This window comes from Oncorhynchus nerka, linkage group LG8 (assembly GCF_034236695.1).
Source record: "Oncorhynchus nerka isolate Pitt River linkage group LG8, Oner_Uvic_2.0, whole genome shotgun sequence".
Lineage (NCBI taxonomy): Eukaryota > Metazoa > Chordata > Actinopteri > Salmoniformes > Salmonidae > Oncorhynchus > Oncorhynchus nerka.
In genome coordinates, this window is record NC_088403.1 from 39868688 (window position 1) to 40137389 (window position 268702).

The window sequence follows — 268702 nt, forward strand, 5'->3', positions numbered from 1 at the left end:
GCTTACTACATTTACATTTACATTTAAGTCATTTAGCAGACGCTCTTATCCAGAGCGACTTACAAATTGGTGCGTTCACCTTAAGACATCCAGTGGAACAGCCACTTTACAATAGTGCATCTAAATCTTTTAAGGGGGGTGAGAAGGATTACTTTATCCTATCCTAGGTATTCCTGAAAGAGGTGGGGTTTCAGGTGTCTCCGGAAGGTGGTGATTGACTCCGCTGTCCTGGCGTCGTGAGGGAGTTTGTTCCACCATTGGGGGGCAAGAGCAGCGAACAGTTTTGACTGGGCTGCGCGGGAACTGTACTTCCTCAGTGGTAAGGAGGCGAGCAGGCCAGAGGTGGATGAACGCAGTGCCCTTGTTTGGGTGTAGGGCCTGATCAGAGCCTGGAGGTACTGAGGTGCCGTTCCCCTCACAGCTCCGTAGGCAAGCACCATGGTCTTGTAGCGGATGCGAGCTTCAACTGGAAGCCAGTGGAGAGAGCGGAGGAGCGGGGTGACGTGAGAGAACTTGGGAAGGTTGAACACCAGACGGGCTGCGGCGTTCTGGATGAGTTGTAGGGGTTTAATGGCACAGGCAGGGAGCCCAGCCAACAGCGAGTTGCAGTAATCCAGACGGGAGATGACAAGTGCCTGGATTAGGACCTGCGCCGCTTCCTGTGTGAGGCAGGGTCGTACTCTGCGGATGTTGTAGAGCATGAACCTACAAGAACGGGCCACCGCCTTGATGTTAGTTGAGAACGACAGGGTGTTGTCCAGGATCACGCCAAGGTTCTTAGCGCTCTGGGAGGAGGACACAATGGAGTTGTCAACCGTGATGGCGAGATCATGGAACGGGCAGTCCTTCCCGGGAGGAAGAGCAGCTCCGTCTTGCCGAGGTTCAGCTTGAGGTGGTGATCCGTCATCCACACTGATATGTCTGCCAGACATGCAGAGATGCGATTCGCCACCTGGTCATCAGAAGGGGGAAAGGAGAAGATTAATTGTGTGTCGTCTGCATAGCAATGATAGGAGAGACCATGTGAGGTTATGACAGAGCCAAGTGACTTGGTGTATAGCGAGAATAGGAGAGGGCCTAGAACAGAGCCCTGGGGACGCCAGTGGTGAGAGCGCGTGGTGAGGAGACAGATTCTCGCCACGCCACCTGGTAGGAGCGACCTGTCAGGTAGGACGCAATCCAAGCGTGGGCCGCGCCGGAGATGCCCAACTCGGAGAGGGTGGAGAGGAGGATCTGATGATTCACAGTATCGAAGGCAGCCGATAGGTCTAGAAGGATGAGAGCAGAGGAGAGAGAGTTAGCTTTAGCAGTGCGGAGGGCCTCCGTGATACAGAGAAGAGCAGTCTCAGTTGAATGACTAGTCTTGAAACCTGACTGATTTGGATCAAGAAGGTCATTCTGAGAGAGATAGCGGGAGAGCTGGCCAAGGACGGCACGTTCAAGAGTTTTGGAGAGAAAAGAAAGAAGGGATACTGGTCTGTAGTTGTTGACATCGGAGGGATCGAGTGTAGGTTTTTTCAGAAGGGGTGCAACTCTCGCTCTCTTGAAGACAGAAGGGACGTAGCCAGCGGTCAGGGATGAGTTGATGAGCGAGGTGAGGTAAGGGAGAAGGTCTCCGGAAATGGTCTGGAGAAGAGAGGAGGGAATAGGGTCAAGCGGGCAGGTTGTTGGGCGGCCGGCCGTCACAAGACGCGAGATTTCATCTGGAGAGAGAGGGGAGAAAGAGGTCAGAGCATAGGGTAGGGCAGTGTGAGCAGAACCAGCGGTGTCGTTTGACTTAGCAAACGAGGATCGGATGTCGTCGACCTTCTTTTCAAAATGGTTGACGAAGTCATCTGCAGAGAGGGAGGAGGGGGGGGAGGGGGAGGAGGATTCAGGAGGGAGAAGAAGGTGGCAAAGAGCTTCCTAGGGTTAGAGGCAGATGCTTGGACTTTAGAGTGGTAGAAAGTGGCTTTAGCAGCAGACTCTAACCCTTACTTACTTACTTTACTCTAACCAATAGTGCAAAAAGTACTGGTGAGCAATAGGTAGATAAAGAAATAAAACAACAGTAAAAAGACAGGCTATATACACTAGCGAGGCTATAAAAGTAGCGAGGCTACATACAGACACCGGTTAGTCAGGTTGATTGAGGTAGTATGGACATGTAGATATGGTTAAAGTCACTATGCATATATGATGAACAGGACACAATGCAGATAGCCCGGTTAGCCAATGTGCGGGAGCACTGGTTGGTCGTTCCAATTGAGGTAGTATGTACATGAATGTATAGTTAAAGTGACTATGCATATATGATAAACAGAGAGTAGCAGCAGCGTAAAAAGAGGGGTTGGGGGGGTTGGGGAGGCACACAATGCAAATAGTATGGGTAGCCATTTGATTACCTGTTCGGGAGTCTTATGGCTTGGGGGTAAAAACTGTTGAGAGCATTTTTGTCCTAGACTTGGCACTGCGGTACCGCTTGCCATGCGGTAGTAGAGAGAACAATCTCTGACTGTTCTGGGGTCTTTGATAATTTTTTGGGCCTTCCTCTGACACCGCCTGGTGTAGAGGTCCTGGATGGCTGGCAGCTTAGCCCCAGTGATGTATTGGGCCGTACGCACTACCCTTTGTAGTGCCTTGCGGTCAGTGGCTGAGCAATTGCCGTACCAGGCAGTGATGCAACCACATGCTCTCGATGTTGCAGCTGTAGAAACTTCTCAGGACCCATGCCAAATATTTTTAGTGTCCTGAAGGGGAATAGGCTTTGTCATGCCCTCTTCACGACTGTCTTGGTGTGTTTGGACCATTCTAGTTTGTTGTTGATGTAGACACCAAGGAACTTGAAACTCTCAACCTGCTCCACTACAGACCCATCGATGACAATGGGGGCATGCTCGGTCCTCCTTTTCCTGTAGTCCACAATCATCTCCTTAGTCTTGGTTACATTCAGGGATAGGTTATTATTCTGGCACCACCCGGCCAGGTCTCAGCCTATAGGGAGGAGGTCAGTCTCGTCGTTGTCGGTGATTAGGCCTACCACTGTTGTGTCATCTCCAAATGTAATGATGGTGTTGGAGTCATGCCTGGCCATGCAGTCGTGGGTGAACAGGGAGGGGACTGAGCACGCACCCCTGGGGAACTCCGGTGTTGAGGATCAGCGTGGCAGATGTGTTGCTACCTACTGTCACCACCTGGTTGCGACCCATTAGGAAGTCCAGGATCCAGTTGCAGTGCAAGGTGTTTAGTTCCATGAACCTTAGCTTAGTGATGAGCTTTGAGGGTACTATGGTGTTGAACGCTGAGCTGTAGTCAATGATTAGCATTCTCACTTAAGTGTTCCTTTTGTCCAGATGGGAAAGGGCAGTGTGGAGTGCAATAGAGATTGCATCATCTGTGGATCTGTTTGGGCGGTATGCAAGTTGGAGTGGGTCTAGGGTTTCTGGGATAATGGTGTTGATGTGAGCCATTACCAACCTTTCAAAGCACTTTATGGCTACGGAAGTGAATGCTACGGTCTGTAGTCATTTAGGCAGGTTGTCTTCGTGTTCTTGGGCACAGGGACTATGGTGGTCTGCTTGAAACATGTTGGTATTACAGACTCAGTCAGGGACATGTTGAAAATGTCAGTGAAGACACCTGCCAGTTGGTCAGCACATGCCCGGAACACACGTCCTGGTGATCCGTCTGGCCCCACAGCCTTGTGTATGTTGACCTGTTTAAAGGTCTTACTCACGTTGGCTACGGAGAGCGTGATCACACAATCGTCTGGAACAGCTGATGCTCTCATGCATGCCTCAGTGTTGCTTGCCTCGAAGTGAGCATAGAAGTGATTTAGCTCATCTGGTAGGCTGGTGTCAGTGGGCAGCTCGCGGCTGTGCTTCCCTTTGTAGTCTGTAATAGTTTGCAAGCCCTGCCACATAAGACGAGTGTCGGAGCCGGTGTAGTATGATTCAATCTTAGCCCTGTATTGACGCTTTGCCTGTTTGATGGTTCGTCGCAGGGCATAGCAGGATTTCTTGTAAGCTTCCGGGTTAGAGTCCCGCACCTTGAAAGCGGCAGTTCTACCCTTTAGCTCAGTGTGAATGTTGCCTGTAATCCATTGCTTCTGGTTGGGGTATGTACGTACAGTCACTGTGGGACGACGTCCTCGATGCACTTATTGATAAAGCCAGTGACTGATGTGGTGTACTCCTCAATGCCATCGGAAGAATCCCGGAACTTGTTCCAGTCTGTGATAGCAAAACAGTCCTGTAGTTTAGCATCTGCTTCATCTGACCACGTTTTTATAGACCGAGTCACTGGTCGGATTTACCAAATGGAGGGTGAGGGAGAGCTTTGTACGTGTCTCTGTGTGTGGAGTACAGGTGATCTAGAATTTTAGAAGTTTTTGCCCAGTGGGATATAACTTTTTATTTAGACCTTTTTTGGAATTATTTACCAGCTGTAACGATAGTAATGAACATAGTTGCTCAGTGAAACTCCATTCTTTGGTAAGTACCAAATGTATTTTGACATTATTAAACTTGAAAAGCTGTCGAATGGTAAATTGAATGGCTGCTTCCTGGGCTTAAAGGAGAATCACCATATTCAACGTCTCCTGTAAACCCAGATTCTGGTTCAAGGTGAACTCAACTAAAACCGTGTTTAGTTGGAAGGAATAAACTGTCTAATCCTTTCCTTACCGTCATGGCACTGAATGAACACACACACTCACACACTAAAATAACAAGTGGAAGCGGACACATTAATGATATTAACGTTATTCAAGACGCCGCTATCTCCCGGGTTACTGAGACTGGTGGGTAGAAACACCAGACAAACACACACACAGGGAGATACAAACAAAGACACAGGATGCCGGGTACTAATAACGCAAATCACTGAGTTGACTCATGCTCACAGAATTAGCTTTTGTGACATGGCATGGTGTGTGAGAGGCTCACGGTCGTTAAGTCTGTAATGGCAAGATGGAGTGGTGATTGTCAGATAGTCTGTGTGTGTGTATGTGTGTGTGAGAGAGAGAGCGAGAGAGCGAAAGATATAGGGAAAGAGAAGGAGGGTGAGAGGGAGAGAGAATGAAAGGGAGAGAGAGAGATAGATACTTCCGGCGCCGACAGAGATGGCCGCCTCGCTTCGCGTTCCTAGGAAACTATGCAGTTTTTTGTTTTTTTACATGTTATTTCTTACATTAGTACCCCAGATCATCTTAGGGTTCATTACATACAGTCGAGAAGAACTACTGAATATAAGATCAGCGTCAACTCACCATCAGTACGACCAAGAATATGTTTTCCGCGACGCGGATCCTGTGTTCTGCCTTACAAACAGGACAACGGAATGGATCGCATGCAGCGACCCAAGAAAACGACTCCGAAAAAGAGGGAAACGAGGCGGTCTTCTGGTCAGACTCCGAAAAAGGGCACATCGCGCACCACTCCCCAGCATTCTTCTTTCCAATGTCCAGTCTCTTGACAACAAGGTTGACGAAATCCGAGCAAGGGTGGCATTCCAGAGGGACATCAGAGACTGCAACGTTCTCTGCTTCACGGAAACATGGCTCACTGGAGAGACGCTATCCGATGCGGTGCAGCCAACGGGTTTCTCCACGCATCGCGCCGACAGAAACAAACATCTTTCTGGTAAGAAGAGTGGCGGGGGCGTATGCCTCATGACTAACGAGACATGGTGTGATGAAGGAAACATACAGGAACTCAAATCCTTCTGTTCACCTGATTTAGAATTCCTCACAATCAAATGTAGACCGCATTATCTTCCAAGAGAATTCTCTTCGATTATAATCACAGCCGTATATATCCCCCCCAAGCAGACACACCGATGGCTCTGAACGAACTTTATTTAACTCTTTGCAAACTGGAAACCATTTATCCGGAGGCTGCATTCATTGTAGCTGGGGATTTTAACAAAGCTAATCTGAAAACAAGACTCCCTAAATTTGATCAGCATATTGATTGCGCAACCAGGGGTGGTAAAACCTTGGATCATTGTTACTCTAACTTCCGCGACGCATATAAGGCCCTGCCCCGCCCCCCTTTCGGAAAAGCTGACCACGACTCCATTTTGCTGATCCCTGCCTACAGGCAGAAACTAAAACAAGAGGCACCCACGCTGAGGTCTGTCCAATGCTGGTCAGACCAAGCTAACTCCACACTCCAAGACTGCTTCCATCACGTGGACTGGGACATGTTTCGTATTGCGTCAGATAAAAATATTGACGAATACGCTGATTCGGTGTGCGAGTTCATTAGAACTTGCATCGAAGATGTCGTTCCCATAGCAACGATAAAAACATTCCCTAACCAGAAACCGTGGATTGATGGCAGCATTCGCGTGAAACTGAAAGCGAACCACTGCTTTTAATCAGGGCAAGGTGACCGGAAACATGACAGAATATAAACAATGCAGCTATTCCCTCCGCAAGGCTATTAAACAAGCTAAGCGTCAGTACAGAGACAAAGTGGAATCTCAATTCAATGGCTCAGACACAAGAGGCATGTGGCAGGGTCTACAATCAATCACGGACTACAAGAAGAAACCCAGCCCAGTCACGGACCAGGATGTCTTGCTCCCAGGCAGACTAAATAACTTTTTTGCCCGCTTTGAGGACAATACAGTGCCACTGACACGGCCTGCAACAAAAACATGCGGTCTCTCCTTCACTGCAGCCGAGGTGAGTAAGACATTTAAACGTGTTAACCCTCGCAAGGCTGCAGGCCCAGACGGCATCCCCAGCCGCGCCCTCAGAGCATGCGCAGACCAGCTGGCCGGTGTGTTTACGGACATATTCAATCAATCCCTATACCAGTCTGCTGTTCCCACATGCTTCAAGAGGGCCACCATTGTTCCTGTTCCCAAGAAAGCTAAGGTAACTGAGCTAAACGACTACCGCCCCGTAGCACTCACTTCCGTCATCATGAAGTGCTTTGAGAGACTAGTCAAGGACCATATCACCTCCACCCTACCTGACACCCTAGACCCACTCCAATTTGCTTACCGCCCAAATAGGTCCACAGACGATGCAATCTCAACCACACTGCACACTGCCCTAACCCACCTGGACAAGAGGAATACCTATGTGAGAATGCTGTTCATCGACTACAGCTCGGCATTCAACACCATAGTACCCTCCAAGCTCGTCATCAACCTCGAGACCCTGGGTCTCGACCCCGCCCTGTGCAACTGGGTACTGGACTTCCTGACGGGCCGCCCCAGGTGGTGAGGGTAGGCAACAACATCTCCTCCCCGCTGATCCTCAACACGGGGCCCCACAAGGGTGCGTTCTGAGCCCTCTCCTGTACTCCCTGTTCACCCACGACTGCGTGGCCACGCACGCCTCCAACTCAATCATCAAGTTTGCGGACGACACAACAGTGGTAGGCTTGATTACCAACAACGACGAGATGGCCTACAGGGAGGAGGTGAGGGCCCTCGGAGTGTGGTGTCAGGAAAATAACCTCACACTCAACGTCAACAAAACTAAGGAGATGATTGTGGACTTCAGGAAACAGCAGAGGGAACACCCCCCTATCCACATCGATGGAACAGTAGTGGAGAGGGTAGCAAGTTTTAAGTTCCTCGGCATACACATCACAGACAAACTGAATTGGTCCACTCACACTGACAGCGTCGTGAAGAAGGCGCAGCAGCGCCTCTTCAACCTCAGGAGGCTGAAGAAATTCGGCTTGTCACCAAAAGCACTCACAAACTTCTACAGATGCACAATCGAGAGCATCCTGGCGGGCTGTATCACCGCCTGGTACGGCAACTGCTCCGCCCTCAACCGTAAGGCTCTCCAGAGGGTAGTGAGGTCTGCACAACGCATCACCGGGGCAAACTACCTGCCCTCCAGGACACCTACACCACCCGATGTTACAGGAAGGCCATAAAGATCATCAAGGACATCAACCACCCGAACCACTGCCTGTTCACCCCGCTATCATCCAGAAGGCGAGGTCAGTACAGGTGCATCAAAGCTGGGACCGAGAGACTGAAAAACAGCTTCTATCTCAAGGCCATCAGACTGTTAAAACAGCCACCACTAACATTGAGTGGCTGCTGCCAACACACTGTCATTGACACTGACCCAACTCCAGCCACTTTAATAATGGGAATTGATGGGAAATTATGTAAATATATCACTAGCCACTTTAAACAATGCTACCTTATATAATGTTACTTACCCTACATTATTCATCTCATATGCATACGTATATACTGTACTCTACATCATCGACTGCATCCTTATGTAATACATGTATCACTAGCCACTTTAACTATGCCACTTTGATTACTTTGTCTACATTCTCATCTCATATGTAATAACTGTACTCGATACCATCTACTGTATGCTGCTCTGTACCATCACTCATTCATATATCCTTATGTACATATTCTTTATCCCCTTACACTGTGTATAAGACAGTAGTTTTGGAATTGTTAGTTAGATTACTTGTTGGTTATCACTGCATTGTCGGAACTAGAAGCACAAGCATTTCGCTACACTCGCATTAACATCTGCTAACCGTGTGTATGTGACAAATAAAATTTGATTTGATTTGATTAGAGATGGTAAGTGGCTGTAGAGAGAAATTGAGGGTCAAAGACAAATAATGACTGTGTGTGTGTGTGTGTGTGTGTGTGTGAGAGAGAGTGAGATTGTGTGGGTGTGTCAGAGCCCTCAATTCACTTAAAGCAATGAGATCACTTCAGTTACAAGTGATCCATCAAATATGGACACACACACACACACACACAGCTTACAGGCTAACTGAGATTGACAGGAGAAAAGTGGAGTTTCCACTACATGCTTTTGACAGAAGTTGAACATACACACCACCACACACAGATACCCCCCTCCCCGAGTTTGACAAAAGCAGAAAATATGCACACACCACCACACACACACACACTCTATGTATTTCAGACTGGAGTGACGTCAGGTAGAATGGAAAGGTTTACTAGTGTCAGGCAGAGCCACGTATTTAGAGAGTTGGGCCAATGTGGTTTCTACATTATGATGCATTTTCATGACACTTCAGCATTCCATGGCAGCCATGTAAGATCCCATTGACATTACATGGAAATATTTTTTTAAATACTTTCAAACTAAATGTCTAGAATTAGATCAATATTCAAAATTCTAAAAGTTGGCCTAACACTAAATATATGGCTCTGGTGTCAGCTATTGTCTGCTGTAAAGATATTAGATGCAGTTTAAGATTAGGGCTGTCCTCAAATCTTTGGATAAAACCTAGGAATGCAAAAGCACCCATACAGTAACACATTCAAGTATTAGTTATGATCATATAATTTATTACAACAGGTATCAAAACCCAACTCCAAAACTTTCCAAGACTAAATATATATAATTTGACCCCAAAAGAAAAAAAGGAAAGACAAAAGTTATTACTCCCTTATTGGTTAAAAATAACCACACCGAACAAAGAGGTTTTAAGAGACGAGAGTATATTTTACTCAATTCTTTATTTTGTTTTATTTCTCTACATGTTCACCATTCACGTTTCACACACAGTAACCACATTCTGAAACTAAAACAGATCTTTAGATTCCGATCAGGACCCGTATCCACCAAGCATCTCAGAGAAGGAGTGCTGATCTAGGATCTTACCATATAATCATATCCATTATGATCTGAAAGGCAGAACTGATCCTAGATCAGCTACTCCGAGATGCTTAGTGAATACAGATTTAGAGAAGTTCTAGAGGGTCCCAGAAGCTCTGTCGGTTGGTTGTTTGGTCGTCCAGAGTAATGACAGCCATTTTCACTCTCTGGAGAACATGGAGAATGGAAACACCTGGCGAGAGAGCGAGAGAGAGAGAGCGAGAGAGCGAGAATTGGCGAGGGCACTAGAACAGTCTGCAGCACTCAACCTCACCCTACTAGAATCTGAAGTCAAATGTTTACTGTTTGTTGATGATCTGGTACTTCTGTCCCCAACAAAGAAGGGCCGACAGTAGCACCTACAGTAGATCTTCTGCACAGATTCTGTCAGACCTGGGCCCTGACAGTAAATCTCAGTAAGACAAAAATAATGGTGTTCCAAAAAAGGTTTAATCTAGACACCGTTGCCCTAGAGCACACAAAAAAAATATAAATACCTCGGCCTAAACATCAGCACCACAGGTAACTTCCACAAAGTTGTGAACGATCTGGAGAGACAAAGGCAAGAAGGGCCTTCCTATGCCATCAAAAGGAACATAACATTTGACATACCAATTAGGATCTGGCAAAAAATACTTGAATCAGTTATAGAACCCATTGCTATTTATGGATGTGAGGTCTGGGGTCCGCTCACCATCCAAGAATTTACAAAATGGGACAAACACCAAATTGAGACTGCATGCAGAATTCTGCAAAAATATCTTCCATGTACAACGTAAAAAAACAAATAATGCATGAAGAGCACAATTAGGCCGGTATCTGCTAATGATCAAAATTCTGAAAATAACTGTTAAATTCTACAACCTAAAAGGAAGCAATTCCCAAACCTTCCATAACAAAGCCATCACCTACAATCTGGAGAAGAGTCCCCTCATCTGTCCAATATGGCCTAGCAGTGCAGACGTGTTTTGTTCGTCCTCTCATGTGCTTTTGTATTTTTTTTGTATATATTTAAATTTCATTTTCAATCTCTTTTCCATTTTAATTCAATTATACCTTCAGGTAACCTGCCTCACCCAATGTGATAGATACGGAGCCACTATTATTTTTAATTTTTAGACCTTATATAGCAAGAACCACTTAGCCACCAGAAGCTAACCAGCTAATTAGCTACAAGCTATTTAGTCATTGTTAGCCACTGCTAGCGGCCTTTACCTTCTGCACAGATACCAGCCCTTTAAAAAAAAAAATTGCCTGGATAATACTCGCCAGCCTACCAGTATCAGACTGTCTCTCCACTACAATGCCGGATTCCTGCCGTAATCCCTGGACCATTACTCCTGAACTTCACAGCTAGCTAGCGCCTACCGAGTTACCCAGTACCGAAAGCTATCCCTGAGGCCCACCTCCCGGCCTACTCAGTTGTTCACCCGGACTCCATCCAAACACAGCTAGAACCCACTACTCCACCGGATCCTTGCCGTAAGCTCTGGACCTTGGCACCGGATCACTGCTGCTACCGAGTGGCTATAGTGGCTAACTCCCCTGCCCCGAAGCTAGCACCAGTTAGCCGTGAGCCAGGCGCATCTCCCGGCTAGCAAACTAAATTACTACAACTACAATACCTCTTTTGCCATCTGGCTTGGATCCTTTGTCGACACGGCACCCCACCGCACCACCACGACTGGTCTGCCGACGAATACTCCATCCGCTGTGCCTTCAACCGGCCTCCGTCGGACGTTGGAGCAGACACTTCTACTAGCCCTACTAACTTTAAACGCTGTTTCGCCCGCGTGCTAGCGTAGTAGCGACTACTCCGCAGCTTCCCTGTTCCATCCTCTGCTGCCCCCTGGACCCTATGATCACTTGGCTACATAGCTGATGCCTGCTGAACTGCCCATTAATCACGGTACTCCAAACTTTTTGTTTATGTCGGCCCCAGCCGCGAACTCAGGCTCTGTGTGTAGACCCTCTCTGCCCATTCATCGCCATTTTACTGGTTGTTGTTGTTTTAGCTGATTAGCTGTTGTTGTCTTACCCGTTGTTGTCTTAGCTAGCTCTCCCAATCAACACCTGTGATTACTTTATGCCTCATTTACAATGGAGCCCCTAGCTCCACTCATCATACCTCTGATACCTCCTTTGTCCCACCTCCCACACATACGGTGACCTCACCAGTTATAACCAGCATGTCCAGAGATACAACCTCTCTTATCATCACTCAGTGCCTGGGCTTACCTCCTCTGTACCCGCACCCCACCATGCCCCTGTCTGCACATTATGCCCTGAATCTATTCTACCACGCCCAGAAATCTGCTCCTTCTATTCTTTGTCCCCAACGCTCTAGGCGACCAGTTTTGATAGCCTTTAGCCGCACCCTCATTCTACTCCTCCTCTGTTCCTCAGGTGATGTGGAGGTAATCCCAGGCCCTGCGTTTCCCCAGGTACCCTCATTTGTTGACTTCTGTGATCGAAAAAGCCTTGGTTTCATGCATGTTAACATCAGAAGTCTCCTCCCTAAGTTTGTTTTACTCACTGCTTTAGCACACTCCGCCAACCCTGATGTCCTTGCCGTGTCTGAATTTTGGTTTAGGAAGGCCACCAAAAGTTCTGAGATTTCCATACCCAACTACAACATTTTCCATCAAGATAGAACTGCCAAAGGGGGAGGAGTTGCAATTTACTGCAAAGACAGCCTGCAGAGTTCTGTCGTACTATCCAGGTCTGTACCCAAACAATTTGAACTTCTACTTTTAAAAATCCACCTCTCTAAAAACAAGTCTCTCACCGTTGCCGCCTGCTATAGACCACCCTCTGCCCCCAGCTGTGCTCTGGACACCATATGTGAACTGATTGCCACCCATCTATCTTCAGAGCTCGTGCTGCTAGGCGACCTAAATTGGAACATGCTTAAACAGCCACCACTAACATTGAGTGGCTGCTGACAACATACTGACTCAACTCCAGCCACTTTAATAATGGAAATTGATGTAAAAAATGTATCACTAGCCACTTTAAACAATGCCACTTACTATAATGTTTACATACCCTACATTACTCATCTCATATGTATATACTGTACTCTATACCATCTACTGCATCTTGCCTATGCCGTTCTGTACCATCACTCATTCATATATCTTTATGTACATATTCTTTATCCCTTTACACTTGTGTGTATAAGGTAGCAGTTGTGGAATTGTTAGGTTAGATTACTCGTTGGTTACTACTGCATTGTCGGAACTAGAAGCACAAGCATTTCGCTACACTCACATTAACATCTGCTAACCATGAGTATGTGACAAATACAATTTTATTTGGATTTGTTTACCACTTGGATCCTGTTTCAAGTAATAATGAAATCAGACCTTGTTGAGTGTCCGATAATCTACCTTTTATATAGGAGTGGTTAAAACATGCTAATAATGGTCTTCTTAGTATTTAAAAAAAGTTTGATATACTTCCTCTGGCATGCCATCCACCCCTGGAGTTTTCCCAGACTTAAAGGCTTTAATTGCATAAAGAAGTTCCTCTGTAATTTGGCCTTCACATGAGTCTTTCTGTACAGATGCTATTTTTACAGTATTAATAGGAAAAAAATCAATACAATTAGCTTCGGTTAGTGGAGATGGAGGAGACTGAAACAAAAACATATTCTTAAAGTACTTTACTTCCTCTTTCAAAATATCGTTTGGTGAATCATGAGTGACTTCAAAAAGAATTTGGTGCATTTTTCCCCATATTCCATCCAGCTCGCTTTATTTTCATAATATATACAATGGATCTTTCTTGAAACAGTTCTTCCATTTCCTTTTGTTTTTCCTCTAACTTACTCTGACCCTCTATGGCACAGTTTGTATGGCTATATATCTGTACTTTTAGCCCTTCAATTTCCTTTGTTAATATGGACTCTTTTGACATAAATTGCTTTTGATGAGCACTGAATTGCATGGCCTCTAAAGGCAAATTTGAAAGTATCCCATACAATAAGGGGATCTGCTGTACCCATGTTATGTCGGAAAAAGTAAGTTATAAATTCTTCTGTCCTAGTTAAAAACAAGTTATCATCCAGTAGGCTTTGATTAAATTTCCAATATCTTCGCCCACGTGGAAATACTGTAAGAGTAATATAAATGACAATTATGTGATGGTCTGACTGCATTCTGTCCCCTATCAACACTTTTTAACTTTTGGTGCCAGAGAGAATGACATAAAGTAATCAAGACGACTAGCTTGATTAAGCTTCCACCATGTATCTCTCACTAGGTCAGGGTATTTAAGCCTCCATATATCCACTAATTCCAATATATCCATGACATTCATGATTTCCTTAAGTGCCTGAGGGTGATAGTTTGTAGTTTCCTTTCCAGTCCATAGAGGTATTTAAAACCGTATTATAATCTCCCATAATAATAGAGTCTAGTGTTGCTTGTAGAGTTGATCAATTCGTAATATATATTTTCAAAGAAGCTTGGATCATCATTATTTAGACCGTATAGGTTAATAAGGCATATCGGTTTATGGTCAAATAACATGTTTAAAATCATCCATCTACCTTGAGGATCTGTTTGGACAATATCATCACCCCTTTTAAATTTCTTTACCCACGGGAGAAATATATTTCACACCCCAGTCCTTTTTCCACAAAACTTCATCAAAAATTGTTGAATGAGTTTCCTGTAAACAATAGATGTTATATTCCTCTCTTTTAGCCAGGTAAATACTGATCGTCTTTTATTATCTGCTAAGCCATCACAATTATAACTGGCTATACTTATTTCACCAATTACCATAATGAGACACATAATATATGTTTGTAAACATACCATTAAAAAGTAACATGATGCTATAGCGATACCATGATATTTGCATTGCTACTAAGTAAACCTCCAATTGATCCCCACTATTCCACCCACTAAAACCCCTCATCCCGAGTTGGGTTGTCATCCCAATGCCTGGCAGACCCCCACCGACCCCCTGGATCCCATGGCCTGGAGAGACTGGGACCCATCCTTTGAAAAGAGCACACAGTGCCACCCACAAAACAGAAGCAGATCAACCGGCAAAAGTATTTCCATCGCCCTCACCTCGAATTGTATTATATATCGCTATTAAAAAATATATATATATTTAGAAAATACAGGTTCTTAATAATTCTTAATAATAATTAGCCACTCATTTTTGTAGTAATGTAGGCAGTTTATGCAAAGGATTGTTTCCTCTTACCAGTATTGCCATTACGGCAAGCAACTATTATTTTGGCAAACAATTATTGTGATTCATCCAATATAATGTCCCTAACATCTTTTACTCCCTCGCAACACGCACACACACACACACACACACACACACACACACACACACACACACACAGAGAAACACTCACACACACTCAACCCCTTTCCACAACAACCATAGACTCAGATTCTCAACAGTTGCACCATCCCAGAGCCCAACTCAAGAAAGGTCTTGATTTACGAGTGCGTATACAGTGGCAGCTGTATGAGAAGGCCTGCAAAACTGAGCAAAAAAATGGGCAGAAATGGGGAGATTTGATTTACCATTGTAGTATAATTTTATCTAAAGAGGATAATTTTTTAAGTGTTAAAAAAAATATATTTTTAATGAAATTCACTGAGGATGATTCTACCCTTCTTCTTCTCCCCTCCACTGACTTAGATGTACAAGTTGGTCGAATGTCAATATGGTTTTCACAGAAGTAGTGCACTGGGCCTTTACTATTATTAGCAGACCGACATAGACATCTGTAGCCTGAGCAAAAAACTTTTTCAGCATCTCCACTTTGGCAAAAAAGGTAGTATAAATAAGACCAGTATCTTGCAATTGTAAAATTGTAAAAGTTGTTGCCCTTTCCCTTTCTCTGCGATTGTCATTCTAATGGTATCCAGAAAGACCTCTCCTCAAACATTTACATCAAAAGGTGCAAAGTTATGGGCAAAAACATCCACATCAAATATTTGTATTGATCAAATAACATGGAAAACAACCACTTTCTGTGCAGTATTAAGTATTAATTTACCATCCTTACAAACCACTTAATGTAAATCTGCATTACTGTATTGTACATATTGTAGGCTGGTCATCCTGGTTTGTACCCAAAGAATTTCCATCACCATGAAAGAAACTATACAGAATACAGTAATTGAGTACATTGAGACATTAAGAGGTTTGTGATGATATGATGTGGCACTGTTGGTAGTTTGCAATGCAAGGCTTGTGGGATCCATTCCCATGGGGGACCAATACGAAAAAGAATTGAAATGTATTCACTCACTACTGTAAGTTGCTCTGGATAAGAGTGTCTACTAAAATGGAAAATTAATTAATAGACTGTTTCAGTTTTCACATATAAATAAGTTGCATTTGCAAAGTTTTCAAGAAACTGGAAACATATCAAGCATTTTTACATTACATTAAGTATTATCAGATTAACTGTTTTGTACAGATAATTATCAGACTCAAGAAATGCTCAAATACATTACATTTTTTCACAAAAGTAGTGCACTGGACCTTTACTAGTCCTGTATTAGCGGACCAATATAGAAGTTTTAAGTGCTGGAATAATCTTTGCTGCACCAGACAATATTACACACACACACACAGACATACACCCACACACACACTACTACACATAATGAAATGGTTAGCTTACTTACCCAATGGCCAGGATTCAACACGCCTTTTAAAAGGCAATGTTACCGTGTTTGCAGAGATTGCATTCAAGGTAAGCGCTGTAGATGTTTGCTCAATTGGAAATTCATTTTAAATGTCAAGCATGTTTCGGATTGAGTCCTGGCCAATATAACACAATAATAAACTTCTTTCACAAACTGTTTGTAGGAAATATTACACAGTACTTGCAATCTGCTGGCACTGCTTCTTGAAAATATAGTTTTCAGGAAAATAAATGAAAAAAAAAAAACAAGAGACGAGGATCACAATGAAAACATTGTGTTTTATTCTTATGTACTGTTCTCTCTGACTGGAGCAGTGCAACCAACCAACCAAGACAAAGCAGAGATTTTAGGCAAAAATTCAGTATTTATTGAATTTACAGTTATACAGTTTATATTATATCTCCAGATAAACAATAAAACATATTACATCTTGATGCATCATAGTATTATTCCCTTTGACATGGCGGACCAGTCCTTTCTATATACAGTGTCTTCAAACTATCTCTCACTCTTTCTTCATCCTGCTTTTTAAAAATGTTTCTCTCTATATATATATATATATTAAGTGGCTTGGGGCAGAGAGAAACTCATCATTTCTACATACAGCGTCAACAAACTATGTCATGCGCCCCAAATGGTACCCTATTCCTGATATAGATCAGGGCCCATAGTGCACTATATGGGGAATAGGGTGTAATTTGGGACAAAACCTATACCTCTCTATCTCTTTCTATTAAGTGACCCGGGGGCTCGGAGAGACACTCTTGTAAGGGGAAGGAGGGAGAGAACGATGGATGGAGGGGTAGACAGGGTGAATGTAAGAAGGCATTGCAGTCATACAGTGTCAACCAACTATACCGCTCCTCCATCTCTCAGTCTGTTCTAAAGATCATGAACAGTCAAAATGATGTCTTTCATGAAATTGGATGATATTTGGATGAAACCAGATCCCAGTATGATGTCCAAAGTACGAAAAATAACTGTTGCATCTACATTGATAAAGTTTGAAAATAAAGTACCTGGTCCTCTCCCCAGTGTTAAACACTTTGGATACAGGTGGCAGGATTATTAGGGGGATAGGGTGACATCTCCATAACTCTATAATTTTAATACATCAATGGTAACATGATATTCTCTAACCTAATTTAAATAAGTACCGCCTTGTAACCAACAATGGAGAAGGCGGGTTTGCAGAAGGGCGCGGTTTACATAAATAGATAGCTACTCCGCTGGTGGCCAAAATTTTACTGAAGGGTTTCAGAAAATATTATTAAAGGTTTACCCTCTTCATCTAAGGCAAAGGTTATTGTGTTTCCCCTTTATCCGTGTCTGGTGTTAGCTAGTTAATGGCTAGCTAGGTGTTCATCCAGCATGGAACAAACAAGGGGGAAGGGTCGTTCAAAACTCAGACGCAGTTGTCAAGTCAACACATCCGCCAGTGCAGCTGTGAACCACATCACAAGAGACATGACAAACGAGAGATGTCAAAAATGTTTTTTACATCATTGATAAAATTTCATAAAATTAGCTTGGGATGGTTTTACTGCAACGCTGCTCACTGCATCCAAGTTGCTTGACATAAGTTTTTCAAAGAGCTGTCAGTCTTGGCGAGCTCATGAATATAAGCTTCCCGCCCGCCCACTCAGCCTGCCTTTTCAAACTTCCTGGTAGTTAGCCATGAGAGAAAAAGTACTTTAAAAAAACATTTTTATCCAAAACAAATATTATGGGTGATATTTTCATTACTCAAAGGGCTTTTTAAAATGGGAATCAGAATGACTTTTCGGGACCTTTAAGTGACCTGGGGATGGAAGAGAAAGTCTTGTAAGGGGAAGGATGAATGTAAGAAGGGATGGCAGTTGACGCCCTTACACATGGTCTACAGCAGGGTTCCCCAACTGGGGAATTTGTATTTGCCCCACCAAGTTTTCTGAGCAAAAAAAACGATTTTATTTCTTATATACAGAACCAATCAAAAATTTGGACACACCTACTCACTAAAGGTGTTTTCTTTATTTTGACTATTTTCTATATTGTAAAATAATAGTGAAGACATCAAAACTAATGAAATAACACATATGGAATCATGTAGTACCCAAAAAAGTGTTAAACAAATCTTTGAAGTATCCACCCTTTGCCTCGAGGACAGTTTTGCACACTCTTGGCATTCTCTCAACCAGCTTCACCTGGAATGCTTCCAAAAGTCTTGAAGGAGTTCCCACATATGCTGAGTACTTCTTGGCTAATTTTCCTTTACACTGCGGTCCAACTAATCCCAAACCATCTCAATTGGGTTGAGGTCGGGTGATTGTGGAGGCCAGGTCATCTGATGTAGTACTCCATCACTCTCCTTCTTGGTCAAATAGCCCTTACAAGGCCTGGAGGTGTGTTGGGTCATTGTCCTGTTGAAAAACAAATGATAGTCCCACTAAACACAAACCAGATGGGATGGTGTATTACTGCCAAATGCCGTGGTAGACATGCTGGTTAAGTGTACCTTGAATTCTAAATAAATCACCAACAGTGTCACCAGCAAAGGACTCCCACACCATCACACCTTCTCCTCTATGCTTTACAGTAGGAACCACACATGTGGAGACCATCCGTTCACCTACTCTGCATGTCACAAAGACACGGCAGTTGAAACCAAAAATCTCAAATTTGGACTCATTAGACCAAAGGACAGATGTTCACTGGTTTAATGTCCATTGCTCGTGTTTCTTGGCCCGATTCACGATTCAAGGCCTGATTCACGCAGTCTCCTTTGAAAAGTTGATATTGAGATGTGTCTGTTACTTGAACTCTGTGAAGGATTTACAATGGCGTGCGAAAGTATTCACCCGCCTTGGCATTTTTCCTATTTTGTTGCCTTACAACTTGGAATTAAAATAGATTTTTGTATCATTTGATTTACACAACATGCCTACCACTTTGAAGATGCAAAATGTATTTTATTGTGAAAAAAAAGACATAAGACAAAAAAACTAAACTTGAGCGTGCATAACTATTCCAAAGTCAATACATTGAAGAGCCACCTTTTGCAGCAATTACAGCTGCAAGTCTTTTGGGGTATGTCTCTATAAGCTCCGCACATCTAGCCACTGGGATTTTTGCCCATTCTTCAAGGCAAAACTGCTACAGCAATCCTTAAGTCATACCACAGATTCACAATTCGATTGAGGTCTGGGCTTTGACTAGGCCATTCCAAGACATTTAAATGTTTCCCCTTAAACCACTCAAGTGTTGCTTTAGCAGTATGCTTAGGGTCATTGTCCTGCTGGAAGGTGAACCTCCGTCCCAGTCTCAAATCTCTTGAATACAGAAACCGGTTTCCATCAAGAATTTCCCTGTATTTAGTGCCATTCCATCATTCCTTCAATTCTGACCAGTTTCCCAGTCCCTGCCGATGAAAATCATTCCCACAGCATGATGCTGCCACCACCATGCTTCACTGTGGGGATGTTGTTCTCGGGGTGATGAGAGGTGTTGGGTTTGCACCAGAGATAGCATTATCCTTGATGGCCAAAAAGCTCAATTTTAGTCTCATCTGACCAGAGTACCTTCTTCCATATGTTTGGGGAGTCACCCACAAGCCTTTTATTGTTTATTTTTTTAACCTTTATTTATACAGGTTTGAGGCTGGTAACTCTAATGAAATGATCCTCTGCAGGTAACTCTGGGTCTACCTTTCCTGTGGTGGTCTTCATGAGAGACAGTTTCATCATAGCGCTTGATGGTTTTTGCGACTGCACTTGAAGAAACTTTCAAGTTCTTGAAATTTTACGGATTGACTGACCTTCATGTCTTAAAGTAATGATGGATTGTTGTTTCTCTTTGCTTATTTGAGATGTTCTTCACATAATATGGACTTGGTCTTGTACCAAATAGGGCTTCATCTGTATACCACCCCTACCTTGTCACATCAAAACTTATTGGCTCAAACGCATTAAGAAGGAAAGAAATTGAACTTTTAACAGGGCACACCTGTTAATTGAAATGCATTCCAGGTGACTAATTCATGAAGCTGGTTGAGAGAGTGTAAAGCTGTCATCAAGGCAAAGGGTGGCTACTTTGAAGAATGTCAAATATAAAAAATGTTTAGATTTGTTTTACACTTTTTGGTTTACTACATGATTCCATAGCTGTTATTTCATCGTTTTGATGCCTTCACTATTATTCTACAATGTAGAAAATAGTTTTTTTTTAAACAAACAATTTAAAACAGTAATGAGCAGGTGTGTAACTTTTGACATACATTTTCATTGTTGGACATAATAATCTGTAAAAACACCAGGAAATCAGCTCCATAGTTTGAAATTATTAGGTTTTTGTCAAATATATCTGTTTGGGCTTTTTGCGGTGCAATTTGCGGTCTACAAATGATTTGTAATTATGCTCCGGCCCACGGCTGAATCTAGTTAATGGACCCTGGTTTACAGTGTGGGGCTGAAGAGTGTGTGTGTGTGTATATATGTGTGGAGACAGAGTTGAAACTAGCCCACAAGGCTAAACTGAATTAATTCCCAGGCTGAGTCTCTAGGGTAGGAAACTGGCTAACCACAATAGTAAACGGAGCACAATCTTCTGGCTCTTTCTGTTTCATCTAGATCTTATTTGATACCTGCATGCACGCATTACACACACCTTCAATGGAACTCTCTTCAGCATGTGAACGTGAAGGCCTATGAAGAGCCTCTAACTTTGTAACATAGAACCACTGCATTCTAGAACTTAGTGTTCTTCAGTAAAATTCTCTGGACATATTCTAGAACATAGAAGACTATACTATCTAGAGCCATTTAGAGAGTTAAGACATTGAGTTTTCTGCATTATGATGCATTTACATGACACAGACAATCAAATAATTCCATATGGTAGCCATGTGCATTATTGACAAATAGCAGTTTATAGAATTTTCTTAATTTAAACATGCTAAGTAACTGAACATCTTGAATTTATTTAAAATCCAAATGCTTGTCATGAATGGATAAATGGAATGCTCAATGGCAGCAACATGGTGTCCATTCTAAAAATTGGCCGAACTCTCTATATACAGTTGAAGTCGGAAATTTACATACACTTAGGTTGGAGTCATTAAAACACGTTTTTCAACCACTCCACAAATTTCTTGTTAACAAATTATAGTTTTGGCAATCTACTTTGTGCATGACACAAGTCATTTTCCAACAATTGTTTACAGACAGATTATTTCACTTATAATTCACTGTATCACAATTCCAGTGGTTCAAAAGTTTACATACACTAAGTTGACTGTGCCTTTAAACAGCCTTTAGAAGCTTCTGATAAGTGAATTGACATCATTTGAGTCAATTGGAGGTGTACCTATGGATGTATTTCAAGGCCTACCTTCAAACTCAGTGTCTCTTTTGCTTGACATCATCCAAAGAAATCAGCCAAGACCTCAGAAAATAAATTGTAGACCTCCACAAGTCTGGTTCATCCTTGGGAGCAATTTCCCAACACTTGAAGATACCACGTTCATCTGTACAAACAATAGTACGCAAGTATAAACACAATGGCACCAAGCAGCCGTCATACCGCTCAGGAAGGCGACACGTTCTGTCTCCTAGAGATTAACGTACTTTGGTGCGACAAGTGAAAATCAAATCCAGAACAGCAAAGGACCTTGTGAAGATGCTGGAGGAAACAGGTACAGAAGTATCTATGTCAATAGTAAAACGAGTCATATATCGACATAACCTGATAGGCCGCTCAGCAAGGAGAAGCAACTGTTCCAAAACCGCCATAAAAAAGGGGGGACAAAGATTGTACTTTTTGGAGAAATGTCCTCTGGTCTGATGAAACAAAAATAGAACTGTTTGGCCATAATGACCATCGTTTTGTTTGGAAGAAAAAGGGGGAGGCTTGCAAGCCAAAGAACACCATCCCAACCGTGAAGCACAGGGGTGGCAACATCATGTTGTGGGGGTGCTTTGCTGCAGGAGGGACTGGTGCACTTCACAAAATAGATGGCATCATGAGGAGGAAAATTAGGTGGATATATTGAAGCAACATCTTAAGACATCAGTCAGGAAGTTAAAGCTTGGTCGCAAATGGGTCTTCCAAATGGACAATGACCCAAAGCATTCTTTCAAAGTTGTGGCAAAATGGCTTAAGGACACCAAAGTCAAGGTATTGGAGTGGCCATCACAAAGCCCTGACCTCAATCCTATAGAAAATGTGTGGGCAGAACTGAAAAAGCATGTGTGAGCAAGGAGGCCAAAAACCTGACTCAGTTACACCAACTCTGTTAGGGGGAATGGGCCAAAATTCACCCAACTTATTGTGGGAAGCTTGTGGAAGGCTGCCTGATATGTTTAACCCAAGTTAAACAATTTAAAGGCAATGCTACCAAATACTAATTGAGTGTATGTAAACTTCTAACCCACTGGGAATGTGATGTAAGAAATAAAAGCTGAAATAAATCATTCTCTCTACTATTATTCTGACATTTCACATTCTTAAAACAAAGTGGTGATTATCACTGACCTAAAACAGGGAATGTTTACTTGGATTAAATGTCAGGAATATTGAAAAACTGAGTTTAAATGTATTTGGCTAAGGTGTATGTAAACTTCCGACTTCAACTGTATATGGCTCTGCCTCTGGCTACCTAATAGCTAAGGTGACACTATAAACTATTTAAGAAATGGTTGTCATGACTTCTTTGAATAAAAGGTTTTGAAACAAATAAAACCGTGTGATAAAAGAGCAATAACAAAAAATGTTTCAAAACTTTAAATTCAGCTTTTAAAAACATATTCTCGTAAGGAAAAGCGAGACACAGAGACACTGGTTAAAGCTGTTGTTCTGTGTGTTAAACACATACTAGGATGGGTTTCCTAAAATCATAAAGACCATCTTTAGCACTAAGTACATGTGCTGATCAAATAAATAAATAAATGTAAGTCCAAACTAATGCTCCGATGTACATAAATACATATAAATTGGGATTCATGTTCCCTGATCCGAAACCACATCAGTGTAAAAATAAAACAACTTTTGGGGTCCTAAATGTACATATACATTTTAGTAATTTATCAGACGCTCTTATCCAGAGCGACTTACTGGAGCAATTAGGGTTAAGTACCTTGCTCAAGGGCACATCAACACATTTTTCACCTAATTAGCTCAGGGATTCGAACCAGTAACCTTTCAGTTACTGGCCCAATGGTCTTAACCACTAGAGGTACCCTGACACCATGGTACTTGGAACTTACATTTTTTTTGACGTGTGTGAGGTCTTCTCCCTGCTAGCAATGGTGTGAACCATTCAATCAATAATGTGTATGAAAACGTTCAAACTTTTAAATAGACCCTCACAACCAAACGGGAGGGGGAAGGGGTACGATGATTGCTAAAATAACACAGCAAAGTCGTCTCCCCTGGTTACCATAGCAACCCGACCATTAACCCCCCACCCAAAAAAGAATCTCTGCATTTGCTCAGCTGACTAAATTAAATAGATCATCCATCACAAAAAAATATAAAAACAAATTAAAGATTAAAAAAGTGGTAAAATAATGTTGATGAATATACACAGAGGCATATTATAATATTATATACCAAGACAGACAGGCAGCAAGTACCAGTGGGGGAGGATTGGTGAGGAAGGTTTTTCTATTCCAGAGGAGAGAGAAAGGTCTTTCTATTCCAGAGCAAATCAGCATCGCTCCCCCCAAAAATCTAAATTGTTCACTACCACGATCACTTCTCCTCCTCTTCTCCATTCATCCCTCCTTTCTCCCCAAAGACACATTTAGTCAGTAGTACAGGTCATGTAAAACAACAATATTACATTACACAGATTAATAATAATAATATATCCACAGAATATTCTTGTCCACTGTCCACATACAGAATATGTCCCAATGTACCCTATTCTCAATAGGGCTCTGGTCAAAACTAATGTACTAAATAGGGGAAAGGGTGCCATTTGGGACGCAGCCAACATGTGAAAACACACAGGGCATTTTCCTGGGAAGTTCAAAATCAACCAAAAACTTTTGGTAACCTCCATCTATCTAAAACCCTGGTGAGAAGAAAAAAAAAATTTTTTTTTTAATGAAAACATTAACAAAAAAACTAACTGAAGCTCAGGACCATTAGGTTTACATAAATGTACATATGGCTTACATATCTGCTTCTGATAGGACAGGGGTAGAGGAAGAGGATGAGTCCACCAATGAGGCAATGCTATTGTCCAGACTCCTGTTCCAGGTGCTCCTATTGGGTGTTAAGGGAAAAGTGGGGGTGGAGCAGTTGGAGGGCGGACCCGAGCTGGAGCTAGGGCTGTGATTGGATAAGGAGAAGAGAGCGTCGCTACGGAGACCTTTGGACTCGAGTTCCGCCTGCAGGTATTGGCAGATCTCCTCTGGTAGACGTTGTAACTCCACCTCCAAGTCTCGCTCCAATCGGGCCTGCAGCTGGAAATCACAAAATGGAACATACACCAAATTGAGACTGCATTCAGAATACTACAAAAATATCCCCCGTGTATAACGTAAAATACCAAATAATGCATGTATAGCAGAATTAGGCCGATACCTACTAATTATCAAAATCCAGAAAAAAGCTGTTAAATTCTACAACCACCTAAAAGGAAGTGATTCCCAAATCTTCCATAACAAAGCCATCACCTACAGAGACATTAACCTGGAGAAGAGCCCCCTAAGCAAGCTGGTCCTGGGGCGCTGTTCACAAACACAAACAGACCCCACAGTGCCCTAGGACAGCAACACAATTAGAACCAACCAAATCATGAGAAAACAAAAAGAGAATTACTTGTAAAATAATTTACAGTGCTATTTGGCCCTAAACAGAGAGTACACAGTGGCAGAATACCTGACCACTGTGACTGACCCAAAACGAAATAAATATTTGACTATGTACAGGCTCAGTGAGCACAGCCTTGCTATTGAGAAAGGCCGCCGAAGGAAGACCTGGCTCTCAAGAGAAGACAGGCTATGTGCACACTGGCCACAAAATGAGGTGGAAACTGAGCTGCACTTCCTAAACTCCTGCCAAATGTATGACCATATTAGAGACACATATTTCCCTCAGATTACACAGACCCACAAAGAATTTGAAAACAAATCCAACTTTGATAAACCACCACATCTATTCAAATAAAATAAAATTTTATTGGTCACATACACATGGTTAGCAGATGTTAATGCGAGTGTAGCGAAATGCTTGTGCTTCTAGTTCCGACAGTGCAGTAATATCTAACAAGTAATCTAACAATTTCACAACAACTACATTATACACACAAGTGTAAAGGGATGAATAAGAATATGTACATATAAATATACGGATGAGCGATGGCCGTGCAGCATAGGCAAGATGCAATAGATGGTATAGAGTACAGTATATACATATGAGATTAGTAATGTAGTGTATGTAAACACAATATATAGTGGCATTGTTTAAAGTGACTAGTGATACATTTATTACATCTAATTATTACTTATTAAAGTGGCTAGAGATTTGAGTCTGTATGTTGGCAGCAGCCACTCAAAGTTAATAATGGCTGTTTAACAGTCTGATGGCCTTGAGATAGAAGCTGTTTTTCAGCCTCTCGGTCCCAGCTTTGATGCATCTGTACTGACCTTGCCTTCTGGATGATAGCGGGGTGAACAGGCAATGGCTCGGGTGGTTGTTGTGCTTGATGATCTTTTTGGCCTTCCTGTGACATCGGGTGATGTAGATGTCCTTGGAGGGCAGGTAGTTTTCCCCCGGTGATGTGTTGTGCAGACAGCACTACCCTCTGGAGAGCCTTACGGTTGTGGGCGGAGCAGTTGCCGTACCAGGCAGTGATACAGACTGACAGGATGCTCTCGATTGTGCACCTGTAAAAGTTTGAGTGTTTTCGGTGACAAGCTAAATTTCTTCAGGTTCTTCACCATGCCGTCTGTGTGGGTGGACCATTTCAGTTTGTCCGTGATGTGTACGCCGAGGAACTTAAAACTTTCCACCTTCTCCACTACTGTCCCGTCGATGTGGATAGGGGGTGCTCCCTCTGCTGTTTCCTGAAGTACACGATCAACTCCTTTGTTTTGTTGATGTTGAGTGTGAGGTTATTTTCCTGACACCACACTCCAAGGGCCCTCACCTCCTCCCTGTAGGCCGTCTCGTCGTTGTTGGTAATCAAGCTTACCACTCTAGTGTCGTCTGCAAACTTGATGATTGAGTTGGAGGCGTGCTTGACCACGCAGCCATGGGTGAAAAGGGAGTACAGGAGAGAGCTGAGAATGCACCCTTGTGGGGCCCCCATGTTGAGGATCAGCGGGGTGGAGATGTTTCTAACCCTCACCGCCTAAGGGCGGCCGTCAGAAAGTCCAGGACCCAGTTGCAGAGGACGGTGTCGAGACCCAGGGTTTGGAGGGTACTATGGGGTTAAATGCTGAGCTGTAGTCGATGAACAGCATTCTTACATAGTGGGGAGAACAAGTATTTGATACACTGTCGATTTTGCAGGTTTTCCTACTTACAAAGCATGTAGAGGTTTGTACATTTTATCATAGGTACACTTCAACTGTGAGAGACGGAATCTAAAACAAAAATCCAGAAAATCACATTGTAAGATTTTCAAGTAATTAATTTGCATTTCATTGCATGACATAAGTATTTGATCACCTACCAAAAAGTAAGAAATCCGGCTCTCACAGATCTGTTAGTTTTTCTTTAAGAAGCCCTCCTGTTCTCCACTCATTACCTGTATTAACTGCACCTGTTTGAACTCAGCACCTGTTTGAACTCAGACCCCAACCTCTCCACACACTCAATCAAACAGACTCCAACCTCTCCACAATGGCCAAGACCAGACAGCTGTGGAAGGACATCAGGGTTAAATTGTAGACCTGCACAAGGCTGGGATGGGCTACAGGACAATAGGCAAGAAGCTTGGTGAGAAGACAACAACTGTTGGCGCAATTATTAGAAAATGGAAGAAGTTCAAGATGACGGTCAATCACCCTCGGTCTGGGGCTCCATGCAAGATCTCACCTCGTGGGGCATCAATGATCATGAGGAAGGTGAGGGATCAGCCCAAAACTACACGGCAGGACCTGGTCAATGACCTGAAGAGAGCTGGGACCACAGTCTCAAAGAAAACCATTAGTAACACACTATGCCATCATGGATTAAAATCCTGCAGCGCATGCAAGATCCCCCTGTTCAAGCCAGCGCATGTCCAGGCCCTTCTGAAGTTTGCTAATGACCATCTGGATGATCCAGAGGAGGAATGGGAGAAGGTCATGTGGTCTGATGAGACAAAAATATAGCTTTGTGGTCTAAACTTCACTCGCCGTGTTTGGAGGAAGAAGAAGGATGAGTACAACCCCAAGAACACCATCCCAACCGTGAAGCATGGAGGTGGAAACATCATTCTTTGGGGATACTTTTCTGCAAAGGGGACAGGACGACTGCACCTTATTGAGTGGAGGATGGATGGGGCCATGTATCGCAAGATCTTGGCCAACAACCTCCTTCCCTCAGTAAGAGCATTGAAGATGGGTTGTGGCTGGGTCTTCCAGCATGACAACGACCCGAAACACACAGCCATGGCAACTAAGCAGTGGCTCCGTAAGAAGCATCTCAAGGTCCTGGAGTGGCCTAGCCAGTCTCCAGACTTGAACCCAATAGAAAATCATTGGATGGAGCTGAAAGTCCGTCTTGCCTAGCGACAGCCCTGTAACCTGAAGGATCTGGAGAAGGTCCCTGCTGTAGTGTGTGCAAACCTGGTCAAGAACTACAGGAAACGTATGATCTCTGTAATTGCAAACAAAGGTTTTTGTACCAAATATTAAGTTCTGCTTTTCTGATGTATCAAATACTTATGTCATGCAATAAAATGCTAATTAATTACTTAAAAATCATACAATGATTTTCTGGATTTTTGTTTTAGATTCCGTCTCTCACAGTTGAAGTGTAGCTATGATAAAAAATTACAGATCTCATCTACATGCTTTGTAAGTAGGAAAACCTGCAAAATTGGCAGTGTATCAAATACTTGTTCTCCCCACTGTAGGTATTCCTCTTGTCCAGATGGGTTAGGGCAGTGTGCAGTATGATTGCGATTGTGGCATCTGTAGACCTTTTGGGGCGGTAAAGCAAATTGAAGTAGGTCTAGGGTATCAGGTAGGGTGGAGGTGATATGATCCTTGACTAGTCTCTCAAAGCATTTCATGATGATAGTCGTTTAGCTCAGTTACCTTAGTTTTCTTGGGAACAGGTAGCAATGGTGCCCCTATTGAAGCATGTGCACACAGCAGACTGGGATAGGGATTGATTGAATATGTCTCTAAACACACCAGCCAGCTGGTCTGCGCATGCTCGGAGGACACGGCTAGGGATGCCGTCTGGGCTGGCAGCCTTGCGAGGGTTAACACATTTAAATGTTTTACTCACATTGGCCACGGTGAAGGAGAGCCCACAGGTTTTGGTAGCGGGCCATGTCAGTGGCACTGTATTGTCCTCAAAGCGAGCAAAAAAGGTTGTTTAATTTGTCTGGGAGAAAGACGCCGGTGTCCGCGACGGGGCTGTTTTTTTTTTGTAATCCGTGATTGACTGTAGACCCTGTCATATATGTCTCGGGTTTGAGCCGTTGAATTGCGACCCTACTTTGTCTCCATACTGACACTTAGCTTGTTTGATTACCTTGGGAATAGCTACACTGTTTGTATTCGGTCATGTTTCCGGTCACCTTGCCATGATTAAAAGCAGTGTTTCGGGCTGTTAGTTTTGTGTGAATGCTGCCATCAAATCCATGGTTTCTGGTGAGGGAAGGTTTTAATAGTCACCGTGGGTACAACATCACCGATGCACTTGCTAATAAACTCGCTCACCATGTCAGCGTATACATCAATGTTGTTGTCTGAGGCTATCCGGAACATATCCCAGTCCACGTGATCGAAGCAATCTTGAAGCGTGGAATCTGATTGGTCGGACCAGCATTGAACATACCTGAGTACGGGCTTTCCTGTTTTAGTTGATGTCTATAGGCTGGGAGCAACAAAATGGAGTCCTGGTCAGATTTGCCGAAAGTAGGGTGGGGCAGGGTTTTGTATGCGTCGTGGAAGTTAGAGTAGCAATGATCCAGAATGCTGCCAGCTCGAGTCGCGCATTCCATATGCTGATCAAATGTAAGGGAGCCTTGTTTTCAGATTAGTTTTGTTAAAATCCCTAGCTACAATGAATGCAGCCTCAGGATATATGATTTCAAGTTTACATAGAGTCCAGTGAAGTTCTGTCAGGGCCGTCGGGGTGTCTGCTTGAGGGGGAATTGCACGGCTGTGACTATAATCGAAGAGAATGCTTTTGGTAGATAATGCGGTCAGCATTTGATTGTATGGAATTCTAGGTCAGGTGAACAAAAGGATTTAAGCTCCTGTATGTTGTTATGATTACACCACAAGTCGTTGGTCATAAGGCATACACCACAGCCCTTCTTACCAGACAGATGTTTGTTTCTGTCGGCGCGATGCGTGAAGAAACCGGGTGGCTATGCCGACTCTGATAACATATCCTGATTGAGCCATGTTTCCGTGAAACAGAGAATGTTACAATCTCTAATGTCTCTCTGGAAGGCAACCCTTGCTCGAATTTCGTCTACCTTGTTGTCAAGAGACTGGACATTGGCGAGTTGTATACTCGGGAGCGGTGAGCAATGTTCCCGTCTACGGAGCATGACCAGAAGACCGCTCCGTCTGCGGCGCCGTTGTTTTGGGTCGCCTACTGGGATCAGATCCATTGTCCTGGTTGGTGGTCCGAACAGAGGATCCGCTTCGGGAAAGCCGTATTCCTTGGCTGTATGTAATAAGACTTATGATTTCCTGGGGTAACAACGTAAGAAATAATACATAAAAAAAACAAAATACTGCATAGTTTCCTAAGAACACGAAGCGAGGCGACCATCTCTGTCGGCGCCATCTTACTGGGTGAAATACCACTGTGTTCACTCACAGCAACAAGATTTGTGACCTGCTGCCACAAGAAAAGGCCAACCAGTGTTAAACAAACACCATTGTAAAAACAACATACAGTTGAAGTCGGAGTTTGCCAAATACATTTAAACTAATATTTTCACATTTCCTGACATTTAATCCTAGTAAAAATCCCCTGTCTTAGGTCAGTTAGGATCACTACTTTATTTGAAGAATGTCAAATGTCAGAATAATAGTATGATTTATTTGAGCTTTTATTTCTTACATCACATTCCCAGTGGGTCAGAAGTTGACATACACTCAATTAGTATTTCGTAGCATTGCCTTTAAATTGTTTAACTTGGGTCAATCGTTTCAGGAAGCCTTCCAAAAGCTTCCCACAATAAGTTTTGTGAATTTTGGCCCATTCCTCCTGACAGAGCTGGTGTAACTGAGTCAGGTTTCTAGGCCTCCTTGCTCGCACACGCCTTTTCAGTTCTGCCCACACATTTTCTATGGGATTGAGGTCAGGGCTTTGTGATGGCCACTCCAATACCTTGACTTTGTTGTCCTTAAGCCATTTTGCCACAAATTTGGGGTCATTGTCCATTTGGAAGACCCATTTGGGACCAAGCTTCAACTTCCTAACTGATGTCTTCAGATTCAGCCTCAATATATCCACCTACTTTTCCTCCTCATGATGCCATCCATTTGTGAAGTGCACCAGTCCCCCTGCAGCAAAGCACCCCCACAACATGATGCTGCCACCCCCGTGCTTCACAATTGGGATGGTGATCTTCGGCTTGTAAGCCTCCCACTTTTTTTATCCAAACACAACGATGGTCATTATGGTCAAACAGTTCTATTTCATCAGACCAGAGGACATTTCTCCAAAAAGTATGATCTTTGTCCCCATGTGCAGTTGCAAACCGTAGTCTGACTTTTTTTGGAGCAGTGGCTTGTGGCGGTTTTGGAGCAGTGGCTTCTTCCTTGCTGAGTGGCCATTTAGGTTATGTGGATATAGGACTCATTTTACAGTGGATATAAATACTTTTGTACCTGTTTCCTCCAGCATCTTCTCAAGGTCCTTTGCCGTTGTTCTGGGATTGATTTGCACTTTTCGCACCAAAGTATGTTCATCTCTAGGAGACAGAACGCGTCTCCTTCCTGAGTGGTATGACGGCTGCGTGGTCCCATGGTGTTTATACTTGCGTACTAGTGTTTGTACAGATGAACGTGGTACCTTCAGGCATTTGGAAATAGCCCCCAAGGATGAACCAGACTTTTGGAGGTCTACCAATTTTGGCTGATTTCTTTGGATGATGTCAAGCAAAGAGGCACTGAGTTTGAAGGTAGGCCTTGAAATACATACACAGGTACACCTCCAATTGACTCAAATGATTTTTCCAAGCTGTTTAAAGGCACAGCCAACTTAGTGTATGTAAACTTCTGACCCACTGAAATTGTGACACAGTGAAATATAAGTGAAATAATCTGTTTGTAAACAATTGTTGGAAAAATTACTTGTGTCATGCACAAAGTAGATGTCCTAACCGACTTGGTCAAAACTATAGTTTGTTAACAAGAAATATGTGGAGTGGTTGAAAAACGAGTTTTAATGACTCCAACCTAAGTGTATGTAAACTTCCAACTTCAACTGTATATTTATTTATTTGACCTTTTGTACTTTATTTGCACATAATTACAACACATCCATAATATGACTTTTGAAATGTCCTTATTATTTTGGAATTTTTGTGAGTGTAATGTTTAATGTTCATTTTAAATTGTTTATTTAACTTTTGTTTATTATCTATTTAACTTGCTTTGGCAATGTAAACATATGTTTCCCATGCCAATAAAGCTCCTTAAATTGAAGTTGAATTGCGAGAGAGAGAGGGATAAGGAGAGATAGAGACAGAGGAAGAGAGAAAGAGAGAGTGAAAAAATATACTTTAATTGATTAGATGAAGGATTAATTCAACTTTAACAGCCATGCCAATAAAGCATATTTGAAGGTACAGTATGTGTGTCTGTCTCACCAGTGTCTGTGTGTGTGCGTCTCACCAATGGTTGCTCCTCTTCTATGTGTCGTTGGGCTTCTCTCTGACCAATTACCAACTTCTCCTGACGCCTTGACTGGGCCTCATCCAACTAGGCAAGGTGAGGAGACAGAGAGAATGGAAAGAAAGCAGGAGGAAGGGGAAGGGAGAGAGGAAGAGGGAGAGAGAGAGAGAGAGAGGGAGAGAAAGAAAAGAGAGAAGAGGGAAAGAGAGGAGGGAGAAAACAAAGAGCAAAAGGGAGTTATTGACATCACAATGGCTGACAGAGATGTATTCCGCCATAAGCATGAAAGAGATGTACTCAAGAGTGAGGCGATAAGTATGTGTGTGTGAGGCCTGCACACACTTACCCGGCGGATTAACGTGACAGAGTCTGAGATATGCTTCCTGTTGATCTCATTCAGTTCCCTACAGAGAGAGGTAGAAAGAGAGAGAGGTGAAGAGAGACCATGAGAAACAGACACACACACACAGACTAGTGTTGTCTCGATACCAGAATTTTGAATTTGATACCAATACCAGGTTTAGTATCACGGTATTCGATACCACTGCAAAAAAGATAAAGCGTATTAGTAAAGTCAAAGAATAAAAGCTGGGCTGAATTTACACTATTCAGTGCATTCGGAAAGTATTCAGAACCCTTGACTTTTTCCACATTTTGTTACGTTACAGCCTTATTCTATAATTGATTAAATATTTTTTTCCCCTCATTAATCTACACACATAACCCCATAATGACAAAGCGAAAACAGACGAACAAATTGTTTCAAATGTACTACAAATAAAAACAGAAATACCTTATTTACATTCAGTACCAGTCAAAAGTTTGGATACACCTACTCATTTCAGGGTTTTTCTTTGTAGAATAATAGTGACAACATCGAAACTATGAAATAACACATATGGAATTATGTAGTAATCATGTTAAACAAATCAAAATATATTTTACATTTGAGATTCTTCAAAGTAGCAACTCTTTTCCTTGACAACAGCTTTGCACACTCTTGGCATTTTCTCAACATGAGGTAGTCACCTGGAATTAATTTCAATTAACAGGTGTGCCTTGTTAAAAGTAAATTTGTGGAATTTCTTTCCTTCTTAATTCGTTTGAGACAATCAGTTGTGTTGTGAGGGGTGGTATACAGAAGATAGGCCTATTTGGTAAAAGACCAAGTCCATATTATGGCAAGAACAGCTCAAATAAGCCATGAGAAATGACATTCCATCATTAATAAGACATGAAGGTCAGTCAATATCGAAAATGTCAAAAACTTCGAAAGTTTCTTCAAGTGCAGTCGCAAAAAAACCATCAAGCGCTATAATGAAACTGGCTCTCATGAGGACCGCCACAGGAAAGGAAGATCCAGAGTTACCTCTGGTGCAGAGGATAAGTTCATTAGAGTTACCAGCCTCAGAAATTGCAGCCCAAATACATGCTTCACAGAGTACAAGTAACAGACACATCTCAACATCAACTGTTCAGAGGAGACTGTGTGAATCAGGTCTTCATGGTCAAAATAAAATGCTACTAAAGGACACCAATAAGAAGAAGAGAAATGCTTGGGCCAAGAAACACGAGCAATGGACATTAGACCAGTGGAAATCTGTCCTTTGGTCTGATGACTCCAAATATGAGATTTTTGGTTCCAACCGCCGTGATTCTGTGAGATGCTGAGTAGGTGGACGGATGATCTCTGCATGTGTGGTTCCCATCGTGAAGCAAAGAGGTGGTGGTGTGATGATGATTTGCTGATGACACTGTCAGTGATTTATTTAGAATTCAAGGCACACTTAACCAGTATGGCTACCATAGCATTCTGCAGCGATAGGCCATCCCATCTGGTTTGCGCTTAGTGGGACTATCTTTTTAAAATTTTTACAAACAGAACAATGACCCAACACACCTCCAGGCTGTGTAAGGGCTTTTTGACCAAGAAGGAGAGTGATGGAGTGCTGCATCAGATGAACCGATCTCAATCCATTTGAGATGGTTTGGCATGAGCTGGACCGCAGAGTGAAGGAAAAGCATCCAACAAGTGCTAAGCGTATGTGGGAACTCATTCAAGACTGCCTGAAAAGCATTCTAGGTGAAGCTGGTTGAGAGAATGCCAAGAGTGTGCAAAGAGTCATCACTTTGAAGAATCTAAAATCTATTTAGATTTGTTTAACACTTTATTTTGGTTCCTGTATGATTCCATATGTGTTATTTCATAGTTTTGATGTCTTCATTGTCTTGATTGAAGTCCAACTGTGGTATAATTCAATTGATTGGACATGATTTGGAAAGGCACACTTGTCTTTATAAGGTCATTGTCAGTGCATGTCAGAGAAAAACCAAGCCATGAGGCCGAAGGAATTGTCCGTAGAGCTCTGAGATAGGATTGTGTTGTGGTACAGATCTGGGGAAGGGTACTAAAAAATGTCTGTAGCATTGAAGGTCTCCAAGACCACAGTGGCCTCCATCATTCCTAAATGGAAGAAGAGAAGGGCCTTGGTCAGGGATTCAACCAAGAATCCGATGGTCACTCTGACAGTGATCCAGAGTTCCTCTGTGGAGTTGGGAAACCTTCCAGAAAGACAACCATCTCTGTAAAACTCTACCAATCAGACCTTTATGGTAGAGTGGCCAGACGGAAGCCACTCCTCAGTAAACGGCACATGACAACCCGCTTGGAGTTTGCCAAAAGGCACCTAAAGACTTTGGTCTGATGAATGACAAGCGTCACATCTGGAGGAAACCTAGCACCATCCATATTGTGTTGAACAGTGTATTGTTTGTAACAGTGACAACATCAAGTAAAACGGAAGTTATAAAAAAGAAATCCAAAGTATAGATATCCACTGGCGAGTGTAGAGAGTATAGAGATATTGTTATCCACGTCGGCACCAACGATGTTAGGATGAAACAGTCAGAGATCACCAAGCGCAACATAGCTTCTGCGTGTAAATCAGCTAGAAAGATGTGTCGGCATCGAGTAATTGTCTCTGGCCCCCTCCCAGTTAGGGGGAGTGATGAGCTCTACAGCAGAGTCTCACAACTCAATCGCTGGTTGAAAACTGTTTTCTGCCCCTCCCAAAAGATAGAATTTGTAGATAATTGGCCCTCTTTCTGGGACTCACCCACAAACAGGACCAAGCCTGACCTGCTGAGGAGTGTAGTCAGTGTAGTCAGCTCAGCTATCACCATTGAGACTGTGTCTGTGCCTCAACCTAGGTTGGGCAAAACTAAACATGGCGGTGTTCGCCTTAGCAATCTCACTGGGATAAAGACCACCTCCATTCCTGTCATTATTGAAAGAGATCATGATACCTCACATCTCAAAATAGGGCTACTTAATGTTAGATCCCTTACTTCAAAGGCAATTATAGTCAATGAACTAATCACTGATCATAATCTTGATGTGATTGGCCTGACTGAAACATGGGTTAAGCCTGATGAATTTACTGTGATAAATGAGGCCTCACCTCCTGGCTACACTAGTGACCATATCCCCCGTGCATCCCGCAAAGGCAGAGGTGTTGCTAACATTTACAATAGCAAATTTCAATATACAACAAAAAAAAAATACGTTTTCGTCTTTTGAGCTTCTAGTCATGACATCTATGCAGCCTACTCAATCACTTTTTATAGCTACTGTTTACAGGCCTCCTGGGCCATATACAGCGTTCCTCATTGAGTTCCCTGAATTCCTATCGGACCTTGTAGTCATAGCAGATAATATTCTAATCTTTGGTGACTTTAATATTCACATGGAAAAGTCCACAGATCCACTCCAAAAGGCTTTCGGAGCCATCATCGACTCAGTGGGTTTTGTCCAACATGTCTCTGGACCCACTCACTGTCACAGTCATACGCTGGACCTAGTTTTGTCCCATGGAATAAATGTTGTGGATCTTAATGTTTTTCCTCATAATCATGGACTATCGGACCACCATTTTATTACGTTTGCAATTGCAACAAATAATCTGCTCAGACCCCAACCAAGGAACATCAAAAGTCGTGCTATAAATTCACAGACAACACAAAGATTCCTTGATGTCCTTCCAGATTCCCTCTGTCTACCCAAGGACGCCAGAGGACAAAAATCTGTTAACCACCTAACTGAGTGACTCAATTTAACCTTGCACAATACCCTAGATGCAGTTGCACCCCTAAAAACTAAAAACATTTCTCATAAGAAACTAGCTCCCTGGTACACAGAAAATACCCGAGCTCTGAAGCAAGCTTCCAGAAAATTGGAACGGAAATGGCTCCACACCAAACTGGAAGTCTAGTTTGGAAAGACAGTACCGTGCAGTACCGAAGAGCCCTTACTGCTGCTCGATCATCCTATTTTTCTTACTTAATTGAGGAAAATAAGAACAATCCGAAATTCCTTTTTGATACTGTCGCAAAGCTAACTAAAAAGCAGCATTCCCCAAGAGAGGATGACTTTCACTTTAGCAGTGATAAATTCATGAACTTCTTTGAGGAAAAGATTATGATTATTAGAAAGCAAATTACAGACTCCTCTTTAAATCTGCGTATTCCTTCAAAGCTTAGTTGTCCTGAGTCTGCACAACTCTGCCAGGACCTAGGATCAAGAGAGACGCTCAAGTGTTTTAGTACTATATCTCTTGACACAATTATGAAAATAATCATGGCCTCTAAACCTTCAAGCTGCATACTGGACCCTATTCCAACTAAACTACTGAAAGAGCTGCTTCCTGTGCTTGGCCCTCCTATGTTGAACATAATAAACGGCTCTCTATCCACCGGATGTGTACCAAACTCACTAAAAGTGGCAGTAATAAAGCCTCTCTTGAAAAAGCCAAACCTTGACCCAGAAAATATAAAAAACTATCGGCCTATATCGAATCTTCCATTCCTCTCAACATTTTTAGAAAAGGCTGTTGCGCAATGTATACGAAATGCTTCAGTCTGGTTTTAGACCCCATCATAGCACTGAGACGGCACTTGTGAAGGTGGTAAATGACATTTTAATGGCATTGGACCGAGGCTCTGCATCTGTCCTCGTGCTCCTAGACCTTAGTGCTGCTTTTGATACCATCGATCACCACATTCTTTTGGAGAGATTGGAAACCCAAATTGGTCTACACGGACAAGTTCTGGCCTGGTTTAGATCTTATCTGTCGGAAAGATATCAGTTTGTCTCTGTGAATGGTTTGTCCTCTGACAAATCAACTGTAAATTACGGTGTTCCTCAAGGTTCCGTTTTAGGACCACTATTGTTTTCACTATATATTTGACCTCTTGGGGATGTTATTCGAAAACATAATGTTAACTTTCACTGCTATGCGGATGACACACAGCTGTACATTTCAATGAAACATGGTGAAGCCCCAAAATTGCCATTGCTAGAAGCATGTGTTTCAGACATAAGGAAGTGGATGGCTGCAAACTTTCTACTTTTAAACTCGGACAAAACAGAGATGCTTGTTCTAGGTCCCAAGAAACAAAGAGATCTTCTGTTGAATCTGACAATTAATCTTAATGGTTGTACAGTCGTCTCAAATAAAACTGTGAAGGACCTCGGCGTTACTCTGGACCCCGATCTCTCTTTTGAAGAACATATCAAGACCATTTCAAGGACAGCTTTTTTCCATCTACGTAACATTGCAAAAATCAGAAACTTTCTGTCCAAAAATGATGCAGAAAAATTAATCCATGCTTTTGTCACTTCTAGGTTAGACTGCTGCAATGCTCTACTTTCCGGCTACCCGGATAAAGCACTAAATAAACTTCAGTTAGTGCTAAATACGGCTGTTAGAATCCTGACTAGAACCAAAAAATTTGATCATATGACTCCAGTGCTAGCCTCTCTACACTGGCTTCCTGTCAAAGCAAGGGCTGATTTCAAGGTTTTACTGCTAACCTACAAAGCATTACATGGGCTTGCTCCTACCTATCTCTCTGATTTGGTCCTGCCGTACATACCTACACGTACGCTACGGTCACAAGACACAGGCCTCCTAATTGTCCCTAGAATTTCTAAGCAAACAGCTGGAGGCAGGGCTTTCTCCTATAGAGCTCCATTTTTATGGAACGGTCTGCCTACTCATGTCAGAGACGCAAACTCGGTCTCAACCTTTAAGTCTTTACTGAAGACTCATCTCTTCAGTGGGTCATATGATTGAATGTAGTCTGGCCCAGGAGTGGGAAGGTGAACGGAAAGGCTCTGGAGCAACGAACCGCCCTTGCTGTCTCTGCCTGGCCGGTTCCCCTCTTTCCACTGGGATTCTCTGCCTCTAACCCTATTACAGGGGCTGAGTCACTGGCTTACTGGGGCTCTCTCATGCCGTCCCTGGAAGGGGTGCGTCACCTGAGTGGGTTGATTCACTGATGTGGTCATCCTGTCTGGGTTGGCGCCCCCTTGGGTTGTGCCATGGCGGAGATCTTTGTGGGCTATACTCAGCCTTGTCTCAGGATGGGAAGTTGGTGGTTGAAGATATCCCTCTAGTGGTGTGGGGGCTGTGCTTTGGCAAAGTGGGTGGGGTTATATCCTTCCTGTTTGGCCCGGTGTCCTCGGATGGGGCCACAGTGTCTCCTGACCCCTCCTGTCTCAGCCTCCAGTATTTATGCTGCAGTAGTTTATGTGTCGGGGGGCTAGGGTCAGTTTGTTATATCTGGAGTACTTCTCCTGTCCTATTCGGTGTCCTGTGTGAATCTAAGTGTGTGTTCTCTAATTCTCTCCTTCTCTCTTTCTTTCTCTCTCTTGGAGGACCTGAGCCCTAGGACCATGCCCCAGGACTACCTGACATGATGACTCCTTACTGTCCCCAGTCCACCTGACCGTGCTGCTGTTCCAGTTTCAACTGTTCTGCCTTATTATTATTCGACCATGCTGGTCATTTATGAACATTTGAACATCTTGGCCATGTTCTGTTATAATCTCCACCCGGCACAGCCAGAAGAGGACTGGCCACCCCACATAGCCTGGTTCCTCTCTAGGTTTCTTCCTAGATTTTGGCCTTTCTAGGGAGTTTTTCCTAGCCACCGTGCTTCTACATCTGCATTGCTTGCTGTTTGGGCTTTTAGGGTGGGTTTCTGTACAACACTTTGAGATATCAGCTGATGTACGAAGGGCTATATAAATAAATTTGATTTGATCAACAAACTTCTTATAGCTTAGCATGCTGTCAGGATGTTATTCAGCGGCAGGGACTGGGAGACTAGTCAGGATCAAGGGAAAGATGAACGGAGCAGAGTACAGTGAGATCCTTAATAAAAACCTGCTCCAGAGCGCTCAGGACCTCAGACTGGGGCTAAAGATTCACCTTCCAACAGGACAATGACACTAAGCACACAGCCAAGACAATGCAGGAGTGGCTTCGGGAGAAGTCTCTCAATGTCCTTGAGTGACCCAGCCAGAGCCCGGACTTGAACCCGATTGAACATCTCTGGAGAGACCTGAAAATAGCTGTGCAGCGACGCTCCCCATCCAACCTGAGCTTGAGAGGATCAGCATAGAAGAATGGGAGAAAAAAAAACAAATACAGGTGTGCCAAGCTTGTAGTGTCATACCCAAGAAGACTCAAGGCTGTAAAGGGTCTGAATACTGTAAATGTGATATTTCTGGTTTTTATTTGTAATACATTTGCAAACATTTCTAAAAACTTGTTTTTGCTTTGTCATTATGGGGTATTGAGTGTAGATTGATGAGGGTGAAAAAACCCAATTTAATCCATTTTAGAATAAGGTTGTGACGTAACAAAATGAGGAAAGAGTCAAGGGGTCTGAATACTTTCCGAGTGCACTGTATATAGAAAAGTATGTGGACACCCCTTCAAATGAGTGATTCAGCTATTTTAGCCACACCCGTTATTGACAGGTGGGTAACAATCCGAGCACACAGCCATGCAATCTCCATAGACATAGAGGCTCAGCCACGAAGCTCACAGAACGGGACCACTGAGTGCTGAAGCACATAGCGCGTAAACATAATCTGTTCTCGGTTGTAACACTCACTACCAAGTTCCAATCAGCCTCTGGAAGCAACATCAGCACAATAACTGTTCATCGGGAGCTTCATGAAATGGGTTTCTATGGCCGAGCAGCCTCACACAAGCCTAAGATCACCATGCGTAATGCCAAGCGTCGGCAAGAGTGGTGTAAAGCTCGTCGCCATTGGACTCTGGAGCAGTGGAAACACATTCTCTGGATGAATCACGCTTCACCATCTGGCAGTCCGACGGACGATTCTGGGTTTGGCGAACGCCAGGACAAAGCTTCCTGCCCCAATGCATAATGCCAAATGTAAAGTTTGGTGAAGGATGAATAATGGTCTGGGGTTGTTTTTCATGGTTCGGGCTAGGCCCCTTCATTCCAGTGAAGGGAAATCTTAACGCTACGGCATACAACGGCATTTTAGACGATTCTGTGCTTCCAACTTTGTGGCAAAAATTTGGGTAAGGTCCTTACTAATACTCTTGTGGCTGAATGTAAGCAAGTCCCCGCAGCAATGTTCCAACATCTTGTGGAGAACCTTCCCAGTAGAGTGGAGGCCGTCATAGCAGCAAAGGGGGGACCAACTCCGTATTAATGCCCATGGTTTTGGAATGAGATGTTCAATGAGCAGGTGTCCACATACTTTTGGTCATGTAGTGTATTGTTTTTACATTGAACAATATGTTGATAACTGGTAAAATAACAAATATAATATATTTTATTCTATATTCAATTTCTTTCCAAAATATACCACCATATTAAATACCATGAGAATTTATTACATTTTCCTAATGAAAAACCATAGCTGAGATACATTTACAATTACATTACATTAACTGTTTTAAAATGTAATTTGATACATATTTGGGTTAATTTGCTCATCTATGGCCATAATATCAGGTCACATTACATTCATTAGACCTATGATTCATTATTCGTTGTACCTAAATAATTTTATATATTAAATCAATAGTTGAGTTCCAAACGACATAAAAAAAAACACTTTGAAGCTCATTTCTGAAGCTTCCATATTGCAATAGTCTACACACCATAGAAATCATTTCATTTCTGAAGTTTCTGTATTGCAATAGTCTACATAGCATACTACGATTCCCAGAGTGCATTGCAACTCCCAGGGTGGCTACTGCTAGCAAGCCCAGACAAACACGAAGTAACAGTCTAAATATATTGCTTTCATAGCTAAGTTATGAGTGCATTTCACATTACTTTTGGGTTGTAATCATATTATAATGCTCACATGAATGTCATGCTGAATATATGTTCATGTCATTGTCCCCCCCAAAAAAATCAAGTTAAGTTGCTAGCAGAATGTTACAATGCAAATATCATGTGTAAAATAGTTTTTTATGTTGTTTCAGAACTAAACCTGCCTTACACTGCACCGCTTTGTAACACCTTTTGCTTAGTTGTTTCGGAAGGATGGCCGTCATTAACTGCTCTGTAAGCAAAGTATTCCCATGATGTTTATGTTAGAAAAGCCATGTGTCTGCAATTTCTCTTTCCTTTCGCTTGCTTCTCAAAAGTGTCTTGCGCTGTCAGGTAACCTGGCCAGCTTACTACTTCCCCTTTGAGAAGATTCAGACAAATGATTCAAATCAAATTGTATTATAGTCACATGCTTCGAGGAAAAATAACATGGCTATATACATGGAGTACCAGTACCGAGTCGATGTGCAGGGGTAGCTATGTATATATAGGTAGGGATCAAGTGACTAAGCAACAGGATAGATAATAGAGAGTAGCAGCAGCGTATGTGGTGTCAGTATGTACGTGTGTGTGTGTGTGGCGTCAGTTTGCATGTGTGCGCATGTTATGTGTGTGGGGGGGCATATGTAGTGTGTGTATGTGGGTGTGTGTGTGTGTGTCCAGCGTATGTGTGATGTATGTGCGTATGTGTGAGTCCAACGTGTGTGCATAGACTCAGTGCAGGAAAGTTAGTGCAAAAAATGGTCAATGTAGATAGTCTGGGTATACATTAAATGAGCTATTTAGCAATTTTGTTTAGCAGTCTTATGGCTTGGGGATAGAAGCTGTTCAGGGTCCTGTTGGTTCCGCACTTGATTCACTGGTACCGCTTGCCATGCGGTAGTAGAGAGAACAGTCTATGGCTTGGGTGGCTGGAGTCTGACAATTTTTTGGCCCTTCTTCTGACACTGCCTTGTATAGAGGTCCTGGATGGCAGGGAGCTCGGCCCCAGTGATGTACCGGGCCATTCTCACCACCCTCTGCAGCGCCTTGTGGTCGGGTGCCTTGCAGCTGCCGTACCAAGCAGTGATGCAGCCAGTCAAGATGCTCTCAATGTTGCAGCTGTATAACTTTTTGAGGATCTGAGAGTCCCATGCCAAATCTTTTCAGACTAGTAAGGAGGAAGAGGTGCTGTCGTGCCCCCTTCGCAACTGTGCGGGTGTGTGTGGACCATGTTAAGTCCTTAGTGAGTGATGTGCTTACCGAGGAACTTGAAGCTCTCGACCCGCTCCACTACAGCCCCATCGATGTGGATGGCGTGCTCGCCCTTCCGTGTCCTGTAGTCCACAATCAGCTCTTGCTGACATTGAGGGAGAGATTGTTGTCCTGGCACCACACTGCGATGTCTCTGACCTCCTCCCTTTAGACTGCCTTATCATCGTCGTTGATCAGTCCTACCACCTTTGTGTCTTTAGCAGACTTGATGATGGTGTTTGAGTCCTGCGTGGCCATGCAGTCATGGGTGAACAGGGAGTACAGGAGTGGACTAAGCCCAGTGTTGATGGTCAGCGTGGCAGATGTGTTGTTGTCTACCCTCACCTCCTGGGGCCGGCCCATCAGGAAGTCCAGGATCCAGTTGCAGAGGGAGGTGTTCAGTACCAGGGTCCTGAGCCTGGTGATGAGCTTGGACGGGACTATGGTGTTGAACGCTGAGCTGTAATCAATGAACAGGATTCTTACATGTTCCTTTAGTCCAGTGTGGACTGCAATAGAGATTGCGTCATCTCTGGATCTGTGGGAGCAGAATGCGAATTGGAGTGGGGCCAGTGTTTCTGAGATGATGGTGTGGATGTGAGCCATGACCAGCCTTTCAAATAATTCATGGCTATAGATGTGAGTGCTAAGGGGTGACTAGACAGATTCAATCCTCTCAATCCGTATATGACGTGAGACACATTTGACAGAAGTACCAAAAGTAAAAAATTCTTCTACCGAGACATTTTTCATGTTCTAGTATCGAAAAAGTTCAGAAGTTTCGGTATAGCGTGCAACACTAACACGCACACACACGCACGCACACACACACACACACAGAGTGACATACGACTCAGCCTTGTCTCTGTCTCTGCTCTTGGCCTCGATAATGCTGTGCTGTCTCTTCCTGTCTAGAATCTTTTGAAGCTCCTTCTTCTCTCTGTAAACAATAACAAAAACAAATAAACAATAACTTGTAACTTAGCTTTCTGGTAATGGTGTTTTGATATGAATCCATCTGCATTCGGAGTAATACAGTTGCTATAATAGCTGATGCGTGGTGAGCGTTCTGGCACAAATGGTTGCAGTGCACCACCTAAGTGATGAGCTTCACGTTGGTGGTGGACAAAGTGAGTTCCCCTTAGTATTTACAGCGCTTTGAACATCTGGGAAAGCGCTATATGAATCCAATCAATTATTATTATAAATGATCATAAAACATGATCTTACCTCTTACCAGTGCTGGGATTAGTTACTTGAAAAAGTAATACATTGCATTTAAATCAATACAAAGAACAAAAGTAACGCGTTACTTTACAAAAGTACTTTGTGTGAAAAGGAATGACTTGTGTTACTAGTTATATTACTTTGACTTATTGTCATGAAAAAAAATCTCAAGCTGCGCGCTCTACTAAATATAGGCTACTTACTAACTCTGGTTTGGAGTTTCTCTGTTCATCAGTGGCGTTCTTCCCTGTGCTAGTCTACAAATACTTCACTATCATATGGGCTGCTTAATTAGCCACATATACTGCAAGCCAAACATCTGTACAGATCTTTTTGTTCAAAATCTTTCTCTCGAGCTGCAAGTTCTGGTTATAGACCGCACATACATGATGGACCCATAGAGATGTACGTATATAGGGCACACTTGCAGCTAGACAGGAAAGCCCTCTATGGGCTTTCATATCACAGAAGCGATCAATGTCAAAGATCAGAGTCCTCTACATCTCTATGGACAGCATCTTTAATGACATTTCTCCAAACAGACTTTCTCCGCTCGATCATGGAAACACGCACCCAGTAGAGATATGGTTCTGAAAGTAACTGTAAAAATATTACCCAATTTGAAAAAGTAACGTGTTACTTTAGTCCGCTACTCATAAAAGTAAGCTGATTACGTAACGTGTTACTTTTGTTACACTTTACCCCCAACACTGCCGCTCACATAAGAACTTAACTCTACTTATAAAGGTGTTTTTATATAAATCCATCTACACTGAACAAAAATATAAATGCAACAATTTCAAAGATTTTACTGAGTTCAGTTCATATAAGGAAATCAGTCAATTGAAATAAATTCATTAGGCCCTAAAGTATGGATTTCACGTGACTGGGAATGCAGATATGCATCTGTTGGTCACAGATAACCTAAAAAAAGGTAGGGGCATGGATCAGAAAACCGATCATTATCTGGTGTGACCACCATTTGCCTCATGCATTTGCCTCATGCATCACCTTCGCATAGTTTTGATCAGGCTGTTGATTGTGGCCTGTGGAATGTTGTAAAACTGTCGTTATAAAGCATGAAACAGTATCTTACCTCTCACAGATCTCCTTAAGTTTTTTGAGCTGAGCCGTCTGACATTCCTGGGATGTCTCCTTTATTTTCTGAAATGCCTGGAACACACAGCAGGAGGGGTGAGAATCTGTATGTGATTCGTATGTGTGTGCGTGTACTTCTCGTAGGTGTGTGTGTGCGTGTACCTCTCGTAGGTGTGTGTGTGCATGTGTGTGCGTGTGCACATGCGTATGTGCTTGGGTGCGTGCGTGCATACCTCTCGTAGGTGTGTGTGTTTCTTCTCTCTCTCCAGTGTGTGTTGTTGTTGCCGTAGTTTTAGGAGCTCTTGCATCTGCCACTCTCTCAGCTGCACCGTCTGTTTCTGTAACTCCATCTCCAATGCTGTCAACTGCCTCTGCACCGGCTCTGCTGGCTCACTGACACACACACATAAACAAACAAATATATATATTTTTTTACAAATATATTATTATATACATACAAACACATTAATACACACAAATATTCCCCAATGTGTCTCCCCCTTTCCCTTGTAAGGGGCAAGTGGTTGATTTGGAATCTCTTTCTCCTTTTCATCACCCCCTACCAACTCTTATGTAAAAAAAAAATGTAAAAACTCTTCATCACACCCCCCCATCCATCCCTCCCTCGCTCTCTTACTTTTTCTTCATGCTGCTTTTGAGATGTTTCTCCATCTGACTGCGTCGTCTCTGTGTGTCAGAGCGGAGCTGGTTACAGCGACTCCTCTGATCTTTACTCAAGGCCCACACCTTTTAATACACAACCGTGCACAGACACACACACATGTCAAAAAGAAAGTGTGCTGATGCAAACACAAACAGCAGTATTCGTAATGGATTTAAGCTGTCTATAAAAAATATCACTGTGGTTTATTGACAACATCTTTACAAGTTAGTATTTCAAATTTTGCAGAAAGACGGCCAAGCTGTGTGTGTGTGTCAGTCTAACCTTCTTGAGGTGTTTCTTGCGGAGCTCCTTGAGTTCTTTACATTGTTTCTTCAACAGCTTCAGATACGACTTCTGCTGTTTCAACTCTTCTGTAGACTGAGCCTGGAGATCTGAGAGAGCGAGAGAGAAAGGGAGAAATTATCTAACTGGTTTGGCCTCCCACCACATGAGGGTGATAATGAGTTCTGTGGTGTAATGTAATGTGGATGGGTGGATAGGAGATGACTTACTTGCCAGGACTGTAGCAATAAGATCCTCTTTCTGGCCTGACACATGGAGACAGGAACAGGACAGGACAGGTTGAAATGTAGATGTGATGTTTTCACTTCAGAACTCAGCAATGATACTCACATAATGGTTGTGCTCCAGGCTGACTACATTGCAGACATGCTGAGATCTGCATCTGCAATGTAGTCAGCCTGGAACGCGACCAATAGCTCTCCCAGGTTCTTGAATAGAGCATCTGGTTAAGGTTACACACGATAACTAACAACAAATACGTGCTCCCGAGTGGCGCAGCAGTCTAAGGCACTGCCTCTCAGTGCTAGAGGCGTCACTACAGAACCTGGTTCAATCTTGGGCTGTATGACAACCGGCCGTGATTGGGAGTCCCATAGGGCGGCCCAGTGTCGTTCGGGTTAGGGTTTGGCTGGGGTAGGCCGTAATTGTAAATTATAATTTATTCTTAACTGACTTGCCTAGTTAAAAAAATATATACAATACTAACAATACAACACTCACAATACTCACACACATCACCAATCCCCATAACTCCATAAGGCCTGATATATAATACAATACAAAACACACCAGAGGTGGCTGGTGGGTGGAGATATCGGAGGATGGGCTTAGTATAATGTCTGGAATGGAATAAATGGATCGGTGTCCTCCGCTTATGCAAGTCATGTGTTTGATACCTTTCCATCCTCCAATAGCTCCACTCACCAGCCTCCTCTATAATACACCAAACAATGATAGGTGTGTGTGTGTGTGTTACAGTGTGGTCTACCTGGTCCAGGTGAGCTGATGAGGTCGCTGATGTCATCAATGGGGGCGGGGACGGGGTGGAGGGGGAGGGGATCTTTCCCAGGGGGACGTCGCCCTTCCGATCCCTCTCTCCCTCCTTCGGCTGCTCCAATACACGCTACACACAGTGGAGAGAAGGTTGATGATTCTTAACTTGTAACTTGTGTAAATCTTTAATTCACAATTTTGACATCAGTCTTAAAGGCCTGCTACATTGGATGTGTAACTTTAGCAGATTGCGAGGCATCCCACTCATTTCAATGAACCCTGGGCGTAAGCAGCATGGCTCCGCAAGGAAATTAAACTTTGGTTCTATTTTCAAGAATTCGATGCAGATAAAACCCTATTGGTTTTCACCACGCCTCAGTATATCATGTGATGTGTTTGTGTGTGTGTGTGTATGTGTAGGTGGGTTCTTCTATCCTTGTGAGGATGTAAAATCCCCCAAAGTCCCTACAAGGATAGTAACACAAGGAAAATTGTCCCTCGTGGGAGGTTATTTTAAGGTAAGGGGTTAGGTTTAGGGTTAGGGTTACAATTAAGGTTAGGGTTAAAATTAGGGTAAGGGGTTGGTGGATAGATTTAGGAGTTAGGTTTAGGGTTATGGTAAGGTTTACGGTTAGGTCAAATCATTTTAGGTCACCATGAGGATAGAAGAACATAACATGCGTGTGTGTGTGAATATGTGGTCTCCTCACCTCGCCGTTGTCCTCCATCAGAGCAGCTAGCTGTCTCTCTCTCTGGTCCAAAAGACTCACATGTTTGATGGGGTTGGTCAAGGCCTCAGCATACTCTAACATAAACACACAACACAACACAAAAGTGAGCAATGTGCCTAGACCTAGTACACATACACACACTTAGTAATGTTTGTTGCTCTTGGAATTTAACTGCAGAAAATGCTGTCATCAAAGTAATTTTCTTAGTAGGCGACGTCAGAGTTCAGCATGTCTGTAAACTCAGGATAGACGGATGATACCCCAGTTTCTGACTTGTTATTACGACATGGAAGATAACGAAGTGGAAATGAACAGGTTTTCATGGTCGGAATTTCAGATAGTCCTAGAGGTTATGGGTAATATAGTCCTAAGGGGTCATGTGCAGTGTAGTCATCGGGGGTTATGGGTAATATAGTCCTAGGGGGTTAAGGGTAGTGTAGTCCTAGGAGGTTATGGATAGTGTAGTTTCTTACCCTGGTGTTCATTAGGAATGTAGTCTTGAGCCTCGGTGTAGACCAATAGAGAGGGAAGCAACAGAGGCTGGTTCATCTCATTCTTCAGACTGATGTAGTGGTAACCTACACACACACACAAGATGACAGCATTGAAAGAACAGACTGTACGATACAAGATCAAAAAGATCCGCACGCACGCAGCCAGGCAGACAAACACAGTACTGACCCGGTCGGATGGTTGACACAGGGCAGATCCGATGTCCGAGGAACTTCCCGTTCTCCTCAAACACAGCTATCCTCAGAGAGGCCAGAGTGGGCAGGACCACCTACACACAGAATGCTGTTACCTTGTGTATGTTTGCATCGTTATGTGTGTATATTGTTATACATTGAGTGTATGAAACATTAGGAACACCTTCCTAATATTGAGTTGCACCCCCTTTTGCCCTCAGAACAGCCTCAATTCGTCAGGGCATGGACTCTACAAGGTGTCGAAAGCATTCCACAGGGATGCTGGCCAATGTTGAATCCAATGCTTCCCACAGTTGTGTCAACTTAGCTGGATGTCCTTAGGGTGGTGGACCATTCTTGATACACACGGGAAACTTTTGAGCGTGAAAAACCCAGCGGCGTTGCAGTTCTTGACACACTCAAGCCGGTGTGCCTGGCACCTACTACCATACCACGTTCAAAGCAACTTAAACTTTTGTCTTACCCATTCACCCTCTGAATGGCACACATACCCAATCCATATCTCAATTTAAATCAAATGTTATTTTTCACATGCGCCAAAAACAGGTGTAGACTTTACCGTGAAATGCTTACTTACGAGCCCTTTCCCAACAATACTGTTCAAAAGTAAGAAAATGAACAAAAAGTTAAAAAGAAAATAGTATCACAATAAAATAACGAGGCCTATTAACAAGGAGTACTGGTACCGAGTCAGTGTGCTGGGGTATGAGGTAGTTGGAGTGACTGACTGAGGTAATATATACAGTACATGTAGGTTGGATACACCTGCTCAGTCTGTGTCATGGAATGAGCAGGTGTTCCTAATGTTTTGCACACTGTGTGAGTGTGTGTATCGATATGGTGTGTGTGTCTCTTCAGCCTGTAATAACGTTACCTTGTTGAAGACAAAAGTCTCATCGTCCCAGACTGGGTCCAGGCTGTTACCATTGGAAGTTCTGGTACGGTACTTCCTCTTTGTGTCAGCAGGAAGTCCAAATATGTCCACTTCCACGTACACACCCACTTTCTTATCGGTCAGGAACTGGCCCGAGATCACCTGGAGACGGAGGGATGGAGAGAAGGAGATAGTTACAGACATATACGTACATACACACACACACATAACCCCACCGCCCCAAGACACACATACCCACTTACCCTGATCTTGACGGTGTTGGCTACGATGCCGTCCACTATGTTTTCAGTGAAGGGGTCAAAGTGTTTGTCTGTCCTTCTCATGAATTCTGGTTTGAGCAGGTAACCACTGTGTCCATTATACTCAAACACACCCATGTTCAACTGCATGGGCAGGTCTGAGAGAGAGGGGGAGAGAGGGAGATTGTCAGTCATGGAAATAAGTGAAGCAGGGGGACAGAAGACATAACAGAGGGAAAGAGAGAGGGATGAGAGCGAGATGAGAAAAAAAGAAAGAAAGGTATGAGAAGATAAGAAGAGTTCAGGTATAAGGAAGAAAGATCGACATACCGAGTGTCTGGAAGTTTAGCGCCACCATCTGACAGCCTACGTTCCAGAAGAGTTGGGGCATGTAGTTTGAACTATCAACTCTCGTCCCTTTAGGATAGATACGACTCAGCTGCTTCTTATTGTACTCAACAAACTCGATGGGTGCACTCTTCAGTGTGTCCATACCCTTGGTCTCCACAAATGATGACATCTCAAAATACTTATTCCTCTCTGTGAGAGAGAGAGAATATATACAAATCAGTTCAAATCAATCAATATGTCAGTGTGTGTCTCTTGGCTAATAATGAACTATGAATTAGTAATTTAGCTAGCCTTATGCACTACATGAGAGGAGTGATTAGGCGTAATGACACCTATCCGCTCACTCACACATACACACGCACACCAATGATGCACATCATTGACACACACATACATACACACACACATACACACCTTGCTTGCTATCATCAGATGCACACACTCACTGTTTGCAACCTCAAAGCTCTTGAACTTGACAGGTTCTATGTAGTTGACAAGAGTAGACATCTCCTCTGTCGCATTTACCTCACTACTGGCAGTACCCTGAGACAGAGAGAGAATTGTTATGTGTTCATTTTATCACTGGGCTGACCCATATCGATAGAAGACTTCGGGGATCAATGAAGGTCAATCAATAAATAGAGGTTTCACCTCATCAGAGTTTGGTTTCTTCAGTTCAGCCACAGGTTCATCTTCATCCTCCTCATCACTCTCTCCCTCCCCTCCTAGAAAACATACACAAACAACTGTTACCAATATCCTCCATCTATCCAGCCACCCATTCATCACTCCATCCGTCCATCTCTCCCCTTCCTCTCTCTATCCCTCCCTCCACAGCATGTTCTTCATTCAAGATGTGAACTGACCAATTGACTTCCGAGGATCTCCGTCCTTGACCAGACTCTCTGCCAGCTTCTCTTCCCCATTGGACAGCAGCTGGCCCCCCTCGCTGTCACTGAATGGGAAGTCTATACACACACACACACACACACACACACACACACACACACACACACACACACACACTTTAGCAGACATTTAGTGCATTCATCTTAAGATAGCTATGTGGGACAACCACATATCACAGGCATAGAAAGTACATTTTTTCCTCAATAAAGTAGCTATCATTATAGTCTGAGCTAGAAAGGGGGGGGGGTCAAGTACAAGTGCGGTGAGGCGGATTATTTAAGATACTGTTTTCGGAAAAAGGACAGGGACTCTGTCCTAGCTTCAGGGGGAAGCTGGTTCCAGGACAGGGAAGAGCTTGGACTGGGCTGAGCGGGAGCGCTGCCCTCCCGTAGTGATGGGAGGACCAAGAGAACTGAGGTGGCAGAACGGACTGCTCGGGTTGGGGTGTAGGTTTTGAGTATAGCCTGAAGGTAGGGAGGGGCAGTTCCTCTTTCTGTTCCGTAGGTAAGCACCATTTGTAGATGTGAGTTTCGACTGGAAGCCAATGGAGTGTGCAGAGGAACGGGGAACTTGGGAAGGTTGAAAACCAGGCGGGGCTGCAGCGTTCTGAATAGGTTGCAGGGGTTTGATCACACAAGCGGGGTGTCCAGCCAACAGCGAGTAGCAGTACTCTAGATGGGAGAGGACAAGTGCCTGGATTAGGACCCGCACCGCTTCCTGTGTGAGGTAGAGTCGTACTTTACGGATGTTGTAGAGTATGAACCTGCAGGAGCAAGTCACTGCTTTGATGTTTACAGAGAATGACAGGGTGGTGTCCAGGGACACGCCGAGGTTCTTTGCACTCCAGGAGAGCGACACTGTGAAGTTGTAAACTGGCCATTCCTGGGAGAAAGAGCAACGCTTGTCGAGGTTGAGCTTGAGGTGGTGGGCCGACATCCAAGTTGAGATATCTGCCAGGCACGCAGAGATCCATGTCACCACCTGGGTGTCAGAAGCGGGGAAGGAGAAAATTAGTTGAGTGGCATCCGCATAGCAATGATAGGAGAGACCATGTGAAGATATGACGGAGCTGAGTGACTTGGTGTATAGAGAGAAGAGGAGAGGGCCTAGAACTAAGCCCTGGGGGACACCAGTAGTGAGAGTACGTGGTGCAGACACAGATCCTCTCCACGTCACCTGGTAGGAGCGGCCTGCCAGGTGGGATGCAATCCAAGAGTTTGCAGAGCCTGACACGAACAGCCCTAAGAGGATGGAGGAGAGGATCTGATGGTTCACGGTGTCGAAGGGAGCGGATAAATCTAGGAAGATAAGAACAGAGGAGAGAGAGTCAGCTTTGGCAGTGCGGAGAGCCTTCATGACACAGAGATGAGCAGCCTCTGGTTAGGGTCAAGAAGATCATTCTGAGAGAGATAACGAAAAAGTTAATCAGAGAAGGGATATAGGTCTATAGTTTTTGACGTCAGATGAGTGTCGGTTTCTTGAGGAGGGGAGCGACTCGGGCCATTTTGAAGTCAGACTCATCCCTGACCACTGAGTTGATGAAGGAGGTGAGGAATGGGAGAAGGTCTCCAGAGATGGTCTGGAGGAGGCAGGCAGGGATGGGGCCGAGCGGGCAGGTTGTCGGGCGGCCATACCTCACTAGTCACAGGATTTCATCTGGAGAGAGTGGGGAGAAAGAGGTCAAGGCACAGGGTAGTTCTGTATGAGTGACACTAGTGGACTCAATAGGCTGAGTGAATGAGTAGTGGATGTCTTCAACCTTTTTTTTCAGTGGTTGACAAAGTCGTCCGCAGGATTTTTTTGTCTAATTTTGTCTGTCAAAGTTGAAGTGTACCTATGATGAAAATTACAGGCCTCTCTCATCTTTTTAAGTGGGAGAACTTGCACAATTGGTGGCTGACTAAATACTTTTTTGCCCCACTGTAAGTATTTGATAGAAAAGCAGACCTTAATATTTGGTACAGAAACCTTTGTTTGCAATTACAGAGACCATACATTTCCTCTAGTTCTTGACCAGGTTTGCACACATTTCGGCCGACTCCTCCAAACAGACCTTTTCCAGATCTTTCAGGTTTCGGAGCTGCTGCTGGGCAAGACGGACTTTCACCTCCCTCCAATGATTTTCTATTGGGTTCAGGTCTGGAGACTGGCTAGGCCACTCCAGGACCTTGAGATGCTTTTTTAAATTTTATTTTTTACCTTTATTTATGTCAGTTAAGAAAAAATTCTTATTTTCAATGACGGCCTAGGAACAGTGGGTTAACTGCCTGTTCAGAGGCAGAACGACAGATTTGTACCTTGTCAGCTCGGGGATTTGAACTTGCAACCTTCCGGTTACTAGTCCAACGCTCTAACCACTATGCTTCTTACAGAGCCACTCCTTAGTTGCCCTGACTGTGTGTTTCGGGTCGTTGCCACAACCCATCTTCAATGCTCTTACTGAGGGAAGGATGGTGTTGGCCAAGATCTCGCGATACATGGCCCCATCCACCCTCCCCTCAATATGGTGCCGTCATCCTGTCCCCTTTGCAGAAAATAATCCCCAAAGAATGATGTTTCCACCTCCATGCTTCACAGTTGGGATGGTATTCTTGGGGTTGTACTCATCCTTCTTCTTCCCCCAAACACGGCGAGTGGAGTTTAGACCAAAAAGCTCTATTTTTGTCTCATCAGACCACATGACCTTCTCCCATTCCTCCTCTGGATCATCCAGATTGGCAAACTTCAGATGGGCCTGGACATGCGCTGGCTTGAGCAGGGGGACCTTGCGTGCGCTGCAGGATTATAATCCATGACGGCATAGTGTGTTACTAATGGTTTTCTTTGAGACTGTGGTCCCAGCTCTCTTCAGGTCATTGATCAGGTCCTGCCGTGTAGTTCTGGGCTGATCCCTCACCTTCCTCATGATCATTGATGCCCCACGAGGTGAGATCTTGCATGGATCCACAGACCGACGGTGATTGACCGCCATCTTGAACTTCTTCCATTTTCTAATAATTGCGCCAACAGTTGTTGCCTTCTCACCAAGCTGCTTGCCTATTGTCCTATAGCCCATCCCAGCCTTGTGCAGGTCTACAATTTTATCCCTGATGTCCTTACACAGCTCTCTGATCTTGGCCATTGTGGAGAGGTTGGAGTCTGTTTGATTGAGTGTGTGGACAGGTGTCTTTTATACAGGTAACGAGTTCAAACAGGTGCAGTTAATACAGGTAATGAGTGGAGAACAGGAGGGATTCTTAAAGAAAAACTAACAGGTCTGTGAGAGCCGGAATTCTTACTGGTTGGTAGGTGATCAAATACTTATGTCATGCAATAAAATGCAAATGAATTACTTAAAAATCATACAATGTGATTTTCTGGATTTTTGTTTTAGATTCTGTCTCTCACAGTTGAAGTGTACCTTCAAGTGAAGTGTTATTCCATAGTTTTGATGTCATCACTATTATTCTATTATACAATGTAGTGTGTGTGTGTGTGTGTGTGTTTGTGCTGTGTCGGTATGCATTTGTGTTATGTGTATGTGAATGTGTGTGGGTATTGTATGAGAAAAAACAACAACATTAATACCTTATTTATTCAGAGCCTTTGCTTTGAAACTCAAAATTGAGCTCACGTGCATTCTGTTTCCATTGATCATGCTTGACATGTTTCTACAACTTGATTGTAGTCCACCTGTGGTAAATTCAATTGATTGGACATGATTTGGAAAGGCACACACCTGTCTATATAAGGTTGACAGTGCATGTCAGAGCATAAACCAAGCCATGAGGCCAAAGGACATGTCTGTAAAGCTCATAGACTGGATTGTGTCGAGGCACAGATCTGGGGAAGGGTACCAAAACATTTCTGCAGTATTGAAGGTCCACAAGAACACAGTGGCCTCCATCATTCTTAAATGGCAGAAGTTTGGAACCACCAAGACTCGTCCTAGAGCTGGCCGCCTGGTCAAACTGAGCAATCGGGGGAGAAGGGCCTTGGTAAGGGAGGTGATCAAGATGGTCACTCTGACAGAGCTCCAGAGTTCCTCTGTGGAGATGGGAGAACCTTCCAGAAGGACAACCATCTCTGCAGCACACCAGAGTGGCCAGACGGAAGCCACTCCTCAGTAAAAGGCACATGACAGCCCGCTTGGAGTCTGCCAAAAGGCACCTAAAGACTCTCAGAACATGAGAAACAAGATTGAACTCTTTGGACTGATTGCCAAGCGTCACTTCTGGAGGAAACTTGGCACCATCCCTACGGGTAAGCATGATGGTGGCAGCATCATGCTGTGGGGATGTTTGTCAGTGGCAGGGACTGGGAGACTAGTCAGGATCAAGGGAAAGATGAACAGAGCAAAGTACAGAGAAATCCTCGATGAAAACCTGCTTCAGAGCGCTCAGGACCTCAGACTGGGGTGAAGTTTCCCCTTTCAACGGGACAACAACCCTAAGCACACAGCCAAGACAACGCAAGAGTGGCTTCTGGACAAGTCTCTGAATGTCCTTGAGTGGCCCAGCCAGAGTGACCCAGCCGGACTTGAACCCGGTCGAACATCTCTGGAGATACCTGATAATAGCTGTGCAGCGACGCTCCCCATCCAACCTGAAAGACCTTGAGTGGATCTGCAGAGAAAAATGTGAGAAACTCCCCAAATACAGGTGTGCCAAACGTGTAGCTTTTTACCACACCAAGTCAAGAAGACTTGAGGCTGTAATCGCTGTCGAACGTGCTTCAACAATGTAAAGGGTCTGAATACTTGTGTAAATGTGGTATTTCCATTATTATTTTTCTATACATTTGCAAATATGTCTAAAAACCTGTTTTTGCCTTGTCATTATGGGGTATTTTGTGTAGATTGATGAGAAAGAAAAATTATGTAATACATTTTAGAATAAGGCTGTAAAGTAACAAAATTTTGAAAAAGTCAAGGGGTCTGAATACTATATTGTATATACCGTTAACAGGTGAAGCCTGCTCCAGAGCGTCTATTTCTCCTGTCCTCCTCCTCATGTTGCCCCCGCTGGACGCTCTGTGGTGGTGCTTCTTCTTGTTCTTTATCAGAATCTTACCCAGCAGCTCCTGGGGCGAGGGTAAGGGCTGAACAGGGATCAGCTATAGGAATGGAGAGATAATATAATACATTAGTAAAAAAGTTTAACGGCTTATCTAGAACCAGCTCCTAAAGCAGGGATCATCAACTAGATTCAGCCGCGGGCCAATTTTATCTTGAGTGGCTGGTCGTGGGGCCCAGAACATAATTCCAAATAAAAAATGTTTTTCTTTTTTTCTTTTCTTAAGAATAATTCCAAATAATTATTTGACAGCAAATTACCCACAAAAATAATATATAATATTTGACAAAAAAGTTGAATAAACGTAGCAGTTCCATGAGTGCAGAGTGCTATTTTTTCTTTTTTTTTCTTTATTCTTTGAAGTATTCTGGGGTAAGGAATGTTTGTATTTTAAAACATTTTAAATTTCCAAGTACCTCAGTCGAGCACCTGATTCCCTTTTGTGTTTAAGCTGGGTTGAAGCGCATTTGGGTACACTTTTATTTACACCATAATGAATGTTGGTCATGTGCAGCAGGTGGCAGTCCTATCACCTCTGACCACAGAACATCTGCTGTCATTTTCTGTTTCATTCCACCCAGCAGGTGCTCTACCGCACAAGGTCTATGGTGTGTCCCGCCCTTAAGAATCACCCCAACCCTGACATCTAACCCCTAACCCTAAGCCTTGACCTCTAACCCTTAGCCAGGCCTACCGGGTATTTCTCTAGAGGGTCGATGAGGAGGGCGTCGCCAAAAATAGTCCTACAATATTCCGCCATCTTGGCCTGCTGCTTCGCCCTGAGAGAGGGATGGTACGGGGGAGACGAGAGAAAGAGAAAGAGAAAAAAATGAATGGAATAAGAGAGAGATACTTTTTAGATTTTTTGTTTTTCTTTCAATGAGCCATTCTCCTTATCACTACCCAGAATGATCACTCACGAGTCAACATGGTTTTCAAAGGAGAGGATTACGGGATAGGGAGAGGTCTTAAACGCACTTTCTGCTATTGCTTCAATCACCTCCTATAGGAGAGAGACAGAGAGAGTGTGAAAGAGAAAGGTCAAAAATAGAATTCCATTTCAGACACATCCAATAATATGTGTGGTTAAGAACCTTAAAGGGTATCTCCGTGGACATGGTGAAGCCTTGTGTGATGCATACTGAACAGAAATATAAAACACATTCAAAGATTTTACTGAATTACAGTTCATATAAGGAAACCAGTCAATTGAAATAAATTAAATTAGGCCCTAATCTATGGATTTCACATGACTGGGAACACAGTTATGCATCTGTTGGTCACAGATACCTTTAAAAAAAAAAAGGTAGGGGCGTGTGACCATTTGCTTCATGATGCGCTACACATTTCCTTCGCATAGAGTTGATCAGGCTGATGATTGTGGCCTGTGGAATGCTGTCCCACTCCTCTTCAATGGCTGTGTGAAGTTGCTGGATATGTAACCTTTATTTAACTAGGCAAGTCAGTTAAGAACAAATTCTTATTTACAATGACGGCCTACCCCGGCCAAACCCGGAGGGAACTGAAACACACTGTCGTACAGGTCGGTCCAGAGGATCCCAAACATGCTCAATAGGTGACATGTCTGTTGAGTTTCCAGGCCATGGAAGAACATTTTCAGCTTCCAGGACTTGTGTACAAATCCTTGCAACGTGGGGCCGTGCCATATCATCCTGAAACATGAGGTGATGGCGGCAGAAGATTGGGCCTCAGGATCTCGCCACGGTATCTCTGTGCATTAAAATATTAATTGATAAAATGCAATCGTGTATGTTGTCTGTAGCTTATGCCTGCCTATACCATAACCCCACCGCCATCATCTGGCACTCTGTTCGCAACATTGACATCAGCAAACCACTTGCCCACACAACACCATACACGTGGTCTGCAGTTGTGAGGCCGGTTGGACGTACTGCCAAATTCTCTGGAGGCAGCTTATGGTAGAGAAATTAACATCCAATTCTCTGGCAACAGCTCCGTTGGACATTCCTGCAGTCAGCATGTCAATTGCAAGATTCTTCAAAACTTGAGACATCTGTGGCATTGTGTTGTGTGACAAAAACTGCACATTTTAGAGTGGCCTTTTATTGTCCCCAGCAGAAGATGCATTTGTGTAATGATCATGCTGTTAAATCAGATTCTTGATATGCCACACCTGCCAGATTGGTGGATTATCTTGGCAAAGGAGAAATGCTCACTAAGAGGGATGTAAACAAATTTGTGCAACATTTGAGAGAAATAACCTTTTTTGTGCATATGGAAAATTTCAGGGATCTTTAATTTCAGCTTACGAAACACTTTACAAACACTTTACAGCTTATAAACGCACTTCACATGTTGCGTTTATATTTTTGTTCAGTGAAGAAGTAAACACACATACTGAACCCCCCCACCACACACACACACACCTTGAAGGGTATCTCAGTGGTCATGGTAAAGCCGTGCGTGATGTAAGGTTCTTCATCCTGGGGCCGTCCTTTCCAACAGTCCAGCTCTATACAGCGACAGCCGGTCAGCAACACCTGGCGATACATCTCCACCGATGACAGACCTGTCAACTGACCAACTGTGTGGTGGGAGGGAGGGGGGGTTGAGGTAAGAATGAGTGAGATGAGTGTGCGAGCAGCAAGTGTATCATTGTGTGTGTGTGTGTGTGTGGCATGTGTATCCATGTGCGGTGTGTATGCGTGTGTGGGTGGGTGAGAGGATACCTAGTCAGTTGCACAACTGAATGCGTTCAACTGAAATGTGTCTTCAACATTTAACCCCTCTGAATCAGGGGGCGGGGGGGCTATCTGTATCGATGTCCATGTCATTGGCGCCTGGGGAGCAGTTGTTCTTGTGGATTAACTGCCTTGCTCAAGGGCAGAACGGTTGATTTTTCCATCTTGCCGGCTCAGGGATTCAAACCAGCGACCTTTCAGTTACCGCTAGGCTACCTGTGTGTGTAGCTGTGAGGCTTGTCTGTGTGCATTTGTGTGTGTGTCCGGGTGTGTGTTTGTGTGTACCTACCTGTGAGGTATGTGTTGTGTGAAGAGTTGATAAAGTAGTGGGACAGGGGCTGGTTCATATCATCTATGATGTCTAGTCTCTCTGGTGGGACGATGGTATTCTCCTCTCCTCCAAGATATTTACTGAACCCCATCAGACTGATCTGGTCTGGAGAGAGGGAGAGAGAGAAAGGGAAGGAGAGAGTGAAAGTGGGAAGAGAAGTGAGTGATCAAAAATAAACGCATACAGGTCTCTGTGCAAACACATACACACACACAACAACCACAAACACAGTCTCTCTCTGCCCCCATTACCTCTCTCCAGCTGGCTAGCGTTGCTCTCGTATTTCTCCATCAGTTGTCTGATCTGCTCTCTCTTCAGAGGAGGATAGAGGACCTCGTTTAGACGAGAGTCTCTCTGACGACGGTTTATAAAGTCTGTCAGCTGATCCAATGAGAGGAACGGCTTTCCCCGAGAACCACTGGGTGGGGGGTTCGAGAGAAAATAGTGTTGAGATTTGAATCTGGCATCATAACATGTTATTTTTATGTATGTGTGCGCTTGTTTGTTTGTGTGTGTGTATGTGCGCATGTTCATGCATTCGTGTGTGAGTGACTCACAGCTCGACAAAGATGCGTTCTATCTCTGGTCGTAGACAGAGACTGTGTAGAAAGCTCTGGAACATTTCCCATGTAAAATCATCTGGCTTAATGCCCTCCACCTACAGAGGTTGCGAGGGATGAAGGGAGGTGGAGAGAGGGAGGCAGGGAGAAAGAGGCAGTTAACCCACTGTTCCTAGGCCATCATTGAAAATAAGAATTTGTTCTTAACTGACTTGCCTAGTTAAATAAAGGTTAAAAAAAAGTGTCAGTTGAAAGGCTTCTACACATCTATCAAACTAACAATTGATCTAGGAAGGGAAGCGCAACTAAGGTACACAATAGTACATTTTGGTAGATAGAAGGTGCTCTTTGGTAAAAGGGGTAAATTGGTCATCAAAAAGAAAGGAGCTAGGTTATCATAAAAATACAACTCCAAGCTAGAAGTATCAGAACACTTAGAAAGGTAGTTCTAATCTTAAAAATGACTGGGAGAAGTGTCAAGAATAAGAAATCAATATATTCCATAGTACACTAGAACACAGCAAAACATGAACAACAACAGTCTAAACATAGCTGAGGGCAATTGAGCAAAATGTCCACTAGATGACAGCAAATGGACCTATCACAACCCTACAGGAAGGGTGAGAAATCAATATCTTCATTTAAACCAGGGTATTTTGTGGCCTGTAGTTTGTAAATCCAAAAACTTTCCCTTTGGTTTAGCTGTTTAAGACGGTCCCCTTTTCTAATAGAGGCCGGAATATGATCAATACCCCTTGCTTGTAGGGAGGCAGGATTGCCATGGTTAGAACTACCTTTCTAAGTGTTCTGATACTTCTAGCTTGGAGTTGTATTTTTATGATAACCTAGCTACAGTATTTCACCTTTTAATGTGTATAGTATTGTTTACTAGGTGTGTCTAATCCATTTTGTCACAACTCCCTCTTCCAATTAGGGCTAATTGGAAAAGCTGTTCAAGAGAGGACATTGTATTATTTTTTCCGTACTCCCTGACGAAGGCCATGTAGCCGAAACGCTGCATTGCCTTCTATTGAACATGCCATACTAATAAAGGCATTTTTAATTAATTATGTGAAGAGTGCCTTGGTCCTCCTTTCTTTTTGATAACTATTGATCTGTTGGGTAGTTTTCCCCGCAACACCAACTGGTGGAACTATGAACCACTATGTCCAGCTACGGCTACACATCATCAAGATTCTCTCAACAACTGTCCGTAGATGGTTGGGTTGGCTTTAGTTTAATAGATGTGTAAACACCTTGAAAGTCAGTTTACCAGCCCTTCTGTTATTGAATCAGCAGGGGGCAGAATGGGACAATAATAACACACACAGGCCTGGTATGACCAACTACATACAACAGTTACCAGGGCAGCACAGTATGTTGCCAAGGTACTGTTGTGTGTGTGTGTGTGTGTGTGTGTGTGTGTGTGTGTGTGTGTGTGTGTGTGTGTGTGTGTGTGTGTATTCATAGGGAGAAATGGTCTTCGACTAAAGCCTCCCGCATGCAATTTTACACCCAACTACGATGTTTGGTGCAGTATTTATCAAGTGAAAAAATTTGCATGAAAACGAGTCATCTATCGTTGAATGACAACAAACACTTCATTGAAGAATCCCTACCAACCAATGACCGACGAAGGTGCAAAGACTTGAATTTGTGTGCACGAATAGCCGATAAAACCCTTGCCGAAAACCAAAACATCACAAAATGTTGTAATAATACAGTATATGCACAAACTGTTCTGAACTATTTCAGATGGGAAGCATGCGGACGCCTTAAGGGACACCACGAAATTACGGAGGAAATGGGTTTGAACTTTGACCTTTGAACCTGACTTTGCAATGCTTTCAGCAGTTCACATATGCTGATCAGCTCTAGGGGCAACTTCATCCTACACCGTATTTACTGATAGACAAAAAATTGAGGATTATGGATGAATTTGATAATTGATAACTGTGCCAGACAGGTTAGAGATGAGGTTATTGGTTATAGATCAAGGTATTGATTACCCTGATCAGACCACACTATTCCAACCACATGAATAAATGAAGGATTGTGGATCGATAATAATTTTACTGATAACTATGACAGAGAGGTGATTGATTACAGATTGATAGTTAATTAATTGATTGAGTGATTGATAGATTACCCTGTTGGTGACCAAACCACACTGCTCCAGCGCTGTCTCCACTCGCTTCTTATCAGAAAACATCTTAAGAATACTGAGCGAGAAAGAGGGAGGAAGGGAAAGAGGGAGAGGGGTAGGGAGGGAGAGAGGGAGACAGAGTGAGGCAGGGAGACAGAGGGAGGAAGACGAGGAGGGGAGGGGAGAGAGAGTGAGAGAATTGTTCAGCATTGCTGATTTGGCAACACAAAAAAAATTGTCACGCCAATAAAGCATTTAAATTGAATTGAAATGGATAGAGATGGAGAGCATGTGTTATTGTTAGAATCCATCTTACTAAATTGGATGTAATAATTAAGTTCACCTAAGCACTTAGCATTTAGTTTGGAAACAAAATGTTACATGGCTGGATTTCAGTTTCAATAAAATTAGTTGAGAGGGATAGCGAGTGAGAAGGAGAGAAAGAGAGAGAGTAGGTAGAGAACAACAGAGGGAGAAAGTGAAACTGAGAAAAGAGGTAGAAAGGAGAAGTGGAAAGTCATGTCTGAGAACTACGCCAGGAATGGCAAAAGTGTGTATGTGTGCGTCTCACTTCTTCACTGAAATCTTTCCATCCTGATTCACCTGCAACTTTAATTTGGTGTACCTGAGAGAGAGACAGAGAGAGAGAGACAGAGAGAGAGAGAGAGCATCAAAAAACATGCTATTTCAGTATGAGTTTGATGCACACCACACACACACAACTTACGCTTTGAGGAGGAAAGTGTTGCGAGATGCATTCTGAGACAGAATGTTTGTGGCCAGTTTAAACAGCTCCTCTGTCCACACCTGAACATACACACACACAGCGAACAATTATTATCAAGAATAGTGATAAACACACAAACACACACACGATCAGCACTTAAAATCATAACTGTAATATTACCCACAGTTACATAAACACAAACCACAGACTCAATATCACAAATAACACAATCAGTGCAGGGACTGAGAGACACAGGTCATGTCCCAAAATGGCACCCTATTCACTATATAGTGCACTGCTTTTGACTAAGGCCCATAAGGGCTCTGGTGAAAAGTAGTGCACTTTGTAGGGAATAGGGTGTCATTTGGGGGACACACAGAAGGGGATAACAGAGAGAGTGGAGGGGGAAGGAAGGAGGGAGGGAAGAGAGAGATGAATGCAAACATAAAAGAGAGAAAGGAGGAGGGAACAAACAACAGGAACAGGTGAGCAGCTCAGTGTTAGAGGTGGAGAGGAGAGAGAGTGAGAAACAGAAAAAAACATAAGCAGAGAGAAGAGAGTGATAAATGGAGATTATATATTTGTTTATTTACAAGTCAAGGAAGGAGGAAAGATGGAATGAAGAGACAAAGGTAACGATATAGAGAGGCAAGTGAGAGGGATTTGAGTGTTGAGTAGAGGTGTTTCCATTGTAAGTCAAGGAAGGAAGGGAAAGAGAGTGAAGGGGACAGAGGTAGCAATAGGTGAGAAGAGAGTGATAAAGGGGTGAGAAGAGGGATGGATGATAGGAGAGGATAAAATAAAGTGATAAAGGGGTAAGAGGAGAGGAGAGGAGGGAACAGAGTGAGAGGGATGAGACGAGAGGTCTTTCTATGGTAATACAAGGAAGGAGAGAAGAGAGAGGAAAGGGGCAGAGGGAACGAATAAGGAGTGATAGAGGGATGATAGGAGAGATAGAGGGATGAGAGAAGATAGTGATAGAGGGATGAGAGTAGTGATGGATAAGAGGGGAGGAGAGAGAAAGCTATTTCCATGGTAACCTTGGCAGTGTCTTCCTGCATGGCCTGGAAGTTGAGGAAGGATACGTTGACCAGGTCATTGCCGTGGACAACCGTTACCAGCTTCCCCTCCACGGCAACACCCCCCTCGCCTGGTTTTCCGAACCCCAAAACCTCTCTGACACGTGGGTCCTACCAGAGACAATACACAACACTATAACTACACGCTAAAAACATGTAACAACACATTATAAACATGTTAACCGCAGCACTTCTGTTACTGAACACAGTGCAACTCTTAACACCGGGTCCTATGGGAGAGAACGTACAACACGTTAGTAAAATACAATATGCTAATAATATGCAAAATACACGCTAAGAACATTACTAACTACATCATAACTACAATACACATTAGTAACGCATCACTAACACACGGTCCTTCAACATACAGTATATACAGAAACTAACAACATACCAACTACCATCGTCCTTCCCAGCTTTGGTCTTTTTTCTATACTTTACTGTTCATTCTCTATAAGAGGGATCATCAACTACACTGAACAAAAATGTGTTGGTCCCATGTTTAATGAGCTGAAATAAAATATCCCAGAAATGTTCCATATGCACAAAAAGCATATTTCTCTCAAATTGTGTTAACTTATGCTCTCTGCCGTTCGTCCAAGATGTATGCAGCATTGTGACGTATTTGTAGGCATATCATTGGAAGATTGGCCATAAGAGACTACATTTGCCAGGTGTCCGCCCGGTGTCCTGTGTCGAAATTATTGCTTAATCTCTAGGTCCATGTGCGTTCCATTTCTTCAGAAGAGAAAGTCACCTGCCACGAAGGATTTATCATCGATAGATATGTGAAAAACACCTTGAGGATTGATTCTAAACATCGTTTGCCATGTTTCTGTCGATATTATGGAGTTAATTTGGAAAAAAGTTTGCGTTTTAATGACTTAATATTTTTTTTCTTTTTTTTTTTTCTTACCCAAACGTGATGAAGAAAGCGATTTGTCAACACAAATAATATTTTTGTAAAAACTGAACATTTGCTATCTAACTGAGAGTCTCCTCATTGAAAACATCTGAAGTTCTTCAAAGTTCTTCAAAGGTAAATTATTTTATTTGAATGTTTTTCTGGTTTTTGTGAAAATGTTGCTTGCTGAATGTCAGGCATAATACTATGCTAGGCTATCAATAGTGTTACACAAATGCTTGTTTTGCAATGGTTGAGAAGCATATTTTTGAAAATCTGAGATGACAGTGTTGTTAACAAAAGGCTAAGCTTGAGAGCAAATAGATTTATTTCATTTCATTTGCGATTTTCATGAATAGTTAACGTTGCGTTATGCTAATGAGCTTGCGGATAGATTTACACAATCCTGGATACAGGTTTCTTTCGTAGCTAAACGTGACGCAGAAAACGGAGCGATTTGTCCTAAACAAATAATATTTTTGTAAAAACTGAACATTTGCGATCTAACTGAGAGTCTCCTCATTGAAAACATCAAAGGTAAATTATTATATTTGTTATTATTATTATATTTGAATGTTTTTCTGGTTTTTGTGAAAATGTTGCCTGCTGAATGCTAACGCTAAATGCTACGCTAGCTATCAATAGTGTTACACAAATGCTTGTTTTGCAATGGTTGAGAAGCATATTTTGAAAATCTGAGATGACAGTGTTGTTAACAAAAATCTAAGCTTGAGAGCTAGCATATTGATTTCATTTCATTTGCCATTTTCATGAATAGTTAACGTTGCGTTATGGTAATGAGCTTGAGGCTGTATTCACGATCCCGGATCCGGGATGGCTCGTCGCAACAGGTTAAAGCTAGTGAGGGAGATACGAGTCTCCAGCTTCAGTGATTTTTCAGTTCGTTCCAGTCATTGGCAGCAGAGAACTGTAAGGAAAGGTGGCAAAATGAGGAATTGGCTTTGGGGGTGACTAGTGAGATATACCTGCTGGAGCGCGTGCTACGGGTGGGTGCTGCTATGGTGACCAGCAAGCTGAGGTAAGGCGGGGCTTTACCTAGCAGAGACTTGTAGATGACCTGGAGCAAGTGGGTTTGGCGACGAGTATGAAGCGAGGGCCAGCCAACGAAAGCGTACAGCTCGCAGTGGTGAGTAGTATATGGGGCTTTGGTGACAAAATGGATGGCACTGTGATAGACTGCATCCAATTTGTTGAGTAGAGTGTTGGAGGCTATTTTGTAAATGACATCGCCGAAGTCAAGGATAGGTAGGATGGTCAGTTTTACGAGGGTATGTTTGGTCGCATGAGTGAAGGATGCTTTGTTGCGAAATAGGAAGATGATTCTAGATTTAATTTTGGATTGGAGATGCTTAATGTGAGTCTTGGAAGGAGAGTTTACAGTCTAACCAGACACTTAGAATATGTGGACAACTACAAATACCTAAGTCAGAACCGTCCAGAGTAGTGATGCTGGATGGGCGGGCAGGTGCGGGCAGCGACCGGTTTAAGAGCATGCATTTAGTTTTACTTGCATTTAAGAGCAGTTGGAGGCCACGGAAGGAGAGTTGTATGGCATTGAAGCTCATCTGGAGGTTAGTTAACACAGTCTCCAAAGAAGGGTCAGAAGTATACAGAATGGTGTCGTCTGCGTAGAGGTGGATCAGAGAATCACCAGCAGCAAGAGCGACATCATTGATGTAGAGAAGAGATTCAGCCCAAGAATTGAACCCTGTGGCAACCCCATAGAGACTGCCAGAGGTCCGGACAACAGGCCCTCCGATTTGACACAGTGAACTCTATCAGAGAAGTAGTTGGTGAACCAGGCAGGGCAGTCATTTGAGAAACCAAGGCTGAAGAGTCTGCCGATAAGAATGTGGTGATTGACAGAGCCGAAAGGTTTGGCCAGGTTGATGAATACAGCTGCACAGTAATGTCTCTTATCGATGGTGGTTATGATATCGTTTAGGACCTTGAGCGTGGCTGAGGTGCACCCATGACCAGCTCTGAAACCAGATTGCATAGCTGAGAAGGTACAGTGGGATTCAAAATGGTCGGTGATCCGTTTATTAACTTGGCTTTCGAAGACCTTAGAAAGGCAGGGTAGGATAGATATCGGTCTGTAGCAGTTTGGGTCTAGAGCGTCTCCCCCTTTGAAAAGGTGGATGATCGCAGCAGCTCTCCAATCTTTGGGAATCTCAAACGATACGAAAGAGAGGTTGAACAGGCTAGTAATAGGGGTTGCAACAATTTCGGCAGATATTTTTAGAAAGAGAGGGTTCAGATTGTCTAACCCGGCTGATTTGTAGGGGTCCAGATTTTGCAGCTCTTTCAGAAAATTAGCTATCTGGATTTGGGTGTAGGAGAAATGGTGGAGGCTTGGGCGAGTTGCTGTGGAGGGTGCCGGTCAGTTGACCGGGGTAGGGGTAGCCAGGTGGAAAGCATGGCCAGCCGTAGAAAAATGCTTATTAAAATTCTCAATTAAAGCGGATTTATCGGTGGTGACAGTGTTTCCTAGCCTCAGTGCAGTGGGCAGCTGGGAGGAGGTGCTCTTATTCTCCATGGACTTTACAGTATCCCAGAACCTTTTTGAGTTTGTGCTACAGGATCCAAATTTGTGTTTGAAAAAGCTAGCCTTAGCTTTCCTAACTGTCTGTGTATATTGATTGGTTCCTAACTTCCCCGAAAAGTTTCATATCGTGGTGGCTATTGGATGCTAATGCAGTACGCCACAGGATGTTTTTGTGCTGGTCAAGGGCAGACAGGTCTGGAGTGAACCAAGGGCTATATCTGTTTCTGGTTCACATTTTTTTTTGACTGGAGCATGCTTATTTAAGATGGTGAGGAAGGCACTTTTAAAGAATAACCAAATGTGCAGTTTTGTCACACAACACAATGCCAGAGATGTCTCATGTTTTGAGGGAGCGTGCAATCGCATGCTGACTGAAGGAATGTCCACCAGAGCTGCTGCCAGAGAATTGCATGTTCATTTCTCTACCATAAGCTGCCTCCAACTTAAATTATAGAGAATTTGACAGTAACCACGCCAGCCCAGGACCTCCACATCTGGCTTCTTCAACTGTGGGATCGTCTGGGGGGTGGGGGGATGTGCTGAGGAGTATTTCTGACTGTAATAAAGCCCTTTAGTCAGGAAAAACACATTCTGATTGGCTGGGCCTGAATGCCAAGTTGGTGAGCCTATGCCCTCCAAGGCCCACCCATGGAGGCACCCCTGCCTAGTCATGTGAAATCCATAGATTATGGTCTAATGAATGTATTTCAATTGACTGATTTCCTGAGATGAACTCTAACTCAGTAAAGTCTTTATTGAGCGGATGGTCAGGGGGGCGGAACATAATAACAAATCATTTGTAGATTGCAAACTGACAGCAAGAAGCCCAAACATGTACACTGCTCAAAAAAATAAAGGGAACACTTAAACAACACAATGTAACTCCAAGTCAATCACACTTCTGTGAAATCAAACTGTCCACTTAGGAAGCAACACTGATTGACAGTAAATGTCACATGCTGTTGTGCAAATGGAATAGACAAACAGGTGGAAATTATAGGCAATTAGCAAGACACCCCCAATAAAGGAGTGGTTCTGCAGGTGGTGACTACAGACCACTTCTCAGTTCCTATGCTTCCTGGCTGATGTTTTGGTCACTTTTGAATGCTGGTGGTGCTTTCACTCTAGTGGTAGCATGAGACGGAGTCTACAACCCACACAAGTGGCTCAGGTAGTGCAGCTCATCCAGGATGGCACATCAATGGGAGCTGTGGCAAGAAGGTTTGCTGTGTCTGTCAGCGACAAACCCAGCAGCAGGACCGCTACCTCTGCATTTGTGCAAGGAGGAGCAGGAGGAGCACTGCCAGAGCCCTGCAAAATGACCTCCAGCAGGCCACAAATATGCAAGTGTCTGCTCAAATGGTCAGAAACAGACTCCATGAGGGTGGTATGAGGGCCCAACGTCCACAGGTGGGGGTTGTGCTTACAGCCCAACACTGTGCAGGATGTTTGGCATTTGCCAGAGAACACCAAGATTGGCAAATTCGCCACTGGCGCCCTGTGCTCTTCACAGATGAAAGCAGGTTCACACTGAGCACATGTGACAGACGTGACAGAGTCTGGAGACGCCATGGAGAACGTTCTGCTGCCTGCAACATCCTCCAGCATGACCGGTTTGGCGATGGGTCAGTCATAGTGTGGGGTGGCATTTCTTTGGGGGGCCGCACAGCCCTTCATGTGCTCACCAGAGGTAGCCTGACTGCCATTAGGTACCGAGATGAGATCCTCAGACCCCTTGTGAGACCATATGCTGGTGCGGTTGGCCCTGGGTTCCTCCTAATGCAAGACAATGCTAGACCTCATGTGGCTGGAGTGTGGCAGCAGTTCCTCCAAGAGGAAGGCATTGATGCTATGGACTGGCCCGCCCGTTCCCCAGACCTGAATCCAATTGAGTACATCTGGGACATCATGTCTCGCTCCATCCACCAACGCCACGTTGCACCACAGACTGTCCAGGAGTTGGCGGATGCTTTAGTCCAGGTCTGGGAGGAGATCCCTCAGGACACCATCCGCCACCTCATCAGGAGCATGCCCAGGCGTTGTAGGGAGGTCATACAGGCACTTGAAGGCCACACACACTACTGAGCCTCATTTTGACTTGTTTTAAGGACATTACATCAAAGTTGGATCAGCCTGTAGTGTGGTTTTCCACTTTAATTTTGAGTGTGACTCCAAATCCAGACCTCCATGGGTTGATAAATTTGATTTCCATTGATAATTTTTGTGTGATTTTGTCATCAGCACATTCAACTATGTAAAGAAAAAAGTATTTAATAAGAATAATTCATTCATTCAGATCTAGGATGTGTTATTTTAGTGTTCCCTTTATTTTTTTGACTACCCACCAGTTGGGTAGTCCTGCTCTATAAGATATTGTCATTCTGTACTTCTGTTTATAATATAAACATTATACTGTATGCATATGCAGGGATGCAACTTTGGTTATAGAAGTGGGGGGGAGATAATATACAATCGAAGTCAGAAGTTTACACACACCTTAGCCAAATATATTTAAACTCAGTTTTTCACAATTAATGAAAGATAATCCTAGTAAAAATTCCCTGTCTCAGGTCAGTTAGGATCACCACTTTATTTTAAGAATGTGCAATGTCAGAATAATAGTACAGAGAATTATTTAATATAGCTTTTATTTCTTTCATCACATTCCCAGTGGGTCAGAAGTTTACATAAACTCAATTCGTATTTGGTAGCATTGACTCTAAATTGTTTAACTTGGGTCAAACATTTCAGGTAGCCTTCCAAAAGCTTCCCACAATAAGTTGGGTGAATTTTGGCCCATCCCTCCTGACAGAGCTGGTGTAACTGACTCAGGATTGTAGGCCTCCCTGCTAGCACACACCTTTTCAGTTCTGCCCATAGATTCTCTATGGGATTGAGGTCAGGGCTTTGTGATAGCCACTCCAATACCTTGACTTGTTGTCCATAAGCCATTTTGCCACAACTTTGGAAGTATGCTTGGGGTCATTGTCCATTTGGAAGACCCATTTGCGACCAAGCTTTAACTTCCTGACTGATGTCTTGAGATGTTGCTTCAATATATCCACATAATTTTCCTCCTCTTGATGCCATCCATTTCACCAGTCCCTCCTGCAGCAAAGCACCCCCACAAGATGATGTTGCCACCCATGTGCCACACGGTTGGGATGGTGTTCCTCAGCTTGCAAGCATCCCCCTTTTTCCTCCAAACACAACGATGGTCATTATAGCCAAACAGTTCTATTTCTGTTTCATCAGACCAGAGGACATTTCTCCAAAAAGGTACGATCTTTGTCCCCATGTGCAGTTGCAAACCGTAGTCTGTCTTTTTTATGGCAGTTTTGGAGCAGTGGCTTCTTCCTTGCTGAGCGGCCGTTCAGGATGTCAATATAGGACTTGTTTAACTGTGGATATAGATACTTTTGTACCTGTATCCTCCACCATCTTCACAAGGTCCTTTGCTGTTGTTCTGGGATTGATTTGCCCTTTTCGCACCAAAGTACGTTCATCTCTAGGAGACAGAATGCGTCTCCTTCCTGAGCGGTATGACGGCTGCATGTTCCCATGGTGTTTATACTTGCGTACAATTGTTTGTACAGATGAACGTGGCACCTACAGGCGTTTGGAAATTGCTCCCAAGGATGAACCAGACTTGTGGAGGTCTACATTTTTTTCTGAGGTCTTGGCTGATTTCTTTTTATTTTCCCATTATGTCAAGCAAAGAGGCACTGAGTTTGAAGGTAGGCCTTGAAATACATCCACAGGTACAATCAGACTATCATAAGTTTCTAAAGCCATGACATAATTTTCTGGAATTTTCTGGATTTTTCCAAGCTGTTTAAAGGCACAATTCCAGTCTGACCCACTGGAATTGTGATACAGTGAATTATAAGTGAAATAATCTGTCTGTAAACAATTGCTGGAAAAAGTAGATGTCCTAAGCGACTTCCCAAAACTATAGTTTGTTAACAAGAAATTTGTGGAGTGGTTGAAAAATGAGTTTAATGACTCCAACATAAGTGTATGTAAACTTCCAACTTCAACTGTAGGTGTTCCATTTGTCCAGGTGGGAAAGGGCAGTGTGGAGTGCAATAGAGATGGTATCATCTGTGGATCTGTTGGTGCTGTATGCAAATTGGAGTGGGTCTAGGGTTTCTGGGATAATGGTGTTGCTGTGAGCCATGACCAGTCTTTCAAAGCATTTCATGGCTACAGACGTGAGTGCTACGGGTCGGTAGTCATTCAGGCAGGTTACCACGGCGTTCTTTGGCACATGGAATATGGTGGTCTGCTTGAAACATGTTGGTATTACAGACTCAGACAGGGAGAGGTTGAAAATGTCAGTGAAGACACTTGCCAGTTGGTAAGCTCATGCCAGTTGGTAAGCTCATGCCCGGAGTACACGTCCTGGGAATCCATCTAGCCCAGCGGCCATCTGAATGTTGACCTGTTTAAAGTTCTTACTCACATCGGCTGCGGAGAGTGTGATCACACAGTCATCCGGAACAGCTGATGCTCTCATGCTTGTTTCAGGGTTACTGTACGTACAGTCATTGATAAAGCCAGTGACCGATGTGGTGTACACCTCAATGCCATCGGAAGAATTCCGGAACATATTCCAGTCTGTGCTAGCAAAATAGTCCAGTAGTTTAGCATCTGTTCATCTGACCACTTTTTTATAGACCGAGTAACTGGTGCTTCCTGCTTAAATTGTTGCTTGTAAAGCAGGAATCAGAAGTATAGAGTTATGGTCAGATTTGCAAAATGGAGGACGAGGGAGAGCTTTGTACACGTCTCTGTGTGTGGAGTAAAGGTGGTCTAGAAATGTTCCCTCTGGTTGCACATTTAACATACTGATAGAAATTAGATAAAACTGCTTTAAGTTTCCCTGCATTAAAGTCACCGGCCACTAGGAGCGCCACCTCTGGATGAGCGTTTTCCTGTTTGCTTGTGGCGGAATACAGCTCATTGAGTGCGGTTTTAGTGCCAACCTCGCTCTGTGGTGGATGTAGACAGCTACGAAAAATGCAGATGAAAACTCTCTAGGTAGATAGTGTGGTCTACAGCTTATCATGAGATACTCTACCTCAGGAGAGCAAAACTTTGAGACTTCCTTAGATATCGTTCACCAGCTTATGCATAGGCCCCCTGCCCCATGTGTTTACCAGAGGCTGCTGTTCTGTCTTGCTGATAGAGTGTATAACCCGCCAGCTGTATGTTCTTAATGTCGTCGTTCAGCCACGATTCGGTGAAACATAAGATATTACAGTTATTAATGTCCCGTTGGTAGGATATATGTGCTTACAGTTCGTCCCATTTATTTTCCAGCGATTGAACATTAGCTAGCAGAACAGAGGGCAAGGGCAGATTAGCTACTCTTCGCCTGATCCTCGCACGTCACGCTGATCTTTTGCCCCGAAATCTCAGTTTCCTTCTCCAGCGAATTACGGGGATCGGGGCCTGGTCGGGTGCCTGCAGTATATCTCTTGCGTCCGACTCAATGAAGAAGAACTCCTCATCCAATTTGAGGTGAATAATCCCAGTTCTGATGTCCAGAAGCTCTTTTCGTTCATAAGAGACGGTAGCAGCAACATTATGTAAACAGCCTACTCGACCGCTCGGAGGCGTCCTCATGGTCCTAAAGCACATCGTTGCCTCATTTTGTACCACATTCCAATGATAAAACTGGGTGGGACAACAATTCAATTTCAGAATGTGGCTCTGTCCCCAGTGAAAGTTGCACCACTGTGTATATATACTGTATGTATTTAGAACAAAGCAAACAGCATCTCAGGTCAGTTTTCTATTCTAGCGTGTAGTGATTAAGATTAGGCTTGGGCGTAGGAGAAGCTGATCCTAGATCTGTGGTTAAGGGCAATGTTGAGTGCGACCTATGCCCACAGCTTAATCAACTACTTCCTGTTCCACTGTCTCTGCTTACATAATTTCCTGTGTGTGTGTGTGTGTGTGTGTGTCTGTGGGTGTGTGTGCGTGCGTAACCAGACAAGCAGAGAGTGGCAACTGGAAACAAGGAACACTTTTCTACACAACACCTTGCACTGAGGACCAGTATGAAGCAAGGATGTTTCATATCCAATGATGTATATAAACCCTGGATTACTGATGCTATGTATTGGCCATTGAGAGGCTTTTAAGCCACCGGTCGGCCATATTGGCACTCCTCCATAGAGCCCCACAGTGGAGGTGTCATAATACCCATAAAACCTAGCAGTCAAACAGGGAAATGGTTCCAAACGTTTTTCCACCATTCATTTTCCTCGTTGGGGATTTTAGAAACACTTAATGGCTGTGTTTTGTGTAGGCTTACCCTGGCATGACGTTTTGATAACAATGTAAATCCCTATCAGACTGGTGACTTTTATCAATAAATTTGGCTCTAATTACACTCAGATTAGAAAATGCTAATTATCATCAAAAGAAGAAATACAAAACTACAAATCCCTGCAAGCTCCTGCACATCATCTTTAGCTGACACCTTTGCTAATAGGTATTGTGTCAAATAAAAACTTGCACAATGTAGCCATTTTATACATTACTACAATTGTATTTTTTATTTATTTTTATTTCTTAGCTGACATTAGATAGTTAATCCAGATATTCTTACCATTGCCTCGATTCAGCAGTCTAGTTCAGATCATCATGGCATTTGTAGATCTTTATGATTGCCAAATTAGCAGCTAAGTAGTGCTTAATTTTTGGAGGGTAAATACAGCCAAATATATTGATTAAAGTCACCTTGTCCTTGAGAGATTTACACGGTTATCAAAACATCATGCCATCATGAATGGTAAAACCATTTCCCTGTCTGACCGCCAGGTTTAATAGAAACTTTACTCGGTAGGCAATTAAGGTCACACTTATGAAAACTTAGGACACTAAAGAGGCATTTCTACAGACTCTGAAAAACACCAAAATATAGATGTCCAGGGTCCCTGCTCATCTGCGTGACCGTGCCTTGAGGACTGCAGATGTGACCAGGGCAGTAAATTGCAATGTCCGTACTGTGAGACACCTAAAGACAGCGCTGACAGCTGATCGTACTCGCAGTGGCAGACCACGTATAACAACACCTGCACAGAATCGGTATATCCGAACGTCACACCTGCGAAAAAGGTACAGGATGGCAACAACAACTGCCCGAGTTACAACAGGAACACACAATCCCTCCATCAGTGCTCAGATTGTCCGCAATAGGCTGAGAGAGGCTGGACTGAGGGATTGTAGGCTTGTTGAAAGGCAGGTCCTCACCAGACATCACCGGCAACAACGTCGCCTATGGGCATAAACCCACCATCGCTGGACCAGACAGGACAGGCAAAAAGTGCTCTTCACTGACGAGTCGCAGTTTTGTCTCACCAGGGGTGATGGTCGGATTCACGTTTATCATCGAAGGAATGAGCGTTACATGAAGGCATGTACTCTGGAGCGGGATCGATTTGGAGGTGGAGGGTCCGTCATGGTCTGGGACGGTGTGTCACAGCATCATCGGACTGAGCTTATTGTCATTGCAGGCAATCTCAACGCTGTGAGTTACAGGGAAGACATCCTCATCCCTCATGAGGTACCCTTCCTGCAGGCTCATCCTGACATGACCCTCCAGCATGACAATGCCACCAGCCATGCTGCTCGTTCTGTGCGTGATTTCAGGAATGTCATTGTTCTGCCATGGCAAGCGAAGAGCCTGGATCTCAATCCCATTGAGCACGTCTGGGACCTGTTGGATCGGAGGGTGGCTAGGGCCATTCCCCCCAGAAATGTCCGGGAACTTGCAGGTGCCTTGGTGGAAGAGTGGGATAACATCTCACAGCAAGAACTGGCAAATCTGGTGCAGTCCATGAGGAGGAGATGCACTGCAGTACTCAATGCAGCTGGTGGCCACACCAGAAACTGACTGTTACTTTTGACCTCCCCTTTGTTCGGGGACACATTATTCCATTTCTGTTAGTCACATGTCTGTGGAACTTGTTCAGTTTATGTCTTAGTTGTTGAATCTTGTTATGTTCATACAAACATTTACACATGTTAAGTTTGAAAATAAACGCAATTGACAGTGAGGACATTTATTTTCTTATTTAAGTATTTTTTTGTTGCAGTGGAGAAAGTAACATTAGTAATCTCAAAAAAGTATACTTTAAGGAAATGTTTTCATATATTTTTTAGCTCACATAATATAATTTCTAAGTATACAGTACTCATTCAAGGGTTTTTCTTTCTTTTGAATATTTTCTACATTGTAGAATAATAGTGAAGACAGCAAAACTATGAAATAACACATATGGAATCATATGTAACCAAAGATGCTAAACAAATTAAAATATATTTTAGATTTTAGATTATTCAAAGTAGCTAAGCTTTGCCTTGATGACAGCTTTGCAAACTCTTGACATTCTCTCAACCAGCTTCATGGGGTATGCCTTTCCAACAGTCTTGAAGGAGTTCCCACATATGCTGAGCACTTGTTGGCTGCTTTTCCTTCACTCTGCGGTCCAACTCATCCCAAACCATCTCAATTTGGTTGAATTCGGGTGATTGTGGAGGCCAGGTCATCTGATGCAGCACTCCATCAATCTCCTGCTTGGTCAAATAGCCCTTACACATACTGGAGGTGTGTTTTGGGTCATTGTCCTGTTTGTAAAAAAAAATATTGTCCCACTAAGCGCAAACCAGATTGGATGGTGTATCACTGCAGAATGCTGTGGTAGCCATGTGGGTTAAGAGGGCCTTGAATTCTAAATAAATAACTGACAGTGTCACCAGCAAAGCACCATCACACCTCCTCCTCCATGCTTCACGGTGCGAACCACACATGCGGAGATCATCCATTCACCTACTCTGCGTCTCACAGAGACACGGCGGTTGGAACCAAAAATCTCAAATTTTGACTCATCAGACCAAACGGCAGATTTCAACCGGTCTAATGTCCAATGCTCGTATTTCTTGGCCCAAGCAAGTATCTTGTTATTGCTGTCCTTTAGTAGTGGGTTTTTGTCAGCAAGTTTACCATGAAGGCCTGATTCACGCAGTCCCATCTGAACAGTTGATGTTGAGATGTATCTGTTACTTGAACACTGAAGCATTTATTTGGGCTGCACTTTCTGAGGCTAGTAACTCTAATGAACTTATCCTCTGTAGCAGAGGTAACTCTGGGTCTTCCTTTGCTGTGGCGGCCCTCATGAGAGCCAGTTTCATCATAGTGCTTGATGTTTTTTGCGACTGCACTTGAAGAAACTTTCAAAGTTCTTGACATTTTCAGTATTGACTGACCTTCATGTATTAAATTAATGATGGACTGTCGTTTCTCTTTGCTTGTTTGAGCTGTTCTTGACATAATATGGACTTAGGTCTATTTGATAAAAGACCATCTTTGTTTATCATCCCTACCTTGTGACAACAGAACTGATTGGCTCAAACACATTTAGAAGGAAAGAAATTCCATAAATTCACTTTTAACTAGGCACACCTGTTAATTGAAATTCATTTCAGGTGACTACGTCATGAAGCTGGTTGAGAGAATGCCAAGAGTGTGTAAAGCTGTCATCAAGGCAAAGGGTGGCTACTTTGAAGAATATCAAATATATTTTCTGTTTAACACTTTTTTGGTTGCAACATGATTTCCTATGTGTTATTTCATAGTTTTAATGTCTTCACTATTATTCTACAATTTAGGAAATAGTAAAAAATAAAGAAAAACCCTGGAATGAGTAGGTGTGTCCAAAGTTTTGACTGGTACTATATATTAAGGTGTCTGTAATAGAATAAATGTGGCAAAAATATATGCAGACATTAATAAATGCATTTCTATAGCTTCCAAAATATAGTTTACAGTGGTGGGAGAGTGCCAAGAAACGGTGGTTTCAACACAGCGCCACCTATCAGTCATAGAGTGTATGTATAATCATTGGTCACATCGAACTCTCCAAAATGTCAAATGTAATTTAAATCAAATGTATCCCATGATGCATTCTCTATCCACAGCTGTGATAGGATCATCGTTGTGGCCGTATTCATAAAGTGCACATCGTAGAACCATATCAAAATGTAGCAAAACATTTTGCAACGGAAAATGAAAACACACATACACATTACCCACCTTTGGTAGTTTGGCTAACTTCCCCGTTCTGGTGTCTCTTATCTGGCTAATGTCAAGAATTTCCACTTCCTGAAAAAGAGAGATATATGGAGTTATAGAATGAGAGAGAGAGAGAGAGAGAAATAAAGACAGAAAGGGATACAGATAAAGCATGTTAATACTTGTCATTGTGGTCAGTCCCACATATATTGCTTGAAAAAAGTTTTTCAGACAAGACAGAGACAGATACAGAGAGAGATAGTGAGAGAGACAGACAGTGAGACAAGTAAGAAGAAGCAGGACAGAGAATAATAGAGCAATAGAACAAGAAAAGGAAGGAGTGAAATAGAAATTAAGCTTTTAATACTTTTTACTACAGAACTTAAAAGCCTTATTTTTCACCCCATTACTTCTCAATCACTCCTCCGACCCTTCATCCATTATTTCTAACGCCTCTCCTCCTGTCCCTCATGCAATCCCTCCTCTATCCCCTCAACCTTTTTGTATACCCTCTCTCCCCCTCCCCTTTCTTCCAACCCCAGATCCTTTCTTTCTATCCTCTCATCGACCTCCCACCTCTCATCTTTCTTTCATCCCTCTCTCAGACATAAACAGTATGTGAAGTGGAGCAGCTATAAGCATTGAGGTTTCCGGGCACCTTCTATGGCTGTTCAAAGTCACACTGACAGACACTGAACATAACAGTGTACAAGACTGGGGGCTAGGTTGTAAGTCTGAGAAAGACTGGACACCAGGCGGAAAGAGGGATAGAAGGAGACAGAGAAGGAAATAGGGAAGGAAGAAGTGAAAGTGAGGGAGAGAGAAAGGAGAAGGAGAGAAGGATGGATGGAAGAAAGGAGAGAAAGAAAGAAGAAAAGGGGAGGGAGAGGAGGAAGGAGGGAGAGAAAGAGAGGGGGGGGCAACATCCTCGTAAAGGGCACCATAAACAGAGTCGAGGCCACACTAAATATTTGTGCTGTTAAGCTGAAGGTCGTCCTGACTGTATTTCTCTGACTCCCTCACTCTCCCTCTCTTCCCCCCTCTCTCTTTCCATCCAGACATCTTTCTGGATGGAAAGCAGTCATGAAAGGTTGGAGGTCAGGACCAGCAGACCAATGGGATTTGTTTCTGGTGCAGCCGGTTGTTCCTGATTGGCCTGTGCGTAAATTTACTTCCTGGGGACACTGCTTCTGGGTCGTTAGGACATTTATATTCTCTCCCTGAGGCAAACACACACACACACCTCTCCCAGAGGCCTTGGTTTCATTACAACATCGGCATGACGACTCCCTGGAGACCACGGAAACTGACTCGCTAGCTAACCAACCGCCAAGAGTCCATCCCACATGTGGAGTATGTGTGTTAGAGAGACCACTAATCACAGATCTAAATGGCCATGTAAATACCAGGGCCCTTGGGTCACACACACACACACACACACACACACACACACACCCGCCCACAAACACTCCACGGTGATGCAGCAAGCTGACATATCCTCCAAATGTCCTGACTTGTTGTGTAACAGAGGGTCTCTCTCTCTCTGTTTGTTTGTTCCAGGCACACATTCCAGGTATATATTGGCCTGTACATGTTGTTGGCTCAGTGTGTAATAGTAAGCCTTTCCATCATTACTACTACTATATTTTAGGGAAAGAGAAGGAGAAAACAAGATAGAGAGGGGGACAGAGAGAAAGTCATTGCAGCTAGACTGTATTATTCAATGCATTTTTACCTTGTGACAGCATTCTACTACAGTTCACACACTGGAACAATAGGCCTATGTGTAGGCCTGTAAGATACAGACATATTTCAGATGGTAGAAAGATAAGTTGAATTTTTTTACTTTTCCAAATTGAATGGATTGTTATCGATGTATTCTAATTAAGCAATAAGGCACGAGGGGGTGTGGTATATGGCCAATATACCATGACTAAGGGCTGTTCTTATGCACGACGCAATGCGGAGTCTCTGAATACAGCCCGTAGCCATGGTATATTGGCTATATACCACAAACTCCTGAGGTGCCTTATTACTATTATAAACTGGTTACCAACGTAATTAGAGCAGTAAAAATACATATTTTGTCATACCCGTGGTATACGGTTTAATATCAGCCAATCAGCATTCAGGGTTCGAACCATCAATTTTATAATGTGGCTTCTCATGTGGGAGTTCCATGTGTTTAGGTCTGCTATTTGTGAGGTTCCTGTGGAACCATTGAAACAGGACCTGCTCTCATGTGTCTGTCTAATTTTCTGGGATATTCATATATCCTTATATCTGAAAGAAGAATCAGAGTGGCCAAAATGTGGGACATGTATGGAAACTTTTTTTAATGTCTCGAGGACATCCCAAGCACAGATTGGAAACAGAAAAGTCCAGAAAGTTCAGCCCTCTCCTTCTTCCTCCTCCCTTGATCTCTTTCTCCTCCAACCATACCTCCCTTGTTCTTTCTCCTTCTAATAAAACAATGATGGAGGGACCGCACCTTTCCTCTCACACCACTGTGTGTGTGTGTGTCTTGGGATTTGAGGTCTCTCTGTCTAAGACAAATATAGCCCAATCAGTGCAGCTACTAAATGTCACATGGCGTCACTAGGAAAAGTGATAGGGTAAGTAGGAGCTAGTTATTTCTCCTCCCCTAGACACAAACTATTCACCTATAACCATACACACACAGAACTTCCTCTAATAATCGGTAGCAACTATCACTTCCTCCTTGTAAGAATAGAGAGGGTGGGGGGAGGAAGGGGTGGGTCAAGGTGTACTTAAACAAAGCTGTTTTGATGCTTTTCCCACTAAAGTAACTAATGGATAAGGTTAGTAGTAACAGATTTATAGCTGTAAGTCTTCTTGGGTACTTCTCTAAGAGCTTTGCACACCTGGATTGTGCAATATTTGCTCATTATTCTTTTCATAATTCTTCAAGCTCTGTCAATGTGTTGGGGGTCATGGCTAGACAGCAATTTTCAAGTCTTACCATAGATTTTGACAGTGGGATACCACACACACATGCACGCACACACACACACACACACACACACACACACACACACTTTGGGGGAAGCGTTCAAACAATGGATTTGATACTGTGCACTTTCCCTGATCTGCATGACACAATAGTTTCACTAAACCGAGGAAGAGAAAGCTGTATGTGTGTGCGTGCGTGCGCATGTGTCTGTCTGTGACGACAGCACTTTGGTACCCTGCAAAACATGATCCGTTATGTATCTCGCACGAGTCAAATGTAATGGAGTCTGTTACACATGATAATGGTTGCCACTCATACAAGGACCTGTACAATCGTGGCCAAAAGTTGAGAATGACACAAATATGACTTTTCACAAAGTCTGCTGCCTCAGTTTGTATGATGGAAATTTGCATATACTCCAGAATGTTATGAAGATGAATCAATTAATTGCAAAGTCCCTCTTTGCCATGCAAATGAACTGAATCCCCAAAAAACATTTCCACTGCATTTCAGCCTGCTACAAAAGGACCAACTGACATCATGTCAGTGATTATCTCATTAACACAGGTGTGAGTGTTGACGAGGACAAGGCTGGAGATCACGCTGTCATGCTGATTGAGTTCGAATAACAGACTGGAAGCTTCAAAAGGAGGGTGGTGCTTGGAATCATTGTTTTTCCTCTGTCATCCATGGTTACCTGCAAGGAAACACGTGCTTGTCATCATTGCTTTGCACAAAAAGGGCTTCACAGGCAAGGATATTGCTGCCAGTAAGATTGCGCCTAAATAAACCATTTATCGGATCATCAAGAACTTCAAGGAGAGCGGTTCAATTGTTGTGAAGAAGGCGCCAGGACCGTCTCCTAAAGTTGATTCAGCTGTGGGATTGGGGCACCACCAGTACAGAGCTTGCTCAGGAATGGCAGCAGGCAGGTGAGAGTGCACCTGCACGCACAGACAGGCGAAGACTTTTGGAGGATGGCCTGGTGTCAAGAAGGAGAGCAAAGAAGCCACGTCTGTCCAGGAAAAACATCAGGGACAGACTGGTATTCCTCAAAAGGTACAGGGATTGGACTGCTGAGGACAAGGTCATTTTCTCTGATGAATCCCCTTTCCGTTTGTTTGAAGCATCCGGAAAAAAGCTTGTCCGGAGAAGACAAGGTGAGCGCTACCATCAGTCCTGTGTCATGCCAACAGTAAAGCATCCTGAGACCATTCATGTGAGGGGTTGCTTCTCAGCCAAGGGACTGGGCTCACTCACAATTGTGCCTAAGAACACAGCAATGAAAAAAGAATGGTACCCAACACATGCTCCGAGAGGCAACTTCTCCCAACCACTCAGGAACAGTTTGGTGACGAACAATGCCTTTTCCAGCATGATGGAGCACCTTGCCATAAGGCAAAAGTGATAACTAAGAGGAACAAAACATTGATATTTTGGGTCCATGGCCAGGAAAATCCCCAGACCTTAATCCCATTGACAACTTGTGGTCAATCCTCAAGAGGCTGGTGGACAAACAAAACCCCACAAATTCTGACAAACTCCAAGCATTGATTATGCAAGAATGGGCTGCCATCAGTCAGGATGTGGCCCAGAAGTTAATTGACAGCACGCCAGGGCGGATTGCAGAGGTCTTGAAAAAGAAGGGTCAATGTAATTAATGTAATTGTCAATAAAAGCCTTTGACGCTTGTAGTTATACTTCAGTATCTCATAGTAACATCTGAAAAAAATATCTAAAGACACTGAAGCAGCACATTTTGTGGAAATTAATATGTGTCATTCTCAAAACCTTTGGCACGACTGTACATAGCTAGAAATGAGCACCTAGACATGATCGCCTTGTCTCACCAACAGTACACATTCACAAACAGTCTCATCAGAGGAGTCTGGTTTGATGTTGATGATGTGTTTTCTTGTATGCCAAATAAGACACATATTGTTGTTGTGGGGGAGGCAAGAGGGAGGTGCTCATTTTGGAATTGGGTTTCGACTCTTACATGGTCCAGACTTTTGCTGACAAGTTACTGAAATACCAGCCCCTCGTGTCATGCCTGAACAGCCTCAGTTATCAGTCCAAGCTTATGGTACTGAAAGTACGTGACCTTCATATTGCAGGCCTGCATAAGACAAAGGAAAATAAGCTAGTGAGGTACTGCTCCATGTCAGCGGTCATGGGCAGCCTTGCTGTGTGGAGAAGAAGGTGCTTTCTGTATCCAAAAGTGTCCAGATATCCATGCCTTTTGAAATGTTCGAGTCTTTAAAAGATATATATACACAGTGGGGCAAAAAAGTATTTAGTCAGCCACCAATTGTGCAAGTTCTCCCACTTAAAAAGATGAGAGAGGCCTGTAATTTTCATCATAGGTACACTACAACTATGACGGACAAAATGAGAAAAAAAATCCAGAAAATCACATTGTAGGATTTTTAATGAATTTATTTGCAAATTATGGTGGAAAATAAGTATTTGGTCGCCTACAAACAAGCAAGACCTGTAACTTCTTCATTAAGAGGCTCCTCTGTCCTCCACTCGTTACCTGTATTAATGGCACCTGTTTGAACTTGTTATCAGTATAAAAGACACCTGTCCACAACCTCAAACAGTCACACTCCAAACTCCACTATGGCCAAGACAAAAGAGCTGTCAAAGGACACCAGAAACAAAATTGTAGACCTGCACCAGGCTGGGAAGTCTGAATCTGCAATAGGTAAGCAGCTTGGTTTGAAGAAATCAACTGTGGGAGCAATTATTAGGAAATGGAAGATATACAAGACCACTGATAATCTCCCTCAATCTGGGGCTCCACGCAAGATCTCACCCCGTGGGGTCAAAATTATCACAAGAACGGTGAGCAAAAATCCCAGAACCACATGGGGGGACCTAGTGAATGACCTGCAGAGAGCTGGGACCAAAGTAACAAAGCCTACCATCAGTAACACACTACGCCGCCAGGGACTCAAATCCTGCAGTGCCAGATGTGTCCCCCTGCTTAAGCCAGTACATGTCCAGGCCCGTCTGAAGTTTGCTAGAGAGCATTTGGATGATCCAGAAGAAGATTGGGAGAATGTCATATGGTCAGATGAAACCAAAATATAACTTTTTGGTAAAAACTCAACTCGTCGTGTTTGGAGGACAAAGAATGCTGAGTTGCATCCAAAGAACACCATACCTACTGTGAAGCATGTGGGTGGAAACATCATGCTTTGGGGCTGTTTTTCTGCAAAGGGACCAGGACGACTGATCCGTGTAAAGGAAAGAATGAATGGGGCCATGTATCGTGAGATTTTGAGTGAAAACCTCCTTCCATCAGCAAGGGCATTGAAGATGAAACGTGGCTGGGTCTTTCAGCATAACAATGATCCCAAACACACCGCCAGGGCAACGAAGGAGTGGCTTCGTAAGAAGCATTTCAAGGTCCTGGAGTGGCCTAGCCAGTCTCCAGATCTCAACCCCATAGAAAATCTTTGGAGGGAGTTGAAAGTCCATGTTGCCCAGCAACAGCCCCAAAACATCACTGCTCTAGAGGAGATCTGCATGGAGGAATGGGCCAAAATGCCAGCAACAGTGTGTGAAAACCTTGTGAAGACGTTTGAAGTGTACCTATGATGAAAATTACAGGCCTCTCATCTTTTTAAGTGGGAGAACTTGCACAATTGGTGGCTGACTAAATACATTTTTGCCCCACTGTATGTGCATATATATGTGTATATATATATATGTATATATATATATATATATATATATATATATATGTGTATATATATATATATATATAAATATATATGAGAGAGAGAGAGAGAGAGAGAGAGAGAGAGAGAGAGAGAGAGAGAGAGAGTGTGTGTGTGTGTGTGTGTGTGTGTGAGAACACAGAGCATATGAGGAAAGGAATGGGAGAGAGAGAGAGAGAAAATAAGGGGAAACTGTCACATTATCATCCAACACACTCACTTCCTTCCTGGGTGTGTATCCCACAGTGACCATGCAACGATCTGTGTATGTTTGTGTGTGTGTGTGTGTGTGTGTGTGTGTGTGTGTGTGTATGTGTGTGTGTGTGTGTGAAAATCCTCAATGGATTATAAAATCCTCAATGGATTATAATTTCAGACACAAAGGCTCATCAAAGGAACATGTGAAAATGTTGCCATTTGGGATGCAGCCTCAGTCTTCAACTGGCTTAATTACTGCTGGCACTGCCAATATGGTTATAGCAGAGGTGTGAACTAGAGTCACATGACTTGGACTCGAGTCAGACTCGAGTCACAAATATGATGACTTGCAACTCGACTTTGACACCAATGACTTGTGACTTGACTTGAGCCTTATGACTCGACCTGACTTGATACCCTCCCCAAGCCCAAATATATAAAAATTATGCTATTAAAAAAAGTGTGCAGCGCATCAACTCTTCATTTAACGGATTACAGTTTGAATTGGACAGTAGCCAATCAAATTGTACCAGCTGAGAAAAAGTTGCAGAGGAACGTCGGCGGGTGAATTCAGATGGAGCCCTTGGAAAGATGATACTGCCTCCACACAGTCAGTCAGTGCGGGAACGTGATCATTGCACCCAAGATTGAGCTACAACTGGCTAGAGAGTTGGTAGCCTAAATGGATGTTACTACTGTTCCTAAAACCATTGACGTACGTTAGCCTACTGTAACCACGCAGAAAGACTGTGTGTGTGTGTGTGTGTGTTAAGGTTGGGCGATTGTGTACAAGCTAACATCACCCGATTGCGCCCCATAGCCATCCTCGATAGTCAATCACTATTGGGGGGGTGGGGGGGGGGGGTCTTTCTCATGGCTTCTCATGGCTACCCATGTATTTCCTTGGAAATATATGGGTAAAAGCATTCATGATTTGCATAAATGTATAACTATTACTCTTGTTAAAATATGAAATGGTATTCAATTTGGTGAAGAGCACATTACGACTTGTTTACGACTCGGAACTCAAAGTTTAGGACTTGAGACTTGACTCGGACTTGCCTGTCTTGACTTGGGACATGACTTGGGACTTGAGTGCTAAGACTTGAGACTTACTTGTGACTTGTAAAACAATGACTTGGTCCCACCTCCGGGTTATAGTGACACACAAATAACAGCCTCTCCATAACTATTACTACTAACACTTAGTAATACCCTGGAGATAACATGACAGCCAGAGATAGAACACTGGAGGAGGACATGAGAGGAGAGAGAGGGAGGAAAGAGGGGGAGCAGGGAAAGGAGGCAGAGAGAGAGAGAGAGATGAAAAGGGGATATGCTGAGAGTGAAAAGGGGAGTTGGAGGAATTTGGGCACACCAGATCCCCAAACCTCTTTTCTCTGTCTGAACAACATCCTGCCCTGTTTCCCACGCTAGAAAGAGAGAGAGAAAGAGGAGAGAGACGGGAGAGAAAGAAGAGAGAGACACAGAAAGAGAGATATAGAGGAAGAGAGAGAAATGGAGGCTGAAATGCAGCAGTTGATGGAACAGAATGAGGGAAAGAGAAAGTGGGGAAATTTAGTTTAACCTTTATTTAGCCAGGGAGTAATGCTGAGACCACGGTCTCTTCTGCATATGAGCCCTGAAACTAGAGGGAGGGAGGGAGGGAGGGAGGGAGGGAGGGAGGGAGGGAGGGAGGGAGGGAGGGAAGAGTCATCCGTCAGTTTATAGAAAAGGAAGAAGTTTGTTGCCTGCTCCCCTCTACTAATGACAACCAGATGGCCCTGATGGAGAGGGAGGGAGAGAGGAATGGGAAGTAAAGAAGGGAGAGAGGCAGACAGAAAGGGAGAGAGAGAGAGAATTGTTAGTGCTAAGCGATTAGTAATTTTTGAGGTTGGTTTGGTTTTGGTTCGATTAATAAAAACATTTCATGGTTTTGATATAAAATGTAAACATTAAATGCATTATGAAATAATGACATTCAAATGATTAGATATTTTGAATGGAAACACCGAAGCCTAAAATATTGAAGATATTCCATTGAAAAGATGTACATATAGAAAAATAGGAAATTACTAGTAAATGATCAAATATTTCAGTTGTGTATACAGTGCCTTGCGAAAGTATTCGGCCCCCTTGAACTTTGCGACCTTTTGCCACATTTCAGGCTTCAAACATAAAGATATAAAACTGTATTTTTTTGTGAAGAATCAACAACAAGTGGGACACAATCATGAAGTGGAACGACATTTATTGGATATTTCAAACTTTTTTAACAAATCAAAAACGGAAAAAATTGGGAGTGCAAAATTATTCAGCCCCTTTACTTTCAGTGCAGCAAACTCTCTCCAGAAGTTCAGTGAGGATCTCTGAATGATCCAATGTTGACCTAAATGACTAATGATGATAAATACAATCCACCTGTGTGTAATCAAGTCTCCGTATAAATGCACCTGCACTGTGATAGTCTCAGAGGTCCGTTAAAAGCGCAGAGAGCATCATGAAGAACAAGGAACACACCAGGCAGGTCCGAGATACTGTTGTGAAGAAGTTTAAAGCCGGATTTGGAAACAAAAAGATTTCCCAAGCTTTAAACATCCCAAGGAGCACTGTGCAAGCGATAATATTGAAATGGAAGGAGTATCAGACCACTGCAAATCTACCAAGACCTGGCCGTCCCTCTAAACTTTCAGCTCATACAAGGAGAAGACTGATCAGAGATGCAGCCAAGAGGCCCATGATCACTCGGGATGAACTGCAGAGATCTACAGCTGAGGTGGGAGACTCTGTCCATAGGACAACAATCAGTCGTATATTGCACAAATCTGGCCTTTATGGAAGAGTGGCAAGAAGAAAGACATTTCTTAAAGATATCCATAAAAAGTGTTGTTTAAAGTTTGCCACAAGCCACCTGGGAGACACACCAAACATGTGGAAGAAGGTGCTCTGGTCAGATGAAACCAAAATTGAACTTTTTGGCAACAATGCAAAACGTTATGTTTGGTGTAAAAGCAACACAGCTCATCACCCTGAACACACCAACCCCACTGTCAAACATGGTGGTGGCAGCATCATGGTTTGGGCCTGCTTTTCTTCAGCAGGGACAGGGAAGATGGTTCAAATTGAATGGAAGATGGATGGAGCCAAATACACGACCATTCTGGAAGAAAACCTGATGGAGTCTGCAAAAGACCTGAGACTGGGACGGAGATTTGTCTTCCAACAAGACAATGATCCAAAACATAAAGCAAAATCTACAATGGAATGGTTCAAAAATAAACATATCCAGGTGTTAGAATGGCCAAGTCAAAGTCCAGACCTGAATCCAATCGAGAATCTGTGGAAAGAACTGAAAACTGCTGTTCACAAATGCTCTCCATCCAACCTCACTGAACTCGAGCTGTTTTGCAAGGAGGAATGTGAAAAAATGTCAGTCTCTCGATGTGCAAAACTGATAGAGACATACCCCAAGCGACTTACAGCTGTAATCGCAGCAAAAGGTGGCGCTACAAAGTATTAACTTAAGGGGGCTGAATAATTTTGCACGCCCAATTTTTCAGTTTTTGATTTGTTAAAAAAGTTTGAAATATCCAATAAATGTCGTTCCACTTCATGATTGTGTCCCACTTGTTGTTGATTCTTCACAAAAAAATACAGTTTTATATCTTTATGTTTGAAGCCTGAAATGTGGCAAAAGGTCGCAAACTTCAAGGGGGCCGAATACTTTCGCAAGGCACTGTATGTGACACATTTCAGGAAGCAAGGCGTATGTCGCACATTACTACTTCACAGGAGAGGTATTTTAGTGTATTTAATTTTCGATCAAAATGCCTTTTTTTGCTGAAAGCCTCCTGGAAGGTGAACTTTTATGTGCCTTAAAAACAAATGTGTATGCCATCTGTAAATACGAAGAAAACATTTAAATTACGAGCCTAGATGGTTTATCCACAGAAAACCACAGGAACCTTCCCACTAGCCATGATTGAGTGAGATAATGGATGGGCTGGACATGTCTGGAAATGAGTTTGGATTGGTCTGCCATGTATATTCCCCCAAGCCGTATATATTCCCCCCAAGCAGACACATCGATGGCCCTGAACAAACTTTATTTGACTCTTTGCAAACTGGAAACCACATATCCTGAGGCTGCATTCATTGTAGCTGGGGATTTTAACAAGGCTAATCTGAAAACAAGACTCCCTAAATTGTATCAGCATATCGATTGCGCAACCAGGGCTGGTAAAACCTTGGATCATTGCTATTCTAACTTCTGCGACGCATATAAGGCCCTCCCCCGCCCTCCTTTCGGAAAAGCTGACCACGACTCCATTTTGTTGCTCCCTGCCTACAGACAGAACCTAAAACAAGAGGCTCCCGTGCCCAGGTCTGTTCAACGCTGGTCCGACCAATCTGATTCCATGCTTCAAGACTGCTTCGATCATGTGGATTGGGATATGTTCCGCATTGCTTCCAACAACAACATTGATGAATACACTGATTCGGTGAGCGAGTTCATTAGAAAGTGCATTGAAGATGTCATTCCCATAGCAATGATTAAAACATTCCCAAACCAGAAACCGTGGATTGATGGCAGCATTCGCGTGAAACTGAAAGCGCGAACCACTGCTTTTAACCAGGGAAAGGTGACCGGAAACATGACCGAATACAAACAGTGTAGCTATTCCCTCCGCAAGGCAATCAAACAAGCTAAGCGTCAGTATAGAGACAAAGTAGAGTCACAATTCAACGGCTCAGACACAAGAGGTATGTGGCAGGGTCTACAGTCAATCACGGATTACAAAAAGAAAACCAGCCCCGTCTCGAACCAGGATGTCTTGCTCCCAGGCAGACTAAATAACATTTTTGCCCGCTTTGAGGACAATATATTGCCACTGACACGGCCCGCAACCAAAACCTGCGTACTCTCCTTCACTGCAGCCGACGTGAGTAAAACATTTAAACGTGTTAACCCTCGCAAGGCTGCAGGCCCAGATGGCATATATACTGCATATATACATATATACTGTACTTGATACCATCTACTGCATCTTGCCTATGCCGTTCTGTACCATCACTCATTCATATATCTTTTTGTACATATTCTTTATCCCTTTACACTTGTGTGTATAAGGTAGTAGTTTTAGAAATGTTAGGTTAGATTACTCGTGGGTTATTACTGCATTGTCGGAACTAGAAGCACAAGCATTTCGCTACACTCACATTAACATCTGCTAACCATGTGTATATGACAAATACATTTGATTTGATTTGATTTTGTGGGTTCGATTACAGGCTCAAAATGGCCAGAAACAAACACCTTTCTTCTGAAAATCGTCAGTCTATTCTTGTACTGAGAAATGAAGGCTATTCCATGTGAGAAACTGCCAAGAAACTGAAGACCTCCTACAACGCTTTGTACTACTCCCTTCACAGCACAGCACAAACTGGCTCTAACCACAATAGAAAGAGGAGTGGGAGGCCCCGATGCACAACTGAGCAAGAGGACAAGTACATTAGAGTGTCGAGTTTGAGAAACAGACGGCTCACAAGTCCTCAACTGGTAGCTTCATTAAATAGTACCCGCAAAACACCAGTCTCAATGTCAACAGTGAAGAGGCGACTCCAGGATGCTGGCCTTTTAGGCAGAGTTCCTCTGTCCAGTGTCTATGCTCTTTTGCCCATCTTAATCTTTTCTTTTTATTGGCCAGTCAGAGATATGGCTTTTTCTTTGCAACTCTGCCTCAAAGGCAAATGTAGCTAGCTAGTTTAGCCTACTAAAACAACCTGCTCAAACAGAGGGATGCTATGTTAGCTAGCTGGCTATGACTATCCAACGCAACACTGGAACTCTTCCAAGTAAATGTTTTTATTATTTTTTATTTTACCTTTATTTAACTAGGCAAGTCAGTTAAGAACAAATTCTTACTTTCAATGATAATCTAGGAACAGTGGGTTAACTGCCTTGTTCAGTGTTAGAACGACAGATTTTTTTAACCTTGCCTTAAAAAAGGAGGTAAGCTTTTGGTTTTACTAATTTATTGCCATCGGGGACCATTGGTGTAACTGCTAAACTGCTTGCTGGCTGTACACTGTACTGCATGATTGTAGCAGGTTTACTAACGCGTTAGTTATAGTAGCTATGTTGACGATGCCGTTAGCTAATATGGTCACAACGATGTAGGCTGTATGTAGCGGTTAGCGGTTATGATATGAATGTTTGGCTTGGAAATATTTTTTTAGCCTGGTCACAGACAGTTGATGTGTTGTGCACTGAAGTCCACATGCAAGGGAAAAGGTGAGAGGAGTAGAGCACGTAGATGCAAGAAGGAATTATACAATGAGCAAAATGATCATGCTGTTTGTATGTAGTGGCTATGAAAGTGAACTTTTATTGCAGGGGTGTATTCATTCCTCCAATTCTGTTGGAAAAAAAATCTTAAATGGAAGAAAACAATACTAAATGGGAAAAACATACCTTTATTTGTCCAATATAAACTCTTGTTTGCAACTGCTGGACTAATGATTACACCCTAGATCAGTTATATGCAGGCAAGAGTGTGCAAGGCGGTATCGAATGGGTCACTGTCTGTCACCTTGATTACTCAAAAATGTTTCTCGACCTGTGCACCTACGTTGTAATCTTTTATTCATAGGCTAGGTTGTAGCAACCTCATGGGTATAGCAAAAATTCAGATATCATATAGTAGCCTAAACCTATCAATGTTACATTGAGCTGGAATATGAATGACAGTCATTCAATATGCTTTAATTTAATAGAAATTAGGCCATGCTTGTAAAAAAAAATGTTGTCCTCCCCAACCGCCACTGTTGTCTACATTCCGCTCTCATTGAGCAGCATATACTGTTGTAAGAGTAAAAGTGTATCCATCTGTGTCCGAGCCAGAAAAAAACTGGCTCAATGAATTATGGTCATTGTAGTTAATTACCATGTTTCTGCACTGAACTAGGTTGAATATTTAACTCTCTTCAGCCCAGTTCTTGACATCATTTCGCTCTTAAATTATTTGATTTCTCTCTAGAGAAATGGCTCGTTGGGCTCACAATGAAAGAAATGGAATTCAAGTAATTGAACAGACATCGGTCAATTAGTTGTTTAATAGCCAAGAAAATACAAACAAAAATTCGGTTAAAATTACTCAGCACTAATAATTTGGACGTGGAATATTAAACAAGTAATAATATATAATAGATTTAATTTGTATAGCACTTTTCCACCTTTATTTAACTAGGCACTTCAGTTAAGAACAAATTCTTATTTTCAATGACGGCCTAAGAACAGTGGGTTAACTGCCTTGTTCAGGGGCAGAAAGACAGATTTTTACCTTGTCAGCTCGGGGATTTGATCTTGCAACCTTTCGGTTACTAGTCCAACGCTCTAACCACTAGGCTACCTGCCGCCCCCCAAAAAATTTCTTTACAGAAAGAATCTCAAAGACGCTCTCATAATAGAAAACTATTACATTTCAGTTAGCCTTTTAACAGCTGGGTGGAAGATCTTCCAACGTCATCCACAGAGACAGGAGCAAGTACAACAGATCACATCCTGTGTCCGATCCACACTCCATGTGCACTTTTCTCACCTGCACCTTCCACACCTCTTTCGACTGAGGCCCAGATGAAGGGTTGAGCAGGGGGGAAAACGATGGTCAGATGATTCAGGGGGAAAACAAGTCATAAGTCAGGTCAACTCTTGCCATCCCCAGTCGTAGACTCCTTGGTAAAGACCTCCGAAAAACATGTAGCATCCACCTGGATGAAGCCACTAAGCTTAGGCCGCATGAAGCTCACCACAGTCAAAAGGGATAGTCCACTTTGGAATAAACTAATCAGGAAAATCTTCTTCAAAAGTCAACCCAGAACATTCACATTCATTCAAGCCCTGTCAAGTTGGTTGTTCGTCATTGCTAGACAGCCATTTTTAAGTCTTGTCATAGATTTTCAAGCCGATTGAAGTCAAAACTTTAACTCGGCCAGTCAGGAACATTCAATGTTACTCAAGAGTATTTGCTGTTTTAGGTTATTGTCCTGCTGAAAAGGTGCATTTATCTCCCAGTGTCCATTGGAAAGCAAACTGAACCAAGTTTTCCTCTAGAATTTTGCCTGTGATTTTATTTTTATCCTTTAAAAATATTCCCTAGTCCTTTCCAGCTTCCACCCGTTTACGCAACCCTGCACTGGCTACTTTAATAATGGAACACGTAAACATTTGATAATGTTTACATACTGCTTTACTCATCTTATATGTTTATACTGTATTCTATTATACTGTATTTTAGTCAATGCCACTGACATTGCTCAATCTAATATTTTATATTTCTTAATTCATTATTTTACTTTTAGATTTGTGTGTATTGTTGTGAATCATTTTTAGATAGTTACCTGTTAGATACCACTGCACTGTTTGGAGCTAGGAACACAAGAATTTAGCTAAACCCACAATAACATCTGCATGTGACCAATAACATTTGATTTGCTAACATGATGCAGCCACAACTCAGTAATGTTGAGTTGGATTTGACCCAAACATAACACTTTGTATTAAAGTACATGTATTGGTTACTGACTCAAGACATATCAGCTTTTAATTTCAAATTAATATGCACACATTTTGAAAAGCATTATACCACTTTGACATTATGGAATTTCATTTAATCCATTTTAAGTTCAGGCGGTAACAGCAAAACTTTTGTTCTTCAGTACAGCCTAAATTAAAAAATGATTAAATTGAAATGTTGTTACACTGGCCTACACACAATATCCCATGATGTCAAAGTGGAATTATGTTAAGACATTTGTACAAATTAATTATAACTGAAAAGCTGAAATGTCATCAGTCAATAAGTATTCAATCCCTTTGTTATGGCAAGCCAAAATAAGCTCAGCAGTAAAAATGTGCTTAATAAATCACACAATAAGTTGCATGGAATCATTCTGTGTGCAATAATAGTGTTTAACATGATTTTTGAATGACTACCTCATCTCTGTACTCCACACATATATAAGGTCCCTCAATCGAGCAGTGAATTTCAAACTCAGATTCAACCACAAAGACCAGGAAGGTTTTCCAATGCCTCACAAAGAAGAGCACCTATTGGTAGATGGGTAAAAAAAACAAATGCAGACATTGATTATCCATTTGAGCATGGTGAAGTTATTAATTACACTTTGGATGGTGGATTATTTACACCCAGTCACTACAAAGATAGAGTCGGTTTTGCTGAATCAGTTGCCGGAGAGGAAGGAAACCGCTCTTCATATTTTCAAGCATGGTGGTGGATGCATCATGTTATGGGTATGCTTGTTATCGGCAAGGACAAGGGAGTTATTTTAAAAAATAATTTAAAAAATGGAATAAAGCTAAGCACAGGAAAGATCCTACAGGAAAACTTGGTTGAGTCTGCTTTCCAACGGACACTGAGACAAATTCATCTTTCAGCAGGACAATCACCTAAAACTTAAGCCCAAATCTACACTGGAGAAGCTTACTAAGAAAACTGTGAATTTGTATAAAAAACTGTAACTCAGTAGCCGAGATACAGTTTTGACTTAAAATTGGATTTAAAAATATATATTTTTTTAAATCGATGGCAAGACTTGAAAATGGCTGTCTATCACTGATCAACAACCAACTTGACAGAGCTTGAATAATAAAAAATTAAAATAATGTGCAAATATTGTACAATCCAGGTGTGCAAAGCTCTTAGAGACTTACCCAGAAAGACTGACAGCTGTAATCGCTGCCAAAGGTGATTCTAACATGTATTGACTCAGGGCGTTGAATACTTATCAAGCTATGTGTTTTATTTTTAAATAATTATTTACAAACGTTAGAATTTTTGTTCCACTTAGAAATTATAGTATGGTGTGTAGATCTTAGACAACAAATGAGAATTCAATCCATTTTAATTCCACATTGGAAAAAGTCAAGGCGGTGTGAAAATGTGGAAAAAGTCAAGGGGTGTGAGGCAATCTGACACCATCCCTATGGTGAAGCGTGCTGTTAATGGCAGAAATGTTTTGGAAATACAGTGCATTCGGAAAGTATTCAGACCCCTTGACTTTTTCTACATTTTGTTAATTACACCCTTATTCTAAAATCACTTAAATTGATATCCAACCTATTAATTCCACCACCCTCACATGCGATGACATCTCCTGGTTTCAATGATGTTTCTAGAGACAATATCTCTCTCATCACTCAATACCTATGTTTACCTACACTGTATTCACATCCTACCATACCTTTGTCTGTACATTATACCTTGAAGCTATTTCATTGCCCCCAGAAACCTCCTTTGACTCTCTGTTACAGACGTTCTAGACGACCAATTCTCATTGCTTTTAGCCGTACCCTTATCCTACTCCTCCTCTTTTCCTCTGGTGATGTAGAGGTGAATCCAGGCCCTGCAGTGCCTAGCTCCACTCTTATTCCCCAGGCACTCTCTTTTGATGACTTCTGTAACTGTAATAGCCTTGGTTTCATGCATGTTAACATCAGAAGCCTCCTCCCTAAGTTTGTTTTATTCACTGCTTTAGCAACCTCTTGCAATCTACTGCAAAGATAGGACAGAACTCTGCAGGCTACTATCCAGGTCTGTACCCAAACAATTTGAATTTCTACTTTTAAAAATCCACCTCTCTAAAAACAAGTCTCTCACCGTTGCCGCCTGCTATAGACCACCCTCTGTCCCCAGCTGTGCTCTGGACACCATATGTGAACTGATTGCCCCCCATCTATGTTCAGAGCTCGTGCTGCTAGGCGACCTAAACTGGAACATGGTTAACACCCCAGCCATCCTACAATCTAAGCTTGATGCCCTCAATCTCACACAAATTATCAATCAACCTACCAGCAACCTCCCCAAAGCCATAAAAATGGGCACCCTCATTGATATCATCCTAACCAACTTGCCCTCTAAATACACCTCTGCTGTCTTCAACCAAGATTTCAGCGATCACTGCCTCATTGCCTGCATCCGTAATGGGTCAGTGGTCAAACGACCTCCACTCATCACTGTCAAACGTGCCCTGAAACACTTCAGCGAGCAGGGCTTTCTAATCGACCTGGCTGAGGTATCCTGGAAGAATATTGATCTCATCCCGTTAGTAGAGGATGCCTGGTTATTTTTTTAATGCCTTCCTAACCATCTTAAATAAGCATGCCCAAATCAAGAAATTTAGAACCAGGAACAGATATAGCCCTTGGTTCTCCCCAGACCTGACTGCCCTTAACCAACACAAAAACATCCTATGGCATTCTGCATTAGCATCGAACAACCCCCGTGATATGCAGCTTTTCAGGGAAGCTAAAAACCATGATACAGAGGCAGTTAGAAAAGCCAAGGCTAGCTTTTTCAAGCAGAAATTTGCTTCCTGCAACACGAACTCAAAAAAGTCCATTGAGAATAAGAACACCTCCTCCGAGCTGCCCACTGCACTGAAGATAGGAAACACCGTCACCACTGATAAATCCACTATAATTGAGAATTTCAAAAATAATTTTTCTACGGCTGGCCATGCTTTCCACCTGGCTACCCCTACCCTGGTCAACAGCACTGCACCCCCCACAGCAACTCGCCCAAGCCTTCTCCATTTCTCCTTCTCTCAAATCCAGTCAGCCGATGTTCTGAAAGAGCTGCAAAATATGGACCCCTAGAAATCAGCCGGGCTAGACAATCTGGACCCTTTCTTTCTAAAATGATCTGCCGAAATTGTTGCCACCCCTATTATCTATCCTACCCTGTCTTTCTAAGGTCTTCGAAAGCCAAGTCAACAAACAGATTTCCGACCATTTTCGAATCTCACCATACCCTCTCTGCTATGCAATCTGGTTTCAGAGCTGGTCATGGGTGCACCTCAGTCACGCTCAAGGTCCTAAACGATATCTTAACCGCCATCGATAAGAAACATTACTTTGCAGCCGTATTCATTGATCTGGCCAAGGCTTTCGACTCTGTCAATCACCACATCCTCATCGGCAGACTCGACAGCCTTGGTTTCTCAAATGATTGCCTTGCCTGGTTCACCAACTACTTCTCTGATAGAGTTCAGTGTGTCAAATCGGAGGGTCTGTTGTCTGGACCTCTGGCAGTCTCTATGGGGGTGCCACAGGGTTCAATTGTTGGACCGACTCTCTTTGTATACATCAATGATGTCGCTCTTGCTGCTGGTGAGTCTCTGATCCACCTCTACGTAGACGACACCATTCTGTACACCTCTGGCCATTCTTTGGACACTGTGTTTAACAACCCTCCAGGCAAGCTTCAATGCCATACAACTCTCCTTCAGTGGCCTCCAATTGCTCTGAAATACAAGTAAAACTAAATGCATGCTCTTCAACCGATCGCTGCCTGCACCTGCCCAACATCCCTACTCTGGACGGCTCGGACTTAGAATTCATGGACAACAACAAATACCTAGATGTCTGATTAGAACTGTTAACTCTCCTTCCAGACCCACATCAAACATCTCCAATCCAAAGTTAAATCTAGAAATGGCTTCCTATTTCGCAACAAAGCATCCTTCACTCATGCTGCCAAACATACCCTTGTAAAACTGACCATCCTACCAATCCTCGACTTCGGCGATGTCATTTACAAAATAGCCTCCAATACCCTACTCAACAAATTGGATGCAGTCTATTACAGTGCCATCCGTTTTGTCACCAAAGCCCAATATACTACCCACCATTGCGACCTGTACGCTCTCGTTGGCTGGCCCTCGCTTCATACTCATCGCCAAACCCACTGGCTCCAGGTCATCTACAAGACCCTGCTAGGTAAAGTCCCCCCTTATCTCAGCTCGCTGGTCACCATAGCGTCACCCACCTGTAGCACACGCTCCAGCAGGTATATCTCTCTGGTCACCCCCAAAACCAATTCTTTCTTTGGCTGCCTCTCCTTCCAGTTCTCTGCTGCCAATGACTGGAACGAACTACAAAAATCTCTGAAACTGGAAACACTTATCTTCCTCACTAGCTTTAAGCACCAGCTGTCAGAGCAGCTCACAGATTACTGCACCTGTACATAGCACATCTATAATTTTGCCCAAACAACTACCTCTTTCCCTACTGTATTTATTTTATTTATTTATTTTGCTCCTTTGCACCCCATTATTTTTATTTCTACTTTGCACATTCTTCCACTGCAAATCTACCATTCCAGTGTTTTACTTGCTATATTGTATTTACTTTGCCACCATGGCCTTTTTTTTGCCTTTACCTCCCTTATCTCACCTCATTTGCTCACATCGTATATAGACTTGTCTCTACTGTATTATTGACTGTATGTTTGTTTTACTCCATGTGTAACTCTGTGTTGTTGTATGTGTCGAACTGCTTTGCTTTATCTTGGCCAGGTCGCAATTGTAAATGAGAACTTGTTCTCGACTTGCCTAACTGGTTAAATAAAGGTGAAATAAATAAATAAATAAAAAATGAGGTGGGAAGGAAAAACATCTACACACAATACCCTATATTGACAAAGCAAAACCAGCGATTACAGCCTCAAGTCTTCTTGGGTATAACGCTACAAGCTTGGCATACCTGTATTTGGGGACTTTCTCCCATTCTTCTCTGCAGAACCTTTCAAGCTCTGTCAGGCTGGATGGGGAGCTTTGCTTCAAAGCTATTTTGAAGTCTCTCCAGACATGTTCGATCGGGTTCAATTCCGGGTTCTGGCTGGGACACTCAAGGACATTCAGAGACTTATCCCGAAGCCACTCATGTGTTGTCTTGGCTGTGGGCTTAGGGTCGTTGTCCTGATGATAAGTGAACCTTTGTCCCAGTCTTAGGTCCTGAGCGCTATGAAGCAGGTTTTTATCAAGGATCTCTCTGTACTTTGCTCCATTCATATTTCCCCTCATCCTGACTAGTGTACCAGTCCCTGCAGCTGAAAAACATCCCCACAGCATGATGCTGCCACCACCATGTTTCACCGTAGGGATGGTGCCAGGTTTCCTCCAGACACTTGACATTTAGGCCAAAGAGTTCAATCTTGGTTTTATCAGACCAGAGAATCTTGTTTCTCATGGTGTGAGTGTCCTTTAGGTGCCTTTTGGCAAACTCCAATAGGGCTGTCATGTGCTTTTTACTAAGGAGTGGCATCCGTCTGGCCACTCTACCATAAAGGCCTGATTGGTAGAGTGCTGCAGAGATGGTTGTCTTTCTGGAAGGTTCTCCCATTTACACAAAGGAACTCTAGAGCTCTGACAGAGTCACCATCGCGTTCTTGGTCACCTCCCTGACGAAGACCCTGTTCCCTTGATTGCTCAGTTTGGCCGGGTGGCCAGATCTAGGAAGAGTCTTAGTGGTTCCAAACTTCTTCAATTTAAGAATCAATCCGATTTCAATTACATTTATTTATAAAGCCCTTCTTACATCAACTGAAGACACAAAGTGCTGTACAGAAACCCAGCCTAAAACCCCAAACAGCAAGCAATGCAGGTGTAGAAGCACGGAATGAAGGAGTCCAGTGTGTTCTTGGGACCTTCTATGCTGCAGAAATTGTTGGTACCTTTCCCCAGATCGGTGCCTCGACACAATCCTATCTCAGACAATTCCTTTGACCTCATGGCTTGGTGTTTGCTCTGACATACACTGTCAACTGTGGGACCTTATATAGACAGGTGTGTGCCTTTCAAAATCATGTCCAATCAATTGCAATTACCACCGGTGGACTCCAATCGTTGTAGAAACATCAATGAAGATCAATGGAAACAGGTTGCATCGGAGCTCAATATCGAATCTCATAGCAAAGGATCTGAATACGTAGGTAAATAAGTGATTTCTGTTTTTTATTTTTAATATATTTGCAAACATTTCTAAAAACCTGTTTTCGCTTTGTCATTATGGGGTATTGTGCGCAGATTCATGAGGAATTGTTGTAATTTAATACATTTTAGAATAAGGCTGTAACAAAATGTGGAAAAAGTCAAGGGGTCTGAATATCTACCTAATGCACCACACACTCACACACACACACACACACACACACTACCGGTCAAAAGTTTTTAGAAAACCTACCTAGGGTTTTTATTTTTACTATTTTCTACATTGTAGAATAATAGTGAAGACATCAGAACTATGATAATAACACATATAGAATCATGTAGTAACAAAAAAAGTGTTAAACAAAACTAAATATATTTTAGATTCGAGATTCTTCAAATAGCCACTTTGCCTTGATGACAGCTTTGCACAATCTTAGCAATCTCTCAACCAGCTTCATGAGGTAGTCACCTGGAATGCATTTCAATTAACAGGTGTGTGTCACGATCGTCGTATGAAGGGGACCAAAATGCAGCGTGGTATGTGTTCATGATGATATTTTAATTAAAGAAAGCACTGAACACTGAATACAAAAACAATAAACAAATAGCAACCGTGAAGCTATAATAACTGTGCTGACACAAGCAACTAACATAGAAATAGACAATCACCCACAACCCACAAAACAGGCTACCTAAATATAGTTCCCAATCAGAGACAATGACTAACACCTGCCTCTGATTGAGAACCATATCAGGCTAAACACAGAAACCGACAAACTAGACATCCAACATAGAATGCCCACTCCGATCAAACCCTGACCAAACCAAACATAAACATACAAAGCAAACTATGGTCAGGGCGTGACAGTGTGCCTTGTTAAAAGTTAATTTGTGGAATTTCTATCACATTTCAGGCAAGACCCAGATGCAGACAGTGTCAAAGTAACCAAAGTGTATTACGAATACAGGGGCAGGCAAAACGACAGATCAAGGGCAGGCAGGGCTCAGTAATCCAGATAGGGTTCTAAAGGTACAGAACAGCAGGCAGTCTCAGGATCAGAGCAGGCAGAGGTCAATAATCCAGTGTGGTGTGGCAAGGGTACAGAACGGCAGGCAGGCTCAGGGTCAGAACAGGCAGAAAGGTCAAAACCGGGAAAAACCAAGAACTAGAACAGACGGGAGCAAAGGGAAAACCGCTGGTAGGTTTTACGAAACAAAACAAACTGGCATCACACAAACAAGAGAACACAGGTATAAATACACTGGGGATAATGGGGAAGATTGGTGACACCTGGAGGGGGGTGGAGACAAGCACAAAGACTGGTGAAACAGATCAGGGTGTGACAATTTCTTTCCTTCTTAATGCATTTGATCCAATCAGTTGTGCTGTGACAACTTAGGGGGGTATACAGAAGATAGACCTATTTGGTAAAAGACCAAATCTATAGTATGGAAAAGAACAGCTCAATTAAGCAAACAGAAACGACAGTCCATCATTACTTTAAGACATGAAGGTCAGTCAATACGAAAAAAAGGAACTGTGTGTGCAGTCGCAAAAAACATCAAGCGATATGATGAAACTGGCTCTCATGAGGACCGCCACAGAAATGGAAGACCCAGAACCAGCCTCAGAAATTGCAGCTTCACAGAGTTCAAGTAACAGACACATCAACATCAACTTTTCAGAGGAGACTGTAAATCAGGCCTTCGTGTCAAATAAACCACTACTAAAATGACACCAATAAGAAGAAGAGACTTGCTTAGACTAAGAAACATGAGCAATGGACATTAGACCGGTGGAAATGTGTTCTTTGGTCTGGAGTCCAAATTGGACATTTTTGGTTCTAAACGCTGTGTCTTTGAGAGACGAGGTGTGGGTGAACGGATGATCTCTGCATGTGTATTTCCCACCGTAAAGCATGGAGGTGGTGGTGTTATGGTGTGGGGGTGCTTTGCTGGTGACACTGTGATTTATTTAGAATTCAAGGCACACTTAACCAGCATGGCTACCACAGCATTCTGCAGTGAGAAGCCATCCCATCTGGTTTGTGCTTAGTGGGACTATCATTTGTTTTTCAACAGGACAATGACCTAACACACCTCCAGGCTGTGTAAGGGATATTTTACCAAGAAGGTGAGTGATGGAATGCTGCATCAGATGAACTGGCCTCCACAATCACCCGACCTCAACCCAATTGAGATGTTTTGGAATGAGTCGGAACGCAGAGTGAAGGAAAAGCAGCCAACAAGTGCTCAGCATATGTGGGAACTCCTTCAAGACTGTTGGAAAAGCATTTCAGGTGAAGCTGGTTGAGAGAATGCCAAGAGTGTGCAAAGCTGTCATCAAGGCAAAGGGTGGCTATTTGAAGAATCTCTCAAATTAAGTATTATACAATTATAACACTTTTTTGGTTCCATAAGTGTTATTGTAACGGCATTTGGAGGTGGAAGAAGGATCGGACCAAAGTGCAGCGTGGTAAGTGTTCATGATGATATTTAATTGAAACGAACTGAACACTGAAATACAAAACAATAAACGATGTGAACAAAATGAAAACCGAAACAGTACCATGTGGCCCAAACACTCACACGGAAACAAACACCCACAAACCAAAAGTGAAACCCAGGCTACCTAAGTATGATTTTCAATCAGAGACAACTAACGACACCTGCCTCTGATTGAGAACCATACTAGGCACACAAAAACCAACATAGAAAAACAAACAGACTACCCACCCCAACTCACGCCCTGACCAGACTAAAACAAAGAATGCAAAGGTGCGGACTTCGGCCGCAAAAGCTGAACCTATAGGGGAGGGTCTGGGTGGGCGTCTGTCCGCGGTGGCGGCTCTGGAGCGGGACGTGGACCCCACACTTCACCACAGTTTTTGTCCGCCTCCTCAACCGCCCCCGTGGACTCTTACGAGCGGCGACCCCCGGACAGGCGGGAGACTCTGGCGGCGCTGGGCAGGAGGGAGACTCTGGCGGCGCTGGGCAGGAGGGAGACTCTGGCGGCGCTGGGCAGGAGGGAGACTCTGGCGGCGCTGGGCAGGAGGGAGACTCTGGCGGCGCTGGGCAGGAGGGAGACTCTGGCGGCGCTGGACTGGCGGGAGCACCTGTAGGGAGAAGACAGAGAGACAGCCTGGTGCGGGGGGCTGCCACCGGAGGGCTGGTGCGTGGAAGTGGCACCGGATAGACCAGACCGTGCAGGTGCACTGGAGCTCTTGGGCACCGAGCCTGCCCAACCTTACCTGGTTGAATGCTCCCCGTAGCCAGGCCAGTGCGGCGAGGTGGAATAGCCCGCACTGGGCTGTGCTGGCGAACCGGGGACACCATGCGTAAGGCTGGTGCCATGAACGCCGGCCCGAGGAGACGCACTGGAGACCAGATGAGTAGAGCCGGCTTCATAGCACCTGGCTCGATGCCCACTCTAGCCCGGCCGATACGAGGAGCTGGAATGTACCGCACCGGGCTATGCATACGCACCGGGGACACCGTGCGCTCCACCGCATAACACGGTGTCTGCCCGGTCCCTCTCGCTCTCCGGTAAGCACAGGGAGTTGGCGCAGGTCTCCTACCTGCCTTAGCCACACTCCCCGTGTGCCTTTTTTTGGGGCTGCCTATCGGGCTTCCTTGCCAGCCGTGTTCCCTCGTATCGCTGGCCCCTCTCTCCGGCTGCCTTGCTCTCCTAGCTGCCTCCACCTGTTCCCATGGGAGGCGATCCCTTCCAGCCAGGATCTCCTCCCATGTGTAGCAACCCTTGCCGCCCAAAACGTCCTCCCATGTCCAGGAGTCCTCACATCGCTGCTGCTGCTGCTGCCCATTACCACGCTGCTTGGTCCTTTTGTGGTGGGTGTTTCTGTAACGGCATTCAGAGGTGGAAGGAGGATGGGACCAAAGCGCAGCGTCGTAAGTGTTCATGATGAATAAAATAACAGAACTATGGTCAGAATTTGACAGTTATTTCATAGTGTTGATGTCTTCACTATTAATCTACAATGTAGAAAATAGTAAAAAAATAAAGAAAAACCCTTGAGTAGGTGTTCTAAATCTTTTGACTGGTAGTGATATAAAAATATATACATATGCAGTATATATACACATATATATATACACACACACAGAACAAAAATATTAATGCAACACCCAACAATTTCAAATATTTTACTGAGTTACAGTTCATAGAAGGAAATCGGTTAATTGAAATAAATTCATTAGGCCCAGAAAATCAGAATTAGTTTTTCCCTACAGACAGAAAATACTCATCAGCCCCCCTCAGATGATCCCGCAGGTGAAGAAGCCAGATGTGGAGGTTCTGGTCTGGCATGGTTACACATGATCTGTGGTTGTGAGGCCGGTTGGATGTACTGCCAAATTCTATAAAAATTAAGTTGGAGGCGGCTTAAAATAAATATAAATAAATAAAAAATTAAAATAAAATGATCAGGCAACAGCTCTGTTGGACATTCTTGCATTCTAGCACACTCCCTCAAAACTGGAGGCATATGTGGCATTATGTCGTGTGCAAATTTAGAGTGGCCTTTTATTGTCAACAGCACAAGCTACACGTGTAATGATCATGCTGTTTAACATTGATATAGGTGTCCCGCTAGCGGGACAACTTCCGGTGAAACTGGAGGGCGCGCAATTCAAATAAATAACCATAAAAATTATAGATATTAAACATTTTGGTACATACAAGTGTCTTATATCGGTTGAAAGCTTAACTTCTTGTTAATCTAACTGCACTTTCTGATTTACAGTAGCTAATAGAGCGAAAGCATGCCATGCGATTGTTTGAGGACGGCGCCCCACATCAAAATATTTTTCCACCGGCACAGGTTTCATAAATTCACAACTAGCGATTAAATATTCATTTACGTTTTAAAAATCTTCCTCTGATTGGTCAACGAATGTCACGTTCTGTCCATCGTTCGTATGTGTTTTCCTTGTTTTAGTGTTGGTCAGGACGTGAGCTGGTTGGGCATTCTATGTTGTGTGTCTGGTTTGTCTATTTCTATGTTTGGCCTGATATGGTTCTCAATCAGAGGCAGGTGTTAGTCATTGTCTCTGATTGGGAACCATATTTAGGTAGCCTGTTTTGTGTTGGGTTTTGTGGGTGATTGTTCCTGTCTCTGTGTTTGCACCAGATAGGACTGTTTAGGTTTTCACTTTTCTTGTTTTGTATAGTCTGTTCATGTATAGTCGTCTTTATTAAAAACATGAATAACCATCACGCTGCATGTTGGTCCGCCTCTCTTTCACCAGAAAAAAACCCTTACAACGAAAGCATCCCAGCTATAACATGAAGTGTTGTTTTGTTAGATAAAATCCTTCTTTATATCCCAAAAAGTCTTCAGTTGGCACCATCAATTTGAGTAATCCACTCGTTCAACATGAAGAGAAAAGTATACAAAAATCTACCCCTAAACTTTGTTTCAACAAGTCAACAAGCTTTCGCCTGCAACATCAGTTCTGTTATACTCACAGACAATATCTTTACAGTTTTGGAAACGTTAAAGTGTTTTCTATCCAAAGCTGTTAATTATATGCATATTCTAGCATCTTTTCCTGACAAAATATCCCGTTTAAAACGGGAATGTTTTTTTCTCCAAAAATTAAAATACTGCCCCCTAACATCAAGAGGTTTTAATCAGCTTCTTGATATGGCACACCCGTCAGGTGGATGGATTATATTGGCAAAGGAGAAATGCTCATTAACAGGAATGTAAACAAATGTGTGCACAAAATTTGAGAGAAATAAGCTTTTTGTGCATATGGAACATTTCTGAGATCTTTTATTTCAACTTTTGAAACACGGGACCAACACTTTACAGTGACATTTTTGTTCAGTATATATATATATATATATATATATATATATATATATACACACACACGTATACAAAACATTAGGAACACCTTCCTAATATTGAGTTGCACCTCCCATAATTGTAATTGTTGCATTAGCTCCCTGCTAATTCACCGTAATTTCAATACAAACAGGCTAATCACGAATCTACAGCCATCAACATAATGTTCTTCCTTGTGTCTATCATCAGAATAAACACCAATCAACTAGGATTGCTGGCTGGACAGTCCTTTCTTTAAAAACACAATGCAAGAGAGTTACGAAGTACGATCACATCTGTTACATGTGTCCTACCCACAATGCCTGTGTAAACCGTGGTAACATCCAACCTTTCATATGCAGACAAAGATCCCACTAATTTGCCATGCCTACTTCCATTTACCCGGAGTAAAGAACATGCCAAAATTAAAGCCACCTGAAGACTTAGTCATGATTCTTGCATTTTCAGACCCTGTAATGAAAATATAGTACATTGGTCTCTGCTTTTTTGCAGGTATATTCATGAACACTTCCATCATTTAACATCTTAATTCGTAATGCAAACAGCTCCTATGGTTTAACACCCCCCACAAATGGGCCAGTTACCCACGAATATGAAAGGGATATACCTGCAAGAAAGTGGTAAATAAGGGGCTGTTTTAAAGGGACTCAAACATTGCATTATTATTTTTTACAGGTAATATACCATATCTTCTGTCTGAAATTAGTGAGAGAGAGATATATAGGGATCAAGAGAGAGAGAGCGCAACAGAGAGCAAGAGAGAGAGCAAGAGAGAGCGAGAAAACACGTGAGAGACCGAGGGGGAATAAAGAGACAGAAACACCCCACGTCAACCTCTAAGACTGAGGAAAAAGGGAGATTGAGAGGAGGAAAAATTATGAATGGATAGATGGGAGGAAGAAAATAATAAATAAAAAAAGAGTCCTGCTAATTTTCTCTTCTATAGAAACACCTAACTCAACCTATACCTCGAAGAGGCTATTCTCACTGACGAACATTTAAGGAGAGACAGCGTGACGAGATGACAATTTACAGAATATGTATATAAACTTTTCAATTTACATTACATCCTTGCCTTACCTTTAATTGTGGCTGGCAATGTGACATTCTTGCTCTGCAGCTCCAAATGTACCATATCACAGCAGCCCCTGACTAGCCAGTAAGCTTGCAAACTATTCAGCAATGTGAGCATCTTTCCCTCTAAAAACATATTAGCTAGCAACAATCTTGAATAATGCAACCAAACCATATTACACTCTTGAATAATGCAACAATTCACATTAGAGGTCGACCGATTAATCGGAATGGCCGATTAATTAGGGCCGATTTCAAGTTGAGTATTTTGGGGCGCCGATTTGCCGATTTTTACCTTTATTTAACTAGGCAAGTCAGTTAAGAACACATTCTTATTTTCAATGACGGCCTAGGAACGGTGGGTTAACTGCCTTGTTCAGGGACAGAACGACAGATTTTCACCTTGTCAGCTCGGGGGAGCCAATCTTGCAACCTTACAGTTAACTAGTCCAACGCAATAACGACCTGCCTCTCTCTCGTTGCACTCCACAAGGAGACTGCCTGGTATGCGAATGCAGTAAGCCAAGGTAAGTTGCAAGCTAGCATTAAACTCATCTTATAAAAAACAATCAATCATACTAACTAGTTAACTACACATGGTTGATGATATTACTAGACATTATCTAGCGTGTCCTGCGTTGCATATAATCTGACTGAGCATACAAGCATCTAAGTATGGTAGGTGGTAGGCAGAAGCAGGCGCCTAAACATTCATTCAAACAGCACTTTTGTGCGTTTTGACAGCAGCTCTTCGTTGTGCGTCAAGCATTGAGCTGTTTATGACTTCAAGCTTATCAACTCCCGAGATGAGGCTTGTGTAACCAAAATGAAATCGCTAGCTAGTTAGCGCGCGCTAATTGTCGTTGTGTTGCTGGTTCGAGCCCAGGGAGGAGCGAGGAGAGGGACGGAAGCTATACTGTTACACTGGCAATACTAAAGTGCCTATAAGAACATCCAAGGTTAATGAAATACAAATGGTATAGAGGGAAATAGTCCTATAATTCCTAAAATAACTACAACCTAAAACTTCTTACCTGGGAATATTGAAGACTCATGTTAAAAGGAACCACCAGTGTTCATATGTTCTCATGTTCTGAGCAAGGAACTTAAACGTTAGCTTTCTTACATAGCACATATTACACTTTCACTTTCTTCTCCAACACTTTGTTTTTGCATTATTTAAACCAAATTGAACATGTTTCATTATTTACTTGAGGCTAAATGTATTTTATTGATGTATTATATTAAGTTAAAATAAGTGTTCATTCAGTATTGTTGTAATTGTCATTATTACAAACAAAAAAAAACATTTTAAAAATCGGCCGATTAATCGCTATCGGCTTTTTTGGTCCTCCAATAATCGGTATCGGTATCGAAAAATCATAATCGGTCGACCTCTAATTCACATGTGCAGACAACTAAATTGTTTATTTTATCGTTCGTAGATGCATAAGCTAGCTAAATGTAGCTTGCAAGACAATAACACAGCTTACGTTAGCATATCAAACATGAACGTTTTCACCCTCTCATAGGAATATAAAAGTACAGTTTTAGCGTATTAAAGTTACCTTAGAACAAACCTAGCTTCATTTGATCAAAATCCTGAAAGTCATTATATGAGGTAAGCGCAAAATTGCGATTGAAATGTTTATAATCCCCCTGACAATTTATGTAACAGGCTGGTCCTGCAATTTCAGGTGAATACTCAATAAAACAAGTCTCAAATATATTGAACATGTCTATACATTTCAGCTGTTTCAAAAACATTGCTCTGCTATTAGTATTTTTACTGTATCAATGTTGGGCTCAACTAAACAATTTTGTTTTCACTGCCCTGCTAAGAGGGGGGCAACTGTCAGGTGAGTGTCATGGAAGACCTCCAGAGGTAGCGTTAGAGATGTGCGAAAAACGCAAGTTTACATTACAGTTATGTCTCTCAAATCAATACCTCACGAGAATATCTCAAAATTCTCCTTAATTCTTGTCAATGAGAATAGACCCTAAAATAAGAAAGAGATTGATAGAGGGATAGAAGAAGAATAGAGGGTGGGGGAGTTTTTCAATAACAAGAAAAGAGGAAGGGAGGGAGGAGAGATGGAGAGAAGTCAGAGGAAAGGTGACTTACTGGGACGATATTGACTGGAGGAGTAAAAAGAAGAAAGGAGAGAGGGAAGAGAGGGTGAGAGATTAAACAATAGTTGGGAGAAGTGAAGTGTAATTTGACCTTCCTGTACTTCTGGTCATGGTTATTGTAGAGCAATTATAGCCATGTCATCTAGATATAATAGCAGATTAATTCATTAATAAAAAAATAATGAATTTTAATAATAGCATATTCCACTCATAGCTTCACAGTTCTATCCTCATAAGTCCTTTTAGACTGACTTCGTCCCAAACGGCACTCTATTCCCTATAAAGTGCAATAGTTTCAAAAGTAATGCAATATATAGGGATTAGTCTGCCATTTGGTACTCAGAGCCTTCATTTCCCTATGGGACCTGGTCAAAAGTAGTACACTAACTATGGAATAAGGTGTCATTTGGGATGCAGCCTCCATTTCTCCTTCCCTGGGGCATTCTAACCCTGTCACTAAACAGTGTCAACGACAGCCCTTGGGCTAGGGCTGGCCTAGTGTCCTACTAGAGAACACACACACAGTAAACACAGATAGGGCTCACACGCGCAAATACACACACACACCCCTAACTGCACAGTATTAACACGCCATTCCATAAATGCCTTTAGAGTACGTACAGACAGACAGACAGACAGACAGACAGACAGACAGACAGACAGACAGACAGACAGACAGACAGACAGACAGACAGACAGACAGACAGACAGACAGACAGACAGACAGACAGACAGACAGACAGACAGACAGACAGACAGACAGACAGACAGACAGACAGACAGACAGACAGACAGACAGACAGACAGACAGACAGACAGACAGACAGACAGACAGACAGACAGACAGACAGACAGACAGACAGACAGACAGACAGACAGACAGACAGACAGACAGACAGACAGACAGACAGACAGACAGACAGACAGACAGACAGACAGACAGACAGACAGACAGACAGACAGACAGACAGACAGACAGACAGACAGACAGACAGACAGACAGACAGACAGACAGACAGACAGACAGACAGACAGACAGACAGACAGACAGACAGACAGACAGACAGACAGACAGACAGACAGACAGACAGACAGACAGACAGACAGACAGACAGACAGACAGACAGACAGACAGACAGACAGACAGACAGACAGACAGACAGACAGACAGACAGACAGACAGACAGACAGACAGACAGACAGACAGACAGACAGACAGACAGACAGACAGACAGACAGACAGACAGACAGACAGACAGACAGACAGACAGACAGACAGACAGACAGACAGACAGACAGACAGACAGACAGACAGACAGACAGACAGACAGACAGACAGACAGACAGACAGACAGACAGACAGACAGACAGACAGACAGACAGACAGACAGACAGACAGACAGACAGACAGACAGACAGACAGACAGACAGACAGACAGACAGACAGACAGACAGACAGACAGACAGACAGACAGACAGACAGAGAGAGAGAGACAGAGAGACAGAGAGACAGAGAGAGAGAGAGACAGAGAGAGAGAGAGAGACAGACAGAGAGGATGGGTAGAGGCAGAGATTGTGAGATGGAGCGCGACAAAAATGTGTGATGAAAAAGAGTGAAAAAGGCAAAGAAAGTGAGAACAAGGAGAGAGAGAAGGGTGGCAAGGAGACAGAGATAAAGGGGGAGAAAGAGACAGAGATATTGATAGAGGGAGAGGGGGATGAGGGAAGTGTTTATTTAATTTGGGGCCTGAAATTTGATTCGATCCATGCCCTCATTCACATGACCAACTGGCTTAAGTTCCAAATGGTCCCCTTTATAGTGCACTACTTTACTGCGCGGTTCTGGTGAAACGTAGTGCACTACACAGGGAATATGGTGCAATTTGGGATGCAGCCCAACTGTCTGTACTAATGAGGTTAGGAGAGAAGGACAACAACATCAGGAATTGACAGAGTGGGTGTGTGTGTGGACGTGTTTAACTGTACTTTTGGGGACCAGAAGTCCTCACAAGAATAGCAAACAAACAAAACATTTGACAAACTGGGAACATTTTGTTAGTCCCCACAAGGTAAAATACTATTTCTAGGGGGTTTAGGGTTAAGGTTAAAATTAGTGTTAGAATTAGGTTTAGGGTTAGGAGCTATGGTTAATTTTAGGGTTAGGAGCTAGGGTTAGTTTTAGGGTTAGGAGCTAGGGTTAGGGGCTAGGTTTAGGGTTAACGTTAGTGTTAGGGAAAATAGGATTTTGAATGGGACTGAATTTTGTGTCCCTGCAAGGTTAGTTGTACTCGACTGTCTGTGTGTAAAAGAGAGAACGAGCGAGAGGACTCATGTTAGACAGAGAGAGAGGACCCACTAGGGTTGGGCGGTAAAAACAGATTTTCATACCATCATACCGTTTCTGTACAATACGGTATATGGTATTTGCGAATGTGCACACAAGGGGCGCTTTTAAAAAAAAGTGTACCCATCGTACATGGTCTGATATACCACGGCTTTCAGCCAATCACCATTCAGGGCTCAAACCACCCAGTTGATATTTTTGAATTTACATCTTAGATTTCTTATAGTTATAATGAACCTATAGTTACCTAAGTTATAAGCAGTGGCCTAGCACCCCCACCCCGGGAAAAATGGTATTGCAAATCTAACGGTCGGTAGGGCTGTGACGGTAACTGAGTAATCATGTAACTAACGGTTATGGATGAAGACCGTCATGAAAATAAAACAACAATCAAAGCCATTTTAAAAACGCCTACATTTATTTAAGGATTAAAAATGTAAAAACATTAACTTTATTTTCATGTAGATAAACTTTACCTAACAGCGGGAGTTTTTTAATTTTTTAATTTCACCTTTATTTAACTAGACAAGTCAGAGGTTAAGAACACATATGTATTTACAATGACGGCCAACCAAGTGGAAAATGGCCTCTTGTAGGGATGGGGGATTAAAAAAATGTAGGACAAAACACATCATTACAAGAGAGACACTACAACACTACATAAAGAGAGACCTAAGACAACACAGCATGGCAGCAACATGGTAGCAACACAACATGGTAGTAGCACAAACATGGTACAAACATTGTTGAGTACAGACAACAGCACAAGAGGCAAATAGGAAGAGTCCACAATACATCACACGAAGCAGCCACAAGTGTCAGTAAGAGTGTCCATGATTGAGTCTGAATGTAGAGATATAATTGTCCAGTTGGAGTGTTTTTTGCAGCTCGTTCCAGTCGCTAGCTGCAGCGAACTGAAAAGATGCGTGGACTTTCTTTTATACAATGTTCTGGCTCTGAGGCCTATAATGCGCTAATGTTGTGTCAAAATAGACAATGCACCAATCCTCTCTAACCTGGCATTGTGTAATTTGATATGGAATCTTTTCTTAATTTATAGACTAATCCATGCTGATCAAGCCCAGTCCTGGCCGATATGCTGCCCTAGGTGAGTAAAAAAAAAAATGCTGACCTCTTATCCCCGCAAAGTATAATGGAAGCCTACACTGTAGCCTTCAGTGTCGGCCACAAATCACTTTTATGAATGTCCATGTGGTAGCCTATTGTTTGTAAAACATGCAATTTACCATTAATCCCTATCACTTTGTTAGATATATTAAATAAATTTACCATTCTCATTCCCAGAGTGGAAATATAGTTTTGGTTTATTTCATACCATCATTTATTCACTGCATGTGAGCAATAAGCGTGTCTGGTTTCTCTGTTCTGTTAATGTTGATGGAGCACAGGGGCCTGGGCACGCATAGAAGTAGGCCTACCTAGCCTACTTCTCACAAATGTAAAATGTAGGAAAGTGCCCAGCTGGGCTTCTCAGTCATTTTTTCTTCACCTCAAACAGTTAGTTAACAATGTCAATTTTTTTTATTATAATAGTTCAAGGTATTGTAAAAGAAAATTCAACACTCTCCCCCTCTATAATCAGCGTTGCTGATAAATAGGCTATGGACATGTTGCGTGTATTTGAATGATTGTAAACTTAATCTACATACTATAGCATAGCTGTCCCCTTTATACATTCCTTGTCTATTCATTATCTTATAGCCTACTGATGATGATTAATCTTGTAAAAGGCCTGTTTTCAGTAGTTTAGGCTACATTATTTATCTCATTATGGCATCCTCTCTTTGAAGAAGAAATGTCAATGCCACCATAGCTGCAGGAAGTATGGGTGCTGAGAGTGCTGCAGAACCCCCGGAAAATACATACATATTGATAAAAATACATTAAAAAATGTGAAAAAAGTTTGCCACTAAAGTAGTGCACTGTTTTTACTAGTCCTGTATTAGCAGACCTAAATAGCCATCTGTAGCACTGGTAAATTTTTTTTGGTCTGTAGAACATCGTCCTGCGGCTATGAATGCCACTGCCATAAAATGACAAAAGCAGCAGAATTTGTGACAACCCATCAGACTTCATTTTAATGGTTTTGTGCATCGAAATAGGATCTGTATTAAAAACAATTATAAACAGAAAAGCCAATAGACAAGGACAAGGTAGGCATAGGCCTATATCTTTATTTTGACTCTATTAATGTTCTGTCAATACGAAAAAGCAACAGATCCTCTCCAACCTGACATTTCTTAATTTGTTGATTTAAGTAATAACCTGAACAATCATAATGAAATGTCATGAGAATAACGAAGTGGAATGGCTTGTTTCAATTGGGGGGTGGCGGGGGCCTGGGCGGGGGCCTGGGCACACATAGAAGTAGGCCTACCTAGCCTTCTATGCGTGCCAGATGCCCCCACCCGCCACCTCCCAATTGACCTGGTCAATTACCATAACCTCAAATTCCAAGACTGTCACTGCCCTAACGGTCGCCATTTTGAAATATCCTGGTATACAGTATAAACAGTACATTGCCTAAGCCTAGGACCCACCATGTTAGGGAAGGTGGGAGATTTTTTTGTTTAAGTTAAAGAAGGGAGGAGGTGGAAGAGTTAGAACAGGGGGGGTGATAAAGGAAAGATGAAGACAGTCATAACAAGAGAAAGGACTTCTCCTCTACTTATAAGGTTATACATGTAACATTTCAAAGTGCCAAATCTCAATTACATAGCCATGGGGACCAGGGCAAAAAAGTATGAAAAACGTATGCAAGTCGCTCTGGATAACAGTGTCTGCTATAAATGACTAAAATGTCAATGTAGAGAGTGAGTAACTACTGTGTAAGAAAGAAAGAGAGAAAATAATAGACTTACCATGTTGGCCCCACCAGTCCAGTAAAGGAAGAATCCATCTGGGTCTACCTTCAGAGTAATCAGGGTGGGGTGGCTGCTGTTGGGCTCCTACACACACACACACACCACACACACACAGGTTAATACACCGAGATATACACACTGTGCAATGCACATTTGACAAACCGAGGTTCGAACCTGGGTTTCCTGCATGCCAGAAGACTTTGTTAGCCTGCTGAGCTAAACCATGGGCATTAGCTGGGGAGCTAATGCAAGTCTTCAGGTCTCAGACACAAGTCTCATACCTTCAGTCTTATGTCCAATGCTGGCTATGAGAGGGGTAAAAGAGAGAGAAAAAAAAACGTAAAAATGCTGTATTGTCAGACATTTTCTATTGTTTGTTGCATTGAACACTCCAGGGTGAATTTTCCCCTAGGTTCAGATCTAGGATCAGTTTCCCTCCCCCAATCCTAACCTTAACCATTAGTGGGGAAATGAAAGACTGACCCAACATCAGCCAGTATCTAGGGGCAACCTCACCCTAAACCACATTAGGGTTGGGCGGTATCTAGGATGTCATACATTCATACCATTCCTGTACCATACCAGGGTATATGGTTATATTTATAAACGCTGCATACTGTCACGCCCTGGTCGAAGTATATTGTGTTTATCTTCATTTATTTGGTCAGGCCAGGGTGTGACATGGGTTTTTGTATGTGGTGTGTATGTATTGGGATTGTAGCTTAGTGGGGTGTTCTAGTTAAGTCTATGGCTGTCTGAAGTGGTTCTCAATCAGAGGCAGGTGTTTATCGTTGTCTCTGATTGGGAACCACATTTAGGCAGCCATATTCTTTGAGTGTTTCGTGGGTGATTGTCCTTAGTGTCCTTGTTCCTGTCTTAGTTTACACAAGTATAGGCTGTTTCGGTTTTCGTTACGTTCATTACGTTCTTTGTTTTGTAGTGTTTGTATTGATTCGTGTTTTACGTTTGTTTATTAAACATGGATCGCAATCTACACGCTGCATTTTGGTCCGACTCTCCTTCACCACAAGAGAACCGTTACACATACATTTTAAACTATTACTGAAAAGACTGCATGCACAAAAATGTTGTGCTTTGTAAATTTGGCGCAGGTTTCTCGTTATATACTGAACAAAAACGCAACATGTAAAGTGTTAATCCAATGTTTAATTTCTCTCAAATTTTGTGCACAAATTTGTTTACATCCCTGTTAGTGAGTATCTCTTTTGGCAAGAAAATCCATCGAAGTCCAGCCACTTTTGTGCAGTTTTTGTGCAGTTTTGTCATACAACACAGTGCCACAGATGTCTCAAGTTTTGAGGAAGCATGCAATTGGCATGCTGACTGCAGGAATGTCCATTAGAACTTTGCCAGAGAATTGAATGTTAATTTCTCTACCATAAACCGCCTCCAACGTCGTTTTAGAGAATTTGGCAGTACGTCCAACCGGCCTCACAAGCGCAGACCATGTGTAACCACGCCAGCCCAGGGCATCCACATCCGGCGTCTTCACCTGCGGGATTGTCTGAGACCAGCCACCCAGATAGCTGATGACACTGAGGAGTATTTCTGTCTGTAATAAAGCCCTTTGGTGGGGGAAAAACTCATTATGATTGGCTGGGCCTTGCTCCCAAGTGGATGGGCCTGTGCCCTCTCAGGTCCACCCATGGCTGCACCGCCTGCCCAAGTCATGTGAAATCCATAGATTCGAGCCTAATGAATTGATTTCAATTGACTGATTTCCTTATATGAACTGTAACTCAGTAAAATCATTGAAATTGTTGCATTTTGCATCTATATTTTTGTTCAGTATAAATCAGTCCTGTCGTAAAACTGTGTGCGCGTGAACAAGCGTTATAACTCTGCATGAATAACGCTCGTCACTCAACTTTTTGGGTGACAAAAAACACCCTTATTTGCTGTATAGGGTAGATCAGCGTTAATATTGCAGATAGATTGTGGCTTCCATCAATGTAATTGTCTGCATAATTTCCAATCCCCCATATATATTTTTTTGTAAATATATATTATTTTACATATATTTTCCTTCTTTATTATTTTCCCCTAACCCTAACACCCCTCCCCTAATTGGAGTAAACTAATAGACAATACTTAGGCTTTCACTTCCAGCTTATACATACTACACATATTTCACGGACAGTATATTTTACCGTAGTCATCTTTTGTTTGTTTTTAGTCCCAGCCTTCAGCTACCCTCAACCCCTCTCATCTATCTCTGAAGACAATCAAGTTTTGATTTCTAGCTGCCACATATTTTTCACGCTGTGCTGTGATGTTTCACAAAGGTTCTGAACCTTTCTATTCTCATAGTTTCTACAGATTGTCAATTAAAAGATAAAACACATTTGCTGAGTATTATTATTATATTGATCGATTGACTAGGGTTTTATTTTTTTTTACAACCAAAAACAAGCTACATATGGGGACTACCAAAACAAGTGATCTCATGATTCTGTCTCTTAACAGCCAAATCTGCACAGCTGGGATGGTTGTATCCCTATTATATAACTTTCTATTGGTTGCAAGAATTGTGTATAATAATTCAAATTGAAAAACTCTACGTTGTGAATCCGAGGTCGTTTTGTGTATCAGTTCATAAACCATGTGTTATGGAATCGTTAAAACAAAAATCTCCTCCCAACTATTCTGCAACCTGTATGGTGCATCTGTCAAATTTTTGGTCCTTAAATTAAACTGGTATACTTTATAATTGATCACCATTTTCTTTAGCCAATTTTGGTCTTTACTGCTGGGTCGACAGACAAGTTCCTTACCTTCTCCCTTTCCACTTGCCTCCTCCATTTTTGCGGTAATGCTTCAATCTGTTGGTTGTAATTTTGGAAAGAGCAGATATCTCCATATATTTTTGTTAACTGCATGTGTGACATAACTCCACCAGTCCTATTTATGATATCATTTACAAAGATTATTTGCTGTATATTTTAGAAGTATTGGAATTAGGCCAAGACATCAGTAGGCTATCTAAAGGAAATATCAATTGAGAACTTTATGTTTTCTGAAATGTGTTTACCTGGCCGTTTCTGAATGACAAAAACAATTGCAAATTGTTGTGGACCTGTAAACTGATCATTTTAATTCAATAATGTTTTGCATTTACTTTTTCCCGAACCTAAATATGCTACAATGCCAGTGAATTCTGAAACATTGTCTACTCAGGGAAAAATGAAAACTAAAGTTCAACTACTTACAGTGGTAGCCTACACACTTCAATGCAAAATATCAGCTGTCGGTTCACCTGTATGTTATAAACCGGCTCCCTTTTGGATGCATAGAGCAAAAACTTGAAAGGTGGGGAATTTATTCTGCAATGATCATGGGAATTAAATAAATAACAGGAAATAGATGACCATTTCTAATTATTTTAGGATGCAAAGATAAAATACATTGATTTTCTCTTCTCACTAACCAGCAAATGATCACATATTGTTATTATATTTAGCTACCTGTTCTTTTTTTTGTTATGAATAAGAGTGTCATCCTATATTCCCAATTTTCACAAGGCTACTAGGCAGTGGTATAAAGTACTTACAGTGGGGCAAAAAAGTATTTAGTCAGCCACCAATTGTGCAAGTTCTCCCACTTAAAAATATGAGAGGCCTGTAATTTTCATCATAGGTACACTTCAACTATGACAGACAAAATGAGAGAAAAAAAATGCAGAAAATCACATTGTAGGATTGTTTATGAATTGATTTGCAAATTATCGTGGAAAATGAGTATTTCTGGAAGATTTCTGGCTCTCACAGACCTGTAACTTCTTCTTTAAGAGGCTCCTCTGTCCTCCACTCATTACCTGTATTAATGGCACCTGTTTGAACTTGTTATCAGTATAAAAAGAGACCTGTCCACAACCTCAAACAGTCACACTTCAAACTCCACTATGGCCAAGACCAAAGAGCTGTCAAAGGACACCAGAAACAAAATTGTAGACCTGCACCAGGCTGGGAAGACTGAATCTGCAGTAGGTAAGCAGCTTGGTTTGAAGAAATCAACTGTGGGAGCAATTATTAGGAAATGGAAGACATACAAGACCACTGATAATCTCCCTTGATCTGGGGCTCCACGCAAGATCTCACCCCGTGGGGTCAAAATGATCACAAGAACAGTGAGCAAAAATCCCAGAACCACACAGGGGGACCTAGTGAATGACCTGCAGAGAGCTGGGACCAAAGTAACAAAGCCTACCATCAGTAACCAGTAAGCCAGTACATGTCCAGACCCGTCTGAAGTTTGCTAGAGAGCATTTGGATGATCCAGAAGAAGACTGGGAGAATGTCATATGGTCAGATGAAACCAAAATATAACTTTTTGGTAAAAACTCAACTCGTCGTGTTTGGAGGACAAAGAATGCTGAGTTGCATCCAAAGAACACCATACCTACTGTGAAGCATGGGGGTGGAAACATCATGCTTTGGGGCTGTTTATCTGCAAAGGGACCAGGATGACTGATCCGTGTAAAGGAAAGAATGAATGGGGCCATGTATCGTGAGATTTCGAGTGAAAACCTCCTTCCATCAGCAAGGGCATTGAAGATGAAACGTGGCTGGGTCTTTCAGCATGCCAATGATCCCAAACACACCGCCCGGGCAATGAAGGAGTAGCTTCGTAAGGAGTATTTCAAGGTCCTGGAGTGGCCTAGCCAGTCTCCAGATCTCAACCCCATAGAAAATCTTTGGAGGGAGTTGAACGTCTGTGTTGCCCAGCAACAGCCCCAAAACATCACTGCTCTAGAGGAGATCTGCATGGAGGAATGGGCCAAAATACCAGCAACAGTGTGTGAAAACCTTGTGAAGACTAACAGAAAACGTTTGACCTCTGTCATTGCCAGCAAAGAGTATATAACAAAGTATTGGGATAAACTTTTGTTATTGACCAAATACTTACTTTCCACCATAATTTGCAAATAAATTCATAAAAAATCCTACAATGTGATTTTCTGGAGTTTTTTTTGTAATTTTGTCTGTCATAGTTGAAGTGTACCTATAATGAAAATTACAGGCCTCTCATCTTTTTAGGTGGGAGAACATGCACAATTGGTGGCTGACAATACTTTTTTGCCCCACTGTAAAAATAAAGTACTGCTTAAGTTGTTTTTTGGGGTATCTGTACTTTACTATTTCTATTTTTGACAACTTTTACTTCATTCCTTTCCTTAAGAAAATATAGTACGTTTTACTCCATACATTTTCCTTGACACCCAAAAATACTCGTTACTTTTTGAATGCTTAGCAGAACAGGAAAATAGTCAAAATCACTCACTTATCAACCGAACATCCCTGGTCATCCCTACTGCCTCTGATCTGGCGGACTCACTAAACACACATGCTTTATTTGTAAATTATGTCTGAATGTTGGAGTGTGCCCATGGCTTTCCGTAAAATAAAATAAAAACAAGAAAATGGTGCCATCTGGTTTGCTTAACATAAGGAATTTGAAATTATTTATACTTTTGATACTTAAGTATATTTGAAACTTTCTCAAGTAGAATTTTACTGAGTGACCTTTACTTTTACTTGAGTCATTTTCTATTAAGGTATCTTGAAGTATGATAGTTGGGTACTTTTTCCACCACTACTACTAGGCTACTTTTGCCTTCTTGCAATGCAATACTTCAACCACTAGAAACTGTGCGTACGCATGGTCTAAAGTTTGCGGGAGGATAAGCATATTCTCATGTCACGTATTCCCCCGAGCTTTAGGGAGCCACAAACCCACGGTATTGAAAATCATACTGTCTGTATTTCAAAATACCCCGGTATACCGCCCAAGCCTGCACCACATTGGACGATGCAAGGTGTGTTCCATGTGATCTATTTCCATTATTTCTATGATGGAACCACCCTACCTCCAGTTTAGGGTCCGTGGTAAGCTACAGGAGGGAGGACAGGGGGGGAGAGTAGAGGAGAAGTGGAGAGGAAAGGAGAGGAGGAATGAGGGTGGCCACAACATAGACGGGTTAGCTGACAACGTCAAGGAAATTATGCACACGCTTCAATGGGGCAGAAGGCTGTGTGTTGTTGTGATACTGGATGGCCAGATAACAAGAAGCTGACATGTGGGAAATCGTGGGGAATCGTAGGTAAACTTGTTTCAGCTAGTTTTATCATGTTCTTTATGTCTATTTTATCATGTTCTTTACGCCTATGCTAATATGGCTAAAATCACATCTATGCTAATATGGCAAAAGTTCGCTAGCTAGCTGAACAACAACTGTCATGATGTATTTTTAGATGCATTTATGTTTTCAATAAACTTTAGAAACTAAATACAGTTTACATGTTGTCAAAAATCTAAGCCAGCCCCGTTTGTTTTGCCCAATAGTTGCGCATGTGTCGGTTTTGGTTTTGTTACAAAACAACCAAACCCAACTATTGTTTTAACGGCAAAATGTATCCTTCTTTTAAAAAATATATATAATCTGTTTATTATTTTCCAATACGAAAAAACAGAGATAAACAATAACGTTCACTGTAGCGTTGAAGAAATCACAGAATTAGAGAACAAGACACTGAAGCCCCAGGTGCATTTGTTATCATTTTAGTTGGGGAAATGAGCATCAAGCATCGTGGTAAAATAAAATCGTAGTACATATGTTATTCTATTGTGCGTGTGATGATGTTAGAGGGAAAAAAACAGTGTTCCTTGTTTGTAACATAATATTGCGGTTATATTGTGGTTATAATATCGCAAACGAACATGGCAGTTTCACTGCTATGGATTCCAGCTTTTACTCACATACAGTGGGGAAAACAAGTATCTGATAACCTGCAAAAGTGTTTCCTACTTACAAAGCATGTAGAGGTCTGTAATTTTTATCATAGGTACACTTCAACTGTGAGAGACGGAATCCAAATTTTAAAAATCCAGAAAATGACATTGAAAGATTTTTAAGTAATTAATTTGCATTTTATTGCATGACATAAGTATTTGATACATCAGAAAAGCAGAACTTAATATTTGGTACAGAAACCTTTGTTTGCAATTACAGAGATCATACGTTTCCTGTAGTTCTTGACCAGGTTTGCACACACTGCAGCAGGGATTTTGGCCCACTCCTCCATACAGACCTTCTCCAGATCCTTCAGGTTTCGGGGCTGTCGCTGGGCAAGACGGACTTTCAGCTCCCTCCAAAGATTTTCTATTGGGTTCAGGTCTGGAGACTGGCTAGGCCATTCCAGGACCTTGAGATGCTTCTTACGGAGCCACTCCTTAGTTGCACTGGCTGTGTGTTTTGGGTCATTGTCATGCTGGAAGACCCAGCCACGACCCATCTTCAATGCTCTTACTGAGGGAAGGAGGTTGTTGGCCAAGATCTCGCGATACATGGCCCCATCCATCCTCCCCTCAATACGGTGCAGTCGTCCTGTCCCCTTTGCAGAAAAGCATCCCCAAAGAATGATGTTTCCACCTCCATGCTTTACAGTTGGGATGGTGTTCTTGGGGTTGTACTCATCCTTCATCTTCCTCCAAACACGGCGAGTGGAGTTTAGACCAAAAAGCTCAATTTTTGTCTCATCAGACCACATGACCTTCCCCCATTTCTCCTCTGGATCATCCAGATGGTCATTGGCAAATTTCAGACGGGCCTGGACATGAGCTGGCTTGAGCAGGGGGACCTTGCGTGAGCTGCAGGATTTTAATCCATGACGGAGTAGTGTGTTACTAATGGTTTTCTTTGAGACTGTGGTCCCAGCTCTCTTCAGGTCATTGACCAGGTCCTGCCATGTAGTTCTGGGCTGATCCCTCACCTTCCTCATGATCATTGATGCCCCACTGGGTGAGATCTTGCATGGAGCCCCAGATCGAGGGTGATTGACCGTCATCTTGAACTTCTTCCATTTTCTAATAATTGAAAAACTAACAGGTCTGTGAGAGCCGGAATTCTTACTGGTTGGTAGGTGATCAAATACATATGTCATGCAATAAAATGCAAATTAATTACTTAAAAATCATACAATGTGATTTTCTGGATTTTTGTTTTCGATTCCGTCTCTCACAGTTGAAGTGTACCAATGATAAAAATTACAGACCTCTACATGCTTTGTAAGTAGGAAAACCTGCAAAATCGGCAGTGTATGAAATACTTGTTCTCCCCACTGTATACAAAAAAAGCTAAGAAAAATGTCTACAATGTGGTACATATTATAAGAAGACTGCACAGTCATTACAAGCAATGTGATTATAACAACAAAAAAAATTGAGTGAAGTACAACACAGCGTAGCAACAGATCATTGTCACAAACGTGAAGGGGGACTAGTCCTTACTGAACCACTTATCAAGTATCGGCTGCCATATTTTGTAACATTTTGGACTTCTACTGAAGGTATTGTATCAAAACTTTTCCATATGCATTACATTGTAACCACATCTCAAAAGGTATGTGCAGTTTCCAATTTCCAAATTTGCAATATGAGCCATTTGGCTAACAGAGTACAGAGAGAGACAGCCTTCCCATCCAGGTTATTTCCATAAAAAGACAGATCAGTGGATCTGGGGCTATAACTCGATCAAAAGCTTTTGATAAGTAATCAAATATGAGCTCCCAGTAATTTATCATTCTTAAATCAGAGTTACCTATAGGCACAGATCTAGGATCAGCTAAACCTTATCATAAACAAAACTGTAAAACTGATTAGGGGCAAACATAAAACTGACCTTAGGTCTAGAGCTAACTACTCTGTTATACATTTAAGGAATACTCTACTGTGGAAAAACAACATAAAAGAAAAAGAAGTAATCTCCACCCTAATCTTTCTCTTCTTTCTTCCATCCCTTGCCTTCATTTCTCCTTTCCTTTTTTGAAGTGATTTTGATGTGCTTTCTCCTCCCCTCCACATTTCTCTCTCTAGCACGCTCTCTTCAGCCATCTCTTTTTCTCTATCGTTCTGTCTCATCCGTAACCATTTACCGTAAATGGAGGTTTTACTTTCCACTATCTTACAAACACACAAACACACAAACAATTTGCATGTAGAACAGCCTGTTGTGTTTTGCCTAAACGCTTCGTTGATGATCATCTGTCTAACCACAATTGCCCCCAAGCAGGGCACTGTGAACAGAATTGTCTCGTTGAGTGCCTTCAGAAAGTATTCACACCCATTGACTTTTTCCACATTTTGTTGTGGGATAAAAAATGTATTTAATCGTAATTTTTTTGTCAACGTTCTACACAAAATTCTCTGTAATGTCAAAATAGAAAACAAATTCTAACATTTGTCAAAAAGATTATGAAACATAAAATACTAATATATCTTGATAACATAAGTATTCAACCCCCTGAGTCAATAAATGTTAGAATCACCTTTGGCAGCGATTACAGCTGTGAGTCGTTCTGGGTAAGTCTCTAAGAGCTTTGCACACCTGGATTGTACAATATTTGCACATTATTCTTTAAAGAAATTAAGCTCTGTCAAATGGGTGGTGATCATTTATTTTTGCTGATTTAAGTAAAAACTGTAACTAGGCCACTCCAGAACATTCAAATTTTGTCTTGGTAAGGAACTCCAGTGTATGTATATTTGGCCATGTGTTTTAGGTTATTGTCCTGCTGAAAGGTGAATTTGGCTCCAAGTGTCTGTTGGAAAGCAGACTGAACCAGGTTTTCCTCTAGGATTTTGACTGTGCTTAACTCTATTCCATTAATTTTTATCTCCCCCCAAAAACTCCTTTGTCCTTGCCGATGACAATCATACTCATAACATAATGCATCCACCACCATGCTTGAAAATATGAAAAGTGGTACTCAGTGGTGTGTGTGGGATTTGCCCCAACATAACGCTTTGTATTGAGGACAAAAAGTGCCTTGCTGCAAACAGGATGCATTTTTTATTTTTTTTATTATGTACAGGCTTCCTTCTTTTCACTCTGTTAATTAGGTTAGTACTTTATAATAACTACAATGCTGTAGATCCATCCTCAGTTTTCTCCTATCAACGTTTTAAAGTCACCATTGGCCTCATGATGAAACCCCCGAGTGGTTTTCCTTCCTCTCTGCCAAATTGTGTTAGGAAGGACTAGAGATCGACCGATTATGATTTTTCAAACGCCGATAATTGGAGGACCAAGAAAAAGTCGATGCCGATTAAAATCGGCCATTTTTTTCTTTACATGTATTTATTTTTTTGTAATGACAATTACAACAATACTGAATGAACACTTTTATTTTAACTTAATATAATACATCAATATAATAAATTTAGTTAGCTTTTGTTAAATCATCCCCCGTTTGGCGACGTTGGCTGTCTATGTTAGGAAGAAATAGTCTTCACACAGTTCGCAACGAACCAGGTGGCCCAAACTGCTGCATATACCCTGACTCTGTTGCACAATACGCAAGACAAGTGACACAATTTCCCTAGTTAAAATAAATTCATGTTAGCAGGCAATATTAACTAAATATGCAGGTTTAAAAATATATACTTGCATATTGATTTTAAGAAAGGCGTTGATGTTTATGGTTAGGTACACATTGGTGCAACGACAGTGCTTTTTCGCAAATGCGCTTGTTAAATCACCCTGTTGGTGAAGTAGGGTATGATTCAATGATAAATTAACAGGCACCGCATTGATTATATGCAACGCAGGACAAGCTAGATAAACTAGTAAATATCATCAACCATGTGTAGTTAACTTGTGATTATGTTAAGATGGATTGTTTTTTATAAGATACATTTAATGTATGATCTATATGTATTTTAATTTTGCCGGGAATGGGCTTCCCAGCTCAACTCCTCAGTGAATTATACCCACGTTTTCAGTCGCAATTTGCTTTTACCACATGTAGCCTGATTTCCATGATATTGATCAAAATTAAGCATGTGGTAAGGTAGGCCTATTGTATTTATATATTCGTATTAGCAGGATAATCGTTCATTTTTGATAGGCTAACGTTACTTGATGAAGACCTGTCATTAGCTTTAACTAGCAGTAACGCTGTGCTTTAATCAGCGAAGCTAAAATGTAATGAGTGTACAGATGAGAAAATAAACCCTTTAATTGTCTGCACTTGCTTGTGAATTGTTGCATTATTCAAGAGTGTAATATGGTTTTGTTGCAATAATTAAGTGTATAATATGGTAGATGCATGAAGAGTTGCATGAAGAGTTGCTTGCTTAACTTTAACTAGTACCTAGCTAGCTAACCCTCTCTCGGCTCGTGATATTCTAGTCGCTAATGGGAATTGAAACGTGTATGTAAATTGACATTTTGTCCAGATAACTCTATTCAGTGAGAATACTACCAAAGAAAAAGAGGGTGAGAGAAGAGCAGTAGAGAGAGGAAAAGAGGGGAGGGGACGGGGGAGAGAGGGTCAGAATGTTTTCATTATATTCACTATAAAAGGTGAAGTCTGGGTTTTCAGCACCTCTAATAAACCAGTTATTATACAGGGACAACCAGACTGTGTGTGTGTGTGGCTGCTTTGGCAACAAAGGTTGATGACAGTCAATAACCTTTGGACTCTGGTGAGGAGAGGAAAGGGGTTAGAGGGGAAGGGACGACAGGAAAATAATTAAGCGAAAGATAACGAGAGGGAAAGAGAGATGGAGAGGGAAAGGAGTCAAAGTGGTAAAGAAAAAGAGCAATAGGGAATGAGGAGAGGAAGACCGAGACCGTGAGAATAACAACAAGGGTAGGGAAAGAAATGACACAGAGAAGGAGAGAAAATGACAGACAGAGAGAATGAAAAGAGAAAAAGACAGGGAGGGAGAGAGAGACAGCTATAGAGCACAAATAAGGACAAAGAGAGTGGGTACAGGAAATCAAATGTTATTTTTCACGTGCTGAATACAACAGGTATTCTTACCGTGAAATGCTTACTTTACAATCCCATTACCAACAATGCAGTTAAGAAAATAGAGTTAAGAAAATATTTACTAAATAAACTAAAGAAAGAGCGTGAGAAAGAGAGGGATGAGGAGGAGGGGGAACAGAGGGGTAGTGAGAAGCAGAATACTTATGTCAATCCCAAAATGCTTCACTTCACATCTGAGTTTGACCTACGACCTTTCTCTCTCTTTCTTTTCCCCTCTGGCTCAACCACTCTTCCTTCTCCATTCATCTCTCATGTTAACTCCGTGTTTCACTAAGTGGTGTGACTCGCTTAGACAAACAGTGGCAGGTTTCTCCCATTTCCTCCCTCCCTTCCTCTACATTTCTCACCCCTCTGTGAGACTAATGGCTTGATTCACTGTGTGGTGTAACTCTTTAACAAACTCTTTTCTCCCTCCCTCCTTCCTAACTTATTCAGTCATCGTGTCAGTCCCTCTGTCTCTCCCTTCATCTCTTTAATCATAAAGAACATTCAGAAGCCTATCTATCTATGATAGACATTTCACTTTCAGATAATCCACTAGAGCTGCATCCCAAATTCTACAATATTCCCATTACAGCGGATTACATTTGAACAAGGCCCATTGAGGGAATATTGTAGTATTGCACGGTAGGGGTCTAAATGTTTAAACAAAAATGGGATTGTTAACGACCGCCCAAAAATGGATGACGCAGATGCAGTAAGTAAACAGCATAGTGGGTTAATTTCCGCGACATCTAAGAGCATGGCTCAACTTTTCTGCTGTTTTGGTGCCCTGGCTACCACGATGTAATTTTTTTATTTTACCTTTATTTAACTAGGCAAGTCAGTTAAGAACAAATTCTTATTTTCAATGACGGCCTAGGAACAGTGGGTTAACTGCCTGTTCAGGGGCAGAACGACAGATTTGTACCTTATCAGCTCGGGGGTTTGAACTTCCAACCTTCCGGTTACTAGTCCAACGCTCTAACCACTAGGCTACCCTGCCGCCCGTGATCACTGGAAGCGAACCTGTGCAGATACTGTGTGAGTGCGAAGTGTTGCATCTCGCTCATCTCAATATCCTAGAGTATTCATTGATAACAGGCCCTGACTTACTGAAGTTGCGAGACAATGCAAGCCAAGGAATTGCGAGATACAGCATTCCATTGCGAGGTACAGCTTTTTTTGCCGATAGATAGGCCTAGTGCACGGTTCTGACTGCTTACCTGATGGCCGACAGGCCTATGCTATTCTATCCCCTCTCTCAGCTTTAGGCTAACTTTTCGTGCCAGCTTACAGCTGAATCTAACATCAATTCACTGCATTAGTACTTTGTTTATTATAATATGCAAACCATAACGCAAAATAAGCTGATTTTAATGCCGATTGCCACCAAAACATTATTACTTCACTTTTTCCTTTTTTTCTTTTTAATCGGTCTCTCTCTCACGTCTCTCCTAAAGATAATCTATTACCTCAGCGAACTGATTGTGAGAATAGCGCTCCACCACCCTTGTCTCATGAATGTCATTACTGGTTAATAGTGCTGAGAGATTAACCAAAATGTTGGTTATTTTTCGGGGGGTTTTAAAAGTCAGACATCCGTTAAATTATTTGAATTCCACTTCGTTCGTACTCAATGCCCACATTGCGCAATGTCTCTAGAGCAGTGGAGGCTCCTCAGATGAGGATGGGGAGGACCATCCTCCTCAGGGAATTTCATAAAAATAGTGAAACATTTTAAAAAGTTGTCATTTTTTATAAAACTACAGTACCAGTCAAAGTTTCATCATAGCGCTTGATGATTTTTGCAACTGCACTTTCAAAGTTCTTGAAATTTTCCAGATGACTGACCATGTCTTAAAGTAATGATGGACTGACATTTCTCTTTGCTTATTTTGAGCTGTTCTTCCCATAATATGGACTAATATGGTATTTTACCAAATAGGGGTTGTATACAGAAGATAGATGTATTGTGACAAGATAGGGCTGATTGGCTCAAACGCATTAAGGAAAGAAATTCCACAAATTAACTTTTAACAAGGCACATCTGTTAATTGAAATGCATACCTCATGAAGCTGGTTGAGAGAATGCCAAAAGTGTGCAAAGCCGTCATCAAGGCAAAGGGTGGCTACTTTGAAGAATCTAAAGTATTAAAAAAATGGTTACTACACATATGTGGTATTTCGTAGTTTTGATGTCTTCACTAATATTTTACAATGTAGAAAATAGTCCAAAAAAAGACAAATCCTGGGAATGAGAAGGTGTCCAAACTTTTGACTGGTACTGTAAATTAAAAAGTCTTGCATATCTTAATTTATTTCCACAATTAACTAATATGTGTAACAATGTCAGCAGTTCATACAAAGGATTGTTACCTATAACCAGGATTGGCATTACAACAATTACATTTTTGGCCTGAAGCTAATCAGAAGCTAGTTAGCTTCTTTACTGGCTAATCGTTAGTATTCAGCCAACCACGGTTTGTGGTCATCAGCTATCCTTTAGCTCAAAAATCTATCGCCAGTTTTGTACGGCGCGGCTCGGACCTATTTTTCTCTCCAAGTCCCCGGATTTCAACTGCTAACTCTGGACATTTATACCTGGATCTCGCAGCTAGCTAGCTGCTATCCGTGTGACTATCGGCTTTCGTCGATTCCGGAGCAAACATAAATTATTTCGGATCTAGCCAGCTGAAGAGTTCCATCAGTCACTCCTGGGCTACAATCACCTATCCGGACCCGTTTTACTGCCAACGCGGAGCCCCACCGGGCCTTCACAGCTGGACTGCAGACGTTGTCTGCCCGAGGGAGTTGTCTGGCTGGCTCCTCCGTCGCGGCGTTACCTGAACGCCCATCTGCGGTCCGCAAACCGTTAGCTGTCTTATCGGCTGCTATCTGAATAGACCTATCGGACAATATATTTATTTATTTTATTTTGTATTTTTCTTGGGCCTCTATAACTATATCTATTGGTTTTTTGGGGATTCGTCCCCTCTACCACACGGAAGCCCACTAATCCTACCGACGGAAACGCACAAGGTGGCTAATAACAGACCTCCATCCTATGCTAGCTTGCTACCGATGGCCCGGCTAGCTGTCTAAATCGCCGTGACCCCAACCCACCTCACTGGACCCTTTTGATCACTCGACTAAGCATGCCTCTCCTTAATGTCAATATGCCTTGTCCATTGCTGTTCTGGTTAGTGTTTATTGGCTTATTTCACTGTAGAGCCTCTAGTCATGCTCACTATACCTTATCCAACCTATTAGTTCCACCACCCACACATGCGATGACATCTCCTGGTTTCAATGATGTTTCTAGAGACAATATCTCTCTCATCATCACTCAATACCTAGGTTTACCTCCACTGTATTCACATCCTACCATACCTTTGTCTGTACATTATACCTTGAAGCTATTTTATCGCCCCCAGAAACCTCCTTTCACTCTCTGTTACAGACGTTCTAGGCGACCAATTCTTATTGCTTTTAGCTGTACCCTTATCCTACTCCTCCTCTGTTCCTCTGGCGATGTAGAGGTGAATCCAGGCCCTGCAGTGCCTAGCTCCACTCCTATTCCCAAGGCGCTCTCTTTTGATGACTTCTGTAACCGTAATAGCCTTGGTTTCATGCATGTTAACATTAGAAGCCTCCTCCCTAAGTGTGTTTTATTCACTGCTTTAGCACACTCTGCCAACCCAGATGTTCTAGCTGTGTCTGAATCCTGGTTTAGGAAGACCACCAAAAATTCTGAAATTTTCATCCCAAACAACAACATTTTCCTGCAAAATAGAACTGCCAAAGGGGGCGGTGTTGCAATCTACTGCAAAGATAGCCTGCAGAGTTCTGTCCTACTATCCAGGTCTGTACCCAAACAATTTGAACTTCTACTTTTAAAAATCCACCACTCTAAAAACAAGTCTCTCACCATTGCCGCCTGCTATAGACCGCCTGCTACAATCTAAGCTTGATGTCCTCAATCTCACAGAAATTACACAAATTATCAATGAACCTACCAGGTACCTCCCCAAAGCCTTAAACACGGGCACCCTCATAGATATCATCCTAACCACTGTCAAACGCTCCCTGAAAAACTTCAGCGAGAAGGCCTTTCTAATCGACCTGGCCGGGGTATCCTGGAAGGATATTGATCTCATCCCGTCAGTAGAGGATGCCTGTTTTTTTTTTTTAAATGCCTTCCTAACCATTTTAAATAAGCATGCCCCATTCAAGAAATTTAGAACCAGGAACAGATATAGCCCTTGGTTCTCCCCAGACCTGACTGCCCTTAACCAACACAAAAACATCCTATGGCGTTCTGCATTAGCGTCGAACAGCCCCCGTGATATGCAGCTGTTCAGGGAAGCTAGAAACCATTAAACACAGCCAGTTAGCAAAGCCAAGGCTAGCTTTTTCAAGCAGAAATTTGCTTCCTGCAACACTAACTCAAAAAAGTTATGGGACACTGTAAAGTCCATTGAGAATAAGAACACCTCCTCCCAGCTGCCCACTGCACTGAAGATAGGAAACACTGTCATCACTGATAAATCCACTATAATTGAGAATTTCAATAAGCATTTTTCTACGGCTGGCCATGCTTTCCACCTGGCTACTCCTGCCCCGGTCAACAGCACTGCACCCCCCACAGCAACTCGCCCAAGCCTTCTCCATTTCTCCTTCTCCCAAATCCAGTCAGCTGATGTTCTGAAAGAGCTGCAAAATCTGGACCCCTACAAATCAGCCGAGCTAGACAATCTGGACCCTTTCTTTCTACAATTATCTGCCAAAATTATTGCCACCCCTATTACTAGCCTGTTCAACCTCTTTCGTGTCGTCTGAGATTCCCAAAGATTGGAAAGCAGCTGCGGTCATCCCCCTGTTCAAAGGGGGGGATACTCTTGACCCAAACTGCTACAGACCTATATCTATCCTACCCTGCCTTTCTAAGGTCTTCGAAAGCAAAGTCAAAAAACAGATTGCCGACCATTTCGAATCTCACCATACCTTCTCTGCTATGCAATCTGGTTTCAGAGCTGGTCATGGGTGCACCTCAGCCACGCTCAAGGTCCTAAACGATATCTTAACCGCCATCGATAAGAAACATTACTGTGCAGCCGTATTCATTGATCTGGCCAAGGTTTTCTACTCTGTCAATCACCACATCCTCATCGGCAGACTCGACAGCCTTGGTTTCTCAAATGATTGCCTCGCCTGGTTCACCAACTACTTCTCTGATAGAGTTCAGTGTGTCAAATCGGAGGGTCTGCTGTCCGGACCTCTGGCAGTCTCTATGGGGGTGCCACAGGGTTCAATTCTTGGACCGACTCTCTTCTCTGTATACATCAATGATGTCGCTCTTGCTGCTGGTGAGTCTCTGATCCACCTCTACGCAGACGACACCATTCTGTATACTTCTGGCCCTTCTTTGGACACTGTGTTAACAACCTTCAAGGCCATACAACTCTCCTTCCGTGGCCTCCAATTGCTCTTAAATACAAGTAAAACTAAATGCATGCTCTTCAACCGATCGCTGCCTGCACCTGCCCGCCTGTCCAACATCACTACTCTGGACGGCTCTGACTTAGAATACGTGGACAACTGCAAATACCTAGGTGTCTGGTTAGACTGTACACTCTCCTTCCAGACCCACATCAAACATCTCCAATCCAAAGTTAAATTTAGAATTGGCTTCCTATTTCGCAACAAAGCATCCTTCACTCATGCTGCCAAACATACCCTTGTAAAACTGACCATCCTACCAATCCTCGACTTCGGCGATGTCATTTACAAAATAGCCTCCAATACCCTACTCAACAAATTGGATGCAGTCTATCACAGTGCAATCCGTTTTGTCACCAAAGCCCCATATACTACCCACCATTGCGACCTGTACGCTCTCGTTGGCTGGACCTCGCTTCATACTCGTCGCCAAACCCACTGGCTCCATGTCATCTACAAGACCCTGCTAGGTAAAGTCCCCCCTTATCTCAGCTCGCTGGTCACCATAGCATCACCCACCTGTAGCACGCGCTCCAGGAGGTATATCTCTGGTCACCCCCAAAACCAATTCTTTCTTTGGCCGCCTCTCCTTCCAGTTCTCTGCTGCCAATGACTGGGATGAACTACAAAAATCTCTGAAACTGGAAACACTTATCTCCCTCACTAGCTTTAAGCACCAACTGTCAGAGCAGCTCACAGATTACTGCACATAGCCCACCTATAATTTAGCCCAAACAACTACCTCTTTCCCTACTGTATTTATTTTATTTATTTACTTTGCACCCCATTATTTTTATTTCTACTTTGCACATTCTTCCACTGCAAATCTACCATTCCAGTGTTTTACTTGCTATATTGTATTTACTTTGCCACCATGGCCTTTTTTTTGCCTTTACCTCCCTTATCTCACCTCATTTGCTCACATCGTATATAGACTTGTTTATACTGTATTATTGACTGTATGTTTGTTTTACTCCATGTGTCCATGTGTCTATTGTTTTACTCCATCCATCTGTGTCGTTGTATGTGTCGAACTGCTTTGCTTTATCTTGGCCAGGTCGCAATTGTAAATGAGAACTTGTTCTCAACTTGCCTAGCTGGTTAAATAAATGTGAAATAAAAGCAATTATTATTTTGGCAAGCAATTCTTGTGATTCATCCTATATTGTCCCTAACATCATTAACCCATAGCAACAGATGTGGGATACATACACACACTCATACACACTCCCCACCCTTCCCCCACAAACAACCACAAACTCAGATGTTCAACAGTTGTTCCGAGCCCAACTCAAGAGAAGACTTGATGTGCGAATGCATATACAGTTGTAGCTGTTTGAGAAGGCATGCAACATTGAGCAAGAATGGGGAGATTTGATTAACCAATGTCAAGTCCTAGCTGATGGAGCTCAGATACAACCCCTTCCCCTGAAACACACACATGCTGGTCTCCCGCTGTGACCATTTTCCCAAGCATCTCTGTGCAGTCAGACCATCTGATCATTTTGTGCCACCAGGGCCACAATAATTTGCCCCCACTCTGATTGTCAGAGTGTGACCGATTCCCCATGGGTTACTGCAGCTAGTGTTGCCAGCACTGCCACTACCTAGGTGGAATTGGAATTCCGACCATCTATACATACAAGGTCTTCAAGGTTCTCATTAGCAGCATTGAGAAATTCCATGTATATTATGCTCAAACATTTGGGGGCATTGACTTTGTTGGACCAACCCCTGCCAGGCAGGCTCAGACTCTTGAGGGGGTGGTGCTGCTTTGATCGCATTTATCTTTCTGTTTTGGCTGTGTATAGCCTCACCAGGATCTTGACCTGACTGTGGTTCGGCGTCGTGAGCAACTTCATTGGGCTAATGCTCACCTCCGATGGCCACTGGTATGCTGGGGAAGTGTCTTCTTCACAGATGAATCCCGGTTTCAACTGTACCGGCCAGATGGCAGAGTGTGGCATTGTGTGGGTGAGCGTTTTGCTGATGACAACATTGGTGGCAGTGGGGTTATGGTATGGGCAGGCATAAGCTACGGAAAGCAGAGACAATTACATTTTTTCGATGTTAATTTGAATGCACAGAGATACCGTGACGAGATCCTGAGGCCCATTGTTGTGCCATTAATCTGACGCCATCACCTCATGTTTCAGCATGATAATGCACGGCCCCATGTTGCAATGATCTGTATACAATTCCAGGAATTTGAAAATGTCCCAGTTTTTACATGGCCTGCATACTCACTAGACATGTCACCCATTCAGCATGTTTGGGATGCTCTGGATTGACGTGTACAACAGCGCGTTCCAGTTCCTGCCAATATCCAGCAACTTCACAGTCATTGAAGAGGAGTGGGACAACATTCCACAGGCCACAATCAACGGCCTGATCAACTCTATGCGAAGGCGATGTGTCGGGCTGCATGAGGCGACACTGACACTGACTGGTTTTCTGATTCATGTAAAAAAAAATGTAAGGTATCTGTGACCAACATATGCATATCTATATTCCCAGTCATGTGAAATCCATAGATTATGGACTGATGTATTTATTTTAATTGGCTGGTTTCCTTATAAGAACTGTAATTCAGTAAAATCTTTGAAGTAGCTGCATTTATATTTTTTGTTCAATGTAGTTAGATTGGTAAAAACAAAGTGAAATTGATTGTATGATTGCATAATTGATTCATGAATGCACACATACATAGCTGTCTCTGAAAAATGTAGACATAAAACATTTCAAATGTAATGATATTGAACTCAAAAGATGACCAACGATTGAACAGAGCAGTGCCTGAATTGATCTGTCTGGATCAAGTGCGATTTTGTGACTTGGCTAATATGCCTTGTTTTTTTTGCTATGGTATCGTTTTGGTATCGAGTATCATGACGGTAAGGTTTGGTTTCGAAGGAAAAATTCTGGTATCGTAACACTAGAATATGGTACCACCAGATTCACATTCTAGTGAGGTTCTTGAGTCCGGAGTACACTAAACTGTACTGTCCAGGATGTGTGTGTGTGTGTGTGACAGAGAGAGACGAGAGACAAGGGTTCAGGGTTGAACTCACAGAGGTATTTGGTGCAACAGTATGTAGAGGTTCTCTCTCTCTCTCTCTGTTACACATAATAATTTTTACTGAATTCAACTGTGATTTATCTAAATTGAGGAGCAGAATGGATAGGGTTGAGGAATAGGGGAAGGAGCGAGAGATGGAAGAAGGGTGGGAGGGAAGGAGGGAGAGAGAGGAGGGAAAGAGAGGGAAGGGGGTGTAGGAAGGGTGGGAGGGATGGGGGAAAGAGGGAGGGAGGAAGCGGGTTGGAGGGAGAAGGTAGGGAGGGCTGGGAAAGTAGTTTTGGCTCCAGAGAGCACAACAAGCTGAGACAGGAAGTAATTCAGAGTGAAACACACACCACACACACACACATTGACTCACTGTAGGTGGAGAAATGTGCTGCATGTCTTTCTACAGTGTGTGTGTGTGTGTGTGTGTGTGTGCCTGGTATTAACTTGAGACTAGATTCTCAGCTCTTTCCCATTTTCTCAAATCAGATGTCCTTATTTGGGGACTGAACAACGTGAAATGTTGCTCTCTCACATTCCCTCTCTTTCCTCTCCCACACTCCTCCTCTTTCTCTGACACTTTTTTTCTCTTTTTCCTTCTCCTACAAGTTAGTCTACTCATATCAGTTCTGTTTCTCTCTGCAGAGGGAAAGCAAATGAGAAAGGGATATAAAGGAGGCAAAAGAGGGAGTGGAGAAAGAGAAATGTGAACATTGTCCCTTGCAGTTCGCAAAGTTAATCACAGACCTAACAACTTCCTGGGAATTCCCTCAGAGAAAGGAGGAAGAGAGAAAGAGGAGGGAGGGGAGAGAGAGAGAGAGAGAGAGAGAGGAAGAGAATGAAATAGATAAATTAAAGAGAGAGAAAGGAGAGAAAGCAAGAAAGATCGATGAAGTGAGACTGAGGAGGAAGAAAGAAACAGAGAGAGAAGAAAGAGAGTGGGAGAGTGAGAGAAGGAATGTAAATGCCATCCAGGACCTCTATACCAAGCGGTGTCAGAGGAAGGCCCTAAGAATTGCCAAAGACTCCAGCCACCCTAGTCATAGAATGTTCTCTCCAGCAAGCGGTACCAGTGCGCCAAGTCTAGGTCCAAAAGGCTTCTTAACAGCTTCTACCCCCAAACCATAAGACTGATGAACATACAATCAAATGGCCACATGGACTATTTACATTGACCTCCCCCCTTTGTTTTTACACTGATGTTACTCACTGTTTATTATCTATGCATAATCATTTACCTACATGTACAAATTAACTCGACTAACCTGTACCGGTACCCCCTGTATATAGCCTCGTTATTTTATTGTATTACTTTTTGTTTTATTTTTTACTTTAGTTTATTTAGTAAATATTTTCTTAACTCTATTTCTTGAACATTGGTTGGTTAAGGGCTTGTAAGCATTTCACTGTAAGGTCTACACCTTCGGCGCATGTGACAAATATATTTTTATTTTATTTGTAGGCTATTCATTCTTTGTCTGTTTGCAAAAATATGTTTTCCTATTGACACCCTTAAAGCAGTAAAATGCTTCAGGCGCCCTCCTCTAAAATACTGACAATAAAACGTAATATATCTCTCTCACACACACACAGTCCACGGTTGCCAGGCAAGGAGGGGTGAAAATACATGGAAGAGAGAGTAGGGCCAATCCAGTGGGGAGATCTTTGAATTTCCCGTAAAACATATTTGGGTTGTCTTGCTTTATTAAAATACAAAAAAATATTGTTTCCAGATTAACAACCGTCTACCTGAAACAGGAAGTACTAAAATAGTCCTAAAATGTCTTAGAGTTAGGGACACACAAATGTGGGTGTTTCAGCCTAGGCTATGTCGACATGGTTTGGAAGAGTAGGCCTATGGAATGTTCATTCAGAAACTCAATTCACAAAGTCTGTCTCTCCTATGTTGAGATAAAAATTATAATTTGCCATGTGTCATTCCATTGACTCCGACTGTCTATCGAAATCCCTTGGGAAAGCAGTGACAAAATGGTGCTAGAACAGAAAGAGAGAGTAGGCCAAAAGTGTGAAAGAAAAATGGCTTTGTAGTCGGGTTGTCTAAAAAACCTTGAGTGGTGGAAAAACTTGCTTGACAAGAATTCAAAGGAGAGCAGAGCTAGGCCGATCTATTGCAGGATAGGTATAGGTATGCAGGACAGTCCAATGGCTACATGCCAAATGGCAACCCATTCCCTATATAGTGCACTACTTTTGACCAGAGCCAATAGGGATAGGTCAAAAGTATAGGGCAAGGGTCCCCAACTTGCAGTCTGCGGGTGATTTTATTTGGCCCCTCGAGATATATGTGACCATATATAAATGTAAGCAAGGTTTGAAATGATTGTTTTAGGTAAATATTAATATTATGTTTGGGCGGTCTACAAATTGCTTGTAATTATGTTCCAGTCTCCTGACCCCCCGCAACAACAACAAAAATTGTCCTGCAGCTAAATCTAGTTGATCCCTGGTACAGGGAATAGGGTTGACATGTAGCCTAGCCTATACCAGTCCTGTAGGGACATACCTACCTACAGCCTCTGGCCTGCAGTGTCTATAATAGTAAACTCTAAAGTCCACAAAGTAAGGATTTATCAATAAAATCAACTATGCTGCTATTATTTTATAATGAATGCAACTTGAACACGTGTGGTGGGGGGGGGGGAACGAGAAAACTAAATGTAGGCTATAACTCTCTCTCTCACTCACAAACAAACAAACAAACACGTTTAGAGCCACTAGGCTATATTACTAACCTCATCCCATTTGATAAACTTGCTCCCCCGTTTTAGTATGTCGTGAACCGACACCGGTTTGAGCTGCAGAGCGTGGACTCCTGGCTTCGCCCCGGCCATGGCTCCGGGTCAAAGCCGTGTGGCAACGCCTAAACTCCGGCTGCGGTGACCTGCCCTCTTCGGTGCCCCTTGGTCCTTGGGGCTAAATCCTTTTCCGGGGTGAGCTGTGACTTGCAAAGCTGGAAGTTGCTGTATGAATTAGAAAATACGATAACTTGGTTCCTAATAGCCTAAGTTTGCGTATTCAACTATCCTAAGATAGTTTTTAAACGTCACAAGTTGAGAAGAGTCGAGTAGCTACGTTTAATATAGGTCAATATATAGTTTGTTCATGTCTCGTTTAATCGCGTTGTATGGCTGGATAGATCCCTTCCTTAATTTCTTCCTTCCTTCCATCCGCCTATTAATGTCCCCCTCTCTTGCTTTCCTCGAACTTTCTCTTGTTCACACTCGTCCCCCCCGGATTCTTATCTTCTCTTTCTTCCTTCATGTTTTCTAGAAAGGGGGAGAGCAGAGGACAGACAGAGCGAGAGGAGGAAGATAGGGAAAAACGGACGGGGAGTGTTCTCTCTCTTCTATCCTTCTCTATCTTCTCTCCTTTTCAGTCAGACATTCGACGCGGTCATTCCATTTGGTATTTCTAGAGGCATGTTCTGTGCTTTGGGGACTTAATGCAGAAGTGTGACAAGAACGTTGGAGTTTGTAACGCTCTCAAACTGCCAGCTAACCCACATTTTTTGTTGTTGGGCAAAGTTATTTTCTCATACATGCAGCCTCCTACAACACCTTTAAAGAATGTCAGCTATGTGCTGCATGTTCTAGGTTCAGTCTATACAGAACAGAGAAGTGTGTGTGTGCGCGCTTCTGAAACCTCACACACTTTCAGTCAAACAGCAAAAGAAAATCAGAAAACAATTTAATATAAATAAAAGACGTGCATGACTTCCTTTGTTAAATTATCCTGTTTGGTTTAGTTTTAAAGGGTTACAGCTTGACTTGTAATGTGTGTTGGCATTTGTACGATCTGGTATAAAAGGGAATATCCACTCAACAACTGGTATTTTTTTAATTAGTCCGCTGTTGATACAGTCCCAAAAATGTTTTGCATTTCAGCAGTCAGGTCTTCCAGATATTGGACCTTATTGGATATTGTCACTGGCCACATCATCATTTGTTTTGCTGATGAGTTTCCCCTTAAAGGGACATTTCACCTGTCACGACGTCCGCCGAAGTTGGTTCCTGTCCTTGTTCGGGCGGCGGTCGGCGTCGCCGGTCTTCAAGCCATCATCGATCCACTTTGCATTTTCCATTTGTCTTGTCTTCCCACACACCTGGTTTTCAACTCCATAATGACATCTTGTGTATTTCACGCTCTGTTCCCCCAATGTCCTTGTCCGGAACTGTTTATTGTAAGTGCGTGTGCGCGTATTTCTGGTGTGCGACGGGTTTCGCACCCATTGTATTGATTGTTCTGTTTACGGTGATTTTATTTATTAAACAGTTTTGCTCTCCTGCGCCTGACTTCCCTGTCGCCAGTACGCACCCCTTACATCACCCTGGCTCTGCCACAGCATAATGTCATTACTACATTGATCACAAATATAAACGCAACGTGCAACAATTTCAAAGATTTTACTGAGATAGTTCGTATAAGAAAATCAGTCAATTTAAATAAATAAATTAAGCCCTAATCTATGGATTTCACATGACTGGGAATACAGATTTTTTAAATATTTAAATTTTTATTTAACCGGGTAGGCTAATTGAGAACAAGTTCTCATTTGCAACTGCGACCTGGCCAAGATAAAGCAAAGCAGTTCGACACATACAACAACACAGAGTTACACATGGAATAAACAAACATACAGTCAATAATACAGTAGAAAAAAGTATATATACAATATGTGCAAATGAGGTAGGATAAGGGAAGTAATTGCAATATAGCAATTAAACACTGGAATGGTAGATGTGCAAAAGATGAAAGTGCAAGTAGAGATACTGGGGTGCAAAGGAGCAACATAAATAAATAAATACAGTAGGGGATGAGGCAGTTGGATGGGCTATGTACAGTTGCAGTGATCTGTGAGCTGCTCTGACAGCTGGTGCTTAAAGCTAGTGAGGGAGATATGAGTCCCCAGCTTCAGTGATTTTCGCAGTTCGTTCCAGTCATTGGCAGCAGAGAACTGGAAGGAAAGGCGGCCAAAGGAGGAATTGGCTTTGGGGGTGACCAGTGAAATACACCTGCTGGAGCGCATGCTATGGGTGGGTGTTGCTATGGTGACCAGTGAGCTGAGATAAGGCAGAGCTTTACCTAGCAGAGACTTGTAGATGAACTGGAGCCAGTGGGTTTGGCGACGAGTGTGAAGCAAGGGCCAACCAACAAGAGCATACAGGTCGCAGTGGTGGGCAATATATGGGGCCTTGGCAGCAAAACGGATGGCACTGTGATAGGCTGCATCCAATTTGTTGAATAGAGTGTTGGAGGCTATTTTGTAAATGACATCACCGAAGTCCAGGATTGGTAGGATGGCCAGTTTTACGAGGGTATGTTTGGCAGCATGAGTGAAGGATGCTTTGTTGCGAAATAGGAAGATGATTCTTGATTTAATTTTGGATTGGAGATGCTTAATGTGAGTCTGGAAGGAGAGTTTACAGTCTAACCAGACACCTAGGTATTTGTAGTTGTCCACATATTCTAAGTCAGAACTGTTCAGAGTAGTGATGCTGGACGGGCGGGCAGGTGTGGGCAGTGATCGGTTGAGGAGCATGCTTTTAGTTTTACTTGCATTTAAGTGCAGTTGGAGGCCACGGAAGGAGAGTTGTATGGCATTGAAGCTCGTCTGGAGGTTAGTTAACACAGTGTCCAAAGAAGGGCCAGAGGTATACAGAATGGTGTCGTCTGCGTAGAGGTGGATCAGAGACTCACCAGCAGCAAGAGCGACATCATTGATGTATACAGAGAAGAGAGTCGGTCCAAGAATTGAACCCTGTGGCACCCCCATAGAGACTGCCAGAGGTCCGGACAGCAGACCCTCCGATTTGACACACTGAACTCTATCAGAGAAGTAGTTGGTGAACCAGGCGAGGCAATCATTTGAGAAACCAAGGCTGTCGAGTCTGCCGATGAGGATGTGGTGATTGACAGAGTCGAAAGCCTTGGCCAGATCAATGAATACGGCTGCACAGTAATGTTTCTTATCGATGGCGGTTAAGATATCGTTTAGGACCTTGAGCATGGCTGAGGTGCACCCATGACCAGCTCTGAAACCAGATTGCATAGCAGAGAAGGTATGGTGAGATTCGAAATGGTCGGTAATCTGTTTTTTGACTTTGCTTTCGAAGACCTTAGAAAGGCAGGGTAGGATAGATATAGGTCTGTAGCAGTTTGGGTCTAGAGTGTCTCCCCCTTTGAACAGGGGGATGACCGTGGTAACTTTCCAATCTTTGGGAATCTCAGACGATACAAAAGAGAGGTTGAACAGGCTAGTAATAGGGGTTGCAACAATTTTGGCAGATAATTTTGCAGCTCTTTCAGAACATCAGCTATCTGGATCTGGGTGAAGGAGAATTGTGGGAGGCATGGGCGAGTTGCTGTGTGTGTGGGGGGGGGGGGGGTTGAGTTTTGAGTTTGTGCTACAGGATGCACATTTCTGCTTTAAAAAGCTAAATTTTTATCTGTTGATCACAGATACCTTAAATAAATGTAGGGGCGTGGATCAGAAAACCAGTCAGTATCTGGTGTGACCACCATTTGCCACATGCAGCGCGACACATCTCATTTGTATAGAGTTGATCAGGCTGTTGATTGTGGCCTGTGGAATATTACCCCACTCCTCTTCAATGTCTGTGCAAAGTTGCTGGATAATGGCGGGAACTGGAACACGCTGTCGTACACGTTGAGCCAGAACAACCCAAACATGCTCAATGGGTGGCATGTCTGGTGACTATGCAGACCTTGGAAGAACTGGGACATTTTCAGCTTCCAGGAATTGCATACAGAGCCTTGCAACATGGGGCCATGCATTATCATGCTGAAACATGAGGTGATGGCGGCAGATGAATGGCACGTCAATGGGCCTCAGGCTCTCGTCACGGTATCTCTGTGCATTCAAATTGCCATTGATAAAATTTTATATTTTTCATGTTTGTAGCTTATGCCTGCCGATACCATAACCTCACCGCCACCATGGGGCACTCTGTTCACAAAGTTTGACATCAGCAAACCGCTCTCCCACACAATGCCATACACATCCTGTGCCATCTGCCCAGTACAGTTGAAACAGGGATTCATCTGTGAAGAGCACCCTTCTCCAGTGTGCCAGTGGCCATCGAAAGGTGAGCATTTGCCCACTGAAGTCGGTTACGACACCGAACTGCAGTCAGGTCAAGACCTTAGTGAGGACGAAAAGCATGCAGATGAGATTCCCTGAGATGGTCTCTGACAGTTTGTGCAGACATTCTTCAATTGTGCAAACCCACAGTTTCATCAGCTGTCCAGGTGACTGGTCTCAGACGATCCTACAGATGAGGAAGCCAGATGTGGAGGTCCTGGGCTGGCATGGTTACATGTTATCTGTGGTCGTGAGGTTGGTTGGACATACTGCCAAATTCTCTAAAACGACATTGGAGGCAGTTTATGGTAGAGAAATGAACATAAAATTATCTGGTAACAGCTCTAGTGGACATTCCTGCAATACGTTGGAGTGGGTTGGGGCAATTCTGTTTCTTTCTGTCATTTAGACAATGACGAGTCCAGTTAGCGCTAGTTTATGCTAACTTGCTAGCTAGCAACTAGCAGTAAATGCTAGCCAGCTAGCTAGTTAGCATAAGCTGCTAGGAGTGCTAGCTAGCAACCTTACTACCAGATATTCTGAGGTAAAATACATTAAAAAGATAACGTAGCATAATTGCAGTTGTAAATGTTTCCGTTAGTGACTGATAGCGTTACAGTTAATGTTACTTCATGGCCTTTTAGCTATTTTACACAGCATTTTATGTTATATTACCAGATAGCTAGCTACATTGTTAAGAGAGAGCTTTTCAATTGGCATCTCTCCCCCTGTTTTCAGTCACAGGTGGGGACTGGAATAGGTGTGAGCAGTGCAGGAGGTGGTCTCATGAGTTATGCTCCAATATTACTGGGGATAGCTGTATTTATTTTGGCAGTTACCCCAGTACTTAAAAAACAATGCCCCTTTTCTAAAAACAGCATTTCATAAAATAACTTTAAAAAAGTGTAAACTGTAGCCATTTATTTCCCTTTATAGTTTATTAATCTAAGAATGACCTTCCTCCCACAAACCAATTGTTTCACAAACACAATTAGACATTGTTCTTAGGGGTGGGGCTAGTTACCCCCTAGTACTCTACATGTCCTAATAATTGTAAAGATTGCCCAGGTGTTTTAATCAGCATATGCTTACTTCGATTTTGGCCTTACGCCAATTAAGATAAGCAGAGTAAGGTGTTTTTATGACTATTGCATAATCTGCCTACTGCCATAAGCAGTTTAATATCGAATTATTAGTGTGAATGTACTCATAGTGTATATATTTTATTTTTTCTTTCAAACACTATCTTAGGTCACTGTGAGTGGTTGTGTAAGCTCCTTAAATCAGCACTCCTACTCTTGGATGCTTTATGAATATGGGCCCTTGAGTATTGTGTGATCTTAGGCATGCGCCCACTAATCCTCCCCTCTTTCTCTGTCTGTCTCCCTCCTGGAGGACCTGAGCCCATGGTCATGCTGCTGTTCCGACTGCAGTTGTGGACCCTTGGCCTGATTTCAATGGGTGCAGGGATAGGCAAAAATCACAAAATACAATTACCAAATACAGATACAAAATACCATAAATATCAATGTATCAAAATAAACTTGAAAATATTGTGTTTTTGCATTTTAAAATATAATATACATATACAGTACTTTAATTAAATACATTACAAAATACATTTGCAAGTAGCCTGCCCAAACAGCAACAACATTCTCAGTAACGGTTACAAAAATGACTGTGACATGTTATTGTTTATCTATCTTAGTTGAGCAAGTCACTCTGGATAAGAGTGTCTGCTAAATTACTAAAATATAAATGTATATAATGCCTTCAGAAAGTATTCAGACCCCTTGACTCTTTCCACATTTCGTTACGTTACAGCCTTATTCTAAAATGGATTAAATAATAAAAAATCTCTGAAATCTGCGCACAATACCCCATAATGACAAAGCAAAAACTGTTTTTTAGAAATGTTTGCAAATGTATAAAAAAACAAAAACAGAACTACCTTTTTTACATAAGTATTCAGACCCTTTGCTATGAGACTCGAAATTGAGATCAAGTGCATCCTGTTTCCATTGATCATCCTTGAGATGTATCTACAACTTGATTGGAGTCCACCTGTGATAAATTCAATTGATTGGACATGATTTGGAAAGGCACACACCTGTCTATAAGGTCCCACAGTTGACAAGTGTAGGTCAGAGCAAAAACCAAGCCATGAGGTCAAAGGAATTGTCCGTAGAGTTCCAAGACAGGATTGTTCGAGGCACAGATCTGGGGAAGGGTACGAAACAATGTCTGTAGCATTGAAGGTGCCCAAGAACACATTGGTCTCCATCATTCTTAAATGGGAGAAATTTGGAACCACCAAGACTCTTCCTAGAGCTGGCCGCCCGACCAAACTGAGCAATCAGGGGAGAAGGGCCTTGGTCAGGGAGGTGACCAAGAACCCGATGGCCACTCTGACAGAGCTCTAGAGTTCCTCTGCGGCACTCCACCAATCAGGCTTTTATGGTAGAGTGGCCAAATGGAAGCCACTCCTCAGTAAAAAGGTACATGACAGCCCGCTTGGAGTTTGCCAAAAGGCACCTAAAGACTCTCAGAACATGAGAAACAAGGTTCTCTGGTCTGATGAAACCAAGATTGAACTCTTTGGCCTGAATGCCAAGCGACACATCTGGAGGTAACCTACGGAGAAGCATGGTGGTGGCAGCATCATACTGTGGGGATGTTTTTCAGCGGCAGGGACTGGGAGACTTGTCAGTTTCGAGCCAAAGATTAAGCAAAGTACAGAGAGATCCTTGATGAAAACCTGCTCCAGAGCGCTCAGGACTTCAGACTGGCCTCAGACCTCAGACTGGAAGGTTCACCTTCCAGGAGGACAACGATCCTAAGCACACAGCCAAGACAACGCAGGACTGGCTTCGGGACAAGTCTCAGAATGTCCTTGAGTGGCCCAGCCAGAGCCCAGACTTGAACCCTATTGAACATCTCTGGAGAGAACTGAAAATAGCTGTGCAGCAAAGCTCCCCATCTAACCTGACAGAGCTTGAGAGGATCTGCAGAGACAAATGGTAGAAACTCCCCAAATACAGGTGTGCCAACTTGTAGCATCATACCTAGGAAGACTCGATGCTGTAATCTCTGCCAAAGGTCGTTCAACAAAGTATTGAGTAAAGGGTCTGAATACTTATGTAACTGTCAAATTTCAGTTATTTATTTATTTATTTATTTGTGGCAAAAATGTCTATAAACCTGTTTTTGCTCTGTCATTATGGGGTATTGTGTGTAGATGAGGAAAAACAAGGCTGTAATGTAACAAAATGTGAAAAAAGTCAAGGGGTCTAAATACTTTCTGAACTTACTGTATGTGAAAATGAAAATATCAAAATTAACTGCAAATACTGGCAATTATTATTGGTCTTGTTTCAGGGTGGAGCTCATTAGAATGATACTGTTCATTTTTACATTACATTTTAGTCATTTAGCAGACACTCTTATCCAGAGCGACTTTTAATTTGTGTATCATAAGATAGCTACGTGAGACAACATATCACAATTATATAAAGTACATTTTCCGTCAACAAACTATTTATCGACAATTGTACATATATACATATATTTAGTTAATTTGGCAGACTGTCTTATCGAACCATAATGCTATCAGACTTCTGATACCAATGGTATAGAAAAAGCACACACAAAAACAATTTATTCTAAATGTTCTAAATTTCCAGATAGTGGCTCTTTGGCTTGTAAACTATAGCAGAACCCTTTTTGATACAAAACACGAGGAACACCTTGCAAATATTAAGTTGCACCCCCCTTTGCCCTCAGAACAGCCTCAATTTGTTGGGGCATGGACTCTACAAGGTGCCGAAAGCATTCCAAAGAGATGCTTGCCATGTTGAGTCCAATGCTTCCCACAGTTGTGTCAAGTAGGCTGGATGTCCTTTGAGTGGTGGGCCATTCTTGATACACACGGAAAACTGTTGAGTGTGAAAAACACAGCAGCGTTGTCGTTTTTGACACACTCAAACACGTGCGCCTGGCACCTACTACCATACTCCATTCAAAGGCACTCAAATATTTTGTCTTGCCCATTCACCCTCTGAATGGCACATATGCGCAATCCATGCCTCAATTGTCTCAAGGCTTAGAAATCCTTCTTTAACCTGTCTCCTCCCCTTCATCTACACTGATTGAAGCAGATGTAATCAGTGACATCAATAAGGGATTATAACTTTCACCTGGATTCACCTGTTAAGTCTATGTCATGGAAAGAGCAGGTGTTCCTAATGATTTGTACACTAAGTGTATAACCCTTGTTTGAAGGAAACATGCTCATAAGATTCTAAATAGAACCTGTATGGTGGTATAAATAACCCTTTCCTAAGTTAAAAAATAAAGGGTTCCGCTATGGTTACGATCTTTTTTGCGGCTATATAGAACACTATATAGAACACTTTATGGTTCTTTGTAGATCCTTTTGAAGAGCCAGTGATGTAATATTAGGATAACATCAGATATTGCATGTGATGTGCTATATCTATTCTGGACAGGGGGCTAGCCATGCTGTTCTCCTCAAAATATTGGATTACTAACTTGAACCACAAGATCTTAGCTAAATAGCTAAATAGCAAAGCCAACCAAATATACACCCGAGCAAAGAATAATTTTGTAAACGAATACTAGCCTCAACTAACATGAAAAGTACTTAGACATATTTCTCTGCTTAACAACGTTAGATACGGTCTAGCTATGATAAAGGCCAGAAGGCTCTGATGCTAGCTAGCAAACCAGCCATGTCAAGTATTGAAGAGGCTAGCTAGCTCACCAGCACGTTGCTGTAGCTTTCCATTTATATGAATGTAATTGAGTAATTGTAACAAATTTAATACATTTTTTTACGACATATCTTCCCTGTTGGCAATGCCTGACGATATATATTTCCACACTATGAGGTTGGAATAATACTGTAAAATTGAAAATGATGACAATGCCCTTTTAGTTTGAGATCTGTTTGAAAAGGCCGCCTGGAATTTCAGCCCGATTTGGTGGGATGGAATTTTGACATAGACTAATAAGAACCTCTGCCAATAACAGCTAGTTTCCAGTTTTTCCCTCCCATTCAAACTACTCCCAAATAGTCATAGCAAAATCTTTGCTTGAGGAATTGCTCTTTGCTTAGAAGCTATTTTTGTTTCTTTTGACAATTTAAATGTAAAACAATCACAGTAAGGTACTTAATTGTTCCCCAGAAAGGATTTGATATTGAGATAAAAGACCTTTCCAAATTGACTCCAATCCTGACACACACACACACTTCATATCGCAACAACCCTCTCTCTCCTACCTTGAACAGTGCACCAGCCCCCTGACACACACACACACACCCACACACACACATACACCACAATGGCCTTCTCATACTTGGCAGAAAACATTGAAGCCTGGACACCTGTGGTGGCAATAGTCTCATTCTCTCTCTCTCTCTCTCTCTCTCTCTCTCTCTCTCTCTTCTTTCTCTCTCACCCATGCTCGACCCATCTCTACATTTCTCTCTCCCTTGATTCTACCCCCTTTCTCTTTGATTTGTGTCTTTCTCCCTCTAACCACTTTCCATCTCCTTACAACAGGTATTTGGGACCCACAGCAGGTGTTTTATTCTGTTTTCTCCTCCAATTATCTATATCTTGGGTCATAATATATTTTTTATATTTATTTATTTATTTATTTATTTATGACGTTTAAGAGTAAAGATTGGAAAAAAGAGAGGAGCGAGAGGGAAAGGACAATGGTTAAAGGAAGCATAATTTGACAGTCGTCAAATTAGGTTATGAAGACAGAGGGGGATGAAAGGAGGATAAAAATGGAAAGAAGAGGGAGAGACGTATAAGGTAGTGTATTATGAAAGGCCCCCTTCCTTCTCCCTCTCGCTCTCCTACTTGCTCCCTCTCCTTTCACTGATATCCAGACATTTCTGACAACATCGCAACGATTCACAAAGACACACTCTGTCTGAGTGCGCGTACACGCACACACTCTTATTCTGGGTTGACTGCTACTATACTACCTCCCGAGTGGCGCAGCAGTCTAAGGCACTGCATCGTAATGCTAGAGGTGTCACTACAGACCCTGGTTCGATTCCAGGCTGTATCACATCCGGCCGTGATTGGGAGTCCCATAGGGCTGCGCACAATTGGCCCAGCGCTGTCCGGGTTAGGGTTTGGCCAGGGTAGGCCGTCATTGTAAATAAGAATATGTTCTTAACTGACTTGCCTAGTTAATGTCTTCATGTCTTTATTGAACCCACTGTGTAAACATTCACAGTGCAGGGTGAATAAAGTATGTGAACCCTTGGATTTTATAACTGTTGACCCTCCTTGGAAGCAATAACCTCAACCAAATGTGTTATGTCGTTGCGGATCAGACCTGCACACAGTCAGGAGGAATTTTGGACCATTCCTCTTTACAAAACTGTTTCAGTTCAGCAATATTCTTGGAATGTCTGGTGTGAACTGCCCTCTTGAGGTCATGTTACAGCATCTCAATCGGGTTGAGGTCAGGACTCCAAAAGGCATGTTCTCTTCTGCTGAAGCCATTCTGTTGTTGATTTACTTCTGTGTTTTGGGTTGTCATCCTTTTGCATCACCCAACTTCTGTTGAGCTTCAAATTGGCGGACAGACAAAGACATTTTGCAGGAGAATATTAGGCTAAACTGGGGAATTCATTTTTCTGTCGATGATAGCAAGCTGTCCAGGTACTGAGGCAGCAAAGCAGCCCCAAACCATGATGCTCCCTCCATCATACTTTACTTTTGTGCTGTGCTTTTTTTCTTCACACAGTGTTGTGTGTTCCTTCCAAACAACTCAACTGTAGTTTCATCTTCCCAAAGAATATTTTGCCAGTAGAACATCCAGGTGCACTTTGCAAACTTCAGATGTGCAGCAATGGCTTCTTCCGTGGTGTCCTCCCATGAACACCGTTCTAGTTTAGTGTTTTACGTATCGTAGACTCGTCAACAGAGATAGCATGTTCTAGAGATTTCTGCAAGTCTTTAGCTGACACTCAATGATTCTTCTTACCCCCGTTGAGCATTCTGCACTGTGCTCTTGCAGTCATTTTTTGCAGGACGGCCACTCCTTGGGAGAGAAGCAACAATGCTAAACTTTCTCCATTTATAGACAATTTGTCTTACCATGGACTGATGAACATCAAGGCTATTAGAGATACTTTTGTAACCCTTTCCAGCTTTTTGCTGGTCTTCTGAGATCTTTGTTTGAGGCATGGTTCATGTCAGGCAATGCCTCTTGTGAATAGCAAACTCAATATTTTGAGTGTTTTTTATAAGGCAAGGCAGCTCTAACCGACATCTCCAATCTCATCTCATTGATTGGACTCCAGGTTAGCTGACTCCTGACTCCAGTTAGCTTTTGGAGAAGTTATTAGCCTCGGGGTTCACATACAACATACACTGTGAAAGTTTACATTATGTATTCAATATAGAAAAATACAATAATTTGAGTGTTATTAGTTTAAGCACACCATGTTTGTCTGTTGTTGTGACGTAGATGAAGATCAGATCAAGTTTGATGCCAATTTATACCGAAATCCAGGTAATTCCAAAGGGTTCACATACTTTTTCTTGCCACTGTATGTACACTACTGTTCAAAAGTTTGGGGTCACTTAGAAATTAACTTGTTTTTGAAAGAAAAGCAATTGTTTTGTCCATTAAAATAACAACAAATTTATCAGAAATGCAGTGTAGACATTGTTAATGTTGTAAATGACTATTGTAGCTGGAATTTTTTAAAGGAATATCAACATAGGCATACAGAGCCCCATTATCAGCAACCACCATTCATGTGTTCCAATGGGACGTTGTGTTAGCTAATCCAAGTTTATAATTTTAAAAGGCATATTGATCATTAGAAAACCCTTGTGCAATTATGTTAGCACAGCTGAAAACGGTTATGCTTTTAAAGAAGCAATAAAACTGGCCTTCATTAGACTAGTTGAGTATCTGGATCATCAGCATTCGACTACAGGTTCAAAATAGGCTCGAGCGGTCACGACAACGCAGACGAAAACTCCAAATAGTATCCGTAATGTCCACAGAAACATGTCAAACGTTTTTTATAATCAATCCTCAGGTTGTTTTGAAAATATATAATCGATAATATATCAACCGGCACTGTCTTTTTCAGTAGAAGAGGGAGAGACGATGGCTTCCCAAGCTCTGTTGCGCAAGCAAAACTCATGCGAACACCTGACGCGATGTTATCTTTCTCGCTCATGTTTCAAAATAAAAGCCTGAAACTATGTCTAAAGACTGTTGACACCTTGAGGAAGCCGTAGGAAAAGGAATCTGGTTGATTTGATTATCCTCAGGTTTTCGCCTGCAATATTAGTTCTGTTATACTCACAGACAATATTTTGACAGTTTTGGAAACTTTAGAGTGTTTTCTATCCTAATCTGTCAATTATATGCATATTCTAGCATCTGTGCCCGAGAAATAGGCCATTTACTTTGGGGAAATTATTTTTCCAAAAATAAAAATAGTGCCCCCTAGCTGAAAGAGGTTAAAGGAAGAACCACTGTACACAACCTTCATTATGTAGCACTATATTGGATCACTTCAATATGGTATCACAATATCAGATTAAATGGTGAACTATATAAGGACCAGACAGAGAGCAAAGTCCTGTAGGACTGAGCTCAGGGCAGTCATAGTTACAATATCCCTCCGTCCCCTCTCAGGGAAGCGGAGGCAACACCCAGCACAGCAGTTCTGACCTCATTGGCGGGGACAACGATGGCTCGATAGTACCTAGTAAAAAAGTTCTAGTTGATGCCCACCTGGCCGAGGCGCAAATGTCATTGAGGGGAACTCCTCGGGGCAGTGCCCACAATGTAGCTACTCCTCTAGTAGAATGTACCACCACAGCAGATGGCAGATACCGGCTGACCAGCCGATACGATGCAGGAATAGTGTCCATAATCCAATGTGTGAGTCTTTGTATCGATAGGCTCTGGCCCAGAACTCTCGCCATAGCAAATGATTAGCCGATCAGACTGTCGTATTGCCTGTGTCTTTGTAATGTAAGTGTCCCTGACCTGGCCAGAGCACACTTGGGGGAAAAAACACCCAGCTCACCAGCAGCCGCGGGACGAGCACATGCGGACAAAAGGGCCGGTTCACATCTGTAAAACAGGATGTATGGCAAGAATGAGGAGCTCACCGAAAAGGCATGAAGTTCACTCACCCTCTTAGTGGAAGTAATAGCCAACAGGAATGCCACCTTCATGGATAAGTGCTTCAACGTCATTGAGGGCAGCGAGTGCTGACAGCACCACGTCAATGTTCCAGTTTGGCAAGTCAAACTCCCTTCATACATTTGGAGAGCAATGGCTAGCAAGCCATGGGATAGCCACTTTGATAGGGTCCTCAAACATGCACTCATCACCAACATTAGAAGGTGTCTGTGTTTTGGGTGCTGGCCAGGGGAGCTGAACCATCGCTGGATGATGGAGAATGCCCAGCGGAACCAACAATGAAGCCACCGTCAGTAGGCCGACATGGCTCGTCCGAGCTGGAAACGGTTGAGGTAGGATAGGGTATTGTTACTCTCACCTGAGTGAGACTTGCACTCATGAGAGTCATGTCTATGGACATCCCGAGGTAGATTACCTTCCGTGAGGGGGTCAGATGACTCTTCTAATTTTTTTCACACGGAAAAGGTACAGCCATTCATCTCTCTTCTCCTTCAGATAGTATTTTGTATTTTGTGGGTAGTTGTCTTTGTTTAGTGGCCTGTATAGACCTAGTAAGCTTCACGTTAGTTTTTGTTGTTTCTTGTTTTGTTGGCAACATTGATAATAAAGAGAAATGTACGCTCCCTACGCTGCACCTTGGTCTGGTCATTTCCACAACGATGGCGATCGTGACACATACAGTGTTATATTACTGTGGCTATCGTATACACTGCACAATACTGTACGATAGCATAGAATAGGACCTAGAGTATCAGCCTTAGTCTCATATACTTTCTGAAGGAGAAGAGAGATGAATGGCTGTATCTTTTCCGTATGAAAGAAATTCATCCAAGAGTGTAATATACTGTTTATAGTAAACACTGTGCAATAGTAAAGATTACTACGGGCCCAGTATCAGCCTTTCTTTGTCTCATACACTATCTGAAATGATGAAGAGGCAACATGAATGGCTGTAACTTTTCCTTGTGGTAAAATAATGAAGCCAACATTGTAATATACTATGTCTATAGTAAACCCTGTGCAATACTGTATAATAGTAAAGATTACTATGGACCTACAGTATCAGCTTTTGTCTCATACACTATCTGAAATGGAGAGGTGACATGAATGGCTGTAAATTTTTCTTATAAAAAATAATTAAGCCAACAGTGTAAACTGCCTGACCGTGAATTGGCAGGGCATTCTACCTCACGCACATTTCTAGGTTATGTCTTGCTTTATACATTTGTTATTTCAACAAAAACATTACCAATCTTTCTTAAACTTAAATACCAAACTTGTTTTTGCATGGAGTCCACGACGCCGTTAGCTTTTAACAGTAGGACTGCTATTTCTTGTCCTGGAATCCCGCTTGACTGACAGGTTAAAGTCTGCTTGAAAGAGCCGCTAACCTAGCTAAACTGCTAATGTTAGCCATCAAGCTAATGCAGTTATCCCCAGATGAGTTTTCCAATGGAGCCCTCTTTGTCTGGAGAAGTAAATGAATGGTTCCAGCGCTGTAGGAGCTCTATCTACAATGCTTTGTTTCGGAACAAACTGGATCACTGAGAATTCCAATGCGGCAATCGTATGCTTGCCGAGGCATGAGGTGACTTCCTTGATCACTCGGGTTGCCAGCCAATGTAAGAAACTGGAGAAAACACAGAGTGGATTGTTTACCCTTTCTACGGCGGTGTTGGATGCATCTCCGTCTTGTCGTTTGTCGTTATCCGACTGGCCTGTGTTGCCCGGAGTTCGTTCGCTAGGGGAGCCATCTCTGATAGCAGAGTCGAAGGAGCAGATACAAAAAACGAATAGTTTCGCCGCCCTAGAGCCTGATCTTCCTGCACCTTCGTCGCTGGGGGTACCGGTATCTGCAGCCGCTGTGCCTACTCCTACAATTTTGAAGTCGATGTCGGCACCCTTCCATCCCTGCTCTGGATCAAGTGGGGCTTCTCCATCTGTCGGAGGCCTGCACCATCCTGTGAAGCGTGGGAGTGGGCGGATTTCCTTGTCCTTCTCGATAGCCGTGATTTTGGGCAGCTCCATTGTATGAAATGTGACTGTTCAAAAACAATGTCCTATCCCGGAGCTCGAGTAAATTACATTACTAAGCTGCTCCCAAATGTACTATGCCAGGACATGGACATAGATTCTATCGTAATCCATGCGGGTTTTAATTACATTATGAAGGGCAGCTCTGAACAGTTGAAACTGGATTTCAAAGAGATGATTCACTCTCTGCTATACACTAATAAAAGACACATCATATCAAATCAAATTTTATTAGTCACATGCGCCAAATACAACAGCTGTAGACCTTACAGTGAAATGCCTACTTACTTAACTGACAGTGCAGTTTCAAAAAATCCGGATAAGAATAAGAGATAAAAGTAACAAGTAATTAAAGAGGAGCAGTAAAAAATAACAATATATACAGGGGGTGCCGGTACAGAGTCAATGTGCGGGGGTACCGGTTAGTTGAGGTAGTATGTACATGTATGTACATGTAGGTGGAGTTAATTAAAGTGACTATGCATAGATGACAACAGAGAGTGGCAGTGGTGTGGAGAGGGGAGGGGGGGTGGCAATGTGAATAGTCTGGGTAGCTATTTGACTAGATGTTCAGGAGTCTTATGGCTTGGGGGTAGAAGCTGTTTAGAAGCCTTTTGGACCAAGGCGTGGCTCTCCGGTACTGCTTGCCATGTGGTAGCAGAGAGAACAGTCTATGACAAGGGTGGCTGGAGTCTTTGACATTTTTTAGGGCCTTCCTCTGACACCGCCTGGTATAGAGATCCTGGATGGCAGGAAGCTTGGCCCCAGTGATGTACTGGGCCATTCGCACTACCCTCTGTAGTGCCTTGCGGTTGGAGGCCAAGCAGTTGCCTTACCAGGCAGTGATGCAACCAGTCAGGATGCTCTCAATGGTGCAGCTGTAAAACCTTTTGAGGATCTAAGGACCCATGTCAAATATGATTAGACTCCTGAGGGCGAATAGGTTTTTATTGTGCCCGCTTCATGACTGTCATGGTGTGCTTGGACCATATTAGTTTGTTGGTGATATGGACACCAAGGAACTTGAAGCTCTCAACCTGCTCCACTGCAGCACCATCAATGAGAATGGGGGCGTGCTCGGTCCTCTTTTTCCTGAAGTCCACAATCATCTCCTTTGTCTTGATTACGTTGAGGAAGAGGTTGTTGTCCTGGCACCACACGGCCAGGTCTCTGACCTCCTCCCTATAGACTGTCTCGTTGTTGTCGGTGATCAAGCCTACCAAATGCAATGATGGTGTTGGAGTCGTGCCTGGCCGTGCAGTCATGGGTAAACATTGAGTACAGGAAGGTGCTGAGCATGCACCCCTGAGGGGCCCCTGTGTTGAGGATCAGCGTGGCGGATCTATTGTTACCTATCCTTACCACCTGGGGGCGGCCCGCCAGGAAGTCCAGGATCCAGTTGCAGAGGGAGGGGTATTTAATCCCAGTTGAAGTAATATGGCTACAGGTTCATCTGCCTCACCTAAAACCCATTATGGTGCTATAGACCACCAAGTGCTAACAGTCAGTATCTAGATAATGTGTGAAATGCTTGATAATGTATGTGAAATCAACAGAGGTATATTGGGTGATTTTTAAATCGTGACTGGCTATAATCAGGCTGCCCACTCGAGAAAGCTTTAAACTGTAACTAGTGCCTGCAACCTGATTCAGGTTATCAGTCAACCTACCAGGGTAGTTACCATCACCACAGGAATGAGATCATCAACATGTATTGATCACATTACTAATGCTGCAGAAATGTGCTTTAAAGCAGTATCCAAATCCATTGGATGTAGTGATCACAATATTGTAGCCATATCTAGACAACCAATGTTATAAAGGCTGGCCTAATATAGTGTAGGCCTAATATAGTGTATAAGAGGTCATACAATACATTTTGTAGTGATTCCTCTGTTGATGTAAAGAATATTTGTTAGTGTGTAACAAGGAGCAACCAGACGCTGCACTTGACACATTTATGAAATTGCTTATTCCAGTTACTAATAAGCATGCACCCATTAAGAAAATGACTGTAAAATCTGTTAAATCCCTGTTCAACCAATTGAATGGTTGAGAGGGATGATGCAAAAGGAATGTCAAATAAGTCTTGCTGCACAACCGATTAGCAAACATACTGCAAATTGAGAAATCATGTGACTAAACTGAATAAAAAGAAGAAACTATACTATAAAACAAAGATGAATGATAGTAAAAAACCTTTTGGAGCACCTTAAATAAAAATGTGGGACAAAAAGGTCATATCGGCTCAATCATTCATTGAATCAGATGGCTCATTCATCACAAAACCCACTGATATTGCCAATTACTTTAATTATTTTTTAATTGGCAAGGTTAACAAACCTTAGGCGTGACATGCCAACAACAAATGCTGACACAACACATCCAAGTATAACGGATCAAATTATGAAAGACAAGCATTGTAATTCTGAATTCTGTTAAGTGAGTGTGGAAGAAGTGAAAAAAGTATTGTTGTCTACTAGAAAGCGTGTGCCCTCACGCCTGGAGGGAAGTCATAACCCAAGAATAGTAAAGCCCCCTTTACTGGCTCATATAGCCGACCAATCAGCCTGTTACCAACCCTTAGTAATCTTTTTTGGGGAAAAATGGTTTAACCAGATACAATGGTATTTTACTATTAACAAACTGACAACAGACTTTCAGCACACTTATAGGTAAGGGAAGACCCCCATGAAATGGACAAAAATGAATGGCAACTTATTGCCATTGGGCGAAACATATACACAATCGCAAATACCACTCAAATGGACGGCAGTTCATCCAAACCTTATGGCAAGTGGCATAAGGCGAAGACTTTCAGCACGCTTCTAGGGAAGGACATTCAACAAGCACAGCACTTACACAAATACATGACTAATGGCTGAGAGAAATTGATAAAAATATTGTGGGAGCTGTTCTGTTAGACTTCAGTGCGGCTTTTGGCATTATGGAAAATGGAAAAACTTGCGTTATGGCTTTACACCCCCTGCTATATTGTGGATAAAGTGTTACCTGTCTTACAGAACACAGAAGGTGTTCTTTAATGGAAGCCTCTCCAACATAATCCAGGTAGAATCAGGAATTCCCCAGGGCAGCTGTCTAGGCTCCTTACTTTATTCAACCTTTACTAACAACATGCCACTGGCTTTGAGTAAAGCCAGTGTGTCAATGTATGCAGATGACTCAACACTATACTACATGTCAGCTACTATAGCGACTGAAATGACTGCAACACCTAAAGAGCTGCAGTTTGTTTCAGAATGGGTGGCAAGGAATAAGTTAGTCCAACATTATTTCTAAAACTAAAAGCATTGTATTTGAGACATCATTCACTAAACCGCAAACCTCAACTAAATCTTGTAATGAATAATGTGGAAGTTGAGGACACTAAACTGCTTGGAATAACCCTGGATTGTAAACTGTCAAAACATATTGATAAAACAGTAGCTAACATGGGGAGAAGTCTGTCCATAATAAAGTCCTGCTCTGCCTTCTTAACAACACTATCAACAAGGCAGGTCTTACAGGTTCTAGTTTTGACGCACCTGGACTACTGTTCAGTTGTGTAGTCAGGTGCCACAAAGAGGGACCTCGGAAAATTCCAATTGGTTCAGAACAAGGCAGCACAGCTTGCCCTTAAATGTACATGAGCTAACATTAATAATATGCATGTAAATCTCTCATGGCTGAAAGTGGAGGAGAGATTGACTTCATCACTACTTGTTATTGTAAAAAGTGTTGACATGGTGAATGCACCGAGGTGTCTGTTTTTAAACTACTTGCACACAGCTCAGAAACCTATGCATACCCCACAAGACATGCCACCAGAGGTCTCTTCATAATCCCCAAGTCAAGAACAGACTATGGGAGGTGCACAGTACTACATAGAGCTATGGCTACATGGAACTCTATTCCACATCAGGTAACTGATGCAAGCAGATTAAAACAACAGATAAAAATACACCTTATGGAACATCTGGGACTGTGAAGAGACACACAAGATGCGCAATTTACACACACGTGCACATGGATGTTGTGCTGTAAATATGTGGTAGTGGAATAGTGGCCTGAGGGATCACACTAAATTTATTGGGTAAAGTGTTATGAAATTTAATGTCATGGAATTTTTAAAATTTTATATAACTGCCTTAATGTGGCTGGAAGAGTGCCAAGGCAGCAGCTAACGGGAAACTTTAATATATACAAATGACAGATGTCACTATCTAACTGCTAGCTGGCTAGTGGCTACATTTTTAGTAACAAAAGCGTGACACCCAATGCTGTCACATGTGGACCGTGCATCCTGTGCACTAACTTCAAGTTTCTCTGGATTAGAGCATCTGTTAAAAATATAATGTAAATGTCTCTCCAGACAAAATGTATATGGTTACCTGAATGAATAAAATGGCATAAAAATAACCCTGAAGATCTTTATTTATTTTTTAATGCTGACCCTGCATTAATGAATCTGTCTCTCTACCCTCCCTCACCCTATCTCTTCCTCCAGCCCACACCAGTTATTCTGCTAAAGGAGGGGACTGATAAATCTCAGGGCGTCCCCCAGCTGATCAGCAACATCAATGCCTGTCAGGTCATCGCCGAAGCCGTCCGTACGACCCTGGGGCCTCGCGACATGGACACACTCATAGTGGATGGCAGAGGTGAGGACGAGGGAGATGGTAGGAGAGCGGAGGGTAAAGACACAAAGGCCATCCGTACCCCCTGGGGCCTCACAGCGTGGATGGCAGAGGTTAATACTATCCTCCTATGATGATGTTTTTTAGTGAGCGGTTGTATTCATTAGTGCACATTAACTTTTTATGGCTGCAGGGGCACTATTGAGTAGCTTGGATGAAAAGGTGCCCATTGTAAACGGCCAGCTCCTTAGTCTCAGTTGCTAATATATGTATATTATTATTAGTATTGGATAGAAAACACTCTAAAGTTTCCAAAACTGTCAAAATATTGTCTGTGAGTATAACAGAACTGATATTGCAGGCGAAACCCTGAGGAAAATCAAAACAGGAAGTGGCTTCTATTTTGAAAACTCCATGTTCCATAGCCTCGCTTTGCTGGATTTAAAGGGATATGAACCAGCTTCCTTTTTCTATCGCTTCCTCAAGGTGTCAACAGTATTCAGACATAGTTTCAGGCTTTTATTTTGAAAAATGAACAAGAACGATAACATCGCGTCAAGTGGTCACATGAGTTTTGCTCGCGCAACAGAGTTTAGATAGGTATTGCTTTTCCCTCTCCTACTGTGAAAGACATTTGCGGTTGATATATTATTGATTATATATTTTAAAAACAACCTGAGGATTGATTATAAAAAACGTTTGACATGTTTCTGTGGACATTATGGAAACTATTTGGAATTTGTCTGCATTGTCGTGACCGCTCTTTCCTGTGGATTTCTGAACATAACGCGACAAACAAACGGAGGTATTTTGGATCTAAAAATAATCTTTATGGAACAAAAGGAACATTTGTTGTGTAACTGGGAGTCTCGTGAGTGAAAACATACGAAGATCATCAAAGGTAAACGATTAATTTGATTGCTTTTCTGATTTTAGTGACTGAGCTAACTGATGCTAAGTGTACTTAATGTTTTATCGTGCGATCGATAAACTTACACAAACGCTTGGATTGCTTTTGCTGTAAAGCATAATTTCAAAATCTGACACGACAGGTGGATTAACAAAAGGCTAAACTGTGTTTTCCTATATTGCACTTGTGATTTCATGAATATAAATATTTATAGTAATATTTATTGTATGTAGCTCTATGCTATTCAGCGGTTGTTGATGACACTTATCCCGATATCGGGATTGCAGCCATAACAAGTTTTTAAGGCAGACAGTGGTCAACAGAATAGATCAAGGGGTGCTTGCTCCACCTCCACCCAGAAAAGACACGGCAGTAAAACAGATGGCATTTTCTTTGTAATGTCTTATAGGCAAAGATCAGAGGTTTATTCATAATGTAAGTTTCTGTACAACAAAAATTGAAACAATTCTTATGTAATGTGTCTCTTAGGCATAGCCACCATCTCCAACGATGGGGCGACCATCCTGAAGCTGATGGATGTGGTTCACCCTGCAGCCAAGACCCTGGTGGACATCACACATTCTCAGGATGCTGAAGTACTGTTTGTGTGTGTCTTGTTTAACCTCTTGAAGCTAGGGGGCACTATTTTTATTTTTGGAAAAATAACGTACCCAAAGTAAACTGCCTATTTCTCAGGACCAAATGCTAGAATATGCATATAATTGACAGCTTGGGATAGAAAACACTCTAAAGTTTCCAAAACTGTAAAAATATAAACAGAACTGATATTGCAGGCGAAATCCAGATTTTTTCTCTTATTTTGAAACCCCTGTCTTTCTATGCATCCCTATTGCCCATTGAAAGGGATATCAACCAGATTCCCTTTTCTGTGGCTTCCCTAAGGTGTCTATAGCCTTTAGACGTAGTTTCAGGCCTTTATTTTGAAGAATTAGCGTAAACGTCCACATTGCGTAAGTGGTCAGTTGTTGGCTCACAGTGTGATTCTTGCGCTAAACAGAGAGGTAGCCATTTTTCCTCCCGGTCCTAGTGAAAAGCCAACTGTCCCGGTTGATATATTATCGAATAGATATTTGAAAAACACCTTGAGGATTGATTATAAAAAACGTTTGCCATGTTTCTGTCAATATTATGGATATAATTTGGAATTTTTGTCTGCTTTGTCGTGACCGCTATTTCCGGTGGATTCCTAGGCATAATGCATCAAACTAACGGAGGTATTTGGATATAAAAAATATCTTTATGGAACAAAAGAAACATTTGCTGTCTAACTGGGAGTCTCGTGAGTGAAAACATCCGAAGCTCATCAAAGGTAAACGATTAATTTGATTGCTTTTCTGATTTTCCAAGAGGTTAAGTCTGTCTTCTGTCTGTGAAAGCGTGTGTGATTTCTTCTTTATCTGTCTCTCTCTGTGTGCTCTCTCTCCCTCTTTCCCTGTGCTCTCTATGAGCTCTCTTTCGTTTTTGTATACCTGTTCTAGTGTTAGTCTATTCACACTCCCTCCTTCCATCTTGCTATTTTTTTATATATATATATATATATATATATATATATATTTATTTTTTACTCTAGGTGGGTGATGGTACTACATCAGTGACCTGCTAGCAGCTGAGTTTCTAAAGCAGTTGAAGCCGTACGTGGAGGAGGGTCTCCATCCTCAGACCATTATCAGGGCCTTTCGCAATGCTACGCACCTGGCCGTCAAGAAGATCAAAGACATATCTGTCACCGTCAAGAAGGACGACAAGAATTGAGTTTGAGTGTGTTGTTGCTGGTGTGTGTGTGTGTAAGAGGGAGAGATCTTCATTAACATCATAAGGATGACAAGCATTAAGTTGGAGGGTCGGTCATCACTCTCATTTTCCTCTCTTCTAACTATCCTCTCACTCTCCAATAAATCCTCCCTCCAACCTCTGTATGTATGTTTTACTGAGGGGATGGAATAAAGCGGAAGACAAGTTATGTTGGGCATCAATGCACATTGAAGAATAAAGTCTTCATCTCATTTTTCTTCTTCTAGAGAACAGAGGGAACTCCTTGTGAAGTGTGCAGCCACAGCCATGAACTCCAAGCTGATTGCAGGGCAGAAATCTATTTGTATTTTTAATAAAAACAAGGTGATGCAATTAGCTTTACAGATTATTTGTGTACAACTAAACGGGCACTTACAAAATTACACTAATTGGCCCAAAGGGGGCACTATAGTAATCAACTGAAATTCCAGACCTGGGAGAGGCTATACGTACACCTCTGGTGCCCATATTTATGACGTACAGTACCAGCCAAAGGTTTGTACTATTTTATACATTGATCCTGGATTAAATAAATTCAGGAGTCAAAATGTGCTTAACAAGTTGCATGGACTCTGTGTGCAATAATAGTGTTTAACATAATTATTTTTATGACTACCTCATCTCTGTACCCCACACATACAATGATCTGTAAGGTCCCTCAGTTGAGCAGTGAATTTCAAACACAGATTCAACTACAAAGACCAGGGAGGTTTTCCAAGGCCTCGCATAGAGATTTATGGTTCCAACCTCCGTGTTTCGACTGGTCTAATGTCCATTGCTCGTGTTTCTTGGCCCAAGCAAGTCTACTCTTATTAGTAGTGTCCTTTAGTAGTGGTTTCTTCGCAGCAATTCGACCATGAAGGCCTGATTCAGGCAGTCTCCTCTGAACAGTTAATGTTGATGTCTGTTACTTGAACTCTGAAGCATTTATTTGGGCTGCAAATTCTGAGGCTGGTAACTCTAATGTACTTATCCTCTGCACCAGAGATAACTCTGGGTCTTTCTTTCCTGTGGCGGTCCTCATGAGAGCCAGTCTCATTATAGTGCTTGAAGATTTTTGCGACTGCACATGAAGTTATTGAAATTGTCCGTATTGACTGACGACAGACTCTCATTTCTCTTCGCTTATTTGAGCGGTTTTTGCCGTAATATGAATTTAGCCCTATTTGGTAAAGGACCATCTTCTGTACACCACCCCTACCTTGTCACAACACAACTGATTTGGCTCAAATGCATTAATAAGGAACAAAATTGCACACTAACTTTTTACAAGGCACATCTGCAGAGGGGAAGAAGGACAACCTGTGCAGCAAGCAGGCACACAAGGTAGCCCACAAGTGATGGTACTCCCCTGTGGTCACCCAGGAGGAGGATCACCCAGGGGGGACCAAACACCAGACCTGTGGGAGACGAGGAACATCAGGGTCTACCAACCATGAGGAGGAGGATCACCCAGGTGATCCTCCTCCTCATGTTTGTTCGTTCCACGGTTGGTTGTTGGTAGACCCTGATGTTCCTTGTCTCCCACAGGACCTACTTGACAGTCCCGATGATCCTCTACTGCTGGCGGAGCTGTGTGGTGCTACATCCGCCGGGAGGACCGTTGAGAATATTCTCTGCCGTCAAGCAAGGTAGGGTTAGCAACCTGTTTGGTGGAAACGAGGGAACAAACAAGGCCCAGACCCGCCTGGCCATGGTGCACTCAACAAACAGGTGATAGATATTTTCAGTGTCAGTGCATCCGTGGGGGCAGCTTTCTGTACGTGCTATGTGCCGTCTATACGTTAATTCCATAATGGGGAGGCAACCATGAACAGCCATCCATGAGACGTCTTTCTGTTTGTTTGTGATGCCGTGGTGTTTGACGTTTAACCATAGCTGTTAGTTGTACGGCTGATCTGACTCTCAGGTGGGCAATGGTGTTCTTGGAGCAGATGTGGGCCATGATGTCCTTGTACTTTCAGGATGCCTGCCCAGCCTGCCCAGCCGTTAGGACACAGTGTGGTCGATGGTGCTGAGTCTGAGGGTTCTGAGGATGGGGGTGGCAAAGTACCGTTCGAAGTAGCTGGCTTTCCTGTCTGTCTTGTGGATGTTGGTGACCAAGTTGGATAGTCCCTTTGCCCTAATGATGTTATGGATGTCTGGGACCCCCTTCCCCCTGTTCTCAACTGCTTTTTACATGGTGCTGCGCTTGAGTCGCTCCATCTGGCTCCCCCAGACAAACGTAAACATCATGATTCTATCTTCTTGCTGGTCGCTCTGTCTGGGGGAAACACTCTGCTTAGGTACAGGAGAATGGGGAGAATGATGGCCTTCAGGACCAGGAGAGGGGCGGCAGGGTAGCCTAGTGGTTAGAGCGTTGAACTAGTAATCAAAAGGTTGCAAGTTCAAATCCCCGAGCTGACAAGATACAAATCTGTCATTCTGCCCCTGAACAGGTAGTTAACCCACTGTTCCTAGGCCATCATTGAAAATAAGAATTTGCTCTTAACTGACTTGCCTAGTTAAATAAAAAAGCATGTGTGGATTGTGAGAGTCTTCCCTTTCAATATTGATGAGATATTAGTTTGTAGCTCACACAGTTCTGGTTTTACAGACGATTACGTGATGTCTTTTGTCACGCCTTGGTCATAGGGTTTTGTGTTTTCGTTATATATTTGGTCAGGCCAGGGTGTGACATGGGTTTATGTGTTGTGTTTCGTATTGGGGTTTTATAGGATTTGGGATTGCGAATGATTAGGGGTGTGTCTAGTTAGGCTTGGCTGCCTGAGGCGGTTCTCAATCAGAGTCAGGTGATTCTTGTTGTCTCTGATGGGGAACCGTATTTAGGTAGCCTGGGTTTCACTTTGTATTTCGTGGGTGATTGTTCCTGTCTCTGTGTTACTTTGCATCAGTATAGGCTCAGTCACTTGGTTTTTTCTTTTCAATTGTTTTGGAAGAGAAGAGAACGAGCGCCATTCTCCTTGCGGAGATGGTGCTAAATACATCAACACGGTCGGTCCCTGGGATTGGGCTGGCCAACACGATTCGGTTTGCTTGGAAGGAAAAGGAGTTTGAGCCTTTAGGACGGGAATCCTTTGGAAGGATAATATTGATGGGGATTCTAAAGCTGACGGTGAAGGACGTGTTTTGTTTCCAAGGCAACTCGTTGGAGGGAGCATACGACGTTGCACTATATACAGAGGAAAAACACGATGATATCCTGAGAAGGGCAAGAGCAGTGGGAGGTGAGAGGCCGATGTGCCACTACGAAATAACAAGCCTGGCGAATAATAACTTTAGGGTTGTAACTGTAAACATTTACAACCCTTACGTTAAGGACGAAGAGGTGAGGGCTTTTCTGGGGAGATACATGGATAACGTCTCCTCAGCAAGGCACCTCAAAGACTCCCTTGGGTTTTGGAATGGGAGGAGAGGCTTCCAGGCCCTCCTCAGAGAGGACCCAAGGGGACATGGTGGCTACCTCCATCCTCCTGCTATGTTCTCCTAGGGGCTGACAGGGGACGTTGTATTATGCACGTCAGCCCCCATTTTGCAGACGCTGTATGGCCTATGGTCACATATTCGCCTCATGCAGTGCAAGAAAATGCAGATTTTGTGCATCTGAGGATCACGAGGCGAGGGATTGTGACAAGCCTAAGACGTGCCATGGGTGTGGCTCGTCAGCACACCTGTGGAGGGGGTGCCCGGCCCGTCAGAGGTCATATGCGTCTGCGGCTGGGGGGAGCAGGAGCGGGGGATGGGGGAAGAAGAGGAGGGGAAGGAAGCACGCCTCATGACCAGAGTTCAGGTCCAGAGGGGAAGGCCACAAGGAGGAGGAGCCAGAAGCGGCGGATGGAAGAGAGAAGGAAACGGAAGGCACGGGAGTAGGAGAACCAGAAAAAGCGGTGGAAGAAGGCAACCGAGTGGAGGAGCATGAGAGAGAAGAAAGCGAGGGAGGAGTGGTGGAGAAGGAGACGGTGGAAGAGAAAGTGGACTGGGGGAAAGTGCCATGGTGGAAGAGATGAGGGGTATGGTGGAGGAGCTGGCGGGGGGGAGGGTGGTATCTCTTCACTGCCGCCACCACCAAAGAAGAGTATGAAGAGGAGGGGGCGATTGGCCGACAGTGAGGGGGAAGGGATTGCCAAGAGAGTGATGGGGGCGGGAGAAACTTCTGGGTTGCTGCTGGTTTCCCAGGCCCTCAACTTCTGTTGGGTGGGGACACACATAACAAGACTCAGGACTGGGTACAAGAGGAGGTGGGGAGTTTTTTGTTTGGGGACTCAGCCTCCCCAATTTTTTTCCAAACCAGCTGCAACACTGGGGAGGGGAGGATTGTGGGGTAGACCCAGGGTGCAGGGCACCCCGGAGCCAAACACTATTCCTGCATCCTGGGATGGTGTGATGGAGGAAGAGGGGGATGTCGGGATTACGGATGGTGTTCTCACCGGTAGATATGGAGCAGGGGAGCATCGGGTGAGTCTCCTGTTTTATGTTTTTTCTGTCTGGGTTTAGAATTTGAGTGTATTACATGTATTTATTTTTCATGGAGTCTAATTTTACTTTTGTTAGTTTAAATGTAAGGGGTTTAAGGGATTTTGTTAAGAGGAGGGCGGTTTTTAGTTATTTGGAGGGTGTGGGGTTTGATTTTTGTTTTTTACAGGAGGTTCACCTGAGGGATGGAGGGGATGTTATTAGGTTTAAGAGGGAGTGGGACAAGGGGGAGTCGGTTTGGGGTGTTGGGGGTGCACTCATCGGGGTAGGGATTTTGTGTGGGCACAGGGAGGTAAAAGTGGAGGATTCTTTTGTGGTAATGCAGGGGAGGGTTATAGGGGTGGATGTCACGATAAGGGATTGTAAATTTAGATTAGTGGTGGTGTATGGGCCACAGGTGGTGGCAGACAGAAGGGAGATGGTGGACTGTCTGACGCCCCTGTGTGTCACAAATAGGAAATTAGTGATAGGGGGATTTTAATACAGATTTAGGAAGAGGGGGATAGCAGTGCGGGCGCCATTGCCAGGCTAATGGCTTGCCATGGTCTGGTAGATGGTGGTCTGCACACTACTCCGAAAATGGACGGTCCTACATGGCGTAACTCCAGGGGGGTTGAGCGGAGGCTCGACTATATTTTTGTACCCAGGTCTTTGGGTAAGTTGTCTGGGCGTCTGTTGCCTGTTTTCTTTTCGGATCACGACGGGGTGCTCCTGCAGGTGGGGTCGCCAGTCTGCCTCTTTGGTAGAGGGTACTGGAAGCTAGATCGGGATGTGCTGGAGGAGCAGGCTTTTGTTGACGGGTTTTATGGTTTCTTTTGGAGGCTTGAGGGCCTCCGGTCCATGTGCGAGGGGTGTTAGAGTGGTGGGAATTAGTTAAGGTGAGGATTAGGGCTTTTATAATAGGGTATTGCAAGAGGAAAAAAAGGGAGGAGAGGAGGGAGGTGGATCGTATCCAGAGGTTAATTGAACTCGAATACGAGGCAGGCAACCTCGGCGGGTCGTTTGACTGGGAGAGATCCGCAACCCTAAAGGCGCAGCTCAGGGAGTTGCAGGAGCGGAAGGCTCGAGCTTTCCTTGAGCGAGCGCATAGTGGCTTTCTAGAACATAATGAGACTTGTTCTGCTATGTTCTTTAAGTTGGTTAGGGCAAGACAGAGTAGGAAGGTAATGCATGGTGTTAGGGAAGAAAATGGTAGTATAGTTAGAGAACCAGAGGATATGGTCAGGGTGACAACTGATAATTTCCAAGGTTTATTTAAGGAAAGGGAAATAGATGTAGAGCAGGGAAATGTGTTTTTAGAACACTTGTCCAGGCGGTTGCCGGAGGACATTAGAGAAGTGATGGAGGCCCAGATCTCACTAGAAGAGGTTGAGAGCGCTCTTAGGAGGATGGGAAAAGGGAAGGTGCCTGGGATAGATGGGCTGCCGGCTGAGTTTTATCTCAAGTTTTGGGGTATACTTGGACCAGTGGTCCTCGAAGTCTTGAAGGCCATCCTTGAGACGGGGTCCCGGGGGATCAATGGCTGTTGGTGTGCTGTCACTTTTATATAAGAAGGGGGAAGTAACAGACCTTGGCAACTGGCGGCCGTTGACCATGCTGTGTGTAGATTACAAGCTACTTGCAAAGGTTTTAGCAGACCGGTTGCGCACAGCCCTTCCCTACGTCGTTCATGAGGATCAGACGTGCGGGGTAGAGGGCCGCTCTATTAGATGGAACCTACAGTTAATCAGGGACTCCATCGCTTGGGTTGAAGATAGAGGTCTGCCTTTAATGGTAGCAGCGCTAGATCAGGCGAAAGCCTTCGATCGCGTGAATAGATCCTTTTTATTCAGAGTGTTAGGTCGATTAGGATTTGGGGAGAAGTTTATAGGATGGATTCGTACATTATATGTCGGAGCGGGGTGCCGAGTTAGTGTAAATAGTCACTTGGGTGATGTTTTTGACCTCTCGTCTGGGGTCAGGCAGGGGTGCCCACTCTCGGCTCTCCTCTTCGTTCTGTACATGGAGCCTCTGGGGGCTGCCATTAGGGCAGACACAGGGGTGGAAGGTTTGCTGATCCCTGGAAGTGGTGGGCTGCGTGTTAACTAGTTGCTCCTACCCTCTACTTTTTTGAACATTTTGTTAAAAATCGCGCAACATTTCAGCGCCCTGCTACTCATGCCAGGAATATAGTACGTTCATATGGTTAGAATGTGTGGATAGGAAACCCTCTGACGTTTTTAAAACTGGTTAAATCACGACTGTGGCTATTACATAACGTGCGTTACATCGGAAAGCGCAGGAAAACCTGATCACAGAAAATGGAAATAAATATCCTTGCGCCACTTCCAGCAATTGTTAACAGTGAGCCGAATTAGATAAGACCGAGCATTCAACTCCCACAGCATCCCCATGTTGTCTAGAGTCTTGTGAATTGAATCCTCTTTGATTCTTGGTTGAACCGAAACAGGGGCACCACTTACCTCCGGTCTCCGCCCAGATCATTCCGGAAGAGCTCTCTCGTGAAATTTTTTCCAAGACGACAGCTAATGATTTTGACATCGCCTATGGATGATTTTTATCGCTTATTAACTTTTACTAATACCTAAAGTAGCATTACAAACGTATTTCGAAGTGTTTTGTGAAAGTTTATCGTCTACTTTTGAATTTAAAAAATGACGTTACGTTGTGAAATCGCTGTTTTTTTCGTTTATCACACAGTCTACATATAACGATATCTTGGCTTTATATGGCCCGATTTAATCGAAATAAAGACCCAATAGTGTTTATGGGACATCTAGGAGTGCCAACAAAGAAGATGGTGAAAGGTAATGACTGTTTTCTATTTTATTGTGCGGTTTGTGTAACGCCGAAATGCTAATTATTTTGTTTACGTCCCCTGCTGTGCTTTTGTGTTGTAGTGTATTGGTGCATGCTATCAGATAATAGCTTCTCATGCTGTCGCCGAAAAGCATTTTAAAAATCTGACTTGTTGACTGGATTCACAACGAGTGTAGCTTTAATTTGATACCCTGCATGTGTATTTTAATGAACTTTTGAGTTTTAACTAATACTATTAGCATTTAGCGTAGCGCATTTGCATTTCCAGAGCTCTAGTTGGGACGCAAGCGTCCCAAGTAGAGGCAAGAGGTTAAGATGACGCAGTACGCCGACGACACTTCCTTGCTGTTGTGCAAGGACTCGTGCCTGACAAGGTCCCTTGCCATCTTTGGGGATTTCACCCGAGCGTCGGGAGCAGTTCTGAACCATGCAAAGTCTTCAGTCAAGTTTTTCGGAAGATGGCGCGGTAGAACGGATGTGCCTGGGGGGTTATCTCTCTGTGAGGGGGCCCTGAGGATTCTCGGGGTCCATTTTGAGACCTCCGGCTCAGCGACGCTAAACTGGAACATGCGTATCGCAGTGGTACAGAGGAAGCTAGCAATGTGGAAAGCTAGGTATTTGTCTTTTATGGGCAAAGTCCTGGTCCTAAAGGTGGATGTGTTGCCGTCTCTTTTGTATTTGGCATACATCTACCCATTGCCGGCTTGTCTGAGGAGGCCTCTAGTGAGGCTTGTGTTTCAGTTTATGTGGAGTGGCAGGTGCGAGTGGGTCGCCAGGGCACGCATGATCTGTCCCATCGGGGAGGGAGGTAGGGGGTACCACATTTCCCCTCAAGCTGGACTCAATTTTTGTTTCCTTCTTGTTAACGGAGCTTGCTCAGCCAGTGATACACCCGTCCGGTTACCTCCTGCGGGTGTTTTTCTCGTATCAGGCGAGAAGCATAATGGTGTGGTCTAACACGGGTCCTCGGGCGGAACAGCTGCCGTGGCACTTTGGTCATGCGGCCAAGTGGCTGCGTGGGCACCCTGAGGTTGAAGTTGCCCGAGTAGGTTTAGATCACAGGCACCTGTACGAGGAGGTCAGAAAGGCAGGGAGTCCGGCGCCTGTAGTGGGCATCTCGGAAGTGGTCTGGGAGGGAGTGCAGGCGCGGGGTCTGGATAACAGGCTCAAGGACCTGAATTGGTTGAGCCTTCATAAGTGTTTGCCGGTACGTTCCATCTTGTACCGGTATAATTTGGTGCAATCCCCACCTGTCTAAGATCCTCTTGTGGCAGGGAGGAGACTGTGCGCCATGTCTTTGGGACTGTGCCTTTGCCGGAGTAGTATGGGCTAGGGCACGGGTGTTGTTAGGTTTGGTAAAGGGGATTTTGTATTGACGTGGGCCAGGTTAGAGAGGGGTGTAGGGAGAGCGAGAGGGACGGATAGGGACAGGTTTCTGCTCTGGCTTCTCATGAGTCTCTTTAAACGGGGGCTGTGGGAAGCAAGGCAGAACATGGTGAAGACAGGGAAAGATTGGGGGTGGAAGGGATAGTGAGGAGGGTGGAAGGAGATTTGAGGGGGAGGATGAAGAGGGAGGAGAGGAAGTGGGGGCAGCATGCTGCTCGGGAGAGGTGGAAGGGGGGTTTTAGGGCTGGGTGTCATTTAGATTTGTAAGAGGATAGATTAGGGACGGGGAGATAGGGAGAGGTATTTTGTAGGGTAACGGGGAGGGAAGATGCTCCCCTGAGGTTTTGTTTGTGGTTTATGTTTTAGTTTAATTAGTTTATTTAAAATACCATTATTTGTGTATGTATGTAAAGAATGAATGGTATTGAAGATAATAAACTATTTTTATAAAAAAAAAATAAAAAAGATAGGCTGTAATTAGGTTTCACGTTCCGTTTGTTATTTTGTATCAGTTATTTCATGTATCGCGATCCTTCATTAAAGATCATGAGTAACCACCACGCTGCATTTCGGTCCTCTCTTTACACAAACGAAGAATGCCGTTACATCTTTGTTGTCTGGATCCTCTCATGTGTACAAAAGGTCTCTTTCACAAGCCCCATGTTATGGAAAAGGCACAAACTTTATATTGGCAGATTACGCTGCAGCCACAACGGTAAGTATCTAGCATAAACAGGGAGATATTCAATATACAAAATGACATCACCATGTGACGCATGGGTGCATCAATCGACTTTAGGGGGTTTTAAGTCATGGATAAAATTCACTGCAAAACACTTGTCTCAAATATATTAGCATAACTACACAGAACTGCCCCAGTGAACAAGCAACAAGCCTCTGCCCACTGGGGCATGGTTTACAAAGCACTCTTTGCAATGTACGCTTGGTAGCTGTCTCTCCGGTTGGAGTTATCTTATCACACTGCATCAACCACTGTATTATATCGACTGTCTGAAAGCGTCTTCAGCAAAATGTGACCCTTTGCTAAAGTCTGAGTACAGGTTGGTTGTTTTAGATAACATTCCACTCCTTGCCACTCCATTTGCCAAAAATATTAGCCTTTCGGTAATCTCAACATTCAATTTTCAGTAGTGATGTGCAGTCCGCGAACGATTCGTTCTTTTTAAATCACTCTTTTTACAGACTCAAGAGTCATGATGTTTTTCTGAGTGACTCATTTAATTTTAAGCTTACTGAATGCACAAATATATATACAGTACCAGTCAAAAGTTTGGACACACCTACTCGTTCCAGGGGTTTTCTTTATTTTCACTATTTTCTACATTGTAGTGAAGAAATCAAAACTATGAAATAACACATATGGAATCCATGTAGTAATCAAAAAATTGTTAACAAATCAAAATATATTTCATATTTGCACACTGTTGGCACTCTCTCAACCAGCTTAACCTGGAATGCTTTTCCTTCACTCTGCGGTCCAATTCATCCCAAACCATCTCAATCGGGTTAAGGTCGGGTGATTGTGGAGGCCAGGTCATCTGATGCAGCACTCCATCACTCTCCTTCTTGGTAAAATATCTCTTACACAGCCTGGAGGTGTGTTGGGTCATTGTCCTGTTGAAAAAACAAATGACAGTCCCATGCTCTCATTCAACACCATAGAAGTCTCATTCAAATTTATATTATTGGTTGACATATAGTAGAACCCCTAGGCAGTGCATCATTAATATCTCAATGGGATTTCATTGGGGACTCTGGTGAATACATACAAAGCTCAGATTTCTCACTTCCTGTTTTGATTTCAACTCAGGATTTTGCCTGCCATATGAGTTCTGTTATACTCACAGACATCATTCAAACAGTTTTAGAAACTTTAGAGTGTTTTCTATCCAGTACTAATAATAATATGCATATATTAGCAACTGAGACTGAGGTGCAGGCCATTTACTTTGGGCAACTTATTCATCCAAGCTACTCTATACTGCCCCCCCAGCCATAAGAAGTAAATATGGTTTCTACTGATAATTGAGAGGGAATGATTAGCGGATAAGAGATAAGAGGCAATGCAGTAATTTTGATTAAGACATTAATGAACGAGCTAAGACGGACATAGTTAATATAACTATTTGTTCAGCACTTTTGAAATGTACATTAACAGAATTCAGAACATAGGCTGTTCTTACAGTATTCTCCCTGTACACCAAGTCCGAACACTAGGATAAATAAAGGGGGCATATAAGCAGACAATAAATGCTCATACAATATTCGATGATGACATTTATCTAAAATCAGTTATAGGCTACATGTGCACCACCAAGTTAGAACGGTAGACTAAGTTATGAGGGGGAAAAGGACCAAATTATTAGGGTGAGGCACATGGGCTACTAAAAGCTTTTTACACACCATACACTTAGTATTACATTCTTAACTACAGTATGTGAAAGATGGCGCCGGAGAAGATGGCTGCCGTTTTATTGGCTCTTAACCAACCATGCTATTTTGTTTGTTTTTTCGCATTGTTTGTAACTTATTTTGTACATAATGTTGCTGCTACCACCTCTTATGACCGAAAAGAGCTTCTGGACATCAGAACAGCGATTACTCACCTCGAATTGGATGAATAATTTTTCTTTAATGAGTTGGACAGGTAGGATATACTCCAAACACCCGAACAGGCCCTCATCCCCGTCATTCGTTGGAGAAAGAAACAGAGATTTCGTGAGGTTCAGGCGACAAGTGGCTAATCTGCCTTTGCCGTCTGTACTGTTAGCCAACGTTCAATAGCTGGAAAATAAATGGGACGAACTGAAAGCACGTATATACTACCAACGGGACATTAAAAACTGTAATATCTTCTGTTTCACAGAGTCGTGGCTGAACAACGACATTAATAACATACAGCTGGTGGGTTATACACTCTATCGGCAGGATAGAACAGCAGCCTCTGGTAAGACATGGGGCGGGGGCCTATGTATATTTGTAAACAACAGCTGGTGCATGATATCTAAGGAAGTCTCAAGGTTTTGCTTGCCTGAGGTAGAGTATCTCATGATAAGCTGTAGACCACACTATCTATCTTGAGAGTTTTCATATGTATTTTCCATAGCTGTCTACATACCACCACAGACCGATGCTGGAACTAAAACCGCACTCAATGAGCTGTATACCACCATAAGCAAACAGGAAAATGCTCATCCAGAGGCAGCACTCCAAGTGGGCTGGGACTTTAATCCAGGGAAACTTAAATCCGTTTTACCTAATTTCTATCAGCATGTTAAATGTGCAACCAGAGGGAAAAAACTCTTCATTTACTCCACACACAGAGACGTGTACAAAGCTCTCCCTCGCCCTCCATTTGGCAAATCTGACCATAAATCTATCCTCCTGATTCCTGCTTACAAGCAAAAATTAAAGCAGGAAGCACCAGTGACTCAGTCTATAAAAAAAGTGGTTAGATGAAGCAGATGCTAAACTACAGGACTGTTTGTTCCGGGAATCTTCCGATGGCGTTGAGGAGTACACCACAATAGTCACTGGCTTCATCAAAAAGTGCATCGATGACGTTGGCCCCACAGTGACTGTACGTACATACCCCAACCAGAAGCCATGGATGACAGGCAACATTCACACTGAGCTAAAGGGTAGAGCTGCCGCTTTCAAGGAGCGGAAGATTATAAGAAATCTCACTATGCCATCCGACGAACCATAAAACAGGCAAAGACTACAAAGGGAAGCACAGCTGAGAGCTGCCCAGTGACACGAGCCTACCAGACGAGCTAAAAAACTTCTATGCTCGTGTCGATTCAAGTAAGACTGAAACATGCATGAGACCATCAACTATTCCGGACGACTGTGTGATCACGCTCTCCGCTGCCGATGCGAGTAAGACCTTTAAACAAGTCAACATTCACAGGGCCGCAGGGCCAGACGAATTACCAGGACCTGTACTCCGAGCATGCGCTGACCAACTGTCAAGTGTCTCCACTGACATTTTCAACCTCTCCCTGTCTGAGTCTGTAATACCAACATGTTTCAAGCAGACCACCATAGTCCCTGTTCCCAATAACATCAAGGTAACCTGCCTAAATGACGACAGACCCGTTGCACTCACATCTGTAGCCATGAAATGCAAGACTGGTCGTGGCTCAAATCAACACCATTATCCCAGAAACCCTAGACCCACTCCAGTTTGCATACCGCCCCGACAGATCCACAGATGATGCCATCTCTATTGCACTCCACACTGCCCTTTCACACTTGGACAAAAGGAACACCTATGTGAGAATGCTATTCATTGACTACAGCTCAGCGTAGTCAAACACCTCCCTCTGCAACTGGATCCTGGTCTTCCTGACGGGCCGCCCCCAGGTGGTAAGGGTAGGTAACAATCCACCACGCTGATCCTCAACACTGTGGCCCCTCAGGGGTGTGTGCTCAGTCCCCTCCTATACTCCTTGTTCACTCATGGCTGCACGGCCAGGCACGCATCCAACACCATCATTAAGTCTGCCAATGACACAACAGTGGTAGGCCTGATCACGAACAACAATGAGACAGCCTATAGGGAGGTCAGAGACCTGACCGTGTGGTGCAAGGACAACAACCTCTCCCTCAACGTGATCAAGACAAAGGAGATGATTGTGAACTACAGTAAAAGGAGAACCGAGCACGCCCCCATTCTCATCGACGGGGCTGTAGTGAAGCTGGTTGAGAGGTTCAAGTTCCTTGGCGTACACATCACCAACAAACTAACATGGTCCAAGCACACCAAGACAGACATGAAGAGGGTACAACAAAAGCTACCCCCCCCCCAGGAGACTGAAAAGATTTGGCATGGGTCCTCAGATCCTCAAAAGGGTTTACAGCTGCACCATTGAGAGCATCCTGACAGGTTGCATCCCTGCCTGGTATGGCAACTGCTCGGCCTCCCATCAGTCTATTCTTGTTCTAAGAAATGAAGGCTAAACCGTGCGAGAAATTGCCATGAAACTTAAGATCTCGTACAACGCTGTGTACCACTCCCTTCACAGAACAGCGCAAACGGGCTCTAACCAGAATATAAAGAGAAGTGGGAGGCCCCGATGCACAACTGAGCAAGAGGACAAGTACATTAGAGTGTCTAGTTTGAGAAACAGACGCCTCACAAGTCCTCAACTGGCAGCTTCATTAAATAGTACCTGCAAAACAGAGGTCTCAACGTCAACAGTGAAGAGGCGACTCCGGGATGCTGGCCTTCTAGGCAGAGTTGCAAAGAAAAAGCCATATCTCAGACTGGCCAATAAAAAGAAAAGATTAAGATGGGCAAAAGAACACCGAGATGGGACAGAGGAAGATTAGAAAAAAGTGTTATGGACAGACAAATCTAAGTTTGAGGTGTTCGGATCACAAAGAAGAACATTCGTGAGACACAGAAAAAATGAAAAGATGCCGGAGGAGTGCTTGACACCATCTGTCAAGCATGGTAGTTGCAATGTGATGGTCTGGGGGTGCTTTGGTGGTGGTGAAGTGGGACATTTGTACAGGGTCCAAAAGGCACTCACACATCTGAGCAATTTTATTTGTAGGTGCATGGCAACAACTGAACACAATGAAGGAAAACGGAAGCCGCACACTGCTCTTGGTAGTATCACTGATCTTTAATAAGCTTACGTATCGGCCTCACGGCCTTCGTCAAAAGCTCTGATGAAGGCCGTGAGGCCGATACATAAGCTTATTAAAGATCAGTGATACTACCAAGAGTAGTGTGCGGTTTCCTTTTTCCTACATTTGTACATGGTAAAAGGGATCTTGAAGAAGGAAGGCTATCACTCCATTTTGCAACACCATACCATACCCTGTGGACAGCGCTTAATTGGAGCCAATTTCCTCCTACAAACAGGAGAATGACCCAAAGCACAGCACCAAACTATGCAATAACTATTTAAGGAAGAACTAGTCAGCTGGTATTCTGTCTATAATGGAGTGGCCAGTACAGTCACTGGATCTCAAGCCTATTGAGCTGTTGTGAGCTGTGGCCCATCTTCGGATGGGGCCACAGTGTCTCCTGACCCCTCCTGTCTCAGCCTCCAGTATTTATGCTGCAGTAGTTTGTGTCGGGGGGCTAGGGTCAGTTTGTTACATCTGGAGTACTTCCCCTGTCTTATCCGGTGTCCTGTATGAATTGTAATATACTCTCTCTAATTCTCTCTCTCGGAGGACCTGAGCCCTAGTACCATGCCTCAGGACTACCTGGCATGATGACTCCTTGCTGTCCCCAGTCCACCTGGCCGTGCTGCTGCTCCAGTTTCAACTGTTCTGCCTGCGGCTATGGAACCCCGACCTGTTCACCGGATGTGCTACCTGTCCCAGACCTGCTGTTTTCAACTCTCTAGAGACAGCAGGAGCAGTAGAGATACTCTTAATGATTGGCTATGAAAAGCCAACTGACATTTACTCCTGAGGTGCTGACTTGCTGCACCCTCGACAACTACTGTGATTATTATTATTTGACCATGCTGGTCATTTATGAACGTTTGAACATCTTGGCCATGTTCTGTTATAATCTCCACCCGGCACAGCCAGAAGAGGACTGGCCACCCCTCATAGCCTGATTCCTCTCTAGGTTTCTTCCTAGGTTTTGGCCTTTCTAGGGAGTTTTTTCCTAGCCAACGTGCTTCTACACCTGCATTGCTTGCTGTTTGGGGTTTTAGGCTGGGTTTCTGTACAGCACTTTGAGATATCAGCTGATGTAAGAAGGGCTATATAAATACATTTGATTTATTTGATTTGTGGGAGCAGCTTGACCGTATGGTAAGAAGTGTCCATCAATCCAATCCAATTTGTGGGAGGTGCTTCCGGAAGCATGGGTGAAATCTCTTAAGATTACTTCAACAAATTGACAACTAGAATACCAAAGGTCTGCAAGGCTGTAATTTTTGCAAATGGAGGATTCTTTGACGAAAGCAAAGTTTGAAGGACACAATTATTATTTCAATTAAAAATCCTTATTTATAACCTTGTCAACGTCTTGACTATATTTCCTATTCAATTTGCAACTCAGTTCATGTGTGTTTTCATTGAAAACAAGGACATTTCTATCTGACCGCAATCTTTTGAACGGTAGCATATATATATATCGATTGATTCTTGAAGAATATAACTTATAAATGCCTCATGAGCTTAGTTCAACTGTCACACTCCATGAGAACCCAAAATATAAGCTTGTTTTACTCCAATGTTTGCAAACATTGTAAATGTAAACAAACACTGTATAGCCTCATAACATGGTTAACACAACACTTTTTATATCATGGATGTAAAAATTGTTGGGTTAACCATGTTATGAGGCAGTCCTTACATCCATAGCTCTGTCTATTAATCTGAGAGTGGTTACATTTCTCCTCAGCTTTTTACCAAAACAGAGTTGGGACAACCGTTTTATTATTGTTTCATGGATTTGCCATTTAAACAGCTGCATATTAGCAAGACATCAAAGTGTCACCAACTAAAAGGTAAACAATAGGCCTGTAGCAAATGAAGCATATGGCATTCATTTTTCACATGTAAATAGCACTTTTCAGTAGTGCTCAAAGCATGCCATTCCATGAGCGCAGCATTTATTTTTCAACTTCAATCAATGAGTCAATTTGAGTAGATTAGGGCTGGCTAATAAGTCCTTAGTTTTGGCTCAGGTAAAACAATTTGGTTAATCTATACTTCCATATTTCCAAGTCCTATTTTTGAAGATCAAGGGGTATAACATGAATTGGAATGACTGGAATTCTGATAGACTTTGGTTTCTAATGTAAATATATAATTTAATCGTATTATTATATGTAGTAGAAAGCAATTGGGTTAGAAGAAGCCTACAAAACCAACCCATAAAGTAAAATGTAACATCCATATATGGCCAGCTATGTAAACTTTAACGTTGATTTATCCTGCAATAGATGTTGTTCAATTGGTAACATACATCGATGTCTTCTTCTAATGCCTCTTAGGGGGAAAGTAATTTAAAAGTAACGTAATGTAATCAGATTACGTTACCGAGTTTGGGGTAATCCAAAAGGTACATTACTGATTACAATTTTTGGACATGTAAGAGTAACGGATTACACTTAGAAAGTAACAAACCCAACCCTGTCAGCACCCCTACTTCCCAAGGCTATGGAAATTGAGCTTCCCAGGAAAATGTTGTCTGAGGTTGCAACAGTAACAAAGGAGGCGGGGCTTATCGAAGGTTCTGAGTGTACAGTTGGACAATCGGTACCACGTGACCGTTTTCCTGGCTCGCCTTTGTGGCACAAATCGTGATTTTCGAGTCTCTCTATGGACAATAATGGGAGAAAACTGACAAAGACGCATATTTTACGAGGCTTAAACGGATGTATTCTATTGTTTTGTGGTGTGGTTCTTTCGCATTTCCGGGAAGATAGGAGACGCCGCCGTTGTTTAGTTTTTAGGACGGGTTTTGTTTATCACATCTCAATTTGGTTGGTGAGTAGTTATTGGTAAGTCGCTAACTTAATTGCTGTGCCTGTTTATTTTTATTCAGAATGCTCGTATTGTTCGTTTTGCTTGACAGTTGAATATCAAAACAAAGCTAAGTATGTAACTATAAAGGATATAACGTTAGTGATTTTCAGAAAACACACTTTGCATTGTCCGTTAGCTAGCTAACATAACGTTGTTTACTCTGCTAGCCAACAAAGTGTTCTTTTTTTAATACTAGCATTGCTTTGAACTAGAGCTATCCACTGTGTCACAAGCAACAACTGTTTAGTAACAGTCTGGTATACTTTTGTTTCTATTCCAATATTCAACAAATAAAGCCCATAGACTTACCTTTTCGTACCACTCCGCTACACGCGCGTGTGTTTTTGGTGAAAGAGACTGGAGGGGGCGCGTGTTTGATGTTTGTTCAAGCATACAGACCACGGTGTTTATAATGTCGTTTTGCTAGCCTCGCCAGGAAAGTGTGTTGTTGGAAATACGTTAATTTGTCTGCTTGAAGTAACGCGAAAGCACGAGATGCCAGGTACTACTTTCGAACACCCACGGTCAGTTATTACATGGATTTCACAGCCACGCACTTGAACGCTGAGTCTTGCGTTTTGAACGGATTCCTTTCTAAAATCCCATTCACTTAACTAGCCATGCTAGTTTTCCTAACTAGTTGCGTCTCTGACGCATCAATCCATTGTGCCATGTGAATGGAATCCGACTCCTTGTTACATTGCTTTGTGGAGTTATAATTTTAATATTGCTGTTCCATTTTCCAAAACATGTTCACTGTCGATGTTTTGTGAAATTTAGCTAGCGTTCCGTTATGTTTTCCCTGTAGGCCCATCCGTGGTGGTGGTCGCATGGTCATGGTGTTTGTTGCCCGTTAGTATTACCTAGCTAAATCCTCTATTTTAACTCACAGTTCGCTAATGTCATGTAACTATTGTTATGTTATAACTTAATGTACAGGTCCTGTGTGTTGTAACCAACATTGATGTTAGCTAACTAGCCTTTTTGACAAGCTGTGACACTGGTCTATTATAAACTAGCATTTAATCCACCACCACGAATTTAGAAGATTTAGCCAAAGTCTTAGTCGGTAATTAAGCATTTCACAAGGCAGAGAAGAACCCGTGGTGTATTAATTCCGCCGATTGGGCAGGGGTCTAAATACATTTGTCCAATAGAAACCTGAAGTGTTGGTTCTTAAATCGTAAACTGTTATCCTAATGAATACACCAGACTAGTAAAAAATTAAGGATAATCAGATCGAAAGCCAGTAGCAACCTACAGGTGTAATCCTGGCATTGTGGATTGTAAAATAAATACAACACATGGTTTTATTTGTTAGTTTTTCTTTACATAGTTGAATGTGCTGTCACATGTGCTCAGTGTGAACCTGCTTTCATCTGTGAAAAGCACAGGGCGCCAGTGGCGATTTTGCCAATCTTGGTGTTCTCTGGCAAATGCCAAACGTCCTGCACAGTGTTGGGCTGTAAGCACAACCCCCACCTGTGGACGTCGGGCCCTCATACAGACACATGCACATTTGTGGCCTGCTGGAGGTCATTTTGCAGGGCTCTGGCAGTGCTCCTCCTTGCACAAAGGCGGAGGTAGCGGTCCTGCTGCTGGGTTGTTGCCCTCCTACGGCCTCCTCCACGTCTCCTGATGTACTGGCCTGTCTCCTGGTAGTGCCTCCATGCTCTGGACACTACGCTGACAGACACAGGAAACCTTCTTGCAACAGCTTGCATTGATGTGCCATCCTGGATGAGCTGCACTACCTGAGCCACTAGAGTGAAAGCACCGCCAGCATTCAAAAGTGACCAAAACATCAGCCAGGAAGCTGAGAAGTGGTCTGTGGTCACCACCTGCAGAACCACTCCTTTATTGGGGGTGTACTCCCTCGAGTTGACACTGAAAATCTGTCGTTCTGCCCCTGAACAAGGCACTTAACCCACTGTTCCTAGGCCGTCATTGAAAATAAGAATGTGTTCTTAACTGACTTGTCTAGTTAAATAAAGGTCAAATAAAATTACATAAGCTCCAATACATGGCCCGTTGTGTTGACATCATAGACCAGATGTTTTTCCTTGGGCCATATCACTTAATTAACGCCAGGGTTTCCTTTAGCAGATAGGTGGCTTTTTGCCATAGTTTTTTTTTTTTTTTTTTTTGTTTTTTAAAGCTAATTAATAAAATTTTCCCCATCATCCAGTTGTCTGGGAGAAAAACAAATCTCATTTGCAAAATAGGCCAAAGGAAACTATTGATCCTCTGTGGCTATATTATGCTCTCTGGTGTATTTTGAACATTGAGAGCGGGCTCCTGTGGTTGGAGTGTTTGGCCTCCTGGGCCCAGGGGTTCATGAGAGTCTCACCTTTCCACAGAGGGGTCATAATAGTTTGTAGCCCAAACTGTTCGGACTCTACAGGCGATTTTGTGAGAAGACCTAATGTCTCATTGTTCTGCCCTCACAATGTGTAAGGCTACAAAGCTTGGCAGACAGTTTACACTCTTCCAGTAAAGAATCAGGGAGGCACCGGTACCGTTAACTATCTTTAGTAAAGTATATTTGTTTTTTAACAGATACAGAAAGGAGAATGTCTTAGAAAAATCACTATATACATTCATACAAATAAAGAACAGATTTTCTATCATGAGCTAGCAACAAGAAAATAAGCCTAGCTAGCCAACATGACTACAGAAATGAGGACAATTTACATCACAGGAAAGATGCCACAAAACATATACACACATATACACACAATCTAAGTGTCCATACAACTGAATAACTAATACTTTAGCTCTGTCACGAGGAATCTGAACACATAAAATAGTTATTTTCGTCCAAAACCCAAAGAAGCTCAATTCTGTCACAAAACATTAGCTAGCATGCCAATACATAATGTTAAGTGAATGGACGATAGTTAGCGCAATTAGCTTAGCATAATCGGAACTTAGAAAACGAATATAAACATGTAAATTATAGAAACACAATTTGAATTAGCAAACGCATGTCCTATTAACTACTTTAAGTACTTTAACCAAGGCCTAGTAAGAGACTATCTCTGTTCTGACAGGAAATAGCTCTGCACCAAGAGTTAGAAAATGTAAAGCTACAGTACTAAACTTCTCCACTAGATGACAACACAGCTGTACAAAGTCTTATTGTCCAATCAGAACACTCATGGTCTGACAAACACCACTCTAGCTCTGTCACCTTTCACCGCATTTAATCTGTATATAGTGTTCTATACTATTCAACGGTTTCTCATTCACTTAATAGTTATCTTGCATTACTCATCTCATATGTATATACAGTATTCTATACTATTCTACTGTATCTTAGTCCGTTCTGCTCTGACATCGCTCGTCCATATGTATATAGTCGTAATTCATTCCTACTTAGATTTGTGTGTATTGGCTATATGTGCAATATGTTAGCTATTACTGCACTGTTGGCGCTAGAAACACAAGCATTTCGCTACACCCGCAATAAATAACATCTGCTAATTACGTGTATGTGACAAATAAAGTCTGATTTGATGGAGAAGTGCGACATTAGCTGATGTGGTGGAGAAAAATGTATGTGTCGAACTGCTTTGCTTTATCTTGGCCAGGTCGCAATTGTAAATGAGAACTTGTTCTCAACTTGACTACCTGCGGAAAAAAACCAGATCTATATTTTAAACTGACAGTTTGATGGAGATGTTTTATTATGGTAGTTAGATTTCCACGGGGGCGTGGACATCGGCTCTAGGGTCTTAATCCGGCCTTGCACAGGTGTTAGCTCCCTCTAAACTAGTAAGCTGCTACAAGGCTAGTGCACTACTTTTGACTTGTGTGTAGCCCTGTATGATTGGAATGATCTTAAACAAAATACATTTATGGAATTGTATTCAATTTGTCATTATCGAGGTTAATGGAACTCTTTACAACATTGACAAAGCTACACACACCTTGCACCCATGTTTATCTAGTTTCATCAGTGAATGGGAGAATCTCCACACGATTTTCATTTAACAATTTTGATTGGATTTTTTTCTAGCTCATGGCTGAAAGAAGCGCAAACAACAATTTCAGAGGGAGAGATCACACAACATGCAACACTTGTAGTAATATCAAAATCAGACAGTACAGTACTGCTGTCGGAGAATATTGTGTGAGAGTTGAGTAAACTTTCTTAAGTCTTTTCAAAATGCTGATGAAATCTGTGTTGCAGATGGAATCCAGACATGTTAAAAATCATAAAACAGTTCTACATGAACTTTTCATGCACACTGGGAACAAACAACACAAGCTTTGCTGTGAAGTCTCGAGTTCGTCAAGGTTGTGTGTTATCTGCCTTACTCTTCAACCTGGCAATAGACTAGGTCATCTGGTGAACAACAGAAGATCAGGCGAGACCTTGGCTTCGCCGATGGCCTGGCTCTTTTATCACACACACCAACATCTAGGCCTACAAGAAAAAACTGACAAGACAGTGGTTATCAACTGCAGCAAAGCAAAGGTCATGCCCGGGGCTGTTACGGTGAACGTGTGACCGCCTGTGTGGCGGTAATGAGTCATGGCCGCAGTCGAATTCTATGTGACCATTTAATCACTATAACTAGGCTTCTCTGAGCTCTGATGCTGCCGATGGTCATTAGTGGACTACCAAACTTGCTAACTGCCTTGTACTCAGCACTATTGTCCCTCTAATCACTCTGACATCAATGTTTTGAAAATCAAATCAAACGCTTAATGAGCTCATGTTCTGCAACATTTCTATAGGCTATGGATTTGTGTGAGAAGTGTTTTGATCGCCTGTTAAAAAGCAGATCCCATCAGCTTTCTATAGACTTGGCCTACTTATTTTTTAACTTTCCTAATATAAAGTTCTTTGAAACAGCAATATAGCCTACCAGGCTGGCATGAAAATGAACCACGGGAAAAGTGTCATCCGTTCGCCATTTAAGTGCATAGATTACATATTGTTTTCCCCTACACCCCTGTTCCGAGACGGGTGCATGATAACGGTCCATTCTAAATCAAAACTAAGTTCACACATATTATTTAGTATATAAAGACCATATTAAATTTGAGTAGTCTGATGGGTGACAATATTAACTTGTGAATGATGCCCACTGTTGGCAAGCAACAGCGCATGCTTTTTAAAAAAGTTTTAAAATCAGTCAAACATCTAATGTAGCCTAGCCCATAGGCGTATATAATTTTTTAATGTATTTTTTTGTATTTGACCTTTTTTCTTTCTCCAAATTACGATCTTGTCTCACCGCTGCAACTCTTCAATGGGGGAGGCGAAGGTTAAGTCATAAACAATCTCTCAAGCACAAGCCCACATGCTAGTGAGTAGCCAGCAAAAAAACACAAAAACATTAATCTGTCTATCCCGCCCAATCAGAGCCGTCGGAGATGAGTGGTCCCGAGGTAGCGAAGACGCCGGGGGGCAGGGCGCCGGGGAAGGAAGGCATGGAGGCTGTAGCCAATGGCCATGCAGGAGAGGGTGAACAGGGAGGAGGCGATCCCTTCGCTGAGTACATGTGGATGGAGAACGAGGATGCGTACAACAGACAGGTTGGTACACACACAGTAAAATATAATTGTTGCATAAGTATTCACCCCTTTAGGCAATCCTAAATTAAAATGTGGTGACAAATCACAGGTTACATGGACTCGCTCTGTTTGAAATGAATGACTTCCCCTTCCTCTGTCCCCCATAGACATCTGTAAGCTCCCTCAGTCAAGTATTGAGTGTGAAACTTGTTAGGGAGAGGGGGAAGTATTTGGAATTTTGTATGACTGAGGTCCAAAGTAAACTACCTGTTACTCAGGCCCAGAAGCTAGGATTTGCATATATATGGTAGTATTGGGTAGAAAACACAAGTTTCTAAAACTGTTATAATTATGTCTGTGAGTATAACAGAAATGACCTGCCAGCCAATTCCAAGTTCAAGTTATTGAAACCAAAGACTTCCGCCTCCCAAATTGCAGTTCCTATGGCTTCCACTATATGTCCAGTCTTTATACATGGTTTCAGGCTTGTATTCTGAAAAACCAAAGGGGAATAGTTGTTTATCCTCATGAAGTCCTATGGCAAAACTAGTCTAATTGAGCATGTGACCGAGGGCGTGCGCTGCATTCTTTTCCATTCCTATTAAAAATGGTTTGCTCCAATTTACCAAACAAAACGACCATTCATTGTGTTCCTGGGATTCTTGTGATTGCGATCAGAGGAAGATCTTCAAAGGTAAGTGACTTATTTTATCGCTATTTGGGATTTTGTGACCCTTGTTTGGATAATATGCTGTTGTGGGACGCTGACCTCAGATAATAGAATGTTGTGCTTTCTTTCGTAAAGCCTTTTTGAAATCCAACTATGCGGTTAGATTACCAATATTCTAAGCTAAAGAATCATGTATGACACTTGTATTATCATGAAGGTTTAATATTACGTTTTCTGTATTTTGAATTTGGCGCTTTGCAATTTCACCGGATGTTGTCGAGGTGGGTCGCTAGCGGGACCCCTGCGCCAGAAAGGTTCAATCACAGATAAAATTCTAAAGACCAGGGAGCTTTACGAAAGCCACAATAAAGAAGGGCAGTGATTGGTAGATGGGTAACGTGATGTCTTTTAACTTCTTATGGTATAGGGGACGCTTGCGTCCCACTTGGGCAAAAAACAGGGAAAACGCAGCGCGGCAAATTTAAAAAATGATATAAAAATCAAACTTTCATTAAATCACATGTAAGATACTCGATTAAAGCTACACTCGTTGTGAATCCAGCCAACATGTCAGATTTTAAAAAGGCTTTTTGACGAAAGCATAAGAAGCTATTATCTGATGACAGCACAATAGTAAACAAAGAAGGTAGCATATTTCAACCCTGCAGGCGCTACACAAAACACAGAAATAAAATATAAAACATGCATTACCTTTGACGAGCTTCTTTTGTTGGCACTCCAATATGTCCCATAAACATCACAATTGGTCCTTTTGTTCGATTAATTCCATCCATATATATCCAAATGTCCATTTATTTGACCGGTTTGATTCAGAAAAAAACAGCTGTCAAAAAACAGCTGCAACGTCACTACAAAACATATAAAAGTTGCCTATAAACTTTGCCAAAATATTTCTAACTATTTTTGTACTACAACTTTACGTATTTTTAAACGTTAATAATCGATCAAATTGTATACGGGTCTATCTGTGTTCAATACAGGAAGAAAACAAACCATGCTACTTTTCACGTCTTGCGCACTCAACAGTGTTACGCTGCTCCTAGATTACCTACTTCTTCATTGCACAAATGAATAACCTCAACCAAATTCCAAAGACTGGTGACATCCAGTGGAAGCGGTAGGAACTGAAAACGGCTTCCTAAGAAATGTAATTTGCCAATGAGGACTCGGTGAACAGAGAAAGACCAAAAATAAATAAATTCTGAACTGTTAGTCCTCGGGGTTTTGCCTGCTACATAAGTTCTGTTATACTCAGACTGGATTCAAACAGTTTTAGAAACTTCAGTGTTTTCTATCCAAATCTACTAATAATATGCATATCTTATATTCCTGGCATGAGTAGCAGGAAGTTGAAATTTGATTTTTATCAGGCTTTCGCCTGCAACATTTCTGTTATACTCACAGACAATATCTTTACAGTTTTGGAAACGTTAAAGTGTTTTCTATCCAAAGTGGTCAATTATATGCATATTCTAGCATATTTTCCTGACAAAATATCCCGTTCAAAATGGGAACGTTTTTTTCCAAAAATGAAAATACTGCCCCCTAACACCAAGAGTTAAGAAGTTAAGCATGCTCAAGTTAATAATTATCCTGTGGATTATTGTCGTCCTCCTGAACTGAGCTGCAGGACAGGAAGGAAACTGCTCAGGGATGTCACCATGAGGCCATTGGGGATTTTTTTAAAAGGCTACGAAGTCAAATGGCTGTGGTGGGAGAGCGCTGCGGAAGGATCACTTCACAATTACTTCACAATAATGAGTGAAAATAATAATACTAATACTAATATTCCAAAACGTGCATGTATGCAACGATACTGTTATACTGCAATAATGTACTTTTTGGCCAAAATGCAAAGCCTTGTTTGGGGCAAACGACGCATAACTGACTCCTTATTTTCATGCATGGCTGCATCATAGTATGGATATGCTTGACATTGTCAAAGATTAGTTTTTCAGGATAAACAGGATGTAACTAAGCACAGGCAAAATCCTAGAGGAAAACCTGCTTCAGTCTGCTTTACACCAGGCACAGAGAGGAGTTCCCCTTTCAGCAGGACAGTAACCTACAACTCGAGGCCAAATTGAGTTGCTTGCCAAGAAGACCGTGAATGTTCCTGAGTGGCCAAGTTTAGTTTGGACATAAATTGCTTGAAAATCTATGGCTAGACTTTAAATGACCCGCAACATCTTGCCAAAGCTTGAATATTGCACATTCCAGTTCGGCAAAGCTTTTAGAGATTTACCCAGAAAGACACCGCTGTAATCGCTGCCAAAGGTGTTTCTAACATGTCCTGACTAGGGGGTGAATACTTTTCTAATGAAGGTGTATTAGTGTTTTCATTTTTCATAACTTTTAAAGAAATTGTGGATTTCCCCCAATACTTTAACATTAGTATTTTGTGTAGATTGTTGCCAAATGCATTTTAATCCCACTTTGTAACACGGTAAAATCTGAAGAAATCCACGGGGAGGTGAATACTTGATACATACACACTATTAATGCTAGGCTAATGCTTCTGACAGCGGTATGAGACAAACGGTTTCTCATTGTTTGGGGGAGGCTAGATCAGCTTCAATATTGTGGTTTCAATCAATGTAATTGTCTGCATTTCCAATCCCCCATATATTTGTGTGTGTATTACATACGCAGAGTGCATTCGGAAAGTAATCGGACCCCCTGACTTTTTCCACAATTTAAGTTACAGCCTTATTCTAAAATGTATTTAAATAAATATTTTTCCTCACACAATACCCCATAATGACAAATCGAAAATATCTATATTTTTTTAGAAATGTTTGCGAATGTATTAAATAAACTGATACCTTATTTACGTACAGTACTAGTCAAAAGTTTGGACACCTACTCATTTATATTTGACTATTTCCTAGATTGTAGTATAATAGTGAAGTCAAACTATGAAATAACACAATCATGTACTAACAGTGTAAAACAAATAAAATATATTTGAGCTTCTTCAAAGTAGCCACCCTTTGCCTTGATGACAGATTTGCACATGCGTGGCATTTTCTCAACCAGCTTCACCTGGAATCATTTTCCAACAGTCTTGAAAGAGTTCCCACATATGCTGAGCACTTGTTGGCTGCTTTTCCTTCCCTCTGCGGCCCAACTCATCCCAAACCATCTCAGCTGGGTAGAGGTCGGGTGATTGTGGGGGCCAGGTCATCTGATGCAGCACTTCATCAAGCTCCTGCTTGGTCAAATATCCCTTACACAGCCTGGTAGTAGTGGTTTCTTTGCAGTAATTTGACCACGAAGGCCTGATTCACACAGTCTCCTCTGAACAGTTGATATTGAGATGTCTGTTAATTGAATTCTGTGAAGCATTTATTTGGGCTGCAATTTCTGAGGCTGGTAACTCTCTAATAAACGTATCCTCTTGCAGCAGAGGTGACTCAGGCTTCCTTTTCTGCTCTTTTGCACACCAGTATTTCTAATTTCACATCTATCACTCCAGTGTTAATTGCTAAGTTGTAATTACTTTGCCACAATGGCCTATTTATTGCCTTACTTCATTTGCACACACTGTATACAGATTTTTCTATTGTGTTAATGACTACGTTTTTAACTTTTTGTCACACTGCTTTATCTTGCCCAGGTCGCAGTTGTAAATGAGAACGTGTTCTCAACTGGCCTACCTGGTTAAATAAAGTCGAAATCAACCAAACTTCTAAAATATGTATTTTTTTCGCAACATTCTCTAAACCCTAGATGTGTGTGTGTGAGAAAAGTCCAGGAGGCCGGCCGTTTCTGAGATACTGGAACTGGCGCGCCTGGCATCGACAATCCTATCACGCTCAGTCTCTTTAGTCACTCGTTTTGCCCATTCTGACGTTCAATCAAACAGCAACTGAATGCCTGCTTTTATATAGCAATCCATGGCCACGTGACTCACTGTCTGTAGGAGCGAACCATTTTCGTGAACAGGGTGGGTTACCCAATAAACAGGTCACTGACTGCATATTAACTCTCTTGGATGAATTTTCAGAGCAGGGGTTCCTGGATCGTTGCTTCTCAGTCTCCCTCCATATACAGTGGGGAGAACAAGTATTTGATACACTGCCGATTTTGCAGGTTTTCCTACTTACAAAGCATGTAGAGGTCTGTAATTTTTATCATTGGTACACTTCAACTGTGAGAGACGGAATCGAAAACAAAAATCCAGAAAATCACATTGTATGATTTTTAAGTAATTAATTAGCATTTTATTGCATGACATATGTATTTGATCACCTACCAACCAGTAAGAATTCCGGCTCTCACAGACCTGTTAGTTTTTCTTTAACCTTTCTGCGCACGGAACCCGCTAGGTTCGAATACTTTCGCAACGCACTGTAACTGAACATTTTCTTTCACCGTGACACTGACTCCGAATGGGAGTCTTATCCGGTGTCCTGTGTGAATTTAAGTATGCTCTCTCTTTCTCTCTGAGGACCTGATCTCTAGGACCATGCGTCAGAATACCATTTTGGTATTTTGTATATAGTTATTTGTTTCAAAATGTGTGGGACACCTGGGTGACTTCATGATAAATGTCATGTAGCACACTCATTTTGGAAGTTATCATTCTGAAATTTTGCACAAGTACTGTTACCCTCTTATATTTTTCACTGCAATTGTCCCCATCATCCAATCTGCATGTTTGTTTTATCTTGTTCATTTTAAAGATGATATAAAAATAAAAAACATGGTTTTTTTCATTGTATTATCTAAACCAGATATATTGTGTTATATTCTTCTACATTCACATTTACACAAACTTCAGAGTGTGTTCTTTCAAATGGTACCAAGAATATGCATATCCTTGGTTCTGTGCCTGAGCTACAGGCTGTTAGATTTGGGTATGTCTTCAGGTGGAAATTGCACAAAGTAGGGGGGAGCTGAACGAGGTTAAGAAGCCCTCCTGTTCTCCACTCATTGCCTGTATTAACTGCACCTGTTTGAACTCGTTACCTGTATAAAAGACACCTGTCCACACACTCAATCAAACAGACACCAACTTCTCCATTATGGCCAAGACCAGGGAGCCATGTAAGGACATCAGGGATAAAATTGTAGACCTGCACAAGGCTGGGGTGGCCTACAGGACAGTAGACAAGCAGCTTGGTGAGAAGGCAACAACTGTTGGCGCAATTATTAGAAAATTGAATAAGTTCAAGATGATGGTCAATCACCCCCTGTCTGGGGCTCCATGAAAGATCTCACCTCGTGGGGCATCAATGATCATGAGGAAGGTGAGGGATCACCCCAGAACTACACGGCAGGACCTGGTCAATGAGCTGGGACCACAGTCTCAAAGAAAACCATTAGTAACACACTACGCCGTCATGGATTAAAATGCTGCGGCGCATGCAAGGTCCCCCTGCTCAAGCCAGCGCATGTCCAGGCCCGTCTGAAGTTTGCCAATGACCATCTGGATGATCCAGAGGAGGAATGGGAGAAGGTCATGTGGTCTGATGAGACACAAATAGCTTTTTGATCTAAACTCCACTCGTCGAGTTTGGAGGAAGATGAAGGATGAGTACAACCCCAAGAACACCATCCCAACCGTGAAGCATGGAGGTGGAAACATCATTCTTTGGGGATGCTTTTCTGCAAAGGGGACAGGACAATTGCACCGTATTGAGAGGAGGATGGATGGGGCCATGTAATCATGAGATCTTGGCCAACAACCTCCTTCCCTCAGTAAGAGCATTGAAGATGGGTCGTGGCTGGGTTTTCCAGCATGACAACGACAAGAAACACACAGCCAGGGCAACTAAGGAGTGGCCTCCGTAAGAAGCATCTCAAGGTCCTGGAGTGGCCTAGCCAGTCTCCAGACCTGAACCCAATAGAAAATCTTTGAAGAGAGTTGAAAGTTCGTATTGCCCAGCGACAGCCCCGAAACCTGAAGGATCTGGAGAAGGTCTGTATGGAGGAGTGGGCCAAAATCCCCGCTGCAGTGTGAGCAAACAGGTTTCTGTACCAAATATTAAGTTCTGCTTTTCTGATGTATCAAATACTTATGTCATGCAATAAAATCCAAATGAATTACTTCAAAATCATGTGATTTTCTGGATTTTTGTTTTAGATTCCGTCTCTCACAGTTGAAGTGTACCTATGATAAAAATTACAGACCTCTACATGCTTTGTAAGTATGAAACACTGCCGATTTTGCAGGTTATCAAATACTTGTTCTCCCCACTGTATATTGAAGAGAAATGCAACATATAAAGTGTTGGTTTCGTGAGCTGAAATAAAAGAACCCAGAAGTGCTCTTCACAGACAAATCCCATTTCAACTGTACCGGGCACATGGTAGACGCGCCTGGCGTCGTGTGGGTGAGTGTTGACATCAGCAAATCAGAGTTCCTTGTGGTGGTGGGGTTATGGTATGGGCATGCGTAAGCGATTGACAACGAACACTATTGCATATCGATGGAAATTTGAATGCGCAGAGATACTGTGACGAGTTCCTTGACATGCCATTAATTTGCTGCCATCGCTTTATGCTTCAGCATAATGATCTGTACACAATTCTTGGAAGCTGAAAATGTCCTAGTCCTTCCATGGCCTGCATATTCACCAGACATGTCACCCATGAATAATGTTTTGATGCTCTGGTTCGACGTGTACAGCAGCGTGTTCCAGTTCCCGCCAATATCCAGCAACTTTGCACAGACATTGAAGAGGCGTGGGACAACATTCCACAGGCCACAATCAACAGCCTGATCAACTCTATGTGAAGGAGATGTGTCATTCTGCATGAGGCAAGTGGTGGTCACACAAGATACTGACTGGTTTTCTGATCTACGCCCCTACCCTTTTCATTTTTTTTTTTAAAGGTACTGGATCTGTGACCAATGGAAAAAGAAAAGGCGAGCCGAGCCGCACACTAGGAGCTCAGATGCAATAGTTTAACCTAATAACCAACATTTCGACAGACAAGCTGTTTTCATCAGGGTTGTCTCCAACAGATGCATATCTGTATTCTCAGTAATTAGAAATTCAAATATTAGGGCTTAATACATAGAAAGGAAATCTGTCAAGTTTTTTTATGAACTGTAACTCTGTAAAATCTTATTGTTGCATGTTTTTATTTTTGTCCAGTGTAGATACTAAACCCTTTCTCCTTTGTCACTGTTAGGTTGAAGAGGAATTGTTGGAGCAGGAGTTCTTGGAGCGTTGTTTCCAGGAGATGTTAGATGAGGAGGACCAGGATTGGTTCATCCCGGCCAGAGACCTCCCCTCAGGGATGGGGCAGCTCCAGCAACAGCTCAACGGCTTGTCAGTCAGTGACAGAGGAAACGCAGAGGAGATGGCGGTGAGCATGGAACACACACACACAGCGTGGAACAAATATATATCTATATATGTGTATGTCTGTCAGCCAGATCCAACAACAGCTTAAAGGCCTGTCAGTTGGTAATGGGGGAAGCGCAGACAATATGGCGGTAAAGGGAAGTGCTGAACACACGCACAGCGTCAAACGCACACGGCATGTTATGTTTTCTGTGGAAGGTACTACGCAGCGCACAGACCCTCCTCACGCAATCAACTTCGCCAAGATGTGTTGAGTTTCCTTGTAGCGTTATAAAATGTTACCTCAGCTTTATATCCTGTCTCTATCGGAGTCTTTTATTAAAGTATGTTAAACAATGTTTCTGTTTAATTCTTTTCGTTAAATCATGCATAGCTGTTTATATTGCTTAAAATAAATGTGTTCAAATGGGCAGAATATTATCTACGCTAAACATCTAAACATTCGGACCACCTAATGCACTACCTTCTGCCCCCAGCACAGCCTCAATTTCTTAGGGGCATGGACCCTACAAGGTGTCGAAAGCGTTCCACAGGCATACTAGCCCATTTTGACTCCACTGCTTCCCACAGTTCTCAAGTTGGCTCAATGTACTTTGGGTGGTGTACCATTCTTGATACACACAGGTAACTGTGGAAAACCCCATCAGCGTTGCAGTTTTTGAAACACTCAAACTGGTGCGCATGGCACCTTGTACTATACCCTGTTCAAAAGCACTTAAATATTTTGTCTTGCCCATTCACCCTCTGGCACACACAATGTGGTTTTCAAAATCATTTTCCTCCCCTACAGCTACATCAAACTCAGTCCTCAGGACCATAAGGGGTGCAGGTTTTAGTTGTTGCCCTATCACTACACAGCTGACTCAAATAATCAACTAATTATCACACTGGGCTCCTGAGGACTGTTTGGGAATCACTGATCTGGAAGTGGATTTAACAATTGACATCAATAATGGATCAGACTGACCAGGTGAATGCTGTCATTGAAAGAGCAGGTGTTCTTAATGTGTTGTACACTCCGTGTATAGCATACTGCATTTTGATCAGTTTTGAAGAAAAAAGTAATGCTGGAAACATTTCTTGGAAAAGGCTGACCTTTGGATGTTTCATGACTAGAAATGGAAACATTGATTTTTAGAGACTAAGTAACAATAGCTTATGATTATAGGGTGAGGCTATACTGGGTTCTCACTGACATCGTCATTCCAATTCAATCATTCCAGTTCAATCAGTCACAATTATCAGCTTTGGTATTGACATCAGTGAGCAGTCATTCAGAGTGAGGTGAAACACATTGGAGGCCTACCAACTGAAAACATTGAAAACAAAAATTATGAAATTCAGACCACAGAAATCCAATGTTTATATAAAATGTCTGCCTTTTCCCCTACATTTTAAAGTCTGACTCAATTTAATATAGTGGACATTCTTGGGCTCGGGTAATATTTCAGTCCCTCTGACTTTTTTATTTTATTTTGGGTCACCAAAATGAAATGTTAAGAGTTTTTATATATACCTTGAAATATCCAGTATAATGAGTTGAACTAAATAGCATTAATTGAAACTTTTATTTAAAATCATATTTTTTAACTGACATGAAGAATTGTCAAGAATTGCGGTTCACTTAATTTTTACTTGGGAAATTAATATTAAAATGTGCACATAATTAACTTTTTTGCCATTAATGCAAACATTTATTTTGTTTAAAGTATTTTTTAAATCAAATAAATGCATGATTATTGATTTAAAATCACATAATTTTAGCACTGTCCCCCAGTCTACACTCAACCCTGTCACGCCAACCAAACTCCATCAATAATGGTCAGTCCACCCTTATGTGCCATCATTAACAGGAAGTGACATTTTTTCAACTGAATGGTACAGAAACAGGCAAGTAATCACATTATGTTATCTGTTTTTTTAAAGTCCGATGGGGATCGTCGAGCTGACCAACTCAACCCTGTTAGATGAAATAAAGATGGAAAAGAGTACTTATCAATGTGTATTTTCATGGGTTGAAGTATAAATCTATCAATATCAAAAAAACTCAACCGGTCATGTTTCATTGTAACAGGGTTGAGTTATTTATGAATATTGCATCTAAACAAATGAATTATTCAATATTATACATATTGTTTATATTCACTTATGAAACATGCTGTTATGTTCCATGTGAATTTTATTTTAAAGCATGTAGCCTGGTGGTAGGAGAGTTGGGCAAGACTTCGGTTCTTTTTAAGTCGCTCTAGATCCTTACTCAAGGATTATAGTGTATATATTCTAAGAATCTTTGCTTTAACATTATTAATTGAAACGTCTAGGGAATGACGGCGCCCACATCAGCAGCAGAAAGACAAAGGCAGTGTCAAGCACGTCAAAATGCTAACTCAGAAAAAAGGGAACAATACCTTGAGAGAGCGCGTCAGAGATGGAAAAGAAAGGTTGAGGCAGGGAACAAGATAAAGATCAGTGATTTAAGTGAGAGAGACCAGTCTAAACAGTGGAACAGCATACACAAGAAGCAAGGAGAGGAAATGAGCATGTGCGATGGAGATGATGCCAAGCCCCATTGACAGCATTGCCCTCCACCTTGAGAATACATCAGGTCATCATCCTTGCTCCTGGTGAGCTGATGTCTCGTGATGTCAGCTGCCTTTGTTCAACAAAGAAGGACCTAAACTGTACATGCTTTAACACACATCACTTAAATTTCAGGCAGAAGGTCCTGGCTGCTCCAGAACAGCCAGCCAATGAGGAAAATCCACAACCTCTAGACGAAATCCAGTGGGGAAATCCAAGTCTTCTTGGGTAATGGTGTGGAATATGATAACCTGTATTCAGGCAGGCATCATCCTTGGCACGGATGGAATGAGTGTATAAGTGAAATTAATGCATCGTGTAGGACCAAACAGATTTGTCTGGCCTTCTCAAGTCGTCATCCACTGGTGTCAGTTCAAATTTGTCACATGCGCTGAATACAACAAGTGTAGACCTTACAGTGAAATGCTTACTTACAAGCCCTTAACCAACAATTCAGTTTAAGAAAATGCCCCCCCTAAATTAGAAAGAGGTGAGAAAAAGAGAGCAGCAGTAAATAACAATAGCGGGATATATATACACTGGGGTTGCCGGTACAGAGTCAATGAGCGGCGGCACCGGTGTCGACGATTCCACCCCCACAGCGTGTGACATCCCGCCTCGTTGAGGGAGAGATGTGTGGGCCAGACTCTCAGGAAGAAAACCAAGAATGAATGAATATGGTGCTCCAGAGAAGTATAGTCATGCTGACACTAGTGCTGTAGTTAGCTGTTCTAGCATTCTAAACGCCCTTGGAAAATGTTCCTACGGTTTGATGACACGTTGACATTTTCTGATAACCTGTTGAATGTTAATTACCCTAATGCGTGATGTTTTTGTTTGTTTAGATATTTACTGCAGTTTGGTTAATAAAACCCAGATTATTCTAAATATATCTAATGTCCTTATTACGTGGTTGCATACAATGAAGTGCAATGTTTTGGGGTAAATCTTGGCGGGATTTTGATAGTAAACTAATTTATATGGAAACCGATGTCTCTCTAACCCTTTCACAGTTTTCAACCCTAGTCTCAACCCTGTCAAATGACAATATTTGGTAAATAAAATGGCAAAGAAGAATATGAATTTAATGTTTTCTGAGCTCAGTCTGAAATGTTAAGCACAATGTCAAGAAGATTAGTTCTTTCTGAATTGAAAGCATTTTATTTATATGATGAGCTCGCTGATGATGTGTATTTCAGGGTTTAATATAGTAAATTTGAGGTTTTACATGAATTGTATATTATAATACTTGGTTTGGGGGACACATGAGCATTAGGTAAATGTTGCTTTTATAACAAGTATATTTTTATAATCATATTTAGACCGTCCATATCTGTGACTGGGTTGAAGATAAATGGTGTCCATATCAGACACAAATTGACAATAAAAGGGCTTTAATGCCGGAGTTGGGGAATATGTTTTCTTAAAGGTTTAATATGTACTTAACGTTGTGGGGTGTTCAGAAAATGCATTTTCTCTTAAAATAAAAGTATATTTCTAAAATATATTACCGCAGCCCAAGAATGACCCATAGGTCAAATGGATTTTGTAATGGCCTATGTCGTTTCATTATGATACGGAAAATCTAGGCTATTTCAAAAGAACAGAATCCCTTATTGAGTTGACCTTAATGGCCTTAGTTGACCTTATACTAAAGATCTATCCGAGGTTCAACTTTGAAGGCAAGGGCATCTTTTAAAAATGTTTTGATACTTACCTCATGTCTTGGTAATGAGAATGTAAGTCCATTTGTTTTGAAATCAGTATTTGTCAATCTCTCCAATTGATCCCATTTTCAATCAAAAAATATGCATGAGAGATTCACAAGACTAACATTGTAATAAAATTAATTACAAGGAAATAAAGCTTTTATTTGTTGAAACAGGGTTCAAGTTCTTTGTCTAATTTCACAGATAAATGCTTTATATTGATAGGCAAACACTGCCATTAATACAAATAACACTTATTTTAATGCACACGATTTTGGACAACTACATTTTTGGGGGGTTACATTCCCATGACACCCAAAATACGTTTCTCTTTAGGTCATACTTAAATGTTAAATAATAGGCACACAAACTAAAGTATGCTGCTAATGAACAATAATTAGGCCTAGTTGATTACCTTTGAAACTATCCTCTGAACTGCCGGATCTGAGTAGAAGGGTTGGATAGATGGCAATTGAATTGCAAGTTGTTCATATGTTAATAATCCAAATAGTGTGCTTACAAAGAACTTGCACTACTACCCTCAGCATTCATTATTCTTAGAAGAGGTCAGAACAAGCAATGGAATCTGAATTTGTCCTCTGTGCATGGATGGTGCATGAAGGCGAATACCGACAAACATGACCAAAAGAATGTGGACACCTGCTCGTCAAATCCCATTTCAGAATCCTGGGCATTAAATATGGTGTTAGTCCCCCTTTTGCTGCTATAACAGCCTCTACTCTTCTGGGAAGCCAGTATAACTTTGCTGTGGGACTTTCTATTCTGCTACTAGAGCTTTAAGGAGGTTGGGCACTGATTGTGGGCTGTAGGCCTGGCTCGCAGTCGGCGTTCCAAAGGTATTCGATGGGGTTGAGATCAGGGCTCTGTGCAGGCCTGTCAAGTTTTTCCACACCGATCTCGACAAACCATTTCTGTATGGACCTTGCTTTGTGCACGGGGGAATGGTCATGCTGAAAGAGCCTTTCCCAGACTGTTGCCACAAAGTTGGAAGCACAGAATCATCTAGAATGTCATTGTATGCTGTAGCGTAAAGATTTCCCTTCACTGGGAGCTAAGGGGCCTAGTCCGAACCATGAAAAACAGCCCCACACATCATTCCTCCTCCACCAAACTTTATTTTCGGCACTATACATTGGGGAAGGTAGCGTTCTCCTGTCATCCGCCAAACCCAGATTAGTCCATCGGACTGCCAGAAATCTGAAGCGTGATTCATCACTCCAGAGAACGAGTTTCCACTGCTCTAGGGTCCAATTGGGGTGAGCTTTACACCACTCCAGCCGACGCTTGACATTGTGCATTTTAGTCTTTGGCTTGTGTGCAACTAATTGGTCATGGAAACCCATTTTTCATGAATCTACAGACGAACAGTTATTGCTCTGACGTTGCTTCCAGAGGAAGTTTGGAACTCGGCAGTGAGTGTTGCGACTGAGGACAGACTATTTTTACGCACTTCAGCCCTCTGTGAGCTTGTTGTGGTCTACCACTTTGCATCTGAGCTGTTGTTGCTCCTTGACGTTTCCACTACACAATACCAGCACTTACAGTTGACCGGAGCGGCTCTAGCAGGGCAGAAATTTGACATGAACTGACTTTTTGGAAAGGTGGCATCTTATGACTGCCACGTTTTGAAGTCCCTGAGCGCTTCAGTAAGGTCATTGTACTGCCAATTGTTTATCTATGGAGATTGCATGGCTGTGTGCTCGATTTTATACATTTGTCAGCAACCGGTATTGCTGAAATTGCAGAATCCACTTTGAAGGGTTATCCACATACTTTTGTGTATATACATACATGTCCTTTTGGAAGTGCACCGAGTGTGATGCTTTCCTATGCCAAAGTTGCCTAATCCTCACTGATGGTTATCTAGAGAATGCTCGGCTTCAGATCCGAAAGGTGAATATCCTGAAGGAGAAAAGCCTGGAAACCCAGGAAGAAACCAATCAAGTTGTGGACCGTGGTACACATGGATGGCCTGTGTCTATTTGGGGAGAAATGCTCTCTCTGGAAAAACATGAAGTTGATGCATCTACAAAAGAACTAATCGGCATGGCCCCTGTACCTACCTCCCTCTCTGAACTCATCATCCCTGACAGCTATTAGGGCTACAGCGGAGAGCTGTTACTCCAGCAAGACAAAATTCAGATCTTTACAGCCAAATGCAACTTAGCGTCCCCGTGCGACTAAGTACTGGTTTACAGATGGAATATTCAATACAACCCCCTCCTGTAGTATAGATATAGTATAGTCTGTTTTTAGCCTTCAGCCTTTATATAACCATATGAATGAATTTACATACAAAAGTCTGCCCTTATGAGCAAATATTTATATAGGCCTAGGCTACAATATTCTGACTTTGGCGATATTTGAACCAATTTCTGTAAGATGTACATGCATATCGATATTTTCAATGTGTATGTACAGTTGAAGTTAGAAGTTTACAGCCAAATACATTTGTACAATTCCTGACATTTAATCCTACAAAAATTCCCTGTTTTAGGGCAGTTAGGATCACCACTTTATTTTAAGAATGCGAAATGTCAGAATAATAGTAGAGAATGCTTTATTTAAGCTTTTATTTCTTTCATCACATTCCCAGTGGGTTAGACGTTTACATACACTCAATTAGTATTTGGTAGCATTGCCTTTAAATTATTTAACTTGGGTCAAACGTTTCAGTTAGCCTTCCACAAGCTCCCCACAATAAGTTGGGTGAATTCTGGCCCATTCCTCCTGACAGAGCTGGTGTAAACGAGGCCTCCTTGCTCGCACATGCTTTTTCAGGTCTGCCCACAAACTTTCTATAGGATTGAGGTCAGGGCTTTGTTGGCCACTCCAATACCTCGACTTTGTTGTCCTTAAGCCATTTTGCCACAACTTTGGAAGTATGCCATTTGGAAGACCCATTTGCGATCAAGTTTGAACTTCCTGACTGATGTCTTGAGATGTTGCTTCAATATATCCACATTTTCCTCCCTCGTGATACAAATGTATTTTGTGAAGTGCACCAGTCCCTCCTGCAGCAAAGCACCCCCACAACATGATGTTGCCACCCCCTTGCCTCACGGTTGGGATGGTGTTCTTCGGCTTGCAAGCCTCCCCCTTTTTCCTCCAAACATAACGATGGTTATTATGGCCAAACAGTTCTGTTTTTGTTTCATCAGACTAGAGGACATTTGCAAACCGTAGTCTGGCTTTTTTGGCGGTTTTGGAACAGTGTTTTCTTCATTGCTGAGCAGCCTTTCAGGTTATGTCGACATAGGACACGTTTTACTCTGGCTATAGATACTTTTGTAACCATTTCCTCCAGCATCTTCACACGGTCCTTTGCTGTTGTTCTGGGATTGATTTGTACTTTTCGCACCAAAGTACGTTCATCTCTTAAAGACAGAATGCATCTCCTTCCTGAGCGGTATGACAGATGCGTGGTCCCATGGTGTTTATACTTGCGTACGTGGTACCTTCAGGCATTTGGAAATTGCCCCAAGGATGAACCAGACTTGTGGATGTCTACCATTTTTTTCTGAGGTCTTAGCTGATTTCTTTTGAATTTCCCGTGATGTCAAGCAAAGAGGCACTGAGTTTGAAGGTGGGCCTTGAAATACATCTACAGGTACACCTCTAATTTTTTCAAATGATGTCAATCAGAAGCTTCTAAAGCCATGACATCATTTATGGAATTTTCCAAGCTGTTTAAAGCCACAGTCAAATTAGTGTATGTAAACTTCTGACTCACTGGAATTGTGATACAGTGAATTATAAGTGACATAATCTGATGGCAAACAATTGTTGGAAAAATTACTTGTGTCATGCACAAAGTAGATTTCCTAAACGACCTGCCAAAACTATAGTTTGTTAACAAGAAATGTGTAAAGTTGTTGAAAAGAGTTTCAATGACTCCAACCTAAGTGTATATATGGATATACACACACACACATACAGTTGAAGTCAGAAGTTTACATATACTTAGGTTGGAGTCATTAAAACTTGTTTTTCAACTACTCCACAAATTTCTTGTTAAACTATAGTTTTGGCAAGTTGGTTAGGACATCTATTTTGTGCATGACATGTACTTTTCTTCAACAATTGTTTACAGACAGATTATTTCACTGTATCACAATTCCAGTGGGCCAGAAGTTTACATACACTAAGTTGACTGTGCCTTTAAACAGCTTGGAAAATTCCAGAAAATGATGTCATGGCTTTAGAAGTTTCTGATTGACACAAATTATGTCAATTATCCTATTGGAGGTGTACCTGTGGATATATTTCATGTCCTACCTCAAACTCAGTGCCTCTTTGTTTGACATCATGGGAAAAACAAAAGAAATCAGCCAAAACCTCAGAAAAGAAATTGTAGACCTCCAAGTATGGTTGCTTTATTGAATGTACTTTGGTGCGAAAAGTGCTAATCAATCTCAAAACAACAGCAAAGGACCTTGAAGTTGCTGGAGGAAACAGGTACAAAAGTATCTATATCCACAGTAAAACGAGTCTTATATCGACAGAACCTGAAAGGCCGCTCAGCAAGGAAAAAGCCACTGCTACAAAACCGCCATAAAAACGTGCAACTCCACATGGGGACAAAGATTGTACTTTTTCGAGAAATGTTCTCTGGTCAGATGAAACAAAAATAGAACGGTTTGGCCATAATGACATCCTTATGTTTGAGGCTTGCAAGCCAAAAGCTTGTGGAAGGCTACCTGAAACATTTGACCCAAGTTAAACAATTTAAAGGCAATGCTACCAAATACTAATTGAGTGTATGTAGACTTCTGACCCACTGGGAATGTGATGAAATAAATAAAAGCGGAAATAAATCATTCTCTGTACTATTATTCTGACATTTCACATTCTTAAAATAAAGTGGTAAATAACTGACCTGAGACAGGGAATTTTTATTAGGATTAAATGTCAGGAATTGTGAAAAACTGAGTTTAAATGTATTTGGCTAAGGTGTATGTAAACTTCCGACTTCAAGTATGTATGTATGTATGTATGTATACATACATCTTCCCACTCATATGAACAAATGTATACTTTTGCAAAAATATATGCAACATTTTCAAAGAGTAACGGTTTATATATGGAAATCAGTCAATTGAAATATGCATTAGGCCCTAGTCTATGGATTTCATATAACCGGGAATACAGATACCTTTTACAAATTTTTTTTTAAAAAGGGTAGGGGCGTGGATCAGAGAACTTATCTTGACGTGACCACCATTTGCCTCATGCAGTGCGACATCTTCACATAGTTGATCAGGCTGTTGATTGTGGAATGTTTTCTCACTCTTCGATCAGGAACACGCTGTAGTACATGTTGATTCTGAGCATCCCAAACATGTTTAATAAGTGACATGTCTGAGTATGCAGGCCATGGAAAAACTGGGACATTTTCAGCTTCCAGGAATTGTGTATAGATCCTTGCGACATGGCGCAATGCATTATCATGCTGAAACATGAGGTGATCGCGGCGGATAAATGGCACGGCAATGGGCCTCAAGAACTCGTCATGGTATCTCTGCATTCAAATTGCCCTCAATAATATGCAATTGTGTTTGTTGTCCGTAGCTTATGCCTGCCCATACATTTACATTACATTTAAGTCATTTAGCAGACGCTCTTATCCAGAGCGACTTACAAATTGGACATACCATAACCCCACCTCCACCATGGGGCATTCTGTTCACAACGTTGACATCAGCATTTACCGCTCTGCGGTTGTGAGGCCTGTTGGACATACTACCAAATTCTTTACTATATTATGCATTGTGGTGATGCTTCTGCATGGAACACACACACATTAGGGAAAACCATTCACTTATACACACCATATTCTGTACAACAATGGTCTTCTCATTGTAAAATGTAAATTAGTTTGTACAATTTGAGGGTTCTCACACTTTCTCGCTCTCTCCTTAATCACTCCACTCCTCCGTCCCTCAATCTCCTCCCCCCCTCCATCTATCTCTGCAGAGGAAAAGCAACTTGAACCCTGATGCGAAGGAGTTCGTTCCGGGAGTGAAATACTAGGAGTCCCCCTCTACCCCAGGGAGCACGAACATTCACGCTCACATAACCTTGCAGAGACTCTGGCGGCCTTGACCGCAAAACACACACAGGTCCAGGGTGTGTAGGTAGAAACCTGTAAGGGGGTGGGGGAACTTATTTTCTTTAAGATTTGTATTTTATTTGTTTCAACTTGTAATTTAAAGGACAGGGGCGGGGTATCAGTATCAACAGAGCCCTACAGAGGGCGCTGCTGCTGCATTTACATTCGATGTGTATCCCAAATAGTACCCTATTCCTTATGTAGTGCACTACTTTTGACCAGGGCCCAGATTCACAAAACATTTCTAAACGCAAAAACGTACAAACTAGCTTGTTTTTATTCTTAAGTGTATTATCTTAAGATTTAATGATTTTCTTAGGAACTTCTCAATCTTCTTAAGATGCTTGTTGCTAGGCAACCGATTTAGCAAGCAATGGCAATCATGTTAGCATATTTATTACTATTCTAATACTTGGGTTTAAAATGATCAATACTGAAACTTTTAGATGATGTTTGTGTGAAATAAACATGTTCAATTGCTTATTTACATATTTTTTTTAGCTATCTTGGAATTAAGAACATTTCCAATGAAATTTATTTTCAACTTTTTACTTAAGGAGAAAATGTGCAATAACATTTCCAATAACCTTTTTGAGGAATAGCAACTTTGCTTAACTTTCTTCTTAACTACCATTTTGTTCCTTAAGACTTTTCTTCTTAAATCTATATTTAAGGTTTTGTGAATCTGGTCCCAGGGCCCTACCATTGTTGGTCCCAGGGCCCTGCCATTGTTGGTCCCAGGGCCCTGCCATTGTTGGTCCCAGGGCCCTACCATTGTTGGTCCCAGGGCCCTACCATTGTTGGCCCAGGGCCCTACCATTGTGGGCCCTGATCTAAAGTAGTGCACTCCATAAGAAAACGGGTGCTTTTTCGGATGCATATAAAGGCGTACATATACAGAGAAATTGCAAACTCTTGAGATTTTCCAACTTTATTTTTTACTTGTCATGGTTGCCATGTTGGCACCTAAAAGCGAATTGCAAATGATACCCTGTTCCACTATAGAGTGCACTACCTAGTAAAAATAGGGTGCCATTTTGAGATCTGCATTTATAAGTTTCATGGCGGCCTTGTTGGTGCCAGAATGTTCCACAACGTTACCATTCTAATTGGAATCCAACTACGAATGTAATTATTGTTAACGAACGACGACTGGAGCCAACGTGGACGACGGACGACACGGTTGGCCGTTCTAGATTTCTGTGACTACGTACCTCTGGTCACAATATGACATTACTCTTCTGTCTCATTTCCCATTATGAGCTGTTTTTATTTCTCATGGGCCTGGTTCCAAACCAATTATTCATATTTCCTATCCCCTACACCCTTTAAACTTAACTCTTGACCTCGAAGCCAGTTCCGCTGCATTTTTTAATTTTTTATCTTTCCCTCTAATCAGGGACTGATTTTAGAACTGGGACACCAGGTGAGTGCAATTAATTATCAGGTAGAACAGAAAACCAGCAGGCTCTGACCCTCGTATGGTAAGAGTTGAATACCCCTGCCCTACACCATTGTTCACTCCCTCCTTGTGGGTGAAAAAGTTGAAGTTTTATTCCCCATAGGCTGCGTTTACACAGTCACCCGAATTCTGGTATTTTTTTCCCAGTAATTGGTCTTTTGACCAATCACATCAGATCTTTCCAATCAAATATTTTTCAGAGCTGTTCTTATTGGTCAGAAGACCAATTAGTGAAAAAAATATCAGAATTGGGCTGCCTGTACAAACGCTGCAATATAGTCCTACTTTTAATCAGAACCTGGAGTCCTGATCTAAAGAAGTGCATAATTTGAGGTGTCACGTGATGGGGAACCAGAGTGCATGGGTTAGGGTATTGGTGTTTGGTTTGTAACTAGGCCGTTCCCTGTGTTGCGTCTCAAATGGCACCCTATTCCCTTTATAGTGCACTACTTTTGACCTGTGCTCTGGTCAAAAGTAGTGCACTCAATGGGGAATAGGGTGCCATTGCCTCTCGCAGTACTGAAGGAATGGAAGCATCATGTTGAACTTTGTTGGATCAATAATGTTGAGGTTTATCAGGTTTATCTGTTAATCAATCTCTTGTTTTTAGAGGAACAAGGTGTTTGTCTCTTGGGTTGCCGTAGCTTGTGGTCAAAACGGGAATGGATGTGTCCCCCAAATAGCACCCTATGCCCTTCTTTTTAAAAAAAATTTTTTTAACCTTTATTTATCTAGGGCCCATAGCATTCCCTATGAGCTCTCAAAGGGTCCTGGTTAAAAGTGGTGCACCACATAGGCAGTTGGGTACCATTTATGAATCACACTAATCTTAACTGTTATGGTGGGGGGGAAAACGCTAGATTAGTGTCTAGGGGAGGTTTAAAATGAATGAATGGGTGGGACTTGAGTGAGGGTTGACTAACCACAGGCCACGTGCACCCTGGGTCAACCAATAGGAATTGTCTGCCAGTTGGATTTACATGAAAATAATGGATTTTGAGTTGGAAAAAGTCCCAACGACCCAAAGTACGAATTTCAATACAACAAGATGAATAAAAATGTGAAACTGCAGGTATGTCTGGTGGTCTTAATAAAAAATCAAAAGTGAACTTGTTAAAATCAGTGATTTGATCAAATAAAGAAGTTAATCTCAAGGAAAGGATGTAGGTAAACAAGGGAGTGGGGAAAACAGGTATGCAGATCTCAACCAGGACCAAGGTCAAAAATAGTTGCTTCGACCTTCCCATTCATCTGAGACACACGCGCACGCAGTGCGAAGGTTTCCTTGAACATCTTTCAGTGAGATTGGTTTATATGAGGCTGCTCTGTTCTACATCATCACTGCCATTATCACATCATTGGATACATGGACCTTCTACACCCTACTCAAATATAATTGAGAGAAGGTTTATAAGTTACTATTCCTAAGGTTTATAGAGAAATGTATTGTAGAACAGCCCTCATTAGCATAGTTAAATACACTGCTCAAAAAAATAAAGGGAACATTAAAATAACACATCCTAGATCTGAATGAATGAAATATTCTTATTAAATACTTTTTTCTTTACATAGTTGAAAGTGCTGACAAAATCACACAAAAATGATCAATGGAAATCAAATGTATCAACCCATGGTGGTCTGGATTTGGAGTCACACTCAAAATTAAAGTGGAAAACCACACTACAGGCTGATCCAACTTTGATGTAATGTCCTTAAAACAAGTCAAAATGAGGCTCAGTCGTGTGTGTGGCCTCCACGTGCCTGTATGACCTCCCTACAACGCCTGGGCATGCTCCTGATGAGGTGGCAGATGGTCTCCTGAGGGATCTCCTCCCAGACCTGGACTAAAGCATCCGCCAACTCCTGGACAGTCTGTGGTGCAATGTGGCATTGGTGGATGGAGTGAGACATGATGTCCCAGAAATGCTCAATTGGATTCAGGTCTGGGGAACGGGCGGGCCACTCCATAGCATCAATGCCTTCCTCTTGCAGGAACTGCTGACACACTCCAGCCACATTTGTGGCCTGCTGGAAGTCATTTTGCAGGGCTCTGGCAGTGCTCCTCCTTGCACAAAGGCGAAGGTAGCGGTCCTGCTGCTGGGTTGTTGCCCTCCTACGGCCTCCTCCACGTCTCCTGATGTACTGGCCTGTCTCCTGGTAGCGCCTCCATGCTCTGGACACTACGCTGACAGACACAGCAAACCTTCTTGCCACAGCTCGCATTGATGTGCCATCCTGGATGAGCTGCTCTACCTGAGCCACTTGTGTGGGTTGTAGACTCAGTCTCATGCTACCACTAGAGTGAAAGCTCCGCCAGCATTCAAAGGTGACCGAAACATCAGCCAGGAAGCATAGGAACTGAGAAGTGGTCTGTGGTCTCCCACCTGCAGAACCACTCCTTTATTGGGGGTGTCTTGCTAATTGCCTATAATTTCCACCTGTCTATTCCATTTGCACAACAGCGTGTGACATTTATTGTCAATCAGTGTTGTTTCCTAAGTGGACAGTTTTGATTTCACAGAAGTGTGATTGACTTGGAGTTACATTGTGTTCCCATTATTCTTTTGAGCAGTGTATTTTTGAATTCAGAAAGTGCAGAGTTTATTGAAATAATGCATGTATAGCTTCAGCAAAATTGTGGAATTTGAAATGACAGATGAAGGGTGTATCATCTATATGTTTTTAATTTGCAGAAAATAAAGATAAAAAATAAATAAACAATATAGATTTAACTTGAAAGGTGAAGATAAAGTTAATTATGATGATGGAGGCTAGTCAGCGACTGTTGTACTGGTAGTACACCGGGCTGGAAATGAGTGGCTGGTGAGGAAGAGGATGAATAAGAAACTGATGGGCTGCATCTGAAAAGGCACCTTATTCACTAGATAGTGCACTACTTTGGACCATAGATTTTTGTGCACTATGTAGGGAATAGGGTGCCATTTCAAACGCAACCAAGGTGTATTACTGGGAACGGTATAATACTACCTATGTAGCTATTTACTACAGCTCTGTTCAACATGGGGCCAATTCAGACTAAGGAAATGTACCCATTTCCTACGCACGCCTTTCCAATGCACTTCTCATTATTTGGTATTCAGACATTACAATGTAACTAGGCAAGTCACTTGCCTAAACAAATTCTTATTTACAATGATAGCTACACCGGCCAACCCAATTGTACAGCGCCCTTATTCAGTTGCGTAACTCGCTCTGCAGGTGTGGCTACCTTGTGCATTCTGAATTAATTTAATTCAACCCCTGAAAACACTCCCACTTGCTGGCCAACATATTTTCTCATGGAGTTTTCATTCAATAAGGTTTTCATTACATTTTATCTTAAGCCATCCCTTTAAATACAGTGTACCTTTTTAATTAGAATTTATTTAGAGAATGGGTTCAGAATATTTGGGATCAATGAAAGAACATGCATCATTCATCACTGTTTCAGCACTAATTGGTAGATTAAAATAAATATTAATCATAAACCAGTTAGGAGAGCCTTTATGCACGAAAGAATAACAGAATTGTATGCCTTAATAACATAATTGTATTCCATCTGTAAATATGAATACAATTGTTAAATTACGAGCCTATAGCCACAGAAAAAGGGAGCAAACCTTCTCTCTAGCCATGATTGGCAGAGATAATGAGTGGGCTGGACATGCAGAGAAAAAAAAAACGTTCAAAGATGGCGCCGACAGAGATGGTCGCCTCGCTTTGCGTTCTTAGGAAATTATGCAATATTTTGTTTTTTTAATGTTTTATTTCTTACATTGTTAACCCAGGAAATCTTAAGTCGTATTACATACAGCCGGGAAGAACTATTGGATATAAGAGCAACTTAAACTTACCAACATTATGACCAGGAATTTGACTTTCCTGAAGCGGATCATCTCTTCGGACCACCACCCAAGACAATGGATCTAATCCCAGCAGCTGACCGAAAACAACGCCGATGCGGAAGGGGCAGACGGAGTGGTCTTCTGGTCAGGCTTCATTAATGGGCACATGCCCACCGCTCCTGAGTACACTACTTGCCAATGTCCAGTCTCTTGACAACAAGGTAGAGGAAATTTGAGCAAGGGTTGCCTTCCAGAAAGACATCGGAGATTGTTACATTCTCTGTTTTACGGAAACATGGCTCTCTCGGGATATGTTGTTGGAATCGGTTCAGCCCCCGGGGTTCTCCATGCATCCGCCGACAGAGATAAACACCCCTCTGGGAAGAGGAAGTGAGGCAGGGGTGTATGATTTATGATTAACAACTCATGGTGTAATCATAACAACATACAGGAACTCAAGTCCTTCTGCTCACCCGACTTAGAATTCCTTACAATCATTCTACCTACCAAGATAAATATCCTCAGTTATAGTCACAGCTGTGTACACCCCCCCCCCCCCCCCCATAGCTGGGGATATTAACAAAGCAAATTTGAGAACAATGCTACCTAAATTCTATCAGCATATTGATTGCTACGTGTCGTAGGGCTAATATTAAACGGGACCACTGCTACTCTAACTTCCACGATGCATACGAAGCCCTCCCTGCCCTCCCTTCGGCAAATCCGACCATGACGCCATCTTGCTCGTCCCGGCTTATAGGCAGAAACTCAAACAGGATGTACCAGTAACGAGCACCATTCAGCGCTGGTCTGACCAATCGGAAGCCACGCTTCAAGATTGTTTTGATCACACGGACTGGAATATGTTCCGGTAAGCCTCAGAGAACAACATTGATCTATACGCTAAATCGGTGAGTGCGTTTTCTAAATAATTGCATTGGAGATGTTGTACCCACAGTGACTATTAAAACCTACCTTAACCAGAAACCGTGGATGGATGGCGGCATTCGCACAAAACCATTTAACCATGGAAAGAGGTCTGGAAATATGGCTGAATATTAACAGTGTAGTTATTCCCTCCACAAACGAGAAATGCCGGTACAGGGACAAGGTGGTGTCGCAATTCAATGCCTCAGAAACGAGACGTATGTGGCAGGGTCTACAGGAAATCACAGACTACAAAAACAGCCACGTCACGGACACCGACGTCACACTTCCAGACAAACTAAACACAGTGCCACCGTGACGGCTCGCTAACAAAGACTGCGGCCCCCCCTCTCCTTCTCAGTGGCTGACATGAGTAAAACATTTAAACTTGTTAACCCTCGCAAGGTTGCTGGCCCAGACGGAATCCCTAGCCGCGTGCTCAGAACATGTTCAGACCAGCTGGCTGGTGTGTTTACGGACATATTTAATCGCTCCCTATCCCATTCTGTTGTCCCACATGCTTCAAGATGGCTACTATTGTTCCTGTACACAAGAAGACCAAGATAGCTGAACGAAATGACTACCACCCCGTAGTACTCACTTCTGTCATCATGAAGTGCTTTGAGAGGCTAGTCAAGGATCATATCACCGCCACCTTACCGGCCACCCTAGACCCACTTCAGTTTGCATACCGCCCCAACAGGTTCACAGATGACGCAATCGCCATCACACTGCACACTGCCCTATCCCATCTGGACAAAAATAATACCTGTAAGAATGTTGTTCATTGACTACAGCTCAGCATTCAACACCATAGTACCCGCCAAGCTCATCATCAAGCTGGAGTCCCTGGGTCTCAACCCCGCCCTGTACAACTGGGTCCTGGACTTTGACGGGCCGCCCCCAGGTGGTGGTAGGAAACAACATCTTCGCTGACCCTCAACACTGGGGCCCCACAAGGGTGTGTGTTCAGCCCTCTGCTGTACTCCCTGTTCACCCACGACTACATGGCCATGCACGGCACCAACTCAATCATCAAGTTTGCAGACAACACAAGAGTAGTGGGCTTGATCACCAACAATGACGAGGTGGCCTACAGGGAGGAGGTGAGGGCACTCAGAGTGTGGTGTCAGGAAAACAACCTCTCACTCAATGTCAACATAACAAAGGAGAAGATCGTGGACTTCAGGAAAGAGCAGAGGGAACACCCTCCTATCCACATCGAAGGGACAGCAGTGGAGAAGGTGGAACGTTTTAAGTTCCTGGGCGTACACATCACAGACACTGAAATGTTCCACCCACACAGACCGTGTGGTGAAGAAAGTGCAACAGCGCCTCTTCAACCTCTGGAGGCTGAAGAAATTTGGCTTGTCACCCAAAACCCTGACAAACTTTTACAGATGCACAATCGAGAGCATCCTGTCAGGCTGTATCACAGCCTGGTGCGACAACTGCACCGGCCTCAACCATAAGGCTCTCCAGAGGGTGGTGCGGTCTGCACAATGTATCACCGGGGGCAAACTAACTGCCCTCCAGGACATCTATGGCACCCAATGTCAAAGGAAGGCCAAAAAGATCAAGGACTACAACCACCCGAGCCACTGCCTTTTCACACCGCTACCATCCAGAAGGCGAGGTCAGTACAGGTGCATCACAGCTAGGACCGAGAGATTGAGAAACAGCTTCTATCTCAAGGCCATCAGGCTGCTAAACAGCAATCACTAACTCTCAGAGAGGCTGCTGCCTACATTGAGAACCAATCACTGGACACTTTAATAAATGGATCACTAGTCACTCTGAACACTTTAATAATGTTTAAACATTAATAATCATGTTTACATACAGTATATGCTAGGTAATGCCCCGCCTTATCTCGGCTCACTGGTCACCATAGCAACACCCACCCGTAACATGCACTCCAGCAGGTATATTTCACTGGCCATCCCCAAAGCCAACACTTACTTTGGCCGCCTTTCCTTCCAGTTCTCTGCTGCCAACACTGGAACGAATTGCAAAATTCACTGAAGCTGGAGTTTTATATCTCCTCTCTAACTTTAAGCATCAGCTGTCAGAGCAGCTTACCTGTACACAGGCAATCTGTAAATAGCACACACAACTACCTCACCCCCATATTATTTCTTACCCTCTTGCTCTTTTGCACCCCAGTATCTCTACTTGCACATCTTCATCTGCACATCCATCACTCCAGTGTTAATGCTAAATTGGAATTATTTCCCCTCTAAGGCCTATTTATTGCCTACCTCTTCTATATTTGCACACACATTACATAGATTTATTTCTATTGTGTTATTGATTATATATAACTCTGTTTGTTTTTGTCACACTGTTTTGCTTTGTCTTGGCCAGGTCGCAGTTGTAAATGAGAACTTGTTTTCAACTGGCCTATTTGGTTAAATAAAGGTGAAATGAAACGCATCTTACATTGCTCATATCACATGTATATACTGTATTTTATACCATCTACTGCACCTTGCCTATGCCGCTCGGACATCGCTCATCCATATACTTTTATATACTGTGAGCGTACCAAGTAATTAGGCGTCACTCTAAAGCGGGAAGGTGGAATAAACGAGTCAGGAGTAGGTTTTTCTGATTGAACATGGTTCTCTATTGAGGGTATTTTGTCAACAAAAACATTCTAACATAATCAATGAAAAATCTTCCAAGGAAAAACACATCTTCTTCTCCAGATGAAACAAGAACACAATAGGATAATCTTTAAACTACAACAAACATAAATCACGGTTTTGTCACCGTCTTAGTGGTTCTTTCAGCACAGCTTCTCTCTCTCGGTGGCCATCTTCCAGAGATAGTTTCCCCTTCTGCTGGTTCCATACTCTCTCTTATAGGGGAAGGAGAGTATGTCATTAGTACCGTCAGCTGTGCTTAATTGCCTCTGGTTACCTTTTCTTCCATGACTTGTGGTGCTACTATCCATGAGCCCAGCCTGCCCTCTGGTGGTCCTTCCACAATACATATTCTCATTCACCCCTTTAGATTTATGTGTATGAGGTTGTTGTTGGGGAATTGTTAGATGACTTGTTATATTACTGCACTGTCGGAACTTGAAGCACAAGCATTTCGCTACACTCGCATTAACATCTGCTAACCATGTGTATGTGACCAATAAAATTTGATTTGATGAGTTCGGATTGGTCTGCCAAATAGCATGCTTCTGCCTCTTGGAGCTGGTCAGTATTTGTAGGTAATCCTGTCTAACGTGTCTTTTTTAAGAATGTATCGCATAGTAGAACTGCATAAGTTGCTTTCAACTTTCTGGAGGACCGCATTTTAAAATCAGTGGAATTAGAGTATTATAGCTAAGGAGATGGAGAACACACCTGTCTCCGGACAGGCTAATGGCATCCATCCATGATGTATACGGGTAAGATAGTCTAGTTAGCTACATTTTCAGATATTACAAGTTTCTCATTTTGAAAAAGTAGTTTTCATTCCAAATTAGAGTACTGTTGGCTAGCTAGCTAATGCTAGTTGGCTGGCTCGCTAGCTAACGTTACATGTATGATATTATTTATATCTCTTTGCTTTGCTAGTCATTGCCTAATGTTAGCTAGCTAAGACGCTCAGATCAACCCTTAAAGAGATGGGTGGGTCTAAAGCTTAAGAGGGTGTGAACAATACTGAATGGGTGTAGACAAAGAAAAGCTCCCCAGTAAGTACCAAAACATTCAAATGTCATTTTCTCAAAAGTGAGGTTTCAAGTTTATCAACTTTCAAAGCAGAATTACTTTCCCATTGTTCCCCAAATGCAGTTTTGACCATTTTGTAGCTCAGAGTCTCTGCTTTTATACAATGTAATAAACACCATTTCAAATTTTGCTACATAAGACCGAATCAAGGCAATCAGTCACAAATTATTAGGGTGAGGCACATTGGCTACTAACAGCTTACTACACAACATACACTTTATTACTTTCTTAGCTACAGTATACATATCTCCCTTGCATATTATATAATTTCTGCAGCATTATACAATACATTTTTGGACTCACCTTGTTGTGCTGTGCTCAGTTGAACAGGAAGGTGGCGCGGCGGTCCTTCATGGTCAAATTTTGTCAAAGTTTGGCATTCTCTGGATTTATGATGCTTTCAAGACAACTGGGGAAAAAGCAAGGTCAAATCGTGATGACGTCAGTGATCTTCAGGTCAAAGCTCAAAAAAGAGGCCTGAGTTCCCGACTTCAATAACGAATCGGATGACCGTTCAAAACGTATTTTCCCAGACGGAGTTAGTTTTTTTCAGAGTTCCCAGTTGTCTTGAACGCACTGATGTCGGAGATTTCCCAGTTCTCAGTTTCCAGTTTTGAGCGTGGCAGAAGTCATGCTGGATTGACAGCATGGCCAATATTGAATGTTTATCCTCTTAAGCTTGTAAAAGAGACCCTTAAACCCAGACTTGGACCACACACCCGCTCCACTGAATAGGAGGCTAATGATTGCTTTGCAATGCTTGCAGTTAGCCACTGATTCCGTCCAAAACACTCATTGTTGACTTTGCGAACTTCTGTAATGTTTATGGCCGATGAGCTCCGATACATTTTATCTATAATTTCTCTTCATTTTTCTCTTCATTTGAAAAGGATTTGCCAGTATTTTATCGACTTGATTCATGATGATGCTTGCTAGCTAAGATTTAGCTAAGATGTTGACATGATCAGTCCAATCAGTCCAATATAACGTGATTTGACACCACCCATCTTTTTGGATGGGCACTTCTAAGGTAACTCTATGGCAGCACCCAAGGGGCTTGAATTTGAGCTCTACCCGTAGATTTTGCGGTGACGTAGTGTCCCCATGAGTGACAGAACACTGAGCCAATCATGGCGCAACTAGAGAACACACTCGGTATTTTCTGCTGGCTGCCCCTCCACCACAGAAAGCTCTGTGCAAGGCTGAAACACCTGCATTTTGGAGCTGCCTTACTCAAGAAAGCAAAAAAGAGACCAAGTTTGTATGCAGCTTTATTATATAGATTATTTTTTGTGTGACACATATTAATGCCAAAATAACATGAAAAGCAGGCTCTGTCCCACCTGCCCTGAATGTTAAAGACGACAGAGTTTTTCACGATAAAAAAAGAAACGGAATGGAGCTAAGCAGAGGCAAAGTCCTGGAAGATTTAGTCTGCTTTCCACCAGGAACTGGGAGATGAATTCACCTTTCACCAGGACAATATAACCTATAATATATGGGTTGTAATTGCGCTGAAGGGGATGGCTGCCGTTTTATGGGTTCCTAACGAATTGTGCTATTATGTTTGTTTTTTTCACCATTGTTTGTAACTTATTTGCACATAATGTTGATGCTACCGTCTCTTTTGACCGAAAATAACTTTTGGATATCAGAACAGCGATTACTCACCTTGAACTGGACAAAGATTTTTTCTTTAATGAGTCTGATGGAAATTCTATAATTTTGCTCCCAGACAAGGCAACAATTCCCACTCATTCGCATGAAAAAAATAAGGAAATACGGGGGATGGAGAACAGGGTGCCTTGTGAGAATTTGTTGGCGAGTGGGTAACCCGCCTCTACCATCCATTCAATTGGCCAATGTGCAATCACTGGAGAATAAACTGGATGAGCTCCGTTCGAGACTATCCTACGAAAGGGACATTAACTGCAATAACTTGTGTTTCACTGAGTCGTGGGTTAACGAATACATGGATAATATACAGTTGGCTGGGTTTTCCGTGCATCAGCAGGACAGAACAGCTACGTCCGGTAAGACGAAGGGTGAAGGTGTGTGTGTCTATTTGTCCATGACAGCTGGTGTGCAATGTCTATTATTAAAGTAGTCTTGAGGTATTGCTCGCCTGAGGTAGGGTACCTCATGATAAGCTGTAGACCACACTATCTAACAAGAGAGCTTATCTATCCACAAACTTTCGCTGGCACTAAGACCGCACTCAACAAGCTGTATAAGGCCATAAGCAAACAAGAAAATGCTCATCCAGAAGTGACGCTCCTAGTGGCAGGGGACTTTAATGCAGGAAAACTTCAATCTGTTTTACCTCATTTCTACCAGCATGTCAACCAGATGAAAAATACTCTAGACCACCTTTACTCCACACACAGTGACACAAACAAAGCTCTCCCTCTCCCTCCAATTGGCAAATCTGACCATAATTCTATCCTCCTGATTCCTGCTTTCAAGAAAACTAAAGCAGGAAGTACCAGTGACTTGCTCAATACGGAAGTGGTCAGATGATAGAGAAATTCTAAATTACTCTATGCTTTAATTGCCAAAATCAATTCTAAATTACTCTATGCTTTAATTGCCAAAATCAATTAGCACTCATTTCTAATTCATTAATAATTTGTAAGTTCATTAATTATGCATGAAGTAGATCGAGACCAGTCTTAAAAGCCAGGTAAAGAGCGTTTAATTCCAGAGAGTACTGAATGCTTACACACATTTCCACAGGTTATAAACTGAAAATGACGTCAGCGTTTTCCAAACGTTCCGTTTCACAAACAGAGGGCCCCTCTAACTTTCAAGCCTCCGCGTTATCAGCACGAAGTCAAGGCCAGTCAGCATAAATCAACATTCCCGACCATTTGGAGATGGCTCGTTCCCACCACCTGGAGATTTGTACAACTGAATGAACTAAGGAACAGACCTATTGTTACTAACTCCTGACTACATTATATACAATTGGGAAAGGGGGCAAGAGGGAAAACTCACATGTACCGTACCAGTCAGTTTCTGATTGGAATGTATACATAATTAGTCATTTCAACCATATTTTCCTCTATCAATCCTCCCTTTGATCAAATATTATACATTCAAATCTACAAAATAAAAATATTATTATAAATGTTTACCCGACTTTTCACCCATCATTAATCAAATCTAACCTTAACTCCAACTGTTTTTAAACCTACATCAGAATCATAACTTTCAGGATTTTTTTCTTTTTACAATCTTTATTAAAAAACAGTTTAATTATTGAAACAAATTACAATCTAATTCCCCTTCATCTCAACACTATTCTCATCAAACATAAATTCCCCACAAATGACAGATCCAGATTCGTCCACTTCCTCTGTAGACATGCCTTCAGTCCTCCATGGGTCAGAACCTGGAATCGGCCCATAACGCACCATCTGTAGTGTCATTGATCTTTCCAGAGTCCTGGAAACAATAACTTTCATATATACACGCAATCAACCACGTACGTACAAGACTAACACAGTCACACCGGTTAAGGTAGCCCATAACACCACATTTTTCCATAAATACTGTCTACCCAATTTAGTTCAGAGAATTATCCACCCCAGAGTTTCTGCCAGGGTGGTCAAACCAGCTGAGGCTTCGGGCACTGATTCGTCCGGAGCTGTGCTACCTGGGATGTAAGACACGGTCCTGATTACCACGCCCACTTCCTCCTTTTATCTAATGCAATTCTATTCTGTCAGGTCTTCCAGCTGATTGCTTCAGTCTGTTCTACAAACCCTTTAATAACCCTTCTGGTAACTATAATTAATCCAGTCTACATTCTTATTGAGAGTAGACCACTCTAATCCTGCCAGTATCTGATTTCTTGCCTTGAACTCATCCGGCACACCTCGTGGAACCCCAATGTTATCAATATATACTCTTTCGCCAAAAGACCTAGATGGAGCATCTCTTCTCTCTCGTTTTGGCTAACTTCATGTCTTGGTGTTGTATGAGTGTAAAAGGCATTCCTAAATGTACTAAAGCACATAGTCCAGTCCAATCAGTCGGCAATACCGCACAAACTCATTTCCCCGCACAACCACCAGATGTCGACATTGGCCCATTTTATTTTATTGAAGTCCCCAGAGTTCAACCAGCCTGTCAATTCAGACATGGTCTCGTCAGTGGTCATATTCTCTGTACCAACTTGGTTCCTGGGGATATAAATAGTGCAAATCAATACAACTGTCATTATTTGGCATTCCTGCTTTCATGAACAGCTTTACCATACATGCCATTCCCTTAGGGGAATTAATTCCGTTCAGTGGAAAAGGGATAGTTGTTAACTGGGGTTTAGCGTTCGCACAGGCATAACATTCTTCTTTAGCCACTGATCTGGCCGTATATTGAATCCATTCCAACCATAAGTTGGACTCCCCAAACCCAGTCTCCACTTCTATAACTTATTTGAGGTCTTTGGTCTGAACTATTCGTACCTGTATACAATACTTCCTCTGTTCAGGAACACAGTCCAAAACGCCAACCCTTACTATACTCCACCTGGTCCCAAATTGAGTGTATGGGTTTACGTAGCCATCCCTTTCAATGTGAGCTATGACCTGTCCCCGATCAATATGGGAACCTGCACTGATATCTCTTCTATTTTGGAACAAAATCCTCACCGTCTAAACCATGGGTCAAATTACCACTCTCCGCATATCTAATAGGACGTGCTGTATCAGGAATACGTCACCCACGATAAGACAGCTCAGACGAACAGCTTCCATGTGAAACCCCACCCTTTCCCCGAAAACACATAACTTAGCAAGAGCCAGATACATCTTCACTTCTATGAACAAAAACAGGGGTGACAGGACAGGGAGGGTTACTTCATTCGAGAGATGGCCCCCGGAATTCTGTTAATTCCAGTTCTCCTCCCGAACACTGTTTATTTGTTCGACAGTGAAATATGTATCTTACCCCCCCGCAGTGCGATATGAATCCGGGTGGCCCACGGGACTGGATTGAGTGTCTTCACCTGTAGTTCACCTGTAGTGCATAAACTCTTGGACATACAGGTTTGGTTAATAAAACAGTTTCTTATTTGTCAAACCAATAAAACAATTTTTTTATTAGTTAATTATCCCGTAGGTCACATCCTATTCTAGAACACTATTTACCCATCCCCCTTTTGTTACCTGGCTCTGCCCGGGTAACAACCTTGCATTCTTATACAATGACTTAGATAAGATTTAGTGAATTATCCTTATGTCTGAAATTCCATTTAGGAGTGTCCCTTTCATTTTCCACATGTCCAATTCTCACTTTTGTCTCCACTATGTTATCTTTGCTCGTCCTGGCTCCCCTCGTAAAACTTCTCTGTTCTCCAACCTTCAAGGTCTCTGCAGTGCGGGGGAGGGCTCCTCTGTCTGCCTAAAGCTATGTTTCTCATGTTTTCCAAATTTGAACTATATGTCTCACTGTTTGGCTCCATCCAAACCCATGGACCCTCTTTTAGAAAAAAAAACATGTCTATGAGCGGCTTTTCTCCAAATTCCTTAATCAATCTATCTTAATCCTAACAATAATCCTAACTCCTCATAGATGTCCTATATTCCTGTTAAATATAATACTATTTAAAAACTTATAATCTAATAAATGCTAACCATATTAAAAATCCTTCCTACACTAACAAGCCCTCTCCTTGGGGACCCTCAGTATTCTATCTGACAATAACATGGATTTAATGTGTTGCAAAGTGTGGAATAAAACTTTGGTCCTGTAAAACAGAGTAAAGCAGAACAAAGCATTCTTATAACCCATCTGGTCCTCTCAGCTATTCTTATCCAGCACCAGGTGGGCACCATGCCACCCTTCACGACAGGGAGAACAAACATACATGGGTCATCCTCAGTCAGTCTTATCCTCCCCTCAAAGCATGCTTCACCTCAGCCTCTCCAACTGGAGCATCAAGCAAAGGCATCATGCCTGAAGCCTTCACCACATCTGTAACAGACTTCTTAAAACACGGTATGATGCAAGCAGCACATCACATCAATAACAAATAATACAAGAATTAGGGTCAGAAATCCAGTAACCACCATACCAGTATACTTACCAAACCAGTCTCCCAACCAGGTGGACAGTCAGACTCCTCTACCTCCGCCATGGTCCTCATCTCAGCAGATAGTGCATCGAGCCCATTTAAGGCCCTTAGATATACTACCATCTGGACTGGTGTTATTAGGGATATACGTACAACATTGTTCACCGAACATCTTGCAGACTCCCCCCTGACTAGCAAAGAAGCATATTCTAAGCAAGTCTATTCTGTATAAGACAGCCACAAATTGTCCCTACCATCAAAACCAGTCTCCGTGTCTAATTGATCAATAGCTGAATAGTCTAACATTAATTACCTGAATGGGATTTTTAGCACAGTGGTGGCAGGTTCGGTCCAGGGGTGGTAGAGGAGTGTGTCTGGCCCCCTGGCTCGTCTGAGACCTCTGTTTTTGGCAGTACCTTAATAGAAAACACACCCACCGTGTCTGTCCCGGTCCTTTGTAGTCCGGGGGTGTAAGTGCCTGCATCAGAGAGCTTAATAGTTTTGATGGTTAGTAGGATTTCATCACCTTTACAAAGTTCAACAGTACTCCCAGGTTTCCCCCATATCATGGGAAACCTATCCACCTTTGTGGGATTCCTATGCCATAAAGATATCCTCTTCTCCAGTCCCAGAACTGTCCCAAGTTGGTTATCATGTAATCCCCATACGGACACCCTCCGCCATTACACAGGTAATGTCCCCGTCTTTGACACTCCTGTACACGGGTGTTAAAATCAAATAAAAATACCTCAATTCCTTCCCTGCCCTGTTGGCTCAAAATATGTTATCTTCCCCTATTTATTCTCAATGATGAATATGACTTTCTCTCTGTTACAATACCAACTCCCTAATAGCCCATTCAAAAAACTTCACAGCTAATGTTATAAGACAGAATCCTGAACCACTTTCTCATTTGCGGTTCAAACAGTAATTCTAAACCCTCAACCAAAACTGCTTCATTTCTAATGAATTTACCTTAAAACTAGTAACTCAATATGACTCCATTCACTATACAAATGACTCTCCCCTGAGGCTGATCAGACCTCAGAAGCCAGTCATGATAAGGTCAAAAGGCCATACCATATTAGACATAAAGATCCCTTTATCCTTACAATAGAAATAGTCACCTGTATGATTCAAACCCATAAAAAAACATCTCATAAGGTTCCATATGTGAGCGTGCCTCTTTAAAATCTCCTTGCACTAAAACAAATCGTTCTAACAGTTGTTTTATATATATATAATTTGCAGACCTTTTTCAATTTGGTCGTTTAAAGCTGCACTCTCCCCCAAAATTATAATCCCAGGAGGCCTCTAAAAGTGAGCCACCACATCCCTAACTATCATTCACTAATGCTACCTCGAATCAGAAACTCAATAAGTGAACTATAACTAAAACCTAATGATAATTCCCCTTTGACTCAATTCAATAATCATAAGTTTTAAACATTGTCTACGGATATGTTTACTTAAATGACCATGCTACCTTTAGATACAATTCACCCGATAACATTATTATCCAATGCATTACTTTTTCTCTCTGCCGCAAATGTCGTACATTTCACAGTGTAAGGAATCCGTAATTTAATCCCCGATATTTAATAAATATGCATTCACATTTATAAAAGACACCTGTCCACACACTCAATCAAACAGACTCCAACCTCTCCACAATGGCCAAGACCAGACAGCTGTGTAAGGACATTGTTCTCCCCACTGTACATACTCCAACCAGAAACCATGGATTACAGGCAACATCTGCACCGAGCTAAAGGCTAGAGCTGCCGCTTTGAAGGAGCAGGAAACTAATCCGGACGAACCATCAAACATGCAAACCGTCAATACAGGACTAAGATTGAATCCTACTACACCTGCTCTGACGCTCGTTGGATGTAGCAGGACTTACAAACTCTTATGGACTACAAAGGGAAACCCAGCCGCGAGCTGCTCAGTGGTGCGAGCCTACCAGAGGTGCTAAATTACTTTTATGCTCTGTTAGGTTCTAAATAAACACTGTAAAAACTCAGATGACTAGTAAAGCTGAAACCAAGTTTATTCCCCACTGGGTCACACAGCTGCATTAGACAAAGACATATTTACACAAGCACAGGTATTTCATCCTCCTATACTGAGTCTCCTCCTTACACATCTTGACAGCCAATACATGGCTGTTGCCAGACAGGACTTTAGTGATGCCTGTTCTTTCTCAATTCATCTGACCTGACCTCGGCCCACATTCCTCACTCCTCCCTAACTCAAGGCTGTCCTGTTGACTTGTACCAGACTATGGCCCTTCTCCTTTCCATAGGATACCTGATGTCTAACGATAACATGTTCTAACAAAATGTAAATGTTCTGCATTCCCCTCTCTCCCTCAGTAACATGAATAATGATATTTCAAGTTTAGAACCCATCAGTACCCCCTTTTGAACATGAACTCCATACTGTTCAACATGAAATAAACTTGGAAATTACTTATAAATGAACAAAAAAGACAAAATGAACAAGAAATGAAATATGATTTAACATTCACAGTTGATTATTAGGTTTGCACTGCTGAGACAAATGGCCTCTGATCTATAATTACACTATGCACACTTATGTCCATCTCTCGTCTGATAACTGAGAATGACATTTCAGCTGGAGCTTTTGACTTCCACCATTTTCTCCTTCTGGTTCCTAAGAGAGTGATAGCACAAAATTTGAAAACCAAAGATAAACACAAGTATTAATAATGTGTTAAGCTATGCATCATCATATATACAAAGAAAAAACTAAGTTTGATAACATGACGATTTCCACACTCTCTTCACCTGACTCTATGCCTTCCGGATTTTTTGCTGCTGGTTTGCACAAAAATGAAGGCCCTAAAAAACCTCCTCATTCTTTCATCCAGTCTTCCCCCGTCCGGCAACAGGTTCCAAGTGGTGTTCCCAATGGCCACCCGATATAAACGTTCTGTGGCCTTAATCAACTTGACCTCATCTTGAGGTAACTCAGCGCTGTATATACATTTCACATCAATGCCCTCAAAAGATGATATCCCAACAATGCTACTAAGGTAAGCCCTGCTACTACTAACACTGCCCATGATGCATACCTCAAAATACCCTCATTTGCGCTCTAGTCCAGTTCCATGCTGTTACTATAGCATCCTTCAATCGTACTTTCTTTGATGAACCCCTCACTGAAAGTTGACAATAGTGTCTGAAATGATCACACTATCTCTGCTACTCCCACCATGATCTGAGTGTGTGACGTTCAATTTAACTTCATAGTAGTCTCTATATTGTACACAGTTAGCTGTCCTTCCTCTCCAACTAGCTATTTCCTGATATAACTATACACAGCAGAGTGGTATGGTCCCCAGATTCTACTACCCCATTCCTTAATTTATGAACCACACAGATCTCCGCCCCAGTCACATTCCATTCCGCTCTCCCATTCCATATAACGTTAATGCCTTGGTTTTTGGGACTCCACATACAGTACCAGTCAAAAGTTTGGACACACCTACTCATTCAAGGGCTTTTCCTTATTTGTACTATTTTCTACATTGTAGAATAATATAGTGAAGACATCAAAACTATAAAATAACACACATGGAATCATGTAGTAACCAAAAAAGTGTTAAATAAATCAAAATATATTTTAGATTCTTCAAAGAAGCCACCCTTTGCCTCGATGACAGCTTTGCACACTCTTGGCATTCTCTCAACTAGCTTCACCTGGAATGCTTCTCCAACAGTGTTGAAGGAGTTCCCACACATGCCGAGCACTTGCTGGCTGTTTTTCCTTCACTCTGCGATCCAACTCATCCCAAACCATCTCAGTTGGGTAGAGGTCGGGTGATTGTGGAGGCCAGGTCATCTGATGCAGCACTCCATCACTCTCCTTCTTGGCCAAATAGCCCTTACACAGTCTGGAGATGTGTTGAGTCATTGTCCTGTTGAAAAACAAACCATATGGGATGGCATAACGCTGCAGAATGCTGTGGTAGCCATGCTGGTTAAGTGTGCCTTGAATTCTAAATAAATCACTAACAGTGTCACCAGCAAAGCACCATCACACCACCACCTCCGTGCTTCACGGTGGGAACCACACACATTGAGATCATCCGTTCAACTACTCTGCGTCTCACAAAGACACAGTGGTTGGAACAAAAAATGAAACATTTTTTCTTGGCCCAAAAAAGTCTCTTCTTATTATTGATGTGCTTTAGTGGTGGTTTCTTTGCAGCAATTCGACATGAAAGTCTGATTCACACAATCTCCACTGAACAGTTGATGTTGAGATGTGTCTGTTACTTGAATTCTGTGAAGCATTTATTTGGGCTGGTAAATCTAATGAATTATCCTCTGCATCAGAGCTAACTCTGGGTCTTCCTTTCCTGTGGCGGTCCTCATGAGAGCCAAATAGGGCTATCTTCTGTATACCACCCCTACCTTGTCAGAACACAACTGATTGGCTCAAACACATTAAGATGGAAAGAAATTCCACAAATTAACTTTTAACAAGGCACATCTGTTAATTGAAAAGCATTGCCAGTGACTACCTCATGAAGCTGGTTGAGAGAATGCCAAGAGAGTGCAAAGCATTTATCAAGGCAAAGGGTGGCAAAACGGACTTTGAAGAATGTCAAATATATAAAATATGTTTTGATTTGTTTTACCCTTTTTTGATTACTACATGATTCCTTTATGTGTTATTTCATAGTTTTGATGTGTTCACTATTATTCTACAATGTAGAAAATAAAGAAAAACCATTGAATGTCTAGGTGTGTCCAAACTTTTGACTGGTACTGTATATGCTCACCTTGCTTTTCCTCATTTATTGAAGAGGGTTATGTGTTTTCTTGATCTGGGTTTGAAAGGCAAATAGTGGGTGCGTTCGAGCACATTATTTATTCAGTGTATGGTAATGTGATAGTAGCTTATTCCCGGTGGGATGTAGGCTACATGTTTATATCCTAGGTTTTATGTACAGTGCCTTCAGAAAGCATTCTTAACCCTTGGCTTATTCCACATTTTCTGTTAGTCTGAATAAAAAAGGATTACATTTATTTATTTAGTTTATTTAACATGTTTTTAGAAATGTTTGCTAATTTATTGAAAATGAAATATCAAATGTACATACTGTAAGTATTCACACTCCTGAGTCAGTACTTTGTAGATGCACATTTTGGCAGCGATTACAACCACGACTCTTTCTGGGGAAGTTTCTAGTATGAATGGTGAAAATATATTGTTACAGCCTGAATTTAACATTTTAAAAACGTCAATTTTTTTGTCACTGACCTACACACAATACCCCAGAATGTCAAAGTGGAATTTTGTATGTAGAAAATGTTTGAAATTCATTTAAAATAAAAGCTTAACAAAAGGCTAAGCTGTGTTTCGCTATATTTCACTTGTGATTTCATGAATATGAATATTTTCTAGTAAGATTATTTGACCGTTGCGCTATGCTAATTAATGTAGTTGCTGACAATTCTCCCGGATCCGGGATGGGTAGTTCCAAGTTAAATGTCTTGAGTCAATAAGTATTCAACCCATTTGTTATGGCAAGCTTAAATAAGTTCATGAGTACAAATGTGCTAAACAAATTACATAAATTGCATGAACTCATTCCGTGTTCAATAATAGTGGTTAACATGATTTTTGAATGACTACCCCATCTCTGTACCTCACACATACAATTATTTGTAAGTTCCCTTAATCGAGTGGTGAGGACAATGGTGAATTTAAAACTAGGTTGTAATTTTTTTTATTTCACCTTTATTTTACCAGATAAACTAGGCGAAGATAAAGCAAATGCAGTGAGACAGAAACAACACAGAGTTACATGGAATAAACAAGTATACAGTCAATAAAACAATAGAAAAAAAATTAAGTCTATATACAGTGTGTGCAAATGGCATGAGGAGGTATGGCAATAAATAGGCCATAGTAGCAAAGTAATTACAATTTAGCAGATTAACACTGGAGTGATAGATGAGCAGATGATGATGTGTAAGTAGTGATATTGGTGTGCAAAAGAGCAGCAAAGTAAATAAAAACCATATATGGGGATGAGGTAGGTAGGGTGGGCTATTTACAGCTGCAACGATCGGTTAGCTGCTCAGATAGCTGATGTTTAAAGTTAGTGAGGGCAATGTAAGTCTCCAGCTTCAGCGATTTTTGCAATTCGTTCCAGTCACTGGCAGCAGAGAACTGGAAGGAAAGGCGGCCGAAAGGAGGTGTTGGCTTTGGGGATGACCAGTGAGATATACCTGCTGGAGCGCGCGCTACGGGTGGGTGTTATCGTGACCTGTGAGCTGAGATGAGGTGGAGCTTTACCTAGCATAGACTTGTAGATGACCTGGAGTCAGTGGGTCTGGCGACGAATATGTAGCGAGGGCCAGCCGACTAGAGCATACAGGTCGCAGTGGTGGGTGGTGTAAGGCGCTTTGGTAACAAAACGGATGGCACTGGGATAGACTGCATCCAATTTGCTGAGTATTGGAAGCTATTTTGTAGATGACATCGCCGAAGTCAAGGATCGGTAGGATAGTCAGTTTTACTAGGGTAAGTTTGGCGGCGTGAGTGAAGGAGGCTTTGTTGCGAAATAGAAAGCAGATTCTAGATTTGATATTGGATTGGAGATGTTTGATATGAGTCTGGAAGGAGAGTTTACAGTCTAGCCAGACACCTAGGTATTTGTAGTTGTCCACGTATTCTAGGTCAGAACCGTCCAGAGCAGTGATGCTAGTCGGGCGGGCGGGTGCAGGCAGCGAACGGTTGAAGAGCACGCATTTGGTTTTGCTAGCGTTTACGAGCAGTTGGAGGCCACGGAAGGAGTGTTGTATGGTATTGAAGCTCGTTTGGAGGTTAGTGCTTGAACTGTTTGGGCATAGACCAACTTTGCAGGCTATCTCTGCAGTAGATTGCAGCTCCTCCCCCTTTGGCAGGTCTATCTTGATGGAAAATGTTGTAGTTAGGTATGGAAATCTCAGAATTTTTGGTGGCCTTCCTAAGCCAGGATTCAGACACGGCAAGGACATCGGGGTTGGCGGAGTGTGCTAAAGCAGTGAGTAAAACAAACTTAGGGAGGAGGCTTCTGATGTTAAAATGCATGAAATCAAGACTTTTTCGATTATAGAAGTCAAAAAATGAGAGTGCGTGGGGAAACGCAGGACCTGGGTTAGCCTCCACATCACCCGAGGAACAGAGGAGGGGTAGGATGAGGGTACGGCTAAAGGCTAGCAAAACTGGTCGTCTAGTGCGTTGGGGACAGAGAATAAAAGGAGCAGATTTCTGGGGGTGGTAGAATAGATTCAGGGCATAATTTGCAGATGGGTATGGTGGGGTGCGGGTACAGTGGAGATGAGCCCAGGCACTGAGTGATGATAAGAGAGGTTGCATGCTCTGGACATGCTGGTTATACTGGGTGAGGTCACCGCATGTGTGGGAGGTGGGACAAAGGAGGTATCTAAGGCATGTACAGTGGGACTAGGGGCTCCACAGTAAATAATAATTATAATTAATTATTAATTATTAAATAATTATCCTAAACAACAGTATACAAGGCATATTGACATTTGAGAGACACATAAAGCAATCACAGGTGTTGAGTGGGAGAGCTAGCTAAGTCAACAATGGGTAAGACAACAACAGCTAATCAACAGGTAAAATGGCGATGAATGGGCGGTTAACTACACACAGGGCCTGAGTTCGGGGCTAGGGCGACATATAAACAAAGGTAAACAAAGTGGAGTACCGTGATAAATGAACAGTCCAGCAGGCATCAGCTATGTAGCCAAGTGATCATAGGGTCCAGTGTACAGCAATAGATGAAACAGGAAAACCGCTAGGTAGTCGTTACTATGCTAGCATGCGGGAGATACGGCGTTTAGCCTCCCGGGTGGCGCAGTGGTTAAGGGCGCTGTACTGCAGCGCCAGCTGTGCCATCAGAGTCCCTGGGTTCGCGCCCAGGCTCTGTCGTAACCGGCCGCGACCGGGAGGTCCGTGGGGCGACGCACAATTGGCCTAGCGTCGTCCGGGTTAGGGAGGGCTTGGTCGGTAGGGATGTCCTTGTCTCATCGCGCACCAGCGACTCCTGTGGCGGGCCGGGCGCAGTGAGCGCTAACCAAGGTTGCCAGGTACACGGTGTTTCCTCCGGCACATTGGTGTTGGATGTGCGGGTTGGATGTGCGCTGTGTTAAGAAGCAGTACGGCTGGTTGTACAGCAAAGGCCGGTTGAAGGCACAGCTGATGGAATTACGTCTGTGGACCAGTCGTGGGGGGCCTCGTGTCGACGAAGGGAATGTGCCAGATGGCGAAAGAGGTATTGTAGTTGTGGGAATTTAGTTTGCTAGCCGGGAGATGCGCCTGGCTCAGGGCTAGCTTCTGGGCTGGGTCACGAAGTTGAAGATAGCTAGCTGTGATGATCAATGGTCCAGGTGTTTATGGCAGGAATCTGGCATTGTAGTGGAGAAAAACAGTCCGAGGCTGGCAGGTATTATCCATCCTAAATAAAACAGCTGGTGCCTGAGCAGAGGATAAAGGCCGCTAGCTGTGGCTAACAATGACTAAATGGCTAACGTAAACTCACCCCATTCTGTACAAATGTGCGCAACCGCAACATTCAAACGAGGCTACAAAGAAAACTAATGGGACTGTAGCGACTGTGTTGCCTTCAAAATCGGGGGTGTGAACTACGTTTCTATTCAAGCATTGATCGACATTGATCGGCTCTGATCGTATTGGAGAAAAGTTGAAAAAAACGGACCTTCCGTTACATCATGACGTGTCATGTCTTAACATACAGCACTCATAAAGCAACTATTTCTGTCTTACAATCTCTCTCCACCAGGTGTAGCACTTCTCTCATCCTTTAAAAACAAGAAATGGACAGTGACGGGGGTAAGGGGGGATACCTAGGTCATTTTTGCGTCATCATTGCATGCGATCATCATTCTCGAAGTCGCTGTTTACTTCTAAGATCACTTTAGCACCGCCCTAAAAACCCGATTCAAATTCGACACAAACCTTCAAATAGGTATGTAATGACACATTATATAAACTCTTTATAGTGTTTATTTAAATTTTAGAGGCGATAAGGTGATAAGTTGGACAGATCGAGTGAAAAAAAGCAGTTTTCCCACACAACATCTCTCCTCACTATCACGCATTAGTTTCGCTTCCCCACCCGCCATTGCCTTCTTGATTCATGCAGAAACGGGCAGCGTGGGGGTCATGTAATTGATTCTGTTGGGAAGGGGAGAAATTGGGCTTTACAGTGGTATTTATATTACAGTTGATCTGGAAGTATTACTTTTTTGGGGCGCTAAAATAAAGTAAATTGTACGGACCAAGGCGATGTTGTCACGGTCTTCCTCTGAAGAGGAGAGGCGAGAAGGATCAGAGGACCAATATGCGGAGTGGTATGTGTTCATAGTGAAGTTTAATAAAGAGAACACTGAACACTGCAACACTATACAAAAGAGTAACAAAAACAATAAACCAATGATGACCGTGAAGCTACAAAATGAGACCTGTGCTGACACAAGCCACTAACATAGACAATCACCCACAAACAAACAGTGCAACCCAGGCTACCTAAGTATGATTCTCAATCAGAGACAACTAATGACACCTGCCTCTGATTGAGAACCATACTAGGCCGAAACATAGAAATACCCAAATCATAGAAAAACAAACATAGACTGCCCACCCAACTCACGCCCTGACCATACTAAATAAATACAAAACAAAGGAAATAAAGGTAGGAACGTGACAGATGTACAAAAGTGAGTGAATTTACGTTAGTAACTTAGCTAATTAGCTGGCTACCTTCTGATGAAAGTTTTGGCTATAGGATCTAAAAAAATTGCGGATCCATGTCACATTGAGTGAGGCGGGTTACCGGAAGGTATATTGGAAAAAGAGATTGAAAAATGGAAAAAGAGATTGAAAAATAAATTGGAATATATACAAAAAATATACAAAAAAGACTAAAAATACAAAAAGTAAACGAGAGGACAACAAACTACGTCTGCACACTGCTACGCCATCTTGGATACTCACACACAATAACTGTCAGTCTTAGAATGATCAAGTGTAACAAATTTAAAATACTTGTGTTGTATAACATGACTGATCCCTGTGTGTCCATCTCCTCTCCCTGAAGCTCTGATGGCAGTTTAATGGTTGTTATAGGAGAATTGAGGATGGATTAACAACATTGTGTTTACTCCACAATACTTACATGCTGACCACACCGCTCGCGTGGTTCTATTTGTGATGCATGACACGCTGCAAGTCCCACCTCTCCCATCTCCTAATTGTTTTTTAGCAGCATATACCCACGTGGGTGATTGAAAGATGAACTGAGATCCATACTTCAGTCCAGTTGTTAGTGGTAATGCACCTTAAAGTTGGTTGCCATCTGCCGTATAAAGTCCAAAGAAGAAGAAGAAGAAGCCTGAAGGAGGAGAGATTACTAGAAACAAACTCGGTTTACCCTTTTATCTGTGGATTAATTGTTGGAGTAGAGGACCTTGTGCATTTCATTTAAAATAACACAAGTAATACTGCAAAAGATGTGGCCAAGAAATTAACTTTTTTTCCTGAATACAAAGCATTATGTTGGGGCAAATACAACACATCACTGAGTACCACTCTTCATATTTTCAAGCATGGAGGTGGCTGCATCATGTTATGGGTATGCTTGTCATTGGCAAGGACTGGGGAGTTTTTTAGGGTAAAAAGAAATGGAATACAGCTAGCTATAAGCACAGGCAAAATCCTAGAGGAAAACCTGATTCAGTCTGCTTTCCAACAGACACTGGGAGACAAATGTACCTTTCAGTAGGACAATAACCTAAAACAAATATACAAATATACACAGGAGTACTTACCAAGACGATATTGAATGTTCCTGAGTTGCGTAGTTACGGTTTTGACTGAAAATCAATGACAAGACTTGATCATGGCTGTCTAGCAATGATCAACAATCAACTTGACAGAGCTTGAAGAATTTAAAAAATAATAATTGTACAATCCAGTTCTGCAAAGCTCTTAGAGACTTCCCCAAAAAGACTCAAAGCTGTAATCGCCACCAAAGGTGCTTCTACAAAGTATTGACTTATACCTGTATTTCATTTTCAATAAATTTGCAAACATTTCCAAAAACATGTTTTCACTTTGTCATTATGGGGTGTTGATGAGTGAGAAAAAAATCTATGTAGTTAATTAATCCATTTTGAATTCAGACTAACACAATAAAATGTGTAATAAGTCAAGGGGTATGAATACTTTGAAGGCACTGTACATAATAGGCTACAAAACATTTATTCTCTTGATGGAAAAACTGTATTGTGTAAAAAAAAGGGATTAAAAAAAATAATTAATTTAATTTAATTTAAGACCTACAGCGAGCTCTTTAGCCTATATTCTGGAATAATTTTCAGCACTAGACAGCTCCTGTAAAGACACAGTTAAGTTTAACTTTATAATGAGTGCACTGCGTGGTGTTTTGAGACATGGGTGTGACATCTTCAGCTGTTATGTTTACGATGCATCTTTAAAGCCAGACTCAGTAAGTCCCAAATAAAATGTCATTTTTTAAATCTGGTTTAATATATCTCAAAATGTATAGATAAAAGAGTAATTTATCATTTGGGTCCCTTCAAAGTGTCAAAAATGATGGTATTACTAATTATAAGTACAGCAGCTTTGTTTAAATATTGAAGGTCAGATTTCTCCAGGTAATTATGATGCATAGGCATATTGATAATTTATCTTGTGCACTTTCTGTCACGCCCTGATCTGTTTCACCTGTCCTTGTGATTGTCTCCACCCCCTCCAGGCATTGCTTATTTTCCTCTGTGTATTTATCCCTGTGTTTCCTGTCTCTCTGTGCCAGTTCGTCTTGTCAAGTCAACCAGCGTGTTTTTCCCGTGCTCCTGCTTTTTCTTATCACTCTTTTGCTAGTCCTCCCGGTTTTGACCCTTCCCTGCCCTGACTCTGAACCCGCCCGCCTGACCATACTGCCTGTCCTGACCTCGAGCCTCCCTGCCACTCTGTACCTCCTGGAGTCTGACCTTGTTATGATCTTTTTGTCAGTCCATGACCATTCTCTTGCCTGCCCCTTGGATACTAATAAATATCAGAGACTCAAACTTCTGCCTCCTGTGTCTGGGTCTCGCCCTGTGCCCTTATACTTTCTTTCTGTTTCTGATCCATCCACAACTACAGCAACAATACATATCTATATCAAATTATATTGTTCCATACACATATTTAGCAGATGTTATTGTGGGTGTATATCACTCTCATTACAAACGAGAGTTGAGTGATACAGAATAAAAGTGTAATTTAGCTGACAAAAACATGTAACGGTTAATAATATTGTCTCCTGGCTGTCAGTCCGTCTGCCTTTCTGTGTGACCATTGACGATGTGCAAGAGCGCAGATTAGAAAACACTGGTGGGCCTGTCAAAGTTGCTTTGATGTTGCTAGCTTAAGCTTCTGAATAAAAATTAGACACAATTCCACTTTTCATTCAGCAATGGATTGAGAATATTTTCCTAGTGCAACACTCGCTAGTTGGACCACATTTCAGACTCCTCAGCACGGCCTGCTGGACACTATGGACTTTTTTGGGGGGACGTCAGCTAACTTCCTGCATTTCAACACATTTTGCCATGATACAAAGAGAAACGTGCAGTTTTATAATGCTACTTGTCATGACGTGGCCCTTTCTGGTTATAGATCATGTCTTCCCCCTCTCTCACTCTCTCCTACACCCAGGTTATGTTATCTCAGGTCGTAAATTCCTGGAGGAGACTCTCTCCCCCTTTTCATGCAGATAGAGTCCACAGAGTGAACAAAGGATTTCACGTGGCCGAACTCCTAAATCCCCAAATGAAAATGAAGCTATATGTCCACTTGTGAGTATGTGGGAAGGGTCCGTGGACACTTAAGGGACAGTTATGTTGAGTGTGTTTCATTTTGTGACCTCACGAAGGACAGGAAACACATACAACTACAGTGTATATTGATTGCAATTATTCCCGAATGAGTGAGGGTTCAGGTGAGCATTCAGATGCAAAGGATTAGCATTTCAATGAATATAATTATCAACTGTGTGTAGTGAATCCTTTTGACTTTCCCGCTTCTTTCTCAGTTCACACCCACTTCCCTTTGTCCACCGAGCCGTCATATCGGCTTAGCCCGCTAGGGAATCTTCCCTATCCTTGTTTTTACCAATATCTACTCTTTGTTTATTTGTTTGTTTAAGAATTTATGTGATTATTTAGTTAGTTAGTAAATAAATGATTAAGCCAATTGGTGTATGGACGATTTATAGTAAAGGCTGGGTTCGTGCAGGTAACCAACAATTTACGACGTTCAGATGAGACTGACTGAGGTAAAGAATAATTCCTTAATAGAAGACTAATTGATCAGATATTAAAATATCTGAAGAGTTCAATTCTGAAAATTATAACTTTGTAATATGAAGATTTTCCGTGGTGCCACGACTTCCTAGTTATTTACATGATTAGTTTTTATCACACAATAATAATTACAGAGAATTTATTTGATAAAATAACAGTCTTCACTTTTAATGTTGCCAAAGACACACCATACTCTACGTATTTTGTCATGAGATTAAGAGAAAATGTTGCAGTTGTTTTGCTAATTTCCTGCTATTCTACACTTTCTCTAATGGGGCAGGGAGAACATTTTGCCTGGGTTTGTTTACATTATGTCTTGCCTGGGTTTGTTTTGTCACCCCGACAGTTTGACATTTCATAATCACAAATGACGTAAATGAAACTTACTGAGTCTGCCTTTAAAACACTTAAGCCTACATTCCATCGCTATCGGGAAAACAGGCCATGGTCTTTCGTCAGCACGATGTCCATACATTGTCTTTTCTTTATTTTCTTTATTTAACCTTTATTTAACTAGGCAAGTCAGTTAAGAACAACATCTTATTAACAATGTCGACCTACCCCGGCCAAACCCTAACTCGGACGATGCCGGGCCAATTTTGTGCCTCCGTCTTGCCGCCTCAATGTTAAAATCCAAGCACAGGGGTCACCCTTTCACAGTTACTATGAGGAGATTTGACTTCAAATATCTTGATTTTGTGAAATTTTGTTAATGTAATGAAAGATTACTTTTTGTGAAAAACGTATGTTACCTTGGTCACTGGCGGTTGCCATGGTGTATCAGTAGTAATATAATAATCAATGCTGAGTTCAAAACTGTTATGTTCTGTTAATTACTGATGTCCCCTTTAAGGATGGAGCACCCTTGGTCATGCGCAGTATTGTTCTATGTTATTCTGGTACTAACTAGTTTGAGTAAATGTGAAGCTCCAGTTCAATTGCTTGTATTCCGAGTCTTTCTTATTACATAAATAAGTACTAAGTGTTAAGACACTACAATGGCGACGAGGATGATTACCTGCAGTGTGCATCACGAATACAGATGGAGTTCGTAGGAAGAGAGGAAGATTTTGACCCTGTAGCACAACAGCTAGCAAGCAGTGAAAACGAGGGGAGAGCTGACGAGAACGAGGCGGCAGATCAAAGACCCGTGGAGCCGGAGGTAAAGAGAATGGCTAGCATCGGGAAAATAGATGTGTTTGATGACACGCAAGAAAACTGGGCAACTTACATTGAACGACTGGAACAGTACTTCATTGCAAACGACATTGCTGATAACAAAAGAGTACCAGCGTTGTTGAGTTTAATTGGCCCAAAAACATACAGTTTGCTAAGAGATCTGACTGCCCCTCTGAAGCCCACAAATAAAACATTCACAGAGATTGTGGAGATATTGCAAAATCACCTATCACCTAAACCACTCCTCATCGCGGAACGTTTTCGTTTCCACAAGAGAGATCAGAATGAGGGGAGGGGTTAGTACATATGTAGCAGTGTTGAAGAAACTGTCGGAACATTGCCAGTTGGGAGAGAACCTAAATGACACATTAAGGGATAGATTTGTTTGTGGACTGAAACATGAACACATTCAAAAACGTTTGCTCACAGAATCAGAGCTCACGTTTGCAAAGGCTGTTGAAATTGCTGTGGCTATGGAAATCGCGACTAAAGATGCATTTGAGTTGCAAAGTAAAAGAAGTACTGACCTGTCACAAATTTCCCTGCACAAGTTTTCACGCAGTCGACAGCGCCCCCGTGTGGCCGAAAAATGCAACAGGTGTGACAGAGATGGTCACAGAGCAGAGGATTGCCGTTTCAAAGACGAAATTTGTCACAAATGCAGTAGAAGGGGGCACATTCAAAGAGCATGCAAAGCTAAATTCAGTCACAACAGGAAAACTGAGAAAATTAAAGGGTCTGTGAATGCACTAGCAGAGAACAGTGGCAGTGATTCAGATGAACGATTAATTGGTACAATGGAGTTAAACACAGTGACTTCTCCCAGCAGTAGCATAATATGGGTGACACCAGATATCGAAGGCAAACCCCTCAAAATGGAGCTGGACACAGGATCTGCAGTGTCTATAATTTCCACTACTGTCTACAATGAGCATTTTAAGGCTATCAAGCTGAAGAACACAAATGTGTTGCTGAAGACATACTCAGGAGAGAGATTGAGCCCAATGGGGGCGTTGCAAGTCAGAGTGCATTATGGGGGGCAAACACAGCAGTTACAGCTGTATGTGGTGCCTGGAACTGGCCCCCCATTATTTGGCAGGGAATGGCTTTCAAAAATAAAGCTGAATTGGTGTGACTTGAAAATGCTCCACACGTTCCAGTCCAAAGAGAAAGGCACAGACCAAACACTGGAACACTTGCGGAAGAAATACAACACAGTTTTCAGTGATCAGATGGGAACAGTAAAAGGCTTCACAGCAAAACTTGTACTAAGAGATGATGCAACCCCAAAATTCTGCAAAGCCAGATCTGTTCCATACTCCCTGAGACCAAAGGTGGAAGCGGAAATCGATCGCTTGCAGGATACAGGGATCCTGACGAAAGTGGACAGAAGCGAATGGGCCACACCCATAGTTCCTATTGTGAAGAAAGACGGGTCTGTTAGAATGTGTGGGGACTTCAAGGTAACTGTGAATCCAATGTTGCATGTGGACCAATACCCCCTACCACGTCTGGATGACATCTTTGCTGCACTAGCTGGTGGGAAACACTTCAGTAAAATCGATCTGAAACAGGCTTACCTGCAGCTACCGGTTGAAGAGAGTTCCAAACAGTACCTGACAATAAACACACACAAAGGTCTATACAGGTATAACCGCCTGGTTTTTGGCATTGCATCAGCCCCAGCCATTTGGCAACGAACCATTGACCAGATTTTGCAAGGAATCCCAGGAACCCAGTGTATCCTGGATGACATGATCATAACAGGACGCACCGACAAAGAGCACCTGGCTAACCTGGAAGAGGTCCTGAAAAGACTGAAAGAGTATGGTCTACAGGCAAACTTAAAGAAGTGTGAGTTCTTCAAAGACAAGATTGTCTTCTGTGGATATGAGATTGACTGCAATGGATTGCACAAAACACAGGACAAAATCGAGGCAGTGGTACAGGCACCACGACCACAAAATATCACAGAAGTGAGATCTTTCACGGGACTGATCAATTACTACAGAAGATTCCTCCAAACCTTTCAGCAGTACTCCAGCCTCTAAATCAGCTCCTGGAAAAGAATAGGACATGGCGGTGGACAGAGCAGTGTGAAAATGCATTTCTGGAGGCAAAACGGCTCATAACATCTGAACAGGTCCTGATGCATTACGACCCTGAAATGCCAGTGAAGTTGGCTTGTGATGCGTCCCCTTATGGATTAGGGGCAGTCCTTTCACACACACTGAAAGATGGGTCAGAGAGGCCAGTTGCATTCGCGTCACGAACATTGAATGATGCAGAGAAAACTACTCACAAATCGACAAAGAAGCACTGGCACTAGTGTGGGGCGTCAAGAAATTCCACGCATACCTATATGGCAAGCGTTTCACACTGGTTACAGATCACCAGCCGTTGCTTTCCATTTTCAGTCCAAAGAAAGGCATTCCGGCAATGACAGCAGCCAGGTTACAGCGATATGCCCTGTTCCTTGCCAGTCATATGTATGACATTGAGTTTAAGCCGTCATCCCTCCACACAAATGCAGATGGATTATCCAGACTGCCGTGTACAAGAGAAAGACAAAGGAGGGTGGATGCAGTGGACATGTTCCATACCGCTCAGCTTGAGGCACTACCAGTCACAAGCACAGTTATCAAACAGGAGACAAGGAAAGATGTGACCTTGTCAAAAGTGTACACCTACACCATGTCAGGATGGCCAGCTACTGGCAGAAAGGAGCTGACTCCGTATTTCCAGCGGAGAAACGAAATTACAACGTACCAAGGATGTTTGATGTGGGGAATGAGAGTCATGATACCCCAGAAATGCCAACATCTAGTCTTGCAGCAACTACATGAAGGTCATGTTGGAATTGTCAAAATGAAGCTGCTCGCAAGGAGCCACTTCTGGTGGCCAGGTCTGGACCAACAGATAGAAAATATGGCAAAGAACTGTAGTGGATGTTTGGAAACCCTTCACATGCCTGCTCCTGTCCCAGTCCACCCATGGGAATGGCCCGCAGAGCCATGGCAGAGAATTCATGTGGACTACGCTGGTCCCTTTGAAAAGCACATGTTTCTGGTTATAGTTGATGCCCATTCCAAATGGCCAGAGGTGTTTTGCACTGACTCCTCCACCTCAGCTCAGACGATAGAGTGTCTCAGAATAACGTTTGCACGCTTCGGTTTGCCACTGCAGCTGGTAAGTGACAAAGCGCAAGCTTTTGTAAGTGACGAGTTTACAAGATTCATGTCAGTAAATGGAATCAAACACTCAACCTCAGCTCCGTACCACCCTGCCACCAATGGGCTGGCAGAACGCTTTGTGCAAACCCTAAAGCAAGGACTCCGTGCAGCAAAACGAGACGAAGGGACTTTGCAAACAAAACTGGCCAAGTTCCTGGCCTCCTACCGAAACACCCCACATGCCACGACAAATGAAAGCCCAGCCGCACTGATGTTCGGGAGGCCTCTCCGCACACAGCTGGACATCATGAAGCCAAACAGGCGTAATGAAGTGCTGAACAAACAAGCCAAGATGCTCTCCGGTGGCCGGGAGCGCCATCTCCAAACAGGACAGAAAGTGATGGTGCGAGACTACAGAAGAGGAGGGAAATGGACAAGAGGGACCGTACACACACAAACGGGACCCAGAACTTACCAGGTTCACAAGTGAGCCCAGACATAATGTGGCGGCGTCACATTAACCAAATGCATTCCACGGAAAACAGCACAACAATCGAGAGAGAACAGGCACAGAGAGCTCCTGAGAGTGACACACAGGGAACTGTAGAGGACGGTGGGGCAGTAGAGAGACCCCAGGCTGAAAGAAGGGAACGTGTTGATGAAGGTGCTGCTATAGCAGACGCTATAATGGAACAAGCACACACTGAGGATGTTCAGGAGCCTCCAGACAATCTGAGGCGCTACCCAGAACGAAGGCACCGTCCACCAGACAGACTAGACTTATAAACAAACAAACAAAAACGAACTGTTCAAGTTCAAATTAAAAGATGCAAAATAACTACAAGTTCTGGGAAATGTTTCAGTTGTGATTTGGTAAAAGTAACTCTGATTGTATAAGAGAAGGAATGTTATGTTCTGTTAATTACTGATGTCCCCTTTAAGGATGGAGCACCCTTGGTCATGCGCAGTATTGTTCTATGTTATTCTGGTACTAACTAGTTTGAGTAAATGTGAAGCTCCAGTTCAATTGCTTGTATTCCGAGTCTTTCTTATTACATAAATAAGTACTAAGTGTTAAGACACTACAAAAACGACTCAAAAATCTACGACTTCCGAATTCAGTGTGTTCAAGACAACTGGGAACTCTGGAAAAAAAATTGCTCCAACTGGGAAAAATTGTTTTGAACCGTCATCCAACTCGGATTTCCAAAATCGTGAATGCGGGACTATTTCGAGAGCTCCGATTTTCCAACCTGAGGATAACTGACGTCATGATTTGACCTACTTTTTTTCAGAGTTCCCAGTTGTCTAGAAAGCACCAATACGTCAAGTCGATATTCATGTCATAAGAAGGAATTACCCTCGAACATGCCCACAAATTGTGGAAAACAATCATTCTTACCCATTGACCTCCATTGTAAAAGTTCCAACTTCGTTATCGATGTTTAGTTATACAGAAATAACAAAACATGCAGAAAAGCTGCTGTGTTTTTTAATGTACATGTAAACCAGGTGAAAAATCCCAACCTAAGGTTCACAATGCTCCCACATAGGTAAATAGAGCCTGTGGGAAGAGCCTTGTGGCTTCAGGCTATTCGGTGTGGAGAGTGGGAAATGGGACCCGGTGTCCAAGTAGGCTACATGTAGCTATGTGTGTGGAAGACATTTAATCACAGGTAAGACATTTAGCTAACTTGTTTAGTATAGTCTGCTTGTAACTCCACTCACTACTTCTAGCTGTATAGTCTGTTTGTTTGTGTTGTTGGTCTTGGCCAGCTGAATTTTCCAGTCGGTAGCTAGCTAGCATTCACGTGGCTGCTGCTAGCAAGTCATGAAAAAGGGCATGAGGGAAGCCCTTCAAAATTACATTTTCTAGGTAGTGAGAAAGACCAGGAGTAGGCATGTTGTACTTTTGTTACGTGTAGTTTTACAATTGACTAAAACAAGCAGACAAGAAAATTGTGTTTGAAAAAGGTAACATTTTTGCTGTGAGCCAACGGGGTAACCTACCTAACTACAGGTTGTTTTCTCCACAAGTGGGCGGGCCGCAACATTCTGTCTAATACTGACTTGGACTATGGTCTTGAGTTTATCTATGGCATCCTTCTGTTCTCTTCCACTCAGGGTCAAGTACCAGGGTCAAGTACTAATGTTAGGTCACGAAATACAAAAAAATATACATTAATTGAGGGGTGTGTTGGGTTTATTTAAGATACGCTTTATAAACTTGATGCAAGTACTCAGGACCGCCATTCTGAGTAGCTAACATAATTTTTGCCTTGCGTATGGTATACATTCAGATTTTTTTATATATTTTTTTAACATTCATTGAAAATTATTAGTTGATTCAACAGTGGTCCAGCCGGCCTTTTTCTTGGCTCTCTGCACCATGCCATTGATGGCCTTGATACACTTGTCCATGCCCACCAACTGCAAGACAACACACACACACACACACACACAAACACACAGAAACGTATCAGGAGAAGTGGAAGTCTAGAAAATCTTCACTTACCCTTTTATTTCATCATGCTCAGATCTAGGACCAGTTTATTCTCTCCAAACAATGATGTTAACCAGTAGGAGTGAAAAAACGTGTCTTCAGATCAGCATCTGTAGGGGCAACTTCATCCTGATCAAAGCTGTGTACTAGTAAACTCAGCAAAAAAAGAAACATCCCTTTTTCAGGACGCATGAGGACTGCAGATGTGGCCAGGGCAATAAATTGCAATGTCCATACTGTGAGACGCCTAAGACAGCGCTAGAGGGAGACAGGACTGACAGCTGATCGTCCTCGCATTGGCAGACCATGTATAACAACACCTGCACAGGATCGGTACATCCGAACATCACACCTGCAGGACAGGTACAGGAAGGCAACAACAACTGCCCAAGTTACTCCAGGAACGCACAATCCCTCCATCAGTGCTCAGACTGTCCACAATAGGCTCAGAGAGGCTGGATTGAGGACTTGTAAGGCAGGTCTTCACCAGACATCACTGGCAACAACGTTGCCTATGGGCACAAACCCACTGTCGCTGGACCAGACAGGACTGGCAAAATTGCTCTTCACTGACAAGTTGCGGTTTTGTCTCACCAGGAGTGATGGCCGGATTCGCGTTTATCGTCGAAGAATTGAGCGTTACACCGAGGCCTGTACTCTGGAGCGGGATCGATTTAGAGGTGGAGGGTCCCTCATGGTCTGGGGAGGTGCCTCACAGCATCATTGGACTGAGCTTGTTGTCATTGCGGGCAATCTCAACGCTGTGCATTACAAGGAAGACATCCTCCTCCCTCATGTGGTACCCTTCCTGCAGGCTCATCCTGATATGACCCTGCAGCATGACAATGCCATACTGCTTGTTCTGTGCGTGATTTCCTGCAAGACAGGAATGTCAGTGTTCTGCCATGGCCAGCTAAGAGCTAAGAGCCCGGATCTCAATCCCATTGAGCACTTCTGGGACCTGTTGGATCGGAGACTGAGGTCTAGGTCCATTCCCCCCAGAAATGTCCGGGAACTTGCAGGTGCCTTGGTGGAAGAGTGGGGTAACATCTCACAGCAAGAACTGGCAAATCTGGTGCAGTCCATAAGGAGGAGATGCACTGCCATACTTAATGCAGCTGGTTACTTAATATTGACTGTTACTTTTGATTTTGAACCCCCCCCTTTGTTCAGGGACACATTATTCAATTTCTGTTAGTCACATGTCTGTGGAACTTGTTCAGTTTAGGTCTCACTTGTTGAATTTTGTTATGTTCATACAAATATTTAAACATGTTTAGTTTGCTGAAAATAAACACAGTTGACAGTGAGAGGACATTTATTTTTTGCTGCGTTTAGTTTAGGGGCTGTACTTTCCATCTTGCGGCACTGTCACAATTACTTTTTACAGACCTAGGTATTTTTCTGACATTGAAATCTGACATTGAAATCTTCTAAAATTCAGCCGCTTCGACTACACCACCACCAAAGATTTTTATGACTAACCCAAGGTAGACCAGAGCCTGTCATTTCCAATGGGAGCAAATCAATCATAATGGGCAGAACAAGCAAGGAGGTGGGCAGAGCACGAGCTAGCAAAATCCTATTGATGTGTTTTGGCATTTATTAGGAAACGCCTACTGTGTGAACTGCACGTGTACAATAACTCAATTCGCTCTTGCCCTCCTAAACGACTACATTTTTTTACAACTTTGACAAAGGGCAAAGCCAACAAAACATAATACACTCTTTCACAGATTCTAGTTTTGGAAACAGAAAACTGTATTAAAATCAAACTTTTCATCAAGGAGAACATTTGCCTGCCACTGGGCTTCCTCACATCTGTGCCACCACTGCAGCCATGACTTCACTCTTTTCCTGTTTAGATCATGTGAGACGTCACAGCAGTTTCCAGCTCATCAGATCTCTCCACGGATGTGGATGAGCTCTTTGTGACATTTGCTGATGTAAATCAAATACATTTGATTTGATGACATTATACAGTTTAGACTTCGACATTTTGCATCACTTATATATAATCTGTTTTATTGTAGGAGGCTTTCATGACGTCCACACCTTGTATTTAATTATTTTAAACCACTCACTATCTATTATAGTATCAGTATCGCAGTATTGCATAATATCCACCAGGTGGCAGAATTATACATGTAACTGATGGCAAAACTTGAGAGAGAGATAAGAAAATTGTGCTGATATTTTGATGATAAAGATCTGGGTACAAGGTGTGTTGAGAGGAGAGTGATTATGTTAACTATAGAAAGAATACAAATAATTCCGTGTGACATATTGGTGAGAGACACAAGCACTGTCTGCCTTAGCCCTTGATCATAACTCTTAGTTCCATTACATTACACAATAATTGGACGAAGGCGTTTTCTGTACTGGGGGAGTTTTAAGAGACCGACACTCAGTCTGAACATTAACACACGTCACTAGTGGTACAGTTTTGGAAGCATAACAACCTATTTTAGTATTAAGGTTAGGATTAGTGTTCCCACACAGCCATATCTCCAAGTTACAGCGCATGCTTACGTAAGACAGACAGAGGGACCATTTGTGTTAATTAGCTATCTAGCATGCTCTGAACACCTGTGTGTAATGGAAACATGTTATCACTCAGCTGCCACTGTGATAAAGCACAGTAAGTGTTATTTTGCATTTGTGGAATTATTTTGATGTGATATGAAGGTAAAGGGCTTTCTTTTTTCTTTTTTTCTTTCACCTTTATTTAGCCAGGTAGGCTAGTTGAGAACAAGTTCTCATTTACAACTACGACCTGGCCAAGATAAAGCATAGCAGTGTGAACAGACAACACAGAGTTACACAGAGTTATGCTTCTAGAACTGTATTGCAATTGAGAACTGATTCAGGTTTATATGGAGTGTTTGGCTGTCGGAGACAGTTTACCTCTGAAAATAACATACAGGACCTTGGACCTCAAGGAGTAACGGTCGGCAAAATCACAAGCCAAACTCTAAGGCTATCTGTCCAGCAACTTGGGTGCTGTTAATGTTTGTGAATGAGCAGAGTGGACCACCCCTGTATAGCCTGTATAGCCTCAAAACATGGTTTAAACTATGATTTTGATATCGTGGATGGTAGGTCCTTGCATCCATAGCTCTGTCTGTGAATTTGAGTATGGTTAAATATCTCCAGCCCCATCCTTCAATCTTTTACCAAAACAGTTGCGGGGAAATGCTTTGTTATTGTTTCATCTGCGGATTGCTGCTTTAATATGGCAAATAGTTTTCATTGTGCTCTTAAATGTTTAATTTCTGCTCCTTGTAAAAAAATATGTCTCAGGGAGCCCTGCAATTGGAATTCAATTGTTGTATTATTTGCAGGAAAATGTCTTACAAAGTTGTCTTGGACAAGAACATGACAGCAAGACATAAGGGTAGCTTAGTTGATTTATAGTCATGGGTGTAGGGGACCCTTCAATCAGACAGAGAGGATATGGCTTAGCAGAGACAGACATATCCTGGAGGATTAACTTTCTCTCCAAACTATAGAAAATTAGCTTTGGTGGTAAAGTGGTTGTTAAGTTGTAGTGACAGTTGACTTTGGAGTGTAGAGTGCTTTTGGGAACATTATATCAAGTCCAGTCAGCTACAGTGGGCCTGAACCACAGACAGTCCCAAATGTCACCCTATTCCCCATATAGTGGTCTTGTTAAAAGTAGTGCACTATGTAGGGAATATGGTGCCATTTGGGATGAACCAAAGGTTTGGTTGAAACTCAGGGTTTGAGTTAGACCAGCCAGAGGTTAGGACGTTTGGAAAGAAGGACATACACACAATATCACTAAGGATGTGCAAAATGTAAGCATTTTCTTAATGTTTAAACAGCGTGTTATTAAAAATATGATTTTAAAAAAATATTAAATTACGTTTATTCACAACTCTGATATAATCCTGTGTAAGGCTGCTAGGGGGCAATGCAGTTCAATCTACCACAGTCCTTGCTACCTACCAGACGGTGCTCACTTTGCTTTACAGCCTGGATTATTTTTTTATTTTTTTTTTGTCTCACTCAGCTACACAGAATACCTCATAATGACAAAGTGAAAACGATTTTTTAAAAAGTGAAATACAGCACTATCTAATTTAAATAAGTATTTCCACCCAAGTCAATACTTTGTAGAAATACCTTTGGCAGCAATTAAAGCTGTGAGTCCTTTCTGGGTAAGTCTTTAAGAGCTTTTTACACCTGGATTGTGCAACATTTGTGACTGACGGCCTTGATTCGGTCTTATCTAGCAAAATTTGAAATTGTTTTTTACATTGGATAAAAGCAGAGACAGAGGGCTACAAAATGGTATAAACTTGTAACCTCATTTTTGAGAAAATGGCCTTTTAATATTTTGGTACCTACTGGAGAGCTCTCCCCACCTCTCTTCAGCCATCCCAACCCATCTCTTTAAGAATTCACATCTGAGGTCATGTGCTAAACAGTGAGTAGTGTAGTAAAGATTAAGACCAAAAGTAGTAGCCTACAATAAGGAAAAATCCCAGATAAACAGAAAGTGTCCAAATTAAAAATATTTGTTTAACTATTAGATGACGTTTACCCAGACATTTATCTAAATTGGTGGGTCATATCAGAACTCAGGATAAGACCCAGATGCAGACAACTAGAGTCATAGATGTTTATTGACCCAAACGGTGCAGGCAAAAGACAGGTCAAAGGCAGACAGAGGTCCGTAATCAAGGGCAGAGTCAATAAGGTACAGAACAGCAGGCAGGCTCAGGACAGGCAGAGGTTCGTAAATGGTCAGAGTCAGGCAGGTACAGAATGGCAGGCAGCCTCTGGTTCAGGGCAGGCAGAATGGTCAGAGCCAGGGAAACAGAAATTGAGAAAGCAGGGAGACGGGAAAACACACTGATAATATCTGACAAGACAAACTGGCAACAGACAGAGAACACAGGTATAACACAGGGCCGATAAAGTGGGGAAAAGTTTGCGGGACTCCACTGGGAGGGGCAGGTCATGAGTGGACTGCCATACCCTTTGCCCGAGACGATACAGGGGAGCCGGGGTCTGGTGGCGCTCTGTTTGTCATCGATACCTGGAGGTGGTCTTGCGAAGAGCCGACCGGGCTCTCTTCCAGGTCCTGTGACAGCGGCGGACCAAAATCTGGGCCGAGGGTATTCCACAACCTCTTCCTCTTGCTCCGGGTAGAACAGGGGGTGATAACCCAGGGAACACTCAAAAGCCGAGAGCTCAGTGGCAGAGCAGGGGAGGTGTTGCGGGTGTATTCAACCCATATGAGTTGCTGGCTCCAGGTGGTGGGGTTGGAGGAGACAAGGCATTGAAGAGTCGTCTCCAGGTCTTGATTGGCTCGCTCCGACTGAGGGTGGGAACCCGGGGGACAAGCTGGCCGACGACCAAATGAGCGTGCAGAATGCCTTCCAGAACCAGGACGAGAACTGAGGGCCCCGGTCTGAGACCATGTGCACCGAGTGTCCATAGATCCGGAAGACGTGCTGCACCATGACCTGGAAGTTTGGCGGAGGGTAGCTTGGGGACAGGAATGAGGTGGGCGGCTTTGGAAAACCGGTCCACTATTGTCAGGATGGCAGTGTTGCCCTCAGACGGGGCAAGACCAGTGACGAAGTCCAGGGATATGTGAGACCAGGGACAGTGAGGGACAGGCAGTGGTTGAAGAAGACCAGCCGGAGCTTGCCAAGGACTCTTGTTCTGCACACAGACCGTGCAGGTGGTGACGAATGCGGAGACGTCCCTATTCCCCAAATGAGTGCCCTCGCAAGAAATGAGGTGGGAAGGATGGTCTCGGGTCCGAGGGTGAATTTGTAGGGATATAGCGGCCTGACAGCGCATCCGGCTTCATGTACTTGGATCCTGGTCGGTAGGAGAGGGAGAAGTTAAACTAGGTGGAAAGCAGGGCCCATCTAGCTTGCCTGGAATTGAGATGCTTGGCGGTGCGGAGATATTCCAGGTGCTTGTGGTCCATCCACACAATGAACTGATGTTCCGCCCCCTCCAACCAGTGTCTCCACTCCTCCAACGCTAGTTCCTCTCTGTGGCGTTGAGGTGATGGTAGAAGAAGGCGCAGGGATGTAAATTGAGGTCCAGGGCAGAACGCTGGGACAGGACAGCCCCCACTCCGACATCCAAAGCATCGGCCTCTACCACGAACTAACGGGACAGGTCAGAATGAACCAATATGGGAGCAGTGGTGAAGCGGGGCTTGAGGTCCCGGAATACCCGGTCAGCAGCTGGGGACATTGTGAACTGAATCTTAGGAGAGGTGAGTACAGACTGGGGAAGCCAGGGTGCTGTAACCCCGGATAAAGTTGCGATAGAAGTTGGCAAATCCCAGGAAAAGTTGCAGCTGCACTCTGGACATAGGCTGGGGCCAGTCCACCCACCGCTCTCACCTTCCCGGAATCCATCTGTACATTCCCTGCAGTGATGATGTAACCAAGGAAGGGGATGGTGGAGCGATGGAATTCGTGTTTCTCTGCTTACCTAGCTAGATAACAGTAAGCTTCAACTTGAAATGAAAACAACTTTGGCAAAATTAGAAACCTATAATATCTGAAACTGTAGCTATACTCTTAACCGTCCGTATACTCTTAACCGTCCGTATACATGGATGAACGCTTCACGACAGACTGCAACCCCTTTCATGAAATAAGAAGTTTTAACAAGTTTTTTTTCAGCCACATCCAATACCAGGTGTATCAAACTCATTCATTATAGCAGGCAGGGAGCAGGTTTAAAACCCTCAACATTCTAGCCAAAAAGTCCAGCATGCTATCGACTGTGCCCAAATGTATTAATTGTGGTTGGGCCCAATTATGGCTAAAAACACTTTGTCTATTGGAATCTTTAACGTGGAAAGAGGGAAAAGTATTATTATTAGTTTTTCACAAGCATAGCAGGATGGGCTTTTAGCTGAACAATAGACTAGTCAACTTTTCCTAAAGAATTGTGTAATAGCCGAGCTAGGCTTTATTTTCAAATGAGTGAGAATGTCTCGCCCCATGTTCAGGAATTGCCTTTTTCTCGCTCATTCTAGGTTAAATGAAAACGAAATCCCAAAATGTTGTTACTTTTTGAACAAAGCGATTTATTATTAATTAATTTAGAATGATATAAAAGCCCCTTAGGATCTGTGAAAATATCTGAGAATATCTAATGGAAAATGCCCCTTAGATATTAATACAGAGTCCTCCAATCCTCTAAATGTAATTTTTTGGCGGAGAGTCACATCAAACTATTTTTAGATATACTGTTAAAAATGGTGTAGGTCTTATTTATTTAAGGAGAATGTTGAAGTTAGAAGCAAATGCCTACAACTATTTTAGCACTGTTTCGTGCTGCTCTGAGATAAGCACGACACTCTGATTCTTTAGCAAAATAGCCCAGTACTGTACTGCCGGACATCACATTGTACAGCGCCATATTTTCCGTTCCATCCTAGCAGAAACTCAGAGGGTTTTTGGTTTTTCATGGAATAGAAACATGATAATATTAATCAAATTAATTAAGGAAGTACCAGTCAAAAGTTTGGATACCTACTCATTCAAAGATATTTCTATATTTTTACTATTTTCTACATTGTAGAATAATAGTAAATCAAATCAAATTTATTTGTATAGCCCTTCGTACATCAGCTGATATCTCAAAGTGCTGTACAGAAACCCAGCCTAAAACCCCAAACAGCAAGCAATGCAGGTGTAGAAGCACGGTGGCTAGGAAAAACTCTCTAGAAAGGCCAAACCCTAGGAAGAAACCTAGAGAGGAACCAGGCTATGTGGGGTGGCCAGTCCTCTTCTGGCTGTGCCGGGTGGAGATTATAACAGAACATGGCCAAGATGTTCAAAAGACATCACAACTGTAGGAGGTGTCATGCAAATGTTTGCTATTAGCAGGACAATAAACTTTTTATAACCAGGCTACTGTTGTGAAAATCCCTCAACTTGCAATGTATTCGATGCTTAAGTACTCTAAAGTGTTACATTTCTAACTCAAAACAGTATTTTGAGTACAGTATTTCTTCATCAACATCTTTATGCTTTCGTTAATAAAATAAAATGAGAACAAAGGACATTCAAATGCGGATGTTTATATTTCACTTAAATCTCCATTTGGGTGTTGGTTAGAGAAGAATTAGAAAATTAGAGATGTTATGCTCTTAATGTAACCTTTATTTGACTAGGCAAGTCAGTTATGAACAACTTCTTATTTACAAGGACAGCCTACTCTTTCCCGTAAATAGCCCAGTACTGTACTGTCGACCCTTTTCTGTTGCAGCAGGTACCAGTCAAAAGTTTGGACACACCTACTCATTCCAGTATTTTTCTATATTTTTACTATTTTCTACATTTGTAGAATAATAGTGAAGACATCACAACCATGAAATAACACATATGGAATCAGTTAAGAACACATTCCTATTTACAAGGACAGCCTACTCCTTCCTCCCCAACGGGCCTGCTCTCAACGGGCCTGCTCTCCCTTATATAATGAGTTAGGCACTTTCCCATGTTAACTACAGTATGTATTGTAGACTGCACAGTAGCCTAATTGCCATAACAAAGGGGTTGAATACTTATTGACTCAAGACATTTCAGCTTTTCATTTTTATTAATTTGTAAAAATGAAATTCTACTTTGACATTATGGGGTATTGTGTGTAGGCCAGTGACACTCAAAATTGTATACATTTTAAACTCAGGCTGTAACACAACTAAATATGGAAAAAGTCAAGGGGCGTGAATACTTTCTGAAGGTACTGCATGATGGGTTGCATGATGCGAATATAGGCTAGTGATGATTTGAGAGAGTCTCAAAAAAAGCTTGTGCTCTGTTCCTTGCCTCACGCTGGTCTCTCATTTAAGTGATCATATTTTCACCCATCAGACTATTCTCAATTTTAATCTTGTCTTTACTAATATGTACTGTAAAAAATGTTTTTGATTTAGAATGGCCCATTAGCAAATGGGCAGGAACAGGGGAAGAAAAGACATGTCATCTGTATGCACTCAAATAGCAAATGGAGGCCGTTAAGCCGCCCTGCACAATCAATGAACCAACCGCATCGTCCAGGCCTATACTTTCCATAAGCAATCAGCGCTGCAGTAGGCCTGTATGCAAATAGCCATGGCCATATATGGATATGTGCCGTTCACAGCATGAGCAGTCTTGAGTAGATCTGCTTGTTTTGAAATCAAAACTAGAACAGCATGTAGGAACCTGTGCACATTTGTTCATATTATTTGCTAATTAATGAGTTATTAGTCCAGTTATAGCTCATTTTTTGTAATAAATGGGGAGTGGTTGCTTCCTACATGAGCAGCCATTTTTGAAAAGCGAGTCAGGTATAGAGCTTTTTGTATGTCTTCAAGAGACAGTGTTGTATTTTGAGATGTCCTTGAATAAACTAAGTAGCCAATAGGCAGAGGGTAGCATCATTTGTCTGATTCTCTGTAATAATGGTATGGGAATAATAATACTTTTTATTTTGTAAAGTGGTTTCTTGCATCAATGTCAAGCAGGTTAATGTCAATCACTGAATGTTTTTTATTAAAAGTCTCATGGAATGGAATGCCTACATTGAACACCCCACATTTGCTCCTACTTTAGGCTGAATGTTAGAACAGCTATTTCCATGTTAAAATGTTTTGAGGAACCACTCACATTGCCTATTTCTTAATACTGGCGCTGAGGCCTGGGGAAGAAGCGATGTGATGGCGGAGCAGGAGCAGCAGGTAGCCTAGCGGTTAAGAGCATTGGGCCAGTAACCCAAAGGTTGCTGATTCAAATCCCTTAGCCAGCTAGGTGAAAAATCTGATGTGCTCTTGAGTAAGGCACTTAACCCTATGTCGCTCTGCTACATGACAAAAAAATAAATAAAAATAGTGCAAAAACGTGTTAGCGTACAATGAATTCTCAGTTTGCAATATCCAGGGCGTCACTGTGCATGTGCACCGTTGATCAAGCAACCTTGATTTCCCTTTCAAGGGATTAAAAAAAAAAACGTTCATGTGGAATACACAACACTTGAAACCCGCAAACAATGGCATTGTTTCAATGTGTTTAGGTGCAAACGTTTTCCTGAAGCCAGTCCACTCTGGGTTTGGCGGCTTAGGCCATCCGTGACGTACCCTGATTGGCCGTGCCACTTGGGGTTACTGTTGTCACCATGGGTGTTTGGAGTGGTTGGCAAGGGAGAACCCAATCCCGTGCCACCCCCTTTCCCTGCGCCAAGACCACCTCTCTCCTGGAGAGCGTGCAGTGCCTCTTCCTGCTTCTTTTTGTTTTCAAACCGGGCCTTGCTAGACTCCAGGGCCTAACCAAACAACCCTGTGGGAGAAATCGGCTCATTGAGGTACAGCTTGTCTGTCCCTCTTTGGCACCGGCGAAAGCGTCAGCCAAAGATGCTTGTTACGTACGCCTCTTGGAGGGAACGCAACACCCTGCTATACTAAACTCCCCGGGAGTGAAAGAGATGTGATTGTAGGTGCGGGTAAAGATGACAGAGGCAGAGAATGTTACCATTTACTGGGAATTTATTTCCTTAACACGGTAATGTGGGGAAAAGGGGCTGGACGGAACCAAAGCAAAGAAAGTAAAAGTTAGTCTCCTACCTTACCTGCCTACCCACTACTTACCTAAACCATACGCCACCTGGCGCGCTAACCAAAATACAGGGGGTGGTCCGCCCAGGTCTTACCTAGTGTGCATAGACAGAGTACATACTATGGGTATTTGTATGCCCGCAGGCCTCCTGCCTAAGCACTCCCAAGGTGCCTTCCACTTCCCCATGGGAACAAATGAAACAGCATAATACAAACTTAAAGTGAACAAGTTTAATAATCAAAAACACTGAGTCCTATTTTCACACACATCTCAGAAGTAGCAGCTACAGAATATTTTTCAACAAAACTGTCTGAGTAACAACCAACACAGGACATCCAAGAAGCTCTGTCTCCTAACAAAGGAACACTGTCTTTTATCCAGCTGCAGAATGAGTTTGTAATTGCCGACAGCTATATCCCCTAACGTGAGGGCGGGATCAGAGCTCCAGTCTGCAATGGGGCTGGCCAATCAGCTGCTTGTGGGAATCCAGGAAGCCATTTCCTGAAATACACAAGCAGAAACTGGGGAATGTAACAATGCTCTTCCCGAGCGCCAGAATGTTGCACCGGGACATGTGCAGAAGGAAGTCGGCTGTATGTAACACAGATCTCATACAGGAGCTCTGCGTAGGGCTCTCCTGCGGTCAAAGTCGTGCCGAGCTCCGCAAGCAACAACTGGTTACTGTAATCTATTGCCAAGCTAATCTGACCCATTGGATCCTCACAGGACAGTCATGACATCGGTTTACCCATCCTCGTCTCGGTTGCTTTCTTGGCCATCTTACTCATTGCCCCAGTAAATTGAAGAATAACAAATAGTTTGTGATTAGGAAACTTATGAGAACAAATACAAACTACAGCACACAACATCCAGGGGGTGAGTACACTCTACCACTATGGGACAGTTTAGTTAGTGCAACGTAAGACAGTCTTGTTTTCCAATTGTGTGTTTTAGTAGCGTGAATCGAAGAGTAATTCACACAGCAATTCACACTGAATTGAAGAGCGGAATAGTTGAAGGAATGAATCCAAGCCTCACAATTATCACCTGTGGAAGTCGGGGCTTCCAGCAATTCGCAGATTTCATTGGCCATGTCAGATGTTATTGTAGATCCTTCAACTAAAGTTGCGAGAGTGTGACATAGTATGTTGTACCAAAGTTGACTGACTTATAAGGGAACACAAACACTGTCTATTATATCCACATTAAACAACTTTCTCAGCCTACACTTTCCATTTCTCTCTTTCTATCTCCATCTCCATTCTATCTCCATCGCTCTCTTACCTCCTGCACATCTTGAGTCTGTGACTTGTTATACATCTCTCCCTCAATTTCTTTTACTCTTCTTTGCCACCTAATTCTTTATGCTGTCTTTTTCACACACCATACATGGATGACTATGCAATAGATTGACTGCCATATTAATCTTTAAATAAGCATCTAGGCCTACTCTCTGCTAATCTCTCCTAGTGACCCTCACCTCCTTCATAGAACTCTGGTCAAAAGTAGTGGACTAAGTAGCAAATAGGTAGCCATTTTGGATACGAGACTTAGTAGTTGTCCTTAGATCAACAACCAGTAGATGTATTACCTCTCAGACAGCACAGGGAAAGGTGAGTGTGAGATCATGACGTGTCCATTTGTTTATAAACTCAGCAAAAAAAGGAATGTCCCTTTTTTAGGACCCTGTCTTTCAAAGATAATTCATAAAAATCCAAATAACTTCACAGCTCTTCATTGTAAAGGGTTAAAACACTGTTTCCCATGCTTGTTTAAACCAGTCACTATCTGGTGTGACCACCATTTGCCTCATGCAGCACGACACATCTCCTTCGCATAGAGTTAATCAGGCCGTTGATTGTGGCCTGTGGAAAGTTGTCCCACTCCTCTTCAATGGCTGTGCGAAGTTGCTGCATATTGGCGGGAACTGGAACACGTTGTCGTGCAAAGCAATCCAGAGCATCCCAAACATGTCTGGTGAGTATACAGACCATGGAAGAACGAGAATTTCCAGCCTTCAGGAATTGTGTATAGATCCTTGCAACATGGGGCAGTGTTGAATCACATTATTTCTTTGCATTCAAATTGCAATTGTGTTTGTTGTCCGTAGCTTATGCCTGCACATACTAAACTCAGTAGGACCCTGTCTTTCAAAGATAATTCATAAAAATCCAAATAACTTCACAGCTCTTCATTGTAAAGGGTTTAAACACTGTTTCCCATGCTTGTTCAATAAACCATAAACAATTAACGAACATGCACATGTGGAACGATCGTTAAGACACGAACAGCTTCCAGACAGTAGGCAATTAAGGTCACAGTTATGAAGACTTAGGACACTAAAGAGGCCTTTCTACTGACTCTGTAAAACACCTAAAGAAAAATGCCCAGTGTCCCTGCTCATCTGTGTGAACGTCCCTTAGGCATGCTGCAAGGAGGCACGAGGACTGCAGATGTGGCCAGGGCAATAAATTGCAATGTCTGTACTGTGAGACACCTAAGACAGTGCTACAGGGAGACAGGACGGACAGCTGATCGTCCTCGCAGTGGCAGACCACATGTAACAACACCTGCACAGGATCGGTACATCCGAACATCACACCTGCGGGACAGGTACAGGATGGCAACAACAACTTCCCAAGTTACACCAGGAACGCACAATCCCTCCACCAGTGCTCAGACTGTCCGCAATAGGCTGAGAGAGGCTGAACTGAGGGCTTGTAGGCTTGTTGTAAGGCATCTCCTCACCAGACATCACCGGCAACATCGCCTATGGGTACAAACCCACCGTCGCTGAACCAGACAGGACTGACAAAAAGTGCTCTTCACTGACAAGTCATGGTTTTGTCTCACCAGGGGTGATGGTCGGATTCGCGTTTATCGTCAAAGGAATGAGTGTTACACTGATGCCTGCACTCTGGACCGGGATTGATTTGGAGGTGGAGGGTCCGTCATGGTCTGGGGCGGTGTGTCACAGCATCATCATTGAACTCGGAAGTGAGTGTTGCAACCAAGGAGAGACTTTTTACATGCTACGCTCTTCAGCACTCGGGGGTCCCATTCTGTGAGTTTGTGTGGCCTACCACTTCATGGGTGAGCCATTGTTGCTCCTCAACGTTTCCACTTCACAATAACAGCACTTACAGTTGACCGGGGCAGCTCTAGCAAGGCAGAAATTTGACGAACTGACTTGTTGGAAAGGTGGCATCCTATGACAGTGCCACATTGAAAGTCACTGAGCTCTTCAGTATGGCCATTCTACTGCCAATATTTGTCTATGAAGATTGCATGACTGTATGCTCAATTTTGTACACCTGTCAGCAACGGGTGTAGCTGAAATAGCCAAATCCACTAATTTGAAGGGGTGTCCACATACTTGTGTATATACAGTGTAGTTAGCAGTGCAGCTTTGCATGCTAGGCAGAGTGTAAATACAGAAAATCACAGATAAATAGTGGGACCTGTAGAGAAGATTTAGTTCAAGAGCATTGCATGGTGTATGTTCCAAGCACTCTCTGCCTCTGTTACACTCAATTTAATCTACACATATCATGTATGTGTGTGTGCACATTATTAGTGACCAACTGTGAATGAATGGGAAATAGGTGTCTCCTAGTAGTTACCATATATAGGATGGGCTCATTGTCATGGCTGGAATGAAATAAATGGAACATTCCAGCCATTACAATGAGCCCATCTTCCTATAGCTCCCACTAGCCACTCTGTGCCTTCTAATCTCCCATACTCAGCAGGTCTCACTAACATAGAAACAATGTTTTCACACTATTTATACTGAACACAAATATAAATGCAGCATGAAAAGTGTTGGTCCCATGTTTCATGAGCAGACATTAAAGATCCCAGGAATTTCCCATACGCATACAGTTTATTTCTCTCAAATGTTGTACACAAATTTGTGTATCCATCCACCTGACAGGTGTGGCATATTATGAAGCTGAATAAACAGCATGATTATTACACAGGTCCACTGTGTTAGAGACAAAAGGCCACTCTAAAATGTGCAATGTTGTCACACAACACAATGCCACAGATGTCTCAAGTTGAATGAGAGCACAATTGGCATGCTGACTGCAGGAATGTCCACCAGAGCTGTTGCCAGAGAATTGAATGTTAATTTATCTACCATAAGCCACCTCCAATGTCGTTTTTAGAGTATTTGGCAGTACGTCCAACCGGCTTCACAACCGCAGAACATGTGTATCCAGCCCAGGACCTCCACATCCGGTTTCTTCACCTGCAGGATCGTCTGAGACCAGCCACCTGGACAGCTGATGAAACGGGGTTTGCATAACCAAAGAATTTCTTCACAAACTGTCATAAACCGTCTCCGGGAAGCTCATGTTTCTGCATGATAATGCACAGTCCCATGTCGCAAGGGTCTCTACACAGTTCCTGGAAGCTGAAAATGACCTGCATACTAACCAGAAATATATTACCCATTAAGCATGTGTGGGATGCTTTGGATCGACCTTACGACAGGTTGTTCCAGTTCCCGTTAGTATCCAGCAACTTCGCAGAGCCAATGAAGAGGAGTGGGACAACATTCCACAGGCCACAATCAACAGCCTGATTAAATCTATGTGAAGGAGATGTGTCGCGCTGCATGAGGCAAATGGTGGTCACACCAGATACTGACTGTTTTTCAGACAACACCGGGAAGAAATATTGTCTAGTTGCTTAAATGACCTTTGCTAAAACCAGTATCTCATTGTCTCCTCTGCTATATTAGAAATGGAAGAATAATTGGTTTGTCCTCTACCCAGCCAGTCAGAATGGCTTTGCACGACTAGAGTTCTATGATTGTTCTGGGGGAGGGGCCAGCGACAAGCCCAACACCAAGAAACTCGACAAAAAAGTAGGTTCAAATCCCGGGTCCTCCCTTCTTTTTTGTCCTACACCGATGACCACATTAGAAATAAGTGAATTAAAATGATTTAATGTGTCATATTCTGGGATTCTTAATTTTTGTACATTGTTTTAAACTGTTCAAATTGTTTTACCCTAAAATCAATCAATCAATTCTTCTCCTCAGACATCTGTCTATCAGAGTATCTTTATCTGCCCCGCCCTCACTGAAGCCTGTCCCACTGACAATATAAAATGAATAATAATCTTTCTCTCTCCTGCCCTCTCTCCCCCTACCCTCCTCTTCAGATTATTTGTCTTTCAGAGTGTATCTCTATCCTTCCCACCCTCACTGAAGCCCTTCCCAAAGACAATATGTCTTCCTTCTGTGTGGAGACTAATGACAAAACACATGTGTTCGCTGCTGAGAGGAACGTCAGCACAGAGTGGGTGGAAAAGATGTGTGAGATCGCCTTTGGGGTAAGACAATGTTTGTGTGTGTGTAGGTTCAGTCTGTGCCACTAGATTCTGAGGTCAGTTCCTTAGCTTTCTGGTATTGCAGTGTTCCCACTTGTCCCCTCAGTATACAATGTAGGCTGGATATCAGTTAGAAATATTCACATGCACTGTTGAGGAGAAAAGAAACCAAGGGAATATTTTGCTCTCTCTCTCTCCATGATTCTTATGCGAGTCTGAATTATAGCACAACTGAAGTAATTAATAACCTCTCTCTCTCAGGGGGATAGTGGTAGCAGCACTAGTGTCTTTGACTCCAACAGAGGACAAACTGATCTACAGATGGCTGAGAATCTCATCTATTACACCAGAGAAGAGGGTAAACACACACACACACTATTCCCCCTTGAATTATTGAGTGCATTGACCCGTATAAAAACACTCATGAATGATTTATTACGGGCTGATCATTCCTTAGCAACGTTCATAGCAACTCGACCCTCTGGAGAAAGGGTGGCCATTTTGCTACGATTATCTTTATTATTCAAATCACTTCAGTATTCCAGTTGTCAACACAGCCCTCCCTCCCTTCCACAGACACTGGACAACTGTTGACATAGATTTATACGCAGAAGCTGGGGTGGATACAGAAGTGATGTATTTGGTCGTTGAGGAAAAAAAGAGGCGTTTGATTGTCCCTTTGTACATTGTTGCATCATCTTAATGATGCAATAAACAAACTTTCTGTGGAAGGCTGAGTGACAAACTAAAACGTCAGTTCGAAAAATAATACGCATTTTAAACCTGCCAAATTTTTTTTTTTCTAGATTTGTTTTATTCTAACAGTGTGAGAAGAGTATTGAAGGCAGGCTTCTACAAAATTATCCTGCTCTCTGTCTATGTTCTTCGTAGGACAGTCCCTGGCATTGGATTCATCTCTCTTCTAGTGTTAATTCAGTCACTCTCTCTTGAGGAAAGTGGAACGTTTCTTACCAGACACCCTAGACCCACTACAATTCGCATACAGCCCCAACAAATCCATGGACGACGCAATTGCTATTGCACTCCACACTGCCCTATCCCACCTAGACAAGAGAAATGCATATGTAAGAATGCTGTTTATTGACTTACAGCTCAACACTATCGTGCACTCCAAGCTCATCACTAAGCTCAGGGCCCTGGATCTGAACCCAGCCCGGTGCAACTGGGTCCTAGACTTCCTGACGGGCCAACCCCAGGTGGGGAAGGTAGGCAACAACACCTCCACTACGCTGATCCTCAACACATGGGCCCCACAGGCGTGCATAATCAGCCCCCTCCTGTACTCCCTGTTCACCCTTAACTGTGTGGCCACGCACATCTCCAATTCAATCATCAAGTTTTCGGATGACAACAGTAAGCCTGATTACCAACAATGATGGGACAGCCTACACGAAGGAGGTTTAGAACCCTTTCCGAGTGGTGCCAGGAAAATACCCTCTCTCTCAACGTCAACAAAATGAAGGAGCTGATCATGGCTACAGGACACAGCAGAGAGATCACGTCACCATCCACATCGACGGTGCCACAGTGGAGAGGGTCAGAAGCTTTAAATCTTCGGCATGCATATCACTGAGGAGCTGAATTGGTATGTTCGTACTGACGGCGTGAAGTAGAAGGTGCAACAGTGCCTCTTCAACCTCAGGAGGTTGAGGAAATTTGTCTTGGCCCCTAAGACCCTCAAACTTCTACAGATGCACCATCGAGAGCATTCGGCCTGGTTGTATCAGCGCCTGGTACGGCAACTGCACCTCCCGCAACCGTAGGGCTCTCCAGAGGGTGATGCAGTCAACCCAACGCATCACCAGGGGCACGCTGCTTGCCCTTCAGGTCATCAACAGCACCCGGTGTCACAGGAAGGCCAAGAAGATCATCAAGGATCCCAGCCATCTGAGACACGGCCTGTTCACCCCGCTACCATCTAGAAGGTGGAGACAGTACAGGTGCATCAAAGCTGGGAGGGACCAAGAGACTGATAAACAGCTTTTATCTCCAGACCATCAGACCGTTAAACAGTCACCACTAGCCGGCCTCCGCCCAGTAAACTGCACTGAACATGCTGTTACTATCCGGCTACCACCCAGTACTCTACCCTACACCTTAGAGACTGCTGCTCTATGTACATAGTCATTGGACAGTGGTCACCAAAAGAGTGGACTCAAGTCACATGACTTGGACTCAAGTCTGACCTTGAGTCACAAATCTGATGACTTGAGACTCAACTTGATATAAAATAAAATAACTTGAGACTTGACTTTGAGCCCCAAGACTCAGGAGTCGACTAACTTGAGACTGACTTTGAAATTATCTGGCCAGGTTATGTAATGTTTTGTCAGTCATTTTGTGGCTCACTCGGCTCTCTGATTGGACCAGCAAACTGTCAATCAACGTAGGTCAGGTGGAGCGCAAACGTCAAATTGTAGGGAGATCTGGATTGCCATAAATTTAATATGCAGCTCTACAAATTGTTTGGTGATCAAGAATATGAACTGTTTACTTTGCAAGCTCACCTGCAATGGGGTTTCAAGCAACAATTACTAGCATAGATAAGCCAATAGGTCTTTTGATAAGTCAAAATTGCTGCTTGAAATCTATAATTTATTTTTAAAGCTTGCATTTGGAATTTGTTACACTTAATTATTACATGTTGTGGACAAAATAATGAAAAGGGCTGTCAGGTAGCCTCAATAAATAGACACAGATTTATAGTTGAACAAGTCATTGCCTGTATAGATTACTTTTTTTTCTTGACTTGAAAAATCTTGATTTGACTTGATCTTAGAATACATGACTTGGACTTGACTCGACCCGTTCTACTTGGGTCTCGACTTGAGACTTGGACCTTGTGACTACTGGACTACTGCTGTACATACCTTTTCTATTCATATACAGTGCCTTCAGAAATATTCATACCCCTTGACTTATTTCACATTTTGTTGTGTTAGTCTGAATTCAAAATATATGTATATTTTTCCATCTTTGGCAGCGATCTGTGTGTCTCTAAGAGCTTTGCAAACCTGGATTAAACAATATTTGCATATTATTTTTAAAATTCTTCAAGCTCTGTCGAGTTGGTTGTTGAACATTTGCTAGATTTAAGTCAATCTAACTTGGCTTTAGCGTTCAGGACAACTCAATGTCTTCTTGGGAATTAACTCCAGTACCTTCGAAAAATATTCAGACTCCTTGACTTTTTCCACATTTTCTTTCCACAGCCTTATTCAAAAATGTTTTCCCCTCATCAATCTACACACACTACCCCATAATGTCAAAGCAAAAAAAGGTTTTTAGAAAGTTTTGCTTACCGGTATTTATTTAAAAAAAAATGAAATATCACACTTGCATACGTTTTCAGACCTTTTACTCAGTACTTTGTTGAAGCACCTTTGGCAGCGATTACAGCTTTGAGTCTTCTTGGATATGATGCTACAAGCTTGGCACACCTCTATTTGGGGGAGTTTCTCCCATTCTTCTCTGTAGATGCTCTCAAGCTCTGTTATGTTGGATGGGGAGTGTTGCTGCACAGATATGTTCAGGACTCTCCAGAGATGTTCGATCATGTTCAAGTCCGGGCTCTGGCTGGGTCCCTCAAGGAGTCTTGTCCCAAAGCCACTCCTGCATTGTCTTGGCTGTGTGCTTAGGGTCATTGTCCTGTTGGAAGGTTCCAACAGGACCTTCGCCCCAGCCTGAGGTCCTGAGCCCTCTGGAGCAGGTTCTCTCTGTACTTTACTCCATCTTTCCCTCGATCCTGACTAGTCTCCCAGTCCCTGCCGCTGAAAAATATCTCCACAGCATGATGCTGCCAACACCTTGCTTCACAGTAGGGATGGTGCCAGGTTTCCTCCAGGCGTGACGAATGGCATTCAGGCCAAATAATTCAATCTTGGTTCCATCAGACCAGAGAATCTTGTTTCTCAAAACTCCAAGTGGGCTGTCATGTGCCTTTTACAGAGGAGTGGCTTCTGTCTGGCCACTGTACTGTAAAGTCCTGATTGGTGGAGTGCTGTTGAGATGATTGTCCTTCTGGAAGGTTCTGCCATCTTCACAGAGGGACTCTAGAGCTCTATCAGAGGTCACCTCAGGCCCTTCTTCCCCGATTGCTCAGTTTGGCTGGGCGGCCAGCTCTAGGAAGAGTGTTGGTGGTTTCAAACTTCTCCCATTTAAGAATGATGGAATACACTGTGTTCTTTGGGACCTTCAATGCTGCAGGCATTTTTTCCATACTCTTTCCCAGATCTGTGCCTCAACACAATCCTATCTCTGAGCTCTACGGACAATTAATTCGACCTCATGGCTTGGTTTTTGCGCTGACATGCACTGTCAACTTTGGGACCTTATATATATATATAAATAAGAGATGTGTGCCTTTCCAAATAATTTTGAATCCATTGAGTTCACCACAGGTGGACTCCAATCAAATTGTAAAAACATCTCAAGAATGATCAATGGAAACAGGATGCACCTGAGCTCAACTTCGCATCTCATAGCAAAGGGTCTGAATACTTATGTGAGTAATGTGTTTCTGTTTTTTATTTTTAATAAATTTGCAAACATTTCTAGCCACCTGTTTTTGCTTTGTCATTATGGAGTATTGTTTGAATATTGCTGAGGAACATTTTGTATTTAATACATTTTAGAATAAGGCTGTAACGTAACAAAATGTGGAAAAAGTAAATGGGTATGAATAGTTTCCGAAGGCACTGTATATTTGGCCTTGTGTTTTAGGTTACTGTCTTGCTGAAAGATGAAAGCAGACAACCAGGTTTTCCTCAAAAACTTTGCCTGTGCTTAGCTCTATTCCGTTTCTTTTATTAAAAAAAAACTCCATAGTCCTTGCCAATGACGAGCATACCCATAACATGATGCAGCCACCACCATGCTTGAAAATATGAAGTGGTACTCAGTGATGTGTTGCGGAGGATTTGCTCCAAACATAACGCTTTGTATTCAGGATATAAAGTGAATTTCTATGCCACGTTTTTTGCAGTTTTACTTTAGTGCCTTTTTGCAAAAAGGATGTTTTGGAATATTATTTTATTCTATACAGGCTTCCTTCTTTTCACCGTCATTTAGGATAGTATTCTGGAGTAACTACAATGTTGTCGATCCATCCTCAGTTTTCTCCTATCACAGCCTTTAGTGTCTTGACGCAGTGGTGCATTTATCTGAGTAACATAGTAAAAAATATCACCATAAAAATACATCAGTTTAAGCTGGGGATGTTTTTTTTGCATGGGCTGCATCTCAATCCACTACAGCCGTCTATGGTGGCCTTCCGCATATACAGTGGAAGGTAGCCAAGCTACAGCGGTGTTTGTCCAGACCATGAGATCCTGAAAATCGGTTTTCTCGCAAAAAAGTCTTTAGCGTCCGAACGGTTTGGCCTAATTATTATGACCACTCTATGGAAAGGGGGGACTCTCACGGACATGGCAGTGTTCTCCATTCTGCTCTATGACCCACACAAGTGTCATGGGACTCATCTGAAGGTGACCAGTGCTGGTTAAAGTATGGAGGTCGTTTTGTGCCTAACCCAAAAAAGAGGGTAAATATCTATTTAAAAAAAACTTTATTTTCTGAGCTTTCTTATGCATCAAATCAAAGTTTATTTGTCACGTGCGCCGAGTACAACAGGTGTAGACCTTACAGTGAAGTGCTTACTTACAGGCTCTAACCAATAGTGCAAAAAAGGTATTAGGTGAACAATAGGTAGGTAAAGAAATAAAAACAACAGTAAAAAAGACAGGCTATATACAGTAGCGAGGCTATAAAAGTAGCGAGGTTACATACAGACACCGGTTAGTCAGGCCGATTTGAGGTAGTATGTACATGTAGATATGGTTAAAGTGACTATGCATCTATGATGAACAGAGAGTAGCAGTAGTGTAAAAGAGGGGTTGGTGGGTGGGACCCAATGCAGATGGCCCAGTTAGCCAATGTGCGGGAGCACTGGTTGGTCGGCCCAATTGAGGTAGTATGTAAATAAGTGTATAGTTATAGTGACTGCATATATGATAAACCGAGTAGTAGCAGCAGCGTAAAAAGAGGGGTTGGGGGGGTGGCTCTCAATGCAAACTGTCCGGGTAGCCATTTGATTACCTGTTCAGGAGTCTTGTGGCTTGGGGGAAAAAATGTTGAGAGCATTTTTGTCCTAGATGTTGCACTCCGGTACCGCTTACCATGCGGTAGTAGAGAGAACAGTCTGACTGGGGTGGCTGGGGTCTTAGACAATTGTTAGGGCCTTTCTCTGACACCGCCTGGTGTAGAGGTCCTGGATGGCAGGCAGCTTAGCCCCAGAGATGTACTGGGCCATACGCACTACCCTCTGTAGTGCCTTGCGGTCAGAGGCCGAGCAATTGCCGTACCAGGCAGTGATGCAACCACTCAGGATGCTCTCGATGTTGCAGCTATAGAAACTTCTGAGGATCGCAGGACTCATGCCAAATCTTTTTAGTTTCCTGAGGGGGAATGGGCTTTGTCATGCCCTCTTTTCATGGGTGTGTTTGGACCATTCTAGTTTGTTTTTAATGTGGACACCAAGTAACTTGAAGCTCTCAACCTGCTCCACTACAGCCCCGTCGATGAGAATGGGGGCATGATCGGTCCTCCTTTTCCTGTAGTCCACAATCATCTCCTTAGTCTTGGTTACGTTGAAGGATAGGTTGTTATTCTGGCACCATCCGGCCACTCTGACCTCCCTATAGGCTGTCTTGTCGTTGTCGGTGATCAGGCCTACCACTGTTGTGTTGTCTCCAAATTTAATGATGGTGTTGGAGTCGTGCCTGGCCATGCAGTCGTGTGTGAACAGGGAGTAAAGGAGGGGACTGAGCACGCACCCCTGGGGTGCTCCACTGTTGAGGATCAGTGTGGCAGATGTGTTGCTACCTACCCTCACCAACTGGGGGCGGCCCATCAGGAAGTCCAGAATCCAGCTGCAGAGGGAGGTGTTTAGTCCCAGGATCCTTAGCGTAGTGATGAGCTTTGAGGGTACTATGGTGTTGAATGCTGAGCTGTAATCAGTTAATAACATTCTCACATAAGTGTTCCTTTTGTCCAGTTGGGAAAGGTCAGTGTGGAGTGCAATAGAGATGGCATCATCTGTGGATCTGTTTGGGCGGTATGCAAATTGGAGTGGGTCTCGGGTTTCTGGGATAATGGTGTTGATGTGAGCCATTACCGACCTTTCAAAGTACTTCATGGCCACGGACATGAGTGCTACGGGTCTGTAGTCATTTAGGCAGGTTGCCTTTGTGTTCTTGGGCACAGGGACTATGGTGGCCTGCTTGAAACATGTTGGTATTACAGACTCAATCAGGGACATGTTGAAAATGTCAGTGAAGACACCTGCCAGTTGGTCAGCACATGCTCAGAGCACACTTCCTGGTAACCCGTCTGGCCCCGCAGCCTTGTGTATGTTGACCTGTTTAAAGGTCTTACTCACATCGGCTACGGAGAGCGTGATCACACAGTCGTCCGGAACAGCTGATGCTCTCATGCATGCATCAGTGTTGCTTGCCTCGAAGCAAGCATAGAAGTGATTTAGCTCATATGGTAGGCTCGTGGTTACTGTGCAGCTCGCGGCTGTGCGTCCCTTTGTAGTCTGTAATAGTTTGCAAGCCCTCCACATAAGACGAGCGTCGGGGCCGGTATAGTTTGATTCAATCTTAGCCCTGTATTGACGCTTTGCCTGTTTGATGGTTCGTCGCAGGGCATAGCAGGATTTCTTGTAAGCTTCCGGGTTAGAGTCCCGCACCTTGAAAGCGGCAGCTCTACCCTTTAGCTCAGTGCGAATGTTGCCTGTAATCCATGGCTTCTGGTTGGGGTATGTACGTACAGTCACTGTGGGGATGACGTCCTCGATGCAGTTATTGATAAAGCTGATGTGGTGTACTCCTCAATGCCATCGGAAGAATCCCGGGAACATGTTAGCAAAACAGTCCTGTAGTTTAGCATCTGCTTCATCTGACTACTTGTTTTATAGCCTGAGTCACTAGTGCTTCTGCTTTAATTTTTGCTTTTAAGCAAGAATCAGGGGGATAGAGTTGTGGTCAGATTTACCGAATGGAGGGTGAGTGAGAGCTTTGTACGCGTCTCTGTGTGTGGAGTACAGGTGATCTAGATTTTTTTTTCTTCCCCTGGTTGCACATTTTAACATGTTGATGGAAATTTAGTATAACTATATACACAAGTATGTGGACACCCCTTCAAATTAGTGGATTTGGCGATTTCAACCACACCCATTGCTGAAAGGTGTATACAATTGAACACAAAGCCATGCAATCTCCATAGACAAACATTGGCAGTGATTAGTTTCAAGCTCAGTGACTTCCATCATGGCACCGTCATACAGTAGGATGCCACCTTTCCAGCAAGTCAGTTAGTCAAATTTTTGCCCTGCTAGAGCTGCCCCGGTAAACTGGAAGTGCTGTTATTGTAAAGTGGCAACGTCTAGGACTAACATTGGCTCAGCAGCGAAGTGGTTGGCCACATAGGCTCACAGAACGTGATCGCCGAGTGCTGAAGTGCGTCTGTCCTCAGTTAACACTCACTACCAACTTCCAAACTGCCTCTGGAAGCAACGTCAGCACAAGATTTGTTCGTCGGGAGCCTCACTAAATGGGTTTCCATGGCCGAGCAGCCACACACAAGCCTAAGATCACCATGTACGATGCCAAGCGTCGGCTGGAGTGGTGTAAAGCTCGCAGTAAGTGGAAATACACTCTTGAGTGATGATTCACGCTCAACCATATGGCAGTCCGATGGATGGATCTGCATTTAGTGGATGCCAGGAGAACACTACCTGCCCGAATGCATAGTGCCAACTGTAAAGTTTTGTGGAGAAGGAATAATGGTCTGGGGCTGTTTTCCATGGTTCGGGCTAGGCACCTTAGTTCCAGTGAGGGGAAATCTTAACACTACGGCATTCAATGACATTCTAGACAATTCTGTGCTTCCAACTTTATAGCAACAGTTTGGGAATGGCCCTTTCTTGTTTCAGCATGACAATTGTGGGATCCTGTGTTTTACATTTATAGCCATTACCATATATATGATTAAATATGATCTGATGTTGGTTGTGTGAGGTATCTGCATTTGTGCACTGGAGCATCATTATGAGATTAAACAACTGCTTGCTACTTGCCTGTTTGTGTGTGTGACAAGAACTGAGTAACATGGTGTGACCTGCATGTTGCAAAACTGTAGATAACAGCCCAGCAGATGCTTTGTCCTTGTGTTTGTATGTAACAATATTGAGCACATGGTGTGACATGCTATATCTTACAAAGTTGTGATGGGGAGGTGTGGTCATCACGAGGTTTAACTGAGATGGAAAAATACTGAACAACACAATAGCAGGAACTGAGCAACTGTTATAACTAGGCTGCGATACCAGAACAGTAAGAATCTATACATCGACGGAGGGAGCATTCCAAGAAGCGCCAAGAGGCGGGGACCCGCCTGGGCGCCTGCGATAGGCTGCGCAAGCTTAAACCACGCCCAGCCTCTACTGTGATGGGCCAACAGACGGGTTGGAACTATGTCCATCACTGTATAAGAACACTGTTTACATACATCCTGTCAGTTCCCTGTTCTGCCCTGCGTGGTATTACAGTGAGCCCGTATATACGAAAGTTGCATTTGCCATTTATTACTTAGCTAATAAAAAATACATAGTATACAATCGGTGACTCATTGCTATATTTATCCTGATACCAGATTCGAATTCACGCAACTCTAACACAATGCCCCCGTGCACAAAGCGAGGTCCATAGAGAAATGGTTTGTCAAGATCGGTGTGGAAGAACTTGACTGGTCTGCGCACAGCCCTGACCTCAACCCCATCGAACACCATTGGAACGAACTGGAATACCAACTGCAAGCCAGGCCTAATCCCCCAACATCAGTGCCTTTCCTCACTAATGCACTGCTGGCTGAATGGAAGCAAGTCCCTGCAGGAATGTTCCAACATCTAGTGGAAATCCTTCCCAGAAGAGTGTTATAGTAGCGAAGGGGGGGACGAACTCCATATTAATGTCCATGATTTTGGAATGAGATGTTCGTTGAGCACATACACTACATGACCAAAAAGATTCCCTGCATATTAGACAGACACTTCAAAACCTTATTCCTTATGATCTTTTTTTTGGCATTTATGAATGCGTTATTCATTTTGTTTCTGTGGGCTATAATAGGAAAGGCCAACTTCATGATTTTATCAAATACATTTAAATTGTATTTTTTCTAAATCGAAATAGGTAAATTAAGACCATGTTGCATAATTTATTTATTTTTTTAAACTGAGTGCATGTGTATGTATGATTTTATTTTTCAATCCGACATTTTAAATTGGAGATATAATCTATTATATACTTCTGGGTTGCACGTGCACCTTAAAAGTATTTTATAGTTTGTAAGTCGCTCTGGATAAGAGCGTCTGCTAAATGACTTAAATGTAAAATGTAAATGTATAGAAAGTTGTCCAGCCTTGACTTAGATTCAGGTGAGTAATTTTTCAACGCTGAGCCATTGACTATCTGGCTCCATCAGATGGCAGTGTGTTTCTTTTGACAATGCACTGGACTACAGCCATATCGTTTTGAACCTAGAAACCTTTTAGATGGGAGTAGGCAAGGAGGAGTCAGCCGAGGTTGGTCAGAAAAGTATGGTAAGTTACTGAGTGAGTGTCTTTGATAACTGCGTAGTTGGTTAGCTAGCTAGCTAAGTGTAAACACTGTGTTTTACATTTGGCTGGCTAAATAATGGACTAACTGCAGTTATCATAAACCAGACAAATCCACTTAGAGCTTATGATTTAAAAGGTCTAAAATAAATGCAAGTCTCATGTCCAAAATGAGTATTTTTTATTTTTTATTCATGTATATCATACTGTTGTCTTAACTCCAACTCAATCATCAAGTTTGCGGACGACAAGTGGTAGGCTTGATTACCAACAACGACGAGACGGCCTACAGGGAGGAGGTGAGGGCCCTCGGAGTGTGGTGTCAGGAAAATAACCTCACACTCAACGTCAACAAAACTAAGGAGATGATTGTGGACTTCAGGAAACAGCAGAGGGAACACCCCCCTATCCACATCGATGGAACAGTAGTGGAGAGGGTAGTAAGTTAAGTTCCTCGGCGTACACATCACAGACAAACTGAAATGGTCCACCCACACAGACAGCATCGTGAAGAAGGCGCAGCAGCGCCTCTTCAACCTCAGGAGGCTGAAGAAATTTGGCTTGTCACCAAAAGCACTCACAAACTTCTACAGATGCACAATCGAGAGCATCCTGTTGGGCTGTATCACCGCCTGGTACAGCAACTGCACCGCCCACAACCGTAAGGCTCTCCAGAGGGTAGTGAAGTCTGCACAACGCATCACTGGGGGGGGGCAAACTACCTGTCCTCCAGGACACCTATACCACCCGATGTCACAGGAAGGCCATAAAGATCATCAAGGACAACAACCACCCGAGCCACTGCCTGTTCACCCCGCTATCATCCAGAAGGCGAGGTGCATCAATGCTGGGACCGAGAGACTGAAAAACAGCTACTATCTCAAGGCCATCAGACTGTTAAACAGCCACCACTAACATTGAGTGGCTGCTGCCAACACACTGACTCAACTCCAGCCACTTTAATAATGGGAATTGATGGGAAATGATGTAAATATATCACTAGCCACTTTAAACAATGCTACTTAATATGTTTACATACCCTACATTATTTCTTAAATGTATACATATATACTGTACTCTATATCATCTACTGCATCTTTATGTAATACATGTATCACTAGCCACTTTGTTTACATACTCATCTCATATGTATATACTGTACTCGATACCATCTACTGCGTCTTTCCTATGCCGCTCTGTACCATCACTCATTCATATATCTTTATGTACATATTCTTTATCCCTTTACACTTGTGTGTATAAGGTAGTAGTTTTGGAATTGTTAGCTAGAGTACTTGTTGGTTATTACTGCATTGTCGGAACTAGAAGCACAAGCATTTCGCTACACTCGCATTAACATCTGCTAACCATGTGTATGTGACAAATAAAATTTGATTTGATAAATATGTATCCCAGACAAGATTAAAGAATGGGACAAAGTGAATATAAGTCAGTGCTTGCGTCCGTAGCAGGTTGTATGGATTTGAGTGGTTACATACAATACATGTTGACAGAATGGCTTCGAGACAGTTGCTGTATACCCAGGTACGGCCCTTGCTACCGGAACCACTAAAGACCCCCAGAATTCAGTCAGGATGCTACATCTAAATGTAATCCATTTTACATTCAGTATAACAAAGTCAACAGTGTGAATACTTTCTGAAGGCGCCGTACTGTCCACACCATATACACTTTATTCGGAAAGTATTCAAAACCATTTTGAACTTTAGCCACATTTTGTTACATTACAGCCTTATTCTAAAATGGATTATATACTTTCCCCCCCCAATCTACACACAATACCCCGTAATGACAAAGTAAAACAGAAATACCTTACTTACATAAGTATTCAGACCCTTTGCTATGATAATTGAAATAGAGCTCAGGTGCATCCTGTTTCCATTGATCATCCTTGAGATGTTTCTACATCTTGATTTGGACAATATTTGAAAAATTACACACCTGGCTATAGAAGGTCCCAAAGTTGACAGTGCATGTCAGAGCAAAACCCAAGCCATGAGGTCGAAGGAATTGACCGTAGAGCTCAGAGACAGGATTGTGTCGGCACAGATCTGGGGAAGGGTACCAAAACATTTCTGTAGCATTGAAGGTCCCCAAGAAAACAGTGGCCTCCATCATTCTTAAATGGAAGAAGTTTGGAACCACCAAGACTCTTCTTAGAGCTGGCCTCCCAGCCAAACTGAGCAATTGTGGGAGAAGGGTCTTGGTCAGGGAGGTGACCAATAACCCAATGCTCACTCTGACAGAGCTCCAGAGTTCCTCTGTGGAGATGGGAGAATCTTCCAGAAGGTCAACATTCTCTACAGCACTCCACCAATCAGGCCTTTATGGTAGAGTGGCTAGACGGAAGCCACTCCTCAATGAAAGGCACATGACAGCCCGCTTGGAGTTTGCTAAAAGGCACCTGAAGGACAGACCATGAGCAACAAGATTCTCTGGTCTGATGAAACCAAGATTGAACACTTTGGCCTGAATGCTAATCGTCACGTCTGGAGGAAACCTGGCACCATCCCTACTGTGTTGGCAGCATCATGCTGTGGGATGTTTTTTAGCAGCAGGGATTGGGAGACTAGTCAGGATTGAGGGAAAGATGAAAGGAGCAAAGTACAGAGAGATCCTTGATGAAAACCTGCTCCAGAGCACTCAGGATCTCAGACTGGGGCAAAGGTTCACCTCCCAACAGGACAACGACCCTAAGCACACAGCCAAGACCACGCAGGAGTGGCTTCAGGACAAGTCTCTGAATGTCCTTGAGTGACCCAGCCAGAGCCCGGACTTGAAGCCGATCGAAGATCTCTGGAAAGACCTGAAAATAGCTGTGCAGTGACGCTTCCCATCCAACCTGATCTGCAGAGAAGAATGGGAGAAACCAAATATAGGTGTGCCAAGCTTGTAGCGTCATACCCAAGAAGACTCAAGGCTGTAATCGCTGCCAAAGGTGATTCACCAAAGTACTGAGTAAAGAGTCTGAATACTTATGTAAATGTGATATTTGGCAGCCCCCCGCACCCTCTCTGATTCAGAGGGGTTGGGTTAAATTGGGGAAGACACATTTCATTTGTACAAGTGACTAAGTAACCCCCTTTCCTTAGTTACATACTATTTCTTTTAAACATTTGCAACATTTTTTGTCATTATGGGGTATTGTGTGTGTGTAGATTGATGGAAAAACGATTTGTTCCATTTTAGAATATGACTGTAACGTAACAAAATGTGGAAAAGGTCAAGGGGTCTGAACACTTTCTGAATGCACTGTATTCATAAAGCATGTTGAGTTGTTTTTATGCATGCCTGCATCCTGGGGAATAGGGGAGCGCATACTTACGTTTGGCCTTGCATGCTCGTCTTCAAGTCCTTTTCATGCACTAAGAGAGGTCGGCATATTTTTCTTCCGAAAAAATGTATGTAATAAGCACAAACGTCACGACACACAGTATTTTGTTCATGAATATTGGTGTATATTTGGTGTTTACTCAAAGTCGTGGTCAAGATTCAGTTATAATTGTATTTTTTAGGATGCTTGCTAATCTTTTATACGTGTGAATGATGGCTATCTCCTTGACTGATCCCTGTCCTTTGTATTGTGTGTAGAGAGAGGCGACAACTTGGCTGAACATATTTGTGCTCTACAAATGTTTTGTCTTTTCTTTTGGATGGATTCTGATACATTAAAACAGCCTGATCTCTGAAGTCCACGTCTTCGGGCCCAATCCATCACACACACAAAGCAGAGCTACGGCGGTGCAGTAGTACAGTACCGGCTACATTGGTGCCTTCTAGACCCGGATTCATCACTGAGCAATGTCAGCTCAATCACTGCGGCATTGTTGCTCTGGAGACTATTTACATTATTGAGTTACTCATATCGCCATGTGGCGAAAAGTGGAACTGCAGTATATTTTATTTCTGGTTTCATTTATTTCATGTTTACGTTAGATTGACAAGAGGTTGAGGTTTTACATGGGGAAAGTGCAGCTTAAAGGGGCATGCTTGACATTGAATCTATGGACTGTAGATTGAGTGAAATCACTGTGCAGATGTGAAATGGCTAGCTAGTTAGCGGGGTGCGCGCTAATAACATTTCAATCGGTGACGTCACTCGCTCTGAGACCTTGAAGTAGTTGTTCCCGTTGCTCTGCAAGGGCCGTGGCTTTTGTGGCGCGATGGGTAATGATGCTTCGAGGGTGGCTGTTGTCGATGTGTGCAGAGGGTCCCTGGTTCGAGCCCAGGTAGGGGCGAGGAGAGGGACGGACGGAAGCTATACTGTTACACAGAGACCTTTGGAAGCAGGTGCCCTTACTCGGTATTATCAGGCCACTCGTTAGTGGGTTGTGGGGGGAAGAAAATGCACTTACATCGGGTGGATGGTACACACCCTTTACCACACCAATGGACTGTGCACAATTCCTGGAAGCTGAAAATGTCCCAGTCCTTCCTGCATACTCACCAGACATGTCACCACCCGTTGAGCATGTTTGGAATTCCTGCCAAAATACAGCAACTTTGCACAGCCATTGAAGAGGAGTGGACAACATTCCACAGGCCACAATCAACAGCCTGATCAACTATATGCAAAGGAGATGTGTCGTGCTGCATAAGGGAAATGGTGGTGACACCATATACTGACTGGTTTTCTGATCCACGCCCATACATTTTTTGAAAGTTATCTGTGACCAACAGATGCATATCTGTATTCCCAGTCATGTAAAATCCATAGACTAGGGCCTAACGAATTCATTTAAACTGACTGATTTCCTTTTATGAACTGTAACTCGGCAAAATCTTTGAAATTGTTGACTGTTGAAGGTCTACATTTTTGTTCAGTGTCTACATTTCTCAAGTCTTCTTTGCTACCTGGACAACTTGGTCTTTGCACCCACCGAGGAAATGGCTCTGCAGCACCTTGAAGTTGTGTTTAGCCGTCTACGTGCCAACAATCTCAAACTAGCACCCAACGAGAACAGTGTGCCGGGGGACCCTGAAAAGGTGGAGGCCATTACCAAGATGAGCCAAGCTCAGCTGATGAAAGTGGACTGATGCACTCACTCTGCGCGGAGCCTGAAATCCTTCTTGAGTATAGTATTATTGTCACGCCCTGACCATAGAGAGCCTTTATTTTCTATGGTGGAGTAGGTCAGGGCATGACTGGGAGGGTTAGTCTAGTTTATATTTTCTATGTGGGGTTTTAGTTTTGTTTTCTATAATGGTGATTGGTATGATTCCCAATTAGAGGCAGCTGGTAGTCGTTGTCTCTAATGGGTGATCATATTTAGGTAGCCTTTTTCCACCTGTGTGTTATGGGATATTGTTTTGAGTTAGTGCACGTA

The 268702-nt window shown here is 42.7% G+C and overlaps 2 protein-coding genes, 2 long non-coding RNA genes and 1 pseudogene across 8 annotated transcripts; 3 read left to right on the forward strand and 2 right to left on the reverse strand.

Moving 5' to 3' along the window:
- Positions 1-21205: 21205 nt before the first annotated feature.
- Positions 21206-136837, reverse strand: LOC115133302 (1-phosphatidylinositol 4,5-bisphosphate phosphodiesterase beta-3-like). The gene is given in 34 exon segments (XM_029666395.2): positions 21206-24767; positions 32334-32420; positions 32680-32737; positions 43588-43677; positions 45061-45137; positions 45296-45455; positions 45700-45809; positions 46009-46118; positions 46239-46274; positions 47018-47083; positions 47086-47152; positions 47733-47827; positions 48227-48331; positions 48435-48534; positions 49335-49496; positions 49598-49752; positions 49925-50134; positions 50392-50488; positions 50597-50670; positions 50812-50913; positions 55792-55948; positions 56603-56687; positions 56829-56911; positions 58317-58474; positions 58921-59067; positions 59214-59380; positions 59520-59620; positions 61672-61744; positions 62240-62293; positions 62396-62475; positions 63436-63585; positions 77059-77127; positions 113037-113123; positions 136193-136837. Coding segments are annotated over 34 exon segments (3765 nt in total). The 5' UTR covers positions 136292-136837; the 3' UTR covers positions 21206-24473.
- Positions 136838-169166: 32329 nt separating this feature from the next.
- On the reverse strand, positions 169167-176792 carry LOC135572921 (uncharacterized). Of its 2 annotated transcripts, none has more exons than XR_010464544.1 (2): positions 176707-176792; positions 169167-169497 (listed from the first exon to the last, which is right to left on the reverse strand). It is a non-coding gene; the product is annotated as an uncharacterized LOC135572921 (long non-coding RNA). The 2 variants fall into 2 exon arrangements; XR_010464545.1 differs by lacking the exon at positions 176707-176792 and adding an exon at positions 170490-173501.
- Positions 176128-202894, forward strand: LOC115133303 (polyadenylate-binding protein-interacting protein 2B-like). 4 transcript variants are annotated; one of them, XM_029666400.2, is made up of 4 exons: positions 176128-176358; positions 181775-181947; positions 189764-189940; positions 200226-202894. In XM_029666400.2, the coding sequence occupies exons 2-4, from the start codon at positions 181786-181788 to the stop codon at positions 200280-200282; spliced, it is 396 nt and encodes a 131-aa protein (XP_029522260.1). In that variant the 5' UTR covers positions 176128-176358; positions 181775-181785; the 3' UTR covers positions 200283-202894. The 4 variants fall into 4 exon arrangements, with proteins under 4 accessions (XP_029522260.1, XP_029522258.1, XP_029522257.1 ...); XM_029666398.2 differs by having other exon boundaries at positions 176129-176372; XM_029666397.2 differs by lacking the exon at positions 176128-176358 and adding an exon at positions 176814-176899.
- Positions 202895-231325: 28431 nt separating this feature from the next.
- On the forward strand, positions 231326-235226 carry LOC135572922 (uncharacterized protein K02A2.6-like; annotated as a pseudogene).
- Positions 235227-247833: 12607 nt separating this feature from the next.
- Positions 247834-262806, forward strand: LOC115133749 (uncharacterized). Its single transcript, XR_003864248.2, has 4 exons — positions 247834-248188; positions 252063-252188; positions 252488-252658; positions 252917-262806. It is a non-coding gene; the product is annotated as an uncharacterized LOC115133749 (long non-coding RNA).
- Positions 262807-268702: the final 5896 nt, after the last annotated feature.

Coding starts and splice junctions, on each gene's coding strand:
- LOC115133303 (XM_029666397.2), top strand. Junction 181,948..189,763: donor AGGATGCGTACAACAGACAG/GTTGGTACACAC, acceptor TGTCACTGTTAG/GTTGAAGAGGAATTGTTGGA. Junction 189,941..200,225: donor GAAACGCAGAGGAGATGGCG/GTGAGCATGGAA, acceptor CTATCTCTGCAG/AGGAAAAGCAACTTGAACCC.